Raw genomic sequence first — 288,358 nt, 5'->3', positions numbered from 1 at the left:
ATAAATAAAAAAAGAACTAATAATAAAACGAAAAAACCATTCGGTTGTATTGTAACCTGTCAACTCTGTATTTGTTGTTCTTTAAAAACCCAGGACACCTTGACTTATTCCCCACACAATTCGAACATAGGAAAGACCACAGATATCTTCACAAACGGGCATGGAAATTCGTATAGGATAGAGTTTTATTTCTTGCCACTAAAGAAAAGTATCTCGGACTAACATTTGGAGAGAACGACACATGAATGCGTGGTCTTGTCTATGAAAAATTCAACAAATTCATGTTTAGCAAAAATGTCAGCAAACGGATGACACTTAGCATTTAAGTTATAATTCTTCTTCTATTCGAACTTGGTAGTTGGTTATATTCTTTGGAATAGATTTGTTGATTTTAGCCTAGAGCGTGAACAGTTTGAGATTTCATGTGAACTTGTGAAAGGGAAGTGTCAATAATATTTCTTGTTAGCCATTTATGGTTAAATAACTAGGAGAGCTACTGGTATTCACCCTATTTTAGACATGACAAGAGTGATAGCACTTTGTATTGTTAACAAATTGACAATACCGATTTAAAATATAGAAATGAAGAATGAAATGCAAAATGTCAACAATTTTTTAGGACACGCCCCTCACTAAATGTTCGTCTAAAGAACTGCAAGAAGACCTGAAAAACGATATAGCTTATCGTCGAACATATACTAAGGAGTAAAAACGATTATTTTCCAAGTTTTGGAAATATATCTCCAATATTGAAGGTTGTTGCTTGATTGCAACATACAGGCGGAATGTCAATCAGGAGAACAAATTCTACGAGGGTAAGTACTTAACTTCACCGCCTAATAATAATCTATAGAAAATTTGTCCAAATTTTATTTCTATAGAAATAAAACCCTCAGAAATGTCACCAGCATTACTGAGGTGGGATAATCCATCGCTGAAAAACTTTTTGGTGTTCGGTCGAAGCAGGAATCGAACCCACGATCTTGTGTATGCAAAGCGGGCATGCTCACCATTGTATCACGGTGGCAATTACTTACTCTATTATAGCAAATTATAAGGAAAGAAATTTTCGAAGAATTTTGAAGATTTCGTATGAATTTTAGTAAAACTTCTATTCGTACACATAAAAAGGTGCATGCATCAATTTTACAGTTGCTAAAATGATTTCAACTGGAAATTAATTACTAAGTGTTGAGTTTTTTGCACTTTCCCAGTAATTTCTCATGGAACATTTGATGTATTAGCAAAAGGCTGGCCATGGCACCTTTACGTGTTTAAGAGAAATTATGCTAATTTTTTTTTTCTGTTTAGTCCATGCATTGGAGCCATTGTTAATACAAACTGCCATGAATTTTCAGTTCCTGTTCTGATGGTAAATCACTCATGTCTTGTTTTAAGAGACTGTATTTTTTGTTTTTTACTCTGATTGCTATTTGAACAAAGTGTGTTTTAACTCAAACATCTAATACTATTATGTTATGCGTTATATATTCTTGTTAATTGGCAAATAAATCTTAAACTGCAAGATATATTATGATGGGTTGATGTTTTTTTTATTTTTTTAAATAACTTTGTGCATCTGGTCAAGGAAATCAAATAACTTTGTACATCATCTTTTGTGTATTCGAAGTGAAAAAAGGACAGACAAAAAATTGTATGTCTTCGAATATGTATCTCGTTTTGTTAAATGCCAACAATTGTTGCTAATCCAGCTTGAAAAATGGTTATGAATAATTATCTGATATTTAAGTTTTTATATTTATTGGATTTTAAGTATTCTGTTACACCGCTAATTGAGGCGTGTCTGAAATGTCTTTTAATGATGATTAATTTCAGGATATAAACCATTTTAGTTGTATAAAGAGAACATGAAATATCTGATGGAAAAAGCAAACAAGTTTTATGTATGATACAAAATTGTGATACAATTAAATCAGTAGCAGATGTTTAGAATACACATATAGAAAGGCCGAATACCGACTATTGGACTAATAGACTTTTTTGTTGAAAAAGTTAAATTTTCAAATTCGATTGATTTTTGGGAGCCACCGTGGTGCAATGATTAGCATGCTCGCCTTGTATACAAAGGGTCGTGGGTTTGACTCCTGCTTCGACCGAACACCAAAAAGTTTTTCAGTGGTGGATTATCCCACCTCAGTAACGCTGAGGACATTTCTGAGGGTTTCTGAGGATTTCATAGCTTCTCTACGTGGTTTCACTGCAATGTGGAACGCTGTTCGGACTCGGCTATAAAAAGTAGGTCCCTTCTCATTGAGTTTAACATGGAATCGGGCAGCACTCAGTGATAAGAGAGAAGTTCACCAATGTGGTATCACAATGGACTGAATAGTCTAAGTGAGCCTGACTCATCGGGCTGCCACCTAACCTAACCTAACCAAACTGATTTTTGACAAAATCTAGTTTACAAAATATTTTTATACCCTACACCATAGGATGGGGGGTATATTAACATTGTCATTCCGTTTGTAACACATCGAAATATTGATCTAGGACTCCATAAAGTATATATATTCAGGGTCGTGGTGAAATTCTGAGTCGATCTGAACATGTCCGTCCGTCGGTTGAAATCACGCTAACTTCCGAACGAAACAAGCTATCGACTTGAAACTTGGCACAAGTAGTTGTTATTGTAGGTCGGATGGTATTGCAAATGGGCCATATCGATCCACTTTTACGTATAGCCCCCATATAAACGGACCCCCAAATTTGGTTTGCGATTGCTCTAAGAGAAGCAAATTTCATCCGATCCGGCTGAAATTTGGTACATGGTGTTAGTATATGGTCTCTAACAACCATACAAAAATTGGTCCACATTGGTCCATAATTATATATAGCCCCCATATAAACCGATCCCCCGATTTGGCTTGCGGAGCCTCTAAGAGAAGAAATTTCATCCGATCCGGCTGAAATTTGGTACATGGTGTTAGTATATGGTCTCTACCAACCATGCAAAAATTTGTCCACATCGGTCCATAATTATATATAGCCCCCATATAAACCGATCCCCCGATTTGGCTTGCAGAGCCTCTAAGAGAAACAAATTTCATCCGATCCGGCTGAAATTTGGTACATGATGTTAGTGTATGGTCTCTAGTGACCATGCAAAAATTGGTCCATATCGGTCCATAATTATATATAGCCCCCATATAAACCGATCACCAAATTTTACCTCCGGAGCCTCTTGGAAGACAAAAATTCATCTGATTCAGTGGAAAGTTGGTACGTGATGTTAATATATGGCCTCAAACACCCATGCAAAAATTGGTCGATATCGGTCCATAATTATATATAGGCCCCATATAAACCGATCCCCAGATTTGACCTCCGGAGCACCTTGGAAGAGCAAAATTCATCCGATTCTGTTGAAATTTGGTACGTGATGTTAGTATATGGTATCCAACAACCATGCAGGAATTGGTTCCTATCAGTCCATAATTATATATAGCTCCCATATAAACCGATCGCCAGATTTGACCTCCGGTGCATTTTGGAGAAGCAAAATTCATCCGATCTGGTTGAAATTTGGTACGTGGTGGTAGTATATGATATTTAACAACCATGCCAAAAGTGGTCCATATCAGTCTATAATCATTTATAGCCCCCATATAAACCGATCCCGAGATTTGGTTTTGGAGCCTCTTGGAGGAGCAAATTTCATCCGAGTGAGTTTAAATTTGTGGATGACAGTCTTTCGTAGAAGTTTCTACGCTATCCATGGTGGAGGGTACATAAGATTCGGCCTGGCCGAACTTACGGCCGTATATACTTGTTTTTCGTGTACATTTCATGAGATGTGACTTTTGTATTGTGACTTAACATATGTATTTTGATGTGCTGAATTCGAAAAAATTAAAAAAAAAAATTATGGAACAGTTTTTGAGATAGCCTGTTATTTTTAGTTTTTCGCTCTTTTTTCACTAAACAAATAGCGAGAAAATAAAAGTAACGGGATATCTAAACAACTGTCCCATAATTTTTTTTCGAATTCAGCAGATCAAAATACATAAGAAAAGTCACCTCTCATCAAATTTACATTTTCAGTGTAAACTAGTGTTATTGATATATACCATATTCGGTGTATATTATTTGTGGTCCCAAAATATCTCTGGATTTTCAATTTTATGCAATTTAAATAAAAACTACGGTTTCTAGAAGATCAAGAACTCAAATTGGGAGATCGATCTATATCCCTATTTTCAGTTCTAAGATATTTATAGATATCCAATTTCAGGCAAATCGGATGAGAACTACGGTTTGTAGAAGACCAATAAGTCAAATCTGGACCGATACACACTATACTCAACAAACCTATTTGTGGTCCTCAAATAACTCTTTATATCGATTTTCATGCAAATCGGATGAAAATTGCGGTTTCTAAAAGCTCAAGCAGTGAAATCACCAAAGTTGAGGTCAAAACCTGGACCTATATAGCCCATTTTCGTACATGACCTGACCTAAAAACAAATATATGCTAAATTTCAATCCGATAGCATTATTGAAGGCTGTAGCGTGATTACAACAGACAGACTACGAACTTGGTTTTATCGCCTTAGAATTTCTACCTAATCAAGAATGTACATATAGAGTCGAAAATCAATAATTGGATGTGTTACAAACGGAATGGAAACCTATTATTCCCCCAACTCGACTTTGAAAAGTGAACATCATGAACAGAGATTTCTAAAGAAAGGATTTCGTATCACGGTTACCATTCTACTCTATTGAGATTTTATTCGCCTATTTTCATTTCGTGCGATATTCATGAATGTCAACGATCACTTTCTTCGACTTCTCCTCCCGGTGTTGCCATGTTGTTTTGTTTACTTCTTTTATAATGTAAATGACCCCACACATATACATACACACACACAATTTCAATTACATATAGACCGTCTTTCCTGAAGTAGTTGCTCGTTATGTGCTCGCACATACTCATACATATGACAGCAATCAATTGTGACAAATGGGAAATTAATCGTTCGTTGTGAACGAGTTGAGTTGAATGCAGCATTGTGTTAATGCAACCTATTGTGGCAACAATTGTTTTTTTTGTATTGCAGATGGGATATTGTTGTTTGTATCGCTTGCCATTTACCATTAAAGTTGTTGTTGGCATTGTTTGGGTAATAAAATATTTGTATTTTTTATCTCCTTGCGACTCATTCTTCCCCTCACTCTTTCTCCCATAAAGCTGTGTGGCAATAACAATGGAATAGCAATAGAAAATATCAACAACAAATAAAAAAAACCTAACATTTTTCTGCTTCATTTGGCCAAAGGTATGGCCACCGCATATCATACCACTACACCGGTAGCTAAATATTTTGGAGTGCCATAGTGGCAAGTCTAGAAACCTACGCAATGTTGACGCTGACGTTTTTTTTTTTTTTAAATTGCTTGGAACTCATGGTCCATATCACACCACTAAAGTATTGTGTACATAGTTCATTTTGAAATATCTATGGTCATTTATGGCCACGGCCTTTGTGTAAAGTGAGCTTACCCATAAATGGTCAAACTAAAAAGGAGAGAGAAAAAATGAAGCTACCTTCATGAAGGCTTTTCCCAAAGATTATGGCACATTTTCCTAAGATCCATGAGACCAATGGGCGTTGTGGTACTCCCGTACTTAGAGACTAAAATCAATTTGTAAAAGGATAGTTGGCCAAATTGTTCAACGGAGATGATTTGATTTTGATTTATGGTAGCTGCTGACTAGACTAGGCAGAACCCAAAGTCTATTTAACAGATAAAGCCATAAAAAGCCAGGCGGTCCAACTATTGCTTAATATATGATTTGTTAGCGTGACCCGTTCACCCAGAAAAAAGTGACCCCTTCTTTAAGTTAAAATTAACTCATTGTGAAGAAAGTTGAACTTCGTATAGCGCCAAAGACATTTTTATTTGTTTGAACGATATGATTTTCGTAGAAATTAGGTAGAATGCATTCCATATATTAGTTGAAATGTTCCTATATATGTACCACTATACTACAGAATAAAAAAATTTAACTGAATTGAATTCATATATCGAATGATTTTATTTAACTTTTTTTCATTCATTTGGACAAATCTTACATATTTGTGGTAAACCTTTTACTTCAAAATTAGAACTGCTTACAATAAAAGACATGTTTTATTAATATCCCAGCAAAAAAATTTGGAAGTTCTTCTCAAAGCACAACTTTAAAAGAACTTCCAAAAATGCTCTCCCAAAGATGTTCTTTATTTTAACTGCACAGGAAGTTCATTTGGGTCAAGTTGTTTATAACTCACTTTTTTATATTTTTAATGTGAAATTTATTTTTTTTTTGTTTCAAAGAGGTTGAAAACAGATTAAGAATTGATAAGATGGTACAAATTATTTAAATTTAGCCGAAAAAATTCTAAATCCTTTCGAATTTTTGAAAATATTTGATAACAAAAGTTCCAGACAAGCGTTATAATGCATTACAAATCATAACAAATTTAAAAATTATTTATTTGTCAAAATATCACAAAATTTCTTATTTCACATCCAAAACACTGAATTCCCCTCACACCTTAAGAAGTGATGCAAATTCAGTGCAGCGGCTGTTGAAATGGTGGACATCCGTCCTATGACAAGCCCATGTTAAATTCATCACTTCTGCGTCAATATGGCACCACTTCCGGATCCAAAAAGAACATTTTCACTACTTTTTTGGCGATGCTTTTTATGCTGGGATATTAAATATATTTATTTAGAATCAGCAGCATCGACTGGCCTTGAAATATTAAAACACATTTTTTCTTCTTCTACACACAAAAAAATATCAATTAATTTGATTGTCAATACAATTAAAAATATGTTTAAATTTGAGCTAACAACGTATTTTGTAAATACAATTACGATTTTAGTCACATTTGCAACTAACTTTGTTATATCAACAAAAATTTAGTTGAACTTCAAATTTGGTTGAAATCGGTTCAGATTTAGATATAGCTCCCATTATAGTTTTCGTCCAATTTACACTCATATGACCACAGAGGCCAATTTTTTGCTCCGATTTAATTGAAATTTTACACAGGGGGTAGAATTAGCATTGTAGCTATGTGTACCAAATTTGGTTGAAATCGGTTCAGATTTAGATATATCTCCCATATATAGCTTTCGCCCGATTTACACTCATATAACCACAGAGGCCAATTTTTTGCTGCGATTTAGTTGAAATTTTGCACAGGGAGTAAAATTAGCATTGTAGCCATGCGTGCCAAATTTGGTTGAAATCGGTTCAGATTTAGATATAGCTCCCATATATATGTTTTTCTGATTTCGACAAAAATGGTCAAAATACCAACATTTTCCTTGTAAAATCGCCACTGCTTAGTCGAAAAGTTGTAAAAATGACTCTAATTTTCCTAAACTTCTAATACATATATATCGAGCGATAAATCATAAATAAACTTTTGCGAAGCTTCCTTAAAATTGCTTCAGATTTAAATGTTTCCCATATTTATACCCTTCACCACTACTGTGGTACAGGGTATAATAAGTTTGTGCATTTGTATGTAACCCCAAGAAGGAAAAGTCTGAGACCCATCATTTAGTATACCGATCGTCTTAGAATTAAATTCTGTCTGTCCGTCTGTCTGTCTGTCTGTTGGTGTATTTTTGGGTGCAAAGTACAGCTCGCAGTTTTATTCCGATTGTCCTAAAATTTGGTATAGGGCCCTGTTTTGGCTCAAAGACGATCCCTATTGATTTTGGAAAAAATCGGTTCAGATTTAGATATAGCTGCCATATATATTTTTCACCGATCTGGTCATAATTGGCGTGTATATCAACCGATCTTCCTCAAATTCCGTACATCCGAATATTTTATGAGTCTCGAAAAACTTGCAAAATATCAGCCAAATCGGTTCAGATTAAGATATAGCTCCCATATATAGCTTTCGCCCGATTTATACTCATTTGCCCACAGAGGCCAATTTTTGGCTCCGATTTAGTTGAAATGCAAAATTTGGTTGAAATCGGTTCAGATTTAGATTTAGCTCCCATATATATGTTTTTCTGATTTCGACAAAAATGGTCAAAATACCAACATTTTCCTTGTTATCGGTTTTCGGAAATTTTGCATAGGGAGTAGAATTAGCATTGTAACTATGCGTGCCAAATTTGGTTGAAATCGGTTCAGATTTGGAAATATCTCCCATATATAGCTTTCGCCCGATTTGCACTCATATGACCACAAAGGCCCATTTTTAACTCCGATTTAGTTGAAATGCCAAATTTGGTTGAAATCGGTTCAGATTTAGATATAGCTCCCATATATATGTTTTTCTGATTTCGACAAAAATGGTCAAAATACCAACATTTTCCTTGTTATCGGTTCAGATTTGGATATATCTCCCATATATAGCTTTCGCCCGATTTACATTCATATGGCCATAGAGGCACATTTTTAACTCCGATTTAATTGAAATTTTGCACAGGGAGTAGAATTAGCATTGTAGCTATGCGTGCCAAATTTGGTTGAAATCGGTTCAGATTTAGATATAGCTCCCATATATATGGTTTTCTGATTTCGACAAAAATGGTCAAAATACCAAAATTTTCCTTGTTAAATCGCCACTGCTTAGTCGAAAAGTTGTAAAAATGACTCCAATTTTCCTAAACTTCTAATACATATATATCGAGCGATAAATCATAAATAAACTTTTGCGAAGTTTCCTTAAAATTGCTTCAGATTTAAATGATTCACATATTTTTTACTAAAATTGTGTTCCACCCTAGTGCATTAGCCAACTTAAATTTTGAGTCTATAGATTTTGTAAAAGTCTATCAAATTCTGTCCAGATCGAGTGATATTTAAATGTATGTATTTGGGACAAACCTTTATATATGTAGCCCCCAACACATTTGACGGATGTGATATGGTATCGAAAATTTAGATCTACAAAGTGGTGCAGGGTATAATATAGGCGGCCCCGCCCGACTTTAGACTTTCCTTACTTGTTTTTTATTATATTAGTTTACTATATTATTTTTTAACAATCTCTCCGTACACCAAAAGAACGCGATTCCAACTAAAAAAAACAAACAACCCATGCGCATACATATCGATTACATCGATGACAAGTATCGATTACAGGTAGATAAAAGAAATATAGGAAAATTTCCTATATTCTAACAAGTGTGTTTGCTTAAATTTTCAAAGGATTGAATACTTCTCAGTACGAATGAACTAAAATATTTTTTTATGCCAAGTGTTATTCGTATGTATGATAAGCTTTCTATAATAAAGGAAGTCAGTGTTATCGTTTTATAAGAATTTTTACTAAATTTGAGGAAACTTGGTTTTAGTTCGCTTTTTGTTTATTTTTACGAATGCTTTGTTATCAGTGAATAAAATTTTCTTGTTCAGTAGTAAATTCTTATACCCAGCGAAGAAAACAGCATTAGTAAAATTCCATGCCTTATTCTAGTTAATGAACTATTCCTAACTGCTTTCAGTTTAGGATTTTTTTACTGAAACAAATAAATTTTATTATTTCACACAAAAATTTAACTGTATGGTAATAATATGGCTAAACTAAATTGATGAACATTTTTTCCTTTAGTTTCGATGACACTTTTTTCTGGTTGTTCCATTGTTGAAAGATGAATATAAATTTAAAGAATACATTTTTGAACCATATTCACCAAATCGAAACTGGTCAAAATTGCCGCTTACATTTTTTTACAAAGTCGCCTTGGAATAACATATAGCTCATTTGTTAAACTGTCTGTAAGAGCAAAATTTCTCAAATTTTAAGTAAAACGAATTTTGATAAGTGTTTAATTATCGAAAGAGCAAGTTACACCGAAAAAAGTAAACTGTGCAAAAATTGAACTAAAGTGTACTCCACAATTTGAGATTTCCACAAAGCGTTGCTAAAACCAGGTCAATTTAATGCCCTGCCTCTCTTGTAGAAGAAAAAATGAACGAAAAATAAAGAAAAAATCATGACCATTTTAACCATACAGTAGTTCATTCTTACAAGTTTTGGGAATCGTACGAAAATTTTCTTTTGCTTTAGGTCATATTGAACTTTATACCCACATTTAGTTTATACAATTTTTGAGACATACTTAAAAAAGTAAAATTTCATTAAGCAGTGGAAAATTACGAAAACAATAATAAAATTTAACTACAAAAATATTTTATATGATTTTTATTCTATCATGATGGCAGCATATTAACGCCAACGGTTAATAACTGAGTCGAGGGGCACATAACTATTACCAAATTGTGTGGATTTACTCGATGTTTTTTAAAGTTCTTTCGCCGCAAAACATTAAATAATGTCAAAAAAATCTAAATGGTTTTTATGCAATACAAAAATATTTTATATGATTTTTATTCTATCATGATGGCAGCATATTAACGCCAACGGTTAATAACTGAGTCGAGGGGCACATAACTATTACCAAATTGTGTGGATTTACTCGATGTTTTTTAAAGTTCTTTCGCCGCAAAACATTAAACAATGTCAAAAAAATCTAAATGGTTTTAATGACCATGTAATGGTACTAGAAAGATGTAGAGGTACACCGGAAAACAGTGAACCCACCAGGAAGAAAAATGTTGGTTAATTTTAAATAATTTAGATTATTTTTAGAAAATTTTAACTAAATAGTATTACAACGCCGATATCACGAAAATAAGTAAATATTTTTCGCCAAATTCAAGATAATTTATTAGACATAATTAATTTTTTGCACTTTTTAAAGAAAATTTTATAGTTTAAAGGAAACAATTTGAGTTCAAAATTGCAAGAATGTCTTTAGTGCCATACGAAGTTCAAGATGGGCTCATTTATAGTAAAGTTTATAAATTTAAAGAAATAATGAACTATTTTGTGAGTACGAATTTAGTACATCTTTTTGCTTAATTTGTGTTTTTTAGTTCATTTAGCTAACATACACAAAAAAGTATTAGAGTAAAGGAAACTTTTTTCAAACATAATAATTCCATGTACTGAAATAAAAATCAATTGGCTTTAGTGAAATAGAGGGTTCACTTATTTTTGAGTGTAAAATACTCTTTTTCTCTGGTCCCGAAATATACAAAAAAATCAATCACGAAATTAATTGATCCAATTAATTTTTTAATTGAAATGTCTTCAATCACACACCAAAAAATTTTTTTCTGGTTCAATCACGAAATTAATTGATCCAATTAATTTTTTAATTGAAATGTCTTCAATCACAGAAATGATAGTATCAATTAAAAAATTAATTGAAGGTCAATTAAAAAATTAATTGATCCAATTAAAAAATTAATTGATACTATTAATTTTTGTGATTGATTTTTGTTTCAATTAAAAAATTTGTTGAATCAATTAAATTTTTAATTGAATATTTTTAAAACTCAATTAAAATTTTAATTGGAAAAATTTTCGTGAAATTTTTTTCTGTGCACAGAAATGATAGTATCAATTAAAAAATTAATTGAAGGTCAATTAAAAAATTAATTAATCCAATTAATAAATTAATTGATACTATTAATTTTTGTGATTGATTTTTGTTTCAATTAAAAAATTTGTTGAATCAATTAAATTATTAATTGAATATTTTTAAAACTCAATTAAAATTTTAATTGGAAAAATTTTCGTGAAATTTTTTTCTGTGTAGATACGTGACTTTCCCGACCGTGTAGTGGTACCAAATTCTATCATTTATTTTAGGACGTTTTAAATGAGTGGCTGCGATAAACATCTTAAATCATGTAATAGACTAGGACATCATATTTTGACATGAATCTGTTGTCGTAATGATTTTCCAAGTTTCCGTAGCCTCCATTTTTCTTATTTAAAAATATATGAAATGTTGATGAATAAATATTAATATATACATTAAAATTTCTTTAACAACAACGTTTTGTAGAACATCGCCTGATACACATTAATTTCTCAATAGCTTTCTCCAACAAACCCCACTGAGTCAAATACTCATAAAATTCATAAATTTTGAATGCCATTCCAAATCCAGATGTCTTTATAATCTCCTATCTGTAACGTAAAAGTTGTCATGAAATCGGCCAACATATCATAAATGACAACAACAAAAATTGCTAATAAAACTCTATAGCATTTTGTAAATAGAAAAAAACTGAAACCATTACATTCAATGGTCAACAAATTTGTATGGCTAGAAATTGTAGCGAGGACTAGTTTCAATGGAATGTGAACTGCTTCAATTGTCGCAGTTACGCACAACTTTCTAAGGAAATAAAAGTAAATTGATTTGGAAATTTTTAAAATAATTAATCTTTAGGATTTACTCTTATTTTTAAGTTTGATTTCTTTTTGAATTGAGGGAAGGCGGAAGTTATTGGCTATGGTTTTTATTGGTGGATAAAATCTTTGGCAGGTGCTTACAAAATAGGGGAATATGATGGAGTATTATTAAATTACAAATCAATATTGGTAAACCTGCAGTCTTGTAGAATTTTAGGTATCCTTGCAAACGACAAATTCTCTCAAATATGACAAAAATGACAAATTTTAAAAAATATTACTTTTATTGTGGTAATTTCCAGTGATGTCCCAGTTCCAGTTCTGGTGAAAACATGTGGAGGGCCGGTCAACTTGGTTTTGTCATTGACGTCTTTGAAATGTACACTTTAGAACTTGACTTGATTTTATTCCAGAGGACACGTCCTGAGACAGTTTAGTAGGTCCATGAGTCTGCAACAACCTCTTAGGAACCTGTTTCATTTTGAGCATCGGAATCGCACCATAAAGAAAATACTTTTGGAATATTTTGAACAATAGATTATTCTAATAATTGTATATCAGTACCTAGAACTTAATGGAATTTATAACTTATATGAACATTTAAAAATTACGATAGTCTGGAGAATCGGTGATAGGTCCATCAGTGGCAATTTTCACCAATTTCCCGAAGGGTTGTATATCACACTTTCGGTTTCGCTGCCTCTTTGAGATAGAAGTATAATTTGGTTACCAGGGATGGAAAATGCAGTACTATAGTACTTTTTCAATACTAAATCATTCGCGTTGATACTACCCTGGACAGTACCGTAGTATCACCGCGAATGATTTAGTACTTTTTGTGTAGACAATAGTTTTGACAAAATATTTTAATATTTTGAGAAAGTTTTTAACAAACTTATTTGCTAATAATCTTTTAAAAATTTGGCAAAACAGACAAGTTCATGCGGGTATAAAATCTCGATTTTGTAAAAGTCATAGTCAAAAACACCAATTTATTGAATTTCAAGAATGTTTTAGTCGAAAAAAGCACGTGTTTCTATATTACGCTTCCACACGAACACTTTCTAGATGAGAAGTTATTGATCGGTTTCTAAAATAATGCGAACTAAAAACTGCCAAAAAATATTATTTTGCAAAACTGTCACAATTATATTTCTACAGAAAAATTTGTCAATTTTTTGTTTGTTTTTTTTTTTTTAAATATTGAATTTTATTGCTATAGAAAATTTTATTTCTATAGAAATTTTTGTCAAAATTTTACTTCTATAGAAATTTTTGTCAAAATTTTATTTCTTTAGAAAATTTTCTCAAAATTTTATTTCTATAGAAAATTTTGTCAAAATTTTATTTCCAATAGAAAATTTTGTCAAAATTTTATTTCTATAGGAAATTTTGTCAAAAATGTAATTCTATAGAAAATTGTGTCAAAATTTTATTTCGATAGAAAATTCTGTCAAAATTTTATTTCTATAGAAATTTTTGTCAAAATTTTATTTCTATAGAAAATTTTCTCAAAATTTTATTTCTATAGAAAATTTGGTCAAAATTTTATTTCCAATTGAAAATTTTGTCAAAATTTTATTTCTATAGAAAATTTTGTCAAATTTTTATTTCTATAGAAAATTTTATTTCCATAGAAATTTTTGTAAGAATTTTATTTCTATAGAAAATTTTCTCAAAAATTTATTTTGTTTAAAACTTGTTTTTATTGTATTCGACCTGAATTTGATTTTTTCAATTAATGAATTATTGACAGACCTCGAGCTCGTTTCTATCAATAATGCATTAATTGGAAAAATTTTATTTCTATAGGAAATTTTTCAAAATTGTATTTCTATAGAAAATGTTGTAAAAATTTATTTCTATAGAAAATTTTGTCAAAATTTTATTTCTATAGAAAATTTAGTCAAAACTTTATTTCTATAGAAAATTTTCTCAATTTTGTTTTAAATTGAAAATTTTTTATTTGCTTTAAATTCAGTCTAAAGGAGCTCTGGAAAAAATTTTCTATAGAAATAAAATGTTGACAAAAAACAAAAAAAAATTGAGAAAATTTTCCAAAAGAAAACATTTTTGACAAAATTTTCTGTAGAAATTTAATTGTGACAATTTTGCAAAATAATATTTTTCGCATTATTTTAGGAAAAGTGTGGGCTAGAGTCCAACTCCCAATAATGGGGAATGGTGTTACCCTTGCAGTTGAGGGGCATTTATAAACAAAAAACCCAGCAGCTGTTCCTCAGACCATCTACAAGAGTAACACCCCCTCCCCCCATTATTGGGAGTTGGACTCTAGCCCACACTATTTAGGGATGTCTCAAAATGCAGCTGCAGTATTTTGAGCTACGATCGTGGATGCTGTACACCTACAGGAGATGCAATGTGATGGCCATGATCATCTTCGTCACGTTTTCCACATATTTATTGCCAGTGGTCAGCATTCTGCATTGCGACTAAAGCTGCCTAAACATCAAGACTTAAAGAAGAAGCGCCTATTGTTGGCTCACAACTAAATTCACATATAATCAGAGGATTATATGTGGTAGTTGACTTGAGCTCTCATGGATTTTTGAATTTGACATGTGGGTAAACTCCAAAATTTTTTCCTATGAAGTATTACCGAAAAAGAAGATTCTTTGATAACTGCTTTTTGCTTTTATATTTTTGCCATTTGTCTGACCATATCTGACTAACACATTTTTGGGGTTACATGCTAAAAAAGCGCCTATTCGTTAGAATGTTAACTGTGATGAAAATTAAAAAAAAAAAAAAAATATTGAGTTATTCTATTCTACTTGAGCATTTCATTGATCATATTTTTGGAGAAAATAAAAGAATTTTACCAACAGCAAAATCCTTATCGTATGGTAAGCCGTTTGACATATTTCACAAACGGAAATGAAAATTCTTAAAGTAAAGGACAAGATCTTTAAACTTTTAACGATTGTTTTTTGTCAGCACGCCCAGGCACACCCAGAGAAGAAATATGATCTCCTCAAACATGTTTTAAGAGCAAAATGTTATGTTTGGGTGGGAAACATGTAAAATGTTTGTCGACACCATGTTTTCTTCTCGGATTTAATTTGTTTGCTTAATTTTGTAATTTGAAGTCGTAAGGCCGGTTAGTGATCGCGCATTAATGTCTGCTATTGTTTGCATTTCCCTCCGACTACTTTTTAATTTCCTTTGCACTCCGTTTTGGACACGGGTTCTTTCCACTCGATCCACAAATGATCTACCAACATTTGAAGAAAATTTTACCAAAAAACTACCAAATAAACAATTTTATTTTGCAGTTTTTGATTTCTGTAGAAAACTGTGTCAAAAATTTATTTCTGTAGAAAATTTTGTCAACATTTTATTTCTATAGAAAATTTTGTCAAAATTTTATTTTTATAGAATATTTTATTAAAATTTTATTTATATAGAAAAATTTCTAAAATTTTATTTCTATACACACACAAAATTTTTTTTTGATTTCAATCACGAAAATCGCGGATTCAATCTTTTTTTTAATTGAAATGTCTTCAATCACGAAAATGATAGTATCAATCACCCATTTTGATTGAAAACCAACACGATTTTCAATTAAAAATTTAATTGACTTTTGTCACGGAATCAATTAATTGTGTGATTGAATCAATTAAAAACGTGATCGATTTTTAACATAAAATTCAATCACAGTTTTAATTGAATCAATTAAAATTTTAATTAATTTCGCGACAAAAATCAATCAACTATTTGATTCATTCAATTAAATAATTAATTGAAATTGGCTATAAATTTCAATCAAAAAATTTATATATTGCGACCCCAAAATCGTATTTAATTTTATTTGAAATAAAAGAAAATATGTGTTTCTTATAAAACATATTTAATATTTTATTATTTTTTGAATTATGCAATAGACAAATAAATTTGGTTCTTGTCATTTGTGGTTTGTTCTAACATAACTTACAAATACAATTACATAAATTATATAAATCATTATCTTCCTTATAATAATAACCATGTTAGCATGGTCCTTCTAATATGTAGATGCGCCTAGATTTCCAATAAATCAGCAGCCTGTAACCTAAATTAGTTTTTCTGAAAGGAAACAGAATAATTCGAATTTAATTTTGTTCAATTAAAAGTTAATTTTGTTAAACATTACCTGCATAGAATATCAAGTTCAATTCTTAGTTCCAGGTTGCAGATTTATAATCTTCTTTTGCAGTTGTAGTCTTTTAGCATAAAAAGGCGTATTAAGGAGCTCGGTAATTTAATTTTAGTAGCAATTCCTTTCCAAAGTTTCCGCACATTGAAATCGTATATTAAAATTTGAACCAATCATAGACAAAAATAATGGGAAAGCAATGTAATATTTGGTATTATATTGATGATACTTTGCAAATTCTAAAAATAGAAAAAATATATAAATGGGAAATACATATTTTTATTATTTTCGGATATTTTTCATATTTTTAAATCCAAAAGAAAGAACTTTTTTACCATTACATAATTCCGCTCATTAGTTTATATATCAGATATACTGCTCTCTACTTGGGTTCAAACTGAAAAAGGCAGGTAAAACAAAAATACAATTTAATGCCAACGCCACTTCGCAACTTCAAGGTGAATCTTCCAACAAACCCATACCGCTCTTGGTTTTAAGAAAACTAGTAGTGAAAAAAATTACAATTTTAAAAGATCAAAACGGTACCCACTTTTTTGTTGCAAACATATTCTTACATATTTGATAATATGATGGAGTTGATTGGTCAAATTCACGAAATAAAATTGGTTACTAAAAAAATATATTATTTTAGTCCGTTTAATGTAAATAGGCTTCAATGGAAAACGGTATTCACATTTCACAATTTCTTACCTTCAATAAACGTAGATTGTTTTCCATTTTTACAATACCACAAAACACAAACACAGGTCATTTCAAATGCGTTCTCTCATATATTTTTTCAAACCTTTACCACGTGGCCATTTGTTGTTGCACACTTTATTTATTTCAACCCTTTGCTATGATTTGTTGTTGCGTTCAAAATATTTATGTACACATTTTCAATGCAGCAGACAGAATGTCGCAAATCATGTTTTTCAATTTACGCGAAAAACAAAAACCCAACCGTTCGTTACAAGTTACTTCTACAGACTGATCTCTCCATCATACATTGTTGAATGGGTATTTAACCCATTCTCTTGTTCTCTTTTCGCTCTTTCCATTGCTCAAAATTATTCAATTTCAATCACAAAGGTGATTGGATCAATCACATGTGTAATTGGAAACGGAAAAAATTTCAATCACGTTTGTAATTGAAAATTATTTCCGAATTGATTAACAAATTGATTGAATCAATTAATATTTTAATTGGAAACGTTACAAATATCAATCATTTTTTTAATTGGGTTTTATTCGGATTTGATTAAATAATTAATTGAATCAATTAACATATTAATTGAATCCGTTTCCAAATTCAATTAAGTGTTTTATTGAAAAAATGTTGGTGATAATTTTTTGTGTGTAGAAAATTATTCTAAAAAAAACTACCAACAAATCTTGTTTTGCAGTTTTTGGTGTATGTAGAAAGTTTTGTCAAAATTTCATTTCTATAGAAAATTTCGCCAAAATGTTATTTCTATAAAAATTTTTTTCAAATTTTTATTTCTATAGAAAAATTTGTACAAATTTTATTTTATAGAAAATTATGTCAAAATTTTATTTCTATAGAAAATTTTGTCAAAATTGTATTTCTATAGAAAATTTTGTCAAAATTTTATTTCTATAAAAAATTTTGTCAAAATTTTATTTCTATAGACAATTTTGTCAAAATTTTATTTCTATAGAAAATTTTGTCAAAATTTTATTTCTATAGAAAATTTTGTCAAAATTTTATTTCTATAGAAAATTTTGTGAATTTTTGTTTCTATAGAAAATTTTGTCAAAATTTAATTTCTATGGAAAATTTTGTCAAAATTTTATTTCTATAGAAAATTTTGTCAAAAATTTAATTCTATAGAAAATTTTCTAAAATTTTATTTCTATAGAAAATTTTGTAAAATTTTATTTCTATAGAAAATTTTGTCAAAAATTTAATTCTATAGAAAATTGTGTCAATTGTGTTATTTCTATAGAAAATTATTCTAAAAAAAACTACCAAAAAAATTTGTTTTGCAGTTTTTGGTGTATGTAGAAAGTTTTGTCAAAATTGCATTTCTATAGAAAATTTCGCCAAAATGTTATTTTTATAGAAAATTTTTCAAATGTTTATTTCTAGTGAAAAATTTGTCCAAATTTTATTTTTTTTCTATAGAAAATTTTGTCAACATTTTATTTCTATAGAAAATTTTTTCAAAGTTGTATTTCTATAGAAAATTTTGTCAAAATTTTATTTCTATAGAAAATTTTGTCAAAATTTTATTTCTATAGAACATTTTGTCAAAACTTTATCTCTATAGAAATTTTTGTCAATTTTTTTTCTATAGAAAATTTTGTCAACATTTTATTTCTGTTGAAAATTTTGACAAAATTGTATTTCTATAGAAAATTTTGTCAAAATTTTATTACAGAAAATTTAGACAAAATTTTATTATAGAAAATTGTGACAAAATTTTATTTCTGTAGAAAATTTTGACAAAATTTTATTTTTGTAGAAAATTTTTACAAAATTTTATTTCTATAGAAAATATTGTTAAAAATTTAATTCTATAGAAAATTTTTACAAAATTTTATTTCTATAGAAAATATTGTTAAAAATTTAATTCTATAGAAAATTTTGTCAAATTTTATTTGGATAGAAAATTTCGTCAACATTATATTTCTGTAGAAAATGTTCTCAAAATTTTATTTTTATAGAAAATTTGGTTAAAATTTTATTCCTAAAGAAAATTTTGTCAAAATAGAAAGTTTTTTCAAAATTTTATTTCTATAGAACATTTTGTCAAAATTGTATTTCTATAGAAAATTTTGTTAACATTTTATTTCTATAGAAAATTTTGTCAGTTTTTGATCTGATGCATTTGTGTTTATCTAAACACAAGATGTGATTACTTTAATTGATCATGAAACCTTTCTCACTTTTCAGGTGTGAGGAATTGTAGTCTTAACCTACCGCACCATCCATTAGAAATAATTTAATAAAGAATTAGGTCAAAATACACATTTATCAACCATTTGGCGGGCAAGATTGTTTGCCAATAGTTTTCTTATATCATTAAAACTCTGTTATACCATTAGTTATTACGTAATTAATTAGAACCTGCCTTTATACAGCGTTTTTTTCATTGCAGACGATAATTGATTATGAGAAAACTGCTGGCTACCGCTGTTCAATTAAGTATTTCATAATTTTCCAGGTATGGTAAAGATAATTGATTTTCTTTATGGGTTTTTCGTTTCGATCACTTAAAAGATATTAAAACTTTACAGGAAAAAAAGGATTGCTAGAAAAATAAGTTTTCTTTATTTTTAATAATTGGCCATAACCAGAAAGGGGAGGATATTTGTGAAATTATAAAATCACAGCAGGATGCTGAATTAATAACTATGGCCATTTATACTCTTGCCGGAGCTTAAAAATAACAAGTGTTTAGATCCTGATTTGGGAGTTGAAATTATAGCAAGCCATAATTTACTGGATGGTTGATCTTTTGACATGATGTGACTCTATGCTCTCGTGTATTAATAATGTCAATGCAATTTATTAATGATGTCAGACTGGTTTTATATGCAATTTTTTCCGCTTGCATGCCACTTTCCGCATAATTCAAATGATATTTTTTTTGTTTTTCATTCAACGCGCTTGCAATCGTAAATATAATGACATTATTCTAGTTTTTCATTCATTCTCTCTGCAATGTCTTCTCTGGAATTGTTTTGTGATTTGTGAGTGGCTACATAAATATGTCGTCCATTAGAATGGACAGGTTTATGATTATGGTCACTTGTTTCTTTCGGTTTTTTGGAGCGTATAGCATTTGAAGAAAGTTGATTTTTGTAATTTAAGGTTATTTTTGCTCTGGGTGAGCTAGAGTATCTTATATTTAAAATTATTATTATTTTTTTTTCATTTCAGGGCAACGTGTTAACGTGCCAGAAACTAAAAGTACTCCTTTGTGTTTGAAATTATACACATTTTACCATAAGTTAAAATGAATAACACCGTATAAATTATTTGTCACACTTAAGCTGTTTCTCTTCGGAAGAGTATGAACTTATTTGAAACTTTTCTTTTCACAAAATTATATATTTCGTAAATAAAGAAAAGAAAAAATTTGCAAGATAAAAATGGGTCAGAGTTTAATAAGTGATAGCGAATGCAGTTTGTTTTGTTTTTCTGAAATATACAAGCCAGAGTCTACCTAGCAATTGTCATTTAAATGCTTGAGTAACCTAAGAATATAAATATGGTCTTTGTGGTTAACTATGTGATAGCTATCATTGGACTGTCTGGCCATTAGTTTCTATAATTTCTGGCTATTAGTTTTTATATATTTTGTTGTGGTTTGTGGTAATGATAACTTTAATACAAAGCTTTCTTTTATGGTATTGGGAAATGAGATATAAAGTGACATTGATTGTTAGTAGAAATTTGTCTATTTTAGATTTGTTATAAATTTGTATGAGATTTTTCTTAGATAAAATAAAACACTTAAACTTGCATATATCGAGTAGTGCTATTAATTCTTAAAGAATTAATTTTGTTTTTCATGTATACTCGTACATATAATATATAGTATATTTTAATTAAATTCATTTTATTTTAATTTTATACCAGAAACATACCTTTTGTACATGTTACGAATATTAGCCTATTAATTACTGTTTTTTAGTCGACAATGGAACAATAAAAACATTTGTTTATGACTGACTCACGAAGAGCTAGATATTATTTTTCGATGGAAATTTGTAATCTATTTGTCGGGTGTAACACGTTTTCTCGGAAATTATTTATCTGATTTGGTAAGCATCTTATTTTTTATAAAAATGTTCAATGTTTCCTATCCAAAATATAATTTCGCTGTTCTAACATGTTTGAGGTTATCGTTTACCTTCTCAATGTGAGACTGATAAATCGAAGTTTGGGCCATCGCTACACTTCTTCCCAAAAAAAAAAAAAACAAAATGAGACAAATAACCATCGTTTATAACTTGAGGCAAATAACCATCGTTTATAAGGAAATTTGTTTGGAAGAAATATAAATATAAATTGATAAAATTTTACCTGTTGCTCGGACGAAGAATCGAACCGCGGACCATACAGTTTGTAAACTAACAAACCGCGACGTAAACACTTTTTTGACTCAATCCATGAATCTACTCCATTTTTATCTTCCTCATAAAACCGAAAATGATGATCAGTTAGGTTATGCGTCATTGATTGGAAGAATGTGTAATCACAAGGAGCAATGTCTGGGCAATACGGCAATGTGGATAGGCTTCTCTATTTGAGTGTTTCCAAATAAGTTTTACGGTGTTTACAAGATGTGGCCAAGCGTTGTCGTGCTATAAGATCACTTTGTCATACCTGGGAGCCATCGTGGTGCAATGGTTAGCATGCCCGCCTTACATACACAAAGTCATGGATTCAATTCCTAGCACCAAAAGTATTTCAGGGGTGGATTATCCCACCTCAGTAATGCTGGTGACATTTCTGAGGGTTTCAAAGCTTCTCTAAATAAGTGGTTTTACTGCAATGTGCAACGCTGTTCGGACTCGGCTATAAAAAGGAGGTCCCTTGTCATTGAGCTTAACATGGAATCGGGCAGCACTCAGTGATAAGATAGAAGTTCACCAATGTAGTACCTCAATGGACTGAATAGTCTAAGTGAGCCTGATACATCGGGCTGCCACCAAACATAACATAACCTAACCACCTAACCTTGTCATACCTTTCCAAATCGTGGGGTCGCTTATCACGCAATCCTCGGTCCATGAATATTCGGCTTTGACGTCGATATTAACCCTTATTTTTTGTACACTAACGTCATCATGACTACGGCGATTTTTAAAGCCGCTATAATTTGCATCGTGAATAAACATGAGAACCAAAATTGAATATTATTACTTATTCAATTTGTTTTTAATTAGTACGAGGGCGGTTCGGAAACTTCTTAGTCTATCAATGAAAGAGAATAGTTAGTTTTTCAAAAATATTTTTATTTCTCAATATAATCTCTCGAAACTTCAATACACTTAGTCCAACACTTTTTTTGGCAATTATATCCCTTGATTAAAATTTGGGAACAAGTATCAAGTGGGATCAGCTGTTATCAAGTGAAAAATAGTATTTCATCTCTAGGCTTCTACACGTACGCTACCCAATTTCCTTGCTCCTGAATCATTGGCAATAGTGTCAATCGATGGGAAATGATTCTGGGTGTAACTTCGATCTGGCGTTCGTCTTGCGTTTGACGCTAGTCCCCATACCTACAATACAGCATTTTCTACTTCTTCAGCTGTCCTGGACCAGAAAATGACCCATTTTTGTCGGGAGCGGCTGATACTAAATTTTTGCCTCCGACAGCAGCTTGACGGCTATACCGATATAGGTTAGGTTAGGTTAGGTGGCAGCCCGATTTATCAGGCTCACTTGGCTATTCAGTCCATTGTGATACCACATTGGTGAACTTCTCTCTTATCACTGAGTGCTGCCCCATTCCATGTTAAGCTCAATGACAAGGGACCTCCTTTTTATAGCCGAGTCCGAACGGCGTTCCACATTGCAGTGAAACCACTTAGAGAAGCTTTGAAACCCACTGAAAAACCACCACTGAAAAACTTTTTGGTGTTCGGTCGAAGCAGGAATCGAATCCACGACCTTGTGTATGCAAGGCGGGCATGCTAACCTTTGCACCACGGTGGCTCCCATACCGATATTTATTTGTCAAAAAAAAAAAAAAATACGACAATTATAGATAAATTTGATGCTAATGAATTTTTTTTCGGCATATTGAGGGCACAAAATATTTTAGAATATTTGGCGGCTGAATTTGATGGCTGCGCCATCCGGTACATGCGATTCACTATTTCTGCAATGCACAAATCATCTCTCGCAATTTGAGTACACTCCGGATAAGTTTCGGAGAGTAATTGATGCTAATGATTTGTTTTCGGCATATTGAGGGCACAAAACGGAAACTTGTTTACACTCCAGGAATGTGGAATGAGTTTCTATGGAATGAGTTTCCAACACCAATCAGCTTTTTGAGGTTTTGTTTTTTTTGTTTCAGTTTTATTTGTGTTTGACTTCATAGTTTCTGAATATGGGAAAATCCGAAATAGACGTCTTCCCTCCTGTTTGGGCTACATTTTTATTTTTCCATTGCACCATACAAACACTGGAGTTCGGGTATCATATCCCTTCTTTTGAAAATTACATTGTTTTGTTTTATCACCCACTGTGCACTGAAAATAATGTCCATTGTTAATCTAAAATAACAATTTTATGCCATAAACATAATTATGGCCAACAAAATATACATATATTTATATATATTTTTTGGTTTAGTTAATAATTTTACGAAATTGTCTCTATCCCAACAAAATTTTCTTTAGTTTAAGTATGTCTCAAAAACTTTATAAACAAAATGGTAGTAGAAATTTCAATGGTCTTACGAATAAGTTCAATGCTAACTAAAGTTGAAGAAACTTATCCTACACTTCTCAAAAATTATAGGTATGAACTACGTTGTGGTTAATATGATAATTAGTTGGCGGCAATGATTTGTTTCTTTACTTTTAGTTCGTTCTTGTTTTTAACAGAAGGTAGACTTTCGTAAATGAAAATACAATTTAACATAGTTAAATTTTCGAAGTTTTCCATAAAAAAGTTCATTTTTTTCCTGTGTGGCCTTGTTGATATATTACCTCTATCCACTGAGCTTTTAAAATTTCGCACCTTTCCATGTAGAAACGCCAAAGGCCACTAGAGATTTCGCGAAATCATAGCACAGTTATAATATCTTAAAACTTTTTTTTTATGACTGGCATGATATGCGAAGTGTGTTCGTTTGGTCAGTTATGTGCGATGAAGAGAGTCCTTGGCCGAAAACCTCTAAACTAGTTGCATCGTTCCTAGGTGGCATTCGGCTTAAATCAACATTTGCTTCTTGTTGGATTTTTGCATTTGTAATGCATTTAACATGTTTTCGGATAATTTTCTTGCCAAAACGTCAAGTCAAGTCAAATCGCCTAGGTAAGGTAGCCATGAAACAGAACTTCATGTCCACATGCTAAAATGATAATTGCTTTAGTGTGGCCATTTGAGTTAAATTGCCTCTGGAGTGTTTCTCGTGAGCTTATGTGATGTGCTGCAAAATTGGCTTCTTTGTTTCTATCCTCTTTTCATTTTTTAATGTGGCACGCTTGTGTCGGTTAAGAGAATAAAGGTGGCGATGGTGGCAACAACAGCTACTGCAAAAAGTAAATAATTTTGCCTTAAGTGATATTACCAATTATGTTCTTTCTTTTCCACCGCATAATTTGGGAGGAAACGGGTTAGGCTATTTACACTTTTAGCGCTCTAGAGTTTTATGGGCCATCAAAGCCGTTATGGATCCTGTTTTGAATTGAATATTATTCCCACAGAGTGAAATAGAATTTGATTTCGGCAATAATAATTAAAATAAATGAAGCGGTGGTTGCAAAGCTCCATGGGGAAAGCAATATACAGTTAAATCAACTAATACCGGCGCTAAGTTCAACTAGGCTAAGGTTCGTTACATTGATTTCAATTGTAAGCCAATTCTGTTGAAAAGTTTTTATTAAAAAGATTGGGTATTAAAAATTCTGAAAATGTACAGGGTGCCTAATATGCAACCAACAGACAAGACGTAGTGGTAGAAACTTGATCGTGATTATATCGCTGGAGCGAATGCAACTCATTTTCAAAAATGAGATGGGACTATAGCCATTCCAAAGTTCCAAAATGTGCAGGAGTTCAAACAAAGTTAGACTGGAAAGAACCAAGGAGTTGTTTCGCTTGCACCCAGAGAAGGAATATGATAACCTCAAACCAGTTTCAAGAGCACCATGTTACTTTTTCACAGCGACCATGTAGCATGTTTGTCGCAAAAATATGCTTTTCTCGTCAAACATAACGTGCTTTCCGAAATCAGATACATAATTTCCGAGAAAAGAGCATGGTTTCGACAAACATGCTACATGTTTTCCGTGAAAAAGCAACATTTTGCTCTTGGAACATGGTTGGGATGATCATATGCCTTCTCTGCGTGTTTGGTTTCCTTCGATGAGAAGCGTAAATTTTTAGCTGACCTCTTTGGCATGTAACAAAGAGGTCAGCTAAAAGTTTACGCTTTCGTTTGATCACAATATACAATCGTGAGGTCCGCCGTAAAGGCCGATGGTTGGCCCGATCGTATTCATCGAACGTGGGGTCAAAATAAATGACGAATGTTCTAAAAACAGTATTGGAGCCTTGGATAGACAAATATTTTGGCCGCAAACCACGTTCATCCCTAATGGTCTCAGCGCCATCACACTCAGCACGCATTAAGCAAAATCTCTGGATCTCAATCACGGCAAGAAAAAAATTTTACCAAACAATACCAAACAAAATTTCTTATTTTGCAAATTTTTGTTTCTATAGAAAATTTTCTCAAAATTTTATTTCTGTAGAAAAATTTTCCAAAACTTTTTTTCTATAGAAAATTTTGTCAAAAATTTTATTTCTATAGAAAATTTTGTCAAAATTGTATTTCTATAGAAAATTGTGTCCCAATTTTATTTCTATAGAAAATATTGTCCAAATTTTGTTTCTATAGAAAATTTTGTCAACATTTTATTTCTATAGAAAATTTTATCAAAATTTTATTTCCATAGAAAATTTTATGAAAATTTTATTTCTATAGAAAATTTTGTCAAAATTTTATTTTTATAGTAAATTTTCTAAACATTGTATTTCTATAGTAAATTTCTAAAAATTTTATTCATGTAGGACATTTGTCAAAATTCTATTTCATGGAATATTTTGTCAAAATTTTATCTCTATAGAAAATTTTGTCAAAATTTTATTTCTATAGAAAATTTTGTCAAAATTTTATTTCTATAGAACATTTTGTCAAAATGTTATTTTCATAGAACATTTTATTTCTATAGAAAATTTTGTCAAAATGTTATTTTCATAGAACATTTTATGAACATTTTATTTCTATAGAAAATTTTGTCAAAATTTTATTTCTATAGAAAACTTTGTAAAAATTTTTTTTCCATAGAAAATTTTATGAAAATTTTATTTCCATAGAAAATTTTGTCAAAATTTTATTTCTATAGAAAATTTTGTCAAAATTTTATTTCTATAGAAAATTTTGTCAAAATTTTATTTCTAAGAAATTTTTGTAAAAAATTTTATTTCAATAGAAAATTTTGTCAAATTTTTATTTCTGTAGAATATTTTGTCAAAATTTTATTTCTATTGAATATTTTATCAAAATTTTTATTTATGTAGAAAATTTTGTTAAAATTCTATTTCATAAAAAATTTTGTCAAAATTTTATTTCTATAAAAAATTTTGTCCAAATTTTATTTCTATAGAAAATTTTGTAAAAATTTTATTTCCACAGCAAATTTTAGGAAAATTTTATTTTCACAGAAAATTTTGTCGAAATTTTATTTCTATAGAAAATTTTGTCAAAATTGTATTTTTGTAGAAAATTTTACCAAAATTGTATTTGTATAGAAACTTTTGTCAAAATTTTATTTCTATAGAAAATGTCAAAATTTCATTTCTATATAAAATGTCAAAATTTTATTTCTATAGAAAATTTTTTCAAGATTTTATTTCTAAGAAAATTTTGTGAAAATTTTATTTCTACAGAAGATTTTGTCATAATTTTATTTCTATAGAAAATTTTCTCAAAACTTTATTTCCATAGAAAATTTTCTCAAAATTTTATTCCTATAAAATGTGTAAAATACCTCTGAGCCGTGATCTCTATTGGAGGTGTGCACGTGAGTAATATTTTACTCACGCTAACGCACACTCACGACGGAGAAATCTTATTCACGCACACTTACGCACGATATTTTTTGGTAGGACTCACGCTCACGAAAAGAAAATTTGTACTCACGCACGAAAATCTTTTAAATGTCGTAAATGACTCATAAAATATTTCGTGCACACCTCTAATCTCTATCCTTTGAATATTTGATTATATTTTTATTGAAAAGTAACCCTGTTCGAACCTATGGGGTTATGGAAAGAAGTTCAATAACTTAATGGATTCTCTTAATGAATAAAAGAAATGAACAGATTAATTTTCAATAGATCTCTTCATTAAAAAATGAGATTCTTCTTTTAAATAGGATGGTAACCAATCCAGTAGATAGTAGAATGAATTCCATGTCAAATATAGATGTTGTAATTTTTGTATGCTAAAGTCATTTACATAACTGTTATCGCAAATTGACTTAAGAAATGGCCAAATACATAGATTTATGGCATTGTCCTTGTACTCAATTTTCTATTTACAATTTTATATTTCCCCTTCTTCTTCTAATAATTATATACGGCTTATGTTATAAATAAGGAAATGCTACTGGTTTTGAAATCGCTTCATGTTTTCGTGGTGCTTCGTATCAGCTATTTGCAAATAATAGACTATATTTAACTTTAATGGTGGTCTGATGGTAGCGACAGTTACTTTATTAAAATGATCCTCCCAATATTCAACAAAAGTTTGCATGGATTTTCGTTAGCAGTTTATAAAAATCATCATGTAGTGTGATTAAAAACATATTGCAGAGGAAATTACTTGATGTAAGAAAACTGGATGAATCTAATAGAGGTATCGGAACATTATTACAGGTGTGTATCAATATCAAGATTTTGATTAATGTAAAAACAAAAGACTTAAGACACAAACTTGATTTTTTTGTATACAGCGGTTGCACTTTAAAATGTGCCACAAATTATTTAAATCCTGATATCTCTATGCGAGGAAGCGTATCTACTAAACCAGTAAAAACGGATATTAGATAGACTCTAATTAAGCTCCAACAATGGCGAAATAAACTAGGAGATTTGTATGTAGTTTTAGTGAATACTCTCATCAAACTTATATAAACAAGTGGCTGAAGTTTCAACCGAAGATGAGGTAGTAGATTTGGCATATTTTAATGACTACCTTCTATGTCGAAGCATATAGAAAAATTGCATAGAATTGCATATATACTGATATATAAATCTATTTTGAAAATTTACTTCTCTAGAGGGCGAAATTTTCATCTGATTGCTTTGAAGATTTAGTCGAGATGTCAAAGTTAATATCTAGAATACGAACACTTTTGTGGAATTTCGAGCCAAAGAAGCGAGAAATTATGATACAATTCACTTTTAAATTTGCGTGGGTGATACTAGAATACATATCTAGATTTATTCGTTTTTATATCCTCCACCATGGGATGGGGCTTATACTGATTCCGTTTGTAAATTGGTCTCAGACCCCATACAGTATATGTATATTCTATGTACATATATATTCTGATTTGTGATGATAATCTGAGTCGATCTAGTGATGGCCGTTCGTCCAACTATGGAAATCATGCTAACTTCCGAACTAAACATCTATCGGTTTGAAACTTGGCACTAGTAGATGCTATTGATGTTGGTAAAACGTTATTGAGAAATGGCACATTCTCAATACCGTCGGACCACTTTTACGTATAGCCCCCATATAAAATGATTCGCAGATTTGACTTCCGGGGCCTTTTGGAAAAGTTAATTTTATATATGTAAAAATGTAAATTTTTGTATGTATGTTATGTATGTTATGTCTTCCAATAACCAGTAAAAAATTGGTCGTAAATTATTCGGGCAGTATATGCCTGTTCTGTCTGATTTTGTCATCTTCTATCAAATTACTTCATAAGTGTGTTAAACGTAACTAAAAATTACAAAATCAAATAAAAATTTTTTTTAGTCTCTTTAGTTTTGTATCCGAGGGACAAAATAATGGAATTTGAAGACGATATCGTTAATATGAGAAATATTTTGTGCTTATTACAATATTTTTTTTTCAGTGTGATTTAAAAATGACTTATGGAACCATTCGACTTCCCTATTGTCCTAGAATATTGTCATCAAAGTGTATTTTTGATCTCCATGTCCAAAACAGAAATGTTCCAAATTGACCCTTAATTTACACTGAAACAAAGCATACCCGGTTCCAAAGATTTTGTCTTTAGTTTAAAAATTTTGGTATTGATTCCGAGCCAAAGAAGCGGAGAATACAAGTAAGGATACTTTTAAGACACAATTCTCTTTTAAATTTGGGTTTTGTGTACTTGTGTACTTGCCAAATTTTAATTTTTCGTTTTCTCAGCTTTTTTTTTCTTCATATGCTATCAAACTCCTTTAAAAACGAGTTATCGACAACTTTATTTTCCAAATGAAGACTCAACTGCCAGTAGAAATTATGCTATGTTTCAAGTAAAAACGTCTTTAAAATAAAGATTTGAAAAACATGTCCTATATTTGAACGATTTTTTGCTTTGTAGTCAAGATGCAAAAAGACAACAAATTTAAAGACAAATTCATTAAATTTAAAGAATTGTTCTGAATTATTAAAGTCAAGTTGACCTTAGCCCAAACATTTTTTCTTTCATATTATGATACGCATTTTTAAGTCAAATCTCTTAATTGTAAGGACAATACGACTTCATTGAAAAGTTTATCGACTTTTGGACAAGGAAGAAACTTTATATTAGAGAAATGCGTCTTCTATGCTAAGCAAAATTTGCATTCGTATTTTAAAGACATGAAATATTTGACCTCACCTTGGGAGCCACCGTGGTGCAATGGTTAGCATGCCCGACTTGCATACACAGGGTCGTGGGTTCGATTCCTGCTTCGACCGAACACCAAAAAGTTTTTCAGCGGTGGATTATCCCACCACAGTAATGCTGGTGACATTTCTGAGGGTTTCAAAGCTTCTCTAAGTGGTTTCACTGCAATGTGGAACGCCGTTCGGACTCGGCTATAAAAAGGAGGTCCCTTGTCATTGAGCTTAACATGGAATCGGGCAGCACTCAGTGATAAGAGAGAAGTTCACCAATGTGGTATCACAATGGACTGAATAGTCTAAGTGAGCCTGATTCATCGGGCTGCCACCTAACCTAACCTTGACCTCACGACAATATTTTTTTCAGTGTACCATAGATTAAATATCATATACATTAAAATATCATATACATTAAAAAAATATTGTCGCGAGGCCAAAGAAATACAAATGTGTTTTTTTGTTTGACATGGAAGACGTCTTTTTCCTCTATAAAGCTTTTTCCTTGTCTAAATGTCGATAAACTTTGTAATGAAGTCAAAATTCTCAATTTTTAATTTTTAATTCTAAAATTTAAAAGAGAATTTTGTCTAAATATGTAGCCTAATTTGAATTCTCCCTTTCTTTGGATTGGCTTGATCAATACCAACAACATTAGTGTAAAGACAAAATATGTGGAACCGAGAAAGATTACATACACTCAGAAAAAAGTTTACTTGGATCCAAAGATTTTGACCTTCCCTTAAAGATTTTGGTATTGTTTCCGAGCCAAAGATGCGGCTTCATTAAAAAAAAAGACATTTTTTAGTGGCATATCTGGCTTTAAATCATTTAAATTAGGATCAATAAAATTAGGATACAGATCTCATATATCAAATTTTCATTCTTTTTTCGTCGTATAGTAATTAAACTATTCACGGACAAACAAATGCCACTTTAAAAATCCAAATTATAACGGATACTTCAAAGCAAAAATAATGTTTTCTTTATTCCAAAAAAAAAAAAAAAAACTTTAGACAAAACATAGGTTAAAGTGGTAGACCGATTAAGATTCAGGCTCACTTAGACTATTCAGTCCATTGTGATAAAACATGCTAAATCCTCAAAATAAGTATTAGTCTATATTTGAACCGTTTTTATCTCAAATCTAAAGTTTCAATATTTCAGTTCATTTAAGGACAATTTCTCTAAGTCAAAAATGTGTTTCTTTACTTTAAGGAACATTTGCGTTTGTTCAAAGACACACGACTTTAACGGAGGGACTCCAATTTACAAATTTGTTGGCCTAAATTAAATGAAAAAAAATTTTGAAGCAAAGATTATAAACTTTAGTTTAATTACAATTTCGTTATTTTAAAGAAATTTTTCCTCAATATTTTGTCAATTGCACATCATAAAATTTAGGCTGCGTAATCTTTAATATCACGTAAATAGTTTTTTTTAGTGTATGTTCAGAGGTTGATATATATGATGGGATGGTGGTTTTAAAACTTTTTGTATGCCATCTTAGCATACTTATTCATCTCAATTGTTTCTGACTTTTTGAGATATTTTTATTTCTTTGTAACTACACTGAAATATTTTGTGAAAGACATGAATTTAGTAAATCTTTATGCTTCATTTTCCCCTTTTTAGTTCAATTAACTTTCTTTTTAGTTCAATTAACTTTCTCAAAACATAATAATTCTATGAACTAAAACAAAATTGAAGTGAATTTAGTAACACACTCAAAAAAAGTTTACTTGGATCCAAAGATTTTGACCTTCCTATAAGGATTTTGGTATTGATTCCGAGCCAAACATGCGGGTTCTTTAAAATAAGGAAATTTTTTGTAACCTATCTGGCTTTAAATCCAGGATCTATAAAATTAAAATTAGGATATAGATCTCATTTATTGAATTTTCATTCTATCTTTCGAGTATATTAATAAAGATATTAACGTACAAACAAATGCCAGTTTAAAAATCCAAATTAGGGCGGATACTTCGAAGTAAAAAATATTTTCTTGATTCAAAAAAAAAACTTTAAACCAAAGATGCTAAATCCTCAAAATAAGTCTTAGCCTATATTTGAAGCGTTTTTATCTTAAATCTAAAGATTCAATATTTCTGTTAATTTGAGGACGAATTCTTTAGATCAAAAATGTGTTTCATTACTTTAAGGAAAATTTGCCTTAGTTTAAAGACATGCAACTTTAACGAAGGGACGGGAATTTCCAAAATATGTGTCCCAAATTTAATGAAAATTTTAAGCAAAGATTATATACTTTCTTCTGATTAAAATTTCGTTATTTTAAAGAAATTTGTCCTTAATAGTGTGTAAATTGTGCATCCTAAAATTGAGTTTGCGTAATCTTTAATATCACGTAAATATTTTTTCAGTGCATATAGCGTTCACTTTTTTTGAGTGTATAATTGTAATACCCTACAATTTTAAGATATTTTTCATTTTACTTCCTTTTGACCGGTGTAAACATTTTTCATCATGTAATTGGTTTGTTCATAATTTTTACTTAATAGCGTCTAGAAACCACCTGAAACCTTAGAAAAGCAAGTGAAGAAAATGTATAATAAAATTTAATTTTTATAACATCCACTTAGAACAGATGTTCACTCATATTCTGATCATACGTATTGGGCTACCTGTCTAATAAAGTAGCACGCCAGCGCCCACATTTATGGTCGGTCCAGTGTGAAATTATGATTTCTGTCTAATGCTTGGAGTTTGAAAATAAAAATAAAGTAAAAATGGAGAAGACTCTGCGAATATACATCATAGTTGGCTATGAGTACAAGCCATATACAGTCTCTCCAAGGCTTCATCTGTTTTAGTTCATGAGCTTTGAGCTATTAGCCAAGAATCCAGACTATGGGTTACACGTATGGGAAATTTGTTGGTTGTTTGTTGATGCACTTCTCAACGCCACACTATGAGCGCTTTATTGGCTAAGAATTTATGTTCCTGTGTTGCTTTGTTTTCGTTTATAGCCAGTAATTTTGGTTGAAACTAAATTGCCGCAAACTAAGTCGTTGGTGAAGTTTTGTGTGTAAATGCGTCTATTTACAAGGTAACATTAAATGGATAACTGATACTCGCTGTTCGAACATATGGTGTTTTAATGCTGAAGACTAAGAAGTTTGGAAAATTGCAAATGTGTAAACAGGATACCGCAAATTACAAGACCTCCTTCTAGCATACGAAAACTAAGCCGATAGTTTTTGTTAATGGCTTTCCAGCTTTTCAATTTGATACAGATTGTTTGGTTCTGGATCAATTTTTTTTTTAGTTTTACAAGATAAATTAAGTATGTTTTTTTTGTAAATACGTGCAATGTTTGATGTGTTAGGACAGATCTTACGAAACTGCTTCATATTTGCTTTTATCCAAAATTGACTTGATGTTATTGCTTTTATTATTAACACTGGATAGTATGTAATGTTAATAATTAAAATTAACACTATGTTAAATTATAAAATTATCTGTGTGAATCTCTAGCCGGGCATGAAAAGAGGGAGACAATTTTAATAGACTGAAGTTATAGGTTCAATTAATGTTTTATTTTATAAAAATGAATAAAAAAACAGACTTCAACATAACTAGACAATTAATTTATAAAAAAGCAACTAAAGGTACTTCCACACTTTTTCCCAGAAAAAAAATTGGGTGTTGTTCTAAAGGCACAATTTTAAAAGCACTTCCAAAAATGTCCTCACAAAGAAGTTAACAAGTAAGGAAAGTGTAAAGTCGGGCGGGGCCGACTATATGATATCCTGCACCACTTTGTAAATCCACATTTTCGATACTATATCAAATCCGTCAAATATGTTGGGTGCTATATATAAAGTTTTTGTCCCAAATACATACATACATTTAAATCTGACTCCATCTGAACAAAATTTATAATCTGTAGACTTAAAATTTAAGTCGGCTAATGCCCTGGGATGGTACACTATGTTAGTTAAAACCAGTAAGGAAAGTCTAAAGTCGGGCGGGGCCGACTATATTATACCCTGCACCACTTTGTAGATCTAAATTTTCGATACCATATCACATCCGTCAAATGTGTTGGGGGCTATATATAAAGGTCTGTCCCAAATACATACATTTAAATAGTACTCGATCTGGAAGAATTTGATAGGCTTCTACAAAATCTATAGACTCAAAATTGAAGTCGGCTAATGCACTAGGGTGGAACACAATGTTAGTAAAAAAAAATATGGGAAACTTTTAAATCTGAAGCAATTTTAAGGAAACTTCGAAAAAGTTTATTTATGATTTATCGCTCGATATATATGTATTAGAAGTTTAGGAAAATTAGATTCATTTTTACAACTTTTCGACTAAGCAGTGGCGATTTTACAAGGAAAATGTTGGTATTTTGACCATTTTTGTCGAAATCAGAAAAACATATATATGGGAGCTATATCTAAATCTGAACCGATTTCAACCAAATTTGGCACGCATAGTTACAATGCTAATTCTACTCCCTGTGCAAAATTTCAACTAAATCGGAGTTAAAAATTGGCCTCTGTGGTCATATGAGTGTAAATCGGGCGAAAGCTTTATATGGGAGATATATCCAAATCTGAACCGATTTCAAGCAAATTTGGAACGCATAGTTACAACGCTAATTCTACTCCCTGTGCAAAATTTAAACTAAATCGGAGCAAAAAATTGGCCTCTGTGGGCAAATGAGTGTAAATCGGGCGAAAGCTATATATGGGAGCTATATCTAAATCTGAACCGATTTGGCTGATATTTTGCAAGTTTTTCGAGACTCATAAAATATTCGGATGTACGGAATTTGAGGAAGATCGGTTGATATACACGCAAATTATGACCAGATCGGTGAAAAATATATATGGCAGCTATATGTAAATCTGAACCGATTTTTTCCAAAATCAATAGGGATCGTCTTTGAGCCGAAACAGGACCCTATACCAAATTTTAGGACAATCGGACTAAAGCTGCGAGCTGTACTTTGCACACAAAAATACATCAACAGACAGACAGACAGACGGACAGACAGACGGACAGACAGACAGACGGACATCGCTAAATCGACTCGGAATTTAATTCTAAGCCGATCCGTATACTAAAAGGTTGGTCTATGATTACTCCTTCTTGGCGTTACATACAAATGCACAAACTTATTATACCCTGTACCACAGTAGTGGTGAAGGGTATAATACAGGTTGAATATTTTCGGGACCGAGTTAGACAGTGTTTAGAATATGCAACCGTGGATCCCCCTTAGGTGGTGATGACCGTTGAGAATTTCTAAATATTGGCCCAAAAGTGTCAGTGGCACACACATTTTAAGAATGTGACACGCACATTTTAACAATGTGGCACACACATTTTAACAATGTGGCACACTTTTTTTTATAAAAAAAAAAACAAAAATACGAATAAAATGATTTTATAGATTTTTCTATTATCTAAATAACCCTGACAATAACTTTATCTGTGAAATTGACTGTTCATGGAACAACCCGCTTTACCTATTACATGAAAATCTTAATATTGTGAAATGTTTGCTAATATGATTTTTTATCATTCGTTAAGCTGAAAGAATGTTTTTGTATAAAATTTGACTTAATTTCCGACTTCTTCTAAGTTTTTTTTTACAGACTTCTTTTAAGTTTTCTTCTGCATTGAATTCAGGCTCACCACAATGGACTGAATAGTCTAACTATTCAGTCCATTGTGTTGAACTTCTCTCTAAGCACTGAGAAGTTCAACACAATGGACTGAATAGTTAAGCACTAAGCACTGAGTGCTGCCCGATTCCATGTTTAGCTCAATGATAAGGGACCTTATTTTTATTGCTGAGTCGGAACCGCGTTTTACATTACGGTAAAACCATTTAGAGGTGCTTTAAAACCCTCAGAAATGACACCAGCATTACTAAGAGAGAATAATTCAAAGCGGAAAATATTTTTGGTGTTCGCTCGAAACTGGGGTTGAATCCATGACCCCTTGTATGCAAGGTGGCTCCCGATCATTACTACCACTCACCGTTCTCACTGTAGTTCTTCTTAAATACTTCTCCATTCATTTTCCTATTTGGTCTGAACGTTGCATTGGTTCACATTGATTTGTGTGTCTCCCGTGCCTATTTATCTAACTCTAAGTTTACTTTCCTATGTGTCCTATCTCTTATCGCCAGTTCATTTGCTGTTACGTTTTGTCTTATTCCGATATGTCTCGATACCCATATGATCCGTATTCCGAGTATTCGTTAATCATGCTTTTGCATTCCAATCGGGTTCGCGATCGAACCGTAATGTCTGCTTTTGCTTTCAGGCATTCTGTGAAAATGATGACGTTTTGTGGCTTCGTGTTATTTTCGAGCCAATTAACGTTTCGTTGTGGTACGCACTTCTACCTGCACAATTTTGTTCGGTATTTGGAATAGGATCGCGTATCTAGCTCCCCAGCAAAAAAAATTGGAAGTTGTTCCACAAACATTTCTTTTGAAGCCCATCCCAGAATCCCACATCGATTTTTTTCAACTTCCGATGCAGTCCTTTTGTACAATTCCACAAACATTTCTTCTAACGCGTATCGTGGGATCCCCCAATAATTTTTTCGACTCCCGATGCAGTCCTTTTGGACAAGTCCACAAACATTTCTTCTAAAGGGCATCTTGGGATCCTCCAATGATTTTTTTTCTACTTCCGATGCAGTCCTTGTGGACAAGTATTAGAAAGTACGCAATCAGGCTATTTTAAGTGCTAATTTTGGACAATTAAATTTCACAAAAAAATAGAAAATTAAAAAAAAAAAAATAGAAAATTAATAAAAAAGTAAAAAAATAATAATAAAAAAAATAAATTGCATCCCCGCTGGGATTTGAACCTGTGCCGTTACACTTTTTTGCTTCCATGGAAGTTCTTTTGAGAAGGGTTTGCAAATTACGTGGATTTTTATAGAAAAAAATATATTTATACGAAAATATATGCCGAAAATATTTGATAAGAAAAATGCCTCTGGTGAGATTTGAACCTGCGTTTCTTATTTTTTCGTTCATACTAATAAAGAACATCTCCAGCAATTAGAATGTTATATTTTGGTGTCGTATTACGATCACATCACATTTGAATTGACCTTTCGACGCTTTATGTTCAATGGAGTTTATGGCTGAGTGTGCTAAGGCGTTCTGTTATGGTGCCATCAAACCCAGGTTCAACCCCTGGTCGGAGCGAAAAAGTTTTTCAAATTGTAAAAAATTAAAAAATAGGAAAATAATAGTGTAATAAAAAATATGATTGAAAAAAAAATGAAATTGGTTGAAAAAAAATTTTTTTTCGCGTTTTAAATTTCTTCATTCAAATTAACTTCCAGGGCACAACTTCTAAAGCAAAGGATCCAAAAAGGGAGTACTTCCATCCTATGCCAAGCCCATGTAAAATTCATTGGAGATGATCCAAATTTGTACTACTTCCGGATCACATTTTGGGGATCCAAACTACTTTTTTGGAAGCTCTTGTTTTGCTGGGTCCTCCACATATACGCTCAGTTCCATTCTCTCCCATGTTCGATCCATCGGTGTAGCAGCTATTTCCTCTGGTGTCGGTATTTGGGTCCCATTCGCCCATGACCATCTTACTGGCGTCAGAATGTCACACTCATAGCTCAAAATCGTCTTGTCTTGAATACGTTTTCTTCAAATGACATTGACTACAAAAAAAGAGAAAAAATCGTTCATGGATTTTCTCTCCAAAAAAGGAAGAAAATCGAAAATCTTTTTTCAATAGCAACAATGTATTCGCATATCATTTGAAACCATTTTACTGCGAAGATATTTTACATAATTTATTATTGTGACACAATTTTCTTTAACGATAGTAACATTTTCAGACCAGTTTATTTATTTGAGGAATTTAATTTATCGCTATTTTGCATTGCAACTCATATTATTGACCGACATGCCTGCCACCAATACCAGAGGAAGTCATCTTAAACCCGGCAGTGATGGACAGCAAATAATGTGGGCTAACAAGTTTCAGCTCAAGATTAGCAAATTTTTGTCTACGATATACGAATTCAACTTCGCTGCTTTGTCTTCCATACATTGTGAATAAAATGTTTAAATATACTTGGTGGTATCCTTGAATAAAGCAGCCTAAAGAAAAAATAAAAAAAGAACTGTTTGTATTCCCTATCTTATGGAGTCCAAAAAATATATCCAAAAACATATCTTCCCAATCCTCAGTCCACTATTCCACTATGAATGGGAGACTAACTGATAGATGGCTTGACTGAATATGTGTTGTCATATCTAAACGTTGGTATATTTTTCTATTGGGTGTATTTATGGGGGAAACGCCTTTAAGCTACCAATTGGTCAGGTTCAGTTGATAATACGATATTGCTGTAGCTCCACTTGCTGCCACTTTCTGGGCCCAGTTCATATTGTGTTATCTTGTTTCTATTCTTTCAATAAAATCTCGTATACACTAAGAGGAGGGGGACAAAACTTCCATGCAATTTTTACTTGGAAATGCTTATAGACTATGAAAAAAATCGTATAAACCACAATACATACGTAGCCTACCATCATTTGTCTAAATGGTGGGTGCTGTGTTTTTTTATCCTCGTTGTAGCTCTTGTTCTCCGTAATTGACCATAACTTTGACTAACCTTGGTGTGAATGTATCAGAATCGTAAATTTTGTGGCGAATCTATGATTATGGGATAACGTAAGCGCAACGTTTGCGCCTTTGTTATCGGCCATAATTGCCACACTTGAGAAATGTTGGTAATCGTGTTCGTTTCTGAAGTCTTTTGTTTTGCAAGCGTTAACTATGTAGTGTAGTGGTGGAATTGAATGCAGTTTTTATGCGAAATTTACAAGTAAGGCAATTGCAAGTCCAATAATTTTTATTTAAATTAAAATGTGAACTTTCTGTTCCACAATGAAAATTATAAAGTTTTACAGCCGTATACAAAAAAGTTAAATAAAACTTCAAGCCTACTTTTACCATATAATTTCCTTCGATAAACTGTCAATAAATTGTTTTGTATATGGGTATTAACCGTTAATTTTCTTCCTTAATTTGATAGATATTTTTGAATGCTTTTTATTATATTTTTACATTTGGTTAATCTCCGAAAATCCAAAATGTTTAAATTTTTTATTTTGTGTTTTCAAAGTTTAATAACTTGGAAATATTAAATACGTTGAAATGGGAGTCAAAAAGTGGATTTTCCGATATTTCAAATTTGTTTTAATTTGGAAAAATCTCCTTTCTCAAAATTTTGCTTTTCGACTTTTCGCTAAATTTTCATGATAAATGAATTACATCATTAAAGTTCGATTAGTCCTTTTTGGTTACTATGAAAAGTCTAGACGATTTGATTTTCAGAAAAATCTAACGTTCTTTAATAGAAAAATTGTTTTCTTTAGGCGAAAAGACAATTTTCCATATTTTTTTATCACTAAAAAGAAATTGCGACATGTGAATATTGAACCTAGCTCAAGATTCACTTCCTGAGTCGATCTTGGATATGGGTGTTCTTTCAACGAGCAATATTTTATTAATTTTGCACAGACAATTGTTTTGTGGAAAGCCGAATGATAATAAATGTCTTTTCAACATTTGTACCAAGTTTTGTCATTCGGCAATTGTAGGTCTCTTTTACCTATTTGTCTTAAATGGGTTTATTCCTTTTAATATTTCGAAATTAGAGAACAAACACAAATAGTAAACATTGAAAAGTGCTTTATTGTTTTTCAAAATATTCGCCATTAAGATCAGTGTGGCTCTTGTCCCCAAATTATGATGTTTTCGTCACCAAAAATCCCCAATTTAAATTTAAATTCCTCACAAAAATCCCCAATACATTCTTGACAATTTTTTTTTGAAAAACAAATAAAGCAAAAGGCTCTGCTGTAGAAAATCAGTACTACTTTAAAAATTAAAATTTTGTCAAATCCAGCAAGCTGCAATAAGATCAAGATTTCGAATCACATCACCAAGAGAGAATGATCGTCTACCGAATGCTGGATATATGAAAATGGGAGTTCGGTCACCTTGTATTTATGAACGAAAATTTACTTCTAAATATTAAAATATTCAAAACGTGTTACGGTTGCCAAATTTGGTAGAATTCTACCAGAAATGGTAGATTTTTTATTGTTTGGTAATTGGTAGAATTTTTGATGTTTTTGTAGATTTTACAAAGAGTTATTTCATACATTTTCTATAGAAATCAACTTCTGACAAAATTTTATATATAAAAAAAATTAAGAAAATTTTCTACATAGAAATAAAATTGTGACAAAATTTTCTATGGAAATAAAATTTTGATAAAATTTTCTATAGAAATAAAATTTTGACAACATTTTATATAGAAATAAATTTGTGGCAACATTTTCTACAAAAATCAATTTTTTAGAAAATTTTCTATAGAAATAACATATTGAGAAAATGTTCTATAGAAATAAAATTTTGACAACATTTCCTATAGAAATAAAATTTTAACAAAAAATAGGAATACAATTTTGAGAAAATTTTCTATAGAAATAAAATTTTGAGAAAATTTTCTATAGAAATAAAATTTTGAGAAAATTTTATATAGAAATAAAATTTTAACAAAATTTTATATAGAAATAAAATTTTAACAAAATTTTATATAGAAATAAAATTTTAACAAAATTTTCTATAGAAATCAAATTTTAACAAAAAATAGGAATAAAATTTTGACAAAATTTTCTAGATAGGAATAAAATTTTGAGAAAATTTTCTAGATAGGAATAAAATTTTGAAAAAATTTTCTATAGAAATAAAATTTTGAGAAAATTTTCTATAGAAATAACATTTTAACAACATTTTCTAAAAATTAAATTTTAACAAAAATGTCCACATAGGAATAAGATTTTCTAATTATGAATAACATTTTGACAAAATTTTGTATAGAAATAAAATTTTGAGAAAATTTTGTATAGAAATAAAATTTTGTTAAGAAAAGATTAAATCGATTTCTCGAAAAAATCCTCCCAAAAACCCCCAAATTTATGGAAATTCCCCAACAAATCCCCAAGTCTCCAACACAGAAATTTCGTCCCCATTCATGAAAAATATCCCCAATTTGAGGATAGTAGTGGCAACACTGGTTAAGATCTATACACTTTTGCATTCTTTTGATCCAATTGTCGAAGCACTTTTGTCACTCGGATTAAGGTAACTCCCAATTAAGCATTCTGAAGCGGTCGATGCGCTTTTTCAAGTGTCGAAAAAGTTGACCTCTCATTTCACGGTAATAGTAAGTAATTCGGTGCTAAGCCAGGACTATACGGCGAACGACTCAACAATTCCATGTTTTGAGTGCTCAAAAATTCAGTTTTTTGGGTTGATATGTGAGCGCCCGAATTATCTTGGTGAAAAGTGATACGTCTTCGGCTGTTACTTTTCCTGATTTTTTTTGAAGACAAATGTCAAATTAATAGTTATGTACCGTTCAGAATTGACTGTTCTGTGCTGTTCTAGTGGTACGATAACGACATGTCCAGTTTTTTACCACAAAACAGGCGACCAGGTGCTTGAAAGTGCATCTTGCGCGAGGAACTTTTGTTGGATTTGACTCATCTTGAAACACGCATATAGTCAACTGCTGTTTATTTACGCGTAAAACCACGATTCATAACCTGTCACGATGCCAAATACGTCGTTCAAAGCACAGCGATTTTATTTTTTGGAGCATTTCTTTCAACTAATTGTCACGATCCGTTTTTTGAGCGATTGGAAAATTATGTGGGTCCAACGCATGAGGATTTTGAAATATCAGTTGGCGCACAGCATCAATGGTTTCAATTAGAGGTGTGCGCGTGACTGAAATTTCACTCACACTCACGCACATTCACGAAGCAAAATGTTTGTTCACGCACGCTCACGCACGATACGTGTGGTAGCCAATCCCACTCACACACATTCACGAAATGAAAACCAGTACTCACGCACGCTCACGCACGAACTACTTTTAAAGGCTCACACTCACGCACGATTCACGACAATTCACGTGATTCACGACAAATTCACGAGACTCACGACATTTTCCAAATGAAAATCAGCAAAGGTAACAAAATTCAAAAATAGAATATAGTTCGTGAGCTAAATTAATTTCAGTTTACATACGATTATGAATTAAATATTGATTTTTTTTCGTGAGCTTGATTTTGCAGAAATTTTATTCACGCACACTCACGAACCGATTTTATTTCTCACACACGCTCACGCATGACATATTCATTTTAGTCCCATTCACGCACATTCACGAGAGTTCCTTCAAATTTTGTTCATGAGCCACGTGATTCACGCATGTCACGCACACACCTCTAGTTTCAATTCAACTAAATTTGGACGAATTCGTCTTGGTCCTTGACGTAGCTTCATCGCCAAAAATTTAATTAAGTTCATTGATGCACTCTTGTTGAATAAATCCACGCCGGTTCCGATTCAGTAATATCAAAAGTGTTCAACAGTTGGGAAAAATTAATTATGTATAGATAAAATGTATTTTTACAATAAAATGCAGGCGAAATATTTTGTTTATAGTTGCATAGCGTAATTTTTCATAAAGAATGATAATATAAACATAAAAAATGTTCCGAAAATTGCCAGTTAAACAAATATTTTTTACAAAAAAAGTTTATCAAAAGTTTAATTTTAAAATACCTCCTTCAGAACTTTTTTCCATTAGTCATCTCATTGGGAAGTTTCTATGCAAAAAATTATTCATGGAATTTAATTAAAATTTTGTAAAATTTCAACTTACACTAAATTAGTGTATTACACTAACTAGGACAAGCACGTTACAAATTTTGTGGTCATCCGTTTTTGCTCTAAGGCACATAAAACTCCTACACCTACATATGGATATTGACTTATACTCCGTAAGTTATGCATTCAAGTTTGTTGCTTAAGTTTTTAGTTTTGCTTGCATATATAACCCCCTTTCCTCATTGCACATTTTAATTGCTAAAAATTGTTATCACGCAAACTTCATTTTTGCCGTATTCTAAGGATAGTTTTAAAATATTTTTCTTAATCACACTAACATGACATTTATTTTTCTCCCATTAGGTATCCAAACCTGTTCTCTATTTCTTTTTCGCCATGGCACCAAAGAATCTTGTATGTTTTTCTCTTAATTGCTCCATATTAAATATCCTTAAAGGGGCCAGAACATAAAACGAAAAAAAAAGATTTATCTCTTGGATGGACCAAGGAGTGCAAAACGTAATTTATATGAGGCTATGTTTATTTGCATGTATACAGTTCCTTATTTGGAGAGCATCAATGGAGCAGGAAAATTCTTTGAATAAAACTGGTGTTTAAACTAAGTCACTGCTGGGTTTATTTGACATTCTATTAGCTTTAGCTTTCATATATAACGACATTGAATTTATGTCCAGCAAAAGAAGCCCAACCACCATGATGATGATGAGGAGGACAGCGACGACAATGGTCATTAGTAGTCCCGAATACAACTAGTTTTATTTTTAAATTTAGAACCATGACTAAAAAATTGGATCGTGTTAAGCTCAACAAGTTCAATGGAATTGTAAGTAGTAACAATGATTATTATGTTGATAAAAGCTAGAATAACTTTGATGCTTTTTAGTTTGCTTTTGAGAATAGCACAATTTTTGCGGAAGCTAGATCTGGTAATGTAGGTTTACTTTTCTCTGGTCTTTGATAATGGAAGTTTCTTTGGTAATCCATTATGTGTGGGATTTGATTTCATGGTAGCCTAATATGTAACGAACGAGACATAAATATATGACAAACTTTTCTGTCAAACCTTAAATTGTATTGACTACGTCGTCATGACTCCATGTCCGTTATGGATACATATCTATGCACGAATTTAGTTTCTTTTCTATTGAAGGATTGAAGTACTGAAAAAAAATTGAAATAATTTTCATAAAAATTATAGCCAAATGAACAACTTCGGTATTAAACCAAAAAAATTAACAAAGGAAAAAGTAGCATGAAATGCCGACCTTAAAATTCTAAATAATGGTGTGGAAATAAAACTGATATAAATATATATTGAGAGTTATTATATGACAATATATAATTTTTAAAATCCTACTCGCTTGAGAGGCTCGTGCCTACCCCCAATCGATTCGCGCCAAATATTCCATGACTCCATTAGATAGTCACTTTTTGTTACATAATAATCTTATAGAAAATTCACAAGCAAATTATTGTAGATCGTTATCAATTTTAAAGACTAGCAGCAAGTTGCCGCCATTGTCGTTATAACGGCTAACAATTTTGTGTAACAGGAAATTGATGCAACATTTTCTAAAGCCATGCTCTTGCAATATTGGGTGCACATAACCATATGACCACACATAAATTGTGTTCGCTGAAAGAAGTCTAATTCGGATGTTATAAATTTTCAAGTGGAAAAAAGTCAGGTTTTGGTCTTCTTACTGCAACAAATTTTCATAAATTTTATCCTAGATTCTTTCCCCGAGCAAACAAAGGAGAAGCGTGGCATTGCAGATCTCTGAAGTATGCCTGTACCTATGGCTTTGACATTGCAGCCATACAAGCAATCAATTGAGAGTAAAATACAACATTTAGACACGCGCCTTCACCACCACCTTCAGTCTTTGTACTCAAGAAATGTCTTGACACAATTGGCCGTATGTGAAAAATCGCAGGCTTCCGTTAAGTAACAGTAAATAGAATGGTGCAATGGCACAGCCAACGAGAGCAAGTAAACAAGCTACTTAGTGAAATAGACGATATTATGTTTATTAAAAGAAGAAGAACTAACAATGAGGTGGGTTTGGAACCAGCCGAAAAATTTGTAAAAAGTCTATTTCTATAGAAATTTTTGTCAACATTTTATTTCGATTGAATATATTCTTAAAACTATCTCTATAGAAAATTTTATTTTATAGAATATTTTGTCAAAATTTAATTTTGTAGAAAATTTTGTCAAAATTTTATTTCTATAAAAAATGTTGTCAAAATTGTATTTCTATAGATAATTTTGTCAACATTTTATTTCTATAGAAAATTTTGTCAAAATTTTCTATAGATAATTTTGTCAACATTTTATTTCTATAGAAAATTTTGTCAAAATTTTATTTCTATAGAAAGTTTTGTCAAAATTTTATTTCTATAGAAAATTTTGTTAAAATATTATTTCTTTAGAAAATGTTCGCAAAATTTTAGTTTTATATAAAATTTTGTCAAAATATAAATATAAATATATATTATATAAAATTTTGTCAAAATTTTATTTCCACAGAAAATTTTGTCAAAATTTTATTTTTATATAACATTTTGACGAAATTTTATTTTTATAGAAAATTTTGTCAAAATTTTATTTTTGTAGAAAATTTTGTCAAAATTTTATTGTTGTAGAAAATTTTGTGAACATTTTATTTCTATAAAAAAATTTGTAAAAATTTTATTTCTATAGAAAATTTTGTCAAAATTTTATTTTATAGAAAATTTGTCAAAATTCTATTTCTGTAGAAAAATTTGTCAACATTTTATTTCTATAGAAAATTTTGTCAAAATTTTATTTCTATAGAAAATTTTGTTAAAATCTCATGCCTTTAAAAAATTTTCGCAAAATTTTATTTTTATATAAAATTTTGTTATAGAAAATTTTGTCAAAATTTCATTTCTATAGAAAATTTTGTCGAAATTTTATTTCTATAGAAAATTTTTTCAAAATTTTATTTCTATAGAATATTTTGTCGAAATTTAATTTTTATAGAAAATGTTATCAAAATTTCATTTTTGTAGAAAATTTTGTCAAAATTTTATTTCATTCGTTTTGTTTTGTTATTGTTGGTTTTTGTTCTTTAATCATTGTTGTTGTTTTTTTTTTTGATAGATGATGCTGATGAGGAATGTGGTAATTCCGAAACGTGCGTCCATCCAACCATCTTGCAGTCTATAGGGCTTTGCCCAAATAATATTGACAAACATTATTTTCCTGTGTTGGTTAAGCTACACTTGTAGTTTAGTCAATGTATGGTTTTTAGCTGAAATCAAAAAACAACAACAATGATTAAAGAACAAAAACCAACAATAACAAAACAAAACCCAGCCAACTTCACTCAAATCGATGATTTGACGGTGGCAAAGGAAAAGAGAGATGTTTGTACGAATTTATTTCGGCATAAGCCGGCTATCAATGTAAAACCTTTTTGCGGAAGGTTCAAGTGTGGTTTATTGTTGTTGCCTGAATTTATTATGATAATTGGTTCATAGTTTTGCTGCAAGTAGAGGATGCTGATGAGGAATGTGGTAATTCCGAAACGTGCGTCCATCCAACCATCTTGCAGTCTATAGGGCTTTGCCCAAATAAATTTGAAAAACATTCTTTTCCTCTGTTGGTTAAGCTACACTTGTATTTAGTCAATGTATGGTTTTAAGCTGAAATCAAAAATTTTATTTCCATAAAAAATTTTGTAAAAATATTGTCAAAATTTTATTTTTATAGAAAATTTTCTCGAAATTTTATTTCCATAAAAAAAATTAAAAAATTTTATTTCTATAGAAAATTTTGTCAAAATTTTATTTTATAGAAAATTTGTCAATATTTTATTTCTATAGAAAATTTTGTCAAAATTTTATTCCTATAGAAAATATTGTCAAAATTATATTTTTATAGAAAATTTTGTCAAAATTTTATTTCTATAGAAAATTTTGTCAAAATTTTATTTCTATAGAAAATTTTGTCAAAATTGTATTTATTTTTATAGAAAATTTAGTCGAAATTTTATTTTTATGGAAATTTTTGTCAAAATTTTAGTTTTGTAAGAAATTTTCACAAAATTTTATTTTTTATATAAAATTTTGTCAAAATTTTATTTCTATAAAAAAATTTGTAAAAATTTTATTTCTATAGAAAATTTTGTCGAAATTTTATTTTATAGAAAGTTTGTCAAAATTCTATTTCTGTAGAAAAATTTTTCAACATTTTATTTCTATAGAAAATTTTGCCAAAATTTTATTTCTATAAAAATTTTTGTTAAAATCTCATTTCTTTGGAAAAATTTCGCAAAATTTTATTTTTTATATAAAATTTTGTCAAAATTTTATTCTATAGATATTTTTGTAAAAATTTTATTTCTATAGAAAATGTTGTCGAAATTTTATTTCTATAGAAAATTTTGTCGAAATTTTATTTCTATAGAAAATGTTGTCGAAGTTTTATTTTTATAGAATATTTTGTCGAAATTTTATTTTTATAGAAAATGTTGTCAAAATTGTATTTTTGTAGAAAATTTTGTAAAAATTTTATTTCTATAAAAAATGTTGTCAACATTTTATTTCTATAGAAAAATTTTGTCAAAACTTTATTTCTATGGAAAGATTTGTCAAAATTTTTTTCTATAGAAAATGTTGTCCAAATTTTGTTTTATAGCAAATTTGTCAAAATTCTATTTGAGTAGAAAAATTTGTCAAAATTTTATTTCTATAGAAAATTTTGTCAAAATTTTATTTCTATAGAAAATTTTGTTAAAATCTTATTTCTTTGGAAAATTTTCACAAAATTTTATTTTTTATATAAAATTTTCTCAACATTTTATTCTATAGAAAATTTTGTCAAAATTTTATTTCTATAGAAAATTTTGTCGAAATTTTATTTCTATAGAAAATTTTGTCGAAATTTTATTTTTATAGAATATTTTGTCGAAATAATTTTTTATAGAAAATGTTGTCAAAATTTTGTTTCTATAAAAAATTTTATAAAAATGTTATCTCTATAAAAAATGTTGTCAACATTTTATTTCTATAGAAAAATTTTGTCAAAACTTTATTTTTATGGAAAGTTTTGTCAAATTTTTTTCTATAGAAAATTTTGTCTAAATTTTATTTCCGTAGAAAAATTTGGCAAAATTTTATTTCTATTAAAAATTTTGTCAAAATTTTATTTCTATTGAAAGTTTTATTAAAATTTTATTTCTACAGAAAATTTTGTCAAAATATTATATTTATAGAAAGTGTTCTTAAAATTGTGTTTTTATAGAAAATTTTATTTTTATAGAAAATTTTGTCAAAATTTTATTTCTATAAAACATTTCATTTCTATAAAAACTATTGTCAAAATTTTATTTCTATAGAAAATTTTTCAAAACTTTATACAAAAATTTTGTCAAAACTTTATTTCTACAGAAATTTTGTCAAAATTTTATTATTTTTATATTTTTATATTTTTATATTTTTTTTATTTTTATATTTTTTATTATTTTTATATTTTTTTATTTTTATATTTTTTATTATTTTTATATTTTTTTATTTTTTATTATTTTTATATTTTTTTATTTTTATATTTTTTATTATTTTTATATTTTTAAGTTTCACAAATGAAAAGCATTTTGAACCTGCCTCATTGAAAAATAATACTGACAACAGTTTTTAAAACTTACAGCACCATCCTCAACTTGAATATCATGTGTTCTATCCAGATATGTTGGGATGGCATACAGGTGCGACAATTTATATTAGCTCTCGATTTTTTTACATTAATATGGCGAGCAGCTGCTAGCCATAGACGCCTCATGCTTCCAACATTCACCAGGAGACCAACACTAAGGTTACATAAATTACGCACCAGTGTTGAGCCCATTGTCTGCGCTTTTGTTTAAGCTTGTACATCCATTCTATCTTTTCTAATTTGGAAATACAAGATCGGTTACTGGTGGCTAGGGAACCAGGACATTGTTGAAACGGCATGTGAAATTATGATCATCATGATTATCTAAGAATTACATTGGAAGTTATAAAAAAACCAAAAACATATTTAGATTGGGCAGTTCATGATGTCCAATGAACTGGAAAAACCACAAAACAGTTGTCACGGATTAGATATTAAAGCTTGAATAGTGGTCTAGAAATTGAAATCGTTAGTTTAGAAATAATGTAATTGAATTTATTACGATTATATTGAATTGATATCCACCATTTGTGGCTCCTTAAATTGGTCTGGTTAGCTTATATGTAGGCTGGAGATGATTACTCAACACCTTAGTCTAATACATATTGTAAGTCAAATCAAAAGACTTAAGAAACAAAATTTATTTCTGACTTGGAATTTTTTATGAAGGAGAAAAAAATCAAGTATTTTTAAAATTTGGTCGAGTAGTATATAAAAAGGCGACCTAACACTGATATTTGTTTTAAACTGATAATGGATATTTGACATTACTGAAAATTTGCCCCAAATCGACTAATAATTTTGATATTGGTCATAATCGAAAGAGAACAAGATGTAGATTTTTTATACTGACAACTAAAAAAAAAAAAAAATGAAAAAAAAGAACGTTAAAAAAAGGACGAAACGCCGAAAATAAATTTTTAAAATTTTAGAAAATTCGGAAAATTGAAAACTCGAAAAGCAGAAATCTTGATGCTCATCGTCATTTAAATAACTAGTGTGATATATACCGATGTCCCGTTTTATCTATCTGTGATCTGGATAGGGAAATATTCATTCGATTTCCTTGAAGCTCTAGAAGACTATTTTTAGATACCTTGTACAACCACTCAAAAATTTGACTTATGAAACGGTACCATTTGAATCAGGGATATTGACTTGTTGGGAGAAAAATACATTCTTCTCTTTCGGTCTGGTCCATTTAGCAAAATTGTCGTCTCGTTGTAACTCCTTCATACCAAATTATATTAGTATGAAATCAACGTTGTGAACCACATAACAGATGGACAGTCAGCATTTCATCGAATTTCTTGATGACTTTACAGTGATCGAGATACAAATATAATAGCCATACATTCATATCAATAAAACATGCAAATAAAATCTTAAAGACATTCGAATTCATTTAAGGATCTTAACAACTTTCGCCAGACAATGCATTTTTTAGTATTTCATAATTTTGCCATGTAAAAATTTCACTAACTCATCATGAAAATGTTATAAGCGGTAATTTTTTTTTCGAACAACCAAACAACGATTGCACGCTAAATAGTATTTAGCAAACTTATTTCACGAAATGATTTGGTGAAACTATATTGGAACGAATTAAATAGAAGAATTTATTTGGGAGAAAATAAAAAAAAAGAGAAATATCAAACAGACCATTACAATGACTTTTCAGCATATGCTAATTCAATTAAAAGCAATAATATGTTAATACCAGTGTAAGACCATAAACTGAAGATACCAGCTTGAAAATAGACTTACGAAAAATTGGCCAAAAAAACGAGTAGGTGGGTGTTTAAACATAAGTCCATCATTAATTTGGTATAGAGTCGAAAGAAACTCAAATTGAGCTAACTTACCCAGATAGAATGGCATCCTATAAAATGTTATTGAATGCTATATCTCTGCCCAAGTGTATGTACCATCCTTTGTTAAATGTATATATAGAAGTCTTTTACGTTTTTTACCATTTCAAGTTTCTTGCCTAAGTCTTTCGTTCATTTGAAAGGCTGACTAGCAATTGAATTAAAACAGCATCTCAACATGAAATGTTCAAACATAACTGCCCACATTTTGTATGTCATTGAGACATTCACCAGAGAAGAGAAAAATTACATTAACGCCTGAATAGAATTGAAAGACAAATGAGACTATTTTGTCACTTAGGCACTTGGTCTAGACAACAGCAAAAACAAAAATGAAAATTCTGATAAAATGATTCCGGTTAACGGTTTTCTAAATAACAAAAGTTAAGAAAATGCAGAAGCAAACAATTTTATTTTTAAATTTTGACTTTGATTAGATTTTGATAAATAAAATCTATTCCGAGATGTTAGGATTTATATGATATTTGTTATAAAAAAATCTATTCCGAGATATTAGGATTTATATGACATTTGTGACCAGAGATTTAATTTTGTATGGAAGTCGCACAGTCGCTAAACAAAGGTAAAGATGATGAATGGGAGATAGCTCAACTAACCATGACCGTTCCAAATCATCCTGAGGTGATTGTCGGTGTGTTATAATGGGTAATCATCTGGATATCTTCTTTCCACCCGTCCTTTTCGAGGCATGTTCACCATGAAACATTCGACTTTTTCGACTGTTTCTTGGTGCATATGTGTGCCAGCGGATTCATTTCAAATATCAACAGAATGAAATTCTAAAATTGTTCGGAAATATGTGTCGGTTGTTCATCTCTGCGTATTCACTAAATATTCTCCCAGCTTCCAAGTAGATCCTAGTCGACATGATTTGTGTATTTCCAAGTGAAAATATTTCGTGGTATTCACCAAAATTTATTCACTGTCGTTGGTCACTTCATTTCGACATTGGACTCTATGTAAGTCAGTCTTACCCTTTATTATTTAGTTTACGATCTGCGGTATCGCAGTGGACTAAATGTTATAAGTGAGCCTGAAATAATGGGTTGTTAGTATGCGAGGATTAACATTATTTTTCGGATTATACATACTCCGAACTTTTTGAAAATTTTTGTGCGCTTATTTTTTACAACTTTCGACGTGGATTAACTCAACAACAGTGATCAATTTAATTATCTTTTTTTTTTTGCGATGAAGCTCCGTAAAGGATTAGTGTTTACCGATGATACGGTGAATTCAGCCGAGGTCGTAGTTCACTCCAAGACTCCGTAAATTATTGATGCTGTGCGCTGACTGATATTGCTATATTGTCACGATACCTACACTGTTTCCACAGTTTGTAGAATTCTACTTAAGCTGGTAGATTTTTTACTGTTCGGTAGATTGGTAGAATTCTTTATGGTTTGGTATATTTTGCAAAATACTCCTCTCCAACTAAGAGGTACAAAATTTTCTATAAAAATAAAATTTTGACAAAATTTTCTATAGAAATAAAATTTTGACAAAATTCTCTGGAAATAAAATTTTGACAAAATTATCTATAAAAATAAAATTTTGACAAAATTCTCTATAGAAATAAAATTTTGACAAAATTCTCTATAGAAATAAAATTTTGACAAAATTCTCTATAGAAATAAAATTTTGACAAAATTCTCTATAGAAATAAAATTTTGACAAAATTTTCTATAGAAATGAAATTTTGACAAAATTTTGCATTGAAATAAAATTTTGAAAAAATTTTCTATAGAAATACAATTTTGACAAAATTTTCCATTGAAATAAAATTGTGATAAAATTTGGATAGAAAGTTTGAGAACATTTTCTATAGAAATAAAATAATGATAATAAGATTTTCTTGTTTGGTAGTGTTTTAGAAATAAAATTTTAACAAAATTTTCTATAGGAATAAAAATTTGATAAAATTTGGGTAGAAATAAAATTTTGTCAAAATTTGGATATAAATAAAAGTTTGAGAAAATTTTCTATAGAAATAAACTACCCAGCAAAACAAGCGGAGCCCAAAAAGTAGTGAAATTGTTCTTTTGTATCCGGAAGTGGTGCCAAATTGACGCAGAAGCGATGAATTTAACATGGGCTTGTCATAGGACTGATGTCCACCATTTCAACAGTCGCTATCCTGAATGGAATTTTTCTACAAAGGATTTACCATTTTTTTTCGGCTAATTTTAAATAATTTTTACCAGTTTATTAATTCTTGTTCTGTTTTTAACCTATTTGAAATAACAAAATATACATTTCCCATTAAAAATATGAAAAAAGCGAGTTAAAATAAAGAAAATCTTTGGGAGGGCATTTTAGGAAGTTCTTTTAAATTTGTGTTTGGTAGTTTTTCTTTTTTTGGAAAATTTGCTCCAAATTTTGGTAAATTTTTGTTTAGCCGGAGTGTCAACCGTGGTTACATATCATGGGATTAGTACAACAGTAAGACTTAGTGGGACTATCGTATATTCAATATTGCATGAGCAGTTGACCGTCGAAAAGAATTGTTCGCGTTGGATCCCACACAATTTCTCAATCGCTAAAGAAAATGCTGCAGAAATACGATCGCGGTACTTTGAAACACGTCTGTGACATCGTTATAGGCGATGAATCGTATATTTACGCATATGAGCTCGTAAGTAAACAGCAGTCGACTGTACGGGTGTTTCGAGCCAAATCCAACAAAAGTTGTTAGCGCACGAAGCACTTCCAAGCAAATGATTGGAAGTGCTTCGTGGATGTGTCGCTATTGTACCACTATAACAACGCAGAATAGAGAAGAAATTAGGAAAACCAACCGCTGAGGATCAATCACTCTTCACCACGATAGAGCGAGCTCTCACACATCGGTTCAAACAACTGAGTTTTTGAGCACACTAAATATCGATTTGATGGGTCATCCGACATATATTCCTGACTTGGCACCGAATGACTTCTATTTATACCCGTACGTAAAAACTAAAATGAGAGGTCAACGTTTCTCGACACCAGAAGAAGGGGTTAATTCGTTCAGAATACATGTTTTGGAGATACCTCAATGAGAGTGGAAAAAGTGTTTTGACCATTGGTTCAAACCCGGTGTATAGATCTTAATGGGGAATATGGTAACAAATAATAAAGTGATTTTCTATGATTAATATTTGTTTTTGTTCTCTAATCCTGAAATAGAAGAGGCAACACTCATACCTAATCTAACCTACTCTCCTTCAGTAGAACCATTTTACTCTTCCACACTCATATATGTGAGTCCATTATGGTCTAAAGTTTAAAGGTAGCTATATATGGTATTCCCAGATTATATTTCGTGAAGGTCTGGGAGGGCCTATGACTGGGATGCTTTGAATGTAATCAAATATTGCTGCACTTGTATATAAAACCATTGTCCACAAATATCCTTCTTTCTCAGCTTAGGGACAACAGGCCAAATCAAGGTGGTCTCGTTCTATTAATCATCTTTTTTCACATCATTGAAATTGACCAATTGATCATCATTGAATATGAGCAATGCTTTTGAGGACACATAGTTTAATGTTAAATCCAACATGCTTAAAACTGGCAGTTTAAGATACCATTGGATACACACTAATCTAGGTCCAATTATGCTAACCGGTCGACTTAAAACAGGTAGGATAGTTCAAATGATGCGCATTGAAAAGAAGGAGCTTAGACATGGAAGTTGTGCATTTGTTATACAAACGAAAGACTTAAGCTATAAGTTTTTTTTCTAAGAGTGTGATGAATTATTCCACAATTGTAAATGCGAAAGTAAACAACTCAATTTGTGAAGATGTCACATGCGTTGAATTATGGTTTAGAAAAAACGAATGGCTTATTTTGTTTTGCTTGTTTTCTCCAATCATGGAGAAAATTAATGGATTATATTTATGTCATGTTATAAGGAGCCTCATTGGTGGAATCAGTTTTTTTCTGTTGCTCAAAACAAAATCTAGATTGGTTTAGATATTTTGTCTTTTTAGTTGATGGAGAGTGGAAATGTTCATACATGTTTTCTTATAAATACGAGGATATTTTGTATTATATTCAATACAATTTTAAAAAATTGTTAAAGGACTCTGCTAGCATACGAAAAAAACGAATAAATTAAAACTTGTCTCCTTGTATTAAATATCCAAAGTTCGAATTGAAAAGAGAATAGTGTCTTAAGAGTTTCATTATTTCAATTTACCGCTTCTTTGGCGTAGATCAAAAAGTCATTAATGCAGATGCTCTTTGGAAAATGACAAGCTTTTCTTTCCAATGCATGATTCAATTTTATTTATTTAAGCTTTCTGTCTTTTCTATCTTTTTAGCTTTTTGTACCAAATCAATTTCATGCTTTTTAGCAATATTTCAGAAATTTTTATATAATCCCTATCATGGTCACTATCACAAGAGCTAGAATATTTACAGTTATACCAGTTCATAGTTCATTTTGTGCAAATTTTGTAATATTCTCACATTTGCAGCACTATTATCTATTTAAAGAAACATCCCGAAAAATGGCAATGCCATATTCAATGGGAAAAGTATCATATTTCCAGCTGTGTTCAGACTATATGGAATGAATGCTACAAAGGATAGTGCGTTATTGTCTTTGGCTTACCTAGTAATCTGCAGGTGTGATTAGTAGTTGAAATTTATTGTAGTATTAAGCGATTAGAGGGAGTCGCTAGTCTAAAGAAGAAATTTTGCGCGTTCGATGGTCATTCGTACCTAATGGATGGGAAAATTAGTTTTCTATGGGCTTACATATCATAACGCAATAAGAATTTTCTTGTGGATTTAATACAAAAAAAAAATATTCTTTTCATTTATGGTTTTATATTGATTTGAGTCAACGTTATGTTGAAGTGAGTGTAAGCACAAACACAGTTCGAAGATCCACAATAATTTTGCTTGAAATTTGTGCATTGGCTTCCATTTGTCTATCTGGATGCGTAGCTTGTGCAACAGCATCCAAGAGCATGATCAATTCTCAAATTTTCATTTGGCTAATGAAGTAACAAAATTTTAATACAACACAATATTTCGATTCAAGTTGAATTGGGTTCTAAGTAGACTATATCCATCGTGTCCTTCTCATATCCCCCTCTATAATTAGTACGAGAACTAGCTTTTGTATTTCGGGATTTATCAAAACCATGTTATTTTCTCATATATTATGTATCTGATTTCGGCAACCATGTTCATTTTTGGCGAGAAAACAAAATTTTTGGGACAAAAATGTGTTCCATATTCTCCTTCTAAAACTAACATTTTTCTCATGAAACATGCTTGGCTTGATCATATTCCTTCTCTGCGTGCATACGAGCGCTCATTGTGTTGTTTGCAGTAACTTAAAAGATATATTCGCCCAAAAAAAATTAATTTTTAATGCGACTATTTTTTACAACTTTATACGAGGATTACCCAACAACAGTGGACGTCGATCGATTTTCGATGATTAATATTTGTTTTTGTTCTGTAATCCCGAAATGTAAAAGGCAACTCTCATATTCAAAATTTAATGAAATTAGTTTTAATACGTAGGTTATATAAATACTTCAATTAAATTTGTTATTTCATTAGAAACTTGTAATTAAAATGTCCTAACTTCCTGAAGCAAAGGAACAGTCGTAACCGGTTAGTGTCAATTTTCAACCATATTGACATGAGTCTTATGTTTTTGCATAAATTTTGCAAGCAAATCGATATTTTTAAATGGATTTTCCTAAACCTTGGGGTCGATGGAAAAGCCCGATCCCTTGGTAATGATATCATTTCACTCTAATTCAATTTTATTTTTAATTAAATAGAAGAAGTACCTCTGTAAAATAAATATATGTTAGGTTAGGTTATGTGGCAGCCCGATGTATCAGGCTCACTTAGACTATTCAGTCAATTGTGATACCACAGTGGTGAACTTCTATCTTATCACTGAGTGCTGCCCGATTCCATGTTAAGCTCAATGACAAGGGACCTCTTTTTTATAGCCGAGTCCGAACGGCGTTCCACATTCCAGTGAAACCACTTAGAGAAGCTTTGAAACCCTCAGAAATGTCACCAGCATTACTGAGGTGGGATAATCCACCGCTGAAAAACTTTTTGGTGTTTGGTCGTAGCAGGAATCGAACCCACGACCTTGTGTATGCAAGGCGGGCATGCTAACCATTGCACCACGGTGGCTCCCAAATATTACATGCCTAACAAAAAACTTTTTTTAAGTCTCGCGATATACCTTTACTGGACTGGCCAGCGCTAATTCCCGATCTAAATCCTATAGAAGATCTCTGGGCCATATTATCCGCTAAGGTATTTGCGAAGTCCAAGCAATATACAACACCCAAAGAACTGGAGTCTACAGCAGAATGGGAAAAAATCGATATGGCAACTCTGAAAATCTTGGTATGTTATCACCTCACCGATTACAGCAAGTTCGTATAAACAAGGACAATACTATATTGTATTAGTTAATCAAACTGTCTTAATTTTATTTTGACATATAGGTAAAATATAATTTTGCACATATAAATATTTTCTATGACTAAAAATATAAGTATGTATTTTCTGTCAAAGCAAACGTTGAGTAAAGATTTAGTTTATGTATTTTAGTAACGTACAAAAGTATAAATAAAACAAGTATATACGGCCGTAAGTTCGGCCAGGCCGAATCTTATGTACCCTCCACCATGGATTGCGTAGAAACTTCTACGAAAGTCTGTCATCCGCAATCGAATTAATTGGGTTGTGGTATCTTAAAACTTCTTAACATCGTTTTCTAAATTATGAGTTAGTCCATACGTGGTATATATTAGACAAAAAAAGGTATGTATAGGTATGTCTACAAATAATTACGAATCGATATTGACTTTTGCACGGTACGTAGAGAGCCAGCATTGAAATATGGGGGTCGCTTATATGTGGGCTATATACAATTATGAACTTTATATGGACTAATTTTTGTGTGATTGGGGACCTATTTATCTGAGGGCTATATATAACTATAAACCGATATGGACCTAGTTAGGCATGATTGTTAACGGCCATATACTAGCACAATGTACCAAATTTCAACTGACTTCGATGGAATTTGCTTCTCCAAGTGGCTCCAAAACCAAAACTCGGGATCGGTTTATATGGGGGCTATATATGATTATGGACTGATATGGACAACTTTTGGCATGGTTTTAAATATCAAATACTAACTTCACGTACCAAATTTCGACCGAATCGGATGAATTTTGCTCTTCCAAAAGGTACCGGAGGTCAAATCTGGGGATCGGTTTATATGGGGGCTATATATAATTATGGACCGATTTCGACCAATTTTTGCATGGGTGTTTGAGGCCATATATTAACAGCACGTACCAAATTTCAACCGAATCGGTTGAATTTTGCTCTTCCTCGAGGCTCCGGAGGTCAAATCTGGGGATCGGTTTATATGGGGGCTATATATAATTATCGACCGATGTGAACCAATTTTTGAATGGTTGTTAGATCATATACTAACAACATGTATCAAATTTCAGCCGGATCGGATAAAATTTGCTTCTTTTAGAGGCTCGGCAAGCCAAATCGGGGGATCGGGTTATATGGGGGCTATATATAATTATGGACCGATGTGGACCAATTTTTGCATGGTTGTTAGAGACCATATACTAACACCATGTACAAAATTTCAGCCAGATCGGATAAAATTTGCTTCTTTTAGAGGCTCGGCAAGCCAAATCGGGGGATCGGGTTATATGGGGGCTATATATAATTATGGACCGATGTGGACCAATTTTTGCATGGTTGTTAGAGACCATATACTAACACCATGTACAAAATTTCAGCCAGATCGGATGAAATTTGCTTCTCTTAGAGAATCGGCAAGCCAAATTTGGGGGTCCGTTTATATGGGAGCTATACGTAAAAGTGGACCGATATGACCCATTTGCAATACCATCCGACCTACAGCAATAACAACTACTTGTGCCAAGTTTCAAGTCGATAGCTTGTTTCGTTCGGAACTTATCGTGATTTCAACAGACGGACGGACGGGCATGCTCAGATCGACTCAGAATTTCACCACGTCCCAGAATATATATACTTTGTGGGGTCTTAGAGCAATATTTCGATGTGGCAAAGTTAATATACCCCCATCCTATGGCGGAGGGTATAATAAGAAAAAAATGTTTTCAATATATGACTAGAACATAAATTTACACGTTGCACATATAATTTTTTTACGGGAGTATATACATTAGAGATGATAGAAAATTTGAGAAGAAGGTAGTTTCAATCTATGATTAATTATCGTAATAGGGGTGTCTTACTTTTGCATCACACAGACCCACATACCCACGTTTAATTCATAGAATGTTTGAGACAAGCAAAAGAAAATTTAACTAAAAATAATAATAATAAAAAAATTAATAATAAAAATTACCTACAAAAACATTTTTGCAATAGAAATGAAATAAATTTAGCGTTAATTTAACTACGGATTTTTTTCGGTACACATTTAAATATGTGGAACGGATATCAAAAAGTTGCTACCATATTTCACTACATGAACAAGCTAAAATTTGTTTGCTATTACCTTAATATACAAATAAATAAAGCCAATTATTTTAACGCATAAACATTATGTATTAATGAGAATCATGATGATGATGATTTAATAATCCTGCACGTGCTTCTGTATCATCTTGCATTTTGCGTGTATAGCAACAATACAAAAGACTTAAGAAACAAACTTCACAATAACAAAGAACAGAAAGGATAACTATGCCAACTACCGCTATACACACACACACACACACGAGTTTATTAAAAAATTCTGGCCGATACAGTTCATTATGATCCAAAAATGATTTGTTGCAAATTTTATTACTCCATTACCAAGAAGCATGTCGATTTCCTAATAAAGTTATTAAAAATAATGTTTCATGTTACACCAGCCATAAGTCAAATGGAAGGAATGTACATAGAATGACTAGCTTGTATGTGGTTCTTGTACCACCTTTGGCCATTTCATCTGCCGTTCGAATAACATCACAAGAAACTTTAGCTATTCATGGTAAAGACATTTGCTAATATTTCCAGATGTCTTCTGCTATCGAAAGTATAGACAAATTGGCTTTCGTTTGTCAAAGACTGTTCTAAAGGTCCGTTAAGTACTCTGGAGGCTATCAAGAATACATTGCAAGGATGAATTGAATACACAGAACCATACTGTGAGGTGTGTAACAATTATGTCCGATTTATATCGATAACATACATGGAAATAGCTGTACATTTGATTGTGGTCATTGTGGCGAAATTTGTCAGTCAGTCAGGCAAAGAGTCGGGCTAGTTAGTCAGATGACTATGGCATAGCATGAGATTCATTCTCAAGATGGCTTAAAGCTATTTTAGCTTTGCTTTAGCCTCTTAGAGCTCAGTGTTTGATTGGATTGCATTACATTTCCGTTAGTCAGGATGGTGCTCTTGTGGTGTGGCACGTTGGGCTCTAATAGATTTGTTTGTTTACTCTAATGGCATTATCTGGTGTAGAAAGATGCTGCGATTTTAACGTGCACATAACCTCAGCATAAAACAAACAACAAACTTGACCATAAAAGCCGCTTTTAATTAAGCAGTATTTTGCACAATAAGTGGAACTATTATTTCTCAGTGTCTTTGCTTACCACCATTTTAACCGAAATCATATCAAAAAGGTGTGATCTGGTTATTGGAAATGGTAAAACTAACTTTGTCTGTTACTGCTAATGATCTTTTAGCCAGTTGATTCATCTTTATTTTGGCCAAGAGCTGAATATTTTAAATAACTCTCATGGTCTAGGTGTTTACTTTTGGTTTGGTGCATTGACTTACGGAATTTCTATGTCTTCTTTTGTTAATTTTAATTAATAACATTGCTGGTTTTTCTTTACTCATTAACGTGGAGACCAAGCCATCGTGCATGTGGTTGCCAAAGCAAGAGTTATTGTTGCAAATGATTCTGTTGATTAAGTTCGTTGCAAGCTTGTGATAACAAATTTTTCATTTGGAATTCATGTCCGTCATTATATCCGTTTACTTTGCCTTGTGGTGCAATCCGTAATCATTCCCATTAGGTGTTAGAATAGACTGTCGTCTGACATGGATATTAGTTTTAAGGTATTTTATCAGTTCCCAACTAATTAATTATATGAAAGTTCATAGCCTTTTAAAAAATTGTTTAGTACACACATCTTTGAAATATGCATCCCTCTGCTACAGTCGAATGTCTTCGAATTAGGGCAAATCGTCTTTAAGGTAAAGAAAACCATTTTTGAAGAAATATTGTTTAAATTAATTGTGATATAGAATCTTTGAATTAAAGATAAAAAAAGCTTCAAATATAGGCAATGATTTTTTTTTTTGAAAATTTTATATATCTTGTTCAAAGTTTGGTTTTTCAAATTACAAATTAAAACGGAGCGTGATGCTGCGCACACTAGAATAAATCCTTGGAACGGTTTTGACGAAGTCAACTGAAATATTTGAAATAAAAATAAAAACATGTAAATAAAGTAGAAAGTCGGGCGGGCCGACTATATCATATGTTACCCTAAACCACCCTTACTGAATTAGTAAACATAAGCATTTGTGGGGTTACATTGATATAGGTCTACGAGATAAACCGCAATTGCATATTTAAGAAAATTACGGGGTACATGTTTATGGGTGCTTTATCTCAATATGACTATAGCTCATAGTCAGTGGTGCCAGGGAAAATGTTCGGTTTACCCTACAAGGACAAAAAAAGTTCTCTACTTTCCCATACATTCCCAAACAATTTTCCCTACAATATTTACGTTAAATTTAAACAAATTTTGCAAAAAAAAAATGGTTCTACGTACTTTATTATCTTAAAATATGAAAATGCAACGTATATAACCTAGAAAATAAATTTGTATTATCACCACGGTTGCCACAGTTGGTAGAATTCTACCAAAAATAGTATTTTTTTTTGTTAAATCTCTATAGAAATAAAATTTTGGAAAAAGTTTCTATAAACAAATTTTTTTGAGAAATTTTTCTATAGAAAAAAAAAATTTTGAAATAAATAATATAGAAATAAAATTTTGAGAAAAAATTCCATAGAAATAAAATTTTGAGAAAAATTTTTATAGAAATAATATTTTGAGAAAAAATTCCATAGAAATAAAATTTTGACAAAATTTTCTATAGAAATAAAATGTTGACAAAATTTTCTACAGGAATAAAGTTTGGACAAAAATTTCTATAAAAGTATTTGTTTGGTAGATTTGTGGTAATCTTCTAATTTTGTTAGGTTTTTTTCTTGCCACGAGTGGTAACTGTTGTTACCACACATTGTTAAAGATCAAGCCGTGTCGGCTTCTAATTTCCTCCTTTAACATAGAGCCACAAAAATGTAAAAATTATTACGAATTGTGTTGAGTGAAAATGTCCCTACATTGTGGCTCTACGTTCTACAAGACTAAATATTAGATAAAACCTACATATAAGGAATTTCCCCTACTGCTAGCAACACTAGCTGTAGTTGATATTGCACCTACGGGGTTAGTATGCCACTAATATTGAGCCCATTATTAAAAAAGAGAAAATAGCTCAATTAGTGTGGGGAATAAATCCAAATTTGTAAAAATCGAGCAATATTCGTATGTAAGAGCTACAAATACGTATAAATACGATCGGCTAGTACATCAAAATTTGAAATTTGAGTAACATTGGTTAATAAATAAAAGTATTATGGCCAAATTTGGGAAAATAGAGCGATGCATCGATTTTCGATGCATATGGAAGCTATATGTAAATCTGAACCAATTTGCATAATATCTTGCGGGTTTGATTAATACCACAAAAGGTCACCTTGTGCAAAATTTGAGTAAGATCAGTTAAGAAATGAGGCCTCTATGGTCAAACATAAGGTTATAAGGGGCAAATTTTTCGAAATCGGGCGATACATATATGGGAGCTATATCTACATCTGAACCGATTTCGATGAAATTTTGCACCTACCGTTAGTACTATAGAGGACTGGATCTAGCCAACTTTGATTAAGATCGGTTAATAAATAAGGTTTCTATGGCAAATTTTGGGAAAATCGGGCTATACATGTATATGGGAGCTATATCTCAATCTGAACCGATTTCGATGAAATTTTGCACATACAGTTAGTGCTATAGAAGATTACATTTGGCCAACTTTGAGTACTACCGGTTGATAAATAAGGGTTTTATAGCCAAATTTAGAAAAATCGGGCGGTACATATATATGGGAGCCACCGTGGTACAATGGTTAGCATATCTTGCATATGTTACACAAGGTCGTGGGTTCGATTCCCAGTTCGACCGAACACCAAAAAGTTTTTCAGCGGTGGATTATCCCACATTTCTGAGGGTTTCAAAGCTTCACTAAGTGGTTTCACTGCAATGTGGAACGCCGTTCGGACTCGGCTATAAAAAGGAGGTCCCTTGTCATTGAGCTTAACATGGAATCAGGCAGCACTCATTGATAAGAGAGAAGTTCACCAATGTGGTATCACATGGACTGAATAGTCTAAGTGAGTCTGATATACCGGGCTGCCACCTAACCTAACCTAACATGGGAGCTATTGCTAAATCTGAACCTATTTCCATGATTTTTTGCAAATTTAGTTAGTGCTATAGAAGATTACATTTACCCAACTTTGAGTAAGATCGATTGATAAATAAGGGTTTTATGGCTAAATTTAGACAAATCGGGCGGTACATATATATAGGAGCTATAAAATCTGAACCGATTTCGATGATTTTTTGCACATATAGTTAATGCTATAGAATATTACATTAAGCCAACATTGAGTAAGATCGGTTGATAAATAAGGGTTTTGTGGCCAAATTTGGGAAAATCGGGCGATACATATATATGAGAGCTATATCTAAATCTGAACCGATTTGGATGAAATTTTGCAGACTGAAGGGCGATGAAAAAGATTATTTTTTTGCCAAATTTGGTGACGATCCGTTTGTAAAGCAGCGCAACGCAACCCTATTTGTAGAAATCGGGCGCTATATCTAAATTTCAATAGCGTTCGTCCTTGTGCCCAAAAAACTCCCTGTACCAAATTTCATCAAAATCGGTTAATAATTGCGTTCGGAATCCTGTGAACAATAAATACATGGACAGACGGACGGACACCAAGCGTTAGATCGACTCAGGAGGTGATTCTGAGTCGATCGGTATATATTTTATGGGGTCTAATATCAGTATTTCTTGTAGGCACATTTTTTGGCAGGTCAAACTTATTATATCCTGACCACTATGTGGTTTAGGATATAAACATCAATCTTATGCAATTTATTGCTTTAATTTAAATTTAATTTAATTTAAAGATCTTCTTCTTTTTAAGAATTTCACCAAAAATCTTTCTATAGCATTCACCATACCTTCCACCAAAAATGCTTTATTCGAATCAATGATGCTCACATTCATTTAATAAATTTGGTATTGAAATTTCTCCATACACAAACGACATAATCTCATCAGCCCACTATTACGTTTTCCACACTTTTTTGTTTCCTTTTCCACTGTTCATTGAACAATTTTTCGCAAGCAAAAAAACGACACAAAAATTTTAAATAACTCTTTTCTCTGGATGCCTAAAATGCCTGTCACAAAAGTCGATTTAAGCAGCAAATCCCCAAATGCGACAAACATGGTTAAGAACAAAATGAAAACTAGCAACAAATCTTTAGCCTTCTCTAAAAACCTGACAGGCCATAGAAGAACAACGATGACCATAATAAAGATGATGATAATCTTTATCATCACCAAAAAAAGAAAGACACAACAAATGGTTATAAATAATTTTAGATGTGATTCAAAAAAAAAACAAAAAACAGAAGAAAAGAAAAATGACTTAAGGCCCCAGAAGAGATGAAGATCCAATATGACTGACCTTTATTTGGAAGGTGGTTGGAAAATAGTGGAAATACAACAAACACGAACATCTTCCAGCCAAAGGCATGCATAACTTGGTATTGTTTCACCGATGCCCCCGCATTTACTAAACAAAAATATACAAAAGAAGACATTCTATGAAGCGGGAATTACAATTTCTTTTTTTTGCTTTTGAGGAATATGCAGCAAAAAAATAAATAACTCCTATTCAATGACTTCCCATTAAAACAAAGCCATAGGCTACTGTTCCTGGTTGTATGGTGAGTAATTTTTAGGGGAACGTTAAAGTTCAAAGAATAAATTTGACCATTTGACCCATTTCTATTATTGGTTTGTCTTAACAAAATCAACAAATTGGTGGATTAGGATATGTAAGACATTATAGTGATTTCCATTCTATACCTAAATGTGTTGAAATTCAAGAATAACACTTCAGGCCAATGGACATTTAACTGTAATGTCCATACACACATGTGTTTAAGCCTAAACTGTTGAAATTGTACAAACAAAACAAAAAATCTCTTTTTCAGTTTAACAGCAAAAGAAGCCGAAATTGATTGCAGTCTTAGAAGTACAATTTTCTAATGCCAAAAGCTCAAATTGATCAATTGTTGATTTGTTACAAACAATTTGCCTGTAAGGGATGGAAAAGAATTTTCAAACTGAATTTTCAACTGAGACATGAAATGTCCTTACACTAATATACTAAAAAAAATCTTACCATATTATTTCTTTTATGAAAAAAAATAGTTCGTTTGTTATCGGGAAATTACTACAAATGCTTAGCTTGTACATGCAGAGAAGGAATATGATCATCCCAAACATGTTTCAAGAGCAAAATGGTATTTTTGGATGTGTGAACATTAGATAAGGCCACCCCCCAGTTTTGTAGCATATTCGAACACAATTTCAGAACAACAAACATTTTTTTCCGTGCACAATACGACCCCCAGAAATACAGTTTATTGTGCTGTGTCGTCATTTGAAGTCCGATCGAAAAGAAACGCATATCGTTGTTCGTGGTTGATCAGGGGCTATATTTCGTGCATTGGTCATTTTTAACTCCGACGTCAAATTCGATTTTTAATTTGTATACACTGCGCCACACTGTGCACACAAAGAAAATTTCATTAAAAGTCAGCCAACGAAAAATGTTCATTGATATAACAAAACATTTTCATTAATACAATGAAAATATTCGTTAATAGTACGAAGCGTTACGTTGATTTGCAGAAAATTCGTTAGATTAACGAAAAAAAATCGTTCTATTAACGAATTTGTTTCATTGGCTGACTTTTAACCACACATTTCGTTAATATAACGAAACTTTTTCTATTAGTGTGGAACAGGGTATTATAAGTTAGTGCATATTGTCTTCGAATATGCTACAAAACTGGGGGGGTGACCGCATCAACCTTTTTTCCCTTTAGGCCGTGACCCTATCTAGTGAACATGGAAATTTTTTGTCAGTAGCGCGGACAGATAAATCATGTTTACCTTGGTACGAACCCAAGTATCTCCTTAAAAATCGTATTGCATTGCAGAAGCATTTATAGACACATCTCTTCGTCCTTCGACGCCCTGAACATTCTGAAAATCAATTTTTTATCCGATCCACTTAAGATCCAATATGTAATGCAAGTATTCACTATATAACAATTAAATACTCATTTCCATTAATCCGATTGTAAATGAAGAGATTTATTTGAAATTATCTGGGAAAATAAATGGCGCTAAAAGAAGGCGGTAGAAATATTTTCGATGTTGACTTGATATGATAATGGTAATATTCGTTATTTATACAACGATATTGGAATCGTATTTAAGAACACATAAGAAAATTTGAATATCTTCAACAAAGACTTTAGTGAATTTACCATACATAACATATACTATATCATCTTTAAACTCCTAAGCCTAGTTAGAGTATTCAATAGCCTGCATCTGCCATTTGCCGATTTTATCTCTATCCTCTAACTACCATACCAGAAAATAACACATGATTATAGGCTACTTACGTGTGAAAACATGGTATTGATTCTTGTTTTGCGCTTTATATGTGCTCCAATCCACTACCATTTATATTGCCTTACGCCTTTGGCTGATGAGTGTAAATGGGCTATTGAATTGTAATCATAAATGGCCAATTGCATGTTTGGCCAGAATCTTAACTGTTTGATTCGGTGAACAACAAACATGCTGGAACATGTAATTTTGTTTGCCAAACAAAAATATAACGTAAGACTATAACATAAGTTATGGCTTCAGTTTATCCCAGAGTTTTAAAAGGAGTAAACAAATAGTTCACTATAGGGGAGGAACCATAAAGAATATATTCATTTTGTCTCCGAACTAACAATTACACATCAATAATGTAGATGTTATAAATTCGATTAAATAATCCTAATAATCTAAATGTGTGGAATAAAGCGGTTTTCGTATTCTTATTGGATTAAAAGTCGCACATCTCCAAGAAGTCTAGAAAAAATTCTGTATCTTTATATATTCTATTACTGTTTAGGCAACTCTATCTGTTTGATCCGTCCGCACGTTGATCTGTTGAACGCTAAATTCTTAAATACCAATAGTTGGTAGGCGAAGTTCAGAAAAGACTATTCATACAAAAGATCATGATTTCAATCCCAGTTTCAACCAAACACCAGCTGTGTATTATCCGCTCTCAGTAATACTACTGACATTTCTGAGTGTTTCAAAGATTCTCTAAGAGGTTCCACCTTAACGTGGCAATATAACGCAGCTTCCTTGTCATTGAGCTAAACAGAAAATTGGGCAGCATAAAGTATTTTTCCTTGTCCAAAAGTCGATAAACTTTTCAATGAAGTCGTATTGTCCTTATAATTAAGTGATTTCACTTAAAAATGGGTATCATAACATGAAAGAAAAAATGTTTTGGGTAAAGTCAACTTGACTTTAATAATTCAGAAAAATTCTTTAAATATAATGAAATTGTCTTTAAATTTGTTGTCTTTTTGCATCTTGACTACAAAGCAAAAAGTCATTCAAATATAGGACATGTTTTTCAACACTTTATTTTAAAGACGTTTTTTACTTGAAACATACCATAATTTCTACTGGAAGTCGAATCTTAATTTGGAAAATAAAGTTGTCGTTAACTCGTTTTTAAAGGAAAAGAAAAAAATGAAGAAAAAAAAATCTGAAAAAGCGAAAAATTAAAATTTGCTTCCTAGAAACAAGTACACAAACCCCAAATTTAAAAGAGAATTGTGTCCTAAAAATATCCTTACTTGTATTTTCCGCTTCTTTGGTTCGGAATCAATACCAAATTTTTTAAAGTAAAGACAAAATCTTTGGAACCGGGCATGCTTTTTTTTCAGTGCAATAATACTAGTGTTTCAAAGATTCTCTAAGAGGTTCCACCTTATCGTGAGGCTGTTTGGCCTTGGCAATATAACGCAGCTTCCTTGTCATTGAGCTAAACAGAAAATTGGACAGCACTCATTGATAAGAAAGAAGTTCGCCTTAAAATATGAATGGGTGCTTTACTTAGCATTTCTCCGATACAAAGTTTTCTCCTTGACCAAATTCAATAAACTTTACAATGAAGCCGTTTTTCCTTAAACTTAGGAGACTAAAAATAAGAGTATTTACGTCAAAGAAAATTCTATACAACTGAGGTTAATTTGCCATTAAAATGTCATCATTAAATTAAAATTGGAAATAACTCTTCAATATTATGCTCTGTCGTAAAGCTTGACATTTTTGAGGTTATACGTACTCAGAACGTTTTGACATACGAGCGCTATTTGTTTTGTTGACAGTAATCTAAAAGATTCATTTCGCCCAAAAATGGAATTATATTGCAACAACAGTGCATCGATGAACTGAATTTTTGCGATAAAGCTCCGTCCAAATCAGTTGGAGTTTCGGAAACCACAACAATGTGAGCTCACACACATCGACTCAAACAACTGCATTTGTGAGCACTCAAAACATCGACTTTATGGCTCATCCGCCCTATTTTCCTGATTTTTTTATTCCCTTATGTAAAAAATAGAATGAGAGGTCAACGTTTTTCGAAACCTAAAGAAACGCTTGATGCGTTCAGAATGCATGTTGTGGAGATACCTCTATCAGAGTAGCAAAAGTGCTTCGACAAATGGTTCAGACGCATTCAAAAGTGTAAAGGTCTTAAAGAGGAATATTTTGAAAAACCATAGAGCGATTTTCCATGATTAATATTTGTTTTTGTTCTCTAATCCAAAAATATAAAAGGTCGCCTTGGGGGAGCTAAAATGCGTTTAAATATAAGAGACGTCTTTCAAGGCTTCATTTTGCCGAATACTGATACAGCACACATTAAAAACAAAACAAAAAAAAAGTAGTTTATAAGCACGGTTTCCACAGTTGGTAGAATTCTACCCAAATGGTAGATTTTTACCGTTTTGAACAAATTTTCTATAGAAATAAAAATTTGAAAAATTTCTATAGAAATAAAAATTTGAAAAAATGTTCTATAGAAATACAATTTTGGAAAAATTTCCATAAAAATTAAATTTTGAGAAAATTTTCTATAGCAATAAAATTTTGAGAAAATTTTCTATAGAAATAAAATTTTGAGAAAATTTTCTATTCTCAATAAAATTTTGACAACATTTTTATAATTCAATATCTTTAAAAATTTTAATTTTCGTGTTATTTCATACTATCAAAGTCCATTGTGTGTAAGTTCTCCCTTATTGTAGAAGTAGCAATTTAAAATATAAATAGAAATAAAATTCTACATATTTACAAAACATTCAAGGAAAAAATCATTTTTTATACCAACCAATGACATTTGTTGATTGTGGTAAAATTTTCTTCAAATTTTTGTAGATTATTTTTGGCACGAAGGGCAACCGTTTTTGTAAGTTGCAGAAAATTTTGGGCATGAGAAATCAATTGGTGCGTTGGGTACTGGGTTGGCTCACTCCGGTTAACATACTCACCTGAAAGTTCTGAAGAAGTGTGGTTACCGACGAAAACATCAAAAAATCCACAAAATGATTTTGAATGACCGTAAAATGAAGTTGATCGAGGTAGCAGAGGCCTTAAAGATATCAAAGGAACGTGTTGGTCATATCATTCAACAATATTTAGATATGCGGAAGCTCTGTGCAAAATGGGTGCCGCGCGAGCTCACATTTGACCAAAAACAACAACGTTTTGATGATTCTGAGCGGTGTTTGCAGCTGTTAACTCGTAATACACCCGAGTTTTTCCATCGATATGTGACAATGGATGAAACATGGCTCCATCACTACACTCCTGAGTCCAATCGACAGTCGGCTGAGTGGACAGCGACCGGTGAACCGTCTCCGAAGCGTGGAAAGACTCAAAAGTCCGCTGGCAAAGTAAAAAGAATAATTTTTATCGATTATCTTGAGAAGGGAAAAACCATCAACAGTGACTATTATATGGCGTTATTGGAGCGTTTGAAGGTCGAAATCGCGGCAAAACGGCCCCATATGAAGAAGAAAAAAGTGTTGTTCCACCAAGACAACGCACCGTGCCACAAGTCATTGAGAACGATGGCAAAAATTCATGAATTGGGCTTCGAATTGCTTCACCACCCACCGTATTCTCCCGATCTGGTCCCCAGCTACTTTTTGTTGTTTTCAGACCTTAAAAGGATGCTCGCAGGGAAAAAATTTGGCTGCAATGAAGAGGTGATCGCCGAAACTGAGACCTATTTTGAGGCAAAGCCGAAGGAGTACTACCAAAATGGTATCAAAAAATTGGAAGGTCGTTATAATCGTTATATCGATCTTGAAGGGAACTATGTTGAATAATAAAAACGAATTTTGACAAAAAAAATGTGTTTTTCTTTGTTAGACCGGGGACTTATCAGCCATCCTGTTAGCCTCATATATATATAACATAAAAATGCAATTTTTCTATATTGCCAAAAAGGTAATCATAAGCAAACTACCATTATCCTAGTTATGACTGCCATTTATTAACCCCCAAAAACATTAATCTTAAGTATACCATTAAGGACTACTGCTACTCTAGACCTCTTTCATACTTAAATTTTTCAAATGGATTATTATCGAGATACTTTTACCATAAATGTCCTCATAGAGTTACTAGCGGAAATATTTATTACATTCAACCATTGCACATCATCAATCACAGTTGGGGGAGATCCATATATGAAGATCAAAGTCTTATTGCATGGACCACAAGTGCCATAAATACCACACACAAAGAGAAACTACTATGCACCATAAGAAGTCACTACATAAATGGATGGAGAATGGAAAACGTAGACATTTCCATGGATCGAATACGGTTAGAAGTTTGACACAGGTGTTAAAAGGATCATTGCTCAATTTGGAGTAAGCTTCAGATTTTGCCACGAAAAGCAAATCAAATTGTATTACTTCTTGTAGGAGTGGGCGTTTTTGAGATAGTTACCAACAAGTGGTAGAGTGTAAATTCATTCGGAGAACTAATCTTATTTGAATAAAGCCTATAAATAACGGTCTTGATTGGTTAGCACCAAGTCAACGAAGGTAGATAAGTGAGAGACTTGTGTGAAAAAAAACAAAAGACTTAAGTAACGAACTTGATTTCTTTTACATTGGGCATTGGCTATTAGTGGGATGCCAAAGGAGTCTAGACTGGAAAAAGACATTTATTAAAAACTTTAAGAAAAAATCATAAGCTTGGGATTCCATTAGGCAACTTGACCACTAAGCCTTACAATGTTTAGTTGCCCAGACACTTGGGCAAGCTTCGTCAAGACTTCTAACGTGACCACTTGATTTTTCATTTTATGACATTCATTCACATGAATTTTTATGTGTTAAATCCTTATTAAAACATTTTCCTCTTTCTCTAGCGGGAACATATTTCCAAGCCGACCGGCTATTAAGATTTCCTATGTAATTGTCGCAAATCTTTCTGTGGACAATTAAACTATTTTAAGTTCTTGGACATGTTTGCACCATTTATTTTGAACCCGTTGTCTATTGTTTGAATAGTTTTCGTCCACGTCAGGCTTCTTGGTAAGTGTTTGGAATCATGTTTAACAAGTTTCTTTTTGTTTCTAGTGCCAATGAAGTTCAGTTCTAGGCTGGCTAGATGCTGTGACAAACGGTCGGTTAGCTAACTGGATGGATTGCTATGTGCGGTAAACGTGACTTTAGAATTTAACGGCAATCGTTTATCTCGTATATGGTATTAAATAAATATTTGCTGACTAAAATAGAGTGGCAAGAAGCCCAAAGAGCAAATCTTCAACCAATAAATAACTGTTGGCTTATGATGTGTTGAAATAGTAAATATCCTTTGGGAAATTCTATGGGTCTCTTTGTTCTATAGGTCTTTGTTTGATTTACATAAAATAGCCCAGAAATGGTGGTGGACAATAAATTCTTGGTAAAGTGAGATACTAGAAAGTTAATAGAAGTTACATAAATCCAAATTTGGCAAAATGGATTACAACATTACAGGTTGAGGAATGTTTAAGAAATGTGGTTGTTATGGTGAGGGTATAATGAAGTGGATATTCGTTACGTAAGAAAAGTGGCAATAAAATGGTATGTCTATAAATTCGCCTAGCCGAGGTTGATACTCCATTTACCCTGGATTTTAATCAGAAAGAATTCTTTCAGAAAAAAAAACTTAATTTAATTTAAGCCATTTTAATAGAATGTGTGTAGGTCAAGAATGTCTTTTGTCTGGGTCTAAAACTCAGATTCGGTTCAAATATAATGCTTATATTTCGCTATGGACGACTTCTTAAAACATTAACTCTCTGGGTACAATTATTTGTCGAAAGCCATCGCCGACAATAGGAGCATTGCCGGACTTAGTAAAGAGTGATTAATTCACAAAAATGCATGGAATAGTTATTTGAGTCGATAATACGGCCCATATAATTTAATGCTTGAAGATTATTTCATGAAAATGTTGATCCATCCACTTAGTCCAATTTTTTGCTGTCCAGTGAAGCGTGCTTGACTCTTTAGACATGACCTTCAACATAGCCCTACAAGGAGTTATATCGCACGATCTAGCCGGTCAATTCAGTGGTCTCAATAACTCCATAGGTTAGGTTAGGTGGCAGCCCGATGTATCAGGCTCACTTAGACTATTCAGTCCATTGTGATACCACAGTGGTGAACTTCTCTCTTATCACTGAGTGCTGCCCGATTACATGTAAGCTCAATGGCAGGGTATCTCCTGTTCTATAAATCTCCTTTTTATAAAAATAAAATTTTGACAAAATTTCCTATAAAAATAAAATTTTGACAAAATTTTCATTAAAAATAAAAATTTTGACAAAATTTTCTATAGAAATAAAGTATTCACAAAATTTTCTATAAAAAAAAATTCTATAGAAACAAAATTGTGATAAAATTTTCTATAAAAATAAAATTTTGACAAAATTTTCCATAGAAACAAAATTTTGACAAAATTTTCTATAGAAATAAAATTTTGACAAAATTTTCTATAGAAACAAAATTTTGACAAAATTCTCTATAGAACTAAAATTTTGACAGAATTTTCTATCGAAATAAAATTTTTACGAAATTTTCAATCGAAATAAAAATTTGACAAAATTTTCTATAAAAATAAAATTTTGACAAAATTTTCTATAAAAATAAAATTTTGACAAAATTTTCTATAGAACTAAAATTTTGACAAAATTTTCTATCGAAATAAAATTTTGAAAAAATTTTCTATACAAATAAAATTTTGACAAAATTTTCTATAGAAACAAAATTTTGAGAAAATTTTCTACAGAAAAAAAAATTTGACAAAATTTTCGATAAAAATAAAATTTCTATTTTCTATAGAAATAAAATTTTGACAAAATTTTCTATAGAAATAAAATTTTGACAAAACTAAATTTTTGCAAAATAATATTTTTTGGTAGTTTTTGGTAAGTTTTTCTCAAAATGTTGGTAGTTTATTTTTGTCTCAAGTTTCGACCGACCGACTGCATTTTCCATCCCTGATTCACACATCCCGGAAAATTTTCCACGTTGTTAACAGAGAAGCAATTGCTGCGAAAGGGGATGCATCAAATATTGATCGTCATTACAGCTGGCCGATACAGTTGCGATACTGTCTTCAATTCGCACTATACGTAGTGTGTTGGTGTGAAATTGAGTCAAAATAGCCCGAATGGCCGCTTCAGTGGGTCGATTAAACTGACCATAAAATGGAAGAAGGGCGCGATGTATATTCTTAATAAAGTACGTATTTGGATAATAAAATTAAAAATTTTGCAAGAGTTGCTCGTTTCAAAGACAATTTATGGTCAAATTATAAACCAAACAGTACCTGTGAAACAAGTGAAACAAAACACGAAAGGTGTGTCATCTGTTTAGACCACTGTTTCCAAAAATATAATAGCTAAAAGATTACCCTTTATATTGAGGGAACCTTTGAAACACTCATGTAATCTTTGATATATTTAAAGATGCCGTCATCTTTACTAAAGGACATGCTTACCTTTACATTAATGAGCATCTCCAAGATTATATGGGACGAAAAGAACCGTATGAATTGCAAAACTCTAATGGCGATGAACAGAAAGGAGTTGCGGCCTTTAATTGGCATTATAACTGGGCATAATATGTGGTAAGTATAGGTCTTAAAGGTGCCTGAGCCCGGAAGTTACGGAACACACATACCACTTCCTGTGCCAGTGTCCAGCATTATCCCTTAAAAGAAACAAAATACTGGGCTGCTTTTTCCTTCAGGCTCTTACCGATCTGTGGGAGTGTAGCTTAAGCAACATACTCGCCTTCATCAGGGCTTAAAGGTGTCTGAACCCGGAAGTTTCGTAACACCCATATCACTTCCTGTGCCAGTCTCCAACATTATCGCTGAAAGAAACAAAATGCTGGGCTCCTTTTTCCTTCAGGCTCTTACCGATCTATGGGAGTGTACACGGACGAAAAAGGCTATTTTTTATATGTTTGGGTGTAAAAATTATATGTTTGGAACTCAAAATTTTCAACACAATAGTGTGCATATAATGTTCATAAACTAGCTTAACATGTTTGGGACATATATGTTAATATGTTAGAACATATTATGTTTGGGACATAAACTGTTTGTAAATATGATATGCTTAGATGCAAACATATATTAATTTAGAAATAGCCTATAAACATATATGTGCTTAGAAAGAGAGATCTAGAGAGTATGCTGCAAGTAAAATAATGGAAGTAACAAATTGGCGCCTTAAAAATATATCCACACAAAGAAAATTTCATTAAAATTTTGTTCTACCAGTGTATGCCCTAAGGAGCCACCGTGGTGCAAAGGTTAGCATGCCCACCTTGCATACACAAGGTCGTGGGTTCGATTCCTGCTTCGACCGAACACCAAAAAGTTTTTCAGCGGTTGATTACCCCACCTCAGTAATGCTGGTGACATTTCTGAGGGTTTCAAAGCTTCTCTAAGTGGTTTCACTGCAATGTGGAACGCCGTTCGGACTCGGCTATAAAAAGGAGGTCCCTTGTCATTGAGCTTAACATGGAATCGGGCAGCACTCAGTGATAAGAGAGAAGTTCACCAATGTGGTATCACAATGGACTGAATAGTCTAAGTGAGCCTGATACATCGGGCTGCCACCTAACCTAACCTAACATGCCCTAAGGTGAAACATAATATGTTTGAACACTACAAACAATATTTTGTTTGGACCAATTCTGAAAATATATATGCTTGAAGCAAAATGTGTTTGGGGTACATGTTACAGAAGCGATTTTATTTGAGGGTGTAGCTTTAGCAACATACTCGCCTTCATCAGGGCCCCTGGTTGGAAGTTTTAGGAATTTTTAACGAAGGAAGGAGACCACCAGAAAAAAAAGAAGTTGAGAGAATTAAAACGAGAAATCACAATGAACTTATAGTGGTCTAAGTGAACATTATTTCAATTAAAGAATTGTATAACATAAACTTACTTCAATGAAAAATAGTTTGAGCATAAAAATGATTAATCTCTCCTATCATAATATTAAGAATATTTTTTAAATGCAGAAATTGAAATTTCGATATTTCATAGTCTTTAATATAGACCGGGGAAATGATTCGTGTTGGGTCGTATACGCTAACTTCTTATGGAAATTACATACTCGAATTATTCTTCCTAAATTGAACCCCTTTTTTCGCCACCACTTTGGTGTGGTAATACTTTCGTTAGCATGTAGGAATCTCTTCATCGATGAATCTTTAATATGAATCTTTAATATATAAATATATATCGGCGATCTTGTACTCGAAAATGGATTACTTTAAGCATCGGCTTTTTGTGTCTGTATCGTTTTAGACACATTTTTGACACATACTATGTACAACATTGTTGCATTTCAAGCTCAAAATTCATTTAAAATTCTATTTCTTTCCAATTCACCATCATTTACATCCGCCTCAATTATATTCACCTGCAGCTATATGCCTCTAAAGCTCGTGGCAGTAAAAAAAACTAAACTGCCGTTTCTAGATCAAATCCTATTATTTGAACTCTATTGACAATAAAGTCAATGGCAAAGGGGATCAATCATCTGTGATAACTATTCTCACCTAAATAGATTGGATGGATGAGTTAAAAACCACTTTATGGAAATGGATCTGTCATAGCATCAGTCCAACATGTTTCTAGAAAACAAACCATAGAGATAATTATACAGGAGAAATTTTTATATAAGCATGTCGATCAAATTAATTATAGCCACATTCATAGGCGAACATGCAACGGAGCTTTGCCACATTCCACATAGAATGCAGTCGAATTCTATGGTCCTCAATAGTATCGTGCTTTTCCTCCTGCTTCTTGATCTTCTGGTACCAATTACCAATTCATATGCCATCGAAATAATTGACTCTAATGATGAATTATGAGTGGTCATTAAAAAGATGAGAAACAATTGTCGTTTTGTGGTGTTGTTGTTTTTTTCCAGTCGAATTGCGTGGAAATGCTGCAGGCAAAACTGACGAAGCTTCATAGTGTTTGACCATTAAACGGTAATGCAGAACCTGTCGCCTGTTGCACATATGGTCAATAATAAAAATACAGTTTACACTCACTTTTAACAGTTATTAACTGTTTGTTGTTATAGTTCTTACATGTTCCCGAAGTTGTGTCGGTGATCCCGGTGGTGAAGACCCAGAGGGTGATTTGTCATAGCCTATCTATTGCCCCTATAATAAAAAATCCAAATGGAAAATACAATCGAATAGCGAAGTTAAGCTTCATGGGCAAAAACAATGGGCAGCTGCTGAAGCATAAAAACAATCCATCCAACATTTATCCATCCATCCGTCCGTTGTCCATTCATCCCGTTTGGCATCATCATAAACAATCTGGTCTTGTTTTCAGTGTGCTGTGTCGTGTGTGGCGTTCAATTCGAATGAGAAGCTCTAAAAGATTGATCTGTGATAATTGCCACTGACAACAGCAACAGAAGCATCACTTCGTTGTGCTTTTGCAAGCTGCAAAAATCAACATCAGTCAAGAAATAACAATAAACAATCATCCACAACAAGTGACCCCAACAATGGATGTGGCACAGTGGGCTGAAATTGGTGGAGATGGAATAGACTGCTTAGATTTTTAAGTTAAGAATATCTTCCATGCAATTTTTGATCCAAGTAGTTAACTTGGGAATGAACTTCGGATAAGACTAATTGATGAGGGCTGAAACATAACGTATTTAGGTAATTTTTGTAGCCCTTTGAACTTTTTGTATTTTCGAGTCAGAAAATAAATATATTCTTATTGGGGGTTTGCAGTCCTTGGACAGAGTTGAAAACCCTGTGTCAATCCCGGGAAGTAAACCTGACTGCAGTGAGTGGTGAACTTTGGGTAGAGATGAAGTACGATGAGTAGACCACATTGACCTACTCTGAACGGGACTGTATCTCAAGACGCAGACCGCGTAAAATCACAGAATTCAATGGAATCGAAAGATAACATGAATAATTTTTGGCATAGGAGGATTTAATCTAATCACTTGGTTGTTCATAAAATTTCTTATCGATTAATTTATTCTCCAAATTCCAATCAGATCGGACCCATTTGGATGCTGCATAAGGAAATCTTTTCCTTCAAAGGCTCTCATAAAAAATTGACTCAGCAAGTCACGATACCTATTAAATAACTACAATAAAATAACAAAAACCCACAATCTCACAATGACAAACGGCCGTCTGTTGTGGGTGCCTCAGATAGCAGAGACAGGAGGAGTTTGAAAAGGTCTCGTGGCATGTTTCGTGCCCTAACCATTTATCATCCCGGAAATCAATGCAGGCCGTGAAATCATTTCAGAGAAGTGTTTGTCAGTTTTTTCAGGATACGGGCTAATGTGACAAAAACTCGCGACCTCATATTGGCAGATCGCCGATTGACAATGACAGAGATACTTGAGACAGAAGGCATTTAAAATATTGCGTGGGACATATCTTCTACCAAACATTGGGCATCGGGTAACCCCACATTAGAATCCTGACCGTGAGCCCAGAGAAGTAATTCAAATAATTTTTTATTTGAAATGTCTTTAATCACGAATATAATAGTAGCAATCACAGTTTGAATTGGGCATAAAAAAATATTTTATTACAAAATTAATTTATATTAGAAAATTAATTTGATATTTTCAATCACTTTGTAAATTGATTTCATTTTGATTAAAAATTTGATTGAGTCAATTAATTGCTTTTATTAGAAAATTAAAAAAAAACAATCATTGTTTTAACTGACTTCCGAGTTTGATTAAAAAGTAAATTGTATCAATTAATTGTTCAATTGAAAAGGTTTTCAGCTTCAATTAAATTTTTAATTGGAAATATTTTGGTAATATTTTTTCTGCGTACGTACAAAGGATTCTAGGTTCAATCCCAGTTTCGACCGAAAACCAATAAGTTTTTCATTCAATTCCTTTCGGTGGCATAGTGACATTTCTGAGAGTTTCAATGGTTCTCTATATGGTTTCACCGTAATGTAAACCACCGTTCGGAATCAACTTTAAAAAGGAGGTCCCTTGTCATTCAGGTAAACATGGAATCGGGCAGCACTCAGTGATAAGAAAGAAATTCACCAGTGTGGTATCAGAATGTACTGAATAGTCTTAGTGAGCCTGAAATAACAGGCTGTCATTATATTTAAACTATTCTAAGCGTGGGTATACCACTGATGATAAATTAGCAGAATTTCACGATCTCATATTGACAGACCTCCGATTGATAGTACGTAAGATTACTGAGGCAGAAAGTATTTCAAACGATTGCTTGGTTCATATCGTCCACGGAATTTTGGACATGAACAATGGGTGCCAAATTTTCTCACTTCAAAAAACAAACGCAAAAGTGGGATCAGTGGGCAATGTTTAAGTATATCTGTCGTACTCTAGGAGAGTTTGAGAGTAGGAGCAGTAAAAGGTGCACGGTACGTGATAAAGTTTCCCCAAAGAACTCGAAAATTTTCCCATCGTCCCGTCCCATCCGATATTCACAAGATGTAATGCATATCGAGTGATTGGGCCCAAGGAGCTATGAACGGGCGCTCCATCTAACGCTTTGGAAGCTTTTCGAGGTTACTTTATTAAAACAGTTTATTATAAAGGAGATAAATTAATTCAATTGATACGCAGTTTCTTGTTCGTCTAGATTTTGGCAAGATTTTACAGGAATATGTATGTTTTCATTTATAATTTTGATTATTTCAGGAAAAGTAATCGCGAAAACAAACTGAACTCGAAAACCAAACATAGTACTCACCTTAAAGGGGGAAACCACAGAATTTGCAAACGGATAGGCGGACACCAAAGGCTAACTTAACTTATGAACTGATTCTGGTAGATCACTATATATTTTATTAGACCTAGCACAATATACAGCCTGACCACTATATAAAAACTAAGAATATTAATTTTTTACTATCGAAATATAGCGGACAGTTCAATGTTCAAGGAAGTTGTTGATGGTTTTTACAATAGTACCAAACACCTTCAATAATTATATCATGATTACTTTCAGTAGACTTTATTTACTTACCCAGCAAACAAAAAAAATTGGATGTTGTTCCACAAACATTTCTTTTAAAGCACATCCCGGCAGTCCTTTTGGACATGTCGTAGAAAGTACGGAATTAGGCCGTTTTAAGTGAAAATTTAAGTTTTGGACAGTTCAATTTCGCAAAAAAGAATAGAAAATCAATAAAAAAGAAATAAAATAATAATAATAAAAAAAAAAACAAATCATCTCCGCTGGGATTTGAACCTGTGCCGTTTGACTTTTTCATGGAAGTTCTTTTGAGAAGGTTTTGCAAATTACAATAATTTTTAATTTTTTTTTAGATTTTTATTGGAAAAATATTTATACAAAAATATATCCTGAAAAAATAAAAACGATGAATAACATACAAAAATATTTTTTTAGAAAAATATTTAATAACAAGTATATACGGCCGTAAGTTCGGCCAGGCCGAAGCTTATGTACCCTCCACCATGGATTGCGTAGAAACTTCTACTGAAGACTGTCATTCACAATCGAACTACTTGGGTTGCGGTAACACTTGCCGATGGCAAGGTATCTTAAAACTCCCTAACACCGTCTTCTAAATTGCACCATACGTGGTATATATTAAACTAAAAAAGGCCTATTAAATACGTATATAATTAAGTTTGACAAAATTTTCTATAGAAATAAAATTTTGACAAAATAAATTTTTAACATTTTCTATAGAAGTAAAATTTGGATAAAAATTTCAATAGAATTAAAATTTTGACAACATTCTCTATAGAAATAAAATGTTGACCAAATTTTCTATAGAAATAAAATTTTTCCAAAATTTTCTACAGAAATAAAATTTGAGAAAATTTTCTATAGGAATACAATTTTGACAAAATTTTATATAGAAATAAAATGTTGACAAAATTTTCTATAGAAATAAAATTTTGGTAGCTTATTTTTGGCTCGAGTGGCAACCATGATTATGAACCGATATGGACCAATTTTTGTGTGATTGGGGATCGGCTATATATAACTATAGACCGATATGGATCAATTTTGACATGGTCATTAGCGGCCATATATGTTACTAACACCACGTTCCAAATTTCAACCGGATCGGATGAATTTTGCTCCTGCAAAAGGCACCGGAGGTCAAATCTGGGAATCGATTTATATGGGGGCTATATATAATTATGAACCGATATGGACCAATTCTTGCGTGTTTGTTAGAGACCACATACTAACACCACGTTCCAAATTTCAACCGGATTGGATGAATTTTGCCCTGCAAAAGGCACCGGAGGTCAAATCTGGTGATCGATTTATATGGGGGCTATATATAATTATGGACGGATATGGACCAATTTTTGCATGGTTGTTAGAGACGATGTACTAATACCAAGTACCAAATTTCAGCCGGATCGGAAGACATTTACTTCTCTTAGAGGATCAGCAAACAAAATCTGGGGATCGGTTTATATAGGGGCTATATATATTTATTGACCGATATGGACCAATTTTTGCATGGTTGTTAAAGAACATATACCAACACCATGTACCAAAATTCAACCGGATCGGATGAATTTTGATCCTCTAAGAGGCTCCGCAGTTCAAATCTTGGGATCGATTTATATGGGGGCTATATATAATTATGGACGAATATGGACCAGTTTTTGCATGGTTTTTGGAGACGATATACTTATACCATGTACCAAATTTCAACCGGATCGGATGAATTTTGCTCCTCGAAGAGGCTCCGGAGGTCAAATCTGGGGATAGGGTTATATGGGGGCTATATATAATTATGGACCGATATGGACCTATTTTTGCATGGATGTTAGAGACGATATACTTATACCATGTACCAAATTTCAGCCAGATCGGATGAAATATGCTACTCTAAGAGGCTCCAGAGGTCAAATCTGGGAATCGGCTATACGTAAAAGTGGACTGATATTGACCATTTGCAATACCATCCGACCTACATCAATAAAAACTACTTGTGCCAAGTTTCAAGTCGATAGCTTGTTTCGTTGGGAAGTTAGCTTGATTTCAACAGACGGACGGACGGACATGCTTAGATCGACTCAGAATTTCACCACGACCCGGTATATAAAATAAAAATCTCCGCTGGTGAGATTTGAACCAGCGTTCTTTATTTTTTTTTCATTCATAATAATAAAGAACATCTTGGTTAGAAAATCATGCCGTGGTGTCATATTAGGTTCATGTCAAAGCGTTTGAATAGATGTTTTGATGCCTCATGTTCAATGGAGTTTGTGGCGGAGTGTGCTAAGGCGTTCTGTTATGGTGCCAACAAACCCAGGTTCAACTCCCGGTGGAAGCGAAAAAGTTTTTCATTTTGTAGAAATTAGATAATAGGATAATAAAAGTGTAACAAAAAATAGTGATAAAAAAATGTGAAATTAGAAAAAAATTTGTTTTTTTAGTTTTTTAAATTTCTTCATCCAAATAAACTTCCAAGGCACAACTTCTAAAGCAATGCCAAGGTTCCAAAAATGGAGTACTTCCGTCCTATGAGAATCCCATGTAAAATTCATTGGAGATGATCCAAGTTTGCACTACTTCCGGATCACAAATTGGGGATCCAAACTACTTTTTTGGAAGCTCTTTTGTTGCTGGGTATTTATATACCATCCCATTGTGCGTTCGTATAAAACACAACGATCGTCGATATTATCAGACAGCCAACCATCAAGCGAACACAAGAAACAACTGCGACGAACACACTCTGTTCTAGGAGTATAAACTCAGCTTCGAATACTATCATGTTAGAATTTTCATATTGTTTGCTGGTGTTGGCGTCCTATTACGGATTCCTGATCTGGTTGCAATTGGTGTTTCAGCTTTTGCTACTGCTACCCAATTGGGGTACAGCTAGATAGAATTCTGCTTTGGAATTTCGACGCGCATAAATTAGAACAAATCTTTTTGTAGAAAAAAAGTCAGTATTTAAAACGGGTAAATATCATTGACAACGACGAGTACTGTTAGAAATTCAGAATGCAATGACAATGTCAGCCAAATCGATATTTGTAAACGACATGGTGCAAACGCCGTGTTAAATGACAAAAAATATAACTGATACATTGACGATAAAAATGCAATCGGTTTATTTGTTGTTTGGTAAATGTTGTTGATTATTTTCGTTTGCCAATTGATGTTGTTGGCATGCTTCATGCAATATCTCTAAAAGAGTGGTAATCTATTGCATATTTCCTTTGTGTATTGAATGCTTTTTCTATGTTCGATTGTTATTTGGAATTTATGTTGGATTATTGTTTAACATTTCCAGTAAAATATGTAAGAAAATCATTAGAAGTTTTATTTCAAAAGGAAAATCTTGTTTTTGCCTGTTATTCTAATCATTTTTTCTTAGAAAACTAGGATTTTCAATAGGGGAAATCAATGCAATTTAAATTCCTGGTTCATACGAAGAAGGCCACTTAATCAACGACATAAATCACTTTTACACTTATAATGGATCCTTTATCTGGACATATGCCATAAATTATTTTTGTATACCCTTCTCCAATGGATGGTAAACGAAATTGTTTAGTCCGTTTGGAACACATTGAAATAATGTGCAATTTATGGCAAAGAGCGATTTTCGAATTCTGTCTGTTGTACTCAGGGTGCCGCCCTCGATTAGTTGTTTGCAGGTACGAGTACACTTTAAAATTGTTTAAGGATTTTCGTATAGATTCCGAGGCAAAGATACAGCTTCTTTGAAATAAGAACATTTTTGAAGGACCTGCCTAATTTAAATCCAGGCTCTAAAAAATTAAAAATGGGGTACAAATCTCTTATCGAATTTTCCTTCTCTTCTTGCCTTATATTAACAAACGTAATAATAAATACCAGTTTAAAAATCCAAATTATAATGGATCCTTCAAAGTAAAAACTGTTTTCTTAATTCAAAAAAAAAAAAGTAGTCAAATATATTTGAAGCGGTTTTGTATAACATTTATTTCAAGACAAATTCATTCAATACTATTTAAAATTTCATTACTTTTCATTAGAAATTTGTCCTTAGTATTGTATAAATTTCGTGTCCTTATTGTAATAATATTTCATTCTAAGTCGATATTTTTTCAGTGTATCCTTTATAAAAATAAAATTAGGATACATATACCATTTATCGAATTTTAATACTATTTTTGGGCATATTATCAAAGCTTTTCATGTACAAATAAATGCTTCTTTGAAAATCAAAATTATAACAGATACTTCAAAATCTTTTCTTAACTTAAAAAAAAAAAAACTTTAAACCACAGGTTCAAAATTCTCCAATAAGTTTTAGCACATTTTTCAATTTTTTATCTTTAATCTGGAGATTCAATTCTCATTTAATTTAAAGATTATCACCGTTCATTCACAGAAAAATTAATAGCTTAATTGAGTTTTAAAAAATATTGAATTAAAAATGTAATTGAAAAAATCAAAAATCAATCACAAAAAAATAGTATCAATCAATTTTTTAATTGATCAATTAATTTTTTATACCCACCACCATAGAATAGTGACGGGGGTATAATAAGTTTGTCGATTTCCTACTATATAAAGTATATATATTCTTGATCAGGGAGAAATTCTAAGACGATATAAGCATGTCCGTCTGTCTGTTGTAATCACGATACAGCCTTCAATAATGGCACTATCGTCTTGAAATTTGGCACAGATTCGTTTTTTGTTTGCAGGCAGGTCAAGTTCGAAGATAGGCTATATCGGTCCAAGCTTTGATATAGTCCCCATATAAACCGACTCCCCGATTTGGGGTCTTGGGCTTATAAAAACCGTAGTTGTATCCAATTTGCCTGAAATTGAAAATCTAAAGGTACTTGAGGACCATAAAAAGGTGTGCCAAAAATAGTGAGTATCGGTCCATGTAGTGGTGGAGCCCCCATATAGACCTATCTCCCGATTTTGCTTCTTGGGCTTCTAGCAAGTGTATTTACTATCCGATTTGCCTGAAATTGGAAATCTGGAGGTAGTTTGGGACCATAAAGAGGTGTGTCGAAAATGGTCCGTATCGGTCCAGGTTTTGATATAGCCCCTATATAGACTGATCTTCCGATTTTACTTCTTGGGGTTCTAGAATTCGTAGTTTTCACCCAATTCGTCTGAAAGTGGAATTCTAGAGGTATTTGAGGAACATTTAGAGGTGGTGAGTATTGGTCCATGTTTTAGTATAGCCTCCACATAGACCGATCACCAGATTTAACTGCTTGGGCTTCTAGAAACCGTTGTTTTTTTCCGATTTGCACAAAAATGTAAATATACTGGAATTTTAGACCCTCAAAAATCTGTATCCCATTTATTTTTACCGGTCCGTTTGGTAAGGCATCGATATAGACCGAGTTAACTTCTTGAGGGTACACCCAAAGAAAAAATATTTTCCTCCGGAATGAAATTTTAGACAAACGAAATTCCCTTTTCGCATAAAGTATTTTCGTTTAGAGCAAACTAATCCGAATTTTTGATAAGCGATTCAACGATTTCACTAAAATTTTTGTCAAAAGAAAACTTTGCTTGTCTAAAATTTCGTTCCTCAGAAAAGAAAACACTTCTTTCAGGGTATAACAGGTGCACTGATCATGAAAATTGCTTGAAACTGAAAGTAAAATTTCCAGATTTTATTCCTCGTATTCATTTAAATAATGGCGGAAAAAATCTACAGATTTAAGATTTCAAATCAAGGCGTTATTTCATCATATACACGATATGTTTATGATTTCTCTAAAACTCATACAAAATTGGTTCTCATAAATTCAGAATCTGATCTAGTGTTCATAGGTAGAATCTGGTTGAACTGATTTGCTTTGGAGACAATTTTTCGTCAAACCCCCTAAATTTCTATATATTACCAAGAAACACGCTACGACGAAGAGTTTTCAAAGTAAACTATTATATTTGATTCATAATGGTGGGTATTTAAGATTCGGCCCGGCCGAACTTACTGCTGTATATACTTGTCAATTAATCAATTATTTTTATACCCTCCACCGTAGGATGGGGGTATATTAACTTTGTCATTCCGTTTGCAACACATCGACATATTGCTCTAAGACCCCATAAAGTATATATATTCCGGGTCTTGGTGAAATTCTGACTCGATGTGAGCATATCCGTCCGTCCGTCCGTTGAAATCACGCTAACTTCCGAACGAAACAAGCTATCGACTTGAAACTTGGCACAAGTAATTGTTATTGATGTAGATCGAATGGTATTGCAAATGGGCCATAACGGTTCACTTTTACGAATAGCCCCCATATAAACTGACCCCCAAATTTGGCTTGCAGACCCTCTAAGAGAAGAAAATTTCATCCGATCCGGCTGAAATTTGGTACATGGCGTTGGTATAGGGTCTTAACAACCATGCAAAAATTGGTCCACATCGGTCAATAATTATATATAGCCCCCATATAAACCGATCCCCCGATTTGGTTTGCGGAGCCTCTAAGAGAAGCAAATTTCATCCGATCCGGCTGAAATTTGGTACATGGTGTTGGTATATGGTCTCTAACAACCATGCAAAAATTGGTCCACATCGGTCAATAATAATATATAGCTCCCATATAAACCGATCCCCCGATTTGGCTTGCGGAGCCTCTAAGAGAAGCAAATTTCATCCGATCCGGCTGAAATTTGGTACATGGTGTTGGTATATGGTCTCTAACAACCATGCAAAAATTGGTCCACATCGGTTCATAATTATATATAGCCCCCATATAAACCAATCCCCAGATTTGACCCCGGTTGCCTCTCGGAGAAGCAAAATTCATACGATCTGGTTGAAATTTGGTACGTGGTGGTAGTATATGATATATAATAACCATGCCAAAAGTGGTCCATATCAGTCCATAATCATTTATAGCCCCCATATAAACCGATCCCGAGATTTGGTTTTTCTATTAAAAATTAATTGGATCAATTGATTTCGTGAATGAGCAGAAAAATATTTTTTTTGTGTAGCCGTCAACGTTTATGGATTTTGCTGCACGACCTATCTGCCAAAAACGAAACATTTCACTCTTACTCCAATTTCCAGAATACGGCATTCTCACTCGCCGTTAAATCGATAATACACAGAAATTTTTTTTATTTTAATCACGAAATTAATTGATACTATTGATTTTTAAATGAAATTGCTTCTATCACGGAAATGATAGTATTAATCGCCAAAATCAATAAACAAATCAGTTGATCTAATTAAAAATTTAAGTGATTCAAATAATTTTTGTGTAATTTGATAATTAAACTTTTAATTGAAAATTACATTACATTTTAATTGGAAAAATATTGGTGTTATTTTTTTTTTCAATGTATCTGTCCGATTTTGCGGCAATTTTGTAGTTTTCTAAACGATAGTAAAATGGCCTTACGATTACGTATTTGGTCAATGTGGTCGATATTGGCCATTTTATGGGGCGATCTCCTTATACATAGACTATTCACTTTTTGACCATCTGCAAATGAAAACTCCAATCCGATTTGTCTTAAATTAGAATATAGATGTCCAAAAACATGGGCATATGGATCTCGAAGTGCGACGAATACAGTATGAGTTTAGGTCCATAAGCAGATACGATTAGTATGGTTTACATGGGACCATTTTATATATCCCGCAGATATAAACGCTATACCTTTTTAATTTGAGGGCCTTGAAAGAAAATCTAAGCTCAATCTTGTCAAACACTAGATTTCGTTTTCACATCTCCCATATTAATCCATATTTTATTACAAAATAATTTTTGTGTGATTTCTCATCTTCCTGGTTTTTTAGTTGTTGAACATTTTCTATTGCAGAGTGTAGTGGTTCTTCTCTTTGATGAGGGATATATGCATTACGATCAGAGCAAACTCAACGTCATTTTTTTTAAGATTGCGCCTCATAAAATGCATGCATAACTTACATTTTTTATACACTGGGGAATGTATTGACATTTTGTCGTCCATGCTACACCATGAAATTTTATCATTTTTCTTAATAATGACAACTGGATTTTTAGAGCAAAAAACTAATACACATTAATAAAAAAACATGAAACGATATAATCTGCTACTTTCTTTCGAACGTCCATATTGTCACAAAATAAATTAATACAAGCTTTTTCAGCAGGAACGTATAAAAATATGAATTAAAAAAAAATAAAATATTGACTTCCTATCGCTCTGGAGAGGTTGCATATGCTCCTGGAAGTTAAAACCATGTTTTTTTAATTGAACAAAAATTAATAAAAATTTAAATTTTTGTACATGGATGTTGAATATTAATATATAGACTTGGCTATATACCAGAAAAGGTAGAATTTGGGATTGAGCATGTTACCCTACCAATACAAGGCATGCTAAAGTCTACCGTGGCTCTCAATATTTCTGGTTGGCAGACTATCAGGTAGATCATTGCCACCTATCACTATGTCTTTAGAGAATGGGGATTATTTTAATAATATAGCATAGAAAAACATCACATTTTAATATCCATTGCCACTGAATTTAGTGGATTCCTACTACTCTTCACTTGCCACTTGAATTATGGAATAGAATACTACTCACTAAAACCTCCATAGCATAGATAGAGTAACGCCTTAACCAAGTCACTAGAAAGATGGCCTATTTACTAAGTCATCATCACTGCCTGTCAATTGCCTTTGGGCAAGACACAAATAACCGTATTGATTGTAATAAATTTGCTTGCCTTTGGACAACAGCATTCTATGAAGGAGCCAGTGTTATGTCCACCAATATCATCCAATGGAAATCAGCGCGTGGCAGAAAATACTTGAGCTTGGTCCATATAAGACAAAGTCTCAGTATCATCCGAATGCATTGGCCAATCATCCATCACTTCAGGACACTTATAGGCAATGTGGATGTGGATATATGCGGAGGAGAATTGATGATTGTCTTTAGCTTCGCTAATCATGACGTTTTTGGTGTAATTCCCATTTTTATTGGGTAACACAAAAGCCTTAATGGCCAATCGTTTGAAAAATCCAACAACGCAATAACATAACATCTTCCATTGCAACATGCAAACTACCATGCCGTAGGAAAAGAAAAATTATGCCGTCCACATAGAAGTATTAGAGAATACTGGAGACGAAAAGCAGCATGGGTCATTGTACATGTTTCATATGATCATTGCGATTGCGGTTGAATCTCCAATATAAAATACAGAGCAAAAAAATGTTTTTTTGGTGTATGTTCAATTTTGTTTTAAATTTTCCTTCGTTTTTTGACATGTTCTCTTGGCATAACTTGGGCAACGAAGACTACATCAATTGGAGCATTGGAGACGATACTTACTTAAGGTCTATAGATGTTCAGATCAAAAGCGAAGCCACTATGACCGCAATGAGATTGAATATGATCGAAGAGTGGACGGAAATACGAACCATGACAAACCGTCAAAAGATAATAGGCGAGACGGGTGTGACATTATGACGCCGGTAAGATGGTTCTGGGAGAAAGGGACCCCGGAACAGATACCATAAGGCAAAAATTGCTACACCGATGGTTCGCATATGGGTGGGAGAATGAGACTGAGCATATACGTAGAAAACCCGACACTAAGTTCCTACTTAGTGTCGGGTACCTAACCCTACACAGTTAGGTTAGGTAGCAGCCCGATGTATCAGGCTCACTTAGACTATTCAGTCCATTGTGATACCACATTGGTGAACTTCTCTCCTATCACTGAGTGCTGCCCGATTCCATATTAAGCTCAATGACAAGGGACCTCCTTTTTATAGCCGAGTCCGAACGGCGTTCCACATTGCAGTGAAACCACTCAGAGAAGCTTTGAAACACTCAGAAATCTCAACAGCCTTACTGAGGTGGGATAATCCACCGCTGAACAACTGTTTGGTGTTCTGTCGAAGCAGGAATCGAACCCACGACCTTGTTTATGCAAGGCGGGCATGCTAGCCATTGCACCACGGTGGTTCCCTATAAAGGACCACAGTACAATCAGAAGTGTGTTAACTGGCTCGGAAATAACACGTGAACATTTTCACAGATTTCCGGAGGGCAATGAAGGCAATAGCAGACCTTATGGTACGATCTCAAAAAATCATCAACGAACAATTGGCGGCGATGGTATTGAAGATATTGGAAGAATATACGGAAACACGAACCACCACAAGGATAATAGGGGAGACGGTAGGTGCAATGGTGGATAACGCAAAAATCTATGATCGAATAGGTAAGGGGGTCATAGCTGCCGAGTATGGCATTCTGACGCCAGTAAGAACATCCTGGGGGAATGGGACCTCAGAACATATACCAGAGGGCAACAACTGGTACACCGATAGATTCAAGATGGGTGAGAGGATGGGACCGGGCGTATATGTGGAGGACCCAGACACCGAAATCCTATTCCGATTACCGTACCACAGCCAGTGTTGCCAGTACTTTTCTGGCTATTGTCCCCAAATTAGGACGCTTTCGTGCCCAAAAATCCCCAATTTAATCTAAAGTTCCAATCATAAGCGTAGAAAGGCCTCTGGGGGGAGGGCTTAGCCCCCTCCAGAAAAAATTAGCCCCCCTAGAATGTGAAAACCTATATATGATTTTCCATTATATATTGTTACTTTAGTATAGATAGGGGCGCTATAGCCCCCTGGTTAAAAATGTCTAGATACGGCAATGGTTCCAAAAAAATTTTCAAAAATTTTTATGAAAAAAAAAACAAACAATAAAGAAATAGGCTCTTTTGCAGAGAATCTGTAAAATTTAAAAAAATGGAAAAAAACAAAAATCTAGATTTCGAAACACAACACCAGGAGACCGGTTAAGGTCTTTCAAATGCTCGAGAAATGAAAATGGGAGTTGGGTGACCATGTATTTATGAACAACAGTTTACTTCTAAATACTCACGGTGAACCATCACCGTAATTCTCATATTTATTATGCAAATCAGTGATGGACACTGACAGTATTTAGACCCGAGTCCTCTCGAAATGATTTCACAGTTGTAGACAAATTCCTTAGCCACACTGAGAAAAATTATAAATTAGCTCTTCAGTCCCCAAAATAAAATCCCGTGTCCGTTTTTAGTCAAAATGCTCCAGTTGCACCCTTTTGTATGCCGTAGAATAAATTGGAGCAAAGATTTATTTATTAAATTTCGACCAATCGTTGTGCTTCTATTTTAATAATCATGTTCTTGTAAGCCTGATTTATTATACTGAACAGATTTCAGAATTCAGAAATTCCCCATAAAAATCTCCAAATTTATGGAAATTACCCACCAAATTCGCGAGTCCCCAACTCAACAATTTCATCCTCAACCATGAAAAATATCCCCAATTTGGGGGGGGGGAATCTCCAATACTGGCAAGACTGACCACAGCACAATCCTGCATGCAGAAGTGCGTGCCACTAAATGTCTCGAAAATAACACGAGTCCACAAAACGTGAATATTTTCACAAATTGCCGGGGGCAATGAAACCAATAGCAGATATTAGGGCTCGATCGCGAACCGTATTAGAATACAAACAAATGATCAACGAATACTCGGAATACGGCATGATCCGCATCATATGGGTTCCGGGAAAAGCCGGAATAAGAGGAAGAGCTAGGACACATAAGGAAGTGAACGCAAAGCCCCTAGATGCAGCGCCGGACGTGTGGATGAATGGACACGGTAGACACATAAAACGAACGTCGGCCCGAAGGACGAGATATTGTCATCCTCTAGGTACCAGGTCATTACTCCCAAGACCTCACTGACTGTCGTCCTATTCGCCCTCTCTTTGAGTATTTCTTCAGACTTTGTTTTGATTGGGTCACCCCATAGTATTGATGACCCAATCAAACCAAAGTCTGAAGAAATACTCAAAGAGAGGGCGAATAAAGGGTGATACGGTCAAAATTTGGTCAAGGGAAAACGCGTGTAAATCGGTGAAATCGTTTATTTAAAAAATCAAATTAAATTTCTTTTTCAAGTTCGATTAGTATGAAATTCAGGAAAAATATTCGTTAGGCTTTCGCTTTTCCAAATCCGAATTGCCGGGCCTCACGCTTGACACCTGCCATCAGATTTTGTACAGCCACCTTGGCCACCTTCTTCGCCGCAGAAAGCCAGTTTGCCTTGAACTGCTGCTCGTCCTTAGCAGTTTTTTGATCTTCTTTAGGTTCCGCTTGACAATAGCCCAATATTTCTCAATTGGGCGGAGCTCTGGCGTGTTGGGAGGGTTCTTGTCCTTGGGAACCACCTGCACGTTGTTGGCGGCGTACCACTCCATGATCTTTTTACCGTAATGGTAAGATGCCAAATCCGGCCAAAACAGTACGGAACAACCGTGTTTCTTCAGGAAAGGCAGCAGACGTTTATTCAAACACTCTTTCACGTAAATTTCTTGGTTGAAAGTCCCGGAAGCTATGAAAATGCTGCTTTTCAAGCCACAGGTACAGATGGCTTGCCACACCAGATATTTCTTTGCGAACTTTGACAGTTTTATGTGCTTGAAAATATCTGCTACCTTTCCTCTTCCTTTCCTGTCCCGGAAGCTGCTTGTTGTCGGCTTTGACGTAGGTTTCGTCGTCCATTACCACGCAGTCAAACTTCGTCAGCATCGTCGTGACCAGCCTCCGGGATCGCGCTTTGGCCGTCGTATTATGTTTATCATCGCGATTTGGAGTCACTACCTTCTTGTAAGTCGATAGTCCGGCTCGTTTTTTGGCTCGATGCATCTCGGAGAGAGAGGTTAGGGTTTCGTTTGAAACTACCGGCAACTCTCTTTGTCGTCTCAGCGGCTTCCGGTTTTCGATTTCCCCCGATCCAGACTTCCTGGCTGTCGACAAACGTTCCCCAAACACTTCAATTACATTTGTAACGGTTGATGTGGCAACCTTTAGCGATTTTGCCAGCTTTGCGTGCGAGTAGCTCGGATTTTCGCGATGCGCGAGCAAAATTTTGATACGCTGCTCGTCTTGCTTGGACGGCATTTTGACAACTGAAGAGTGAATTCCAACATCAAAATAGGAACAACATTCTACACACACACACCTTCAAAATGAGGGGTGTTCAGGCTTTTTAAATGCAAAATTGAAAGAAATACGTCAAGTTTATATTGACCACATTTTGACCGTATCACCCTTTAGGACGACAGTCAGTGAGGTCTTGGGAGTAATGACCTGGTACCTAGATGATGACAATACCTTGGAACACTACCTTTTTCACACCACTGCCGTTACTAGACTTAACCCAGCTTGGAAATAGGGACTCGAAACAAATTATGGAATTCGTTAAGAACACAGAGTTTCTAAAACAAAAGAAGGGTACGTTGGAAAAATCAGTAGAAGAGCACACAACAAGCCGAATACTGGTTTATGTATATGTCAGTCGACATGGGACAGAGAAACCTGGATCCTCTTTTCAATCTAACCTAACCGTTTGGTTTTAAGAGGAATTCCATATTTATTCGACATTATTTAGGGGTAATATGAGCTATTTCGCTTGAAACTTTCTTGCAACCTGTTTGATTAAATTTTTTTCATTGTATTTTCTTCTGGACCAAATTATAGCTTAAATCAATGATTGCATGAATAAATAGATCACCCGATGATATGCGCTTGCCGCTTGTCAGTCTCGGCATTATCGCATAACATACCGAGCAACAAGTAAAGCCTTTAGTTTAGTCAAAGTGAACTAGTTTTCCAGTTTAGTCTTCGTGTTTTTTTCAGGTTTCATTCGTTCATGGTCAATTTACATATTTTACGCAATGTTCAAGCATTAACAACAGAAATGTTTTCCTTGTCTGCAAAACTATAACAATTTTCAATCAAAATACAAAAACGAAAAAAATGGTAGAAAAAAAAACTGTAACCCAAGACAAGAGACGATAATCTCAGGAATTGATAGAAAATAAAAAGAAGGTAATAGTTTTGAATTTCCATCTTTGCAATCATTGTCTTCATCTTGCCATGGTGAATTGAAGAAGTCTAAGAAATGCCTTTGGTTCTTGCGTATAGGGTCTGGTCATCTACTACTACTACGTTGTGTTCTATCTAATACAACGAATGTAATATTACCTCTATTTTTATCTTCGATAAATATCTTGCAATCCTTGTTCTTATGGATTTTGCAATATATTTTCGGGAATCCATCGTTTTTTATTTTATTTTTTGTTTTGCATTACCTTCTTTTACACGTGTCCATTCATCTAACCGTAAATCCTGTAGATTTGAGTGTGGCCGTTGTTTGTAAATACCGGTCAGTCGTGTTGGTGGATGAGTTTATCTTCCTCTGCGAAGACATGTTAACTTATTTTCCACTCTTTCGCTAAATAATGATAAATGTACAATTTTACATCCTGTCCAAACTTTCATATGTTAACAACAGCAACCCTATGAGGTGTGGATTTGAGTTACACTCAGAAAAAAAATAAAAATATAGTAAATATTTTTTAAATTCCATAATGAAAAATGAAATAGGAAGGTTATATCGAAGGTAATGTCGACAGTGAGTTCGAAGTTGTTTAACTTATCAATCCCACAATCCCACAGTAGAGAGTTCCCTGCACCAGAACCCAGTACGATTAGTCCTATTGAAGTGTTTCATGTTATGTTTCGTCAATTTATGTCTAAGGAGGTTCAGGGATGAGTTTTCTCCATTTTAAGTTGTTCTGAGCCCGGTTAGAGAGGAACATCCCGGAACATATGTTTGGTTGATCTGGAGAACAAAAATCATCACAACTCGATTTCGGTTATATAAAGGATTTTCCAGCAAGAGATATTATTTAGAATCACTTGCTATTTCAATAGCTGTCACTGTAGACAGTACAAGGCTTAAGTAGTTGAAGAGAGTGTTGCACTCACGGTTGCCACAGTTGGTAGAGTTCTACCAAAATTGGTCGATTTTTTACTGTTTGGTCGATTGGTAGAATTTTTGATATTTTGGTAGATTTTGCAAAGAGTCACTTCATACATTTTCTCTAGAAATTAAATTTTGACAAAATTTTCTATAGAAATAAAATTTTGACAACATTTTCTATAGAAATAAAATTTTGTATAGAAATAAAATTTCGACAAAATTTTCTATAAAATAAAAATATTGACAAAATTTTCTATAAAATAAAAATTTTGACAAAATTTTCTATAGAAATAAAATATTGAAAAAATTTTCAATAGAAATTAAATTTTGACAAAATTTTCTATAGAAATAAAATTTAGACAAAACTTTAAATACACTCAAAAAAAGTTTACTTGGATCCAAAGATTTTGAGGGGAAGACAAAATTTTCTATAGAAATAAAATTTTGACAATATTTTCTATAGAAATACATTTTTTATAAAATTTTGTATAGAAATAAAATTTTGACAAAATTTTCTATAGGAATAAAATTTTGATAAACTTTTCTATAGAAATAAAATTTAGACAAAACTTTATATACACTCAAAAAAAGTTAACTTGGATCCAAAGATTTTGACTTCCCCTTAAGGATTTTGCTATTGATTCCGAGCCAAAGATGAGGCTTCTTTAAAATAAAGAAAATTTTTAGCGACCTATCTGGCTTTAAATCTAGGACCAATAAAATTAAAATTAGGATACAGATATCATTTATCAAATTTTCGTTCTCTTTTCGAGATTTATTAATAAAGGTACTCACGTACAAACAAATGCCAGTTTAAAAATCCAAATTATAACGGATACTTCAAAGTTAATATTTTCTTAATTTCAAAAAAACTTTAAACCAAAGACGCTAAATCCTCAAAACAAGTCGTAACCTATATTTGAAGCGTTTTTATCTTAAATTTAAATTTTCAATATGTCAGTTAATTTAAGGACAATTTCTTTACATCAAAAAATGTGTTTCTTTATTTTAAGAAAAATTTGCATTAATCTAAGACATGCAAATTTAACGGAGGTATGCACATATACAAAATTTGTGTCCTAAATTTAATGAAAAAAATTTTGAAGCAAACATTATAAACTTTATTTTAATTGAAATTTCATTATTTTAAAGAAATTTGTCCTCAATATTTTGTAAATTTCGTATTCTTAAATTTAGGTTGCATAATCTTTAATATCACGTAAATATTGTTTTCAGTGCAGAAATAAAATGTTGACAAAACTTTCTATAGAAATAAAATTTTTGGCAAAATTTACTATAGAAATAAAATTTTGACAAAATTTTCTATAGAAATAAAATTTTGACAAAATTTTCTATAGAAATAAAAGTTTGACAAAATTTTCTATAGAAATAAAATTTTGATAAAATTTTCTATAGAATTAAAATTTTCTATAAAAATAAAATTTTGAAAATTTTTCTATAAAAATAAAATTTTGACAAAATTTTCTATAGAAATACAATTTTGACAAAATTTTCTATAGAAATACAATTTTGACAAAATTTTCTATAGAAAACCTATTGGGGAATTTTATGACCAAAAAATATAAAGGTGTGCATGATTGGCATGTCAGCAAATGCATTTTGGTGGCATTTAAAATGTAGCTCAAATTAAAGCACTATGAAGAATTTGTAAATGTGACAACTTATGCATTAATTACTTTTCTCGAGTGTATCCTACGAATGGCCTTTTCAACCTTATCCACACGAACATATCCTCCCTCTTAAAAGCCCAAAAAATTGTTTGTTTATGTTTCTTTCAAATTTCTCATGCATACACTTAAGCCATGGTCAAAAATTACAAGCGTCTAAACTAAACATGGTTGTAGGTGCTGATTGCAACATGCGCTTCTTCGCCAGAGACCAAGACCAACAAAATTTTTCCACATGACACCAGTGCCACCAGTACTACCTACACTTCCAATCACACAAGGAACTCCTCTATGCTGATGGAAAACCCAAGCAAAAAAAACTACAAACTTGTTGTGCCATACTATATGAACAGCAGCAGCAAGGCATCATTCAATGGACATTTCATTGGCTATAAGCTCGGATAAGGAAACTGGCATTGGCTTGGAAAATGTAGTCAGAAATGATTGATAACTGTTAATAGATGCCAATTGACATCGTCTTATAGCTGTCAGGGACGTTTTCATTAACTATGATGCTGCCACCACTATATTCACAACGATATTGGCTAAGAAATCTCGGAATTTTTTATATGAAATTTTCATTTTTATATGACGTTTCCATATAGGAAGATTTCTTTGCCGTCGTGGGTTTTAGAAGAAGCTCAAAAGTGTCATGATTACTTCGATGGCGCTTCTATTGACATTTGAATGATTCATTTGTATTGCCTATGGCTGACAATTAAATGAGAAATCTTGTTGGCTCTGAAATGTTTTTAGGGGTCATGGTGTTAATCAATGATCAATTTTACTTGAAGGATTAAAGTTTTGCAAGTGTTACACGTCATTCAATTGTCATTTCAATGATTTGCATATTTTTATATTTAGTTGGTATATCATACATACATATATGCATTTTGAATATTTTTGTTTAATTTGTTGTTTAAGTCCTTGTATGACAAATCGAAAATGTCAAGAAGAAGTGAAATTGTTGACTTCAAGGAAATATTAATAGAAAATTCAGCTACACACAAAGAAAAAACTCTTTCCTCCGGAACGAAATTTTAGGCATACGAAATTCCTCTTTATTATAGAGTCTATTCTTTTGAAGCAAAAAATTCGAATTTATGAGCAACGTTGTTAAGATTTGTCTCTCAGATTTTTATTGCCTTTTTGTAGTGTCAAAAGAAAACATCGTTTATTTAAAGTTTCATTTCTTAGAAAAGCTACCTCTTCTTTCAGTATCGTAATAGTGAAAATTCCAAAAACAAAACTCGTTTAACGTCTTTCCAAAATACCACGTAGAGGATAAAGTCAATCTCCTTAACAGGGAAAATTCTACTCACAAAGAAAAAAAATCCTCCGGAACTAAATTTTAGACAAACAATATTCCCCTCTCTTATAAAGTGTTTTGAGGCCAACTAAAATTGAATTTAACGCAAGCGATGCAACGATTGTCTTCAATATTTGTCATTTAAAGGGTGATACGGTCAAAATTTGGTCAAGGGAAAACGCGTGTAAATCGATGAAATCGTTTATTAAAAAAATCAAATTAAATTTCTTTTTCAAGTTCAATTAGTATAAAATTCAGGAAAAATATTCAGCTAGGCTTTCGCTTTTCCAAATCCGAATTGCCGGGCCTCATGCTTGACACCTGCCATCAGATTTTGTACAGCCACCTTGTCCACCTTCTTCGCCGCAGAAAGCCAGTTTGCCTTGAACTGCTGCTCGTCCTTAGCAGTTTTGTTGGTCTTCTTTAGGTTCCGCTTGACAATAGCCCAGTATTTCTCAATTGGGCGGAGCTCTGGCGTGTTGGGAGGGTTCTTGTCCTTGGGGACCACCTGCACGTTGTTGGCGGCGTACCACTCCATGGCCTTTTTACCGTAATGGCAAATGCGGCCAAAACAGTACGGAACAACCGTGTTTCTTGTGGAAAGGCAGCAGACGTTTATTCAAACACTCTTTCACGTAAATTTCTTGGTTGACAGTCCCGGAAGCTATGAAAATGCTGCTTTTCAAGCCACAGGTACAGATGGCTTGCCAAACCAGATATTTCTTTGCGAACTTTGACAGTTTTTTGTGCTTGAAATATCTGCTACCTTTCCCCTTCATTTTGCCGTATAAAACTCCTGTCCCGGAAGCTGCTTGTAGTCGGCTTTGACGTAGGTTTCGTCGTCCATTACCACGCAGTCAAACTTCGTCAGCATCGTCGTGTACAGCCTCCGGGATCGGGCTTTGGCCGTCGTATTTTGTTTATCATCGCGATTTGGAGTCACTACCTTCTTGTAAGTCGATAGTCCGGCTCGTTTTTTTGGCTCGATGCACGGTTGTACGCGGTTTTGATACGCTGCTCTTCTTGCTTGGACGGCATTTTGATAACTGAAGAGTGAATTCCAAAATCAAAATAGGAGCAACATTCTACACACACACACCTTCAAAATGAGGGGTTTTCAGGTTTTTTAAATGCAAAATTGAAAGAAATACGTCAAGTTTATATTGACCAAATTTTGACCGTATCACCCTTTATTATGGAATAATCATCCGATCAAAAATATATATTATAATATTTAAATTTATTTGGGTCCATAAATATTGCACTTAATAGACAATAATTCAATTCGTAGAAAACTTCAAAAACACCAATATTTCCAAAACAAAGAACCTATTTTGGAATATGAAAAAAATAGTAGCTATATATTTGAATCTAAATAACGCTGTCACCATCTTATTTACCTATAGTAATGTTATTTTCAAAACCTCTGTTAAGTTAACATAGGCTTTACCAGTAACTCTTACCAAAATTTATTTCCTCTCTTATAGCACAAACTGAAATAAAGTTCTCATCATGTAATGTAATTTTCACTTTATAAAACTTTCTCTTCAGACCTTTTTCTAGAAGAGAATAAAATCAAAACATTATAAAAAAGCTCACATTGTGTACTCTCAAGTTATACAACAGAGCCGGCAGCAATATCAACTTGCTCCCAAGCAAAATACCCACAGCCACCTGCTCAAGTGTTAACAATACGAAGCAAACTACCAACCGGCCAATTGTCTAGACCTCTTAGCTTGCATTTCATTGTTTACCGTTCATCAAAGAAAAAGCTTTGGCTTAAAAGAAAATCAAAGAAAAACAAGCATAGATGCAAGTCGTCGTGGATGTTGTCGTCGTTGTCGTTGTTCAAAACATTAGATTTTTCTTAGACCAAAGTCGTTGTAAGACAACAGCAACATCTTCGGCAGACGCAAGTCACAAGTGGCTTTGAATGACGTTACGTACGTCTGGTTAGATGGCTAACTTCTGTTGTGTGGTGTGTCTTCTTATTGGTGCTATGGCCAAAAGCCAGTACAGATAGACCAATGAAGAAGTTAGGCTTACACGAAGTGAACATTCAGTCTAATAGCGGCGACCTTGATGGACATAGACGCGCGTGAAATAGAGAAAAATAAAAGAAAATCAGCAAAAATTGGAAATCATTTGCAAGCCAAAAAAAAAAAAGAAAATTATCAACTCATCACAAAAGGGTATCCCAAGGGAGAAAAAGTGAATTGATGTATGCAACATTAAATTTGGATTAGTGTGACACAGAAATATAGGTCAAGGCAAAATGTGAATTAACAACTCATACAAAAATAATAAATTTTAATTTAAAAAAAAAAATTAAAGGAGATAAAGTGACATAGCTATTAAAGAAAATATTTTAAATATTTTAAAAATCTATAGAAATTTTTTCTTACAAACAAGTGTATAAATTCTGATAGTGTTAATGATAATTGACAAGATAAAAACATGAAATTAATTTGAATATTAAAAAATGTTTCACTGAAAAATGTTTCATAAAAAAACAAATAAAAATAATTGAAGTATTAAATAAGATATTTCGTGATTAGAGGAAGAATTGTTTTACAACATTTTTATCTAAAATAAAAACAAAGAAAAAATCAATATGAAAATTCTAAAGCTAAAAATCATTATTATTCTTAAGCCAAATAATGAAAAAACGGTTCAAGAATTTTTGGAACAGAGATGATAAGAAATAATTGGAATATCTGCTGAAACTAAAACAATGTACGCACAGATTTTAGTGAAAATATGTGAAAAATAATGTGAAAACAATTTTTAAAAATTTTAAGGAATACATTAAAAAAAAAAAAACTAAATACAAAAATTATAAACACAGAAATAACAAAGAAGGATTACATGTGCATGAAATTTAATAAACCGTCTTAAGAGGTGAGTCATTTTAAAAAATTTCAGTATTTAAAGGAATTAGTGTTACTGAAAGTCACATATTAAAGTGATTTTTATTATTCTGATAAAAAGGAAATAAAAAACAATAAGAATTTATTTTATCAATTTGTTAAAAACACGTATAAAAAATTAAAGTGTCGGAGAGCCTTTGCCATAGGTTATATGACATCGTAAACAAAACCTAATAAATTGGTTTTAATTAAAATATGTGAAGGATATCATAAAAAATATATATTCTTCCAAATAAAAAAATAAGAATTTGAGGTTTATGCCATCTTTTAAAATTTGACTAAAATCTTAAAGCCCTTCAAAATCGCTTCAAAATTATGATTTTCCATGTATTTTCTTGGATTCATATTTTTGGTAGACCCATTTCACGTAGATTTTAATTATAACCCAGCAAAAAAAATTGGAAGTTGTTCCACAAACATTTCTTTTAAAGCTCATCCCAGAATCCCCCATCGAGTTTTTTCAACTTCCGATGCAGTTCTTTTGGACAAGTCCACAAACATTTCTTCTAAAGCGCATAGTGGGATCCCCCAATGATTTTTGTCCACTTCCGATGCAGTCCTTTTAGACAAGTGCACAAACATTTCTTCTAAAGCGCATCTTGGGATCCCCCAATGATTTTTTTCTATTTCCGATGCAGTCCTTGTGGACAAGTATTACAAAGAACGCAATCAGGCTATTTTAAGTGCAATTAAATTTTACAAAAAAAAAAAAATAGAAAACTAATAAAAAACTAAAAAAATAGAAAATTAATAAAAAAGTAAAAAAAAATTCATTGAGAAGGTTTTGCAAATTACGAGAATGTTTAATTTTTTTGTTGATTTTTAATGGAAGAAATTTATTTATACGAAAATATATGCCGAAAATAAAAAATAAAAACCATGCATGATATAAAATACAATTTTTTAGAAAAATATTTGATAAAAAAATTGCTGCTGGTGAGATTTGAACCTGCGTTTCTTATTTTTTCGTTCATACTAATAAAGAACATCTCGAGAAGCAATTAGAATGTTATTCCTTGGTGCTTATTACGATCATATCACAAACATTTGAATTGACCTTTCGACGCTTTATGTTCAATGGCGTTTGTGGCTGAGTGTGCTAAGGCGTTCTGTTATGGTGCCAGCAAACCCAGGTTCAACCCCTGGTCGGAGCGAAAAAGTTTTTCAAATTGTAAAAATTAGATAATAGGAAAATAATTGTGTAATAAAACATATGGATAAAAAAAAGTGAAATTGGTTGAAAAAAATTTGTTTTTTTTCGCTTTTTAAATTTCTTCATTCAATTTAACTTCAGGGCACAACTTCTAAAGCAATTCAAAGGATCCAAAAAGGTAGCACTTCCGTCCTATGACAAGCCCATGTAAAATTCATTGGAGATTATCCAAGTTTGCACTACTTCCGGATCACAGATTGGGGATCCAAACTACGTTTTTCGAAACTCTTTTTTTGCTGGGAAATAATAGTAATAATAAAAAAATTGAAGTGAGTCTTCCCTCAAATATATGGTTCAGTCAGCGCAACCGCTGCAGAAAGATAAATGCATTAATCAAAAGCCGTCTACAGTTCATAGAAAAATATCAACAATATTTTTTCAATTACAACTTTTAAATGAATTTTAAAACGTTTTCAATTAAACATCTAAATGATTGAACAAATTTTTTAATCAAACCAAAAATCAATCTCAAAAAATTAAATCACAATTAGTTTATTTCATTGACGTTGGTGGTTACTACTATTATTTCTGTTTTAAATAAATTTCAATTAAAAATTAATTGCATCGATTATTTTAGTAATTGAAGACAAAAATAATTTTTTTATGTGTTGTTGTAATAAAATTATCTCTGTGCTTTTTAATTGTGATTTTCATAAGACGTTACCCAGCAAAAAAAGAACTTCCAAAAAAGTAGTTTGGATCCCCAATCTGTGATCCGGAAGTAGTGCAAACTTCCATCATCTTCAATGAATTTTACATGGGCTTGTCATAGGACGGAAGTACTCCATTTTTTGGATCCTTTGCATTGCTTTAGACGTTGTGCCCTGGAAGTTAATTTGAATGAAGAAATTTAAAAAGCGAAAAAAAAACAATTTTTTATCAACCAATTTTTTTAGTTTTCTATTTTTTTGTAAAATTTAATTGTACAAAATTTGCACTTCAAAAAGCCTGATTGCGTTCTTTCTAATACTTGTCCACAAGGACTGCATCGGAAGAAGAAAAAAATCATTGGAGGATCTCAAGATGCGCTTTAGAAGAAATGTTTGTGTACTTGTCCAAAAGGACTGCATCGGAAGTGGAAAAAATCATTGGGGGATCCCACGATGCGCTTTAGAAGAAATGTTTGTGGGCTTGTCCAAAAGGACTGCATCGGAAGTTGAAAACACTCAATGGGGGATTCTGGGATGGGCTTTAAAAGAAATGTTTGTGGAACAACTTCCAATTTTTTTTGCTGGGTACCTATTCTTTGGGGAACTGAAGTTATGTATTAAGAAATAAAATTAGTAATTCTTTTATTAATGATTCTAAATATTAATTTAAATATTTTGAGCTTTTATATAATATTAGTATATCTGAAAGTTGTTCTATGCAAAAGAAAAGTCTATTCTTAAACCAATTCCAAAATTAATTTAAGTTTTTTTTTTGCAAAAATTTTACTTTGTTGAAGTTTATTTTTAAAATTATTCAAGAAATTTTCTCCAGCCCAAAGAAATTTTCTTTTTTTTAAGCCCAAAGAAATTTTCTTTATTTTAACTAAAAGTGAGTATAAATTTTTATAGCGCTCAAATAAGATTAATGTTTACTAAAGCAGAAGAACATTATGTACTTTTCTCAAAAATAATAAGAATAAAAATTGAACCTTTAAAAACATGTTCATCATGATTTAAATTTCTGGATTCAGGATCGACTTCAAATTATGCCATGTTCCCAGTTAAAAGCGTCTTTAAAATAAAGTCTTGATTTAATAATTTTTAATAAGTTTTTGAATACGTTTCAGCTTTGTAGTTAAGTTACGCAAAATCATATAATTTGATCTAATTTTAAATTAGATTTTCGTACAATTGATTAGGGCAAATTGACCTCAAGTAAAGATATCCTTTTTAAAGTAGAATCTCCTAATTCTAAGGACAAACGCTTTGAATAAATAATTTATCGACTTTTGGTCAATGAGTAAAATGCTTAGAAATTCGTCTTCCATACCGAGCAACACCCGCATTCATTTTTTAAAGACTGAAAATCTTTGGGCTCAAGACAAAATACTTTCCAGTGCACTCAAAAATAAGTTTGCTGGGATTCAAAGATGTTAACCTTCCCTTAAGGATTTTGGTATTGATTCCGAACCAAAGAAAATACAAACACTGTTTAGGGAGCTATTAACCAAAATCTAAATCTCTTTTTGAGGTCTATTAAGAAAGCTACATGTAAATGTCAGTTTAAAAATCCAAATTATACACAAACACAAAGGATTACACGTATTCAAAGATTTTAATCTTCTCTTAAGGATTTTGGTATTGATTCTGCACCAACGATGCTGTTCTTCAAAATTAAGAGATATAAGCCTTAAATCTGGGCTGCATACATTTAAAATTAGGATACATATCGCGTTTACCTAATTTCCGTTTTGTTTTTGCGATATTTCAAAATTTAAAAACAAAGATGCAAAATCCTCAAAACAATTATTAGCCAATTTTTACATCTTTTTATCTGTAATCCTATGATTCAAAATTTTTTCTTTAATTTAAAGAATATTTGCCTTACTTCAAAGACGCAAAGATTTGTGTCCTAAATTTAATGAAAATACTTAAAGTAAATATTACGGATTTTTTAAATTAAAGATTCCTTATTTTAATGAAATGTGTCCTTGAAACTGTTGTGTGCCCTAAAAGTTAGGTTTCTTTCATATTAAGTCACTAATGTATGATCAACCATTTACTCTATCCGTTGTTTTGTGGCAAAACAATGCGATGAATGATTGATAAAAAATAAAAAGGAAAGATATGTCCTGCCATGTACTGTGTTATTATCCCAAGTTGCAGGTCAACTTGAAAATTGTTGCCGAAATTTTGTTTCTAATGTCCATATTAACTTTCAACAGGTGTTAAATTTCTATAAATTCACACCTGCCACAATATGGTGGCTTATAAATCATATTCTAATGACATGTTCCGTAACAAAATAGGCTAGTGACCCCCACTGCTAATGTTGCCATCATCACGAATTAAGCAATGCCTTTTGAATTCTGACCATAAACCGCATTTCCATGATTTTTTATTTCAATTTTGTTGTTCTTACTACACACCATGGCCAGAAAACTCAACAAATAGAATAAAAATAATTAAACATAAATTCAAGAATCCATATAAACTAGTGGGGTGTTCGGTGAACAAGTAAGTGAAAAATGTGAAAACAATGTGAGTACAATTTCATTCAAACGAATAGAGCGCATGTGTAGATTTTTCGTTGTTGTTTTTGGTTTATTAATGCAATGCGATGGCGCGCTTGAAGATTTCAGTAAGCAGAAATCATAACTGTGTTTATGTTTCCGCATATGAGATAAAATACCACCAGCAGTAACTACAACAACAAAAACAACTGCAAAAATAAATTCACAGCAAAGCAACAACATTAAAATACAATATATATGGATAATATATTTAAGTTTCTTCTTCAATGATCCGTCGGTTTTTACATTTACAATGCGAGAGAAGTCCGAAACGATGCTGGTACACATAGAAATAAAGTTTATGATATCATTGCTGAATATGAGGCGTATATATCAGTGGCTTTAAATATTTTCAATGGTGCAAGAAAAATGTGCATTTCATAAATTTGGATTCGTGACAGTCCCATTTCGATTATATAAATATTTTAGAAAATGGGTAAATAATTTTTTGGTGTAATATGCTATAGGTAATCTATCTTAGTGATTCAGTATAGTATAATAATAGCTGTTTAGATGATAATCCTTTAAGTTTTTTGCTTAGAAAAAATTTAGAAAAATCGCGATGTAATTTTCATATTCCTAACGATGCTCCAACTTTTTCTTTAATAATGTAAAAATATTCTTTCACAAAATAAAACAAGTAAGGAAAGTCTAAAGTCGGGCGGGGCCGACTCTATTATACCACTTTGTAGATCTAAATTTTCGATACCATATCACATCCGTCAAATGTGTTGGGTGCTATATATATAAAGGTTTGTCCCAAATACATACATTTAAATATCACTCGATTTGGACAGAATTTCATAGACTTTTACAAAATCTATAGACTCAAAATTTAAGTTGGCTAATGCACTAGGGTGGAACACAATTTTAGTAAAAACAAGTAAGGAAAGTCTAAAGTCGGGCGGGGCCGACTATATTATACCCTGCACCACTTTGTAGATCTAAATTTTCGATACCATATCACATCCGTCAAATGTGTTGGGTGCTATATATAAAGGTTTGTCCCAAATACATACATTTAAATATCACTCGATTTGGACAGAATTTGATAGACTTTTACAAAATCTATAGACTCAAAATTTAAATTGGCTAATGCACTAGGGTGGAACACAATTTTAGTAAAAAAAACTATGGGAAGCATTTAAATCTGAAGCAATTTTAAGGAAACTTCGCAAAAGTTTATTTATGATTTATCGCTTGATATATATGTATTAGAAGTTTAGAAAAATTACAGTCATTTTTACAACTTTTCGACTAAGCAGTGGCGATTTAACAAGAAAATGTTGGTATTTTGACCATTTTTCGAAATCAGAAAAACATACATATGGGAGCTATATCTAAATCTGAACCGATTTCAATCAAATTTGGCACGCATAGCTACAATGCTAATTCTACTCTCTTTGCAAAATTTCAACTAAATCGGGGTTAAAAATTGGCCTCTGTGATTATATGAGTGTAAATCGGGCGAAAGCTATATATGGGAGATATATCCAAATCTGAACCGATTTCAACCAAATTTGACACGCATAGCAACAATACTAATTCTACTCCCTGTGCAAAATTTTAACTAAATCGGAGTTAAAAATTGGCCTCTGTGGTCATATGAGTGTAAATCGGGCGAAAGCTATATATGGGAGCTATATCTAAATCTGAACCGATTTCAACCAAATTTGGCACGCATATCCACAATGCTAATTCTACTCCCTGTGCAAAATTTCAACTAAATCGGAGCAAAAAATTGGCCTCTGTGGTCATATGAGTGTAAATCGGGCGAAAGCTATATATGGGAGCTATATCTAAATCTGAACCGATTTCAATCAAATTTTGCACACTTGACTATACTACTAATTGTACTCCTAGTGCAAAATTTCAACCAAATTCGGCCAAAAATCTGGCTTCTGTGGCCATATAAGTCCATATAGGGCGTAAGGTATATATGGGAGATATATCCAAATCTGAACCGATTTCAACCAAATTTGACACGCATAGTTACAATGCTAATTTTACTGCCTATGCAAAATTTCAACTAAATCGGAGCAAAAAATGGCCTCTGTAGGCAAATGAGTGTAAATCGGGCGAAAGCTATATATGGGAGCTATATCTAAATCTGAACCGATTTGGCTGATAGTTTTGGTTTTCGAGACTCATAAAATATTCGGATGTACGGAATTTGAGGAAGATCGGTTGATATACACGCCAATTATGACCAGAGCGGTGAAAACTATATATGGCAGCTATATCTAAATCTGAACCGATTTTTTCCAAAATCAATAGGGATCGTCTTTGAGCCGAAACAGGACCCTATACTAAATTTTAGGACAATCGGACTAAAACTGCGAGCTGTACTTTGCACACAAAAATACATCAACAGACAGACAGAGAGACGGACATCGCTAAATCGACTCAGAATTTAATTCTAAAAATTATTGCTAAACTAAATACAATTTTTTCTTTCCATGTACAATCAATGCTTAGCACTTATGTTGTAGTAGCTATTTTATGCTGAAAACTGAATCTATTGTCGTGGAGGGCTTAGGGGAACAGAAGAGTGATATTAAAGCGAGATTGCATATCAAATGTTTTTTTATCGTTGCTTTTTGTCTATTGTATATACCAACAACATCATAGGAAAATTAACAACAACAAGAGGATAAAATAATACGATAGCGTGTTTGCGTGTTAAACTTATCGCTGCAAGTACTATCGCATGCAGCATTAGCATCATTGTTTTTGCCATTGCTAATAAAAGGGCAATTGTTTATGTAGTCTACTGTGAGTTTTTCCTAGTACGCGATTATTTGATACTGGCTGCTGTTTCATTAAAAAAGAATACAATATTGGTAAGGTATAAAAGAATTGCACCTAATGAACAAACATGTTATATGAGAAGAAGTTTATTAGACGAATATTCTCTGAATTATAATGTGGAAGATTTACTTAATTTTTGCTTTAAACGCATGGTCCAACAAATGAAGCTAATTCTTATTTCAAGCGAAAAAAAAATTCTAGACTTTTGACAAATATATGCCCTAGAAGGGCTTGCCACCAGAGGAATTTTGTAAATTAAATTTCTATATTTACAACTATTACTAGTCTGACATCACACTGACCGACTCAAACATCATCTTAAAATTTTCCAAATAGATAATCCAATATATTGGCCTGCAAATCGGTTCCTATTTAAATATAGTTGTCATATTTTATTTATCGTCTTAATTTCACTTGTATAAATATATCCCCAAATTTTGAAGCGGTTCTCAGTTATTCAAATTTGGCTAATAAAAAATGTCCATTTGATAATAATTCTTTAAAATGGGCATAAATAATATTACATCCCACATGTTTACTTAAGGGTACCATACTGTGTTGACGTTGCCTCTTTCTACTTGTTTATTTCGCCTTTTTATTATGATTTAGATTTTTTGTAACACTATCCAAACAAAAAACCAACTTTTGAATGCCTTTTGAAAGTAATGGATCTTACTTGTAAATAGAAATGAATTAACGACAAGTAGCTAATTGCTCGCATCAGTCATAATTAGAAGTCATCTGCCAACATACGATTCACTTCAGTCTACACAAGATATCCTAGCATTCTATATCTTTTAATTTATGCATAAATGTAATTTCTTCTTTGGAGATTTTCTTTTCCGTTGAAAACTGAGATGTGTCAATGACCATATTAACAATGCTAAAGGGTGATACGGTCAAAATTTGGTCAATATAAACTTGACGTATTTCTTTCAATTTTGCATTTAAAAAACCTGAACACCCCTCATTGTGTGTGTGTCTAGAATGTTGCTCCTATTTTGATTTTGGAATTCACTCTTCAGGTGTCAAAATGCCGTCCAAGCAAGAAGAGCAGCGTATCAAAATTTTGCTCGCGCATCGCGAAAATCCGAGCTACTCGCACGCAAAGCTGGCAAACTCACTAAATGTTACCAAATCAACCGTTACAAATGTAATTAAAGTGTTTGGGGAACGTTTGTCGACAGCCAGGAAGTCTGGATCGGGGGGAAATCGAAAACCGGAAGCCGCTGAGACGACAAAGAGAAAGGAATTCACTCTTCAGTTGTCAAAATGCCGTCCAAGCAAGAAGAGCAGCGTATCAAAATTTTGCTCGCGCATCGCGAAAATCCGAGCTACTCGCACGCAAAGCTGGCAAAATCGCTAAAAGTTGCCAAATCAACCGTTACAAATGTAATTAAAGTGTTTGGGGAACGTTTGTCCCCGGAAGCCGCTGAGACGACAAAGAGAGTTGCCGGTAGTTTCAAGCGAAACCCTAACCTCTCTCTCCGAGATGCCGCAAATAAGCTGGGTGTATCGTCTACAACCGTGCATCGAGCCAAAAAACGAGCCGGACTATCGACTTACAAGAAGGTAATGACTCCAAATCGCGATGATAAACAAAGTACGACGGCCAAAGCGCGATCCCGGAGGCTGTACACGACGATGCTGACGAAGTTTGACTGCGTGGTAATGGACGACGAAACCTACGTCAAAGCCGACAACAAGCAGCTTCCGGGACAGGAGTTTTATACGGCAAAAGGAAGGGGAAAGGTAGCAGATATTTTCAAGCACATAAAACTGTCAAAGTTCGCAGAGAAATATCTGGTTTGGCAAGCCATCTGTACCTATGGCTTGAAAAGCAGCATTTTCATAGCTTCCGGGATTGTCAACCAAGAAATTTACGTGAAAGAGTGTTTGAATAAACGTCTGCTGCCTTTCCTGAAGAAACACGGTTGTTCCGTACTGTTTTGGCCGGATTTGGCATCTTGCCATTACGGTAAAAAAGGCCATGGAGTGGTACGCCGCCAACAACGTGCATGTGGTTCCCAAGGACAAGAACCCTCCCAACACGCCAGAGCTCCGTCCAATTGAGAAATACTGGGCTATTGTCAAGCGGAACCTAAAGAAGACCAAAAAAAAACTGCTAAGGACGAGCAGTTCAAGGCAAACTGGCTTTCTGCGGCGAAGAAGGTGGACAAGGTGGCTGTACAAAATCTGATGGCAGGTGTCAAGCGTGAGGCCCGGCAATTCGGATTTGGAAAAGCGAAAGCCTAACTGAATATTTTTCCTGAATTTTATACTAATTGAACTTGAAAAAAAAATTAATTTGATTTTTTAAATAAACGATTTCACCGATTTACACCCGTTTTCCCTTGACCAAATTTTGACCGTATCACTCTTTAGCTAAAACTTTAGTTAATACACATTGGTACATAAAAAAAGTGAAGAAAGTCTAAAATCGGGAGGGAGTGACTATATTATGATATTCATCATTCTGTAGACCACCACTTTCGAAGATATCTGAAGCCCTTAAAATTTGCTTATATTCTTATATATTAACCCTTTCACTACCGATGTACACCAAATTCTATTTTCCCACTTAGTTTCGATTTATTTCTTGATGTTATTTTAAAGTAGAGGCTTTAATCTAAATAATCTATAAATATTTTCCATATTGATGAGGTCTAAAATAAATTTTTATAAACTTCTTTGGCAATAAACGAAAAATACGAAAATTTGAGAAAATTTTTCTACTGTATGTTTCTAGTAAATGGAAATTCATACAAAAACTATAGCTGATACTTTTTCGGATTCTTTTTTGTGTTTTTTCTCACACTTTGAGGTATATTATAGGCCAAATAGCGCTTATTTTTGTAAGGCCATTTGGTCACAATTCAAGAATCAAGTTTTCAGAACAAGTTCATAAAGCTCTTGAAGTAATTGAGGTAGGTTTTCCAAATGGCAATTTTCGTTCTACATACTGCTAGTACAAGTAAAAACAGAAGAAAAATTAAAGTTTTTAACATTAGGTTTATTTCGGTAGTGAAAGGGTTAAAATCTTAACCGATTTGGATAAAATTTGGTACAATTAAACCGTTTTTAGGAAAATAGTAGTGAAAAATGTTCGCCTAGAGTCAAATAACTGAATTTAAGGGGTCATTTAGGGGGCCAAATTACGCTATATTTACACAAATCGTAGCAGTATCTAAAACTTAACAGATGCGGAAAATGTGGTGTAGAATATGCGTACAATATGGGGAAACCATCGCTGCGATTTTGGGGAATATATGGGTAATCTAGTCATATTTGCCTAATTCAGTAGTGAGCCTAAAATGACGGGCTGCCATTAGACCTAAACTAATCTAAGGATTCCAAAGGAATTTCCCAGAATATTAACCCTTGTAGAGAATTATATATACATCTGGACCCATATGTTGGTTTTTGCTATGTGTAAAATTTCTGAACAATTACCCAGCAAAAGAAAGCGTCGCCAAAAAGGTAGTGAAAATGTTCTTTTTGGATCCGGAAGTGGTGCAAAATTGGCGCAGAAGCGATGAATTTAACATGGGCTTGTCCTAGGATGGATGTCCACCATTTCAATAGCCGTTGCACTAAATTTGAATCACTTTTTATGGTGTAATCTGAATTCAGTGTTTTGGATGTTAACTAAAAAAAATTGTGATATTTTGCCAAATAAATAATTTTTATAGTTTTTTTTTATGATTTTTAACGCTTGTTTGAAACATTTCACCATAAATATTTTCAAAAATTCGCAATTTTTCTAGAATGGATTTAGAATTTTTATCGACAAAATTTTAATAATATGTCCCATTTTATTAATTCTTACTCTGTTTTTAACAAAAAAAGTTAAAATTTCCCATCAAAAATATGAAAAAAATGAGAGTTATAAAAAATTAAATTAAAAGATATTCCTGCACTGAAGCCACCGTGGTGCAATGGTTAGCATGCCCGCCTTGCATACACATGCGTCATGGGTTCGATTCCTGCTTCGACTGAACACCAAAAAGTTTTTCAGCGGTGGATTATCCCACCTCAGTAATGCTGGTGACATTTCTGAGGGTTTCAAAGCTTCTCGAAGTGGTTTCACTGCAATGTGGAACGCCGTTCGGACTCGGCTATAAAAAACAGGTCATTGCCATTGAGCTTAACATGGAATCGGGCAGAACTCAGTGATAAGAGAGAAGTTTACCAATGTGGTATTACAATGGACTGAATAGTCTAAATGAGCCTGATACATCGGGCTGCCACCTAACCTAACCTAACCTGCACTGAAAAAAAGCATGCCCGGTTCCAAAGATTTTGTTTTTACTTTAAAAATTTTGGTATTGATTCCGAGCCAAAGAAGCGGAGAATACAAGTAAGGATATTTCTAAGACACAATTCTCTTTGAAATTTGGGACTTGTGTACTTGCTTCTAGGAAGCAACTTTTAATTTTTCGTTTTTTCAGTTTTTTTCTTCATATGCTATCAAAGCCCTTTAAAAACGAGTTAATGACAACTTTATTTTCAAATTTCAGACTCGACTTCCAGTAGAAATTATGCTATGTTTCAAGTAAAAACGTCTTTAAAATAAAGTGTTGAAAAATATGTCCTATATTTGAACAATTTTTTGCTTTGTAGTCAAGATGCAAAAAGGCAACAAATTTAAAAACAATTTCATTAATTTTAACAATTTTTTCTGAATTATTAAAGTCATGTTGATCTTAGCCCAAAATTTTTTTTCATGTTATGATACCCATTTTTAAGTCAAATCACTTAATTATAAGGATACGACTATACGACTTCATTGAAAAATTTATCGTCTTTTGGACAAGGAAAAAACTGTGTATTAGAGAAATGCAACTTCTATGCTAAACAAAATTTGCATTCGTATTTTAAATACATGAAATCTTTTATCTCACGACAATATTTTTTTCAGTGCGTGTAGTTAAAATAAAGAACATCATTTGGAAGTGCTTTTAAAGTCGTGCCTTTAGAAGAACTTCCAAATTTTTTTGATGGGTATTCAATGATATATCCATGTATTGCAAACGAAATGGGAAACTTTATATAACTGCTTTCGACAGTGGTAGTTATCAAAATGACTTACAAATTTTTAAATAAAAAATTAGAATTTGTTAATTTCTCGACTATTTATTGTAATCTAATGTATAGGATTTTTGTGTCAGGTCCAACATCTAGTCTTAATTTTTTTATTTTCACCAACATGTCCACAAAAATTTTAAGAACATAACCATATTCAATGGTCTTGTATACTCTAGTAAATTGAAAATAAGGAAATAAGTAAGGAAAGTCTAAAGTCGGGCGGGGCCGACTATATTATACCCTGCACCACTTTGTAGATCTAAATTTTCGATACCATACCATCACATCCGTCAAATGTGTTGGGGGCTATATATAAAGGTTTGTCCCAAATACATACATCGATCTGGACAGAATTTGATAGACTTCTACAAAATCTATAGACTCAAAATTTAAGTCGGCTAATGCACTAGGGTGGAACACAATGTTAGTAAAAAAATATGGGAAACATTTAAATCTGAATCAATTTTAAGGAAACTTCGCAAAAGTTTATTTATGATTTATCGCTCGATATATATGTATTAGAAGTTTAGGAAAATTAGATTCAGTTTTACAACTTTTGGACTAAACAATGGCGATTTTACAAGGAAAATGTTGGTATTTTGACCATTTTTGTCGAAATGAGAAAAACATATATATGTATATGGGAGCTATATCTAAATCTGAACCGATTTCAAATTTAGCATGCATAGCTACAATGCTAATTCTACTCCCTGTGCAAAATTTGAACTAAATCGGAGCAAAAAATTGGCATCTGTGGTCATATGAGTGTAAATCGGGCGAAAGCTATATATATATGGCAGCTATATCTAAATCTGAACCGATTTCAACCAAATTTGGCACACATAGCTACAAGGCTAATTCTACTCCCTGTGCAAAATTTGAACTAAATCGGAGCAAAAAATTGGCATCTGTGGTCATATGAGTGTAAATCGGGCGAAAGCTATATATATGGCAGCTATATCTAAATCTGAACCGATTTCAACCAAATTTGGCACACATAGCTACAATGCTAATTCTACTCCCTGTGCAAAATTTGAACTAAATCGGAGCAAAAAATTGGCATCTGTGGTCATATGAGGGCAAACGATATATATGGGAGCTATATCTAAATCTGAACCGATTTCAATAAAATTTGGCACACTTGACTACACTACTAATTGTACTCCTAGTGCCAAATTTCAACCAAATTGGGGTAAAACTCTGGCTTCTGGGACCGTATTAGTTCATATCGGGCGAAAGATTTATATGGGAGCTATATCTAAATCTGAACCGATTTCAATAAAATTTGGCACACTTGACTATAGTACAAATTGTTCTTCTTGTGCAAAATTTTAAGCAAATTAGGATAAAACTCTGACTTCTGGGGCCATATAAGTCCATATCGGGCGAAATATTTATATGGGAGCTATATCTAAATCTAAACCGATTTCTTCCAAAATCAATAGGCCAAAACACATACTTGTGTCCAATTTTAAGTCGATTGGACTAAAACTGCGACCTAGACTTTGATTACAAAAATGTGTTCACGGACAGACGGGCAGACGCATATGGCTATATCGACTCACACAGAAAAAAATTTCACGAAAATTTTTCCAATTAAAATCTTAATTGAGTTTTAAAAAATATTCAATTAAAAATTTAATTGATTCAACAAATTTTTTAATTGAAATAAAAATCAATCACTCAAATTAATAGTATCAATTAAATATTTAATTGGATCAATTAATTTTTTAATTGTCTGTCAATTAATTTTTTAATTGATACTTTCAATTCTGTGATTGAAGACATTTCAATTAAAAAATTGATTGGATCAATTAATTTCGTGATTGAATCAGAATTTTTTTTTGTGTGCAGGAGCCCACCCTGAGCATTTTTGCCAAAGACACCATGTCTATCTCGTCTCCTTCTGGGTGTTGCAAACATATGCACTAACTTATAATACCCTGTTCCACAGTGTGGCGCAGGGTATAAAAACGAATTGTAAATAACCCGTTTTATAAAAATTTTAGAGGATTTCGATGGCTTCGTGGTTTGATGAAGGGAATAAAACTACCAATTATTTTCTTACGCGGACATGAAAAATCGATTTTCCGATCCTTATCATATTTTAATATAATTTTGTAAAAAAAACGTGAATAATTTTAATAAACAATAATATATTTACATTGCAATTCTACAATGTGAAAGTTACAAAAATAATGTTATTAACAAACTCCATGACAAATGTGGGCACTTTAAATATGACCACAAATAAAAACAAAGTGTACCTGTAATTGGAACATCAACCAACATTTGGTTTGCATTGAAATTAAAACGCCAAAACTAAACGGCCAATGTCATCGTCATTAGACTATTGTCGCCCAGCAACATAAGCAAAGTTGTTGATAACCCAACAATTTGACAACAACAAGTTTCATTTACCACTGGAAAAGTGTTTAGCAAGAATCTTGCAAAATAGATTTATTCGGTGGAAATGAAGGCGTCATAAACGCCATAACTCCTCTTCATGAAACGAAAGAGTCGAACAAAACAAAAAAACTAGCCAAGATTTTTTAAGGTGTGTGAGTGATGTCGCAAGTGCCAGACGGGTAGCCCAGAGCAAAGAAAACCCCAAAAAAAAAGTTTAGTACCACAACCTTCTATTTGGTGAATGAGCTTTGGTACTTTCGACACAAGAAAACCAAGAGTAACCAGTAATTGACCCTAATTTTCAACTGCTAGCAAAGAGTAAGTCAAACTACCCAAATGGGCTACTACTGTTTACCACAATTTTTGATATACTAGCTACCATTTTCATGTTAAAGGTGCTGAACATTATTTGGCCATTTCGTTTAATGGAGATTCTGGTTAAAAGTTCTTCACCGTTTGCTCTAGATTCAAAGGTGTTCCGTTGTTTTCAGTTTCTATTTTTTGTGTTTTTTTTTTTTTTTTTGGTTTTATACAATCAGTGATGATACCTCTTTGCTCGGTGCCTAGGTATTTCATCAGCGCTGGTGAGGTGTACTTAAAATAATCAGGGCAAAATGTAGTTCACAGAAATTGTTGGATGATTTTTAGCCAAATACTACGAAATTGATATACCCTGCTTTAAAACATTGAATTAACAGTGGGAAAAATTATATTTACAAAATTAATGACATCGTCTTTAAATTTCTTGGCTTTTTGTGTGTTACCTACAAAGCAAAAAAGCCTTAAAAAATAGGAGCTTATGAAGGAAAAGAACAGAAAAAGGGTATCCTTACTTCAATTCCTCGCTTCTTCAGTTCGGATATAATAACAAAATCATTAGTGACAATATAATATCATAAGACCCGATGAAGTTTTTTTCAGAATAAGTTCTTTAAAATTTTCTTAGGTTCAGGTTAGGTATTGTTGGTTTTACGTTTTGCTAGACTATAAAGTCCATTGTGTTGTAAAAGTTGGAGAATTTCTCTTTTACCGATGCCTACTGCCCAATTCTGTACTGAACAAAATTAATAAATTATAAATAAATTAAAATATTAATAAAAAATTAATAAATTCTAGGACACGCAATTTATGCTATATTAAGGATTAAATTCTTTGAAATAAAGAGATTTTAATCAAAAAAAAAATTGTAATTTGTTCTTTAACATTTTTAGAATTTTTGATATTTAAGTCGCTCCGTTAAAATCGTATGTCTTTGAATTAAATCAAATTTCTCTTAAAGTAAAAAACTACATTTTGACTTAAATAAATAATCTGATATATTGAATCTTTAGAATAAAAATGCTTAAAATAAAGTCTTAAACTTCTTTATTTTGAATTTTTGGTTTAAAGTTTTTTTATTTTTTAATTAAGAAAAAATTCCTTACTATGAAGAATCTGCTATTATTTGTGTTATTGATGAATGAGATCTATATCATAATTTTAATTTTATAAAGCTTAGATTTTTACAACTTCCTAAAAATTGTATTTATATTAAAACAAGTTAGTCTAAAGTCGGGCGGGGCCGACTATATTATACCCTTCACCACTATGTAGGTTAGGTTAGGTTAGGTGGCAGCCTGATGTATCAGGCTCACTTAGACTATTCAGTCCATTGTGATACCACATTGGTGAACTTCTCTCTTATCACTGAGTGCTGCCCGATTCCATGTTAAGCTCAATGACAAGGGACCTCCTTTTTATAGCCGAGTCCGAACGGCGTTCCACATTGCAGTGAAACCACTTAGAGAAGCTTTGAAATCCTCAGAAATGTCACCAGCATTACTGAGGTGGGATAATCCACCGCTGAAAAACTTTTTGGTGTTCGGTCGAAGCAGGAATCGAACCCACGACCTTGTGTATGCAAGGCGGGCATGCTAACCATTGCACCACGGTGGCTCCCCACCACCATGTAGGCCAACATTTTTGATACCGTCTCAACTCCATCAAATTTTTGTGGAGCTACACAAAGGTTTAGATTCCCATATACAAATATATACATCAGAACCTATTTGGATAAGCATTTTTAAACTTCTACAAAATCTCTTGACATTAAATTTAAATATGGGAAATATGAAGCTAAAGCCATTTCATTGCACAAAAGTGCATTTATGATTTATCCGACGATACACATGTATTAGAGGTATAGGACAATTTGAGGATTTTTTTTTTGTGATCCTTAGCAGTGGTGAATTCACAAGGATATTGGCTAAATTTCACCACAATATGCGGTCAATTGTCGGGATTGTGGCAATATTTGGCCACATCGAGCGACATTTACACAGCCGGAACCTTATCTAAATCTTCTGTGGAAAGTATGGGGACATCTTCGCTGACGTTGTACTATTTTTGCCTAAATCGGAAGAATATATGGCGCTTTATCTAAATCTTAACTGATTTGGATAACATTTGACACAGTTAGATAGAATGTTAAATCTTTCTTCTGTGTAAAATAAAATCAATTTCACTAAAATTCCGTTAAAATGGGTATAAAATGTGAAATTTTCTCACAGGCAAAAATTTAAGATAAATCGAAATGAACATTTGGTCTCCGGTTGTTATATGAATCTAAATCGGGCGAAAGATATATATGGGAGCTATATCTAAATCTGAACCGATTTTAACCAAATTCGGCGTGGATAGCTATAATATTAATTCTACTCCCTATGCCCTATTCCAAAATCAATAGCGATTGTCTAAAGACGATCGGACATAAACTGCGACCTGTACTTTGCACACAAAAATACCTGAAAAGACAGACAGACATACAGACGGACATAGCTAAATTGGAATTCAGCTTCTTGGCGTTACAAGGAAATGCACAAACTTATTATACCCTGTAGCACAATAGTGGTGAAGGTTATAAAAAGGCGAAGAATCAATATCAAAATCCTTAAGGGTCCAAGGGTCCAAATCTTTGGATCCAAGTTATTTTTTTTTTGTTTGAGTGTATGTTCATTTTCCATAAATGAGACCGAAGAGCGGACTCTTTATAAAAAGTTTTTTTTTTTTTGTCTAGAAGCACTCAAAAATGTCAAACGCATCATTAAGGCATCACTGTGTGTCATGGAATCATTTATAGAACCCGTGTCGGGTCGAAATTGGTATTTTCTGATGTGTCATGAAAATCTTATAAAGCAAACGAAATGACCAATTTATTATACCATCCATCTTATAGAGGATGGTTAATCAAATACGTATTGCATTACTCACCTTCAGACGAGTACACTTTAATAAGGAAGTTGTTTTCAAAATACTCTAATTTCGCATTTAACAGTAACGAAGAATTTGCATGAATTCCAAATGTATTTCAACATTTTCCATTTTGATACTTTGAGAGTAAATTCAAGGTTGGTACCTTACGCTAAGCATCATGTTCTTACATTACGCTTTCAAACAATGCCTCCTAGCAATTTACAATTTTGCACAGAAAACAAAATAAAATCAAACAGTCAAGTTTGTTCGCTCATTACACATGCCAGACGCTAGTCTGTGAAAACATTGTTAAAACTGTACATTAGTCATGGGGTAAATATTCACTGAATACCGGCTGATATGCAACAAAACCCTATACTCTCTTCTATAGACTCAAAATATTGCTTGACTTACCCTAAAAATGCTAGGCTTCCGTGCTAGGCAAGAGTAGCAACAGAAATTGTTGTTGCTGCTGCTACTTTTGTTACTGCTTCATTGTGCATTTTAATTATATTTAATCTTTCAGGTGTAACGTTAATCAAATGCAATCAGTTTTAATTTTTTCCAATTTTGTTACAAAGTAAAGCTCAAACTGAGATGAAATGAAAAACGGTAACAAAGTTAATTTATTCTAATATGGTGGTATATTTTTTCTATATGGTAGTCGAAAGAGTTGTACACTCTATGGAGGGATTCATTTTGAAATCAAAAACACTTTTCTACCTTTGAAATTTGAGAAGTCAACATTCCACTAAAACGTTGGAGTTTCTTCTTAGGATTGTAATGAAAATCAAAAAGTCGACTTTCCGATTTATTAAATTTTTCGAAATTTGGAAAAGTGGATTTTTCTATTTTTTCAAAATCTACAGAGACATGCGTCTTCTATGCTAATCAAAAAACGCATTCGTATTTTAAGGATGTGAAATCTTTGGCCTCACGACAATATATATTTCAGTGTGGTGATGATCATTTTGACAAAATATGAAATATTTTGTGCAAAATTCGAATTTAGCAAAAAACTAACGATTTACTAAATTCATATTATAGCTCCAGATTCCACAATCAAAATAAACCTTACCTCAAAGGTACCAAGTTCAAAGCCAAACAAATACCTTCATATTACAAAAAATTTTGTAAAGTTTGTTATTTGTAATACAATTTATAGTCGTTGCGATAGCATCAACAACTCAATCTAAACATCAAAAATTATAAACGGACAATGAATGAAAAATAAAAAGAAATTTATTCATAGATTTAGAACGGTGAACACGCGAGCAAGAGCATAGACCACGTCAAACAAAAAAATCTACAACCGAAAGCATAATTGTAAGTGAATAATTAATAAGCGAATCGTTCAGCGCCCGGAGAAATGCATCATGGCTTTTCATCGTAGAGAAAGAGGTGTGGGTTATAAAATATAAACAACAACAACAACAAAATCCCCAGAACAAACCATAAATTTTATGATAACGATGTATAGTTTTTTTGTGGTTTCTTTAAAAATTACAAGATATAATGTTAGATTTGGTTTGGAAGGTGGATCTTCTACACGCTTTTACATATGATTTAGTTACAAATTCGCACATCTTGCACAAGGTAGCATGAAATAAAAATCGCATAATTTAGCGTATAATTATTTCTGTAACAAAATACTTAATTATGAAAAGGTTATCAGAATATTACACTAGATTACACAAAATTATTTTAGTTTTTCCAATTATAAATTTTATAAAAATATTAGTATTATTGTATGGACATCACACAATTAACAAAAAAATATTAAAGCATTCTTATATAATTTAAATTAACAAAAACAAAAACTATACAATTATTTTACACTTATTTCAAGTTAAATCCAATAAAAATTCAATCATCTGAAGTAAAGTTAAATGGGTCCAAAGTAAGATTGTATCTACACACTAAAAAATCGCTTCTGTAATATATACCCCAAACACATTTTGCTTCAAGCATATATATTTTCAGGATTGGTCCAAACAAAATATTGTGTTATGTGTTTTTTTTTTTTGAAAAAGTAGAGGAAGTATCTCACAAACTACGATGAGCATTAAACTAATTTGTATACCCTCCACCTCCGTCCGTCTGTTGAAATCACGCTAACTTCCGAAAGAAACAAGCTATCGACTTGAAACTTGACATAAGTAGTTGTTATTGATGTAGGTCGGATGGTATTGCAAATGGGCCATATCAGTCCACTTTTACGTATTGCCCCCATACGAGTATAAACGGACCCCCAAAATTTGGCTTGCGGAGCCTCTAAGAGAAGCAAATTTCATCCGATCCGGCTGAAATTTGGAACATGGTGTTAGTATGTGGTCTCTAACAACCATGCAAAAATTGGTCCACATCGGTCCATAATTATATATAGCCCCCATATAAACCGATCCCCCGATTTGGCTTGCGGAGCCTCTAAGAGAAGCAAATTTCATCCGATCCGGCTGAAATTTGGTACATGGTGTTAGTGTATGGTCTCTAACAACCATGCAAAAATTGGTCCACATCGGTCCATAATTATATATAGCCCCCATATAAACCGATCCCCAGATTTGGCTTACGAGACCTCTAAGAGAAGCATTTTCATCCGATCCTGCTGAAATTTGGTACATGGTGTTAGTATATGGTCTCTAACAACCATGCAAAAATTGGTCCACATCGGTCCATAATTATATATAGCCCCCATATAAACCGATCCCCCGATTTGGCTTGCGAAGCCTCTAAGAGAAGCAAATTTCATCCGATCCGGTTGAAATTTGGTACATGGTGTTAGTATATGGTCTCTAATGACCATGCAAAAATTGGTCGACATCGGTCCATAATTATATATAACCCCCATATAAACCGATCACCAGACTTGACCTCCGGAGCCTCTTGGAAGACCAAAATTCATCTGATTCAGTTGAAATTTGGTACGTGGTGTTAATATATGGCCTCAAACACCCATGCAACTTGGTCGAAATCGGTCCATAATTATATATAGACCCCATATAAACCGATCCCCAGATTTGACTTCCGGAGCCCCTTGGAAGAGCAAAATTCATCCGATACGGTTGAAATTTGGTACGTGATATTAGTATATGGTATCCAACAACCATGCAGGAATTGATTCATATCAGTCCATAATTATATATAGCTGCCATATAAACCGATCCCCAGATTTGACCTCCGGTGCCTTTTGGAGAAGCAAAATTCATCCGATCTGGTTGAAATTTGGTACGTGGTGGTAGTATATGATATTTAACAACCATGCCAAAAGTGGTCGATATCAGTCCATAATCATATATAGCCCCCATATAAACCGATCCCGAGATTTGGTTTTGGAGCCTCTTGGAGGAGCAAATTTCATCCGAGTCAGTTGAAATTTGGTACATTGTGCTAGTATATGGCCGTTAACAACCATGCCTAACTAGGTCCCTATCGGTCTATAGTTATATATAGCCCTTAGATAAAACGATCCCCAATCACACAAAAATTGGTCCATACCAAGTTCATAATTATATATAGCCCCCATATAAGCGACCACCATATTTCAATTCTGGCTCTCGACGTATCGTGCAAAAAGTTTATATCGATTCGTAATTATATGTAGACTTACCTATACATAACTTTTTTGTCTGATATATACCACGTATGGACTAACACACAATTTAGAAAACGATGTTAAGAAGTTTTAAGATACCACAACCCAAGTAATTCGATTCTACAGTCTTTCGTAGAAGTTTCTACGCAATCCATAGTGGAGGGTACATAAGATTCGGCCTGGCCGAACTTACGGCCGTATATAAAAAACTTTATTTTTGTAGAAAATAGAGCATAGAGATAATTAGCCAACGCAGTTTTTTACCAACATTACTTTCATCTCTGATAAATATTATTTAACTTACATTTTGTAGTTTTTTGAAGTTTTGGTCAAAATTTTCTAGCAAAAAAAATTGGAAGTATTTCTAAAGGCACAACTTTGAAAGCACTTCCAAAAATGTCCTTCCAGAGATGTTTTTTTATTTTAACTACTCAGGAAGTTCGTCTATCTCGCTTCTTTCATACTTTTAAAGGGCAATTTTAACATTTTTTGTTTCAAATATGTTAAAATCAGGGTGTAAATTATTTAAATTTTTGTCGAAACAATTTCTAAATTCAATTTCTAAAATTGCGAAATTTTGAAAATATTTGAGACCAAAGGTTTCAGACAAGTGTTAGATTGGAATAAAAATCATATAAAATTATAATAATTAGTTATTTGTCAAAATACCACAAACATTTTTAATTCACATCCAAAACACTGAATTCGGATCACATCTAAAGATGTGATGCATATTCAGTGCAACGGCTGTTGGTGAATGGTGAACATCCGTCCTATGACAAGCCCATGTTAAATTTATCGCTTTTGCGGCAATTTTGCACCACTTCCGAATCCAAAAAGAACATTTTCACTAAATTTTTGGCGACGTTTTTTTTTGCTGGGTTGATTTTCAATTTTGACTGCAGATTACTCAGAAGTACTACAAATTTTACGGAAAAAATATTTTTCATAATATTTTAAATGCAACAAAATTGATTTCATAGATTTTAAGACGTAGGAATTTCTTTTCTAGCTGTGTCTTAAAAGTTACAGTGCGCATTTCAGCAGAAACGGGGGGTGAAGGCCACCTTTTTTGAAATTTACATTATACAAGGTTGTACTATGCCGTTTTGGGATTAAATTGCCACCTCATAAGGTCTCCACAAAAACTACTTTTCAAACGAATTAAAAAATTTAGAGCATTGCTTATACAAGTATATCGAAGTAAAAGAAGACTGTATTGACAAATAAATCGCAAATTTTCCAAAAGATTTGTCTTCAGGAGCTTATTGGAACAACAAATTTCATCCGATGCAGTTGAAAATTTGGTTTATGATGTTAGTATATGTCATCTAACAACCGTACAAAAATGTATCCATATCCAAGATGTATCCGATTCCAAGATTTTACTTCCTCTTAAATTTCCTCCCATCCACTAAACATTTGATACATAATGCTATGATAATTTTACTATAAATCAAGATTTAAACTTAATTGTTGATATCAAAATTTCATTTCACTATAAATAGGATAAAAATTATTATCACTAAAATGTTGTTTCTTGTTTTCGTAACAAATCTGCAACTTTAAATTCTTTCTTGCAGTTTTCCTACGTGCAATAAAAAGGCTTCAAATATATTTTCCACTTCCTATAGAATCTTAAGATTAGCTATGATTTTATTATCAATATACAAAGATTAAGTTGCATGTGGATGAGAGTTTACAAAATACAGTGAGCACACTTGATAAGTTGGCTAATAATAATGTGCTCTTTTTTGGCTTTCCCCTCTAAGAAATATAATTGAAACTAGAGTGCAAATAAGCTTCAAAGCTATATTTAAACTCAGCATGATATAGAAATAATAACGAGATGGGGATTTGTCAGTTTTTCCGGAAAGAGATTGAAACACACATACACTCTAGCGAAGTAAACAAACCTTAACGAGGAAAGTTAAATACAATAGTGATAATTAACTTTTAATTATAAACAATGATTATGAGATATGAATTTTCTATTCCCAAAGATCAACGAGTTGTCCAATTTCTATGCTCTAAGTAGGTGTTGTAATTTGATAGCAATAATCTATTTATTTATCTTCGGAAAAAAACAATGCCGAAAGATAATACGAATGCTTACCCATTTCAAATATGCCCCCAATTTGTTTTTTTGAATGCCATGAAGATATAACTATAATACGACAAATTATCATATGATTAATGATAGCACCAGCATTAAGCAGGCATTCGCTTTCGACAAAACATTTTGGCTTTTATGAATGAAATTTTTGTTTATGTCTTAAGTCTTTTGTTTTGACAGCCAAACGCAGCTATAACATAGCGTTGTACTAACCTATTCTACTTTGTATGGCTACTAAATAAATACAAGTGTGTATGTGTATGTAAACTAAAAACACACACACAAGTCATGTTTTGGATGTTGGATTTGTTTTTCTTTTAATCCAACCATACGAATGAGACTTCTAAGCATGGCAAGTGATAGTAATGAACCCCACTGCTTATAGCACTAGAATCCAGCACTTCCCTTCTCATAGTTAGCATAAAATTTCCATTTCTTAATTCCTTTATTTTGTTTCCTCTGTTTTTTTTTATTTTTATTGATCTAACTGTAATCTCATATTCAGAGACCACCACTGGTTTTATATACAGATCTCTGAGCATCGCCATTGATATCCATATTTATTATACAAATGCTCATATTTAAGCTATCATCAAACAGTTATGTGGCCGTATTTCAATTTAGATTTTCAACCTGTCGTCGTTCATCACTGTCTGCTATTAGAATTTGATACAGATGTAATAAAATTATTGATACTGATATACCATAGGCTATCGAATTAAGCAGTCTTTTGTTCCATGCCAACCCAAAAAAAAAATAATTTCTAATTTATAAGCGTAACATTTAAACGGTTTAGTGAAGAAAATAAAAGCAATAGCCTAGAGAAACAATGGCAAATAACTGTGGATTTTTTTTTCATATGGAAATACCGTTGATAAACAAATACATTTTAAATATTTGTTCTTTAATACCCCAAAATGAAATGTGGGCCGAAAATTATTTTGCTTTTACGGTAGATATTGCCACTTTACTCTTTTCCTTTGCTAATCTTATATGTCATGCTGTTGCTCATAAAATCCCTCATAGGTGTTTCTTTAATGGTCCCATTTGATAGGGTAATTTGTCTAAAGCCAGTCAATAGTTCCCAGAACTTTTCGCAGAGATCAATAGATGAACATGGTCAACACTTGTCTTTAAGTACAAGTTTGGTTTGCGTTGCCTGCCATAAAACGATTTTATAACTTCTTGAAAGTGTTGTGTTGTTATTAAGCCACAGGCTTCTGGTTAATTAATCTTGTGTGAAATTGCCTTTTTAGTATTTGGCCAGAAGTGGTGATTTTATTTTAATAGTCCTAATCATGATAATGACATGCTATTAAAAGCATGCTCAATAAAAAAGATTGAAACCTAGTTATGGTCAAAAAATACACAATGAATATGTTCTTTAAAATGTTCTCTAGAGCACTATTTTTTTAATGTTATCTTGTTTCTTGAAATCAGCAAAATTTACATGTATTTTTCATAAAAATAAAAATGTTACCACCCTATGGCGATTTTATAAAGAAAATGTGGGTATTCTGGCCATTTTTGCTCAAATCGGAAAAACATATACAGTTTGTCAATAAAATGTTTGCAAAATATAAACATTTAAGAAACTAATGACATCAACGAAATAGGTTCTGTTGCAAACTGTAGTAGTTTTTCAATATTTTGTTGAGAAAGGAAAGGCTATTTTCTCGCTGATCGAGAGGAGTATTTGTGTTTTCATTGAACTTTTCGGACAGTCTCATGCGATATCTGTTTCCCGCAGTCATTTTTCAAATCTCGTACAAGTTCTCTAGTTCTGCATTGGTGATTGTTATGGACAGATTTAATAATTTTGTTTTCATCCCCCCGTTTGAAGATTTTAATTCAAGTCGCCCTTCTTTTTCTGTCCGATTTATGATATTGTATACTGTTCTTAATTTTAAGGCGAACTTTGCCGCTATTTCTTTTGTTGTTTGCCGTTTATATTACATCATTATTGACTCTGTTTGCCCGGCATTTTAATTTTCAATTTAATACAGAACGACGTGGACTTATGGTGATATGATTGCAACTAAATACTTCCCCTCCCGTCCACTGAATGAAAGCAATACCAAACCAAAAAACAAAAACATTTAGTGCGAAAATCTAAGGAGATTTTGTTTTGGGATCTGGTTTTGCAAGAAATTTATTGACAGCAGTCAAACAGAATGTGTATGATTTATTTTGTCCTATGCTGCCACATTTCATTGTAATAGAAAACTTTTTGATAGTATTGGACGATGACCATATGAATGTAATAAAATAATTAAAAATTCAAACAAAAAGTTTATTAAATTATGGAAAAAAGACGTTTATGTCATTAGTTTCTTAAATTTTTATATTTTGCAAACAATTTATTGACAAACTGTATATGGAAGCTATATCGAAATCTGAACCGATTTCTTCCAAAATCAATAGGGTTCTATTCTGTCCCAAAACGGAAATTTGAAGTCGATTGGACTAAAACTACGACCTAGACTTTGATCACAAAAATGTGTTCACAGACAGACGGACATGGCTAGATCACTCAGGGACCCACCCTCAGCATTATTGCCAAAGACACCATGTGTCTATCTCGTCTCCTTCAGGGTGTTGCAAACATATGCACTAACTTATAATACCCTGTTCCACAGTGTGGCGCAGGGTATAAAAAGGTAATTCTTTTCTGCTATTTTTGGCTATTCGTACGTAATTTTTTTCTGCTTTTGTCTACATTGAATTTATTTGTAGGGTTATTGAACTTATTTAATATCGATATTTAGGTCATAAAATTATTGAGACATAATAGCCATATTGTTCTATGGTAAATAAAAAAATGAAAATAATAAAATTGAACTAAAACAAATATTTTTGGTCTGTGTACTTAGCCTAGCCACCGAGGTGCAATGGTTAGCAAGCGCGTAGTGCATACAAAGGGTCGTGGGTTCGATTCCTGCTTCGACCGAACACCAAAAAGTTTTTCAGCGTTGGATTATCCCCCCTCAGTAATGCTGTTGACATTTCTGAGCAATTTGTAACGCCGTTCGGACTCGGCTATTAAAAGAATGTCCCCTTCACCAGTGTGTTATCACAATTAATTGAATTTCGGATCTAACCGTAGACCGCAATAACCATTCACACGCAATAAAAACCAAAATATGAGTCTGCGTGAAACCCGTTCCTATAAATACTAACTCTAATGCATAGCATATATTTGCTTTTAAATCCGCCCTAAAAATCATAACAATTTTTACTTGAAAGGTTCATAAGTAGATTGTGCTATAAGCCAAATATAAATCAATTTTCCACCATTTTTCTATAATAAAGAAATTCACAAAGGCATTTACAATTCTAATATATTGCTCCTCTCCAATACCACTACAACCTCAATTGCATTTTTTAGTCATTTTCACTTAGACATGAATCATATTACTCAGGATGTCATAACCATTAACACCATACACAAAAATAATTGATAAGCAATATGCACTTTAAATATCTTGTATTCGGCAAAAGCTTTTCCAAGAATATTAAATTTAATTAAATACAATATTAGTATATAAAACTTTACGATAATTGCAGAAATGTATTATTGTGATAAAAACAATTTTAGGCTTCTAATAAAAATTTTAAGACTTCTCTGAATAATGTGCTAATGGACTGATAACAATTAGTATTGGATATAAGTAATAACAATAAAGATGCTTTTAAAGATAGATGGGTGTTTTTATTCCATTTCATATTATATGTGGGTTTGAATGAAAATAATAAGCGAAACGAAATGAAAGTCGCAAAACAATATATTTTAAATGAGAGAGGGGGAAATTGTATAGTATCGACTATAAAAATCCTTTTGAGATGATCTCTGATGAACAAAAAAAAAATTAAAAACTTTATGGCGTTCAGCCGAAACTGAAACTGAACCCATGACCCTTTGTGTGCAAGGCGGGCATGCTAACCTTTGCGGATACCTGAGCTCAAATACTTCACTTCTTAAGTCTTCCTCCATATTTCAAGAAGAAAGTAGTCATCCGGCAATATCATCAACCATTATTATCTAAAGCTCTACACATTGCACCTTGATTTTCTCGTTAGTTATTTCCACCAACCATTTATGGTATTAGAAAACCTAACTGAATATGTTTTCTATAAACCCATTCTATCGTAAACTTTTTCATCGTTTAATACTATAATCGGTGTAATTTAAATATTTACGCATGCTTGCGAAAAAACACTTAAATTTACAATTCAAATGGCTAAAAGTCATGATTAGATTATTTTCTCTTTTAAAGTACCAACCAGTTGTTTTGCAAATAATAACATAAAATCAAATTAAACTTAAAATTTTCTTAAGATAAGATAACTATATTTGAAAAGAGTAAAAGATTTCTTAGATTATCCACGTTTGCTGTGGTTTATGGTCACATTTCAGCACATAGCCTTTATGCTCAAGAGTTTGTTGCTTAAGTCTTTTGTTTGGCTGATATGTCAAATAAATATTTAGCTATGCAGAATCTCAAATTCTTTGATTGAGTTTGAATTTTTCATGTGCAAATTAATATTATTACAAATGGTTTTCTATGTATCGAATAGATTAATGCTGTTTGTTATAAAATTATGCATTGAACTATTTAGTTTTTTTTTAAGCAGCCATCTATATAATAGCGCTGCATTAAGTATTATGTTTGGACAATCCAATACAATGCGCTTGATGTTTATGGCATTCAATTTACGAATAGTGGATTAAAGTTAACCTACATTTAGATGCTGACCTGGTTAATCATATATTGTTAAAATTAATACAGTATACCTTAACCCACATTGTATGTCTGTTATTTGTATTACAACATGACGGATGACGATAACAATAACTAATTAAAACATTAGGGCTATAGTATCAAAGAAAACATACATATTTATTATCTTTCCCCGAAAACACAAAATATCTTTAAAAAACAAGGCTTTAAGTAGCTAAATGCATCTGGAGTGACACTTCGTTAATCTCCATTGAATCACAAGGTTCACATAAAAAAATTCGTTGGATATTTCGAATTACAAAAAATTTACCTGAAGAGCATGCTGCAGATTTTCATCTACTATGGGGTGCAAGAAAAAATTATCCCAAAAATGTCTCTAAAACGATAATAAGATCACAGTATTGTACTATGCTGAAATGTTGCAATAAAAAAAAAACAATTTCGAAGGTAAAATACTCTGGCTCACACCTCCCGCAACGACACGACATCTTGTACCAACAAGGGTTGCCTTTTATATTTCGGGATTGGGAACAGGGTTGGCCTGTCGCAAACGGCACATACGTTTACGACGGTATAATACGTATGTCGCAAAAGTCGTAAACCTATGTAAAATACCTAAATTTGGATTTAAAAAAAATTTTGAATATTTTTTAATTAAATTTAGTTACGCTCCCCTTAATTCTATTTTTGGCGATGAAGCTCCGTCAAGGACCAGTGTGTATTAATGGTATGGTGAATTTAACAAAGGTCGTAGTTCACTTCAACACGAATTTCGTGACTTTAGTGGGACCAGCATACATTCAATATTGCATGAACATTTGACCGTTCTATGACAATGTGTCCTTCCCTCAAAAAAGGCTCGTGTTGATTGGTCGAAAGAAATGATTTAAATATACAATAGCGGTGCTTCGAAACACATCTATGACTTTCTGACAGGTAATGCATAGTGTATTTACCCGTACCAGCCATAAAGTAAATAGTAAATTACCCGTACCAGCCATAAAGTAAATATAAATGTTGTAGCCCTTTGGAGTTTGTATTTTCGAGTTTTTCGGGAAATAGACATACTACAAATGGGGGTTTGCCAGCCCGGACAGTAGACTTGACTGCAACGAGGGTAGAGTAAATTGCATTCGACTGTATTGGTGTTTCAATATGAGACAAATCCAACAAAAGTTGCTCGCGCACGAAGCACTTCCAAGCAATAGTCCTGATTTGGCGTCGAGTAATTTCTTTAAATTCCGTAAAACATAAAATGAGTGTTCAACGTTTTTCGAATCCTTAAGAATCGGTTGATGCGTTCAGAATGCATAGTTTGCAGATACCTCATTCATAGTGGCAAAAGTGATTCAACAAACGCATGCAAAAGTGTAGAGATCTTAATGGGGAATATTTTGAAAAACAACAAGTATATACGGCCGTAAGTTCGGCCAGGCCGAAGCTTATGTACCCTCCATGGATTGCGTAGAAACTTCTTCTAAACACTGCCATCCACAATCGAATTACTTAAGTTGCGGTAACGCTTGCCGATGGCAAGGTATCTTAAAGCCTCCTAACACCATCTTCTAAATTATATGTAAGTCCATACGTGGTATATATTAAATCAAAAAAGATCGATCCAATAGGTATATAATTCAGTTTGACAAAGTAGACATAAAATTTTGACAAAATTTTCTACAGAAATAAAATTTTAACAAAATTTTCTATAGAAATAAAATTTTCACAAAATTTTCTATAGAAATAAAAATTTTAACAAAATTTTCTATAGAAATAAAATTTTGACAAAAATTTCTACAGAAATAAAATTTTAACAAAATTTTCCATAGAATTAAACGTTTGACAAAATTTTCTATAGAAATAAAATCTTGGTAGATTATTTTTGGCTCGAGTGGCAACCATGATTATGAACCGAATAAAATTTGAACAAAATTTTCTATAGAAATAAAATTTTGACAATGATGAAAATTTTATTATGAACCGAATAAAATTTTAACAAAATTTTCTCTTGAAATAAAATTTTGACAAAATTTTCTATAGAAATAAAATTTTGGTAGATTATTTTTGGCTCTAGTGGCAACCATGATTATGAAACGATATGGACCAATTTTTGTGTGATTGGACCAATTTTGGTATGGTTGTTAGCGACCATATACTAACACCACGTTCCTAATTTGAACCGGATCGGATGAATTTTGCTCCTCCAAGAGGCTCCGGAGGTCAAATCTGGAGAATGTTTTATATGGGGGCTATATATAATTATGGACCGATATGGACCAATTCTGGCACGGTTGTTAAAGATCATATACTGACACCATATTCCAAATTACAACCGGATTGGATGAAATTTGCTTCCCTTGGAGACTTCGCAAGCCAAATCTGGGGATCGGTTTATATGGGGGCTATATATAATTATGAACCGATGTGGACCAGTTTTTGCATGGTTGTTAGAGACCATATACCAATATCATGTACCAAATTTCAGGCGGATCGGATGAAATTTGCTTCTCTTTGAGGCTCCGCAACACAAATCTGGGGATCGGTTTATATGGGCGCTATATATAATTATGGACCGATGTGGACCAATTTTTGCACGGTTGTTAGAGACCATATACCAATACCATGTACCAAATTTCAGCCGTATCGGATGCAATTTGCTCCTCTTTGAGGCTTCGCAAGCCAAATCTCTTTGAGGCTTCGCAAGCCAAATCTGGAGATCGGTTTATATGGGGTCTATATATAAGTATGAACCGATGTGAACCAATTTTTGCGTGGTTGTTAGAGACCATATACCAACATCATGTACCAAATTTCAGTCGGATCGAATGAAATTTGCTTCTCTTTGAGGCTCCGCAAGCCAAATCTGGGGATCGGTTTATATGGGGGCTATATATAATTATGGACCGATGTGGACCAATTTTTGCATGATTGTTAGAGACCATATACCAACACCATGTACCAAATTTCAGCCGGATCGGATGAAATATGCTTCTCTTAGAGGCTCCACAAGCCAAATCTGGGGATCGGTTTATATGGGAGCTATATATAATTAAGGACCGATATGGACCAATTTTTGCATGGTTGTTAGAGACCATATACCAACATCATGTACCAAATTTCAGGCGGATCGGATGAAATTTGCTTCTCTTTGAGGCTCCGCAAGCCAAATCTGGGGATCGATTTATATGGGGGCTATATATAATTATGGACCGATGTGGACCAATTTTTGCATGATTGTTAGAGTTCATATACCAACACCATGTACCAAATTTCAGCCGGATCGGATGAAATATGCTTCTGTTAGAGGCTCCACAAGCCAAATCTGAGGGTCCCTTTATATGGGGGCTATACGTAAAAGTGGACCGATATGGCCCATTTTCAATACCATTCGACCTACATCGATAACAACTACTTGTGCCAAGTTTCAAGTCGATAGCTTGTTTCGTTCGGAAGTTAGCGTGATTTCAACAGACGGACGGACGGACGGACATGCTTATATCGACTCAGAATTTCACCACGACCCCATAAGCGTAGGAAGGCCTCTGGGGAGGGGGCTTAGACCCCTCCAGAAAAATTTTAGCCCCCCCCCCCTCAGAATTTGAAAACCTATTTACGATTTTCCATTGTTTTTATATATCCAGCAAAAAAGCGTTACCAAAAAAGTAGTTAAAATGTGATATTTGGATCCGGAAATGGTGGAATATTGGCGCAGAAGTTATGAATTTAACATGGGCTTGTCCTAGGACGGATGTCCACCATTTCAACAGCTGATGCACAGAATTTGAATCGCTTTTTATGGTGTGATCTGAATTCAGTGTTTTGAATGTGAATTAAAAATTTGTGTGATATTTTTCCAAATAAAAAATTTTTATTTTTTTAATGCATTCTGACACCGAAACGTTTGACCTCGAACATATCCAAAAAATTATCGATATTTCTAGAATAGATTTGGCTTTTTTGCGGCAAAATGTTATTAATTTTTACCCTTTTTTAACGTATTTAAAAAAATACCCATTAAAAATATGAAAAAAAAAAGTTGTAGAAATTTAATTTAAAAAGTTCCCGTATAGCTAACACAATTAGCATCTTAATGAGGACATTTTTGGAAGTGCTTTTACCATAAAGTTGTGTCTTTAGAACATCTACCAATTTTTTTTGCTGGGAAAAATTATGGAACTATTAGTTGCTTTATTATAAATTAATTGTCTACGTATATTGAAGTCTGACTTTTTACTCATTTTTATAAAATAAAATATTAACCCTCTAATGCCCCAATTTTTTTGCCACAAGAAAAATTTATACGATAAAATTCAGTATATGCTGTAAAGCCTCTTGAACAGTTTTAACGAAATTTTCTTTTTATTTTACCCAGTTTTGTTGGCTTAAGGTGTGTTTTACTAAAGGCTTCCTCATATAATGAAGCCAAAGGCAGGACCTTTAGGCGGGGCTATAGCCCCCCCTAGGAAAAATGTCTAGCTACGCTAATGCACGACCCAGAATATATATACTTTATGGGGTCTTAGAGCAATATTTCGATGTGTTACAAACGGAATGACAAAGTTAATATACCCCCATCCTATGATGGAGGGTATAAAAAAGCTATTTTTGGTGATTAATATTTGTTTTTGATTTCTAATCCCGAAATATCACCTCGTAGAACTGTGGAAGGAAATTCTACCGTATCCACCGTTTTTTGTCTCCAAATCAAAATCTACTCATTCGGAACAAACATCAAGTTAATGAGAGAACATTGCTTCCACGGAGGTATATTTGGCATACAGACTAGAGGTGTGCACGTGACACGAAACTGTCGTTACTTGACTCACGCCCAAGGCAACGGCGTGAGTGTGCGTGAGCGTGATTAACAAACCAAAATGTCGTGCGTGAGTCACGAAAATATTATCTTCGTGAGTGTGCGTGAGTAAAGATTTACGCTCACGAAAAAAATTCCCGCTCACCAACATAAAACGCTTAAGAGTTAAATTCATTTACAATTTTAGTGACACCTGGGATGTTAAGAGTGTAATAACGCTCTCGATTTTAATAATGCTCATGGTTTCAGGCACGTCGCTAAGGTAAATTACTCAAAAAATTGTTCGTGAGTCACGACATTTTTCGTGAGTTACGGTATTTTTCGTGAGTCACGACATTTTCGTGCAAATTTTCTTTTCGTGAGTGTGCGTGAGCGTGAGTCCTACCAAACAATATCGTGCGTGAGTGGGCGTGAGTAATATTTTTCCATCGTGAGTGTGCGTGAGCGTGAGTAAAAATTACTCACGTGCACACCTCTAATACAGACCATATAATTCACTCTCATCACCATATAATTCACCCGGCTCTCCCTAAACTTTAACCACTCTCTATTTATATAAACGCCCATTTTAAATGTACTTCATTTAGCTATCAATATCTCGAACTCCATTGAACTAGGATGTTATTTTTCAAACATCATTTCTAAGCTATGTTTGTCTTTATCATATTGTTTCGCTTCTACTTTGCATATACTGGGTGCCTATTGAAGAACTTTACTCCATTCCGCCTCTCTATATAAACAATTTAAAATTTACAGTTAAACCAATTTTCAAGAATAAGTGAACCAAACAAAGCAAATCAATTTCTTTATGTTCACTGAATGGACTTGATGCCATTTACCACATTATGCAAATGTGGGTAACCTTGTTTGGGGAGAGTTTCTTTTGTTTCAAATCACCTCCATGCCATGGGTAGTGTCGTTTACATGTTTATTTGTCCAATATATTTCCAAGATAAGTTTTTTGTGTTGATTTTTCTCGAAGTGGGGAAGCAAGCAACCAAGCTATTGGTGTATTCATCAAACTTCTCTAAAATCATCGTTTTCTTTTTGTGCAGATCTAAGTTAGTCAGTCACTGAGCCACCATTGAGTGTCTTCAAAATTCCCATATTTCATCGCTTTCTTCATCTTGCTTCTACCTCTGAAAAGTATTTATACAGTTTATGTTAAAATATTAACTGTTATTAAGTCATTATAAGCAGATAATATGATACTCTCATGATAGGCATTCTCATCAATGGTTAAGATGTTGTGGAAGTCTCTAATCTGTTACTTCTCACCTTAGTGGATTTTTCCAAATGCTTAACTGTAAAATTCAAATTTTTGTCTTACCAAAAACTAACAAAGATGGTATAGCTTTTGTGTAGGAAGTAGCTGTGTATTGTCAATACGCCAAGGGATACATGACATTCCAATGGCCTAAAGAATTTCGAAAATTTTTGTGTGGAATTTTTTCTCATGTCAATTGATTGTCGTGGTAGATAGTTAACATATTTAATGAAGGAAAATAATTTATCATGTTATATAATACTGTTATCAATTATCGTATAGAACTTTCACCAAAAAAAGACTTTATTACTTAACCCTAGACAGTCATCCGTCGTCAAAATGACGACGCGCAATTTCATTTTCGATCTAAACTAAATTATAGTCGATTGGGAAATTATAAATTTAAGTTTTATGAATTTTTGTTTTATACTAATTAAAAACAATATGAATAAGAAAATAAATTCAATTGTTGTTCTCATTTTTTGCTCACAAATGCAAATTATAGCGTCTTGAAATAAACCGTAGTCAAAATGACGAAGAATGGCGTTAGTGTACAAAAACTAAGGATGACTTTCAGGGTTAAAAATTACTTCAGAAGGTAATTTCTGGCAGCATGACGATTTATTTTCAGCTAATATTAAAACCTATGAAAAAAAGTCAGTGCAGATACAAAAAAAAATCTGATTCAATAACGGATCCAAATAACTTTGTAATTTAAACTCAATGACGAATATGATAGTATCAATCACACAAATAATTAGGCATAAAAAGTAAACCTGATAAAAATTTATTTGATTTTTTCGACACTTTCAATTATTTTTTTAATTGATTGAATTCAAAATATAAAAAAATTCGAGTAAAATTCTCAATTATATTTCTGATTAGAAATAATTTTGAATTGGGCTGATATTTTAATTTGAATAATTAATATTTTAAATAAATTAAACAAGTATATACGGCCGTAAGTTCGGCCAGGCCGTATCTCATGTACCCTCCACCATGGATTGCGTAGAAACTTCTACGAAAGACTGTCATCCACAATTGAATTACTTGAAATCGTTTTCTAAATTGTGAGTTAGTCCATACGTGGAATATATTAGACAAAAAAGGTATGTATAGGTAATAATCTACAAATAATTACCAATCGATATGGACTTTTGCACGGTACGTAGAGAGCCAGAATTTAAATATGGGGGACGCTTATATGAAGGCTATATACAATTATGAACTTGATATGGACCAATTTTTGTGTGATTGGGGATCGATTTATCTGAGAGCTATATATAACTATAGACCGATATGGATCTTGTTAGGCATGGTTGTTAACGGCCATATACTAGCACAATGTACCACATTTCAATTGACTCGGATGAAATTTGCTCCTCCAAGAGGCTCCGCAAGCCAAATCTCGGGATCGGTTTATATGGGGGCTATATATGATTATAGACTGATATGGACCACTTTTGGCATGGTTGTTAAATATCATATACTACCACCACGTACCAAATTTCAACCAGATCGGATGAATTTTGCTTCTCCAAAAGACACCGGAGGTCAAATCTGGGGATCAGTTTATATGGGGGCTATATATAATTATGGACTGATATGAACCAATTCCTGTGTGGTTGTTGGATACCATATACTAACATCACGTACCAAATTTCAACCGAATCGGATGAATTTTGCTCTTCCAAGGGGCTCCGGAGGACAAATCTGGGGATCGGTTTATATGGGGGCTATATATAATTATGGACTCAAATGAACCAATTCATGCGTAGTTGTTGGATACCATATACTTACATCACGTACGAAATTTCAACCGAATCGGATGAATTTTGCTCTTCCAAGGGGCTCCGGAGGTCAAATCTGGGGATTGGTTTATATGGGGGCTATATATAATTATGGACCGATTTCGATTTTTGCATGGTTGTTAGAGACCATATACTAACACCATGTACCAAATTTCAGCCGGATCGGATGAAATTTGCTTCTCTTAGAGGGTCTGCAAGACAAATAAACGGACCCCCAGTTTATATGGGGGCTATACGAAAAAGTGGACCGATTTGGCTCATTTGCAATACCATCCGACCTACATCAATAACAACTACTTGTGCCAAGTTTCAAGTCGATAACGTGTTTCGTTCGGAAGTTAGCGTGATTTCAACAGACGGACGGACGGACATGCTCAGATCGACTCAGAGTTTCACCACGACTCAGAATATATATACTTTATGGGGTCTTAGAGCAATATTTCGATGTGTTACAAACGGAATGACAAAGTTAATATACCCCCATCCTATGGTGGAGGGTATAAAAATAAAGTGCTATTATTTTCTTAACTGACTTTGTGTTTTTAAGCTGATTAAAAATTTAATCAATATAGATTTTCACCATTTTTAAGAAAATACATTTGGTATGGTTCGAAATCATCTTTCCACGGGTAAAATTTTAAAACATTATCTAAATAAATACACTAAAAATAAAAGTCCGTAGTTAAACTGACGCTAATTTTAACTTATATTTTTGGATTATAGTTTGCAAGTTTTGTTGATATTACAGGAGATTACCTTGTGCTAAATTTGAGTATGATCAGTTCATAAATGAGGCCACTATGGTCAAAAATAAGGGGCAAATTTTTGAAAATCGGACGCTACATAGTTATATATGGGAGCTATATTCAGTACTATAGAAGATTAGAGTAAGCCAAATTTGAGTAAGATCGGTTGATATATAAGCGTTTTATGTTCAAATTTTGCAAAAAATCGGGCGATACCTATATATGGGAGCTATAGCTAAATCTGAACCGATTTCCATGATTTTTTGCACATATAGTTAGTGCTATAGAAAATTAGATTTGGCCAAATTTAAGTGTGATCGGTTGGTAAATACGGGACTTACGGCCAAATTTTGGAAAATCGGACGATACATATATATGGGAGCTGTATCTAAATCTGAAGCGGATTACTTTGTGGCAAATTTGACGCCGATCGGTTAGTAAATGAACACAATCTGACACCATTTATCGAAATCGGGCGATATATATATGGAAGCTATATCTAAATTTGATCCGATTTTTTCCAAATTCAATAGACGAACGTCTCTGTACCAAAAATACGCCACATACCAAAATTTTATTAAAATCGGTTAATAATTGCGACACTAAAAGGGTGGCCAATTGGATTACTTTGTGGCAAATTTGACGCCGATCGGTTAGTAAATGAACACAATCTGACACCATTTATCAAAATCGGGCGATATATATATGGGAGCTATATCTAAATTTGATCCGATTTTTTCCAAATTCAATAGACGAACGTCTCTGTACCAAAAATACGCCACATACCAAAATTTTATTAAAATCGGTTAATAATTGCGACCGGAAACCTGCGAACAACAAATATATGGACAGACGGACCAAGCGCTAGATCGACTCAGGAGATGATTCTGAGTCGATCGGTATATATTTTATGGGGTCTAAAATCAATATTTCTAGTAGGCACATTTTTTGACAGATCAAAGTTATTATACCCTGACCACTAGGTGGTTTAGGGTATAATAAAAACCAAATGGGAAAATTTGAATTATTAAATTAAAAAAAAAAATATCTTGTATCCGATTCATTCATGAATATACCTTCGATTCGGTACAGCCAATCTACTGCCTGGATTTATTAATCGAAATTTTTATATTTATACACTCAAAAAAAGTGAACTCTCTATTTCACTAAAGCCAATTTAACTTTATTTTAGTTCGTGGAATTATATGTTTGGAGAAAGTTTCCTTTACTCTAATAATTTTTTGCGTACATTGGTTAAATTAACTAAAAAACGCGAAAAAATTATATACAAATTAACCATAAAGATTTACTAAATTCGTATTTCTCACAATATAGTTAATTATTTCTTTAAATTTGTAACTTTTAATACAAATACATCCATCATGAGCTTCGTATGTCACTAAAGACATTCTAGCAGTTTTGAATTCCAATTTTATCCTTCAAACTGCAAAATTCCTATTCAACCGTCGAACGGAACGGACGTGTTTTTTTCAATAGCGGATAAACTCATAGTAATAGGTACCTACTACGAATTTCAAGTGTGGTGGGATATTAAGCCACCATGCAGCGAAATTCCAAGTCATCCACTGGGTTGCTAACTTCAGGGCCCAGTGGACGGGTATCGACTGGAGTTATAAATCTGGGCAATGACCAAGAGTTAGGCCCAATTAGTCGACCTGTAGACGGGTCGACAGGTGGCGACACACTGACAAGTCGAACTTTTTCTAAGGTAACGACATCAAAAGGAGGTAATCCCTCACGAAAGAGATTCAAGGAACGCAGAAATGCTTTGTTTATCCTAAAGAAGTTAGGATCAGTCGACCCAAGCACGTTGTCGGCTAAACAAAGCGATTCCTTAAAATGGGCTCAAGGAATTCTTGAGACTGGAAAAAGGGAACGATCGCCGGATGAGCTGCCATCCTCCAAAAGGGATCAAAGATCGTTTGCCTCAGTTGCTAAAGGTAGCCTTGTGATGGCTATCATTAATAAAGGAGCATTGGACGGTATGGTTCCAAAGCAAAAATGGGGGGAAATTGAGAATGCTCTATCTGTCGTCTACTCACAGGTACTGGAAAAGTTTCCCGGCCCAGATCCTCGACACCAAGAGGCTGGTTGGTATCAAGGACGATTTAAGCTAGTCGCATTTGAGGACCAGAGGTCTATAGAATGTTTTAAAGCTGCTCTGATACTAATTGGTGAAGTTTGGGAAGGAGCTGCTCTAGAGTTAGTCGAGAAGAAAGACATACCGGCTAGACCTAGAGCACATGCCTGGATACCTGCAAACCCTTCTGACCCTGAATCTATTTTAAATAGACTGAAACGATGCAATCCAGATCTTCCAACAGCTGATTGGAAGGTTGGCCGTTTGGATGAAGTGGATGGACCAAGACGGCATGCAGTGTTTATATTGAACACTCAGTCTTTGCCACATCTGGCAAAGTCCCAGGGCCGTGTATGTTATGGCTTTCATTATATCCAAATGAAGGTGTATAAAAACGATCAGCTAAAGGATTCAGAAATGGACAAGCCTCTGTCTGAATCAGAAGTAAGCGGATCCTCTTGCGAAGTCGAGGGAGATACCAAAGTTGAAGACATGGATAGATATCGTATGCGTGAGGAGGCTTCTATTGCCTCAGAACTCACCAAAGTCGAACCTATGGTTATTGCGAGAGTCACCGATATCTCTGAAGAGGACATTCTTGATGACTCGATCGAAGCGGCTGATGTGACGGTTGTTGAAAATCTCGATGGTCCTACGGATCCTCCAGATAAATCTTCATCATTGTAAGGCTGCATGTGCTGCCTTAAAAGTTCTCCTGATGAAAGGGGACATAGATATAGTTCTTATTCAAGAACCATATGTTTACAAAAACAAAATATGTGAATTAAGTACTCCGGGGTTCAAACTATTGCAGTATACTGGTAATGATGTAAATCGAGCCTGTATAATTGCTAAAAACGAGCTCAATTTGTTTCTGCTTCCCTCAATGTGCAATACAGACACTGTCGTTGCAAGTTTAGAAATAGCCAAATGCAAATATTGGGTATCTTCGGTCTACATGGGACATGACAGGGAGATGCCTCCATATGCCGTTAAGACCTTAGTGGAGGAGTCACTGAAAACAAAGGCGAAACTCATTATGGGATGCGATGCGAATGCACATCATAGTATATGGGGAAGTAGTGATACTAATGCAAGGGGAGAGTCGCTAATAGAGTTTATTTTGCGTACTAATCTGGTAGTTTGCAACAAGGGAGATGTCCCAACCTTTGTCACTAAAAACAGGCAAGAGGTTTTGGACATCACCTTGGCCTCGCAAGAACTAAATGAAATGATATCTGAGTGGCAGGTTTTAAGTGAACACAGCTTCTCAGATCATCGCTACATCAGTTTCAAATTTGATGTTCATATCACCAAGATCATATTTCCGCCAAATGTTAGGAAAGCTGACTGGAATAGGTATAGGGAATCGTTCAATATGATGATACCGGAAATAACAGAGACAAATATGAGAAATGTGCAAGATATCGAACACGCAGTGGAGCGGATTACTAAGGCCTTCAACATCTCACTGAAAGCTGCATGCCCTAGAGGAAAGCCAAGGGGGAAACATCGACCACCATGGTGGTCTACGGAATTAAGTAATATGAGGAAATCCTGCAGGAAGCTCTTTAACAAGGCAAAGTCCACCAGAGCCCCTGAGGACTGGGACGCTTACAAGAAGAATCTGAGAGGATACAAGCGAGAACTGAGAAAGGCTCAGCATAACTCTTGGAATGCTTACTGCAGCAGTATTGAGAATACGTCCGAGGCTTCCAGACTACGGAAGGTTCTAGCATCCACCAACTCCGCTCCAGGTTTCATTAAAACATCGGAGGGCAATTGGACAACGTCCAGTAAGGAGACGCTGGAGGTACTATTGGACACACATTTTCCTGGAAATCAGACGGTTGAACCATGTACTGGCGGTGCCACAGTTGCTCAGCGGTCGTTTCCTGTCGAGGAAATTGTATCGGAAACTAGAATAAGATGGGCGCTAAATAGCTTTGGACCATTCAAATCCCCTGGACCTGATGGAATTACTCCGGCGGAGTTACAAGCTGTAACTGACAAAATTATCCCCTGGTTGTCGGTGATATATAAAGGATGTATCAACTTATCATATATCCCAGGAAAGTGGAGGGAAACAAAAGTCGTTTTCATACCTAAAGCGGGAAAAGCCTCTCACTCGAGGGCGAAGGATTTCCGACCAATCAGCTTATCCTCATTCCTACTTAAGACTCTGGAGAGGATGATAGATATTTATCTTAGAACTAGCATCGATTCAAGTTTGTTCTCGAAACGACAGCATGCATACTCGAAGGGCAGGTCTACTGAGACCGCACTACATGAACTAGTCAGCTTTATTGAAAGCTCACTATCTGTCAAAGAATACACAATCGTGGCGTTTCTAGACATCGAAGGGGCGTTCAATAATGTCCATCCGAGCTCGATATTAAATGGACTGATAACTCTGAATGTTGATCCATGTATACTCAGGCTGTTAGACGAACTGCTAATGAAGAGACGTATTTCAGCCACACTAGGACAAGCAAACATACAAAGGTATGTGAACAGAGGCACTCCCCAAGGAGGAGTCCTATCACCTCTTCTTTGGAATGTTGCTATAAATAGCCTTCTGGTTACTCTAGAAAAAGAAAGGATAAAAGTGGTGGCATACGCAGATGATGTGGCTCTGGCAGTCAGGGGAAAATTCCCATCCACAATCAGAGATATTATTCAGAGGGCCCTCCGGATGACTGAGAAATGGGCGAAAGACAATGGTCTTGGGGTAAATCCTGCAAAGACAGAATTAGTCATGTACTGCAACGATCGCAAAACTCCCACGGTTAGGCCTATTTCCTTAGGGGGTATTGAAATTCCCTTTGGTGAATGTGCAAAATACCTTGGCGTTATTTTGGACAGGAAGCTGAACTTTAAGCTTAATATTGAAGAAAGGGCGAGAAAGGCAACTGTAGCTTTGTACTCGTGCAAAAAGGCAATAGGAAACAAGTGGGGACTGAAACCAAAAATTGTGCATTGGCTATACACGGCAGTGGTTAGACCTATAATGCTATATGGTGTTGTAGTCTGGTGGCCGGCACTTCAGAAACCGACTTGTTTAGATAAAGTTCAGCGTATGGCGTGTTTGTGTATTTCAGGCGCATTCAGCAAGACAGGAACAAATTCCCTTAATGTCGTGCTGCATCTATTGCCTTTAGACATTTTGGCCAAACAGTCAGCTGCAACAACGGCTGTGCGGTTGCGCGAACTATCGCTGTGGTCGGAAAAAGGTTACGGTCACAGTTCTGTCCTCAAAACAATGCCAGATGTGCCTAACGTAGTGGATTACACTTTGGCGAGTCCACTTTTCGACAAAAAGTTTGAGACTCTAATCCCCAACAGTGAGGCGTGGTGCACACAGACCCCGGGGAATAAAGAATATATAGATTTCTACACTGATGGCTCCAAATTGGATGGACAAGTGGGGTTCGGAGTATATTCTAATGATCTGGAACTTCGAATAGCGAAAAGATTACCTAATCACTGTAGTGTTTTTCAGGCTGAAATATTAGCAATAAGAGAGGTGGCGAATTGGCTGAGAAGTAATGTTCCAAAAAATGTGGGCATTAATATATACTCAGACAGTCAACCTGCAATAAAATCCTTGGACTCTGTGTTCCTCAACTCGAAAACGGCCATCGACTGCCGCAAATCTCTCAATGAGATGGCTGAGCAGTACAATATTCACCTAATATGGGTGCCTGGCCATAGGAACATACCGGGGAACTGCGAAGCGGATGAGTTGGCAAGGCTAGGGACTACCTTACATATTCCAGGGGAACTAGAATTTGTTGGTATGCCCCTAGCTACCTGCAAGCTCATGCTGCGTGAGAAGGCTGTTATGATGGCAAATGTTCGATGGGAGAATTGCAAGGGTTGTAACGACACCAAGCAAATATGGCCCCATTTCAACTTAAACCGCACACTAGATATGCTAATGTTCTCGAGACGTCAGATATCACTCCTGATATCTGCTATAACGGGTCGCTGCCTGATAGGCGATTTTGCAAAAACTATTGGCGCGAAGTATAATGACTATTGTATGAGCTGTCATGATGCGGAGGAAAAAGAATCAATTAAACACCTCTTGTGTGAGTGTCCTGCATTTTGTGTAAAGCGCAAGCAACTTTTAGGAGCATATAGCTTCAGATTACTGGCGGATCTGGAAAACGTTAACTTAAGCAGTCTGCTACTGTTTTTGGAACAATCTGGTTGGTTCAACAAAGAAAAATAATCAAGAAGGTTCAGCGGTTAAAACTAGAAGTGCCCATATGTAATAGGTACTTTTAGTTAATGTGGTATCACAATGGACTGAATAGTCTAAGTGAGCCTGAATCTTAATCGGGCTGCCACTTTAACCTAACCTAACCTAACTGCAAAATTTTCTTTAACAGATGAAAAAAATTATTTATGACTAATAAATTTCCTGGAATTTGTCGAAAAATATTTACTTATTTTTGTGATATCGGCGTGATGCCAGCGTTTGTTTTACGGTTTAGTTAAAATTTTCCAAAAATATTCAAAATTTTCTAAAATCAACCAAAAGTTTTCTTTCTGGTGGATTCATTGTTTTCCAGTGTAATTTATTATAATTATGCTAACATAATATTACTGATTACTTTGATAAGACATGTTATAGCTTACTGGTATAGCTATGTATACATAACATTCTGATTATTATTAATGTCTTAATTTTCTTCTTTTTTATTTTTTGCAGATTCATGTATTGTATAAAATGTAAAATATTACTTCCATAGTCTATTTGAGCAAAACCAATTATTACCTGAAATTTTATGATTTTTCTAAACATTGCAAATTGACCATGTTTTTGAGCAGACTTCACCAGCAAAAGCAAAAATTCAAACGACACTATCAACTCTTAAATCATAATCCCTACATCCAGCAACCGCTCAAACAAAGTCTGGGTGACGTGGGCATTAAATAGCGAAGCTAAAGGCCATTGGAAACACCACAAAGGCCCAGGAGGAGGTAAAATCACCTCAAAAAAATTTATTTACTTAAACACAAAAGACCTACAGCATCCACAAAATAAAAAAAAAAAACAGAAACAAAAAATTCTTGGAAGGGGCAACTGTGACAACAGCAACAACTAACTCATCCAAGGCCAAAATAGACCCATGTTGCCTAGGAATGTGGCCAGCAACAACGACTTCCACAACATGTTGTTTAACCATTACATACCCGTATTATTGATGGTCTTATCATTTTGTCAAGGATCTTTACTACAGTCACAAAGTGATTTGAGCCAAAATGCAGAAGAGCTCCAAGTCATTGAGAGCTATGGTAATGGTGGTGATGGTAATGACAATGGTACTTTAGCTATTACTGCCATTGCGGATGCTGTTGCGAATGCAGCTGATGTTCCTAGTGACAATGCTTCCGAGGCAAGAGGTTCCATTGATGGTAATCTTAATTTATTACCTCGTCCTGCCAATTTACTGTTGGATGCCATACCCACAGTTTCATCGGCTCAAGTATCACCAGTGAATTTGACCCGTGAGCATGAGGGAGATATTTTTTGGACCAATGGTAAGTCATTTAGTGTTTTGTAAATACGCACTACTAAATACACCGAGAATAATTGCATGAATTTAAAAAAAATCTATTTTTAATTAATAAAAACAGTTACAAATAAATGAATAAATAAAAAAGTATGCAATAATTATTTTAAATATAAATATACTATGCAACAATTATTTAATGTGATATTTTTTAAAAATATTTGAAATAAAAATTTACTATTAAATTAAAGATTAAATAAATTTGATGGTTAATATATTCAAAGGGTTTTCGCATTATTTATTATAAGCAAAAATATTTTGTAGTTTTTCTACATACTCTTTTATATTTCTTTTATATTATAGAAATTGGTAAAAAAATTGATTTAACTTAAATCTTGAAATATTTGTTCTATGTGTGATGATGCCAAAACAAATTGTTTTTATTTATTGGCCGTTTTTGTTGTTTTTTTTTTTTGTCATTGATTTCCCAGGTGTTGCCTTGTGTAATATGGATACGTGTGTTGGACTTTCAAGTGGCTCTGCCTCATGGCTGTCAATGGGCGTCAACAAACTGGGTAAGTAGTTTTGTACAACCTGACGTTTTTTATCATAATGGTGAACATGATTTTGAGTTGAGTTTGTATGAGGGAAGCAAAAAACGAGGTTCAATCGCAAGTGGTACACTTATCTTTTATGAATAAAAACTGTTCGAGTCTATGCTAAGGCCCCTCATAATGGAGCATATTCTAACTGGGTGTCACGCTACTTAGTGTTGGCAGTATTTTCCAGGCTCTTGTTCCCAAAATGACGTTTTCTTCCTCAAAAATCCTAAACTCAAATTAAAATTTTTTACAAAAACCCCCAATACATTTTTGGCAAGTTTTTATAAAAAAAAAAAACAAGTATATACAGTAGTAAGTTCGGCCAGGCCGAATCTGAATCAAATATAAAGTTTCCTTTGGAAATTTCAGGGGGGTTTGATGGCAGATATTTTCCCAAGCAGATCAGTTCAACCAGTCGCTTCCCACAGATAAATGTAAAGATTTTACCTATGAAGACTACATCAGATTCTGAATTTATAAGAACCATTTTTTGTTTGAGTTGTAGAGGAATCATAAACATCTCTTGCAAGTGTGCAAGAAAATGATTAAATAACGCCTTGATTTGAAATATGTAATCTGTGGACTTTCATCCCAATTATTTAAATAAAATCTGGAAATTTTGCATTCAGTTTCAAGCAATTTTCATAATCAGTGCGCCTTCTATACCCTCAATAAGTGAAATCGGTCTATATGGAGGCCTTACCAAATGGACCGATAAACCTAAATCATATACATTTTTGGCACACCTCTTTATGGTTCTTAAATGCCTCTAGATTTCCAATTTCAGGTAAATTGGATAAAAACTGCGGATTGTAGGTAGAAACCCAAGAAGTAAAATCGGAAAATCGGTCTATATGGGGGCTATACCGAAACATGAACTATTTTTGGCACACCTCTTTATGGTCCGAAAATATCTCTAGATTTCCAATTTCAGGCAAATTGGATAAAAACTACGGTTTCTATAAGCCCAAGAAGTAAAATCGGAAAATCAGTCTATATGGGGGCTATACCACAACATGGACCGATACTCACCATTTTTGGCACATCTCTTTATGGTTCTAAAATACCACTAGATTTCTAATTTCAGGTAAATTGGAAAAAACTACGATTTCTATAAGCCCAAGACCCCAAATCGGGAGGTCGATTTATATGGGGGCTATATCAAAACCTGGACCGATATAGCCCATCTTCGAACTTGACGATTGCTTCATTATTGAAGACTGTAGCGTGATTACAACAGACAGCCAGGCAGACAGACGGACATGGTTATATCGTTTTAGAATTTCTCCCTGATCAAGAATATATATTTTATATAGTCGGAATCCATATTTCGATGTGTTACAAACGGAATGACAAACTTATTATACCCCCATCACCATTCTATGGTGGTGGGTATAAAAATATATAAGAATAGGCTCTGATGTAGAAAATCCGCAAAAATTTACAAATTTAAAAAAAAAATCTAAATTTATTATGGGTATTAACAGGTTGGCTGATAAGTCCCCGGTCTAACAAAGAAAACACATTTTTTTGTCAAAATTCGTTTTTATTATTCAACATAGTTCTCTTCAAGAGCGATACAACGATTATAACAACCTTCCAATTTTTTGATACCATTTTGGTAGTACTCCTTCGGTTTTGCCTCAAAATAGGCCTCAATTTCGGCGATCACCTCTTCATTGCAGCCAAATTTTTTCCTTGCGAGCATCCTTTTGAGGACTGAGAACAAGAAAAAGTCGCTGGAGGCCAGATCTTGAGAATACGGTGGGAGGGGAAGCAATTCGAAGCTCAATTCATGAATTTTTGCCATCGTTCTCAATGACTTGTGGCCGTTTTGCCGCGATTTCGACCTTCAAACACTCCAATGACGCCATATAATAGTCACTGTTGATGTGTTTCCAAGATAATCGATAAAAAATATTCCATGCGCATCGCAAAAAACAGAGGCCATTACTTTGCCAGCGCACTTTTGAGTCTTTCCACGCTTCGGAGACGGTTCACCGGTCGCTGTCCACTCAGCCGACTGTCGATTGGACTCAGGAGTGTAGTGATGGAGCCATGTTTCATCCATTGTCACATATCGACGCAAAAACTCGGGTGTATTACGAGTTAACAGCTGCAAACACCGCTCAGAATCATCAACACGTTGTAGTTTTTGGTCAAATGTGAGCTCGCGCGGCACCCATTTTGCACAGAGCTTCCGCATATGCAAATATTGATGAATGATATGACCAACACGTTCCTTTGATATCTTTAAGGCCTCTGCTATCTCGATCAACTTCATTTTACGGTCATTCAAAATCATTTTGTGGATTTTTTGATGTTTTCGTCGGTAACCACCTCTTTCGGGAGTCCACTGCGTTCACCGTCCTCCGTGCTCATTTCACCACGCTTGAATTTTGCATACCAATCAATTATTGTTGATTTCCCTAGGGCAGAGTCCGGAAACTCATTAACAAGCCAAGTTTTTGCATCCACCGTATTTTTTCCCTTCAGAAAACAGTATTTTATCAAAACACGAAATTCCTTTTTTCCATTTTTTTTCACAATAACAAAAGTTGCTTCATAAAAGACGGTCTATCTCACAAACTAATAGACTTACAGACGTCAAATTTTGACAAGAATCATTTGAAGTTTGGTACTGTTTAAAAATAATATGCATTTAATACTAGCGACGTCATCTATGTGTCAGACTTATCTGCCAACCTGTTAATTTATGGGCATAAAGAATCACTAAATGTTTATTTTATGCAAATCATCTTCCAAATGCTGGAGAAATAATAATGGGAATTAGCTCAGCATGTATTTATGAACCAAAATTTACTTCTAAATACTCAAGAAGTAAAATTAGGGAGCCACTGTGGTACAATGGTAAGCATGCCCGCCTTGCATACACAAGGTCGTGGGTTCGATTCCTGTTTCGACCTAACACCAAAAAGTTTTTCAGTGGTGGGTTATCCCACCTCAGTAATGCTGGTGACATTTCTGAGGGTTTCAAAGCTTCTCTAAGTGATTTCACTGCAATGTGGAACGCCGTTCGATCTCGGCTATAAAAAGGAGGTCCCTTGTCATTGAGCTTAACATGAAATCGGGCAGCACTCAGTGATAAGGGAGTAGTTCACCAATGTGGTATCACAATGGACTGAATAGTCTAATGGCGTTTTCGATTCGCAAAAAATGTGTTGCCTTGGTGTTAACCTACTTTTTCCCTCGTTGCATTTTTTCCCCAATGATAGTGTCATTCCAAAGTTATTGTTCATTCATAATATTGTGCGGGATACACGATCCAAAATCTATGACAGTGTCCTTCATATTTTCCATTCAATTTCGAGAATGTTACACCTTTTTTCCCAATCGAAATCGCCATAAGTGAGCGTGATACATCGGGCTGCCACCTAACCTAACCTAAGAAGTAAAATTCGATGATCGATCTAAATGAATGCGTTTTTAAAAATGGGCTGATGTGAAACACATTCAACTTATTTATAATATGGGATATTATTTATTTCGAAGCTGAGTAAAATGGAAATTAGCGCCTGGCCCCCAAATAAAATCTTGCGTCTATTTTTAATCCAAATGCTCTATTTGCACCATATACTATAAGCCTTGAAATTAAGAGTAAAGTTTTTTGATATGTTGAGTACTCGCTGTACTTATTTAAGAATGTAGAAAAAGCAAATTTCATCCAAACCATTATTATTAGTCTGTTTTTTTTTTTAACTGAATAAATTTCGAAAAATTCCCACAAAAATCTCCAAATTTTTGGTAATTCCCCATAAAATCACCATCTCAAAAATTTCGTCCCCATGAGAAAATATACCCATATTTGGGGGGAAAAAAAAATCAATTGTTTCCAATTGGCTTAACTGTTGTTAAAGTCAATTTCAACTTTCATACACTCAAAAAAAAGTGAACTCTCTATTTCACTAAAGCCAATTTAACTTTATTTTAGTTCATACAAATATTATGTTTGGAGAAAGTTTCCTTTACTCTAATAATTTTTTGCGTAAGTTAGTTACATTAATTAAAACCGAGGAAAAAAATATACACAAATGAAGATTAAAGATTAACTAAATTCGTGTCTTCCACAAAATAGTTCAGTTTTTCTTTAAATTTGCAAATTTTACTACAAATACGTTCATCATGAACTTCGTATGTCACTAAAGACATTCTTGCAATTTTAAACTCCAAAATTTTCTTTGAAACTACAAATTTTTCTTTAACAAGTGAAAAAACTTAATTATGTGTAATAAATTTTCTTGAATTTGTCGAAAAATATTTACTTATTTTAATGACATCGGCGTGATGCCAGCGTTTGTAATACTGTTCAGTTAAAATTTTCTAAAAATTTTCAAAATTTTCTAAAATTAACCGAAATTTTTCTTCCTGGTGGGTTCACTGTTTTTTCAGTGTAGCGGTTTTCATTTAATGTTTTCAATTAACACAAAATCGGTTTCCCAGGAATGGTCGCTTGAGTTTAATGATCAGCCAGAAGTCAGACGATGCTACCTTTATTCCCATTTATGTTTGATAATTTGTATACAAAGTGATGCTTAATATTTGTTTAATGTTACCATTACTTCCCAAACAACCCTCGTTTTTCTCCTTTCTTGATGGCCATAAAACAACTAAAACTTAAAGACCATTTAATTAAAGCATTTATATGATTATTGTTATCATCTACAGGTTCATTGGCTGATGGTGGTACTGGCAGTGTCATCGGCAAATCTCATTTAGAATTATTGACACGTCAAACGCACAAGTTTAATATCAAATCATCGCCTCCGTCGCCATTGTCTCCTTCATCAGTATCGGCGTCCTCATCGCTGCTTGGTATGGCTCCTGTCTTAACAACGGCGAATATCAATGGGGAAAGTTGCCAATGTCGATGTTTGCCATATTTGAAAACCTATCGTGAAGATCTTGGAATATGCGTTGACGATATACATGGTGAGTACAGTACAATTAAATTAAACACAAAAACAAAAACACGGGCCATATACAAAGTTGTAACGAATGCAATAAAGCAGTAGCAGCTACATAGGCTATAAATGAAAATGACTGAAAAAGAGACAAAACAAGAAAAATGAAAATCCATTTAAACAAATCGTAACAATGCAAACATACAAAAATACCAACAACAACAACCAAAACAAATCATCCAACAATAATCATAGACCATAACATATGTGCGTATATCTAAACAAATGTCTAGGCTCTAAAGGCCTATGCAATGGAAGTTTCTTTCTTAAGTCTTTCGTTTTTAGTTATTGCTGGATACATTCACAAGAAGAAGAAGATGACAAATGAAGAGTCATACAAGTGAGAAATCCCACCAGAGTAGCAAAATCACTATTATTTTCTAACTCTGTCACCGGCTTGACCACTAATGAAGCATAAAATAATTACTAATCTTTGGATTTCTTACGTTTGCTCAGGGAAGAAAACGTTAATTTGCTAATTGCCGCACATTAAAACACATTGGTTTGTCTATTCATAGTCTGGAAAATTTTACTATGCCTTCGATTACTATGCAATCGACCATCCATTTATTTATTTGCTTTAGGCTATTAAACGGTGCACAGACTATTTATTTTTCATAAAACCCAAGAACACAAAAGTGTGGAGACTCTAGGGTAATTTTTTGTTTTCGTGATATAGAAAAAAATCATACCATGCAATCAATTCATGAGTTTTCAATTATAGATATTTTGCGCGCAATTTTCATTGGATTTTATTGCCATTTTGATTTGCCTATATGCGCCGTTAGTTCTGAACGTTGTCTGCAGGTGATTGAGAATAATGAAGGTCATTTGTCGGTTAAGGGCTTCTGGTTGCCTCTGAAAATTGTTAGAATTTTATTGGCTTATCTCATAAATAATTGTATTTATTTTATGCTTCTATTTGGAGAGAATAAAATAAATAATACTTTGTTAAACGTACTACAACCAGAAGGATTACGAGTATTTTTTTTCAATGATTTTATTGAAAAGCGAGTTTCTGGGTAAACACTATACAGTTTGAAAAGAGTCTAATAAAATTAGAATATTGTAAATATTTTTGTCAGGAAATGGGTGGTATATTGGAAGAGAGGGTGGATCTCTCAATTGTCCCACGTCAAAATTGCCCGCGTTGTCCTTAAATCTATACCTTTCCAAGGACTGGATATTTGCAAGATTATCACAATGGACTGAATAGTCTAAGTGAGCCTGAATCTTAATCGGGCTGCCACTTTAACCTAACCTAACCTTTGCAAGATAGCAAATGTGTCGTTCTTCTGTTGAGATTGTTTTTTATTTCGATTAAAATAAAAAGTATATTAACTTTGTCATTCCGTTTGTAACACAGCGAAATATTGCTCTAAGACCCCATAAAGTATATATATTCTGGGTCGTGGTGTAATTCTGAGTCGATCTAAGCATGCCCGTCTGTCTGTCTGTTGAAATCACGCTAACTTCCGAACGAAACAAGCTATCGACTTGAAACATGGCATAAGTAGTTGTTATTGATGTAGGTCGGTTGATACTGCAAATGGGCCTTATTGGACCACTTTTACGTATAGCCCCCATACGTATAGCCCCATACGGAGCCTCTTTTTCGATCCGGTTGAAATTTGGTACGTGGTGTTAGTATATGGTCTCTAAAAACCATGCAAAAATTGGTCCATATCGGTCCATAATTATATATAGCCCCAATGTAAACCGATCCCCAGATTTGATCTCCAGAGCCTCTTGAAGGAGCAAACTTATCCGATCGGGTTGAAATTGGGTACATGGTGTTAGTATATGGTTTCTAATAACCATGCAAACTTTGGTTCACATCGGTCCATAATTATATATAGCCCTCATATAAACCGATCCCCAGATTTGGCTTGCGGAGCCTCTTATCCGATCCGGTTGAAATTTGGTACGTGGTGCTAGTATATAGTCTCTAATAACCATACAAACTTTGGTTCACGTCGGTCCATAATTATATTTAGCCCCCATATAAACCGATCCCCAGATTTGACCTCCGGAGCCTCTTATCCGATCCGGTTGAACGTCCTGGAACATCTTAGTAGGACTACCGCTTCGACAACTGCTCATGAAACAGTCTGGGACAAACTTTTGGGATCCTGTTTCCATCTGTATCGCACCAGAAAAGAATATGTTGAACAATAAATAATTCTGATAGTTGTATTGTAGTAAAAGTGTGGATTCAAAAAGATTTTGATATCAAGTGAATATAAAAATCAATAAATTATATGACAATTAAAAATGTTAATAAACTGGAGCACTAGTACCAGTCCTGTAATGGGTCCATTAGTGGCAATTTGCACTAATTTCCCGTAGGGTGGTGAGTTGATTATGGCTCAAATAGGAATTGCAATAAAAATCAAAAATCTATCAAACTTAAAAAAGTCGATTTCTTGAACATTTTAACAATTCAAAAAAGTCGACTTTCAATATATGAATTGTTTAAATAAAAGACATTCCCATTTCAATCCAAATTCGATTTTTTGACTTTTTCATTAAAGTTCGATTAGTCGTTTTTGGTCATAATAAAATGTCGATTAGTCGATTTGGACCAACATCAGAAGATTACAAAAAATCGACTTCGAATGTTTATTAAAAAAAAAATCGTTAAAGGGGTACTAAAAAATATGTGATTTTGATTTGCACATGTAACTTTCTGCGACAAATAGTATTTGGATAAAGCTTTGTTTTATTCTATTGTTGGTCATTTTGGGCTATGGTATGCGGGTTGGGACTCTCACCTGAGAGGTGAGAGCCCAACCTGAGCATTTTTGCCAAAGACACCATGTGTCTATCTCGTCTCCTTCTGGGTGTTGCAAACATATGCACTAACTTATAATACCCTGTCTCACAGTGTGGCGCAGGATATAAAAATTACCCACAATATCCACGTTAAAAATAAATCATCTTGACGAGTTAGTTTAAATTTTGGTCGTTGGTATGCACTCAAAAAAGGTGAACCCTTTATTTCACTAAAGCCAATTTAACTTTATATTAGTTCATGGAATTATTAAATTTGGAGAAAGTTTCCTTTACTTTAATAATTTTTGCGTACTTTAGTTAAATGAACTAAAAACAGGAGAAAATGCTACACAAAGGAAGCATAAAGATTAACTAAATTCGTCCTTCCTACAAAATTGTTCACTATTTCTTTAAATTTGTAAATTTTACTGCAAATGCGCCCATCTTGAAATATGAATGGCACTAAAGACATTCTTGCAATTTATAACTGCAAGTTTTTCCTTCAAACTACAAAATCTTCTTTAACAAGTTAAAATTTTCTTTAACGAGTTAAATTATGATTAATAAATTTTCTTGAATTTGTCGAAAAATATTTACTTATTTTTGTGATATGGGCGTGATGTCAGCGTTTCTAATACAGTTTCGTTAAAATTTTCTAAAAGTAATCTACATTTTCTAAAATTAACCAAAAATTTTCTTCCTGGTGGGTTCACTGTATTTCCAGTGTAGAATTCTACAAAATGTTTGAAATTTCGACAGCAGCTATTTAGTCGAATTTATTACACGTTATAGTTAAATACTCTCATGTCAATCAGTTTGGCTTCGTATCATCCGATTGTCACCAATATGGTCATATTGCCGCTATTTATTCAACGGTATTGTTTAAGTTTTTCACAAGGTGGCCCTGAAATTTAAATATCTCCATCGGTTCAGATTTATATAAAGTCCCTATTTCTATTTTATAGAAAATCTGCTAAAAATTATATTTTCTATATAAATAGGTCCCTGAAGTCAAATTTAAAGAATATTCTTGAAGGTTCAGGTAAACTCATATTTCCATTTTATGGAAAATTTGGTCTTTTTTTAAATAGAAATATATTTCTGTAAGCAATTTTGTTGAAATTGTTTTTATGTGTAAATATTTTATCTATAGGGAAATATTTTCAAAAAAATATATGTATAGGTAATTTCTCCAATATAGTAATTTTTCACAATTTTGTGCAAGTTTAATCAATGTTCGAATTATTACTGTTAATTTCAAAATAAATATGCGGCAAAATAGTTTCTCTAAATTAAATCAATATAATGATTTCATGCGATATTTGACTTTTAAAACAAAAATTGCCATTTGATGTAAATGATAACATAACAACATAAATGTTTTTCATTCAATTTCTCACATACATACCACCTACTTCATTTCACTTTCTCTACCATATATGTTTATTATATCCAAGACTAATAATATTACCACATTTTTTTAGAGATGTTGTTTTTGTGTTTTTTTATACGAAACGGATTCCCATTAGAAATGATAAAGTAATGTATATGTACTCTACATTAAGTATATTATGGTATTATAGTGTTTGGAATAACGCACAAAAATCGAAATCTAAGTAACTGAAAACATAATGTTGTGGACTTTTAGAAAACGTATAGTTAAAAAAATACCACCTTTTTGTCATATATACTCATCTCAACATTTATCTGCGATTCACTTTCCATTTCAGTTGGAAGTTGTAGTTGGCTATCTTCTTCTATTTTCTTGCTTGTCATTTTATCAACAATCCAAGTAAGACAAACATACAGGCATTACATATTGTATTGCGGTTGGTATTGTTATGGTTTTTTATTTAGTTAATTTTTTTTATTGTGGTCGCATATAAAATTAAATTATTTCCATTTGTTTTGGTTTATTGTTATGATATAAAGAAAAATGCTTTACAAACCAAAAAATCCCAACTATTGCGACATTTCTTCTTCTTCTTCTTCATCTTCTATGAAATCTCATGGGGAGTTAGGTGATGCACACTAACACAAAAACAATGGCAATTAATAAAATACCACAAAAAATTCTCCCATTTGTTATGCCAGCCAAAAATTTTCTTTTTTTTCTCATTCCTTTTACAAACAAACGAGGAAAAAACTATCGCAAATCTCCCCACAGATATGACAGTGCAAAAACCACAACCACAGAGCTACCACAATTTATTGGGCATGGGATGGGAAAATTTGCAGTAAATTAAATCTTAAATTTGAAATGAGATGCAGCATGTTTGGTTTGGTTACAGCTGTTGTCTTTGGTTTGTGAGTGGCTGATTATAAAACTGACACATTGTAAACTTCCTTGTAGGCAGACTTAATTGTGGTGTGGTTTTTAAAACAAAAGACTTAAGACACAAGCTTATGTAAGGGGAAACTATGAAGAAACGAAACAAAATTAGAATGTACCAATATTGTAATTAGACTTTGATTAATTCGGGAGTCACCATGGTGGTTGGCTAAAACAAATTCGAAAAAGTCAAAATATCAAAAAGTCAAATTTTCCAAATTTTGAAAAAAGTCGAAGACTTCAAAATGTAGTTATTTTGTTTCTGATTATAATCCATAATACAAATCCTATAAAAGTGTCATCCACATCCTGCTGTAATTCATTTTCACTTCTTTCATATACCTCATCACTGTAGTAATAAACGAGAATTTCATATCTATCATACATTTGTAAATCCATAAACATCCTTGCAAGCAGATGTAATTGTAATGTGAAAACATAAGTTTATGCAATATTGCCGTACATTTTAATTAAGTCACCATGGCAGCTACCAACAGCAAAAAAAATTGAGCTAAATTAAAAAACAGTCGAAAACACAATAATTAACTTTTCTAAATTTTGAAAAAGTCGAACACTCGAAAAGGCATTATTTTGTTTATGATTATAATCCAATTAATTCTTTTCTGGTTTACCAAATTCTTAGTTTTTTCATACACCTAATATCTCTTTTGTCATAAATTTGTAAATCCACTAATTGTCCACCCATAAATCTTTTGAAACAATTTAAAATATTTTTCGACACATTCCTCATGGTAATAAATCAAAATATATTCTATGAATTATTACCATTAATGCATTGTTATTTATGTGGTTTTATCATTGGTGGGTGGTTTGTGGTGATGATATTTTAGAGTAAATTTACTTCTAATGAAACCGTACTACAAATGCCATATTATTAGTTCAAATAACTATTTCCGTTCCACATATTATTCGAATCGTAAAACAAGCAAACCAAAAGAAAATAATAAAACTACTGTAGCATCATTTGTGGAAGCATTTTTGTGTGTATTTTACTAGCAGACAAATAATAATGACCACCAAATCAACCAGTTATGGTTCCCACATATGGCTCAATAATTAAAATTATTGCAGTGAAAGTGTAAATATGATTGATTAATGATGACAACGTTGATGAACTGACCTTTGAAATGTGAGTTTTTCTATTCCAGTATTCTAAAGAAAGTGAAAATATTACCTAGTCATTATTTTGTGTAGCCTAGAGTTACAAAAGTTGGATGATGTTATGTTTTCAACAAATTTGTTTTATAAAACCATAATTGTTTTTTTTTTTTTTAAGAGCCAGAATCATATATGAGATAAAAACAAAAATGTTAATTAACATGCTTATATGGTATTTTACAAAAAAAAAAAAAAAAAAAAAAATACTGCAATAATGTTTTGCATATTTGTAACTAATTTTACTCATAGTAGATATGTCTTGTCATACTTGAAGAATTTATGTAAACTAAGTGTTGATCTCTAAGTATCCCAATGGCATTAACAATATATGACATCCATTTATTGTTATACCATAGTCAATAAAAATCCATTATCATCGATCATTTTACTAAATTGTCATCTTATCACTCTGCTTTCTACAACCAATCGTTTTGTTGTCTCCCAGTCTTCACTAGGTTGTAATAATATTGATTTAATTTATAAGAGGAAGTTGGAAAAAAACGGAAATGACACATGTTGTCAAGTTGCAAAGTAATTAATACGATCCCCATGAGAATTTGTTATGTTAATTTGTTACGTAATAGAATATCCTATGGCAAGAATTGGCATACTATATTGCATCAGCTAGTTACCTTCAATCAAAGTTCTTTTCTAGAGATAAATGGAGTATTTTCATCATAGAATGGTGATGGGGGTATAATAAATTTTCCTTTTGCAACACATTGAAGTATCGACTTCCGACCGTATAAACAGCGTTGCCACTACGAAATTTTATTTTGGATCAACATTTTTCCACAATTGGACCTAAATTCGAACCAGCGGACCATTTTTCCAATTTACAAAACAAACAAATGACATATAAAAGTTATAATTTTACTTCAATAGAAAATTTTATCAAAATTTTATTTCTATAGAAAATTTTGTCAACATTTCATTTTTATAAAAAATTTTGTCAACATTTTATTTCTATAGAAAATTTTTGTAAAATTTAGTTTCTAAAGAAAATTTTGTCAAAATTTTATTTCTATAGAAAATTTTATCAACATTTTGTTTCTGTAGAAAATTTTCGTAAAATTTAGTTTCTATAGAAAATTTTGTCAAAATTTTATTTCTATAGAAAATTTTATCAAAATTTTATTTCTATAGAAAATTTTGTCAAAATTTCATTTCTATAGAAAATTTTACCAAAATTTTATTTCTATAGAAAATTTTATCAAAATTTTATTTCTATAGAAAATTTTCGTAAAATTTTATTTTATCAAAATTTTATTTCTATAGAAAATTTTATCAAAATTTTATATCTATAGAAAATTTTCGTAAAATTTTATTTCTATGGAAAATTTTGTCTAAATTTTATTTCTATAGAAAATTATGTCAACATTTTACTTCTATATAAAATTTTGTCAAAATTACATTTCTTAGAAGATTTTATCAAAATTTTATTTCTATAGAAAATTTTGCCAAAATTTCATATCTATAGAAAATTTTATCAAAATTTTATTTTTTATAGAAAATTTTCGTAAAATTTTTTTTCTATGGAAAATGTTGTCAAAATTTGATTTCTATAGAAAATTTTGTCAACATTTTATTTCTATAGAAAATTTTGTCAAAATTTGATTTCTATAGAAAATTTTGTCAAAATTTGATTTCTATAGAAAATTTTATTCCAACAGAATATTTTGTCAAAATTTGATTTCTATAGAAAATTTTGTCAAAATTTTATTTCTATAGAAAATTTTGTCAAAATTTGATTTCTATAGAAAATTTTGTCAAAATTTTATTTCTATAGAATATTTTGTCAAAATTTCATTCCTATAGGAAATTATACCAATTTATTTTTCTATAGAAAATTATCGCAAAATTTTATTTCTATATAAAATGTTTACAAAATGTTTACAAAATTTTGTATTCTAAGACGATATAACGATTTCCATCTGCCTGTCTATTGTGATCACGCCACAGTCAATTATAGTGCTATTGCTTTGAAATTAAGGACATATTCACCTTGGACTTCTAGACATCACAGCTGTTATCTGGTTTGCTTGAAATTGAAATCTAGAGATATTTTAGGTCCATTATTCACTCGGATGCGTTGACGAGGGCTGGTTTTTATTTGGCGGAATTGAGCATCCCTAGCTTGAAATCTGCCAAATGACAGCTATATCGCAGTAAAACATACTCATAAAGTTTTATTTACAGCAACTTAAAAGATTCACCTCACCTAAAAAAATGGAATCAAATCGTGAACATTTTCGTGTGATTATTTTTTTACAATTTCGACAATTAACTCAACAACTGTGCATCGATGAAATCAATTAAATTTTTGGCGACTAAGCTCCGTCAAGCACCAGTGTTTATCGATGCTATCATAGTCGTAATTCATTTCAAGACGAATTTTGTGAAAAATCAGTAGTTATGCCGCAAACCATTGATGCTGCCCGCCAACTGATATTACCACAACATGTGACCTACATAGATTTAGTTTTTTTTCTGATTCAATCACGAAATTAATTGATTTCATTAGCAAATTTCAATTATTTTTTTTAATTGATTAAATTAAAAATTTAATTGATGTTAGTTGCAAAACTCAATTAAGCTTTTAATTAAAAACGAAACTACTTTGAAACACTCACTTAACTGACTTAGTATTTTTAATTTCATAAAAAAATATTTATTATTTCAAATAAAGTTTTAACTAAAAATTTAAAAAATTTCTATAATTTTTTTCCTGACTTGATTTTGATTAAAATGTTAATTGTTTCAATTATTTTTTAAATTAAAAATCTAAAAACTTTCAATCATTAACTTAATTGACTTAATGTATCTAGTTTGATTAAAAATTTTATTGTGTCAATTAATTTTTAATTGAAAAGGTTTTCGGCTTCCATCAACAACAGTTGAAAAATTTTTGGAGATTTTTTTTCTGTGTATCGTGAGATGGCGACAACCTTTAGGCATTAGTTAGACCAGCTTATATACAATATGGTATGAACATTTGACCGTCAAAAACATTTGTTGGCTTTGGATCCTACACAATTTGTAAATGGCTCAAAAAAGGCTCGTGTTGATTGGTCGAAAGAAATCTGTGATATCGTGACAGGTGATGAATTGTGGATTTACGCACATGAAAGTAAACAGAAAACGACTGTATGGATCTTTCAAGAGGAGCCAAATCCTACAAAAGTATGACATTCACGCAAATTATCGCAAGTTTTTTTTTTTTGAAAAAAATTGAACTTGTCGCAATGGTATCACTAGAACAACGCAGAACAGTCAATTTTGTGTGGCCAGTTTCTTCCAAGAAATCAGGCAAACTAACCGCCATAGACGGATCACTTTTCACCACGAGAATGCGAACTCTCACATATGGGCTCAAACAACTGAATTTTGAGAAATCAAAATATCATTTTGACAGTTCATCAGCCGTATGCTTCTGACTTGATACCGAAAAAACTTCTTTATATTCCCGTACGTAAGAACTAAAATTAGAGGTCAACTTTTTTCGACACCTAAAGGAGCGATTGAAGCGTTCAGATTATTTTGAAAAACAAAAAATCGATTTTCGATGATTAATAGTTTTTCTTTGTTCTCTAATCCCGAAAGATAAAAGACAACCCTCGTACGTAAACTGTTGTTACTGCTGTCTTCTGCCAAGCGTTAAACTTATTAATTTGTTATATTTTATCATGAAGCAATATTAATTTTTTATTTTATTTTATATTTTCAGAATGTTCACTTTCACCCTTTGTCAGTGGTTCCTCTTCAGAGAAAATTCCATATGTATTTCTTCCCCTAAGAGGTCAAATTATCTATCCTAGCAGAGAAATACATTTTACAGGTGAACAATTCTCAAAATTATATACAAGCATTGTTCAACTTAAAATCATTTTAATTGATTTTACAGAAATTCGAACACCCGTGTGTGCTGTTACCGGAGCCCAATATCTAACATTGAATGGATGGTCTGATTTACGCAATCCCATCGATAATGATTACCCATTTCGTATGTTTCGTGATGAAGGACGGACTTTTCTTCAGGTAATAAATATTATCACAAACCAAAAAAAAATGAAAGCATTCATAAACAATTTCACTGATTTGATATTAAAATTCATGCTTAATATTGCGTTTATTTGGTGGGACACAACAAATGAGATTTTAGTTGTGTTTATCTTCCACAAAAGAATAATTTTTATATCTTAATTTATAAAAGTAAGTAACTAGGTTGAATGTCTAACATGAAAAGCCAATTAGAAAAACAGAAAACTATGTTGTGTTTTGTGCTTCAGCACCTATAACAACATTAACACTCTATTTATTTGCCTATACGAGAGAAATATGGCTAGTACATAAAGCTATGCAAGAAATGAAATAAAATTTAGAGAAAAGTAACTTAATCATTCTCACATCTAGACATAATTTCTAACAATTTTCTTTGCTGTCTGATGAGATTGCGTGACTAATGTTTACATATTCATAAGCGTATCAATTTTTCAATGAAAGTCTTTCAGTAATATACTGCCTAAAAGTAAGTTTGTCGTTTAAGTCTTTCGTTTAGTGGTCTAGGCTGAAACGTTTAGCAAAGCCATATTGTTAGCGACATTTTTAACAAATGAACACTTTTATGGCTGTTACAAACCACAATAACAACAATAAAATTATTTTTTACATTTTAATGTTTTCATTGTTGTTGTATTATTCTTTTGCAAATTTGTTTAAATTATTTTTATTTTACTGTTTTTTTTTTTCGTTTATCCATTGTGTCTTTGACTTTTCCTTCCTCTTTTTTTTAGTGGTTAGGTGAAGCTGATCTTCGTCACAAAATGCAAGGTCGCCTTATTGTTGTACATCTGGTGTGTCGTGACATGACGCTACCACTGAATATAACTACTTCCAATGGTAAGTAAATATTTTATTAGTTTTCACCTCCATTTACTGTGATTTATTGGAAACTTGTCCTTCTACATTTTGTTGTTGTTTTTGTTTTTTTCTTGTTTAAGATCATATTATGCCGCCTAAAAATGTATTTTCTCCTTGTGTTGCCTTTCGTGTCAATGGCAGTCCTGTGAAGTTTGCCAATAGTAAGTATTTGTGTATGAATATAATAAAAGATTTCATGCAAAAATAAAAAAATGTGCACAAATTTCAAAAGTTCAAAGTGTCGCCATGATAAATTGTGAGGACGTTTTTCAATGGAGTTGTTTTTAAAACCCAGTTGACCTATTGCCAAATGTTTAACTATTTAGGAAAGGGCATGTGAAAATTTCATTTGCAACTTGTACTTTCACTTCTCAAGAAGTGCAATTAGAAGGTTGCTGTATTTGGGTTTATATCAAAATGTAATCCAATATAAATAGCCCCGATTCTTGTTTAAAAAAGAGAAATCACAAGAACCTCTATGTAGTATAATATCATGTCATGGATTGACCAAATTAAATTTTTCGTATAATTTTTTGAGATTTTCATCGATTTTTTTTTGTGGTCATGGTATAACCTCGTTTTCTCTCCAGGATTAATATTTAACACTTGGTCAGACACATGAGTCTGGCCAGAACTTTTTCGATTCTAATTGTAATTAAAATACATTTATAATATAGCTAGAGACTTGAAACTTCAGGTACCCTCCTAAAATTTTATTACCTATCGATGTGTGAAAAAATCAGGACGGAAAATACGACTGTATTAATGTAATAATATCAACAAAATAGCATATTTTCCATATAAATACATTCAAATACATAGTGGGTCTGGCCAGGCCTAATGTGTTACGAATGTGACTATCGAAACATGTGTATGACGGAGGGTTAAGGAGGTATGACCAACACAAGCTATTTTTATAAACCTTCGATTTTTTGAGGATTTTTTTATCGAAATTTAGATTTTTTTTGGGTTGTCACGAATTAACCTCCTTTTCGCTCTAGAACTCATATATGTAGAGATAAATACGATAAAAATGAATTTTTCTTACTCATCATTTCGATGCCCTCATTTCTGAGTACGCTAAGTCAACTTAGCATGGTTTGATGGAGTCCGCTGTTTTTTATTCGGATTGATGTGATTTGCATCCTGTCAAAAGTTCGAATTTATTGGACACTTCTATCAAAAGTTATGGTTAATATTGTACTTAGTCTGTGACTACAATTTTTAAAAAATGGTCAAAAAGCTTTGTTCGGTCTAAAGTGGTCTAAGTCTTTTTTAGCCATGTTCTATTATAACTATTTTGAGATCGTACATACTAAAAAAATGTAATAAATATGATTTTAAGACCGAAAATAAGGGAATTTCTATTTTATACGGTTTTTGCGAAATTCAAAAAAAAAACTTTGAACTTGTTTCCTGTAAAATTCACTTTTTAGACTTGGCGTACTTTGGAATGAAGACATCGATTTGATATCATATCATATCATACCATATCACAGTATTAGAATCCAGCAAAAAAATGGAAGTTCTTCTAAAGGCACAACTTTAAAAGCACTTCCAAAAATGTCCTCCCAAAGAAGTTCTTTATTTTAGCTGCACAGGAAGTTCATTTGAGTCAATTTTGTTTATAACTCACTTTTTTCATATTTTTAATGGAAAATTTTAAATTTTTTGTTTCAAATAGGTTAAAAATAGATTAAGAATTAATAAAATGGTAAAAATTATTTAAATTTTGCCGAAAAAATGCAAAATCCATTCTAGAAAAATAACGAATTTTTGAAAATATTTGATGTCAAACGTTCCACACAAGCGTAAGAATGCATTAAAACTCAAAAAAAATGTAAAACTTATTTATTCGTCAAAATATCCAAAATTTTCTTAATTAACAATCAAAACACTGAATTCGCATCACACCTTAAAAAGTGATGCAAAGTCAGTGCAACGGCTGTAAAAATGGTGGACATCCGTCCTATGACAAGCCCATGTTAAATTCATCGCTTCTGCGCCACTTCCGGATCCAATAAGAACAATTTCACTACTTTTTTGGCCACCTTTTTTGCTGGGAACTTAATTTAATTTTCCGTTTTTTTTTCTTCCCAGATGTCTCCGAAGTTCTCTTCCAATCAGAAGCAACCGCAACACTAGCCTCTACCTCGGATGGTATGTCCACCAAGGAGTACATAGTAATTGGTGTATGCAGTCTTCTACTGGGTCTCATATATGTTTCGTCAGTATTCTTGTATTTGCATATGAAGAAACGTAAAGGACGCGATCAGCCACGTATGCGTAACTCTCTTGACGATCTAACCAATGAAATAAATTATCCCAAAAATGATCAGGTGACATTTGGAGCACCCTTTACCCGAAGTGGTAGTCTCTATTCGGTGGGAAGCTTAGCCACCACTAATGAACCCAGATCTAGAGCCAGTTTGAGCAGTCTAAAGGAAGAAATGGGTATTGTTAAAAATAATCCTCTGTTACAACATTTTCCCCAACTCAGTGATCATCATTCGGGATTTACAAGTGACATATCCAACTCGGCATCTGAGTGTGAAATGGATGGTGGAGGAGGCGGCAGTGGGGGTGGATATCATGACAAAATGAAACAGGTAAGTTTTGTAAGGGCCAGATATTGTAGTATGGCGATTTCATTTCTTTTTTTTTTAATGTCATAGATGCAAACCAATGCCTTGATTCATCCCCAAATGGGTATGATGGCCAATAGTAGCGATTCTCCCAAAGGGTCACAACATTCTTCAAGCAATGGTAACACAAGTAGTGGTTCAACTATTGAAGATGCTCTAGATCAAAATGGCAATGGTCAGGAAAGCGAATGTTTGCCCCAAGAGAATGTGGCTATTATTGAGGATATGATGACTGAAGAGAAATTGGAAAATTTAAGGGCTATGGTCAATGGCAATGTACGCAAGAAATTATATTTCAATCCAGCCTATTTTGAGCCTCATCTATTGGCGGTGAGTAGAAAACCGATGTGTTTGATCAAATATTTGCAATTTTGGTTTGATTTTCATTTCAGCAACCTCCTCCGGCAGCTTTGGAATTTTTACAAAAAATTCGTGAAGTTATAGCCATAGCCAAATATAAAATGGCCAGTAAACGCTACCAACCTTCGTTGAATGTCATTCCTGAGGAGAACCAAGCTCGTTCAGATACACCCTCCTTATTCGGTTCTCAGATGCAGGCATCAGCTGAGTGCCAGGGATGCGCCCATAATCGCTGCAGTGGCCATGTTAAAAACTGTGGTGATAAACGTAATACAATTGAGAAATGGCTGGAGACAGTTAACCTTAATGAGGAATCACATAATGACAATCCACGTACGAGTAATCAAAGAGAATGTGCTACACCTAGTCCGGACAAGGGCCAACAATCTCCCAAGGGTTCATCTTCATCTCAAGGAAGTGGCAAACCTCCTTCCGCAAATACTTCATCTAATAGAAGAGTGGCGGCAAGGAAGGATATAGCACCACCAAAACAGAAACCACCACCTCCACCAACACAAAAGACACAAGGCTCTTCACAGGGTGGGGGACAAAATAGTAACTCCACTTCTGACTCTATGAAAGGAGCAGCTGCTTCTCAATGTGTTAGAGAGGAAATAGTGGATCAAAGCCATCATGGATCTTTCCAGAACTATGAGAAGCCATCACAACCCAAGAATTCTCTCAGTATACCAATTTTACATCATAAACTTGAGGCGTACTCGGCCATCTCAGCTTCGGCTTTTATGTATGGCTTTGCAGAAACCGGTGGAGAAATTTACAACAATCCCAAATTTACTCTGCATGATTCCCCAGCACCATCCCGAAGTTCTTCGCAACGTTCGAAAACATCACGCAAACGTTTGGAGGTCCTCGACCAGTATGCAGCTGCTTCTACTCCCACTTCGTTAACTTCAGCCGAACGTCAACACTATCACATGCTAAGGAATATGGAACAGATGAATGAGAATATCGATCCAGATGTCCTAATCAAAGAATATACTGCAACATTGAGGTCAAATAGTAGCTTTCAAGTAGATATACCCACCCCAGACTATGACAGCACCATGGAGAAGAAAATCAAAGACATTTACAACAACACCCAAAGTAGTGCTCCCTCTGTTCCCACACCCGATTACAGTTCTCTGAGTAGGAGATCCCTCAAGCAGTATCAGCCTGATTCCCCTATATATCGAAGGAAGTCGCCTCAGTACTTGATAGTGGATTACGAGACAGATAGCCTAGAACGGGTGGAGGGAACAAAGCGAAAATCTTCCCAATCTTCTTCCTCACCTTCTTCCGATGTTAGCTCTCAACTGAGCCCTAGCTTAAGTACTGCCCTACCGCTCGAAGAAGAACTTGAAATCAGTCATACAGTCTATGGTAGAGATGGGGGAATGGGAGCTGGACCCTTCCATTCCAAATCTTTGGGCAGCAATCAAAAGAAATTGGTACGCTCCTTGGAGGTAAATATGCAACAGAAGGATATGGCAGCCCGTATAAAATATGATACTCCATTTCGTGGATCCATGACCATTGAAGTCGAACACGAACCACCATCAGATCTCGAGCGTTCCACAGATAGTGATCAATATGAGCCAGATACTTTGGATCGCAAGCCAAAGAAACAGAGCTTTTGTGATGTGAGTGCTTGGTCCAGTGTTACGGATATTAAACGAGCTACCGACATTGTAAGCTCTCCTCCTCAATCATTGCCTGATATGAATCATCATCAGTCTAATCATAGGCATCAACCTTCCTCCATGCTAGATCTAACAGCAAAGGAGTCATTTCGCCTTAAGATCGCAAGTGATAGCTCACTGCGGAAAAACAGTCGAGATTCAGCCTATGAAAGTCAGGTGGAACTACGTAGACACTGTGTCCAGCACCATAGAAGCGAAGAGGGGGATCATAATGCCGCCAAAGCTAATGTCAACAATTTGAGGGAAATCTATCAATCCCTGTTGGTTCGCCAAAATAGTGACTGTAGCTGCAAGTGTGGAGGTCAGGCTACCAGTCTTTATTTGCAGGAGCAATTGGAAGATCTCACCGAAAAAGGTCGGCTACTGACTCTGGAAGCCAAACATTCAAGACGTCAAAGACCCAGTGAACCTCCCACTCCGCCTCCATTGGTGGAAATTTCCAATGATACTCCCAATAAATGCACTATAAAAATTACCACACCGAAAGCGAGCAGAGAGAATTTAGCAGCTCCTGAGAAAAGGCCCACAGAATATGTAGAGCCACGTGTACATCAAAAGCCACAGTCAGAAGAAGTCAGTGTATCAAAACCAACTGCTCAATCGCCCAAACCCTTGCGTAGTCCCAGTAGAACGCCAACGACTCAAAGAAAATTCCGAGGGAATTCGGATTCGCCTTTACCACCTCCCCCACCCCCACCCACGGCATCAGCTTCAACAACGCTTAATAGCAAGACAAGTCGTGGCAGTTCACGAAATCGTCAATATTGTGTCAATCAATCAGCCACTGAAGAGGATACTCTCAGCAATCACAGCGAATGCACTGAGTTTACTGGGATTTCAGGAACCATGACCAACTCAGAGTTTGATGGATCAATAAGAAAGAATACTTTGGTGGGGAGGGAGGGAAAAAGAGATATAGAGTCGGAGAGCGGGGTGGAATCAGGAATACAAATTGAATCGCCTAGAATAGACCATCAATCCCAACCTGCCAGCTGTGAAGCTATGCAAGTGGCAAAGAAACTGAAAGGAGATGATTATGGTGCCATATTCAATACCCACATCAAAGGTCTACGAAATGACTATAGCCTTAATAAATACTTGAATCGCCGCAAATCTCAAGATAAGTTTGAAATGCCTGCCGATAACTCTGAGAAAAATCAGGAATCTCCCGTTGAGTCTCCTGTTTTGGAAACCAACAATAATTTGAAGAATTCACAAGTCGATGCCATGGATCCCAATAAACTCGATGTCATCTCGTTGAGTTCCAGATCGAATCGAAGTTCTAGTCGCCTATCAGATCGAACTAAAGAAATGTATCGCAATGCTGGCGTACCAGTGGGCATAGCCTATCCCCAAAGAAGTACAGCTAATGCGAACACCCCACCTGCCACAACAACTCCAACTCAAGCCACTCAGGCCAGCGCAAATGTTCAAACTGTATATCGCTGTGAAATTGAGCCGGTACAGTTAACCCATGGCATGCAAATAGCCATGGGCCTTAAGGATCGTCCCAAAAAGGCCAAAGATATAAAAAATGCCTGGAAAAAGTTTGTTAGTATGGCAGCTTCAAAATTTAGTCCTACTCAAAGTCCTGCCCCACCCTATGATAAGAAGGCAACATCTTCAATATTAGAAGTTCTCGAGCGAGACGAAGGTATATCTTCGCTAATCGAGGATAAACCCCGAGTTTCTTCGCCCAAGAGTACCTATTCGGCACCAGCTAGTCAAAATTATTATGAGCAACGGTTTGGCCCCAGACCCCTGCAGGAAATGGATAGTGGTTATATGAGTGCCGATTCCGGAGAGGCCCATAAACGCTCCTTCTACGATCGTTACAATTTCAAAATGATGTCTGGCCGAGACCATATAATTCGTGTAGATACCATACAGGATAATTCCGATAATGAAAGTACCTCCACTGATCAACAGCAGGTGGCTCAGGATAATAGTCGCTTTGAGGATTTCGAACATATCAATGAACAGCAACAGGAATTGGGAAATAGTTTGGAGTTGGGCGAAGAGGAAGATGATGACGATGATGATAGTGATAATGATTCGGATAAGACTATCACAAGATCTAATGTCCCAGAGCAATCGATACGTTCATCATCAACGAATACCTATACCACAGATGAAGAGGAAGAAGATCATCGTACCACCAGTTATGGCTCCTCGGAGACCGATGGTGATACAAATCCCGATGATATGTGGGAATCAGGAGCCGAAAGCATAGAAACTCATTCGGTTCTGTATCGGAATATAAGAAAATCCTTGGAAAGATGAAAACGGTAAAATCTCTTCGTTACACGAAGAGTTTGTAGTAATTAATTTAGGATTAATTTATGTGATAAGTGTATATTGACAAGAGAGCAAAAAACTTTGTAATACTCTTAGGGTTAGTGATTACATGAGAAGAAATGAAAATGATAGATTTGGAATTTTAATGAACAGAGTTCTCGAAGAGAGATTTTTTTCAGGAATTTTCAAGTTATTGGGAAAATTGCCTAACACTAAGGATTTTGTAATATCCCATCGAAAGAACTTCTTGTGAAACGAAAATTAAGTCCATCTGTGGAATATCATTTTGGGATGAACATTTAATATAATTAATTAGGACAAACTTCCAATTGTTTTGCTGGGTGTTTATGTGACAAACCTGAGATAAATCCTCCCCTGTGAAATATTTTGCTTCAAGTAGAAGTAAATCTACAAATACACACAAAGAAAATTTCATTAAAATTGAGCCAACGAACATTTATCATAGGTGCAACGAAACATTTTCATTAAGACAACGAAAATATTCGGTAATACTACGAAACGTTTCGTTGATTAACAAATTATTCGTTATAATAACGATATCATTAATCAATGAATTTGTTTCATTGGCTCAATTTTAATGTCACATTTCGTTAATACAACGAAACTTTTGCTACCAGCGTATGGTTATAATGACTAGATCATACTAGCAGAATTAGCAAGTCTCTCTTTCGAAACTCTTTTTTAATTTCTTTGAGCAATCAATCAAAATGTGAGGGTACAAACACTTTGATAGAATTCACTATCTTTATTTTATAATTAATGCAGCTTGTACAAACTATCTCTCCGATATTTTTGTAATTTTTTTTTTATCACAGGGCAAGTGCAATAATTAAATTTTTCAAATTATTTTATAAGAATCGAATCTTAATGTTATTAGTCTTAGATTTTATTTTTAGAAGAAAAATGTGATAATTTTTCCGTTGTCAATGGCCGGAATTGTGCAATCTCTTAGTTATTAAGTAAATAAAATGCAATATTTTATAATTAATCATATACGTTAAAATAATATTTTAAATAACTTTTATTTAAGTTTTTTCTAAGTTGAAGTTAATTATAAAATGATTGGCAGCTATGTAGTCCAAATAGCAATTATTCATATTTTTTTTTAGTTAAAGAAAATACATCGTTTATATATAGATAATTGATATAAGTTACATATGAATATATATACAAATATACAAAATTAATTTGATATTAATTTAAATAGTTTTATTATTTCTTACATACATAAGTAAAATTTAAGTAGATAATCTAAAAGAAAAATGTAATACCCTACTTTAAATGAATTACAAATTATTGAAGAATTGTATTGTATTCTTATTGTAATTATAATAATTTGTGTAATTAAGCAATCTCAATAAAACGAAAATTATTGGAAGTTTATTATCTAAATTTTGTCTTAAAAAATTATTTCCGTTTGATATAATAATGGATAATTGACTGACGCTGAGTAGACATATTAGAGTTGGCTCAGCTGTCAAGACTTTGTCGCCGGCGGAAAAACTTGAGTGTCAACCGGCGCCGATATAAATGTATCGACTTCATTCTCAGTTGGAAATATTTGAGTCGTAATCACGGTTGCCACTCGTGTCAAATATACTCTACCAAAACTTGAAGAAGTTTTCACCACAAATCTACCAAATTTACACCAAAAAAAGTGAACCTTCTATTTCACTAATGCCAATTTAACTTTATTTTAGTTCATGGAATTATTATGTTTGGAGAAAGTTTCCTATACTCTAATAATTTATTTGCGTACGTTAGTTAAGTTTGTACACATATGAAGTACACAGATTTACTAAATTCGTGCTTCTCACAAAATAGTTCATTGTTTCATTAAATTTGCAAATTTTACTACAAATGCATCCATCATGAACTTTGTATGGCACTTAAGACATTCTTTAAATTTTGAACTCCAATTTTTTCCTTCAAACTGCAAAATTTTCTTTAATAACTGCAAAATGTTCTTTAATAAATGAAAAAACATTAATTAACTCTAATAAATTTTATTGAATTTGTCGAAAAATATTTACTTTTTTTGTGATATCGGCGTGATGTCAGCGCTTGTAGTACTATTCAGTTAACATTTTCTAAAAATAATCTAAATTTGCTAAAACTAACCTAAATTTTTCTTCCTTTAATTTTTTAGGGAAAAAATCTTTCTTTTTATATATTTTTGTGGTTATTTTAAAGTTTTTATATTTTTTTTTTTGTTTTGTCAAAATTTTATTTCTAACGAAAATTTTTTCAAAATTTATTTCTATCGAAAATTTTGTCAAAATTTTATTTTTAAAGAAATTTTTGGTCAAAATTTTATCTTTATAGAAAATTTTGTCAAAATTTTATTTTGTTAGAAAAGTTTGTCAAAATTTATTTTTACAGAATAAGTTTGTCAAAATTTTATTTTTGTAGTTGGAGGGGAATGTTTTGCAAAATAAGACTTCCAAACAGTAAAAAATCTACCATTTGATAGAATTCTACCAACTATGGCAACCAGGGCTATGGACCCGGAGTCGGAGTCTTGGAGTCGGAGTCTGAAGATTTTGCTGGAGTCGGAGCCGGAGTCGTATAAATTTTGCATAGCCCTGATGGCAACCGTGGTCGTAATGGGTCGACATCAGCGTTGCCACAATGAAATTTTGATTTACATTTTTCCGACATTGGACCAAAACTCGTACCAACGGACCATATGTCCAAATTAAATTAATATAATTTGATAGTTAAAATTTTCCAAAATTTTACTTCGATAGAAAATTTTATAAAATTTTTTATTTCTATTTATTCTTATAGAAAATTTTGTCAAAATTTTATTTCTATAGAAAATATTGTCAAAATTTTATTTCTATAGAAAATTTTGTCAAAATTTTATTTCTAAAGAAAATTTTGTCAAAATTTCATTTCTATAGAAAATTTTGTTAACATTTTATTTCCATAGAAAATTTTGTCAAAATTTCATTTCTATAGAAAATTTTGTCCAAATTTTATTTCTATAGAAAATTTTGTCCAAATTTTATTTCTGTAGTAAATTTTATGAAAATTGTATTTCTATAGAAAATTTTGTCAAAAGTTTATTTCTATAGAAAATTTTGTCCAAATTTTATTTCTATATAAAATTTTTACAAATTTTTCTTCCTGTACAAAATTCTTGAATAATGTAGTAGTTATATGTTACATTTTTTTGTCAATTTTATTTCTGTACAAAATTGTGTCCAAATTTTTTTATAGAAAATTTACAAAAAAAAAAAAAAAATGTTTCTATTGAATTTTTTTTTTTTTTTTGAAATTTTATTTCCATAGAATTTTTTGTCCAAATTTTATTTCTATAGAACATTTAAAAAAAAATTACCAATTTGACGAAAATGGACCAAAATCAACCAAATTCCATTTGGTCCGACCATCGGACCAAATTTAAAAATTAATAATTTTTTGGATCAATTCTTGTCCGATCAGACCCTGGCTACCCTGGTCGACATATTCGGAGGCGGCATCGACTGGCAAAAACATGGTCGGCGTCGGCTAAAATCGGCGGCTTTAGTCTCTGTCACTATCAATTCAGTAAAGTTTTTATGATAGTTATTAAGTAAATAAAATGCAATATTTTACTATTAATCATATCCGTTAAAAAATATTTTAAATAACTTTTCCTTAAGTTTTTTTCTAAGTTAATCGGTGTAGTGGCACCAATAACTTTGGAATGGTTAACAATTTTTTAAATAAGATAGTGATGACTACTCTATTGACTACGATTACATCCCTGCCACCGCTTTTATTTGCTTTTCTGTTTAGGGGTCGTTAAAGTGTTACCAATCGATGCATTAATGTGAGGTTTGGAGCTAAAATGTGTTGTTTTGGTTCTTGTCCTTGCTGTAATTAACAACAATGTAATTTCTCTAAACACCACAGATGGCGTTGTTTTATTTTTGTCTATTGACATATAACTCTCATATTTGCTTCAACAGTTAGTTTTCTACAAGTTTATCCGTTAATAATTCTACATTTTACTACTTTTCTATTATTTATCTTATTCCTCACAGTAAATTATTCGATATTACAAAAAAAAAAAAAAACTAAAGTCTTTTAATGCATACAGTGTTAGAACTGTATAGAAATTCGTTAAAGAAATTCATCAAAGATTATGTCGATACCCTTAGGTGCTAATGTTTATTATGTTACAAATTTATCAAAATTTTTTCATTTTTAATACAATAAAGATCTTTTTTAAGGGTTTTAAACAATTTCATCAACATACCATAAAACAGCCATCAATGCTTTTGCAAGAAATACATACAAATAGCCTACTAACCAATTCCTAAATATATTTCTTATTTTTACATGCAGCTTTCGATCTGCAATACGATCAAGATTTCGATACACAACACTCGTCTTCTGAAAATGGGAGTTCATTCACAATGTATTTATAAACGAAAATTTACTTTTTAATAAAATTGGGAGGTAGATCAATGTGAAGGAGATCATTCTTCATAATTTGTATATTTATGGAATATTTAGTCCACATCAAAAAATCCCCACAAAAATTCCCAAACATCCCCACCAACTCCACAAGTCCCCAATAGCAAATTTTTGTCCCCATCCACAGAAAAATATCCCAATTTGAAGAAATTCCCAATGCTGGCAACCCTATCTAGATACAAAAGTCAAGAAATTTAGAGACGATTTCACTAATTTTCATAAGTTTTTCAGAATGTTTTAAAGTCAAGTTGGCCTTAGTCAAACAAAGATACCAAATTTTATAGCGAATCACTTAATTATAAGGACTTCATAGAAAAGTGTACCGACTTTTGGACAAATAAGAGAATTTTTTTATCGGAGAAATGCATCCTCTATGCTAAGCATTCCAATTTTAGGGACTCGAATTTGTTTAACAATATTTTTTCAGTGTTGTTCATTCGGTTATGGTTCCTTGTTTAGTAATGACGTAGATTCTACTTGTTCAATTTTGGAAAAAAGCATTTGTAGTACTGGCTACTGTACAGGGTCTTTTAAGATGCTTGCACAATATCGATTTCTCATACTGGATAAGTGTTTAGCTTCCATTTCAACATTCACAAATTCATTATGTTTATTTTTCGGATGCTTTATAATTTGTATATGTATAAGGGTATATCATGTAAACAAAAAGAATTCTTTCAAATTGATTATAATAATAATATAAATATACTTAACCTTAGGAAGCTTAACCTACTGAAAGTCACGGATAAGCTAACCATACGTCTGTACAAAATTTGTGGAGTTTTGTTTTAAATGTTTGTACTTACATCGATCCTATATACAAATCCTTCTCATTTAGACACTTTTTTGGCTAAACTTTTATTTATTGTGTAACAAAAAATTCACATTTTCGGTACTCATTTTCATGAGGGAGAGCGATCCTATATACAAATCCTTCTCATTTAGACACTTTTTTGGCTAAACTTTTATTTATTGTGTAACAAAAAATTCACATTTTCGGTACTCATTTTCATGAGGGAGAGCGAAAAACTAAAAAACGAATACGTATCTCAGACGTAAATAACCGTTCCAGGGCAGGGCTGCCAATAAAATTTCAAGAAAAACGAAAACACATACAACAGCGTTGCCACAATGAATTTTTATTTTGGACCAATATTTTTCCAAATTAAATTAATATAATTTAAAAGTTAAAATTTTAATAAGTTAATAAGTCAAAATTTTACCCTAATAGAAAATTTTGTCAAATTTTTATTTCTATTTGTCATTTGTTATTTGTATAGAAAATTTTGACAAAATTTTATTTATGTAGAAAATTTTGTACAAATTTTATTTCTATAGAAGATCTTGTGAAAATTTTATTTATCGTAAATTTGTTCGTAAAATATTTTATTTCTATAGAACATTTGACAAAATTTTATTTCTATAGAAAAAATTTGTCAAAATTTAATTTCTTTAGGAAATTCAGTCAAAATTTTACTTCTATAGAAAATTTTGTCAAAAATTTATTTCTACAGAAAATGTTGTCAATATTTTATTTCTATAGAAAATTTTGTCAAAATGTTATTTCTATAGAAAATTTTGTCAAAATTTTATTTCTATAGAAAATTTTGTCAAAATTTTATTTCTATAGAAAATTTTGTCAAAATTTTATTTCTATAGAAAATTTTGTCAAAATTTTATTTCTATAGAAAATTTTGTCAAAATTTTATTTCTATAGAAAATTTTATTTCTATAGAAAATTTTGTCAAAATTTTATTTCTATAGAAAATTTTGTCAAAATTTTATTTCTATAGAAAATTTTGTCAAATTTTAATTTTTATAGAAAATTTTGTCAAAATATTATTTCAATAGAAAATTTTGTCAAAATTTTATTTCTAACGAAAATTTTGTCAAAATTTTATTTCTATAGAAAAATTTTGTCAAAATTTTCTATAGAAATAAAATTTTGACAAAATTTTCTATAGAAATAAAATAAAAAAAAAAAATTTCTATGGAAAATTTTGTCAAAATTTTATTTCTATGGAAGATTTTGTCAAAATTTTATTTCTGTAGAAAATTTTGTCAAAATTTTTGTCCATTAGAAAATTTTGTAAAAATTTTTGTTCATTAGAAAATTTTGTCAAAATTTCATTTCTATAGAAAAATTTTGTCAAGATATTTCTTTAGGAAATTCTGTCAAAATTTTATTTCTATAGAAAATTTAGCCAAAAATTTTATTAAAATATTATTTCTATAGAAAATGTTGAAAAATTTATTGATTTGACGAAAATGGACCAAAGTCAACCAAAAAATGCCATTTGGTCCGACCATCGCACAGTGGGCCAAATGACAGGTTTTTGACGCATTAAATCAACGGAAACACCCAGAGCTCTGAAATTTTGTACATATACCACTGGGGATGAGAATAAAGTACGATTAAAATTTTGGACCGATCCGCCCACTGCCACGCCCACTTTAAAATGAAGGCCTATTTCAACCCAAAGGAAGCGCCTAGAGCTCTGAAATTTTGTACATGTACCACTGGGGATGAGAATAAATTATGATAAAAAATTTGGACCGATCCGCCCATTTCCACGCCCACTTTAAAATAAAGGGCGTATTTCAACCCAAAGGTATCGCTTAGAGCTCTAAATTTTTGTACATGTACCACTGGGGATGAGAATAAAGTATAATCAACATTTCGGACCGATCCGGCCACTGCCACGCCCACTTTCTAGTGTAGGATGTATCTCAACCACATTTATCATACACCAAATCAAATATTTCAATATGTAGTAACATTGGAAACCGAAAATCTAGATTAGAACTGATGCTCACTGTTACTCCATCTTGATCACTGCCTTAAAGTGTATATGATTTCAGCAATTTTAGTTTAATTCAATCGCTCATTTTAGCTAAAAGTTTCAAATACCATCATTTCTGCAACACTATGTTGAAATGGGAACATATTCGTTAAAAAAATAACATTTTGTTCTTGAAACATGTTTGCAGTGATCATATTACTTCTGTACGTGTCACTACCTTGACACTCTGCTATATGTAAGTCTATATGTAAATATTAGCTTTATGATTAAGCATATTTTGTAACTGAACTTGTATCGACGAATCAGTTGCAGTAAGACACCCAGGACGACATTTTATTTTATATACCTATTATTAATGATATGGTAGATATTGCAGATTTACCTAAATTTCTCATTCGTTACCATTGTTTTGTCCAGATGTTTCTACTAAACAAAGTAACGCTACTTCATTCTATTTCCCTGCACAATTATTTTACTTTTTTCTTGATGGTAGACTTATGACTTTTTAATGTTTTTGCATTATTATTACAGCACTGGGAGTTGTTTTCTATCCAATATTTAACAATTTCTGCGTTTTGATTGTAACACCATAATTATAACAGGGTAGCTTTATTAGCACTTATAAGCAGACAAATTTATGTTTGCAAGAAAGACAACATCTCAACCTTTCTAACGCAGTATAAAACTCAACCAATACGTTCCAATATAGTAAGTTCTACTCCAGAAAACATGGGACATACATTATATTTAGCAAAGAAAAAATATGCTTTTTGTCACACATTTTTCTTAAACAACCAAACAATATTTACCATCGCTGTTAATTTTTACTAAAAGTACATACTTTGACTTAAATTTTACATTTTAAATTAAGTTTATAACTTTAAAAACTTTTTTTTTTTACCAGCAAAATCTCTAAAGCACCTTGCTAAACTATGAATTCAAGAAAAAAATCAATGGCAAAGAGTTGCCACTTCGTCGGCCTGAGACGGCCAAACGGGTTGCCATATTGTTTTACCATTTTGGATTTGTTTTTCGTAATGTGTTGTCAACTCTTTCGTACCACCAAATATTTAATTTTCACAAGTTCAAAAATTGATTTTATGCGTGAGAGTTCGGTCATTTGGCCCAATGTGCATCGTACCAAATTTATAAATTAAAGTTTTTTTGGACCAATTTTGGCAAAATGGCAACCCTGACATACAAATAAATCTAAAGAGAAAATATCGACAAAGCTATTATGTTAGGGTGACCATTTCAAGTCTTAACGCCAACATTCATCAAACAAGCGGCAGTATGTATCACGAAAAGTATTGCACATGAAAGTGTTTCTCTTTAAATCCCATTGAACAAAACACAAACTCTCTTAATTGCCAAAGATAATCACAGCGAGAAGATATACTCGTTACAAAATACTTGTGCGACTGGCTGCGGTTTTTCGTTTGAGTCACGATCGTTTTAGTTGTGGTTTATAACGCATGCACTACGGGCGCTTAAATGTAATTGAGTGGGCTTTTAATTGAATTAAATTTCTTCATAAATGTCTACAATGTCATCATACAAGTGCGTTATATGATTAGTTAAATACAAAGGCAGTTCTTAATGTAGAACATAAAAAAATAGCTAACGGTTATTTGCTAAAAATGTTTATGAAAAATAAAATTTGAATCTACTTGAGAATAAATGTTAAAATTTTGAAAATTAAGTGTTAACCTTCCGTGGATGTAAAAAAAAACAATTCCTTCAACATCTACACCATCATTATACATATTTGCAATTCTTTGATGACAGCAGAAACAAAACAAAATTGAAATTTCAAACTAGTTTTAGTGACCCTCGTTTATCATTTGGTTTTCGCTTTGTTTGGAAGAAAAGCATAGACTTTTTGTGACAAACGTTGACTGTCTACGATACAACATTTAAAAAAAAGTACTAAAAGTAAAGAAGAAAATCATTGGCGCCAAATCATGACCATTTTAACCATACAGTAGTTCATTCTTACTATTTTCGGAAGTAGTCGAAAATTTTGTTTTACCTTAGTTCATATTGAACTAATGTGTACGGTCATTGAACTTTACTTCATAAAATGTTTGAGACATCAAACAAACAAAAATTCATTAAGCTGTGGAAAATTTCGAAAAAAAAATAATAAAACTTTTAATTACAAACAAATATTTTTGTGCAATAAAAATAAGTTAAATTTATTGTTAGTCTAACTACGGATTTTTTTCTTTTTATAAACAAACATTTATTTGCTTTTAAGTGGCCATCCATTATCAACAAATGAAAACATTATTGGCCTGAAATTTAATTTCATTTCATTTGTGTTCGAGTATATACATAATGAGTTTAGAGACAATATTTCTGATAAGCGTATTTTCACGCAGATAAAACTTATTATTCCCTGAAGACATATTGGCTAAACTTAACAAATTCTTACTACACTGAAAAAAATATTGTCGTGAGGTCAAAGATTTCATGTCTTTAAAATACGAATACAAATTTTGCTTAGCATAGAAGACGCATTTCGATAAAATTTTCAATGAAGTCGTATTGTCCTTATAATTAAGTGATTTGACTTAAAAATGGGTATCTTAACATGAAAGAAAAAATTTATAGGCTAAGGTCAACGTGACTTTAATAATTCAGAAAAATTCTTTAAATTTAATGAAATTGTCTTTAAATTTGTTGTCTTTCTGCATCTTGACTACAAAGCAAAAAATCGTTCAAGTATAGGACATGGTTTTCAAAACTTTATTTTAAAGAAGTTTTTTACTTCAAACATAGCATAATTTCTAATTATAAATATAAATAGCATAAATTCATAATTTTTTAAAGGACTTTTATAGCATATGAAGAAAAAAAGCTGAGAAAGCGAAAAATTAAAATTTGCTTCCTAGAAGCAAGTACACAAAACCTAAATTTAAAAGAGAATTGTGTCTTAAAAGTATCCTTTCTCCGCTTCTTTGGCTCGGAATCAATACCAAATTTTTTAAAGTAAAGACAAAATCTTTGGAACCGAGTATGCTTTTTTTCAGTGTACTATGTTTTCGACACCAAATTGTACATACTGTCGAAGCTCTGTTTAACGAATATCCCATTTAGCGAAAATCCAATTTAACGAACGTCTAAATTCTTAACATTGAGTATTCTAAATAACAAACGGTTGAACAAAATTTAGGTTCGATTTAATGAAAATGTTCTTATTTAAGAAAATAAACAACAAAAATCAGCAATATTTTATGATTATTAGAATTGCTTAAGTCCTTAGGAAATGTCCACAAAGTAGGTGTGAATAGACCAGTCCCAATAGTCTAAGTGAGCCTGATACATCGGGCTGCCACCTAACCAAACCTATAGGAGGGACCGATCACTTTAACACGAGTTTTTTTATTGACGGGGGTTAAATATACACTGCAGGACACGACTTGGACTCATTCCAAAGTACATGACCTGGGAAAACTTAGTAGGACTAGACAGGTCCTTATGAATCAGTCTTGGACAAACCCTAGGAACCGGTATTATTTTGATCATCCCAATTGCACCAGAAAGAACAACTTTTGGAATATGTTGACCCATAGGTAAATGTCTAGAACAAATGACATTTTAAAATCAAGAGAGTATAGAAATCAATAAATTATATGAAAGTTGCGACAAACTGGACTATTCTTGTAATAGGTCCGTTAGTGACAATATGCACCAAATTTTCGTAGGATCGCCAGTTGGATGGGTGGTGAATTATACTCTTATTAATTAGTGCTACCCGATTCTATATTTAGCTCAATTACAAGGAACCTCCTTCTTATAGCTGAAGATAAACTATGAAATACTCAGGAATATCGACAACATTAGTGAGAGGGATAAACTACAGCTGAAAACCTTTTTTTGGTGCTCGGTCGAAACGGTAATCTAGCGTTGACGATTGAGGAAGATGTTACTATGAAGACTACCTATGCCATGCCCATCTTGAAACCGGGTACTGGAAACAAATTAGGCACTTCGTCTAAGAAGTTAGAGCACACAAATATTGACATGGGTGTATATAGTACGAGGGCGGTTCGGAAACTTCTTAGCCTATCAATGAAAGAGAATAGTTAGTTTTTCAAAAATATTTTTATTTTTATACCCTCCACCATAGGATGGGGGTATATTAACTTTGTCATTCCGTTTGTAACACATCGAAATATTGCTCTAAGACCCCATAAAGTATATATATTCTGGGTCGTGGTGAAATTCTGAGTCGACCTAAGCATGTCCGTCCGTCCGTCCGTCTGTCCGTCTGTCCGTCTGTCCGGCTGTCCGTCCGTCTGTGGAAATCACGCTAACTTCCGAACGAAACTAGCTATCGACTTGAAACTTGGCACAAGTAGTTGTTATTGATGTAGGTCGGATGGTATTGCAAATGGGCCATATCGGCCCACGTTTACGTATAGCCCCCATATAAACCGATCCCCAAATTTGGCTTGCGGAGCCTTCCGGAGCAGCAAAATTCATCCGATCCGGTTGAAATTTGGTACGTGGTCTAAGTATACGGTCTCTAACAACCATGCAAAAATTGGTCCATATCGGTCCATAATTATATATAGCCCCCATATAAACCGATCCCCAGATTTGACCTCCGGAGCCTCTTGGAGGGGCAAAATTCACCCGATCCGGTTGAAATTTGGTACCTGATGTTAGTATACGGTCTCTAACAACCATGCAAAAATTGGTCCATATCGGTCCATAATTATATATAGCTCCCATATAAACCGATCCCCAGATTTGACCTCCGGAGCCTCTTGGAGGGGCAAAATTCATCCGATCCGTTTGAAATTGGGTACCTGATGTTAGTATACGGTCTCTAACAAGCATGCAAAATTGGTCCATATCGGTCCATAATTATATATAGCTCCCATATAAACCGATTCCCAGATTTGAACTCTGGAGCCTCTTGGATGAGCAAAATTCATCCGATCCAATTGAAATTTATTACGTGGTGTTAGTATATGGTCTCTAACAACCATGCAAAAATTGGTCCATATCGGTCCATAATTATATATAGCTCCCATATAAACCGATCCCCAGATTTGACCTCCGGAGCCTCTTGGAGGAGCAAAAGTCATCCGATGCGGTTGAAATTTGGTACATTTCGTTAGTATATGGCCTCTAACAGCTATGTAAAAATTGTCAAATTTTATTACTATAGAAAGTCTTGTCAAAATTTCATTTCTATAGAAAGTTTTGTAAAAAGTTTATTTCTATAGCAATGTTTGTCAACATTTTATTTCCATAGAAAATTTTGTCAAAATTTTATTTCTATAGAAAATTTTGTAAAAAATTTATTTCTGTAGAAAATTTTGTCAACATTTTATTTCTATAGACAATTTTGTCAACATTTTATTTCTATAGAACATTTTGTCAACATTTTATTTCTATAGAAAATTTTGTCAACATTTTATTTCTATAGAAAATTTTGTCAAAATTTTATTGCTATAGAAAATTTTGTCAACATTTTACTTCCATAGAAAATTTTGTCAACATTTTATTTCTATAGAAAATTTTGTCAAAATTTTATTTCTATAGAAAATTTTGTTAAACTGAATTATATACGTATTTAATCGGCCTTTTTTTGTTTAATATATACCCCTTATGGACTAACTTACAATTTAGAAGACAGTGTTAAAAAGTTTTACGATACCTTGCCATCGGCAAGTGTTATCGCAACGTAAGTAATTCGATTGTGGATGACAGCCTTTAGTAGAAGTTCCTACGCAATCCATGGTGGAGGGTACATAAGATTCGGCCTGGCCGAACTTACGGCCGTATATACTTGTTCAATATAATCTCCTGAAACTTCAATACACTTAGTCCAACGCGGAGCCACCGTGGTGCAATGGTTAGCATGCCCGCCTTGCATACACAAGGTCGTGGGTTCGATTCCTGCTTCGACCGAACACCAAAAAGTTTTTCAGCGGTGGATTATCCCACCTCAGTAATGCTGGTGACATTTCTGAGGGTTTCAAAGCTTCTCTAAGTGGTTTCACTGGAATGTGGAACGCCGTTCGGACTCGGCTATAAAAAGGAGGTCCCTTGTCATTGAGCTTAACATGGAATCGGGCAGCACTCAGTGATAAGAGAGAAGTTCTCCAATGTGGTATCACAATGAACTGAATAGTCTAAGTGAGCCTGATATATCGGGCTACCACCTAACCAACGCCTACCACCTAGACCAACGCTTTTATAGCAATTCTATCCTTTGATTAAAATAGTTTTCCTCAAGGTCTTCAAAATAGTGGTTTACAACTGTAATTGCATCTTCATTTGAGGTAAAACGCTTGCCAGCAATTAATTTTTTTAGATTTGGGAACAAGTAAAAGTCACTGGGAGCTAAATCAGGAGAATAAGGTGGGTGGTCAAGCAACTCGTACTTTAATTCGTTGATTTTAGCCATTGTTAAAAAAACTCTTGTGCGCTGGTGCTTTGTCTTGATGAAAAATTATTTTTTTTTTATGTTGTAAGCCAAAACGTTTTTCTCGAATTTGTATATTTAATTGATCCAAACTATTGCAATAGTACTCTGAATGTATTGTTTTACCCTTTTGCAGATAGTCAATGAATAAAATACCTTTGAAGTCCCAAAAACCGTTGCCATAACCTTACCAGCCGATTAAATTGTTTTTGCCTTCTTTGGGGCACTTCCTCCAGCTTCAGTCTATTGTTTGGATTGTTATTTTGTCTATGGAGTATAGTGGTGGATCCATGTCTCATCAACAGTTATGAAACGACGCTTAAAATCCATTTTATTTCGCTTAAAACGATCCAAACAAGCTTGAGAAATGTTCATTCTTATGCGTTTTTGATCGACTGTTAACAAATGCGCTTTCATCTGTAGTTCTTCATGCAAAATTAAATGGACTCGATCATTGGAGATGGCCATGATATTAGCATTTTCACGCACTTTTATTCGTCGATCATTTATTACCATATCATGCTCTTTGGCTACAATTTCTGTTGTTGTTGCTGTTTTTGGACGTCCACTACGTGGTTCATCTTCAATGCTTGTACGACCACGTTTAAATTCAGCAACCCAATTTTTTACTGTTGCATATGAAGGAGCACTTTCATAATATAATATAGTCGGGCGGGGCCGACTATATTATACCCTGCAAAACTTTGTAGATCTAAATTTTCGATACCATATCACATCCGTCAAATGTGTTGGGTGCTATATATAAAGGTTTGTCCCAAATACATATATTTAAATATCACTCGATTTGGACAGAATTTGATAGACTTTTACAAAATCTATAGACTCAAAATTTAAGTTGGCTAATGCACTAGGGTGGAACACAATTTTAGTAAAAAAATATGGGAAACATTTAAATCTGAAGCAATTGTAAGGAAACTTCGAAAAAGTTTATTTATGATTTATCGCTCGATATATATGTATTAGAAGTTTAGGAAAATTAGAGTCATTTTTATAACTTTTCGACTAAGCAGTGGCGATTTTACAAGGAAAATGTTGGTATTTTGACCATTTTTGTTGAAATCAGAAAAACATATATATGGGAGCTATATATAAATTTGAACCGATTTCAACCAAATTTGGCACGCATAGCTACAATGCTAATTCTACTCCCTGTGTAAAATTTCAACTAAATCGGAGTTAAAAATTGGCCTCTACGGTCATATGAGTGTAAATCGGGCGAAAGCTATATATGGGAGATATATCTAAATCTGAACCGATTTCAACCAAATTTGGCACGCATAGCTACAATGCTAATTCTACTCCCTGTGCAAAATTTCAGCTAAATCGGAGCAAAAAATTGGCTTCTGTGGGCAATTGAGTGTAAATCGGGCGAAAGCTATGTATGGGAGCTATATCTAAATCTGAACCGATTTGGCTAATATTTTGCAAGTTTTTCGAGAAAATATTCGGATGTACGGAATTTGAGGAAGATCGGTTGATATACACGCCAATTATGACCAGATCGGTGAAAAATATATATGGCAGCTATATATAAACCTGAACCGATTTTTTCCAAAATCAATAGTGATCGTCTTTGAGCCGAGACAGGACCCTATACCAAATTTTTGGACAATCGGACTAAAACTGCGAGCTGTACTTTGCACACAAAAATACATCAACAGACAGACAGACAGACGGACATCGCTAAATCGACTCAGAATTTAATTCTAAGCCGCTCCGTATACTAAAAGGTTGGTCTATGATTACTCCTTCTTGGCGTTATATACAAATGCACAAACTTATTACACCCTGTACCACAGTAGTGGTGAAGGGTATAAAAATTGCGGATGCGTCTTTTTTGAACACCTGTTTCTATATGAAGGAGTTGACAGATCGAAACAACATTTAACATGTGATCATAACAGAGATGGAAGTTTCCAAAACACTTAACTTTTTTTCTGTTTATACCGCGCTTTTTGTGCTAGGCTAAGAAGTTTCCGAACTGCCCTCGTATATGACAGCGAATCTTCGATCCTCTTTTCAATCTAACCTAACGTAGATATATGAAGTTCATCAGTTTTTAAGGATTATTTAAAGTAATAATGAATAAATATGAATTTTACCCACCTTGTAAAAAAAAACTACGAAATAATATTTAATATTCTAAAATACGAAAGGGCCTGACATTATATCGTTCGTTAAACCGAGCTTCGACTGTATTTGTATACAAGTTTTATGATTTTCATAGCAATTGCTGAAACATGGGGGAATATTATTTTTCGGATACTCCTTAGTATGTATATGTGGGTAGATCATGTAAACAAATATAATTCTTTCGATATGATTTCTTAAGAGCACACCCACACATACGCATACAAATAAATATAAAAATATCTAAAGAGTGATAATATTAGGATAAACGTACTAAGTGTTAACGCCAACACTCATCGACCAACCGGCAGCATGTATCACTAGCTGAAAGTACATAAAATTTGTTCTCTTCAAATCCCATTGAACAACAAAAACAAACTCTCTTAGATGCCAACGATTATCGAAGGGAAGATAGATATACTCGTTACAAAATGTTTGTGTAGCTTGCCTGCCGTTTTTATTTTGAGTCACGATCGTTTTAGTTGTAGTTTAAAACGCTTGCATATCGTACACGATTCGGGTTAACGGTCGAAAGTTATTGAGCGCGTTTAATATACGACAAGAAGAAGACTGCCTAAACAAAAGTGACCTCTTAAATGTAATTGAATTTAATTATTTAATAAACATATACCTAGACATCTCAAACAACAACAACAACGTCATCATTCAAGTGCTGTATATGGTTAGTTAAATACAAATGCAATTCTTTGTGGTTTTTTTAGTGCAGTTCTAAGAATATGTGGAAAATTATAAAATAAAAAATTAAACAAATCAGCGTTTATATACTAAAAAGTGTTTATGCAAACTAAAATTTATATTCGCAATAAATGTTTAAATTTAAAATATGAGTGTTGTTAATAAATAATAAAAAAAAAAACAAAATGAATTAAAAAAAACAAAAAAACATCCTTCATCTCTAAACCAATAATTATTTTTGCAACTCTTTAAAGTCAGTAAACACAAACCAAAATCGAAATTTCAAACAAGTTTGAGTCTCTAAACTAAACTGCAAATGCAGCAAATAAATCTTTACAGTAAAACTTGTTTTTGAAATCCGCACATCAGCCATTCATTTAGTGGTGAAAAAAAAAACTATCTTGTCATTGAGGTGGATATTTTTTTAGCATTACCCCTTTTTACATGGTGTTTGGATTAGCTAATAGTGAAGCTTGTTTTTTTATAATTACAATAATAAAATATATTGGCCTGTTAAAGTCCTTCTGACATCTTGAAGTGTTTAGTTTTTGTTTTAACCATTTTTGGTTATTTGGATTTAAAAACAGAAATATTAAAATGTTGCGATTTTCTAAGATATAGTTTAGAAAGATTTAAATTTGGTCCATTTGATGATAAATCCTCTTTTTATAAATAAATTATACATATTATAAATAAAATTATAAATAAGTATCAGTCTGTTTGGACGACATAAAAAGTATGTCGTAACTGACTGTTGAATTTTCGTGAAAAACATTATTTATAAAATATGGTGACTCGATCGAAAGAATTCAACAAACGTGTGATTTAAGACAACTGAACCAGAGCGTCCAAATAACCAGTTTTTGTTTATGCAAAAATTTTTAAAACCTTGTTTAGTGCATTTTTTAGGAAGCCACCGTGGTGCAATGGTTAGCATGTCCGCCTTGCATACACAAGGTCGTGGGTTCGATTCCTGCTTCGACCGAACACCAAAAAGTTTTTCAGCGGTGGATTACCCCACCTCAGTAATGCTGGTGACATTTCTGAGGGTTCCAAAGCTTCTCTAAGTGGTTTCACTGCAATGTGAAGCGCCGTTCGGACTCGGCTATAAAAAGGAGGTCCCTTGTCATTGAGCTTAACATGGAATCGGGCAGCACTCAGTGATAAGAGAGAAATTCACCAATGTGGTATCACAATGGACTGAATAGTCTAAGTGAGCCTGATACATCGGGCTGCCACCTAACCTAACATAGTGCATTTTCGGTTAATCTGAAACCGGGTTTTTGTACTTCGGTAAACCTTTTTTCTGTTTTCAATGAAATATCTATAGATTTGTCATATGTTTTCTTCCGAAAGCCGAACATTATTTAGAAACGTGCTGAAGAAACGACCCATCTGACTCATTACAATACGTTGTCGCAAATCAGCACTAAAACAGCTATCCAACTGAAACAAAGCCGATAAAGTGAATGGCTTGTAAAGGGTGATTTGTTAAGAGCTTGATAACTTTTTAAAAAAAAAAAAAACGCATAAAATTTGCAAAATCTCATCGGTTCTTTATTTGAAACGTTAGATTGGTCCATGACATTTACTTTTTGAAGATAATTTCATTTAAATGTTGACCGCGGCTGCGTCTTAGGTGGTCCATTCGGAAAGTCCAATTTTGGGCAACTTTTTCGAGCATTTCGGCCGGAATAGCCCGAATTTCTTCGGAAATGTTGTCTTCCAAAGCTGGAATAGTTGCTGGCTTATTTCTGTAGACTTTAGACTTGACGTAGCCCCACAAAAAATAGTCTAAAGGCGTCAAATCGCATGATCTTGGTGGCCAACTTACCGGTCCATTTCTTGAGATGAATTGTTCTCCGAAGTTTTCCCTCAAAATGGCCATAGAATCGCGAGCTGTGTGGCATGTAGCGCCATCTTGTTGAAACCACATGTCAACCAAGTTCAGTTCTTCCATTTTTGGCAACAAAAAGTTTGTTAGCATCGAACGATAGCGATCGCCATTCACCGTAACGTTGCGTCCAACAGCATCTTTGAAAAAATACGGTCCAATGATTCCACCAGCGTACAAACCACACCAAACAGTGCATTTTTCGGGATGCATGGGCAGTTCTTGAACGGCTTCTGGTTGCTCTTCACTCCAAATGCGGCAATTTTGCTTATTTACGTAGCCATTCAACCAGAAATGAGCCTCATCGCTGAACAAAATTTGTCGATAAAAAAACGGATTTTCTGCCAACTTTTCTAGGGCCCATTCACTGAAAATTCGACGTTGTGGCAGATCGTTCGGCTATTCATGATGAAATGTCAAAGCATACTGAGCATCTTTCTCTTTGACACCATGTCTGAAATCCCACGTGATCTGTCAAATACTAATGCATGAAAATCCTAACCTCAAAAGAATCACCCTTTACAATGCACCGGTGACTTTTAGCCCTACATCTAATTAAATTGTTACGTTATTATTACAAAAACATGTAAGGAAATTCGACGATATTATACCCCGCACTACTTTTTAGATCTACATCAGCGATATAATCTCAAATCTTTCAAATTTGTTGGGAGCCATATATAAAGGCTTATGTTGGAAACATTTTTTGTTGGATTTTTTTTAATTATAAGCCTAATCTCTGGGCTTAGAATTTAATTAATCTAATGCTCTGGGGCGAAGCCCAATGTTAGTAAATAAATATGAGAAGCCATTTTTATGTACACACAAATTGATCCGATTAATTATTAATTGAAATTTCACACATCACAGAAATGATAGTATAAATCACCGAAGTCAATTAAAAAATTAATTGATACTATTAATTTTTGTGATTGATTTATGTATTAATTAAAAATTTTTTTGAATCAATTAAATTTTAATTAACTATCTTTGAAAATTCATTTTTCCTGGGTCAGTGCAGAGGTGCACACGTGGCACGAAATTATCATGAATTACGATAATTCATGACTCATGAACAGCGTGATTAATAATTCAAATGTCGTGGGTGAGCGATAGTCAAGCAAATAGTCTGTTCCTGATCAGGTGGAAAATTTTGTTTTTTTAGAACTGTCTCTCTAACATGTCTATTTGAACTGGTTAATTGATGGGTTGAAAACAACCGGTTAAAGGATTGGTTTGTAGGTATGTATGTGGGGGTCAATTGATCCTTCCTATGACAACCCCACGTTAATTTCAACGGTGACCTAACCAGTTAAAGGACCTGTACCGGCTATAAAGGACAGGTGAAATGACCGGTTTGGGACCAGTCCCAAGAACTGAAGGGGAGTTACTCAGAAATACTCACGAACAAATTTCGGTAAAAGTCGCTCACAGAAATACTTACACTACGAACATAATCACACTCAAAAGTTGAATTCGCTTATAATTCGGTTTAGTTGACAAATGCATGCTTACACCCTATTTTTGTATGGTTCCCCTATCTCTTCACTTCTTGTTTTAATAATTAGCCCATTAAAGCTTCGTACAGTATAATTAATCAAATTTATTTTCTTAAACAATTTTTTGTGTTCATAACTGCAAGTCGTATTTTTTATAATAAAATAACCAAAACACAAATGAAAGTGAATATGCCAATGTCTTTGTTAATTAAATCAAGTGGCAAAAAAAAGTTAATTAATGATTCTCTAAATGTATGTACATACAAGTCTTGCAAATTTAAGATAAAGATGGATGAAAAAAACCAAAAAAAAAACAATAAAAATGAAACGTAAATTCTGCAAGAACTAATATATCATGTCAATGACGTCATGTGACCAAGATTTATATCTTAAAATAATGTGATGACGCTTATATGCAATCTCCATTTATAAAAAAAACATAAAAAACAACTCATCTCAACATCAACAACTGACGAAACTGTTCCACCATCATATATACACTAACTCTTTTCTGGTTTTCACAAAAAAAAAATAAATAATAATATGGGACACCGCTTGACTTCCACAAACATGTGGTTATTTCCTTTTTTAGCAGTCGAGAAATATAGTAGGCGCATTGGCAACCGCTATTCTGGTAAATTCCAACCACATATTGTTGTTCACAGCGTATCAATGGATACCAATTCAAAAGAGAGTAAATATGGTTTTGGAAAGCAACCCACCAGATTGAAATGGAATATTAAATATTGTCAATGACATAAGTTCTTAAATGAACAAACTTACAGAAAATACCTATACATTTGCAAATCATATAATGGACATATTTTATTTAAATTTACAATTGTTTTACATTAATTAAAATTAATTAAATCATATTGAATTAATTTAAAAATATTAATTTAACTCACTTAACTTAAAAATTTAATTTAAAAAACTCTAATTTTTAATTCAATAGACTAACATATTGCTCGCGAAAACCCCGCCCATTTTAACCGAAAAAGTAAAGAAAACATTTTTTTAAGGATTTTCTTAGTTTTTACACCCAGAGAAGGAATATGATCACCTCAAACATGTTTTAAGAGCAAAATGTTATTTTTGGGTGGTGACCATGTAACATGGTTTTCGCAACCATGTTATTTTCTCGGAAATCATGTATCTGATTTCGGCAAGCAGGTTATGACGAGAAAATAACATTTTAGTGACAAACATGTTACATGGTCACCATACAAAAATAACATTTTGCTCTTGAAACATGTTTGAGGTGATCATATTCCTTCTCTGCGTGTACTGAAAGATCTATGTAAAATTCATTGCTTCTGATCCGATTTTTCACCACTTCCGTATCCAAAACGAACATTCTCAAGGCATTTTTGGCTACATTTTTTTCGCTGGGTTATTATCCATATCCATTGTTAACCGTTCCGCTTGTATGACAGCTAGTTTAATAGAAAACCATGTAGCTTCCAACATGAAACCATATACATTGGCTATTGTCCCAAAAATTCAAATGCTGGTTCAGTCCCCCGTCCATGGTTGACCTTATAGGGTGAACAATTAAATCATAATTTCAGTGGCTAATTGTTTTTGGTCTTCACATTCTCCATTAGAACTCGTTGTCGCTGACCAGCAACATTTAAGGCATAAAGTCATAAACTTAAACATTCTATTACTATAATATGATTAATTAAGAAATATTTAAATGAATTAATTGATCGATTCAAAAGAGTGAAGAAAATCAAAAGGTTAATTGTCATTTTATAATTTTAAGCACATATAAAAGTATTTTCCAAATATGCAATAAAAGTTGTAAACTTTTAACTTATTTTAGAATTGTAAATAACTTCGACAAACTGTTCATAAATTTCTACGAATATGGGCATTGACTTGTAGATTAGGGGAAACCAAAACAATTGTGTGTCAATTATAAAATGCTTAAAATATGAATTTAAATTAAAAAGGAGTAAGAACTATCGAATGTCACAATCTCTATGGTAATCCAAACCAGTTTTTTGTTTCCTAATGTGGGATATTATTAAGTACATATATATTTGAAGCTATATCTTAATCTTTACCAATATAAATTATTTTTGTATTTTTTTTTTGTTTTTAAGAATACCTTATGTCTTTTTTAATGGCGACCGATTAAAAATGTTTGATAATATACCAATAAACAAAAATAGTAAACATGGACGGACAGAGTTCGAACGGCGTTCCACATTGCAGTGAAACCACTTAGAGAAGCTTTGAAACCCTCAGAAATGTCACCAGCATTACTCAAGTGGGATAATCCACCGCTGAAAAACTTTTTGGTGTGCGGTCGAAGCAGGAATCGAACCCACGACCTTGTGTATGCAAGGCGGGCATGCTAACAATTGCACCACGGTGGCTCCCAAGTCACAGGGTAAGATTCTACCCTGTGAATATCCGCCACCATGAAAATTTACTTCGAAGAAACTTCCGTGCAAGATTTTTTCTACGAATGCAAAATGGTGGAAATCGATTAATATTGGACCATTTATGTTATAAACATAAACTCAAAAAGGGTGAATTTTTTCCTTAAAAATAATTTTTTTTTTAATCAATACAATATTCATTACGTCTAACTTTTTGAGTGTGAGAGCCTCAACATGAAATAGAAAATTTTTGAAGGATTTGATCACATAGATTTCTCCTATAAGATCGGTTCAGATGGTACAGTTCCCGACGTCAAATTTGGAGCCTACGTTATGCAATGGTTAGCATGCCAGCCTTGCATACATACACTCAAAAAAAGTGAACTCTCTATTTCACTAAAGCCAATTTAACTTTATTTTAGTTCATGGAAGTATTATGTTTGGAGAAAGTTTCCTTTACTCTAATAATTTTTTGCGAACGTTAGTTAAATGAACTAAAATCGAGGAAAAAATATACACAAATGAAGCATAAAGATTAACTAAATTCGTGTCTTCCACAAAATAGTTCAGTATTTCCTTAATTTTTCAAATTTTACTACAAATGCGTCCATCATGAACTTCGTATGTCACTAAACACATTCTTGCAATTTTGAATTCCAATTTTTTTCCTTCCAATTACAAAATTTTCTTTAACAATTGAAAGAAGTTAATTATGTCTAATAAATTTTCTTGAATTTGTCGAAAAATATTTACTTATTTTTGTGATATTGGCGTGATGTCGGCGTTTGTAATACAATTAGTTAAAATTTTCTCAAAATTGTCTAAAATTAGCCAAAAATTTTTTTCCTAGTGGGTTTACTGTTTTTTCAGTGTAGGTGGACTAAGTCGAACATTATATAAGGTATATCATCATGCAGATCAACTTGAGATGTTGGGATTTAAAATAAGACAAGTTAAATAGAACAAGGAAAATTCACAGGGGCCTTCTGCTCTTGCACGTAGAATGTGACCGAAAATTCGGCCGAATTCGGGTCGAATCTTAAATATCCGCCACCATTAATCGCATATAAAAATTGGACCATCTATGTTATAAACATTAACTCTTAAAAAAGGGCACTAAAGGCAACATATCTTTATTCTAGATCATGAAAATTAAAATTTATTAGATAAAACTTCCCCATTAGCAAAAAAAAACTTCCAAGAGCAAAATGTTACTTTTTCACGGAAAACATATAGCATATTTGCGGAAACCATGTTCTTTTCTCGGAAATTATGTATCTTATTTCGGAAAGCATGTTATGTTTGACGAGAAAAGAATATTTTCGCGACAAAAATGCTACATGGTCCCTGTGAAAAAGTAACATGGTGCTCTTGAAACATGTTTGAGGTGATCATATTCCTTCTCTGGGTGTAGTGTCATGGGTTAAATCCCAGTTTCGACCATACACCAAAAAAGGTTCTTCAGAAGTGGATTATCCCCTGTCAGTAAAGCTGGTGACATTTCTAAGTGTCTCAAAGCTTCTCGAAATCAAATCAGGTGTTAGGTCTATATGGGAACCATATCGGCCATATTTCCTTTTAATCCTTTATGGAACAAAAATAAATATAGATTTCACATTTCAGGCAAATCGGATGAGAATTGGTGATTCTATGTCCTCGCGAAGTCAAATCAGGAGATCTGAATATATTAGATTGTGGACTAATGTCGCCTATCTTCGGTCTGGACCTTCAGAAAATACTCAAATCTGTCCTATATTACAATAGGCAGACGGATAACTTAATATGGTCTTAAAAATTCTATCTAATCGAGTGTGACTACCCAGCAAAAGAAGCGTCGCCAAAAAAGTAGTGAAAATGTTCTTTTTGGATCCGGAAATGGTGCAAAATTGACGCAGAAGCGATGAATTTTACATGGGCTTGTCATAGGACGGATGTCCACCATTTCAGTAGCCGTTGCACTGAATTTGCATCACTTCTTAAGTGTGATGCGAATGCAGTGTTTTGGATGTGAATTCAGAAAATATGTGATATTTAACGCTTGTTTTGAACGTTTGACATCAAAAACTAGCAAGTTTTCTATAATGGATTTAACATCTTTTTGGCATAATTTAAATAATTTGTATCATTTTGTTAATTCTTAATCTGTTTTTAGCCTATTTGAAAAACAAAGTTAAATTTCCCATTAAAAATATGAATAAAGCGAGTTGTAAAAAATTTACTCAAACGAACTTCCTCTGCAGTTAAAATAAAGAACATCTTTGGGAAAACATTTTTGGAAGTGCTTTTAAAGTTGTGCCTTTAGAAGAACTTCCAATTTGTTTTTGCTGGGTATTTATACGCCAATAATCCATATATCATTAAACTTCTACTTAAAAAATTTTACATTAATCACTACATCGTGTTAACTTGTTTTCATGAATTATCCCATACTCGTTGTATTGACTACAAACGTAGGATGGTAGTTATTCTGCACTTGGATTTTACGATTTTACGATTTTTAGCTTTTTATTTTGTTTTTATTTTTCCAGAAGTGTACATGAATGAATAAACTCCTCCCAAATTTTTGCTGCCGGCAATATTATCTTCTATAAAGCTCTGTATAAATTGACGTTATTCGTTAGTCTGAATTCAGTTTGTTTATCAAAATGCTGTCATGCTTTGGAATTGTCTGTTTTTGTTGTTTTATACTATGGTTGTGTACTTTTGTATATACAACAATAAAATTGTAAACCCATTTGTCCAAATCAGAGAATTAAGTTCTATATGGAATTTTCAAAATTACCTGTTGTAAGTGGACATCTCCTAAATGTGAACAAAATGCGGAAACCGGGGTTCTCCACTTTTTACAGGTTTTTCTGTTGTCTAAATAAACTTTGGCCCACAAATGGGAGAGAGAACTTTCTTAATCCCACATACACACTGTGTAATCGAACTTTAGGCCATGTGGGTAGCTCACCGTTTACAATGTACTTTTCAATGAATATTTCGTTTGCTTCGGTTTTTCTATTTACTCTATGCGATCGGTTATGTGTGATTGCCTTTGTATGGATGCTCTTAACAGAGCCTTAGGTATTTGTGTGTGTATATGGATGAGTCCACTTTCATTACTGCTATTTTGTGTACTCTTGGTATTGTTTGCAATTGTTAGGGTTTAAAAGTCATGTACTTGCTTTCAATTGTGTATCAAAAAAAAATCAATTCACACATACATATCCATATAGAAATATGTTCTATATATGATATAAGAGAACAATTGTTAGAGCTTTCAATGGCTCAAAGTTTTATTGTATTGTTTAGTATTTTTATTGTTTAGATCCATGAGAGGGTATGTAGATATAAGAGTGGACGAAAAAAAAAATAGAATAAATCATCCATGCACTTGAAATAACCAATTTAAGACTGTGAATATAAATAACGCTGTTCTGCCAACCGAATGGTTTTGTGAGATATATAATAAATATATAATATGCAATAATATTATAATAATATAGTTGTGAATCAGTCAGACATAAACGTTGACTATTCAAAGTTTCCAAACATTCAAACCTTTATTCGATTAATCGGATTTTCACGCTCTTCAATAATTCTCACGACTGAAAATTCCAGTCTATCGAATAACAATTAAATTCTATAATTACAGCCGAAAAAATGGTCCAAAATTGTATTTCCCCAAAAATAAAAATAAAAAAATAATAACTGTAAGAGCTCGTGGAGTAGTGGTTATACTCCATGCAAACTTCCTTCCAGTATCTGGAGTTCCAAATTTGATGAGGAAATTCTAGTTATGTTGGGTGATTTTTTCAATAATTACGGTTTCACAAAATATCTTTGTATTAGGACTGTCATCTGGGATTTTTTATTTTGAATCCCAGGATTTTTCGGGATCCCGAAAAAATTTTTTGCAATTTGTTAAAATTGTGGTTTTTATGATTGTTTATTAATAAATTGGAGTCTTCACTCAGTGTATACGGCTCCTAGATTTCATACCCGACAAATTGAGTTAATAAACATTTATGGCACACCTTGCGTAAGAATTTATTATACATGAGGTATACTAAACAGCACAATTTCATCAAAAATCGAAGTAAACGATAAGGTCCTTTGAACAATGAGTTCATGTGAAAAGGAATTCGTGCCACATAAAATAAAATGCAATGATAAAAGGTCCGTCGAAAATATGACAAAATCGCGTTTAACTGTTAAATATTTGTGTACAAATCCGTGAGATGTTTCCTTTAGTGGACTGTAGATATAGATTAACTCTCGGAAATGTAAAGATTTTTTGTAACGAAAAGAGAAGAAAGCAAAAGGCAAAGTTTAAGTTTAAAATTTCAAAAGTATGGCTTTATTCAAGATGACGGCAGCTTACCAAGGGCAATGACGAAGCACAAGTGAAGTTGTATATCAAACGAAGTGTCAGTCAGACATTATGGTTTAGAATTTACAACAATTAAATTCATTTTGAGTAAAAGCTTTAGGGTTATCGCATAAAGGTTGAATTCAAGTATCGATAACAATAATTCATATTATGTATTGGCAATTCAATTATTTTCGTTAAATTCAAATATTCAAACATTATTCAAAATTTTCAAAAAGTTAATAATAAACTAAAAACAGTTGTGGAACGGAGTTCAACATGCCGCCCCCCTTGCAGCAATGCAATTCAATAAGAACAGGCTCCAGATATTATCCATCCAAACACAGAACTTTGGGCGATGGGCATTGAGGACGATGTCTGAATGAGGCCAGCCAACAAGATCTTTGACAACTGATCGTTTCCAACTACAAGTTCTATGTCAGTTGGTTTAAAAAAGTGTGGATCTGCCAAGTTAGGCAGATGGTTGTAAACCGTTTGGAGTTTTTTCTCAGATGTCGCTTCCGGTAGTGCCATATTAAATTGGGTTTTCACTATTCCAGTTATTTGAATTTTTGCTGCTGGATCATAGTAGGACTGCAAACTCAAAGTACAAAGTTCGCTATGGTTCTTTCGGGTTGTACGTAGATTAAGCCGCTGTACCAATGACTTAAGTACAAAGGTTTGCAAACCGGCTGAGTTTAGCATTAACCGTACTTTCGTGGGTCCATTCGGTGACAAACCTCTAGCTAGCGCAGTCGGCAGGAAAATATGCCTCTTTGGTCTTTGGCTCAATCTTTCGTGTACTTTCGGTGGAGAACGTTTGCCAGTAGTACGAGTTAATGCAGTGGCTGTTCGATGATTTTTTTTGACACTCTCATGATGTGGTTTATTGTCTCGTCGTCCGTTTCTTCTCATATGATCATCGACATGGAGCATTGTGTGGTGGTTATAGTTACATACCACGCAAGTTTTTCGGGATCTGCACCATTCGCGTGTGTGGGAAGCACAGAGGCATTTAAAACAAAAGCGATGTTCTTTCATGTGTTTTCTTCGCTCATGGACGTTCATCCGTTGAAATTCGGGGCAGTCTTTTAAAATGTGACGGTTGTGGCAGATACGGCATTTCGGCTGACTAAATGTGGTACTGTAACGTAAATTTATTAAGTTGTGAACTTGAGAATAAAAATTATGAAATTTAGTTGGCAACGGGTAGAATACACAGTTTAACTATTGGACGCAAAAGCGTACCAGATTGTGTCTTAAGCTCAGCAACGCGGACCTTTGAGTCAGGACCTCGAAATACCTTAATAACACGTCCCAAACTCCATTCAGTCGGTGGCAAGTTATCGTCTTTAATAATGACTAAGTCGTCTTCTTTAAGATTTTGCTGTTCTGTCTTCCATTTATATCTCTTCTGCAAGTTGGAGATGTACTCGTTCTTCCATCTCTTTGCGAAATTAAATTGGATCGTTTTCAATCTTTGCCATCGGTTTATTAATGTCAAGTTATCAGTACATTGTTCCGGTGCAGCAATCAATGCGGAACCTCTAAGAAAATGTCCAGGTGTCAAAGCAGTAATTTCCGAAGGGTCTTCACTTATAGGAGATAAGGGCCTAGAATTCAGTACACTTTCTATTCGAACTAGTAAAGTAGAGAATTCTTCATAAGTAAATTTAATATTGCCTGCGGCTTTTCGAAGGTGGGATTTCATGCTTTTGACAGCAGCTTCCCATAGTCCACCCATGTGTGGTGCATGTGGTGGAATAAAGTGCCAAGTGAACCCGTGAATATTGTATTTGTCAACTAGACCTTTCTCAGAAGATTGTATAAAGTTTCGATATTCTCGAGAGAGTGCTTTGCTGGCACCAACAAAGTTGGTCCCATTATCAGAGAATACTTTATTAGGTAAACCACGTCTCCCTACAAATCGATCAAATGTGGCTAAGAAAGCTTCAGTAGTCAACTCGGAGCACGCCTCCAGATGCACAGCTCGAGTTGATAAACAAATGAAAACAGCGGCATAACCTTTATGAAGTTTCGCGTTTCGTAATTTCGAAGTTTTCAAATCGAATGGGCCGGCAAAATCCAAACCCGTGTTGGTAAAGGGCAGTGAGAAAGTACAACGCTCTTCAGGCAATGCAGCCATTATCTGATTTCGAATGCGCTGTTTATATATGGTGCAAGTACGGCAATTTCGAATACAAGATCGGACAGAGTTCTTTAAACGTATCACATAGAATTCAGCTCGTATTGCCCGTAACATACTTTGATGTTCGGCATGTAAAAGAATTTTGTGGGTAAAAGTTAAAAGCAATTTAAAAAAGTGAGAATGTTCAGGCAGAATGATCGGATACTTCTCGTTGTATGGAAGATCCGAATTCGCTAAACGACCATTTACTCTAAGTAAGTCTCGTTCATCTAAAAAAGGGTTCAGAGTTAGAAGTTTGCTCTTAGAGGATATTGGTTGATTGTTCTTCAATGCATGATATTCCGTAGGAAAAAATTTAAGTTGCGCCAGCCTAATTAATTGAAATTTGACCGTTCTAATTTCCGCTGAAGGAATAAGTTGTTCCCCAAATGAGTCAGAATTCCGCTTTTGACATTTCCTTATAAATCTGTACATGAAACATACAACTCGTAGAGCTCGGCTGAAGGAAGAGAATCTTTCAAGTACGTCTTCCATATGTGTTTCAATTTGGAAGTTAACAGTTTTGCGCTCAAGTTCTGGCTCTTGAAATGTTTTAGATTTTGGCCAACATTCTGAGTGTTGTACCAACCACTTTGGTCCATGCCACCAGAGATGATTATTTTTCAGTTCTGCCGCAGTACAGCCTCGCGTTCCAATATCGGCTGGGTTTTCAGTAGTTGGAACATATCGCCAAGTTACATTTCCCACATTATCCAAAATTTCTGAAATCTTATTTGCGACAAAAGTTTTCCAATGGAAAGGGGGTTTATCTAACCAAGCCAAAGTAATAGTTGAGTCGCACCAAAGATAAACACCGGTAACAGGAAAAGTCAGATTTTGGGATACTGATTTCAAAAGTCTAGACAGTAGTGCCGCGCCGCACAATTCTAACCTGGGTAAGCTCACTGTTTTCAAAGGTGCCACCTTAGTTTTTGAAACAAGTAAGTTTGATGTTATACAGTTCTCAGGTGATATAATGCGGATATATATACATGCGCAGTATGCTTTTTCGGAAGCATCGCAAAATCCGTGAATTTGAATACGCCTGTCGGGTGCATAATAAATCCAACGAGGTATTCGGATATACTCAATGTCAGAAAAATTGGAAATGAAAGAATTCCATTTTTGAAAAGAGTGAGGCTTGACTTCCTCATCCCAATCAGTTCCATCAAGCCAAAGTTGTTGTAAAAGCATCTTTGCTACAACTATAATCGGCGCCAACCAACCAGCGGGATCGAATATCTTTGCCACAATAGATAATATTTTCCTTTTCGTCATCGGTGAGGTAGGAAGAGCAATATTTGAAACGACATAGAAAAAAGAATCTGACATGGCATTCCACCGAATGCCTAATGTTTTTGTTTCGCTGGTATCTTCAAGTTTCAAAAAATCTTCATTTAGAAGATCTTCCGGGGGCACATTGCGAAGAAAATGTGGGTGATTAGCCGTAAGCTTTTTAAGTGGAAACCCAGCAGAATTAAGTAGATCTATAAGTTCTAACAAGTGAGCCTTGGTATCAGTTAATGAATGTCCCCCAGAAAGAATATCGTCAACATATGTTTGGTTTCGTAAAATATGTGAAGCTGTGGGATGAGTAGTTTTTCCTTCTTCGGCTAGTTGTAAAAGTGTGCGAATAGCGAAGTATGGAGCACAGTTTACTCCAAAAGTAACAGTCTTCAAGCAAAAGTCTTTGATCCCTTCGGTCGAATTTTCCCGGAATAAGATGCGCTGATATTGTCTATCATCCTGATGAACATAAATTTGGCGATACATTTTTTGAATATCGCCATTAAACACGTATCGGAAGAAACGCCAGCGTAGTACAACATTCATCAGTTCATTTTGTAGTATCGGTCCAGTATGCAGAATATCATTCAATGCGACTCCCGTCGAAGTTTTCTTCGAGGCGTTAAATACCACACGTACTTTTGTAGATGACCTTTCAGGTTTTACGACTGCGTGATGTGGAAGATAAAAGGAAAAATATGCAGAGTCACGACAGATTTCTGAGGAAGACGTTATCTCCATGTGGTCAAGTGTTAAATATTCAGATAAAACAGCAGTGTATTCTGCAGCAAGTTGAGGCGATTTTTTCAAGTTCTTTTCCATATGAAGATATTGACCGAGGGCAGCTCGTCTTGAAGGTCCTAGAGCTAAGTCTTTGGGTAGATCCTGACGAAAGGGTAATCTAACTTGATATCTCCCGTCAGATTGGCGAACAGTAGTTTTCCGATAAAAATCTTCACACCACATGTCAGTTTCAGACAAATTCTTTGAAGTTGGAACTTCTTCAAGTTCCCAAAATTTTCTAATTTCATTATTAAGTGAATCAGTACAAGTTACAAAATTCGCAAACACTTGAGTAGATCTAGTTTTTGGAGGGCCACTCAAAATCCAACCAAATTCAGTTTCTTGTGCAAGAAGACTTCCAGATATATTTCTTCGCACACCCGATTTCAAGATGAATGGAAGAATGTCGCTACCTAATAACATGTCTATTTGCGCGGGTTTGTAAAAGTAGGGATCAGCTAAGTCAATATTCTCCAAATCTGACCAGTTAGAGATCTGGGTTGGGTAAGAGGGCATTAAGTGATTCATATTTGAAATAACTAACGCAGTTGTACGAATTTTGAAATCAGATTTTCGAGATTTTAAAATCAGATGACAAAGTTTCGAAGAATTCTCAAGAAGAGTACCCCCTAATCCTGAAATGGTAGTAAATGACTTCTTGGTCGGTATTAAGTATCGCTTTACAAGTCTGCTTGAAATAAAAGATTCTTGGGATCCTTGATCAATAAAAGCCCGTATTGTTAAATTAGTTCCTAAGTGTTCTAAATAGATTAACGCCGTTGGCAAAATAGTAGAATCTGCAGAACAAGTAAAGTTAGATTGCACATGTGAAACTGTATTTCCATAAGCAGCAGCTGATGTCGAAGGTTGATTATCATATGCAGTCTCCGTATGAAATGTCGTGACTTCAGGTGGCGGACTACTTTGTAGCTCTTGAACAGAATCTGGATGTAAAAGTGTATGATGTTTCTGGTGACATTTCTGACAAACATTTTCGCTTTGACAATTTTGCGCAGTGTGGCCGTAACACAAACAATTTATGCATACTTTGTTGTCCCTGACGAACTTTCGCCTTTGTGCAAGAGACCAAGTTTTGAATTTAAGACAGGCTCTCAAAGAATGATTAAGTTTGCAAGCTTTACAAGATCGGACTTTGGAATCAGTTTTCGTGTGATAAGTCTGAGTTTTCTGAGTCACATTTGTATTACTTGAAGGTTTCCTCATGTCAGAAATAGATTCCAACATATTTAGTCTTTTTGAAATAAATTCGTCCAATTGCTCCCAAGATGGCATTTCCTTATGATCGCTTAACGAATTTTCCCAAGCTGTCAAAGTTTCATCCGGAAGTTTTGACGAAACCCAGAAAACTAGGAATGGATCCCACGACATGACCGATATATTGTAAGATTTCAATATAGAAAGACAATTGTTTATAGTGTACTGCAAGTTTCGTAAAGCTTTTCCTTTTTCCGAAGTCACGCGCTCAGTTTCAAAGATTTTCCTGAGCTGATGATTAATAAGTATGCGCTTATTTTCGTAACGTTGACGTAGGGATTCCCAAGCTAAGTGAAAGTTGTCATCAGTTAACGCGAATTGTTTTACAATCTGATTAGCCTCCCCACGAGTCTTTGCCCTTAAGTGAAATAATTTTTGTGCCGGAGACAATTTTGGGTGATTGACATAAATGGCTGAGAACATGTCTCGAAAACTGGGCCATTTGTCATATCCACCACCAAACATTTCAGTATCGCATGGAGGGACTTTCAAAGAATACCCAGTCACCTCCTGCGATGTTGTTCCAAGTATTTCTTGAGGACGCGCAGATCGCTCCATCGCTCTTTTTTCTATTTCAATCAAGTCCAACATATCAGCTTTGCATTTCTTATAAGCCCTTATAGACTCATTAAACTTCGCGTGTATTGACTCTTTCTCCGCCTTAGCGCTATCAGTAACCATCTCTGTCTCGTACACCTGAGTGAGAGTCTGCCAACGCCGTTCTAAGTCTTCAAGATCAACTTGCAAGCTTGAAAGTCTGTGCTCAGAAGTATCAATAGCACTGAAGTTGGCGCAATAAGTGACGACTTGGTCCGAAAAAAATATGAACTTTTGTGAAGCCATTACAAATCGTAAACAAGTAATTGGGGTTCAGTATTTTTGCAGTAATGAAAACAAAAAAAAAAACAAAGTTCCAAGACTCCAAGTCAATGCGTAATATGAATAAGCAGACTCAATTCCAAAGTCGTGCCACCAGACTCAAAAACCGCGTCTTATAATCCAAAAACAGATTTAAATGACAAGAAGTTTACTTGTCGTTTACCTCTAAAAAGGTTAGACTGAGGTAAGACAGAGTAATTGTACTTTTAAAACTTTCAACTCCACGAGAGCAATATATTAATATAAATTCCAGTAAAGTAATACAAGTAAACTTAAATCAAAATTCAGTAATCAAAATTTCACGAGCAAAGTCAATTCCCATATAGGAAAAAGTAATACTTCATTTCAGATAACTAAAATAAATTCATGCATAAGTTTAAACTCCACAAGAGCAATTTCAAATAAGACAAAAAGAAATCGGTATAAAATCCAATAGTGAATAATTTCATAAGTAATTTTTCCAATATCTAATATCCAGAAAACTGTGAGTGTTGAATAGAATATATCAAATCATTCACAGTGTAATACAGTGTTGCAATAAATCATGAAAAATATGTCGTAATGCCAAACTTTTAACAGCTGGAAAACGAATAAGATAAAATTTGTTTCCAAAATCCAAGTACACAAAACTCAAATTTAAGAAGACCTCAGGCTCAAAGTATCCTTATTCCAACTCTCTGCCTCTTTGGCTTGAAATCAATACCAAATCATTAGTGTAAAGACAAATTCCTTGTAAACGGGTATCTTTTTCGATCAGTGTAGAAAAAGTCTGCCTTTAAACTATTTGCTAAGTTAACTCTCCTTAAATTAAAGAAATGTCAACAAATGGTTTTATTCAATTTTCTCACAAGGTAGTTTAGTTTGCCCGAAAACAGTTTAATCTTCCTTTCGTGTAAAACCACAAACCAATTCAAACACATCCAATTTTTATTTTTAAATTATAGCCCATTCACATTAGGCTCGAAATCTACTAAAAAATAGATTTGAAATCCTTTTCTTATAAGACAAATGACAGTTAAAGTCTAATTAAAGTGGATTTTGAAAGCGTAACGTGTATGAGGTTTTACGAATAACAATCTCCAGACCAGTTTCAATTGTGATATGCAAAATTTTTCTTTCATATGTATGTATTCTGTATTATAAACATATATTTCTTTTACACACTGACAAACAGTGAACACTTTCGGTTAATCTTAGTATATTCAGAATATTTTCAGAAAATTTCAACTAAACAGTTTAAACGCTGGCAACATGCCAATATCACAAATTAAGAATATATTTTTCGACAAATTCAAAAATACTTATTAGACATAATTAAGTACTTTTCACTTTTCGAAGAAAATTTTGTAATTTGAATGAAAAAATTTGAGAATTGCAAATTGCAAGGATGTCTTTAGTGACATACGAAGTTCACGATAACCTTGTTTGTAATAAAAATTACAAATTTAAATAAATAACGAACTATTTTGTGAGAATTACGAATCCAATAATGCTTAATTTTTGTATAATCTCTTCACGTCTTTTAGTTAATTAAACGAGAAATTATTAGAGTAAAGAAAACTTTCTCCAAACTCCATGGCTTTAGTGAACTGCAGAGTTCACTTTTTCTTTTAATGTAGGTAAGTATTTTTTCCAGTGTCTTAAATTTCAAAGGCAAGTGTTATTTTTCCTTGAAGGTAAGTATTACGAATTTTTGAAGTGAATATTTTGATTCATAGGCAAGTATAGATTTCTTTCCAATTATCTTCCGTGTTCAAACACAAAATTGGAAATTTTCTCATGTAGACCAATTTTCCCGGAGCCCAGGGAACTCTTCGCAAACTATATATACATATATATCCTTTCCTTCAATCTCTATATATTGAAAGTCAGATTACAAATAGGTTTCGAAAATATATTTTTCAGTGTATCATAAAATGGTATATTTTCTATATACATTTCATTTGAAACATTTGTTTCAGTGTAAAATTCAGTGTAAAAATGGTATAATTTGCATATAATTTTCCGTATAATTTTTCATATAATGTTTATTTTTTTTCGTGTATAATTCAATGTAATATCAAGTAAATAATTATTGAAAACTTTCTTTTTCAATCTTCAAATTTAATAGTTCCAAAATATAAAAACATTTGATAATGGTAATTACATTGAATATTGGTATCAAAGAATATTATGGTCTCAAAAAAACTCACAATATTTGAGTTTTTCATTTAAGCGCTTTTTGCGATTTCTGGTATCGAAGGCAACCCTGCATATGTATAAACATACCAACATACACTCACCATATACATGCCAATGTACGTATTGATATTAGCAATATTTTCCTCACGTGCCAGCACAGAACCGTTAGGGAACACACCACAAAATCCTCAACCAGCATCCAACTCCACAGACAATTCATCCACACCACCAGGTAATTCGCTCAACAATATTCCAAATTAGCAAGCCAATCTCTCAATAATTTTGCATTCACTTTTCTTTGCTTCCAAATTTTTCTTTCAGATTTTCCAACTCACTTCAACATTCAATCTTTCAGCTTTCTGCACATATTTGTCCTCTTTTTTATTTTTTCTTATTTGCAGCTCTTTGTTTCCAAATTTTTTCAGCTTTTCCAACTCACTTCAACAGTCAATCATTCAGCTTTCTGCGCATACTTTTTTTATTTTTATTATTTACAGCTTATTTATTTACAGCTCCCAAATTAGATGTTAACGCAATGAAATCTTAATCCAAATGACATTTTGCCGGCTTTGACACTCTAACTCTCTCTCTATTTCTTAAGACGAAGGCAGAGATGCCCTATCGATTACCACAATTTCTGATTTGTAGTATGAATTCGGGATTGCAATATGGGTACGATATTAACTTTGAATTTATAATAATTTCGTTTACCAACAATTTTTAAATTAATGCAAAGTTAAATTTTTGAATTAAAATTTTTTAAACATTGAATGTTTTTTATTCGCAATTATCGCATAAAAAGAAATAAATATACTATGCCTCAATAGAAATAGATATGCCCAAAGTTGGTAAGTATGTGGCAACTATGATTCAGAGAACAAACAAATCATATGACGTATTGATTGTTGGCGTGTGCAATGTGCATCAAAATAAGAGAGTAATGTTAATATTCTGTCGTATTTACTTTAGCTGCGCAGTCAGCTTTCGAGAGAATTTTTGCAAGTGGTAACTTAAGAGAATTTGCTTTTTATATGTGCGTAGAGTATGTAACAAAGCATATGATATTGTATGTATAGCCGTATGTATGCTAATTCAATGTTTGTCAGCGGACAAACAGATGAATGTTGATAATTATATCGGAGAGTGACTGAGATTACATATGACTTCTAATGTTGAAGGTGGATGTTTTGTTGAGTATGGCTGTTAACGCATTCTGTGGTTGAGTGTGGATAGCACAATAGGTAAGTATGTTAGGGTTGCATATCAAAGGTAAGTATTTTAAAATGTTGCAAACAAATGTTGCAGGTTCGTAAACTTTATATACACAATTGTAAATGTTGCAAATATTTCTGGTACGAATGTTAAATATGTTGAAGGTAAGTATCCACGAATGTCGTAAACATAAACCGTGGGTAAGTATGTAAGGGTAAGTATGTAAGGGAATTTATGTTAGAGTTGCTCGTAAAGCAAACTTTTTACAATTTACAGTGGTTAATGTTAAACAGCTTTTTGCTTCTTTTGCAAAGAATTTAACAGAGTTCAAATTTGCATTCTGTAACAACAATCTGTGTTACAATTAACATCGATCACTTGTAAGAAGAATTTCTGACTATGTGCTTTCTGGTTAAAGTTTCGAGATCAGAACCATAAGTCATGTAAAAAATAATTATTCAGATCACAAAGTTATTCTACCGTTGCGTTGCCACTAAATCACAAGCCAAACACTGATATTCTCAAACGTTCACAATATAATAAATTTCACGTACCTTTTGTCCATAATGATTTTGAGAATATGAAAAAAATGGATAGGCAAGTCTGCGGTTTGTGTAATGTGGAGGACGTAATCCCAAGTTAAATGCAAACGCTTTTCCAAGACAGTGGACGTAATCCAAGATTATAAGATTCTTCCCAGTTCCTTGACGGTTCGAAGGATCATGTACAAATCCGTGAGATGTTTCCTTTAGTGGACTGTAGATATAGATTAACTCTCGGAAATGTAAAGATTTTTTGTAACGAAAAGAGAAGAAAGCAAAAGGAAAAGTTTAAGTTTAAAATTTCAAAAGTATGGCTTTATTCAAGATGACGGCAGCTTACCAAGGGCAATGACGAAGCACAAGTGAAGTTGTATATCAAACGAAGTGTCAGTCAGACATTATGGTTTAAAATTTACAACAATTAAATTCATTTTGAGTAAAAGCTTTAGGGTTATCGCATAAAGGTTGAATTCAAGTATCGATAACAATAATTCATATTATGTATTGGCAATTCAATTATTTTCGTTAAATTCAAATATTCAAACATTATTCAAAATTTTCAAAAAGTTAATAATAAACTAAAAACAGTTGTGGAACGGAGTTCAACAATTTGGATGCCTTGACATTTTTACTTAAATCGAAGTACAAAAGGATTATCGCAAGTATATGAAAATACGCTTAATCTAAAGTAATTCTTAAAATGTTTTGTTGAGTAAGATAGCGATATGAAATGGCTTTTTATTTATTTTTGTCATAATATTTTTTTGTTCTTTTCTTCACAATATTGAGTTGGACTAAGTGTTCGATCAGCATGATGGCAATTTAAAATTGTTTTTTAATTTACTCTTATATTCTTTTGTTGTTGTTGTTTTTTTTGTTGTTAATAAAATTGAATTAAATTAAATTGGTTTAATGTACAACAATTTTTTGACGCTGTAGATTGTTATTAGTTAAAAAATTTAAAGAATCCCGACAATTTCGAGATCCTGAAAAAATCCCGGGATTCTATATTTTGAAATCCCGAATCCCGGGATTTTTAAAAATCGATCCCGCATGACAGCCCTAGTTTGTATACTTTCTTAGAAAAGGACATAGAGATGCAATATAAAAAATTGCTCCTGTTTATGTATTATGGTTATACAGGTCTCTTATTGGCATTCTGTCTGTAAGTCATTGAAAATATGGTCTGATCCGGCATATTATTGAAATCATGCTATATTTCAAAAGAAAAAGAAACTTGACACAAAAACTTTTTCTTTTAATGCGGGAGCCACTGTGGTGCGATGGCTAGCGAGTCCCCCATGCATACACAGGGTCGTGGGCTCAAACCCAGCATCTACCAAACGCCAAAAAGTTTTTCAGCGCTGGATTATCCCACCTCAGTGATGATGGTGATATTTCTGAGTGTTTCAAAGCTTCTCTAAGTGGTTTCACTGCAATATGGAACGCCGTTCGGACTCGGCAAAAAAGTTGGTCCCTTGTCATTGAGCTTATCGTAGAATCGGACATCACTCAGTGATAAGAGAGAAGCCTAAGGAGCCTGAAATATCGGGCTGCCACTATACCTAACCTAATGGGGGCGTATTATAAAACGTGTGGGCTAGAAACGGAGGAAGGTTTTAATTTCGGGGGTCAAAGAGCTGAAATTCACTTTTGGGGTGACCCGCATTTAAATGTTGTCTTTCATTTCTCATGCATTTAAAAGGCAATTTGCCTCAGATAAGAATTCGAAGTGTAGCATATTTTGATCACCGGTCTCCTCAAATGTTGACCTTTTTGAAAGTCTTAAACTGACATGAAAAATACTTTGTATCTTTTGCTTCATAATTAAATTATTAAGGATTTTCTGAATATGAGTTTCGGTTCAGGGAAGTCACTTTACAGTACAATACACCGAAAGAATTCTCATCGTTAAAACACTTCTCTTCGTTAATTAAATACGTATATAATTCAGTTTGACAAAATTTTCTATAGAAATAACATTATGACAAAATTTTCTATAGAAATAAAATTTTGACAAAATTTTCTATAGAAAAAAAAATTGACAAAATTTTCTATAGAATTAAAATTTTAACAAAACTTTCTGTAGCAATAAAATTTTGACAAAATTTTGTATAGTAATAAAATTTTGAAAAAATATTCTATAGAAATAAAATTTTGACAAAATTTTGTATAGAAATAAAATTTTGACAAAATTTTGTATAGTAATAAAATTTTGACAAAATTTTGTATAGTAATAACATTTTGACAAAATTTTCTATAGTAATAAAATTTTGACAAAATTTTCTATAGAAAAAAAATTTTGACAAAATTTTCTATAGAATTAAAATTTTGACAAAACTATCTATAGCAATAAAATTTTGACAAAATATTCTATAGAAATAAAATTTTGTATAGTAATAACATTTTGACAAAATTTTCTATAGTAATAAAATTTTGGTAGATTATTTTTGGGGATTGGCTATATATAACTATAGACCGATATGGACCAATTTTGGCATGGTTGTTAGCGGCCATATATTAGCGCAATGTACCAAATTTCACCACGTATCCGAAGGTCAAATCTGGGGATCGGTTTATATGGGGGCTACATATAATTATGGACCGATATGGACCAATTCTTGCATGGTTGTTAGAGACTATATACTAACACTACGTACCAAATTTCAGCCGGATCGGATGAAATTTGCTTCTCGTAGAGGCTCCGAAATCCAAATCTGGGGATCGGTTTATATGGGGGCTATATATAATTATGGACCTATATGGACCAATTTTTGCATGGTTGTTAGAGACCATATACTAACACCATGTACTAAATTTCAACCGGATCGGATGAATTGTGCTCGTCCAAGAGGCTCCGCAAGCCAAATCTGAGCGTCGGTTTATATGGGGGCTATACGTAAAAGTGGTCCGATATGGTCCATTTGCAATACCATCCGACCTACATCAATAACAACTACTTGTGCCAAGTTTAAAGTTGATAGCTTGTTTCGTTCGGAAGTTAGCGTGATTTAAACAGACGGACGGACGGATATGCTTAGATCGACTCAGAATTTCACCACGACCCAGAATATATATACTTTATGGGGTCTTAGAGCAATATTTCGATGTGTTACAAACGGAATGACACAGCTAATATACCCCCATCCTATGGTGGAGGGTATAACAAAATAAAATTTTTCCAATAAATATAAATTAATTTTAGCAACAGTTTTACAACTGAATTTTTTCTGTGCAGGAATTTAAATGTCAATATCAAATTTTTCCTCAAACTTTTCCAACATATGGATGAGGTTGTTTTCATATTTCATAATACTCCACTTCTTCTCGAACCGTTTAATATTTTAATTTTCCTTAAAATTACGTAAATATTTTTATTCACTCATTCAATTTTTAATAGCTTTTGTATTCGTGGAATAGAATCTCCATATTTAAGCTTATGTTGTCTATAAAAAATTGCTGCAATGCTATTGGCCACTTAAGCTCAATTGAGTTCACGCTTGAATAATTGCTAACATTAAGATGAAGAAAATTCCCAGAACAAAATCGACTCATATCCAATACCAGTAAATGAGTTCATCCATATGATGTGAGCCAGTGGGTACAGACATATTTGATGATTGTCTCTATTTTTTACAAAAAAAAATAAATTTTGAACAAAAAATACGGATATATTGGAAAAATTTACTAAAAAATCTTTTGAAGAAATTCGCTCTAGAAATGAAACAAAATTTTTCTAGAAATATTTTTTTGAAAATCTCTTCTAAAAATAAAATATTTAGAAAATTTTGTTTAAAATTTTATTTCAATTCGAAAAACAGTAGTTTTTTACATCATATTTTAAGCTGCCTATTTTAACACAAATATATGTTCTTTCATCTTTAATATGCACATAGTTCTTAAGTAAATCAAAAATCATTAAGAAAACTATTCATGGTTGTTTGAAAATTAGCAAGGTATTGTTAATGGTTGTGTAAAATATGGGATTTGTCACCTAAAGTCTTTATCTCTATCAGTTAAAGTCCCACAGCCAAACACAGAGCTACCACACCAGATGGTCTATCTGTTCCATTTGTCGAACAGACCGATGACCATTCAATCAAAAACAATGATGAGCATTATTTTGTAAAACATTATGGCCAATTAGGAGATCTTTTGTAAGTTTTCCCATTTGAACTTTGTTTTGCGGTACGAACAAAAGGGGAAGAAGAAAAGGAAACCAACTAAAAACAATAAACGTGTATTTGGTTTTCATACAAATCAATTGTCACTTAAAAAAGTTTTGTCGTTTTAGTAGAAATTTAAAAGCAAACATCTTTTGAGTGAAATCGCTACTCATTCCACTTATATGTGTTTTTTTCTTCGGAAGATGTTAAGGAACAGCAACAGGCAAGCATTCTTCTACAGTCAATAGCCTCAATGTTGATTTATGAAGAAATGTTGAAACAACAAAGAAGCTTCCAACAACCACAACATGTTTGACATAATGCGCTATATTACTTGGTACCTTCTTTACGCTGATCGGTCGTGACTTCTTTTGCGGCATGGGTACTAAATACGTTTTCTGGAGTTGTGAGTAGAGTTGCCGTTGGAATCAATTTTGTCATCAAAAACTCCCAAAAGGGTAACATTTTGAAATCTGTTTTCATGCCCGCCTTGCATTCAAAGATTCATGGGTTTAATACCAGTTCCGTCCGCAAACACAAAAATGTTTTTCAGCTGTGGATTATCCCCCCTCCGTAAGGCTGATGATCAATGCTACCGTTGTGCCACTATAGTGGCAAATTTGCCAGTTGTTTCAAGCGTTGATACTTCTGTGTCACTAAATAAAGTAGTTTTTAAATTTTTGTACCACCTTTTTATCACGTTGTGCCACTTTATGGTTATTATTTAATTAATATTTTTTTTTAATTTTGATCCCAAATTCTGTTAAGACTACGTAATCGCAGACAATAATATATTTGTGAAGATACATTTTTTTTTGAGAAAAGTGATTTCAAAATTATATTTACTGGAAAAAATGATACAAAGGCATTAAAGTTGTATGTTTTCTTTACGAAAATGTGTGCAATTTTATATATATAATATTTGTGGCAGCTTTTTGTTTGGGTAATACTTTTTGTACCACTTCTTATAAATTTTCAATGGAAACGCTGGCGACATTTGTGAGTGTTTCAAGATTATATGCAAAGGAGGCTCTTTGTCATTGAGCTAAACGGAATTGGGCAGCCCTCATTGATTAGAGAGAAGTTCACCACCTGCATTACCACAATGGACTGTTATTATTTTTTGTCGCTTAATAAAAATAATAACGGATCGCGTTTTCTAACTCAACCTAACTTGGTTCGACTTAATTAGCCTCACCTGATGCAAAAATATTGAGCAATTTACTTTCACGTTTTACAATCTCAAAACCGTCTACTGTCGTAATTTAAGTTAGATCAGATCCGCATTTTTTCTTTAGCCTCGTGTATAAAAGCCAGAGAGTTCGCAGTTTGAAGGAAGATTCGATCCTATTATTAAATTTGAAAGGAGAATTGCGTAGCGAAATCGAAAAAAAGTGTGGATGTTGTGTAGCCTAACTTTTCTCCATTGATGGCTACCTTTGAAACTTGGCAAGATTCGCACAGTCGCGATAAGTCACGTTCAGTTTTGCCAGTATTGGGGATTTTCCCCAAATTGGGATTATTTTTTCGTGAATGGGGACGAAATTTTTGAGTTAAGGACTTCGGGATTTGTAGGGGAGTTTCCATAAATTTGGGGATTTTTTCGAGAAATTGGTTTAATCTTTTTTAACAAAATTTTGTTTCTATATAGAAAATTTTGTCAAAATTTCATTTCTCTATAGCAATTTTTTTCAAAATTTTATTTCTATTGAAAATTTTGTCTAAATTTTATTTCAAAGGGAAATTTTGCCAAAATTTCATTTCTATAGAAAATTTTGTTAAAATTTCTATATAGAAAATTTTTGTCAAAATTTTATTTTTTCAACATTTTATTTCTATATAGAAAGTTATGTTAACATTTTATTTCTATATAGAAAATTATATTAACATTTTATTTCTACATAGCAATTTTTGTCAAAATTTTATTTCTATAGAAAATTTTGTCAAAATTTTATTTCTATAGAAAATTTTGTCAAAATTTTATTTCTATATAGAACAGTTTGTCAAAATTTTATTTCTATATAGAACATTTTGTAAAATTTTTTCTATAGAAAATTTTGTCAAAATTTTATTTGTATATAGACAATTTTGTCAAAATTTTATTTCTATATAGAACATTTTGTCAAGTTTTTTTTATATTGAACATTTTGTCAATTTTTTTTATATAGAAAATTTTGTTTTTTTTTTTGAAAATTGTTTTTTCTATATTCATTCATAACTACAAGGAAGTCCGAACTACCATTGTCATATCTCCAGCATTTGGAAGACGATCACCGGTCTCTTTGTGTTGTGGTTCAAAATCTTAATCTTATTGCAGCTTGCTGGATAATTATTACTGATTTGCTACAGCAGAGCCTTTTGCTTTATTTTTGTTTTTGTTGTTCAAAAAAAAAAAATTGTCAATAATGTATGGGGGTTTTTATTTAAATTTAAATTGGGGATTTTTGGGGACGAAAACATCATAATTTGGGGACAAGAGCCAGAAAAATACTGGTTACGGTGGCTGGTTACGGTGGCTACCAAGGTAAATAAAATAAGAAAAGTCCATATTTCACTTCGCTCACTCTGGACAAAATTCAACTGTGGAGCAGCGTAATCCGCTTTAATCGCAATCCAAAAGAATTTCTTCGTGAAATAGTAGTCGTAGTCGATGAAAAATGCATCCACTGATCTATACCGTAGGCCAATAAGACTGTACTTGGGAATTCACAAGGTGTTATCCACATTGATTGTCCGGTGAAGTATGTCGAATTATTGGGCTGGATCGACCTTGAGTTCAAGAGAAGGCCCCATTTGGCGATGCAAAGTTTGCTTTTTTCCATGACAATGCTCCGACTAATACCTCGTTACTGTACTTGGGAATTCACAAGATGTTATCCACATTGATTGTCCGGTGAAGAATGCCGAATTATTGGGATGAATCAACCTTGGGTTCAAGAGAAGGCCCAATTTGGCGATGCAAAGTTTGCTTTTTTCCATGACAATGCTCCGACTAATACCTCGTCATAGTTTAGGGAAAATGGCTTAAATTGATTCCTAATATGAAATAGATCTCATTTCATTTCAATATTTTCCTTTCTATGATGCAGGAGGCTAAATTTGATATTCTTGCAGCAATAGACAAGAAGCGAAAGATTTTCTCTAGGACCAAAACAAAAACTTATTTTAGATGTACTTCTCCGATTTATGCCAACTTTATGTTGGAACCGGGAACATTCCGGTTTTCTTGCAGCCTTAGACAATAAGGGAAAGATGTCGTTTAGATCAAAAACAAAAACATATCTTAGATAAGCATATATATCCCCCATAAAAGTAAATTTATATTGGAACCGATCCTCGAGAATATTCTCATCAAATTTTCCTTATATTCTGTACTTCAAAGTTAATTAAATCATAACTGCATCGGTCCACAAAAATCCACAATATTCAAGGGATGATATATTCAACGAGTTTTCTATTTTCACATAGTTTTCAGGATCATAGAATCATTAACCTATAAAATCTCCAGAAATCAATGACAACCGTTGTATTAAATGAAAATGCCTGCTTTCCCATTGAAAAATTATCCTTTTCGAAAGGAAATGTCCACGACGGCAATCTTCTTTCTTCTTTATTTGCATATCCGATTTCCGAATGTAAGTGACTAATACAATTATATATAATTATTTTCGAATACAGTTATATATAATTATGTTTTATAAGTTGTATAGTGTATTTATACATATATGGCAATACTGGTTGTGAATTTAGCCAAAAAGTTTTATGTAGTCTTCTTTTTTAAGGGTTTCTTCATTGGTTTTAAGTTAATCCAAGTTTGTTTTACTTTAAGCTATAATTTCCATTTAATTTATGATCTTTGTGCGAACGTTCTTTTGTTTTATTCTGTTTACATTACCGAAAGGAAGGGATGGGATATAGGGTGGCTTATTTAAATGCCATTATTTGCTTCGAACACATGCCAATGTCAGTTTGCCTCTTTCTCACTCTTGTAGGTAATCAAATAACCATCGTCAACTACAGTTGTATGGAAATTTCTAAGAGTGTGAGTGTTACACGATACTCCTGCGTTGCAATCTCTTCCCTAGTAATCGATATATCCGTCTTTGATGATACTAGGTTTACATCGATTGATGTGTGAGATGAGAGAAATTAATTATTCGCCTAATTACCTTCACAACGCTCTAATCTCTGAAGGCACAAATTCTCATATTCATGTATAACACAAAAGTTTCGTATAGAAAATAAATTTCTTGTGGTTTGTTTTTCAACATAAGAAGACTATTTCGTAATATACCAAGCCATACAAAGCCAATGGTATTTATTGAGTGGTGTCAATGAGGTTTGATTACTTATGTGGATTCAGCATTTCTACTGGAATTTGCATTATCAATGCTAGTTTTCTGAGTATTTAACACTAATTATACAATTGAAATTTTTGGACGAAAAATAAAAATCTCAAATTGAAATGCATATAATAATTGAAGCTAGCACAAACTTGAAAATTTATTTAATATTCTCAAAAAAGTTAAATGAAGTGAATTTTTTTCACGAACTTAAAATGTTACTGATTCATTTCAATTTTCGATAAAAATTCCATTTCAATGAAAGTTTCCAAAACAATTCCATTTCAATGAAAGTTTCTATAAAAATTTCATTTCTGACGAAATTTTCTATAAAAATTCTATTTATATGAAATTTTCTATAAGAATTCCATTTCAATGAGATTTTCTATAAAAATTCCATTTCAATGAAATTTTCTATAAAAATTCCATTTGAATGAAATTTTTAATGAATTCTTTTTATAAAACTTCCATTACAATGAAATTTTCTAGAAAAATTCTATTTCAATGAAATTTTCTATAAAAATTCCATTTTAATAAAATTTTCTATAAAAAATTCATTTCAATTAAATTTTCTATAAAAATGTCATTTCAATGATTTTACAATGAAATTTTCTAGAAAAATTCCATTTCAATGAAATTTTCTATAAAAATTCCATTTCAATGAAATTTTTAATGATTTTTTTATAAAAATTCCATTTCAATGAAATTTTCTATAAAAATTCCATTTCCATGTCATTTCAATGAAATTTTCTAAAAAAAATCCATTTCAATGAAATTTTCTATAAAAATTCCATTTCAATGAAATTTTTAATGATTTTTTTATAAAAATTCCATTTCAATGAAATTTTCTATAAAAATTCCATTTCAATGAAATTTTTTATAAAAATGTCATTTCAATGAAATTTTCTATAAAAATTCCATTGCAATGAAATTTTCTATAAAAATTCCTTTTCAATGAAATTTTTATGAATTCTTTTTGTAAAACTTCCACTACAATGAAATTTTCCAGAAAAATTCCATTTCAATGAAATTTTCTATAAAATTTCCATTTTAATAAAATTTTCTATAAAAATTCAATTTCAATGAAACATTCTATAAAAATACCATTCCAATGAAATTTTCTATAAAAATTCCATTTCAATGAAATTTTTAATGATTTTTTTATAAAAATTCTATTACAATGAAATTTTTATTAGAAATCCATTTTAATAAAATTTTCTATAAAAATTCCATTTCATGAAATTTTTTATAACAAGTAAGGAAAGTCTAAAGCCGACTATATTATACCCTGCACCACTTTGTAGATCTACATTTTCGATACCATATCACATCCGTCAAATGTGTTGGGTGCTATATATAAAGGCTTGTCCCAAATACATACATTTAAATATCACTCGATCTGGACAGAATTTGATAGACTTCTACAAAATCTATAGACTCAAAATTTAAGTTGGCTAATGCACTAGGGTGGAACACAATTTTAGTAAAAAATATGGGAAACATTTAAATCTGAAGCAAATTTAAGGAAACTTCGCAAAAGTTTATTAATGATTTATCGCTCGATATATTTGTATTAGAAGTTTAGGAAAATTAGAGTCAAAACATATATATGGGAGCTATATCTAAATCTGAACCGATGTCAACCAAATTTGGCACGCATAGCTACAATTCTAATTCTACTCCCTGTGCAAAATTTCAACTAAATCGGAGTTAAAAATTGGCCTCTGTGGTCATATGAGTGTAAATTGGGCGAAAGCTATATATGGGAGATATATCCAAATCTGAACCGATTTCAACCAAATTTGGCACGCATAGTTACTATGCTAATTCTACTCCCTATGCAAAATTTCAACTAAATCGGAGCAAAAAATTGGCCTCTGTGGGCAAATGAGTGTAAATCGCGCGAAAGCTATATATGGGAGCTATATCAAAATCTGAACCGATTTGGCTGATATTTTGCAAGTTTTTCGAGACTCATAAAATATTCGGATGTACGGAATTTGAGGAATATCGGTTGATATACACGCCAATTATGACCAGATCGGTGAAAAATATATATGACAGCTATATCTAAATCTGAACAGATTTTTTCCAAAATTAATAGGGATCGTCTTTGAGCCGAAACAGGACCCTATACCAAATTTTAGCATAATCGGTGTAAAACTGCGAGCTGTACTTTGCACACAAAAATACATCAACAGACAGACAGACGGACAGACGGACAGACGCACATCGCTAAATCGACTCAGAATTTAATTCTAAGCCGATCCGTATACTAAAAGTTTGGTCTATGATTACTCCTTCTTGGCGTTACATACAAATGCACAAACTTATTATACCCTGTACCACAGTAGGGGTGAAGGGTATAAAAATTCCATTTCAATGAAATTTTCTATAAAAATTCCATTTGAATGAAATTTTTAATGAATTCTTTTTATAAAACTTCCATTTCAATGAAATTTTCTATAAAAATTTCAATGCAACTTTCTACAAAAATTCCATTTCAATGAAATTTTCTATATAAATTCCATTCCAATGAAATTTTCTATAAAAATTCCATTACAATGAAATTTTTATAAAAATTCCATTTCAATGAAATTTTCTATCGAAATTGAATGAAATTTTAAATTAATTCTTTTTATAAAAGTTCCATTACAATGGAATTTTCTATTAAAATTCCATTTCAATGAAATTTTTTATCAAAATTGAATGAAATGTTTAATTAATTCTTTTTATAAAAATTCCATTACAATGGAATTTTCTATTAAAATTCCATTTCAATGAAATTTTCTATAAAAATTCCAGTTCAATGAATTTTTCTATAAAAATTAAATTGCAATGAAATTTTCTATAAAAATTCCATTTCAGTAAAATTTTCTATAAAATTTCCACTTCAATGAAATTTTCATTAAAAAGCCATTTCAATAAAATTTTCTATAAAACTTCAATGACAATGAAATTTTCTATAAAAAGTCCATTTCAGTGAAATTTTCTATAAAAATTCCATTTCAATGAAATTTTCTATAAAAATGTCATTTCAATGAAATTTTCTATAAAAATGTCATTTCAATGAAATTTTCGATAAAAATTACATTTTAATGAAATTTTCTATAAAAAAATTTCAATGAAATTTTTAATATTTTGTTTTTATAAAAAGTCCATTACAATGAAATTTTCTATAAAAATTTCATTTCAATGATATTTTTTTTAATTTTATTTCAATTTAAATTTTTTTAATGTTTTGCAATTATTTTTTATTTCCACTTCAATGAAAATTTTTGTAAAAAAATTCATTTATGAATTTGTTATGAAAATGTATGTGCAATTCGCGTATAATTGTGAAAGCGTATTCGAGGGAATATGTTGAGAGGTCTAAGGAAACTGTTTACCACGGTAAAAGTCGATGATAATTCCATCATCTTTAATGGTACTCATTTTCAATGGAAAACCCAATTTAATAAAATCTCTATTTCAATGAAGATCCCATTTCAATGAAATGAGTCTTGAAAATTCAATGCCAATGAAATGCTACTTCAAAGGAAATTAAATATGAAATGGAAATTGCTCTTTTCACATCAACGTAATTAATATGCGAATGGAATTTCCATGAAGTTTTTAATGAAAACTTATTCGCAAGCGTATGAAAAGCTCTTTATTATATATTCAGTATCTGATATCCCACGTTTATTTGCCAATTTTAGTTTTAACTTCAACAAAAGTTGAAGCGTACGAAATTATGGATTTTCGATTGGATTTGCATAACGATTTAAGGATTTTGAATTTGATTACGAACCTATAGTATCTCAAAGGACGGGATAGTCCAAATGAGCTTTAAAACAAGTAAGGAAAGTCTAAAGTCGGGCGGGGCCGACTATATTATACCCTGCAGCACTTTGTAGATCTAAATTTTCGATACCATATCACATCCGTCAAATGTGTTGGGTGCTATATATAAAGGTTTGTCCCAAATACATACATTTAAATATCACTCGATTTTGACAGAATTTAATAGACTTTTACAAAATCTATAGACTCAAAATTTAAGTTGGCTAATGCACTAGGGTGGAACACAATTTCAGTAAAAAACAAGTAAGGAAAGTCTAAAGTCGGGCGGGGCCGACTATATTATACCCTGCACCACTTTGTAGATCTAAATTTTCGATACCACATCACATTCGTCAAATGTGTTGGGGGCTATATGTAAAGGTTTGTCCCAAATACATACATTTAAATATCACTCGATCTGGACAGAATTTGATAGACTTCTACAAAATCTATAGACTCAAAATTTAAGTCGGCTAATGCACTAGGGTGGAACACAATTTTAGTAAAAAATTAGACTTTTCCTTCTTGGCGTTACATACAAATGTACAAACTTATTATACACTGTACCACAGTAGTGGTGAAGGGTATAATATGGGAAACATTTAAATGTGCAGCAATTTTAAGAAAACTTCGCAAAAGTTTATTTATGATTTATCGCTCGATATATTTGTATTAGAAGTTTAGGAAAATTAGAGTAATTTTTACAACTTTTCGACTAAGCAGTGGCGATTTAATAAGGAAAATGTTGGTATTTTGACCATTATTGTCGAAATCAGAAAAACATATATATGGGAGCTATATCTAAATCTGAACCGATGTCAACCAAATTTGGCACGCATAGCTACAATTCTAATTCTACTCCCTGGGCAAAATTTCAACTAAATCGGAGTTAAAAATTGGCCGCTGTGGTCATATGAGTGTAAATTGGGCGAAAGCTATATATGGGAGATATATCCAAATCTGAACCGATTTCAACCAAATTTGGCACGCATAGTTACAATGCTAATTCTACTCCCTATGCAAAATTTCAACTAAATCGGAGCAAAAAATTGGCCTCTGTGGGCAAATGAGTGTAAATCGGGCGCAAGCTATATATGGGAGCTATATCTAAATCTGAACCGATTTGGCTTATATTTTGCAAGTTTTTCGAGACTCATAAAATATTCGGATGTACGGAATTTAAGGAAGATCGGTTGATATACACGCCAATTATGACCAGATCGGTGAAAAATATATATGGCAGCTATATCTAAATCTTAACCGATTTTTTCCAAAATCAATAGGGATCATCTTTGAGCCGAAACAGGACCCTATACAAAATTTTAGGACAATCGGACTAAACCTGCGAGCTGTACTTTGCACACAAAAATACACCAACAGACAGACGGACAGGCATACAGATAGACAGACAGACAGACGGACATCGCTAAATCGACTCAGAATTTAATTCTAAGACTATCGGTATACTAAACGATGGGTCTCAGACTTTTCCTTCTTGGCGTTACATACAAATGCACAAACTTATTATACCCTGTACCACAGTAGTGGTGAAGGGTATAATAACGGGCAGCCCATGTTCAAGTTTTTATCTTTAATTAAAAAATGAAAAAATCTCATTTAATTTAAATAAATTAATTTAATATTGAAATTTTTTTATTAAAGGTTTTGCTTCTTTTTATGTGGTACTTTATTTTTTAAGATATTGGTCATTAAAGGTGTATAAACTTTGTCTCCTAAAAAAAGTCTTCCTTATTGAACCAATATGTTTGTTTTCAGTTTTGCATTTGAAGAAATATTTTTGAAATTTTTTTCGTATTGAAGCTTCTAATATCCATAAATGTTACGGTTTTTAATTAGGACCTTATGTTTTTTTTTAATTTTTATTCTACCATTGTCTTTCATCTTATGGTTTTAAAATAATTCGAATTTAATTTATATCCCAATTGTATGACCAGAAAATTTAATGCCGACACGTTCCACTACAAGATTCATATATGGAAATACCCATATATGGTGACACACAGTTGACCATTCTATAGTGGAAGCTACATGATATGACAACATATCCGACATAGCAGACAAATAGACAATTAAACCATAGCTCTTACATTACATTTTTAATTGTATAAACGTGTTTGAGACTTTAGCATAATGATAAATTTCAAGATTTTCTCTAACATCTAATCGCTAGTATTGAAAACTATATAATGACAATTATGTTTTTTTCCCCTCAATACTTAAGTGCCTGGGTAATACTTAAGAAAATGAGAAATAATTTTGTTTTTATCTTTAAATTGTTTAAAGTGCGTTTATTTGTTTATTTGTATAAAGACAACAAAATAATGCCCACCACATAAATAAACGAAAATTTACATAAATTTTAACATATGAGTATGGATTGGGGTCGTGATGTCATGGTGGTCTGGATTGAAATTGTTGTGATTTCCATTAAAGAATAGCAGATTTTTGTTGTTATTAATATAATGCAAATCACTTATATACAGCCCCTTTAAATTTTTTTCTCATAGTAGTTTGTTTGCCCCGATCGTTCGATATTTAAGTATTTGGCGTTCTTATCAATTTGAATATGATTGAATGTGTCAATTAAGTTCAAGATGTTAAAAATTGGGTGCGCTAATATTGAAGAACAGAATTACATTCCAATTATATTGCATGATTACTTTTTATCATATTTCAAATGTGAAATTAAAAAAACAATTGAAAAGTATTATTACGGATAAACATTTTAAATTCTAACCTTTATTTGGGTATTAAGTTCGAGTTTGCAAGCTAGTTTAGGTTAGGTTAGGTTGGGTGGCAGCCCGATGTATCAGGCTCACTTAGACTATTCAGTCCATTGTGATACCACATTGGTTTGCAAGCTAAAATCAAAAACAAATCTGGAAAAACAGAATAAACGTATACCTCTTTGATGCAAATTTTATTATAACTTGATGGGAAATAGCACAAAGTAATTTTTCATAAAGTTAATATTCTTTTAAATGGTTTATTAAAGAAAAGTAATAGTGAAAAATTGCGATTTTAGCAGCTAAACTGCAACTTAATATTCTCCTTTAGGGAAGTCAACCAATTTAACTTTATTTTAGTTCATGAAAATTAGGTAATTTTAGTTATATTTCGCCAAATGGGAAAAAAATCTTGCTTATTTATTAAATGACATGACTAAAAATGAGATTTTTTTTACAAACTAGTACACAATTTTACTAAATTCGAAATTCGCATAAAATACAATACGTAAATTTTACTACCATTTTCTATTATTTTATGGCTTTAAAATATAATTCGAATTTAATTTATATCCAAATTGTATGACCAAAAATGAAACGTGATTATAGTGTATCTGTCTTGAACTTCGTATAGCACTAAAGACATTTTTAAAACTTTTTATTCCAATTTTTTTCTTCAAAATAAGAATTTCTTGTTGCAATTAATAAAAAAATTAGTTAACTCATAAAAAAATGGATTTACTATAGCCCCCTAGCTAATATAGACTGAAGCTATAGGCTCAATTAATGTTTTATTTTATAAAATGAAAAATCAGACTTACACATAACTAGACAATTAATTTATAAAAAAAGCAACTAAAAGTAGTTCCACACTTTTTCCCAGCAAAAGAATTTGGGAGTTGTTCCACTCGTATTGCCATCGGCAACTGCTACCACAAAGCAAAGTCGTAAATGGGTTTTCAAATCCTGAGGGGGCTAAAATATTTCTGGAGGGTCTAAACTACCTCCCCAGAGGCCTTCCTACGCCTATGGCCTTTGGGCATAATTTTCTGCAAAATTTATGGAATAGGGCATATGGAAGTGGTTTGCCCTGGGTAACTATAAATCAGTCGAGCAAGTAGTTATAGCAACATAAATGCTACTTTAAAATATCATTTACTTTTTCCCTATAAAAAATAAAGAGATAAATTCTCCTCCTATGAATAAATGGAAATATAACTGATATAACCATGCATAGGAAACCACAAGCTCGCCCATAGTTGTCTTGCCTGCTACTTTTTCTACTATCATTTAAAATTATATTGTCAATAATGCAAAACACTTTAGTTTATAAAAGCAACACATAACATATGTCATATACTCGAAATAAACTACACGAGATATGAGATTGGATTGAAAGTCACAATCAATGATGGTCTCACTTCATTTGTCTGATGGTCTTACTTTGGTTCATCGCTCTACATAAATCGAGTATCAAATTCTTTGTTTATTAACGACCTACCGGTTGTTCATTTTCTTTCCAATATTTTATGGCATTTAATTTATTGGCGTTCCTATCAATTTGAAAATAATTTAAAGAGTAAATACAACTTAAGAGGAAAACAAAGTATATAAGATTTATTTATGTAAAAATATCAGATCACATTTGTATTAAAGAAAATTTGTACTTTTAATTAATTGGAAAGTTTCTTACAGCGGGAAAATATTCACAAATTGTATAACCTATATTTTCGGATACGCAAATTGCACAAAATGTGTTTTATTTCCCAGTTGATTGTCGTTTGTAATCGGGTCAAGAGTCTCTTATTTGTTTAAGAAAAATTAGACCAAATTGAATAAAATAAAATAAAACCAAATTAAAGTGAATTATTAAAAACTTCTACGATATAATGATATTCCTCCATATTCATAATGATTTCATTACAATGAACATGTAAAGAATTCCAACATAAGCCTATGGCTTTCAATATATGCTCATAACTAAGTGTGATAAGAGACATAAACATTATGTTTGATACCCTTGTGTACGTGATATTTATTGATAATTACTGGTGTTTGTTTGCGATAATATTTTTATTAATTTTTTTTAATGCAATTCCATGGTTTCCCACGGAAATAAATCAATGGCAATTGTTTCACAACATGTCAGCAGTGAAGTATATTCGCAATATTTCTTGAAAATAAATGTGGAAATAAAAAGTTCCCACGATCTGAATATATTTTTCAATAAATCAAATTAACCAAATTCTGTGTAATAGCAAAAATATTTGATATTCAAAAAACAAATAAAACAGCCCCAGGTTTTTTACTTCAAGTTGTTAATAATTTTATTTGGAGATAATCCTATACATAGAAAATGAAATGGAATAAAATAGTATGAAAAGGTTAATTTTGTTACTATAAAATTTATTCTACATTTCTTAAATTTGTTACCTCAATTTAATTGATATTAAGTATGAATATGTTATAAAAAATATGCAATAAAAAAAATTGGCTGCCGGTTATAAAATAATTTTCACATAACAATGGGTTGTTCAATATAGTCAGTTAATAAAAAAGACTTGTATATTTTTTTGTTTGTGGCAAAGAAGATTCCAAACTATTGTTTGTACATACTTAACCTTTTTTGACCTCTAAATTTTCTTTACTTCTAATATCATACATTCGCTTATACAAATGTAAACAAAAATTTCGAGAAAAAATCCATTTCCTTAAAAACAACTATGGGAATTTCATATTATAGTCAGTCATTGTTGGCCAACATAATAATAAATCTGTAAAAATACTAGTAGGTGGTCAAAATATTTACCAATAGAAAATACCTTCCCCTACTCACAAAAAAACAACAATGGTGGTAATTTTTTCACGCAATTCTTCTGGGCAGGCAAAAGTTTGAAATTAAGCAAAAAAAAAAAAACATTTTACCGCAAAATCAGAGAGGAGTTCATAGATGATATAGTGCCACTCATTTGAATAGGGTCAGCTACATACAATTCAATAAATTGGGAATACCACACAAAAAATACTTGTTTATTCAAATCACGAAATTCACGAAAATATTGATGCAATTAATTTTGAATTGAAACATCGCAAAATATTGGCTTGTGTTACACTTATTACATAAATTTGAGGCTACAGAAGTCAAATCTGCGGATATATAAAACTATGACTGATATGTACTAATTTTTCATGGTAGTTGTACTGAAACCATATACGAAATTTCAACCGGATCGGATGAAATTCGATCGGTATGTATTATCAAACGAAGGGACATCACTAGATTGACTCAGAATTCCACCACTACCCACAATTTAATGAGTTTTCTTATTGGGTATTAGGGTCACTCATACATGGTAGTTGTACTGAAACCATATACGAAATTTCAACCGGATCGGATGAAATTCGATCGGTATGTATTATCAAACGAAGGGACATCACTAGATTGACTCAGAATTCCACCACTACCTACAATTTAATGAGTTTTCTTATTGGGTATTTGGGTCACTCATACATGTTATACTTTCATCCAGACTACTTCTGGATATACATAAGCGTAAGTAGCAGAGAGAGAAGCCGCCGGGTCGCGCCGCTGATTTTAGCCGCCGGCAACCCGACGCCGCAGCCGAATATGTCGACTCCTCTCGACTCAAATTTAGCCGCCAATTAATCAAAGATATTTATTAAAAATGGAAAAATGTATTAATAATAGTTGTATTTTCTGCCAAAATGTTGAACTTTCGATCAATAATTATTCAATATTAGGTTTCAATAATAATTTCGCAAAAAATCTTGCTCAAAAGATTTAAATGATATGTAAATTTGATTGTAAGATTGGTTGTACAACTAATATCATTCATATAACCTCAATTTGATTTTATAACCGCCGCCGATAAAAAGGGGTCGGCTTCATTATCTGTTCATTATCTGTTATCGTTGAACACTTATTGAACATCAAGAGCATTTGTTGGCTTAGAATAAGCGAGGAGGCCATAGCAGCGACAATATTAAGAAGACTAGTGAGTGGATTAAGAACAATAGCAGAGTGTTCCATGCCATACAGAGAGTTTTGCGCGAAATAGCCGGAGTTTTTATTATTTCAAAAGTAGTACACGATCGTATATTAAATGAAACCTTGGGTGTCGGTGATCGTGGTCGATCCAAACATCGAGATTCTGTACGTTCGACAAATTAGCTCATCAGGATGCTGATGAGAACTAACGTAACCATGATAATCCTAATGGCTATGAGAGCAATTCATAAACAGTACATCAATGCAAGCGAACGACCAATTGTTAGTTTTAATACAGTAAGATTAGCATAATAGTGAATAAGATAGAGCAAAATCGGTTTGAAGTATAAGAGTGCTTGGCGCACAGAAAATTGTGGAAGAGCTAAATGGCGTGAAGAACACTTTGGGGGCAACGAGATTTTGAAGATGTTTTAACCAGGGCTGTGGAGTCGGAGCTGGAGCCGGAGTCGGAGTCTTGGAGTCGGAGTCTGAAGATTTTGCTGGAGTCGGAGCCGGAGTCGTAGAAATTTTGCTCGACTCCGACTCCGGCGAAACAAACTGAAAACACTTCCTATCTTAGTAACTAAAGAAATATTTCGACAAATTAGATTCCATTAGGGTTTTTAATCGAACAACGAAAAACGAAGTAATGGATTTCAGGCCATTCAAAGTGTAATTATATGGGTGTATAGTCTATTTTTAACATATTAAAATATCGATTTTTGACCACATATGTACTCTTGATAAAGTACAATATTAAGACAATATAGCAGTAGAACCTAACGTTCTAATGTTTTTGGCAGGCATGTCGAGTTCGAAGGGCCATACAGGACAATTTTGTGATATAGCACCTACATATAAACCCAACTTCCGATTTGTTTTAAGAAGTTTTTCCCAGTCTAAAATTTTCATAAGATTTGTCAGAAATTTTGAATTTAGAGTTACTATCCATAAATAAATGCGGAAATTTCCCGTCGGCCCAGATTTTGTACATGGATATAATTACTTGAGATATCTCCATATACACCCGATGTCCTTAGAAGCTGTAATTTTAAATTAAACCTCTGCCAACGTGTCATCTGAGCCGGTCTTTTGGAAGAATGTTTATTTCATCAAAGCCATTCGAAATTCTTTACATTAAATTAATGGCCTCTAACAGGGATGATAAATTATGTTGACGAAAAAGTACTAAAAATGTATTAAAAATGTACTTTTCGAAGCCAAAAGGTGCTAAAATTACATAATATCAAATTTAAAGACTATTGTAAAAGTATACGTATATTAAAATCTAGTCCGATTTGGACAATTTTTTTGGTTTTTCTAAAAAAAACTGCTCCACCTTCACAAGAAAGATTTCTGTTGATTTGGACGGCCACCTTGCATACAAAGATGGATTCAAACACAGTTTCCGCTGAAAAGTTTTCCATTGGTGGTTTATCTCCTCTCAGTAATGCAGAGGCTTTTCGTAGTACTGTAAGGCTTCTCTGAGAGGTTTCACCGTAAAAAGGTTCATTGAGCTAACCATATAAAACCTGGGTAAGTAGTTGATTTGACTGCTTACCTAGCGGATTTTTGTCATACCCTCAGCAATACCGCATGTTTGAACATAACGACTTACCATCAACGGACAGGTTCGGTTACCACACTACAAAAACAAAGTCAATATATTTTTTGTTTTTCCCCTCACTCTACATTTTTTATTCATATCCCTTCCATGTCCACGCTAGCTCTTGCTAATGCTGAGAAAACTACTTTCCTTAAAATAAATTTTCCTGTGTGAAAGTAATCAAGATTTCCATCTAATAGTAGTTACTTGCCAATTTTGTACTAGGTTACCTCCAAGATTATTTGGTAATGAAAAGTTTTGCTTGGGTGGTATCATCAATATCCTGAATAGTCTACCCAGAAAAAAAAAAAACGTTGCCAAAAAAATAGTGAAAATATTCTTTTTGGATACGGAGTTAGTGCAAAATTGGTGCAGAAGCGATGAATTTAACATGGGCTTGTTATAGGACGTATGTCAACAGCCGTTGCACTGAATTTGCATAACTTCTTAAGGTGTGATTCGTATTCAGTGTTTTGGATTTGAATTAAAAAATTTTGTGATATTTTATCAAATAAATAATTTTTATAATTTTTTATTATGATTTTTAATGCATTCTGAAACGTTTGACCTAAAATATTTTCTAAAATTCGCAATTTTTATAGATTGGATTAAGCATTTTTTTCGACAAAATTTTAATAATTTGTATCATTTTATTAGTTCTTACTCTGTTTTTAACCCATTTGAAAAAAGTTAAAATTACCCATAAAAAATATGAAAAAAGCTAGTAATAAACAATTAAATTAACAACTTTCTACACGCTGAGATGGAATATGATCACCCCAACCATGTTCTATGAGCAAAATGTTACTTTTTCACGGAAAACATGTACCATGTTTGTCGAAAGCATGTTCTTCTCTCGGAAATTATGTATCTGATTTTGGAAAGCCTGTTATGTTTGACGAGAAAAGAATATTTTTGCAACAAAAATCATCAGATTCCTTCTCTGGGTGTATGTATTTAAAATAAAGAACATTTTGGGAGGACATATTTGGAAGTGCTGTTAAAGTTGTGCCTTTAGAACAACTTCCAAATTTGTTTGCTGGGTGAAATAACGGGCTATTACTATACCTAACTTAAGTATATGAAACCTTACAACAATTAAGCTCAGTGTTTTCAATGGTTTGCCACTTTTTTCTTCTTTTGTATTTGTTTCCAAAAAAGAAAGATGTAAAAAAGCCTACATGTTGAAGATGACAATGTTTTACAAACCATGGTGTGACTAGGGTAAAACATTTTCCATTTACACAATTTTGAGGACTTAATTGTTTCAAGGCTTTATTTTGTGTTATTGAAGTTTTTTTTTTTTTTTTGCTGACTACAAAAGTCCGTCAACTGCAGCATTTCAATGATTCAACATAATCATTTTCTGACGCTGCCTGCCACTGCTTCTGTTCGGTTCGTGATACTTTGCTCCAATTTCGTCTGCTGTCAACTTTGTGACACCGGATATTATGTTTTTGTGTTTTCATGTCGGTTTATCTCTTTCCATTGTCCACTTTGACTACACACTCAACAGACTCGTATACAAACAGACGACCAGTGTCATTATATCCCATTTTGTGTGGTGTCTGTAATTAGTTGGCGTTGTCGACGTTTTTTTCGTTTTCATTCGAATACCGCTTAGAGCTAAGAGCTGCTTTTCGGATACAGTACATAGATCCATTTGTAATGACAGGCCATTGACTTTTTTTCTACAAGCCCCCCACTCTCTTTTTATAGATCAAATTTTTCTAAATGCTGTTGACACTTTGACTCTAGTGTTGTTGGGTATCCCAGTCATTTAATGATTTTCTAGTGGTGAATGGTGTCGCTATGACCTATTGCCTTATACACCGGAAGAAAGTTGAAGAGAATCTAATTTATGATTATATTATTTTTATGAATATATTAAATTCAAATGTACAAAGTTTATTTAAAATGTTATTTCAAATTAGATGAATGACTGACAAATATTTATAAAGCATTGTGTTGTTTTGACGACTTGAATGTCACATGATCCTCAGCGAAGCACTGTCAACAAATTTGGAAAAAGTTTGTTTTATTGCTTTAACCCTTTCACTACCGATGTCCACCTGGGAGGACATGACTTTGAGCGTCGATTATACATTATCCTTGTAGGCTTTATTTAAAATTTTTGTTGGAGTATATTAAGGGGGTCCTTCTACTATTACCTAACCTACTATTAACTTACTAGTTTTATATAGTCGAACATGTGTTCCGTCAATTTTATCCAAGTTTTTTTCTATGGAAAAAGTGAAATCCCCATTTTTTGTCATTTCTGATATTGCCCTTGAGCAATTAGGGTGACCTATTTATAGTATACAATTGTTGATTTTTTCTGTATGAGAGGAAGTGCTATTTAACTAAAAGGATATAAAAAAATGAAAATTGGGTGTACGGTATATACAGGGTAAGTCGATTAAATCATGTCCTCTATAGTGGACATCGGTAGCAAAAGGTTGCTAAATTTATAAAACCGTTTAAGTGGTATTAGACTAAAAATGTTATATGCAGTGACAAAATTCGAAATTATTATAAAAAAGAGATTGCATGGGGCTCTGTAAATCCCATAACAGCTGGAAAAATATTTTCACGACTTTGAGATTTGAAGGAACTCGACACAATTTCAATAAAAATAATACAAGTACTGAAAAGTCTAAATTTTCTACCCAATCGGTTCGTAAAATAAACAGATATTCATCCTATGTATATCCTATATACAAAATTCAAACCTTAACGAGTTTTAATGAAGGATTTAATACCCAATTTGCGTTTTTGAACTCATAAACCAGAACTCGGATAAAAAGTTATCAAAACTAAGCTTTCAATGTTACTTAATTTCCAAACATACTATTATTTTCCAAAATACATATCATACTAAAATACATGCAAAAAAAAGCAACATGTTTTAACAGAATTGAAGATCACATATTTAAATGTGCTTAAGTATATTTAGGTGAATTGACTCCTTTGACTACCAATGTCCACCTAGGGGGACATCTTGTTACATCCATGTTTACATAATTGTACTTCCAAAATTTGTTGATTTGTACTCTATATCACAAGATTACACTAGTTCTAATTAAAAAATAATTTTGCAAAGGCTACTTTTAATTCGGTAGTGAAAGGGTTAATGTAGGTTTAATTACGTATTGAAAGAATTCGTCATAATGACTTATTTGATCTTGTAACTGAATTACACATTGAGCCTATATTCGATAAAGTATATACGACCCAAAGTTCGGCTCCACCATGGATTGCGCACAAAGTTCTACAAAAGTATTACTTGGGTTGTCATAATGGAATCTACGCTAGATAAAAAAGGCAGATTAACTACCTACATAATTATAATTTTTGAATAGTTGTTAGAAGACATATATTAATATCACGTTCCAAATTTCAACGGCATGGAATGAAATTTGCTCTTCCAAAATGTTAAAAAAAATCGGAAGAATCTGTAGTTCAGTTCTTATGGTGGCTATATATAATTATGAACCTAAATGAACTAATTTGTTCATGGTTGGTTGTAGGCATATATTGTCAACACCAGTACCAAATTACAACCGGACTCAAGAAACCAAATCTGGGGGTGGTCCCATTTGCAATACTATCCTATCTACATAATAAATATTATGTTTCGTTGGGAAGTTACAGTGATTCAAACAGATGGACGGACATCACCAGATCACTAGAATCAAAATTTCACCACGACACAAAATATTTATCCTATATAGAGTTTGAGATCTATATTTCCATGTGTTACAAAGATAATAACGAAGTTAATATATCCACATCCTATTGTGGAGGATATACACGCAGAGAAGAAACATGATTGTCACAATCACATTCGAAGAGCACAATAATATGATAGGAGCTATTTTTGCGGCGACAGTGTAACATTTTCACCTGCAACCATGTTGACTTAGTGAACATAGTTCTAAGAAAAGTAAAATTGTCCTCATCTAAAATGTTATAATATTGATAAAAAGAATTTTGTTTGAATCCAAAGACAATGGTCACGATTTAAAATGTTATGGTATTCTTCAAAAATGTTTTTCTTCCAGTTAAAAGAACAGCTGGTAACTCGTAATACACCCGAGTTTTTCCGTCGATATGTGACAATGGATGAACCATGGCTCCATCACTACACTCCTGAGTCCAATCGACAGTCGGCTGAATGGACAGCGACCGGTGAACCGTCTCCGAAACGTGGAAAGACTCAAAAGTCCGCTGGCAAAGTAATGGCCTCTGTTTTTTGGGATGCGCATGGAATAATTTTTATCGATTATCTTGAGAAGGGAAAAACCATCAACAGTGACTATTATATGGCGTTATTGAAGCGTTTGAAGGTCGAAATCGCGGCAAAACGGCCCCATATTAAGAAGAAAAAAGTGTTGTTCCACCAAGACAACGCACCGTGCCACAAGTCATTGAGAACGATGGCAAAAATTCATGAATTGGGCTTCGAATTGCTTTCCCACCCACCGTATTCTCCAGATCTGGCCTCCAGCGACATTTTCTTGATCTCAGACCTCAAAAGGATGCTCGCAGGAACAAAAACTTGGCTGCATTGAAGAGGTGATCGCCGAAACTGAGGCCTATTTTGAGGCTAAACTGAAGGAGTACTACCAAGATGGTATCAAAAAATTGGAAGGTCGTATATAATCGTTGTATTGCTCTTGAAGGGAGCTATGTTGAATAATAAAAACGAATTTTGACAAAAAAATGTGTTTTTTTTTTGTTAGACCGGGGACTTATCAGCCAACCTAATCAATCCTACTACATGGTTTTTATGACCATGTAATTGTTCTAGGCATATCTATACGCAACCTATAAAAATATTTTTTTCCTTGCAAAAAAGTAAAAAAATTGAATGTTCAAATTCTATCATTTAAATGATAGAAAATGTTTGCGGCATTTGAGAACCGTTGAAATGCTTATTGCCAGCATACATTTTTCTCGGCTAGAAAAATTATTTTCACAAAGATAAAATACATAGTTTTCGCGACAATTGCATGATCAATATAAGCATTAAATGTATGCTGCAACCATGTCCAAACATGTTTTTCTTCTGTGCGTGTATAAAAGAAAATATTATTTTATTTATTCATGTTAGGATTAAAAGAGTTTTATTTTTCGATTGGGAAAATTCCATGAATTAAAACAAACACAGTAGGCATCTTATCCCTTTTAAATCGATAAAGAAATTCACTCCACTCTTTTTGGCAAATTCTTAGAAAATGTGTTTTTTGGCAGTTTTAAGAGAAAAATTAAATTTTGGATAATCAAATGACAAAAAGAATAGGAATACGATCCAAATGTAAAGCAAACATTAAATTAAAAAAAAGATAACCCCAGTAGGGGTTAATGCCCTTTTGGATTTTTAATTCCATGGAAGTTCTTTTGAGAAGTTTTTGCAAATTACGACATTTATCAATTGTTTACATTAAAGAAAAACTGGGAACATAATATACGTAAAAATATGCGGAAAATATTAAAATAATAATAATAATATTTGTTAAAAATTCAGCCGCTGGTGAGATTATAACGTGCGTTCTTTATTATACCCTAAACCACATAGTGGTCAGGGTATAATAACTTTGTTCTGCCAAAAATGTGCCTACCAGAAATATTGATTTTAGACCCCATAAAATATATACCGATCGACTCAGAATCACCTGCTGAGTTGCTCTAGCGCTTGGTGTCCGTTCGTCCATGTATTTGTTGTTCGCAGGATTCCAATCGCAATTATTAACCGATTTTGATGAAATTTCGTATGTGGCGATTTTTTGGTACAGAGACGAATGCTATTGAATTTGAACGAAAATAGGAACAAATGTAGATATAGCTCCCATATATGTGTATCGTCCGATTTCGATAAATGGAGTCAGATTGCGTTTATTTACTAACCGATCGGCATCAAATTTGACACAAAGTAATCCAATTGACCACCTTTTTAATGTGCCAAATGTCATCGAAATCGGGTCAGATGTAGATATAGCTCGCATATATATGTATCACCCGATTTTCCCAAATTTGGCAATAAGTCTATTATTTATCAACCGATCTGACTTCGAGTTGGCCAAATCTAGTTTCGGTTCAGATTTAGCTATAGCTCCCATATATATGTATCGACCGATTTTCACAAATTTGTCCATAAACCCCTTATTTATCAACCGATCCTACTTAAACTTGGCTTACTCTAATCTTGTCAAAGACTGACTCTATGTGCAAAATATCATCCAAATCGGTTCAAATTTAGATATAGCTCCCATATATATGTAGCGACTGATTTTCCCCCTTATAACCTTATTTTTGACCATAGTGGACTCATTTATTAACCGATCTTACTCAAATTTAACACAATATAATCTCCTGTAATATCTAGAAAACCTGCAAACTATAATCCAAATCGGTTCAGATTTAGATATAGCTCCCATATATGTATCTAAAATTTACGCCTTATAACTTTATTTCTGAACATAATAGCCTTATTTAATACCCGATCTTACTCTAATTTAGCACAAAATAACCTTCTGTGGTATCAACCAAATCTGGAAAATATCATTCAAATCGGTTCAGATTTAGATATAGCTCCCATATATATGTATCAATAAATTTTCCCAAATTTGGCCATGATACTCTTATTTATTAACCAATGTTGCTCAAATTTCAAATGTACATGTATTAGCCGATCGTATTTAGATTTACATGTAGCTCTTACATAAATCTTTTGCCCTATTTTCAGAAATTTGAATTTATTACCCACATTAATTTAGCGATTTCCTCTTTTTTAATAATTGGCTCAATATTAGTGGCAGTTAGTTTGTAGGCTCAGAATCAACTATAGCTCCTAAAATCAGACATTTCTGTTCAGATTGTGATTAAACTGCTGTTCCCCATTCTTAAATATGGAAATGCGGTTTTTCCCCAAACCTATACCATTGATACCCCACAAACAATGTTTACTAATTCAGTAGGGGTGGTCTAGGGTATGATATAGTCGGCCCTGCCAGACTTTCTACTTTACTCACTTGTTTTTTTTTTTAATTACATAGAAAAAATTCCTTAGTTAAACTAACGCTAAATTTAAATTATTTTTATTGGAAAAAAATTATTTGTTTGTAGTTAAATTTTATTATTTTTTTCGAAATTTTCCACAGGTAAATGAAATCTTACTTGTTTTAAGTATGTCTCGAACATTCCATGAACTAAATGTGGATATAGAGTGCATGCCGTTCATGATTTTTTCTATGGATGAACCAATCCTTATTGAATATGAAAAAGTCTGTGCTGATTGGGTTAGGATCGCATATATAGCTTTAACTATCAAAACCATAAATTCTCCAAATAAACTTCAAAATTCATTCATTAACAAATTTCTTTTATTTATTCATTTCTTTTAAGCATACCATAGAGCTGACGGTTTAATTGAAAGGAAGTCCTTACCTTCAATGGCACGTGCATGTTAAAGCAATTCAAGAGAATCTCTAGAAATAAGTGGTTATTACGTTTTGGAGTATTAGAAATTTTACTTGGTAAGGAAATATTTTGTTGGAAAACGATTTCTCATAATTATTTTACATTTTAATATTTATCAAATGAGTTGAGGGTGGAACTAAATATTACCGCAAATTACGAAATCTTTCGAAATTTGTCTTCTTAATTCTTCATTATTTCTTAAAAAATATGCACTCATATTCAATTTTTTTCTCAGTGTGATTACCCTCTATGTCCTCCAAATATCATTGAATGCCAATCTTAATTTTAATATTTGCCAAAGTACTGTATTATGTCTTCGGTTACATATTTCTAATTACATAATTGATAGACATGTGTAATTCACCCTATTCAATTGATTGTGTCTTTATCACATAACGTATGACACTTGACTCCATGAATGGTAAAGTATGGCCATATCGCATCCTTTATGCTCAACTTCTGAGATACGAAAAATTTTCATTTACAAAATCCAATCAGATATCACCCTGGCGTTATTCGTAAAAAGAAGTTTTATTGAACTGCAAATTAATGTCAGTAGAATGCATTTGAATGACTACACATCACTTCACGTTGGATATTTACTCTTTGCTCTCCCCTTATTGTGAAGTAAAGGCATTTAAATGTTTTACTACAACTTATCTTTCCAATACCACATGGTGAGGTTTGTATTGTCTATAGGAAATATTGAGTGGGTTGATCGCTTCAAATGAATGGCAAGTTATTTTCAACTTTTATGAAACTTTGAAGAAAAACAAAAACTTGACAGCTAATCCAAACAATTGATGCTGTTAGAATAGCTGGCATTCAGGTCAAATAAGTGAATGTAGTATGAAATTGATCGAGCAATCAGATACAATAGAAGAATGAATATGTTGAACACCTGCGGAAATTAAAAGAATACATACGCGTCTATATTCTCTACCATGGACTGGGAGGATTTTCTAATTTCATCATGTTGTTTGTAACGCATCAAAATATTCACTGAAAACCTAATATTGAAGGTTATAAGGATACATTTCTTTGAAATTAGGAAACTTTATTTAAAAAAGTTCATAATATTTGCTTTAATTGTTTTTTTTTTTCATTATTTTTTGGACAATCATCTTTGAAATTTGGATCTGTTCCTTAAAGCCATATATGTACATCTAAAGTAAATGGAAGATTCCTTAAACTAAAAACGTGTTTATGACTTAAAGAAATAATCTTTAAATTGATTGAAGTATGTGTCATTTTGGTTAAATGTAAAAAAGCTTTTAGTACGGACTACGACCTATTGTGACGATTTAATATCTTTGGTTTGAATAATTTCCCAGCAAAAAATACTTCAGCAGTAAGAGTTTAGTTGCGCTTTTTGGTATACAATAATGAATCGGTGGCAATAACGTAAACGAGTAATCAAACAAGTTTATGATCATTCGTTTACGTTATTGCAACCAATTCATGCAGTATAGATGCATGAAAGGTAGTGCTTCATGCCAACAATGCTGTACTCAAGATTATATATCACTTCTGAGCAATATTTCTATTAAAATAAGCAATTATATCAGCGCTATGTAGAAGCTGCTCTAAATCGGGACATCGCCCACAAAAATCAGCTCTGATTCGGTTGTTTTGTAAGCAGTTGGTACTGCCTCTCTTTCTTACAATCCTGCTGAAATATGTTAGTGCTCCATTTTTTGCTGGGTTTCTTTAGGCAAACATTTTTCAATTTTAAATATCTTTTAATTCCAATTTCATCGATCCTAGATTTAAAGCTAGATAGTTTCCAAAAAATAGTCTTATTAATCAATATGAAAATCCTCAAGGGAATATCAAATTCTTTATTTTTTTTTCTGTTAACGTTTCGGATTCGTAAGTCAGTGGTGGGCAAAGTGGCATCAACTCCGTTTTCGCTTCCTCCCAAACGAAATAACAACTTCATTATGCAATATGACAGTTTTTTGAGAGCTGGCTACACCATTACTGAAAAAATATTGTCCTGCATTTAAAAAAATAACATTTACACTATCCCAGCAAAAAAATTTGGAAGTTCTTCTCAAGGCACAACTTTAAAGGAACTTCCTAAAATGCTCTCCCAAAGATGTTCTTTATTTTAACTGCACAGGAAGTTCATTTGAGTCAATTTTTATAACCCGCTTTTTTCATATTTTTAAAGGGAAATTTATTTTTATTTGTTTCAAATAGGTTAAAAACATATTAGGAATTAACAAAATGGTACAAATTATTTAAATTTAGCCGAAAAAATTTTAAATCCTTTCTAGAAAAATTGCCAATTTTTGAAAATATAATGCATTAAAAATCATAAAAAGTCTTAAAAATTATTTATTTGTCAAAATATCACAAAAATTCTTAATTCACATCCAAAACACTGAATTCACCTCACACCTTAAGAAGTGATGCAAATTCAGTGCAGCGACTGTTGAAATGTTGGACATCCGTCCTATGACAAGCCCATCTTAAATTCATCCGGATCCAAAAAGAACGTTTTCACTACTATTTTGGCGACGCTTTTAATACCCTCCACCATAGCATGGGGGGGTATATTAACTTTGTTATTCCGTTTGTAACGCATCGAAATATTGCTCTAAGTCCCCATAAAGTATATATATTCTGGGTCGTGTTGAAATTCTGAGTCGATCTAAGCTTGTCCGTCCGTCCGTTTATTGAAATCACGCTTACTTCCGAACGAAACAAGCTATCGACTTGAAACTTGGTACAAGTAGTTGTTATTGATATAGGTCGGATGGTATTGCAAGTGGGCCATATCGGTCCACTTTTACGTATAGCCCCCATATGAACGGACCCTCAGATTTGGCTTGCAGAGCCCCTAACAGAAGCATATTTCATCCGATCCGGCTGAAATTTGGTACATGGTGTTGGTATATGGTCTCTAACATCCATGCAAAAATTGGTCTACATCGGTCCATAATTATATATAGCACCCATATAAACCGATCCCCAGATTTGACTTTGGAGCCTCAAAGGGAAGCAAATTTCACCCGATCCGGCTGAAATTTGGTACATGGTTTTCGTATATAGTCTCTAACAACCATGCAAAAATTGGTCCACATCGGTCCATAATTATATATAAAGGGTGATACGGTCAAAATTTGGTCAAGGGAAAACGCGTGTAAATCGGTGAAATCGTTTATTTAAAAAAATCAAATTAAATTTCTTTTTCAAGTTCAATTAGTATAAAATTCAGGAAAAATATTTAGTTAGGCTTTTGCTTTTCCAAATCCGAATTGCCGGGCCTCACGCTTGACACCTGCCATCAGATTTTGTACAGCCACCTTGTCCACCTTCTTCGCCGCAGAAAGCCAGTTTGCCTTGAACTGCTGCTCGTCCTTAGCAGTTTTTTTGGCCCTCTTTAGGTTCCGCTTGACAATAGCCCAGTATTTCTCAATTGGGCGGAGCTCTGGCGTGTTGGGAGGGTTCTTGTCCTTGGGAACCACCTGCACGTTGTTGGCGGCGTACCACTCCATGACCTTTTTACCGTAATGGCAAGATGCCAAAACAGTACGGAACAACCGTGTTTCTTCAGGAAAGGCAGCAGACGTTTATTCAAACACTCTTTCACGTAAATTTCTTGGTTGACAGTCCCGGAAGCTATGAATATGCTGCTTTTCAAGCCACAGGTACAGATGGCTTGCCAAACCAGATATTTCTTTGCGAACTTTGACAGTTTTATGTGCTTGAAAATATCTGCTACCTTTCCCCTTCCTTTTCCGTATAAACTCCTGTCCCGGAAGCTGCTTGTAGTCGGCTTTCGTCGTCCATTACCACGCAGTCAAACTTCGTCAGCATCGTCGTGTACAGCCTCCGGGATCGCGCTTTGGCCGTCGTATTTTGTTTATCATCGCGATTTGGAGTCACTACCTTCTTGTAAGTCGATAGTCCGGCTCGTTTTTTGGCTCGATGCACGGTTGTAGACGATACAACCAGCTTATTTGCGGCATCTCGGAGAGAGAGGTTAGGGTTTCGCTTGAAACTACCGGCAACTCTCTTTGTCGTCTCATCGGCTTCCGGTTTTCGATTTCCCCCCGATCCAGACTTCCTGGCTGTCGACAAACGTTCCCCAAGGTTAGGTTAGGTTAGGTGGCAGCCCGATGTATCAGGCTCACTTAGACTATTCAGTCCATTGTGATACCACATTGGTGAACTTCTCTCTTATCACTGAGTGCTGCCCGATTCCATGTTAAGCTCAATGACAAGGGACCTCCTTTTTATAGCCGAGTCCGAACGGCGTTGCACATTGCAGTGAAACCACTTTGAGAATCTTTGAAACCCTCAGAAATAATCCACCGCTTAAAAACTTTTTGGTGCTCGGTCGAAGCAGGAATCAAACCCACGACCTTGTGTATACAAGGCGGGCATGCTAACCATTGCACCACGGTGGCTCCCCAAACACTTTAATTACATTTGCAACGGTTGATTTGGCAACTTTTAGCGATTTTCCAGCTTTGCGTGCGAGTAGCTCGGATTTTCGTGATGCGAGAGCAAAATTTTGATACGCTGCTCTTCTTGCTTGGACGGCATTTTGACAACTGAAGAGTGAATTCCAAAATCAAAATAGGAGCAACATTCTACACACACACACCTTCAAAATGAGGGGTGTTCAGGGTTTTTAAATGCAAAATTGAAAGAAATACGTCAAGTTTATATTGACCAAATTTTGACCCTATCACCCTTTATCTGGATACCGTTTTTGGAAAATAATTATATATCCAATATGAGCTAAAAATGTTAGCTGGTTTGGCTGTGGCGAAGGATTCTTTTTTGATTTCTGTCAACTATTTGCCCAGTGTGACCATAGCATATGCTAAGTAGACTTAAGTCGACTGCTCTTAAATTAATGATAGACTGTTTATTGTGACTAAAATCGATTTTTTTTAACGAAAAATTCAAGAAATATTCTATTCGATTCTTCAGTAGAATAGATGTAGACTGTTTTAAAGTCGACTTGCTCAACATTAGTTTGTTTTTATGTATTTTTTGTTTTCTGCTTAATTTTTTATTATTTTCTAATAAATTCTTGCTTTTAATGGTGTTCACCATATATTTTATGAACTTCATAGTCTTTTTATGTACAATAAAAATATTTCTTTTAAAGTTTACACTTTTGTGTAGTACACAAAAAAAATAAACAAATATCTTTGGAATTTTGTTTACACCAAGAGTCTTTAAAATCGCACTGGAGCTGGAATAATGGGTCGAGGTTCTTGTGCATTTTTCCTTCGCACTCAGTTAATGAAATAATTTTTGTTTAACTTTTGAACCGAGCGCAACTGATGAGTTTTGTTTATTCAATGGAGAGCTCATTAAAATCGAGAAATTAATTGTCGTTCTGTTCTTCTGCCTTAGATTATACACATATGGAACATTTAGCATATGTATATGTGTGTATAAGTGTGTACTCAATGGCCTCATGAGTTCTTATGGATTTTTATGGATAGAGGGACATTGATAGAATAAATAACTTATGTTTATAAAATTAAAGAAATCCATTATTTTTCCAATAGATGTCGTTAGAAAGATGATTTCCTAGCAGTTTTGTGTTTGGTTCATACATTTTTGAATTTTTCATTTATTGAATATGTTTGTAACACCCAGAAGGAGACGAGATAGACAAGATAGTAAATCGTAATAGCGATACTACTAGCAATCGTTATAACGATACTACTAGCATTGAAAAACTGCAACAATACGTGAAATGGTGGGCCAGTGAAGGCTTGAACTTGAACCCAAATTGTCCATCAAACGTCTAAAATTCTGAACATTTTGGCAATTGAGTAATTCATACATTTCTAAAATAATTGTGTACTTAACCGAGCGCACATACCAGAATTTGATCCCACGAATAGCCACATGAAGTAATTTTTCCATGTCAAGTATGCGTTGAAGAAAGTCATGCTTATAGCGGAATGCTTCCCGTGATCTTCGACCACAAATGAGTTAATTCACTTTAGCCTTCAATATACATCAACTACCTATAAGTACAAACATTGAATTGAAAATATGCAAATATACATAGACCTAAGCATGAAGCAGTATGCTGACTGTATTGTACATTTGTATATTAAGTAAATTTGAGTCCAAAATTAATTACTTTCTTTAGCAAAGAAAAATTCAATAATAAAGCTTTATTGATTTCAGATATTATACAATAATAATGACTTAAAATCTATAAATACTTTTGACTTTATCAATATCTACCTGATATTACGAAAATTGGGAAAAGAAGATATTGCCATGAAAATCTTATATCATTCAGCATCAAAAGTCTACAATTTAAATGTGTATGTGTGCGTGCACATATATTAAATTGTGGTGTAAACAGTAAATTAATCAGTGTCCATTTTTCTCTTTGGGCTATTTGTATAAGTGATTTCACGAGTAGCAGTCATTTGTGTAATCAAACAAATAAATTTAATTCTATAGAATTTTTCACAAACTGGCGTAATTTTCCAATAACTAAAAACTTAATACCCTCGATAGTATAGATGATACAAAGAATGGATTTTTCCTTTGTAAAAGTCCTCATTAAAATTATTTTTACAAACAAGTTATGAGTATCATATTGATAATGAAAATTGTTTTTCACAATAAAATGGCATACAGAACTATTTGGTAAAACTTTTGTCTCAAACAAAATTAAAAATAAACTTGTGTACAAAAATATGTTGTAAAACTTTAGCTTACAACTAAATTAAAAATGTTTAAATATATTCATGAAAAAGGGCATCAGGTGACATTATTATTTTTATATATAACACCAAATTTTTACATATTGTTCTTACGGATAAGGAATTTCATTAGAAATAGGTATATAGGGTCATATTTTCGGCCGGACAGAATCTTAAATACGAATCGCCATGGAAGGCATTCAATAATTTTCTTTGATCGATTTTCTGAATCGACACTGAAAAAAATATCTAAACACTATTAAGGACAAATTTTTTAAAAACAATCAAATTTTAATTTAAATAAACTTTATAGCCTTTGCTTTGAAAATTTTCTTCATTAAATTTAGGACACAAATTTTGAAAAATGTCACCCCTTCGTTAAAGTCACATGTATTTGAACAGAGGCAAGTTTTTGATTTAAAGAAATCGTCCTTAAATTAACTGAAATATTGAATCTTTAGATATAAGATAAAACGCTTAAAATATAGGGTAAGATTTATTTTGAGGATTTAGCATCTTTGGTTTAAAAGTTTTTTTTTTTTTCTGGAATTAAGCAAATATATATTTTTTTTGAAGTATCCATTATAATTTGAATTTTTAAACTGGCATTTGCTTGTATGTGAATATCTTTACTAATATACCGGGCAAATAGAATGGAAATTTGATAAATGAGATCTGTATCCTAGATCTAAATCCAGATAAGACGATAAAAAATTTCCTTATTTTAAATAAGTCGAATCTTTGGCTCGGAATCAATACCAAAATTTTTAAAGGAAGGTCAAAATCTTTGGATCCAAGTAAACTTTTTTTTGAGTGTATATATATAAAATTTGTATTAAAATTTGATAGCCTCTAGCTGCTAGCGTCCATATAAATAAGTTTATTATAATTTGTAAATATAATAAATTACGTAATAATTAAAATTTTGTATAGCTCCTTTTTTACCACCATATTTTAAATTTTCCAAGCAAATGGGATGGGCATTTTGGCTTTCTTTGTCACAAATTGGAAGTTCGGTCTTAATGGAGGCTATATAAAACCATTCTCCAATCCAATACCAGGTTTAGCACAGCTCTTAACTGGCTTAATATACGTTTAGATTTTGAATTTCAAACAAATCTGAAGTCAAATCGGGAAATTACACAGTGATGCAATATTCAACTTTTTGACTCCAAACAAAAAGTCTTTTACCCCAGCCGAAAGTACTCGATGAGAGGAGAAAAGTAATTTCTGCATTTTGCTCGATTGATTGCCGTTCGTTTTTTATGAGCCTCTATAGTTTTTCGCCAATTTCGTAATTTTTTTTCGATATTTTTGCGGTTTGAGCATGAAGAAATTTTTCCGACTTAATATATTCAGCCTTTTTGTTGACCGAAATTCACAGCATTTTTCGAGCTATGGCCATGCGATAAATAGAAAAAAATTTCAAAAAATTCTCAAAATCGAAAGGCTCATAAAAAATATAATTCAGTGATTTGGATGTGAATTTAATTGCAATATGTCGTACTAATACACCGAAACAAAATCCGTAATTAAACTAACGCTAAAATTAACTTATTTATATTGACAAAAATTTTTTGATTTTTGTAGTTAAATGTTATTATTTTTTTCGAAATTTTCCACAGCCTAATGAAATTTTCCTTTTGTAAGTATGTCTCAAACATTTAATGAACTAAACGGGGTATAAAGTTCAATGACCGTAACCTTTAAGTTCAGTATGAATGGAAGCAGATAACAATATTCGTACTATTATTAACAAGTATATATGGCCGTAAGTTCGGCCAGGCCGAATCTTATGTACCCTCCACCATGGATAGCGTAGAAACTTCTACGAAAGACTGTCATCCACAATCGAATTACTTGGGTTGAGGTATCTTAAATCGTTTTCTAAATTGTGAGTTAGTCCATACGTGGTATATATTAGACAAAAAAGGTATGTGTAGGTAAGTCTACAAATAATTACGAATCGATTGTACGGTACGTAGGGAGACAGAATTGAAATATGGGGGTCGCTTATATGGGGGCTATATATAATTATTGATATGGACCAATTTTTGTGTGATTGGGCATCGATTTATCTGAGGGCTATATACAACTATAGACCGATATGGACCTAGTTAGGCATGGTTGTTAACGGCCATATACTAGCACAATGTACCAAATTTCAACTGACTCGGATGAATTTTCCTCCGGGATCGGTACTGATATGGACCACTTTTGGCATGGTTGTTAAATATCATATACTACCACCACGTACCAAATTTCAACCAGATCGGACGAATTTTGCTTCTCCAAAAGGCACCTGAGGTCAAATCTCGGGATCGGTTTATATGGGGGTTATATATAATTATGGACTGATATGAACCAATTCCTGCATGGTTGTTGGATACCATATACTAACTTCACGTACCAAATTTCAACCGAATCGGACAAATTTTGCTCTTCCAAGGGACTACGGAGGTCAAATCTGGGGATCGGTTTATATGGGGGCTACATATAATTATGGACCTATTTCGAACAATTTTTGCATGGGTGTTTGAGGCCATATATTAACACCACGTACCAAATTTCAACCGAATCGGGTGAATTTTGGTCTTCCAAGAGGCCCCGGAGGTCAAATCTGGTGATCGATTTATATTCAGCCGGATCGGATGAAATTTTCTTCTCTTAGAGGACCCGAAAGCCAAATCGGGGGATCGGTTTATATGGGAGCTATATATAATTATGGACCGATGTGGACCAATTTTTGCATTGTTGTTGGAGACTAAATGAACTACCATATGGTTAAAATGGTTATGATTGTTTCCTTTATTTTTTGTTCATTTTTTCTTCTATGAGATGTTGTAATTTCGTGAGTTGTACTTAAAAATACACCTTGGCATAAAATTATCCTGGTTTTAATAACGCTTTCAGGAAATCTAAAATTCTGGAATATAATTTAGTTCAATTTTCGCACAATGTAGTTCATTATTGCTATAAAACAGTTTAAATTGTTTTTCTGTGTAACGAACACTTTCATTGATTTAATGAAAATATTTCATTATATCAATGACAAAATATTGTTGGCTCCATTTTAGTGAAATTTTCTTTGTGTATAGCGTCTCTCAAAATTTTTGAAACCCTTGCTAAAGGATGACTTGCCTTATGCTTAAAAATAGGACTCAGTGTTTTCCCCACCTCCATATTCGACATAAATTTGCTACCCGGGAGCGTTCATTTGAGATCTGGAGTAGTGTTACTGTTACAGAATTACAAAAGTTTATCTCTGTTACAACTATTCTATCATTTTTTTCTTTTTCTGGGAGTTTTATGATCTTTTGGAGAGATACATGATGATGTGCTATAAATTAATCAGTGGTATAAGAACCACAGATTTTTTTCGGAATAATATTAAGTTATTATATTAATTTCATATTTATTCTCATTAAAAATTTTTCTGGGAATATACATATTAATTGTTTGTTTCACTCATTAAAAATATGTTTGTTAAAAATACAAACGAATATGAAATTCGTATTGCAAATAAATCCACTACAAAACCACATATCGACAGACATTTATTAAGTTAGCACGTTCTACTAATTAAATTTTCCACAATTTTAAAACCGCCCATATATAAATTAAATATTTTGTTTTGGCGAAAAAAGAAAATTAATTAATTTAATTTCGATTGAATTTCATGGATGAGTTTTTGAACAAAAATCCATTTCATGGAATCATTGAAACTTCACATACAACATATGCCAATATCAATGAGCTCTGATGCTTGCTGCCTGCCATACCGGTCAGTCGAACTCTATATGATATCATGCCAAGAGTAAACATGGAGAATCCTCTAGGACGTATATAGATCTTTACATCTTAAAGCTGACCATACCAGTATCAATCTTTTTTATTATTTATTTAAGCGAATACATATATGATGCTTACCTTATACTACAACAAGTCTCTATTATGAAGAAGTGACTAACCAGTAGTTTATTTATTAACAATCAATAGACTTATAGAAATTAAAATATCCTATAGTAGGACAATTGGCTGATAAGTACCCGGTCTAACAAAGAAAAACACATTTTTTTGGTCAAAATTCGTTTTTATTATTCAACATAGTTCCCTTCAAGGCGATACAACCATTATAACGACCTTCCAATTTTTTGATACCATTTTGGTAGTACTCCTTCGGTTTTTCCTTAAAATAGGCCTCAGTTTCGGCGATCACCTCTTCATTGCAGCCAAACTTTTTCCCTGTGAGCATCCTTTTGCGGTCTGAGAACAAGAAAAAGTCGCTGGGGCCAGATCTGGAGAATACGGTGGATGGTGAAGCAATTCGAAGCCCAATTCATGAATTTTTGCCATCGTTCTCAATGACTTGTGGCACGGTGCGTTGTCTTGGTGGAACAACACTTTTTTCTTCTTCATATGGGGCCGTTTTGCGGCGATTTCGACCTTCAAACGCTCCAATAACGTCATATAATAGTCACTGTTGATGGTTTTTCCCTTCTCAAGATAATCGATAAAAATTATTCCATGTGCATCCCAAAAAACAGAGGCCATTACTTTGCCAGCGGACTTTTGAGTCTTTCCACGCTTCGGATTCGGATTCGGTTCTCCAGTCGCTGTCCATTCAGCCGACTGTCGATTGGACTCAGGAGTGTAGTGATGGAGCCATGTTTCATCCATTGTCACATATCGACGGAAAAACGCGGGTGTATTACGAGTTAACAGCTGCAAACACCGCTCAGAATCATCAACACGTTGTTGTTTTTGGTCAAATGTGAGCTCGCGCGGCACCCATTTTGCACAGAGCTTCCGCATATCCAAATATTGATGAATGATATGACCAACACATTCCTTTGATATCTTTGAGTTTTTCGAATAGCTTACCAATTAATAGAAGTAGAGAAATTGAGAATTGGGATCGTGTGGTGTTTTCCCCGGTGTTTGTATCATGACAACATCTGCAACTTTCCAGCAATTTGGAATATATTTAATTTTTAAGACAGCGTTCATTATTGTGGTTAAACGCATAAATCCATGGTATGGTAAATTTCTTAAGATATCACCCTTAATTTTATCAAAACCGCCAGATTTTTTGACCTTGATTTGATTCATAAACTTCTTTAATTGTTATTGTATCAAACGGCTGCTCGCTAATTGCACAGTTATCTATTTCACATTGAAGATTTTGTCCTGTATTGTTTGTTGCATAAGAAGGATATGAAAACTTCAAGTGGAGATTATTTGCAAATTCAGTATCAATCGATAGCTGTTGTAGGTATCCACAATTTGTCATTAATTTTTGATATTTAACAAGCTATACGCATGTGTATCATACTCATCTGTCCCAGCAAAAACTAGGTAACCACATCTCATTACAATTGACATTACCAGGAGTAAAGCTGTCATTACACGTTGCATTACATTGCGGCGAGTTATAATGATTAACTTGTAATGACAAAAATAAATACTTCTCGGTAATTTTCGAATTGTTATTCTCAAATTTTTAGGCAGTTGTAGTTAATATAATTATTCACATAATCGAGCACTTACATAAAAAATCAAAAAGAATATGTAATGTAACGGTAATTCTGAAGATTTTTCCGTTAGGAATTTTTTATCACAAATATTTCATAATAATTGTGTTTAATGACATTATCATATTATGCTTTAAATAAATGCTTTCTTATACCTCATTCACATTACACTTCCAAAATGCGTTTAAACTAAATTTCAAATGTAATTTGCCTTATAAAAAAGAGACTTAAAATCCACTTTTAGTAGATTTCGAACCTTATGTGAATTGGCTATTGGATATATTGTATCGTAATTCACGAATCCAACTACCTTAAACAACCTACATTTATTTCTATTTTAAGTGTGAAATTAATTTGAGTGTAATCTTATTTAGATTATTTATTAGAATTTTTGTTTATTTATACAATATTCGTTTCTATTCAAGTAGTTCTCCTATTACAGCACCACTCGCCATATTTTGATCCATTGTAATCGGCGATAGAAATCAATATTTTCGAGATTTGGTTGCCTGTGACAATAAGTGGCTATTTTGCAAGTTTTGGTGTATCTACGAATAAGTCATTACATATTAGGTGATTATATGCTTTAAATGCACTACTTATTTTATGGCCGAAAGTATGCCTGGGAAGAAGTACTTCCCTCCTAGGACATGCGTATGTAAATGTAATCCGAAGCGATGCCAATTAATAAGTGGTTATTAATTTTTAAATAGGCTTACCTACAAGATTACCGGGTAATGAGAGTTTTTGCTGGGGTGTGTTATCAGCTCGAATGATTTTATTATATTTAGGTAGACCGCTGATAACACTTCTGCCTACAGGCAAGAACCCATGCTTATTTGTTCACTTGAATAACAGCCAACAATGTTAGATTATATTGAAAGTATGAATATGAATATAAAAATCAACTGTACACAGCTGTACATATATTTCGATCGATAATTTTGTTGACAAAATGTCCATTAATCGAAAAATCTATTTTCGACTTTTGTATCCTGATCTTAGCTGGAAAATGAGCTTAAACCTTCTTTCTCTTCATTTCATTTTAAAACAAGTATATACGGTCGTAAGTTCGGCCAGGCCGAATCTTATGTACCCTCCACCATGGATTGCGTACGAAAGACTGTCATCCACAATCGAATTAATTGGGTTGTAGTATCTTAACATCGTTTTCTAAATTGTTAGTTAGTCCATACGTGGTATATATTAAACAAAAAAGGTATGTATAGATAAGTCTACAAATAATTACGAATCGATATGGACTTTTGCACGGTACGTAGAGAGACAGAATTGAAATATGGGGGGTCGCTTATATGTGGGCTATATACAATTATGACCTTGATAAGGACCAATTTTTGGGATCGATTTATCTGAGGGCTTTATATAACTATAGACCGATATGGACCTAGTTAGGCTTGGTTGTTAACGGCCATATACTAGAACAATGTACCAAATTTCAACTGACTCGGATGAAATTAGCTGCTCCAAGAGGCTCCAAAACCAAATCTCGGAATCGGTTTATATGGGGGCTATATATGATTATGGATTGAAATGGACCAATTTTGGCATGGTTGTTAAATATCATATACTACCACCACGTACAAAATTTCAACTAGATCGAATGAATTTTGCTTCTCAGAAAGGCAATCGGGGTCAAATCTGGGGATCGGTTTATATGGGGGCTATATATAATTATGGACTGATATGAACTAATTCCTGCATGGTTGTTGGATACCATATACTAGCATCACGTACCAAATTTCAACCGAATCGGATAAATGTTGCTCTTCCAAGGGGCTCCGGAGGTCAAATCATGGGATCGGTTTATATGGAGCACCGATTTCGACCAATTTTTGCATTGGTGTTTGAGGCCATATATTAACACCATGTACCAAATTTCAACTGAATCAGGTGAATTTTGGTCTTTCAAGAGGCTGCGGAGGTCAATTCTGGTGATCGGTTTATATGGGGGCTATATATATAATTATGAACCGATGTGGACCAATTTTTGCATGGTTGTTAGAGATCATATACTAACACCATGTACCAAATTTCAGCCGGATCGGATGAAATTTGCTTCTCTTAGAGGGTCCGCAAGCCAAATCGGGGGATCGGTTTATATGGGGGCTATATATAATTATGAACCGATGGGGACCAATTTTTACATGGTTGTTAGAGATCATATATGCTAGGTTAGGTTAGGTGGCAGCCCGATGTATCAGGCCCACTTAGACTATTCAGTCCATTGTGATACCACATTGGTGGACTTCTCTCTTATCACTGAGTGCTGTCCGATTACATGTTAAGCTTAATGACAAGGGACCTCCTTTTTATAGCCGAGTCCGAACGGCGTTTCACATGGCAGTGAAACCACTTAGAGAAGTATTGAAACCCTCAGAAATGTCACCAGCATTACTGAGGTGAGATAATCCACCGCTGAAAAACTTTTTGGTGTTTGGTCGAAGCAGGAATCGAACCCACGACCTTGTGTATGCAAGGCGGGCATGCTAACCATTGCACCACGGTGACCATATACCAACACCATGTACAAAATTTCAGCCGGATCGGATGAAATTTGCTTCTCTTAGAGGATCGGCAAGCCAAAATTGGGGGTCCGTTTATATGGGGGCTATACGTAAAAGTGGACCGATATGACCCATTTGCAATACCATCCGACCTACATCAATAGCAACTACTTGTGCCAAGTTTCAAGTCGATAGCTTGTTTCGTTCGGAAGTTAGCGTGATTTCAGATCGACTCAGAATTTCACCACGACCCAGAATACATATACTTTATGGGGTCTTAGAGCAATAGTTCGATTTGTTACAAACGGAATGACAAAGTTAAAATACCCCCATCCTATGGTGGGGGGTATAACAAGACATTATTACATATATGGAAATTCTTAGAATTGGCTGCGTTATTTAATTAGTCATTCTGAGTAAAAGATGGACATTTAAATCGTGAACACAAGTATAATGCTTTTTACTATGAATTATGAAAACCATTATGTATTACTCTCCTCTCTTGTTATCAACTTTCGATGACAAATTTGTTAACTTACAATGCTTATACTATGACAAAATATTGTTTTTCAAATCCCTGAGGCTAAAGTATTTATCAGTTGCGGACAAAAGATTTTGTATCCCACTGATATCTTCAAATTTGAAAACAAAATTCAGTAAATCACCCTCGTTGTAGGCGTTACCATAATTCACTGTCATGTCTGAAAGCGTGGGAGTGTACTCTATAGCCTAACCGCAACATATAGTTGACCAAATTCAAAAACTTTGCTGATTCTTTAATTAATTATTTTGTTTTTTAAGGTCTTAACCCTTAATAATTTAAGTGTCAGTTAATCCATAAGAAAGTAAAAGAATAATCGCTATGATTTTTTGTGACTTGAGCAAAAATTCCCACAATCCCAACTGATTTCCAAAAAAAACCCCTAAACAAAGGGGACCTTTGGACAAAAAGGGCAATTCAAGACAATCAATTAAAATTCACTTTATAGGCCATAGACATACAATATGAGCATTGAAATCATCTTCATTGTAGTGAGTCAATCCGAAATTCATCTTCTGGAATTCTGTCTATAAGAGTCTTTTGTTCGAATTCATAAATAATGGTACATTAAAAACTTAACGCTTAATTAACATGAAGCGTTTAATCTAATGGAGTATCATGCTCGAAGCTTTGGTAAAATAAACCCAGAAAAAAACTTAGTAGACATACCGACGGACGGACGGATGAACAACTATGAATCGTTGGCTACTCAACTCCAATAAAACCAAAGACTGCTTCGGACTTTTAACCATGAACAATAACATCCCAAGCTATAAATTGTTTGGGAGACTTGGAATTAATTAAAACCTCATCTATGCTGGAGATGGCTTTTTTTCATTGGTAGTGATAAGATTTTATTTCGTTCGTTCTTTCCGTTCCTCTATTCACACGCTGTTCTTGTCTGTTGTTGGTATTTTTTTTAATTTAAGATAATTTTTTTATTAAATTCGCACAGATGTTTCTTGTCGTTTGATAAGCGTTTAAACAAAAAAAAAAAAAAAACAAAATGGAAACATAGACTGACAAAAGAAACATAATTGACATTTTATTTGTTATTTGGTAATTTATGAGATTTTTATGCTCATCTAATAAGTGTTAAATTCATATCAAATTAACAAAGCGTTTGGATATGATCACCATAAGGCTTCTGTATAAATTTTGTGGTATAGCATAAATATACATAACGAAGCTTAAGAGGGTTTCCACTTATATTTATGATCTTCTGAAAGATAAAACGATACAACTACGTTTAAAGTTTTTTATAAGCCTTATAGTCAATATAATGGCTGCAATTGCAGACAATATTGTGGGTCCCATGAAATGTAGCTCGAAAACCTAGATGAAACGGGATCCCAGAAAATTTGGCGGAAAATTGCCCCTAGGAAAAAACGCTCAAAGCCAAATTAAACAGAGACAAAAATGTGGGGCGATGCTTCATAATGAAAATAAGGCCCAACAAAATGTAACGGAAGTATGAAAATCGAGCCAAAACCTGCACATTTTTCTGAGATCTTGAAATGAAAATGAACCCCAATTCCCTTTTGAGATTGTTCTTCGTTTACATTTGGGTCTATTTTATATGGACGACGAGGTTGAGAAAATAAACCCTAATATTTCAAATGGAAAAGAACTCCAATTTCCTCTTTGGGATTGTGGCCCGGTTTCATTTGGGTTAACGCAATTGCAATGTGATATAAATGGCCGACCTTCGGCCGGGCATAAAGATTTCTCCTATGGATCCCAAAATAACATAAGTAAAATTTGTTTTGGGCTTAAGTAAACTTATACATATTATTAGTTTTTTAAGGGAGCCACCGTGGTGCAGTGATTAACATGCCCGCCTTGCATACACAAGGTCGTGGGTTCGATTCCTGCTTCGATCGACCGCCAAAAAGTTTTTCAGCGGTGAATTATCCCACCTCAGTAATACTGTTGACATTTATGAGGGTTTCAAAGTTTCTCTATGTGGTTTCAATGTAATGTGGAACACCGTTCGGACTCGGCTATAAAAAGGAGGTCCCTTATCATTGAGCTTAACATGGAATCGGGCAGCACTCAGTGATAAGAGAGAAGTTCACCAATGTGGTATCACAATGGATTGAATAGTCTAAGTGAGCCTGATACATAGGGCGGCCACCTAACCTAATCTAACTTAACCTACCCAGCAAAAAAATTTGGAAGTTCTTCGAAAGGCACAACTTAAAAAGCACTTCCAGAAGATGCACTCCCAATGATGTTCTTTATTTCAACTACCCAGGAAGTTCTTTTAATTCAATTTTTTATAACTTGATTTGTTCATACTTTTAATGGGTAATTTTAGCTTTTTTGTTTCAAATAGGTTAAAAACAGAAAAAATGCTAAATACAATCTTAAAAATATCGTGAATTTTTAAAAATATTTGAGGTCAAACGTTTCCGACAAGCGTTATAATCCATTAAAAATTATAAAAAATTATAAAAATTACTTATTTGACAAAATATCACAGAATTTTTTAATTTACATCCAAAACATTGAATTCGGATCACACCTAAAGAAGTAATGCAAATTCAGTGCAACGGCTGTTGAAATGGAGGACTTCCGTCCTATGAAAAGCCCATGTTAAATTCATCGCTCCTGCGTCAATTTTGCACCACTTCCGAATCCAAAAAGAACATTTTCATCACTTTTTTGGCGACGCTTTTTTTGCTGGGTAGTTTTTAATATATGATTCGTGTTTTTGTTTGTATTATGAAAATAATCCACAATATTTCGAATAAAAATTAATTGCGCTAACCTACTTGAAACCGAAGCACAATCCCCTCTTTGGGATTGTGCTTCGGTTTCAAGTGGGTTAACGCAATTTCGAAGTGATAAAATGGAAGTCCTATGATCAGGGTTTAAGGCTTTCTCCCAAGGGGGGAGTCCAAAGGGGCTAACATGATCCAACAGTGATACAATTGGCCGACCTTCGGTTTGAGATTTTAGCCTAAATTGGGTTATTCCTATTCGAAAGTGGCATAATTAACCAGACTGGACTTTAAGACATAGCAAAGTGGGCTAATCGCTGTCTTCGATCGAATCAGGGATTATACCCAAGATCCTAGGTATGCACGAGGGACTAATAACCATTGACCAGGATGAATCCCATGCATGAATGTAAATTTTCAGCGGACTTAAAACGGAAAACAAACAAGTATATACGGCCGTAAGTTCGGCCAGGCCGAATCTTATGTACCCTCCACCATGGATTGCGTAGGAACTTCTACTAAAGGCTGTCATCCACAATCGAATTACTTGGGTTGCGATAACACTTGCCGATGGCAAGGTATCGTAAAACTTTTTAACACTGTCTTCTAAATTGTAAGTTAGCCCATACGGGGTATATATTAAACAAAAAAAGGCCGATTAAATACGTATATAATCTAGTTTGACAAAATTTTCTATAGAAATAAAATTTTGACAAAATTTTCTGTAGAAATGAAACCTTGACAAAATTTTCTATAGAAATAAAATGTTGACAAAATTTTCTATGGAAGTAAAATGTTGACAAAATTTTCTATAGCAATACAATTTTGAAAAAAATTTCTATAGAAATAAAATGTTGACAAAATATTGTATAGAAATAAAATGTTGACAAAATTTTGTATAGAAATAAAATGTTGACAAAATTTTCTACAGAAATAAATTTTTTACAAAATTTTCTATAGAAATAAAATTTTGACAAACATTTCTATAGAAATAAACTTTTGACAAAACTTTCTATAGAAATGAAATTTTAACAAAACTTTCTATAGTAATAAAATTTGACAAAATTTTCTATGGAAATAAAGTTTAGGTAGATTACAAAATTTTCTATAGAAATAAAATTTTGACAAAATTTTCTATGGAAATAAAATTTTGACAAACATTTGTATAGAAATAAACTTTTGACAAAACTTTCTATAGAAATGAAATTTTGACAAAACTTTCTATAGTAATAAAATTTGACAAAATTGTCTATGGAAATAAAGTTTTGGTAGATTATTTTTGGCGATATGGACCAATTTTTGTGTAATAAGTCATCGGCTATATATAACTAAAGACCGATATGGACCAATTTTTACATGGCTGTTAGAGGCCATATATTGACAAAATGTACCAAATTTCAACCGTATCGGATGACTTTTGCTCCTCCAAGAGGTTCCGGACGTCAAATCTGGGGACGGTTTATATGGGAACTATATATAATTATGGACCGATATGGACCAATTTTTGCATGGTTGTTAGAGACCATATACTAACACCATGTACCAAATTTCAACTGGATCGGATGAATTTTGCTCTTCCAAGAGGCTCCAACCATAACATGTTTGTTTGCAGCAAACATGTTATTTTTGGTTCCAAACATATTATGTTTGCTGCAACCATAATATGTTTGCTGCAAACATAATATGTTATATGTAAGCAACAATCATAAAATGTTTGCAAAAAAAACAAACATGTTATGTTTGGCACCAAAAATAACATGTTTGCAGCAAACATCTTATGGTTGCCGCATTTTATGTTTGCTGCAACCATCACATGTTTGCTGCAAACATATTATGGTTGCCGCAAACATATTATGATTGTTGCAACCATAATATGTTTGCAGCAAGCATGTGTGGTTGCAGCAAACATGTTATGGTTGCAGCAAACATAATATGTTTGGAACCAAAAATAACATGTTTGCTGCAAACAAACATGTTATGGTTGCAGCAACCATAAATGTTTGGCCCCAAAAATAACATGTTTGTTGCAAACATAATATTTTTACGGCAACCATAATATGTTATATGTTAGCAACAATCATAATATGTTTGCGGCAACCATAAAATGTTTGCAGCAAACATTTTATGGTTGCAGCAAACATAATATGTTTGGTACCAAAAATAACATGTTTGCTGCAACCATAAAATGTTTGCTGCTAACATATTATGGTTGCCGCAAACATATTATGATTGTTGCAAACATGTTATTTTTGGTGCCAAACATGTTATGTTTGCTGCAACCATAACATGTTAGAAACAATCATAATATGTTTGCGGCAACCATAATATTGAATTCGTTTTTATTTATTATTTACATTCGTTGCATGATATTCAGGAATAGGAATACTGTGAACTTCGGAATGAGGTCACATTCGCCTCCAAGACAAATATAATGGCCTGCTCCTGTATATCGAACGAAAGCTTTATTTCGTGCTTCAAACAAAAGAAATCCGATTTCGGTTCCTTTATTTCGAAAGGCAAGTCACTTCATATTTGTTGTCGATTAGGATGAAACCAATTGGTTCGAATTCGAGTGACTGAGTTCCTCTGGAATGGGGTTTCGTTCGATATACAGAAGCAGGGTGCAATCGTTTACGCTGCCTGAACTTAATTTTGATGGATGGACGAGGGAGATCGACACGGGCTTGGATTCCTTCAGGCTTCTAAAATCTCTTCTTAAAGGAGGGTGGTACTTTATTACGCTGCATCTTCCTTCGTCCAATTTTATTGTCTGTATAGAAAATACCCAAAAATGATGATTTTTACCAATTTCGAATGAAATATCTTTAAAAGAGTTGTGTACATACTTTAAACTGGATTATTTGATGAGATATATCAGCGAAAATTTAATTGAAAACTGGAATTGTTTATGTTTCAAAATGTGATGATTTTTACCAATTTCGAATGAAATATCTTTAAAAGAGTTGTGTACATACTTTAAACTGGATCATTTGATGAGAAATATCAGCGAAAATTCAATTGAAAACTGGAATTGTTTATGTTTCATTTTTCCGCTTTATAGCTCCAAAATTCGAATTCTTCTTCTTGGTAAGAATTCTAGTCATGGTAACAAATGAAAACTTGCGCACAACTCATTGTGTCTTTCTCCCTTACAACATTTAGCACACAATTCATTACACATTCTACTTCAGCCACAAAATTATGTGTGTCGAGTGACATAGATATACATATATTACATACCAATTGGATTTCATGAGTATTGCCAAGTTTTGGATTTTAAGGTTTAAGGTAACTTGTTTTCGAGTGCGAATGATAAACAAGAAATTTGATGTTTGAATGAATTACATTCTTGATGTTTGAAAAATGGATAATTATTTTAGATGGTTTAAATAACAAAACTGTTATTAAATAAAATTGAATTTAATATTATTTCTAATGCGCCGTTCTATTATCAGTTTTCCGTTCGAAATGTTACAGTGCGTTCTAACGTTAAGAATTTTCGTCTATTTGTGAAAACTCTATAAGTATGTGAACGATCGCAATAATAAGCTGCAGTAATGCGCTTTAAAGACTATCAGTTATTCCGGACGACAGTGCTCGTGTCGAACATATCCCATATATGTGTGCTGCAACTATAATATGTTTGCTGCAACCATAAAATGTTTGGCCTCAAAAATAATATGTTTGCAACAATCATAATATGTTTGCGGCAACCATAAAATGTTTGCTGCAAACATAATATGTTTGACCAAAAATAGCATCAACCACAATATGTTTGCGGCAACCATAATATGTTATATGTTAGCAACAATCATAATATGTTTGCGGCAACCCTAATATGTTTGCAGCAAACATGTTATGGTTGCAGCAAACATAATCTGATTGGCACCAAACATAACATGTTTGCTGCAAACATAACATGTTTGCTACATGCAGCAAAAATAACATGTTTTCGGCAACCATAATATGTTTGCGGCAACCATTATATGTTTGCGGCAACCATAAAATGTTTGCTGCAAACATATTATGGTTGCAAATAATAACATGCAGCAAAAATAACATGTTTGCGGCAACCATAATATGTTTGCAGCAAACATTTTATGGTTGCCACAAACATATTATGATTGTTGCAAACATTTTATTTTTGGTGCCAATCATAACATGTTTGTTGCAACCATAGCATGTTAACAACAACCATAATATGTTTGCATCAAACAGTTTATGGTTGCAGCAAACATGTTACGGCTGCAACAAACATGTTATGTTTGGCACCAAAAATAACATGTTTGCAACAATCATAATATGTTTGCGGCAACCATAAAATGTTTGCTGCAAACATATTATAGTTACAGCAAACATTTTATGGTTGGCGCAAACATATTATGATTGTTGCAAACATGTTATTTTTGGTGCCAAACATATTATGTTTGCTGCAACCATAACATGTTTGCTGCAACCATCAAATGTTTGCTTTTGTTATTTGTGGTGCCAAAAATAATATGTTTGCAGCGAACATGTTATGGTTGCAGCAATATAGTTGCAAACATATTATAGTTGCAAAAACATATCATGTTTGCAGCAAACATGCTATTTTTGGGTCAAACATATTATGGTTGCTGCAACTATAATATGTTTGCTGCAACTATAATATGTTTGCGGCAACCATAATATGTTTGCAGCGAACATGTTATTTTTGGTTCCAAACATATTATGTTTGCTGCAACCATAACATGTTTGCTGCTAACATATTATGGTTGCCGCAAACATGTTATTTTTGGTGCCAAACATGTTATGTTTGCTGCAACCATAACATGTTAGCAACAATCATAATATGGTTGCGGCAACCATAATATTGAATTCGTTTTTATTATATTTGGCACCAAAAATAACATGTTTGCAACAATCATAATGGCAACCATAAAATGTTTGCTGCAAAGATATTATAGTTGCAGCAAACATTTTATGGTTGGCGCAAACATATTATGATTGTTGCAAACATGTTATTTTTGGTGCCAAACATATTATGTTTGCTGCAACCATAACATGTTTGCTGCAACCATCAAATGTTTGCTTTTGTTATTTTTGGTGCCAAACATAATATGTTTGCAGCGAACATGTTATGGTTGCAGCAATATAGTTGCAAACATACTATAGTTGCAAAAACATATTATGTTTGCAGCAAAAATGCTATTTTTGGGCCAAACATATTATGGTTGCTGCAACTATAATATGTTTGCGGCAACCATAATATGTTTGCAGCGAACATGTTATTTTTGGTTCCAAACATAGTATGTTTGCTGCAACCATAACATGTTTGCTGCAACCACAACATGTTTGCTGCAAACATATTATGGTTGCAACAATCATAATATGTTTGCGGCAACCATAATATGTTGGCAGCAAACATGTTATTTTTGGCACCAAAAATATGTTTGCGGCAACCATAATATGTTTGCTGCAAACATTTTATGGTTGCCGCAAACATATTACGATTGTTGCAACCATAATATGTTTGCAGCAAACATGTTGTGGTTGCAGCAAACATGTTATGGTTGCAGCAAACATACTATGTTTGGAACCAAAAATAACATGTTCGCTGCAAACATATTATGGTTGCCGCAAACATATTATATACATATTATGATTGTTGCAAACATTTTATTTTTTGTGCAATCATAATATGTTTGCGGCAACCCCAAAATGTTTGCTGCAAACATATTATGGTTGCCGCAAACATGTTATTTTTGGCACCAAAAATATGTTTGCAGCAACCATAACATGTTTGCAGCAAATAATAACATGCAGCAAAAATAACATGTTTGCGGCAACCATAATATGTTTGCAGCAAACATTTTATGGTTGCCACAAACATATTATGATTGTTGCAAACATTTTATTTTTGGTGCCAATCATAACATGTTTGTTGCAACCATAACATGTTAACAACAATCATAATATGTTTGCGGCAACCATAATATGTTTGCATCAAACAGTTTATGGTTGCAGCAAACATGTTATGGCTGCAACAAACATGTTCTGTTTGGCACCAAAAATAACATGTTTGCAACAATCATAATATGTTTGCGGCAACCATAAAATGTTTGCTGCAAACATATTATAGTTGCAGCAAACATTTTATGGTTGGCGCAAACATATTATGATTGTTGCAAACATGTTATTTTTGGTGCCAAACATATTATGTTTGCTGCAACCATAACATGTTTGCTGCAACCATCAAATGTTTGCTTTTGTTATTTGTGGTGCCAAACATAATATGTTTGCAGCGAACATGTTATGGTTGCAGCAATATAGTTGCAAACATATTATAGTTGCAAAAACATATCATGTTTGCAGCAAACATGCTACTTTTGGGTCAAACATATTATGGTTGCTGCAACTATAATATGTTTGCTGCAACTATAATATGTTTGCTGCAACCATAACATGTTTGCTGCTAACATATTATGGTTGCCGCAAACATATTATGATTGTTGCAAACATGTTATTTTTGGTGCCAAACATGTTATGTTTGCTGCAACCATAACATGTTAGCAACAATCATAATATGTTTGCGGCAACCATAATATTGAATTCGTTTTTATTTATTATTTACATTCGTTGCATGATATTCAGGAATAGGAATACTGTGAACTTCGGAATGAGGTCACATTCGATAGCTGCTATGTGTTCTGCCTCCAAGACAGATATAATGGCCTGCTCCTGTATATCGAACGAAAGCTTTATTTCGTGCTTCAAACAAAAGAAATCCGATTTCGGTTCCTTTATTTCGAAAGGCAAGTTTTAACAACGCTTTGTGGAGATCTCAAAATGTGGAGTATAATTTAGTTCACATTTCGCGCGACGCAGTTCATTCCGCAGTTCAGTTTACTTTTTTTCTGTGTAATGAATACTTTCATTGATTTAATGAAAATATTTCGTTATATCAATGACAAAATATTGTTGGCTCCAATTTAATGAAATTTTCTTAGTGTTTCTTTGCTGTAGAACGACTTTGCTTAAAAATAGGACTCAGTTTTTTCGCCACCTACATATTCGACATAAATTTCTTACCATGAGAGCATTCATCTGAGACCTGGGCTAGTAGTGTTACTGTTGCAAAAATACAAAAGTTTTTCTCTGTTCCAACTCTTTTAAGATTTTTCTTTTTATTTTGGAGTTTTATAATTTTTTGGAGAGATACATGATGATGTGCTATAAATGAATCAGCGATATATGTTATGTTATGAACCACAGATTTTTTTGCAATAATATTAAGTTTATTATATTAATTTCATATTTATTCTCATTAAAAGTTTTCTGGGAATATACATATCAATTGTTTGTTTCACTCATTAAAAATATGTTTGTGAAAAATACAATTTCATATACGTATTGAAAATAAATCCACTACATAACCACATATCGATAGACATTTATTTAAGTTAGCACGTTCTACTAATTAAATTTTCCACAAGTTTAAAAACACCCATATATAAATTAAATATTTTGTTTTGGTAAAAGAAGAAAATTAATTGATTTAAATTCGTTGAATCTCATGGATGAGTGTTTGAACAAAAATCCATTTCATAGAATCATTGAAACGTCATATATAACATATGCCAATGTCAATGAGCTCTAATGCCTCTGATGCCGCTGCCATAGCGGTCAGTCGAACTCTATATGATATCATGCCAAGAGTAAACATGGAGAACCCTATAGGGGGTATATGGGTCTCTATATCTTAAAGCTGACCGTACCAGCATCAATCGATGGCTGTTGTAGGTAAACGCAATTTGTCATTAATTTTGGATATTTAACAAGCTTGTGTAGTGGGTATAGATTGGTGGTCTTTATAAAAGCGGATTTATGGGTAGGAAAGATGATTGCCTCCATTGACTTTAATGATTTGTAAAATGTTTTTTTTTTTTGTGTAAAACGCTACCTCAATTACTTCAGAGCTGTTTTCAAATAGTTTCATTAATTACCGGTGAAACATGTAAATTTATCATTACTCTATGAGCTAATGGATCTTTACGGCTAGAAGGAAGCCATAGCACGAGTTTACACTTGCCGCATTTACAAAGATTTTGTATTTTTCTCCCATATCTACGCCCTAGGCTTAAGATCAAACAAGAAGGACCGAATATTTTAAAGTATGATTTAATATATGTACAACATATTTCCATTTTAATTATGACCAACAATTAATTAGTATAAAAAATTTCATCGAAATTTACCTTAAAAAAAATCTACACTGAAAAAATTATTACAATACTTTTTTTCAATTAACCCCTTCACTGCCAAGCCTAAATTATATGAAGTCATTCCCATTGCCATTTATATTTTGCGTGTTATGCAGATGGAAAAAATAAAGAACAGTGTAACGCTGGGTATAATAAGGGAAATATAAAGTTGGAGCAATTTTAATCCAATTGTACAAAAGAGCATTTATGATTTATCAGGTGTATTCGAGATATAGGACAATTTGAGTAACATTTACAATTTTTGCTACTCATCAGTGGCAATTTTACAAGGAAATTGGTCAGATCTCGCCAAGATAGGTGGTCAAGTGTGGGTTGTGATATATTATTTGGTCAAGTCGGGCGACTTGGAGTCTTATTTAAAACTCAACCGTTCTGTGGAAATTCTGGCATTACAGTGTGTAGGATATGACTAAGGCATGGGAAATCATCACAGAATTTTGTGTAAAGTCTGGGAATTTTGGCAATATTTGTATAAACCGGAAAAACGAATATAAGAAGGCTTTATCTAAATCTGAACCAAATTAGATCAAACTTGACACACTTAAATATCATATTAAATATATTCTCTGTGTGGAAAATCCCATTGAAAATGGGTCTAAAATATGAAACAGTCTACCCTATTTCCCCAACTCTGGTGTACGTATATATGGGAGCTATATATAATCTGAACCGATTTTGACTAAATTTGACATCCATAGTTAGAATAATAATTCTGCAGTCTCTGCAAAATTTCACGTAAATGGCCTGCAAAATTTCACGTAAATTGCCCCGTGGTCATATGAGTGTAAATCGGACGAAAGATATATATGGGAGCTATATCTAAATCTGAACCGATTTCAAATTCCAAATTTGGCACACTTATCGATACTATTAAACGTACTCCTTGTGCAAAATTTAAAGCCAATCAGGGCAAAACTCTGGCTTTTGAGTTTTTACATATATATCTGGACGAAAGATATATATGTAAGCTATATCTAAATCTGAACCGATTTCAACCAAATTTGGCACACATAACGACACCGTTAAACGTACCTCTCGTGCAAAATTTGAAGCAAGTCAGGGCAAAATTCTGGCTTTTGAGGTCATATAAGTTCAAATCGGACGAAAGATATATATGGGAGCTATATCTAAATTTTAATCGATTTCAATCAAATTTACCAAGCATTGGAAGAATGTCAATTCTACCCTCTGTGCGAAATTTCACGAAGATCGGTAGTAAACTTTGGCCTCTGTGGTCATATGAGTCTAAAGCGGACGAAAATATATATGGGAGCTATATCTAAATCTGAACCGATTTGGCTGATATTTTGCAAGTTTTTCGAGACTCATAAAATATTCGGATGTGCGGAATTTGAAGAACATCGGTTGATAAACACGCCAATTAAGATCAGATCGGGGATAAATATATATGACAGCTTTATCTAAATCTTAACTGATCTTTTCCAAAATCAATAGCGATTGTCTTTGTTCCACAAAACGACCCCATGCCAAATTTGAAGACGATCGGACTTAAACTGTGACCTGTACTTTGCGCACAAAAATACATGAACAGACAGACAGACGGACATCGCTAAATCGACTCAGAACTTAATTCTAAGACGAAAGGAAAAGTCTAGGTCTCAGACTTTTCCTTCTTGGCGTTACATACAAATGCAACTTATTATACCCTGTACCACAGTAGTGGTGAAGGGTATAACAATTTAGTTGGTTCAATTAATTTTTTATTCAAAACAAAATTCAATAGAGAAAATTAATTGGATCAATTATTTTTTTAACTGTTATTTTTAATTAACAGAAGCTTTTTCGTGATGTTTCAAACTAATTGGATTAGTTTTGATTGAAGTAAAAAATATTTTTTTTTGCGTATAAAAAATCGTTCAATATTTACGCTATGAGCTCTGTAGCGTCAGGTATCTTAGTTCCAGATATATTACTTCCACGTATCTTAATGTAAATACTGATCAACTCAGTATCACCAGTATCAGTTATCCCCTGATGAAATTTCTGAGAGAAACACCGTAGGGATCTGTTTAAAGGTTTAAAATGGTACATAAAGAAAAATGCCAAAAAAAGTCTTACAGTTATCCTTACATCAATTCTGCGCCTATTTTGCCATGAACCAATACCAAAATCATAGGTACTTGACTCTAGGAAATAAATTTTAATTTACATTTTATTTAACTATTTGCTTCATCTGCTATCATAGTCCTTTAAAAACAAGTTAACGACAACTTAAATTTCCGAATTTAACCTCGACTTCATGAAAAAGTTCTGGCACGGTTCAAGTAAAAAACGTCTTTAAAATAATGTATTAAAAAACATGTCCTATTTTTGAATGATTTTTTGTTTCGTAGTCAAGATACAAAATGTCAACAAATTTGAAGACGATTTTATGAAGTTGACTTTAGTTCAACAAACTGTGTAAAGATACGCGATTTCAAGTTGAATCACTTAACCATAGGGACAAAACGGCTTCATTGAAAAGTTTTGGGCAAGGAAACAAACTTTATATCGGATAAATGGGTCTTCTATGCTAAGCAAACTTCGCATTCGTATTTTTTTAAGCAAATAAAATCTTTGGCTTCCCGATAAGATTCTTTTAGTGTACTGAAAAAAATATTGCCACAATTTAAAAGAAATTTCAACCTAAATTTTACGAGACTAAATTTAGACAATATTAAAGACAAATTTCCTTAAAATAAAAATATAATCTTCATTTTACAAATAGTTTTCATCAAATATGCAGCCCTATCTCTTATCTCTTATTTTGTTTAATGTAAAGATAATATTTTTTTATTTCAATAAATCACATTAAAATTAACTGAAGAATTTGTGCAAGATTGAAATACTTGGAAATTCTTCGATATTTGCAGAAAGTTTTACAATACTCTCATACAAACTTTTACACCACAATGATTCCCAAACTTTTTACAAACTGTATCAAGGCAAAACATTCCACACTTTAGTATGTAACACATTTCTATGAATTTCCTAGAATTAATGTTCAAAAAGTAATTTCTGCAAAGCATATTACACTTTAAGTCAACGAACCCAATTCTGTTTGTATACAGAACAAAAACTCAAACAATTTACTATTTGTTTGTTTGGATTTTATTCCATTTTATGGTTGCAATGAACAGATGATGTGGCATTTATAATGGATTCACTTCCCCATAAATAATTTAACCAAAAATGGGTCAAAGACTAGTTATGCATGACTGGAGGGGTGAAAATTCTATGCCATAATCATAGTCATCATTCGTCGCCATCCACTTCACATCGAGCTACAGATAGACCAAAAACTAATGAATGCTCCAGGCAATGCCATATTAATCAAGAAATCACATCATCATCATCACATCTGTTAGTCATTGCCTTGAAATGCAGGCAGTCTGTCCGTTAGTCACCCTTTTCATACTTCTTAGATTCAATATCATATGTAATAGCTGGATTGAAATTGTATTACTTATTGATTGCAAAATGTAATCAAGATGTTCCGTAACGTTGTTGCATATATTTAATTGATAAATTAGCTAATTGATTGCAATAAGAATAGACGATCAGCAAACTGTGAAATTTTAATTTAAACGGAGTTTTGAAAGGACTTTATTGTAAATGTTATAAATGAAAATGTTGTTCCGTTTGTGGAAAATTTGCATTTATTCGGTTTTAAAGAATATAGAGTATTCAAAATTGAAATTTTGTTCGTATTTTTTTCTTCGTGTTTTTCTATATGTCAGAATGGAGTCTTTTTACACAAAATTTTCTAAGTTCCATTATCAAAATAATATTTTGCTCTTGAAAAATGTTTGGGTGATCATATTCCTTCTCTGCGTGTAATGTACCTGTTATTAAAATTATAATTTTAATTTATATACATTTAAATTTTCTATAAATTTAGGATAAAGGTGATACGGTCAAAATTTGGTCAAGGGAAAACGCGTGTAAATCGGTGAAATCGTTTATTTAAAAAATCAAATTAAATTTCTTTTTCAAGTTCAATTAGTATAAAATTCAAGAAAAATATTCAGTTAGGCTGTCGCTTTTCCAAATTCGAATTACCGGGCCTCACGCTTGACACCTGCCATCAGATTTTGTACAGCCACCTTGTCCACCTTCTTCGCCGCAGAAAGCCAGTTTGCCTTGAACTGCTGCTCGTCCTTAGCAGTTTTTTGGTCTTCTTTAGGTTCGGCTTGACAATAGCCCAGTATTTCTCAATTGGGCGGAGCTCTGGCGTGTTGGGAGGGTTCTTGTCCTTGGGAACCACCTGCACGTTGTTGGCGGCGTACCACTCCATGGCCTTTTTACCGTAATGGCAAGATGTCAAATCCGGCCAAAACAGTACGGAACAACCGTGTTTCTTCAGGAAAGGCAGCAGACGTTTATTCAAACACTCTTTCACGTAAATTTCTTGGTTGACAGTCCCGGAAGCTATGAAAATGCTGCTTTTCAAGCCACAGGAACAGATGGCTTGCCAAACCAGATATTTCTTTGACAACTTTGACAGTTTTATGTGCTTTAAAATATCTGCTACCTTTCCCCTTCCTTTTGCCGTATAAAACTCCTGTCCCGGAAGCTGCTTGTAGTCGGCTTTGACGTAGGTTTCGTCGTCCATTACCACGCAGTCAAACTTCGTCAGCATCGTCGTGTACAGCCTCCGGGATCGCGCTTTGGCCGTCGTATTTTGTTTATCATCGCGATTTGGAGTCACTACCTTCTTGTAAGTCGATAGTCCGGCTCGTTTTTTGGCTCGATGCACGGTTGTAGACGATACACCCAGCTTATTTGCGGCATCTCGGAGAGAGAGGTTAGGGTTTTGCTTGAAACTACCGGCAACTCTCTTTGTCGTCTCAGCGGCTTCCGGTTTTCGATTTGCCCCCGATCCAGACTTCCTGGCTGTAGACAAACGTTCCCCAAACACTTTAATTACATTTGTAACGGTTGATTTGGCAACTTTTAGCGATTTTGTCAGCTTTGCGTGCGAGTAGCTCGGATTTTCGCGAAGCGCGAACAAAATTTTGATACGCTGCTCTTCTTGCTTGGACGGCATTTTGACAACTGAAGAGTGAATTCCAAAATCAAAATAGGAGCAACATTCTACACACACACCTTCAAAATGAGGGGTGTTCTGGTTCTTTAAATGCAAAATTGAAAGAAATACGTCAAGTTTATATTGACCAAATTTTGACCGTATCACCCTTTAACTTCGAAGAGAACGCCAACATCACTTTACTTGCGGTTTTAATAGGACTACACCATTTTTCCTTGTCCACTTCGCAGTCATCTCGATATCCTTCTCCTTTTCGTCGGTCATCGCACATTAGCCGAGAGTGGCAAAAATACAAAAAATAATAGAAGTTCGTCTGAAGCTCAGACGTTTGTATGAAAGTTTTCTTCAATGTCTCGAAAATGTATACATTCATCGACTTATATATAAGCCATCAATAAAGCTAACAAGTTCATGTAATGTAGATCAAGCAGATGTGCAATTTCAAATAGGAATTTTGTCATTTAATAACAACCTTTAATCAATATTAGTTCTGGAATATGCATCTGTCGGCATCTTCCCAATATCGAGAAAGAATAAGGATAAGCTTATATGACAATTTGTTTTTTGTTTTGCTCCGATATGTGTATATTGTCCAAGTTGATGTGCTCAAAATATTTGTGTCTCTATCCATTTTTCTTCTGTTTGTCTATCTTAGTATTTTGAGTATATGAAACACATATTTTATTTCTGAAATTTCTTTGCAGTGTATGACATACTACACACGATCACCACAAAACGTATACGGACGAAAAAGACTGTTTTTCATATGTTTGGGTGTAAAAATTATACGTTTGGAACTCAAATTTTTCAACACAATATTTTTAAGTGCAAGCATATAATGTTCATAAACTAGCATAATATGTTTGGGACATATATGTTAATATTAGAACATATTATGTTTGGGACATAAAATGTTTGTAAATATAATGTGCTTAGATGCAAACATATATTAATTTGGAAATAGCCTATAAACGTATATGTGTTTAGAAAGAGAGAAGTAGAGAGTATGCTGCATGTAAAATAATGGAAGTAACCAATTGGCGCCTTAAAAATATATCCGCACAAAGAATATTTCATTAAATTTTTTTTACTACCAGTGTATGCCCAAAGGTGAAACATAATATGTTTGAACAATAAAAACAATATTTTGTTTGGACCAATCCTGAAAATATATATGCTTGAAGCAAAATGTGTTTGGGGTATATGTTATAGAATCGATTTTTTTTTTTTGAGGGTGTAGCTCAAGCGGTAGTTAATATACTAAAAATAAAAACAGTGTTAATTTAATTTGTATGCGGTTTTAAATATTTTTATTAAAAAAAATAATGCTCATAGTGGATGACATAGCTATGGCAGTAGAACATATATTATCATATTAAAAAATTTTATTATTATTTTCAAACAAATGTTGTTAATTTAATTGACACATATTATTAAAAAAAAAAACAAACACAGCACCCACACAAAAGTTTTACAGGTCGAAACCAGATTATGAAGTATGACGTTAGTTATTTGATGTTCTATATGGTAGTACTCATGCAAAAGTGGTGTATGGTAACCGACATCTTTTGTTGATTGTAAGTAGAGTGATCAAAACCATCCGGTGAAAACCGATGGACCGGGTTTTCGTTTTACACCGATTGTCGGTTTTATATAAAATCCCATTTTCGGTGGACCGGTAGAACCGGGGGTTTTTAATATCATCAAAAACCGGTATTCGGTTTTTTATTTTCAATGTAAACTGAAATAAGAAAACATCCCGAATGTATTTTCTGTGCACTTCCAACTCGTTTCTGAACACTTCCAACACAGTATGTGAGTGATCAAAACCAGCCGGTGAAAACCGATGGACCGGGTTTTCGTTTTACACCGATTGTCGGTTTTATATAAAATCCCATTTTCGGTGGACCGGTAGAACCTGTGTTTTTAATATCATCAAAAACCGGTATTCGGTTTTTTATTTTCAATGTAAACTGAAATAAGAAAACATCCCGAATGTATTTTCTGTGCACTTCCAACTCGTTTCTGAACACTTCCAACACAGTATTCGTCCAAGATGTCAAATGAAATACGTTGGTTTTCTAAAGAAATCTCAGAGATATTTCAATGAAATATAAGCAAATCGTGCTTGTTCAATTAGGAGCGTATATTTTGTTAAAAAAAAATCTATAATTATTATTATACGACTTAATTTGGTGTACCTTTCTGTAGAAAATGAACTCAGTAATAATATAACATTTCAAAAATATTATTCACAAAAAGCAAATGGAACCAACAAATAAAACAATCCAACATTTTATTGTTTATCTACGGCGTTGTTATTGTAATTACTGGCAGGAAATTGAATTTTTACATTAAAACATTGAAGCATTTCTTCGTTCTTTATGCCTTTTAGCTACACGCAACAAAAAAACGTTTGGAAAACGTGTACCGAAAACGTTTTTCTCAAAATAGGCCTCAGTTTCGGCGATCACCTCTTCATTGCAGCCACATTTTTCCCTCCGAGCATCCTTTTGAGGTCTGAGAACAAGACGGAGACGGTTCACCGGTCGCTGTCCACTCAGCCGACTGTCGATTGGACTCAGGAGTGTAGTGATGGAGCCATGTTTCATCCATTGTCACATATCGACGGAAAAACTCGGGTGTATTACGAGTTAACAGCTGCAAACACCGCTCAGAATCATCAACACGTTGTTGTTTTTGGTCAAATGTGAGCTCGCGCGGTACCCATTTTGCACAGAGCTTCCGCATATCCAAATATTGATTACTGATATGACCAACACGTTCCTTTGATATCTTTAAGGCCTCTGCTTTTTCGATTTTACTTCATTTTACGGTCATTAAAAATCATTTTGTGGATTTTGTTGATGTTTTCGTCGGTAACCACCTCTTTCGGGCGTCCACTGCGTTCGCCGTCCTCCGTGCTCATTTCACCACGCTTGAATTTTGCATACCAATCAATTATTGTTGATTTCCCTGGGGCAGAGTCCGGAAACTCATTATTAAGCCAATTTTTTTGCTTCCACCGTATTTTTTCCCTTCAGAAAATAGTATTTTATCAAAATACGAAATTCCTTTTTTTTCCATTTTTTTCACAATAACAAAAGTTGCTTCACAAAAGACGCTCTATCTCACAAACTAATTGACTTAAATATGTCAAATTTTGACACGAATCATTTGAAGGTTGGTACTATATAAAAATAATATGCATTTAATACTAGCGACGCCATCTATGTTTCAGACCGGGGACTTATCAGCCAACCTTTTAGTTAATCCAATTGAATGACGACACGTTGTTATTGTAAGCTCTCAAAAATGTCCCTAAGTTTAAATCATAAATTAAAAACGTATCTTGTAGCTAAATTTAATATTTTTACTAAACATCTACTGTTTGGTCCATTTTTGTTATGTTCAATTAAATCAAAGCCATGTGGCTAATGTTCCAGAAAATTAACGAAGCATAACCGCAAATAATATGGCCAATAAGCATCATGGGGATGCTTCATTTGTAATGACCACTAATAAATCAGATAAAACCTCACATGAGTCGTTAACAAGCATAATGGATTATTTTAGTCTTTGAATGAAAGCCAAGAAAATGTATTGTGCTATATGAAAAATAATGAAATTCGGCTTTTTTAAGAACTCAAAGTATGATAAAATATAGAATTAACTATCGCACTGTGGTTTAAAGAATAATTAAAATCAATACAAACAAATTAGTGTAATATTAAACATTATAAAGGGTGATTCTTTTGAGGTTAGGATTTTCATGCATTAGTATTTGACAGATCACGTGGGATTTCAGACATGGTGTCAAAGAGAAAAATGCTCAGTATGCTTTGACATTTCATCATGAATAGACTTACGATCTGCCACAACGTCGAATTTTCAGTGAATGGGCCCTAGAAAAGTTGGCAGAAAATCCGCTTTTTTATCGACAAATTTTGTTCAGCGGTGAGGCTCATTTCTGGTTGAATGGCTACGTAAATAAGCAAAATTGCCGCATTTGGAGTGAAGAGCAACCAGAAGCCGTTCAAGAACTGCCCATGCATCCCGAAAAATGCACTGTTTGGTGTGGTTTGTACGCTGGTGGAATCATTGGACCGTATTTTTTCAAAGATGCTGTTGGACGCAACGTTACGGTGAATGGCGATCGCTATCGTTCGATGCTAACAAACTTTTTGTTGCCAAAAATGGAAGAACTGAACTTGGTTGACATGTGGTTTCAACAAGATGGCGCTACATGCCACACAGCTCGCGATTCTATGGCCATTTTGAGGGAAAACTTCGGAGAACAATTCATCTCAAGAAATGGACCGGTAAGTTGGCCACCAAGATCATGCGATTTGACGCCTTTAGACTATTTTTTGTGGGGCTACGTCAAGTCTAAAGTCTACAGAAATAAGCCAGCAACTATTCCAGCTTTGGAAGACAACATTTCCGAAGAAATTCGGAAATTTCCAAAATTGGACTTTCCGAATGGACCACCTAAGACGCAGCCGCGGTCAACATTTAAATGAAATTATCTTCAAAAAGTAAATGTCATGGACCAATCTAACGTTTCAAATAAAGAACCGATGAGATTTTGCAAATTTTATGCGTTTTTTTAAAAAAAAAAGTTATCAAGCTCTTAACAAATCACCCTTTATAAGTAAATTTATTATTTTATTTTATATTAAATAAATTTAATACTTCATATCTGTGAATTTAATATAGATGGACTACCGTGCATAGTAAATTGGACTTAGAATTTTACTAACTTTTATTTACAATTTCGTTTCCCACTATATCTCAAACCAAAAACACCTATGGACTTAATCTATTTTATTAATGTATCTGCTCGTCCGTATTAAATATCGGACATTACTATGAAATCATAACATGCCATTTTAATATGATACCAATAGGGAATACCATGGTTCGGCTGGTAAACGTTGTTATAGTGTAAAAGAGTGTGTGTGAGTACATGACTGCCCTTCACTACCCAGCAATAGTGCTACAAGATTAATTGCTTACCAACAGTAAGTACTCGTAATGAGTAGTGGTAGTTATCCACAAAAGTCGAACTATTATTATGGTTTTAAATTGAATGATTTTCACAATGACCATAGGTGGTTCAATTCTCCTAGGAACTAATTAACACTAAGGAAGAACCCAAGTCATTGTTGAAAAACGAACAAAAAACAAAGAGATGAAATTAGTTAATTTACACTTATTTTACTGTTAATTAATAACTGAGTTCAAACAAAAACAAAATCAGTTTTATATCTTTAAGAGATTCACACTGTTTATGTCTATTCACTGAGGCTCACTAACAAATAATTAAATTGCGTAGACGACACTGTAAAAAATTTGAAAAAAAATCAAACTACTATTAACGAGGTGGTATTATTTTAGGCATCAGTGAGGGCATGGCCAGATCGGCCCCGGAACACGGTTGCCACAGTTAATAGAATCCTAAAAAATATGGTAGATATTTCATGTGCGTGAAGATAAATTGTAAATTTAACTAGTCGAGACACAAACCAGGTAGTTTTTGCCTGCGCACCTAATGGGTTAATTACAATTTGGGGAGATAAAATATTTAATGAAATTCAGCACTTTCCAACATATTTGCGCAAAATATTTTGGTATTAAACGAAAGATCTTGACAAGTACTATAAATGCAAGTGGTTGTCATGTTCGAAAGCGTCCCATAAATGTTAGTTTTGCAGCTATATTTTAAAAGTCAGTTTGTCCAACTTGAAATAAAGTTAAACTACGCCCACTGTGCAATACCTGCTCTAGATTTTTTGGTATCAAATGAAAGCTCTTGACGAGTACTATAAACGCAAGTTCGAAAGCATCACAGAAATATCGATTTTTATCAAAAAGAAACTTAGTTTGCACGAAGTTACAATATAGGACACCCGTGCCCACTGTGCAAAATCTGCTCTAGATTTTTTGGTATCAAATGAAAGCAAAAACTACCTGGTTTGTGTCTCGACTAGTTGAATTTACAATTTATCTTCACGCACATAGATATTTCACTGTTTGGTAGATTGGTAGAATTCTTGTTGTTTTTGTAGAGTTTGCAAAATATTCCTGACCAACTAAATTTTTACAAAATTTTCGATAGAAATAATATTTTGACAAAATTTTCTATAGAAATAAAATTTTGATAACATTTTCTATACAAATAAAATTTTGACAAAATTTTCTATAGAAATAAAATTTTGATAACATTTTCTATACAAATAAAATTTTGACAAACGTTTTTATAGAAATAAAATTTTGACAAAATTTTCTATTGAAATAAAATTTTGACAGAATGTTCTATTGAAATAAAATTTTTACAAAATTTCCTATTGAAATAAAATTTTGACAAAATTTTCTACTGAAATAAAATTTTGACAAAAATTTTCTATTGAAATAAAATTTTGACAAAATTTTCTATTGAAATAAAATTTTGACAAAATTTTCTATTGAAATAAAATTTTCACAAGATTTTCTATAGAAATAACGTTTTGACAAAATTTTCTATAGAAATAACAATTTGATAAAACAACGCGAAATAAATTTGATTGAAATCTGTTCACTCATATGACCACAGAGGCCACAGTTCTACTTCGATTTACGTGATATGTTGTAGAAATAGTAGGTCCAAATTTTCACTTCGAAAATTCTGAAATTTTTCACAGAGATTATTTGGTCAAAATCAGATTTAAATATAGCCCCCATAGATATACGCTTTTCAAAATTGCAGAAAATGGCTTTAGATTGAAATATTTTTCCAATTTTTTTATAACATTCTGATACATTCCAGGGCATTAATTTAAATTAAATTTAAATTTTGAAGATTCAGAGAATAATGTATTCGGTACCGGCCAACTTTACACTCAAAGTGAACCCTATATGGTACCAGAAAAATTTCTAAATTTGTATCGTCGCCTACTTTATTGTATACCAAAAAGCGCAACTAAACTCTTACTGCTGAAGAATTTTTTGCTGGGTCACTATTAAAAATTTATTTCACTTTGAAAACATAATTGAATTTAGATAGCACATAATAATTATGGTGCCTTCAATAGATTTAAAAATAATGTTGCTTAAATTTCTCTCTTATATTTTTTTTTAGAAAAATTCCATTCAAAATATAGTCCTAAGAAGCTTATGAGACTGTAAAATTATGGCGAACAATCGTGACTCTATACAGATGTCTGCCTGTATAATGGATCCACAGGTAATTGGCCCCTACAATATTTAGTGATTTCTTAATCAACTTTGTATTTTGTTTTTCAACAGACACAATTGGCCAATGCCTTGACTAATAAAAATATAAAAGACTTTCGTGTTGCCTTAGATCTAGGAGCTGACCCAATACGTTTGGACGTTAATCACCGGAGTATTTTCGATAAGGCTTTAAGCACCCCAGGATGCGTGGAATTTGTAACTGAATGTCTAAACAGAGGATGTAGTCCAAATACTGTGGGTATTCTGTGTTTTTTTAAGGTTACTTCAGATTAGTTAATATGCATTAAAAAAAAAATTTTTAGCTCAATCGTCATATTGGAAAATATCCCATGAGTTTTGCCACCGATTCCCGTGATCCACAAATTGTAAAAGCTTTGCTGGCTATTCGCAATGTTATTGTGGATAAACAATACGCCGAGTTGACACCTCTAAATTCATTGGCCAAAAGTATTAACAATGAAAATGCCAACGATGTAATAGCCTGTATGAAACAGCTTTTGGATTATGGAGCTTCACCCAATATACCCAATCAATCGGATATTACACCCCTTATGCATGTCATGAGAAATCGTAAATTAGACGATTTGAAGAAACGTCAAGTGGTTGATATTTTTTTAGCTGATGGTAGAGTGGATCTGGACACATATCGTAAAGGTGAATTGAGAAAAAAATTACTTGAGACTTATCCAGATATTCAATTACCCGAAAAGTGTGTCTCGGAAGAGGTTACCTTTCACAAGCTATTCTCATATATATCTGAGGATAAGGCAAAATTCTTGGAATATTATCCTCAATATAGATTGAATATGTCAGAAAAAGATAATTTGCAAAATAGCTTGAAAGAGGAAAATGCCCGATTATTCTTCGAAACAATTAAAAAGGGAGCAAATGAAGCTTTCGATTTGCTAATGGCAAATGAGGTGAACTATAATGCAGTATATCAGAATAATAATGCATTGGAAATTGCCACCACGTATGGCAATAGCTATGCCCTGGGAAAACTTTTGCAAATGGACGATTTACATATTAGACCGGTGGACCAACCTCTTATTCAGATTATACGTAAAATGAATGAGACACCAGCCCAGGATTATTGTGACTATCGTCAATGTTTCTATATCCTTTTGGAATCGGATCGTATAGATGTCAATGAGAGAGATAAGACTGGATCCACGCCGTTGCATTTTGCTGTCAAATATCGCAATGAAGAAGCAGTCAAGGAGCTTTTAAAGCGTGGCGCCTATATTGGCATAAAAAGCAACTTCAATACACTGCCCATTGATGGCATGGCTCCGGAATTACTGGAAGAGCATTTTGATCATTGCATTGACTCGAATGGTGTCAGTGTGGGAGATGAAAAGTTTGAGATCCTAGTGAACTTTATGAATTTAATGCCCAAACAAAATGAAGCGAAATTGAAACATAATCACAGTTTACGTGAGGAAATGGCTCCCATAGATTTTATATCGAAATCTAAGGAACATCGTTATTTACTGCAACATCCCTTAATAACCAGTTTCCTGTTTCTAAAATGGCATCGCCTCTCCACCATATTCTATATAAACTTCCTGCTATATTTCGTATTTGCCATATCCATTGTCACTCACACGGTGTTGAAATTAAGTAAACTTAATCCCGAGGACAACGATACTCCCATTACTGAATTCTTTGGACTCATAGCCTGGATAGGCATAGTCTATTTGATAATACGTGAGAGTATACAATTTGTAATGTCACCGATTAACTATTTCCGATCGCCCACAAATTTCATGGAATTGGCCCTAATTGTATTGGCCATAATAACACGTTGTGAGCCGACATATGGTCGTCAAACTGAAAAAATAATGGCCGTTGGTACTATGCTATTAATTGCCGTGGAACTTTGTTTACTGGTGGGTTCTTTGCCAGTACTATCGATATCGACACATATGCTTATGTTGGAAGCAGTATGCAAAAGCTTTTTGAAAAGTTTTACTCTATACTCGATATTTGTGATCACTTTCACATTATGTTTTTACATATTGTTTGGGAAAACGCCACAACAGGATGGTGAGGCAGAAGATGGTGAATTCAATAAATTTTCGTCTCCTTTGTCGTCTTTGATTAAAACCATTGTCATGTTGACGGGAGAATTTGATGCTGGCGATTTACAATTTGAAAGTACTTACAGTTATTTGCTGTTTTTACTTTTTGTCTTCCTGATGACAATTGTCTTGTTCAATTTATTAAACGGTTTGGCTGTTAGTGATACACAGGTGAGTAATGGAAATTTCAAAAGAATTTTTCGAAAAATCTGTTTTTTAGTGGAGAGGGTTATAAGAGTCACAATTCCCAGAATATGAAGAATGTACATGTAAATTTAAAAAGTTTATTATGGCAATGAAGATTGATTTTTTTCTAATTTTTTGACATATCCAATTTTTTCGTTTGCTATGTTGGGATAGAAAATTCTTCAACTAATCCGAGTCTCAATAAAAGTGATCAACACCAGTGGACCACTTTGTCTTCTTACACCGAAGTTTTGGAAGTTCGACCTAAGTCTTAACTTTTAAAATACATCAAGAAAAGTTCTTCTAGAGATGGACTTAATTTTCACATAGGTAATACATAAAAATCTCTTGTTTTACCAATAAATTAAATTTTTCTGAATTTTCAACAAAGAACGAATAAAATAATAGAAATTGTGTACTGCTAATTAATTGTGCTGAACCATTAATACCACTATTCTAAGAATTTAATTTCATAAGGTGTTAGACTTTACAAAATAAATTAGTAAAATATCCCAAAAAAAAAAAATATTTCCATGTCGGGAAATATATACGCATGTCGGGAGAAAAATTTTCGTTTTGTAATTGTAATTGTTGCCATATTTTTTTTTAAAGAAATCCAAAATATTGAAATAGCATCACAACTGGAGAATTAATGCGAAAGCAATGCAGCAGATCCTTAAAAAGATGACTTCCGCCCTATGCACGCAGAGAAGGAATACGATCCACCAAATATTTTTCAAGACCATATTTTAGCGTAAAATTGTATTATCTCGACAAATATATATATGGTTGTTGCAATCAGGTACATAATTGCGACAAACATGTTCCACGTTCACCGTCCAAAAATACCATTTTGCTCTTGAAGCATGTTTGGGGTGATCATATTCCTTCTCTGGGTGTGACAAGCCCATATAAAATTCATAGATTCTCAGCCAATTTTGTTCAACTTCCGGATCCAAAAGGAACATTTTCATTGCTTTTTTGCTGGGTTATGAACTTATTTGTATACCCTCCACTATAGGAGGGTATATTAACCGAACCCCAGATTTGGCTTGCAGAGCCTCTTGGAGGAGCAAAACTCATCCGATGCGGTTGAAATTTGGTACATGGTATTAGTATATGGTCTCTCACAACCATGCAAAAATTGGTCCAAATCGGTCCATAATATTATATAGCCCCCATAACATATAAGCCGATCGCCAGATTTGACTTGCGGAGAGAAGCAACTTTCACCCGATCTGCCTGAAATTTGGTACTTGATGTTGGTATATGGTCTTTAACAAACATGCAAAAATTGGTCCACATCGGTCCATAATCATATATAGGCCCCATATAAACCGATCCCCAGATTTGGCTTGCGGAGCCTCTAAGAGAACTAAATTCCATCCGGCTGAAATTTAATACATGGTGTATGTATATGGTCTCTAACAACTATGCAACAAATGGTCCACATCGGTCCATATTTATATAAAGCCCCATATATACCGATCCCCAGATTTGACCTCCGGAGCCCCTTGGAAGAGCAAAATTCATCCGATCCGGTTGAAATTTGGAACATGGTGTTGGTATGTAGTCTCTAACAACCATGAAAAAATTGGTCCACATCGGTTCATAATTATATATAGTACCCATATAAACCGATCCCAACATTTGGCTTGCGGAGCCTCACAGAGAAGCAAATTTCATCCCATCCGGCTGAAATTTGGTACTTGATGTTGGTATATGGTCTCTAACAACCATGCAAAAATTGGTCCACATTGGTCCATAATTATATATAGCCCCCATATAAACCGATCCCCAGATTTGGTTTGCGGAGCCTCAAAGAGAAGCAAAGTTCATTCGATCGGGCTGAAATTTGGAACATGGTGTTGGTATATGGTCTCTAACAACCATGCAAAAATTGGTCCACATCGTTTCATAATTATATATAGCCCTCATATATAAACCTTGCTTGCGGAGCCTCTAAGAGCCAAAAATAATGTACCAAAATTTTATTTGTATAGAAAATTTTGTCAAAATTTTATTTTTATAGAAAATTTTATCACAATTTTATTTCTATAGAAAATTTTGTCAACATTTTATTTCTTTAGAAAATTTTGTCAAAACATAATCTCTATAGAAAATTTCGTTAAAAATTTATTTCTGTAGAAAATTTTGTCAACATTTTATTTCTTTTGAAATGACCGAATAAACCCGAATTTATGATACAACGATTGTCTATAGTTTTTGTTTTATTCCTTTTTAATGGATTTTTTAGCGTCAAACAAATTGTTTTGTTGTCTAGCATTTCGTAGAAATTTAAAAGAGCGGTTTCAGCTTTTCAAAGTGAAAACTTTATGAAGTACTTACATTACAATTCAGAAGCCTAAAAGTATACCTCTAATCATTTAAAATTAGACAAATTGTTAATTCGAATAGATAACAATACAAGTGCCTTATGTTATGCCTCAAAATGTAAACAATATCTAAATGGAGGAGCTATGAAAAATGAAAAAAAAAAAAATAATTAAGACAATACATTATAGTCTTAAGAATTTCCTGTTAGCCTTTGATTGTACAATTTACGTAAAAAAAAGACTCAATAAATAAATACAAAAACACAAAAAGCTAAAATAAACATAAATCGGCACAAAAAACATTATGGAAAACAAAAACACCCAATTTTAATGGTTTTTTGCGGAGTAATGTCATTTTATTTTTAGGGCTTGTAGACATTACAAAAATATTTATACGAAAATGGTCTCTAACAACCATGCAAAAATTGGTCCACATCGTTTCATAATTATATATAGCCCCCATATATAAACCTTGCTTGCGGAGCCTCTAAGAGCCAAAAATAATGTACCAAAATTTTATTTGTATAGAAAATTTTGTCAAAATTTTATTTTTATAGAAAATTTTATCACAATTTTATTTCTATAGAAAATTTTGTCAACATTTTATTTCTTTAGAAAATTTTGTCAAAACATAATCTCTATAGAAAATTTCGTTAAAAATTTATTTCTGTAGAAAATTTTGTCAACATTTTATTTCTTTTGAAATGACCGAATAAACCCGAATTTATGATACAACGATTGTCTATAGTTTTTGTTTTATTCCTTTTTAATGGATTTTTTAGCGTCAAACAAATTGTTTTGTTGTCTAGCATTTCGTAGAAATTTAAAAGAGCGGTTTCAGCTTTTCAAAGTGAAAACTTTATGAAGTACTTACATTACAATTCAGAAGCCTAAAAGTATACCTCTAATCATTTAAAATTAGACAAATTGTTAATTCGAATAGATAACAATACAAGTGCCTTATGTTATGCCTCAAAATGTAAACAATATCTAAATGGAGGAGCTATGAAAAATGAAAAAAAAAATAATTAAGACAATACATTATAGTCTTAAGAATTTCCTGTTAGCCTTTGATTGTACAATTTACGTAAAAAAAAGACTCAATAAATAAATACAAAAACACAAAAAGCTAAAATAAACATAAATCAGCACAAAAAACATTATGGAAAACAAAAACACCCAATTTTAATGGTTTTTTGCGGAGTAATGTCATTTTATTTTTAGGGCTTGTAGACATTACAAAAATATTTATACGAAAATGGGTCCCACTTTTAGATAATATCAGAACAATAAGATGTCGGTTGGAAGTCACAAACAAGGAATTCATTATACATCAATAACAACTATTTGTGCCAAGTTTCAAGTCGATAACTTGTTTCGTTCGGAAGGTAGCGTGATTTCAACAGACGGACGGACGGACATAATATATATATACTTTATGGAGTCTTAGTGCAATATTTCGATGTGTTACAAACGGAATGACAAAGTTAATATACCCCATCCTATGGTGGAGGGTATAAAAACTATATTATAAAAATAATATTAGAGAAGATTTTGAAGAATATTGAGGTTAATACTTTTATGCATTTATATAATCAGATAAATTTTAAAAATGAGTTGAACTTTAGTTGGTTTAGACACAGTGCAAAGTGGGCTAGTTAATTTAGTGAATACAACGAACAACTCCTTTTTATATTAAGCTTCTGATATATCTAAAAAAATGAATTAAATTAATTTACAGAAAACTTATTCAAGGAATTTATATATAAATTAGGTTTAATGTTTAACTTTTCTATATATGTGACTTAAGATTTATTTAATTCAAAAATATTGCTTAAAATATGATAATATTTTCTCTATTTTTCTTTCTTTTCATTTAGGCCATTAAAGGACAAGCAGAATTAAATGGAGCCATTTGTCGTACTCAATTACTTTCACGCTATGAAGAAGTTTTAACGGGACGTTCTGAACGCTCTAGCTTCATAGTAAATCATGAACCATTCCGATCGATTTGTCGCCGTTTAATGAATCTCTACCCAAATTATCGTAATATTGTCATAATGCCAAATGAAAATAATAAAGTCTATATACCAGTGGCTAATGAATTTGAAATGAAGGAAATGGGTGGTGGATCATTGAAGAAAAAATCATTTTCTCCTTTACCCTCAAATGATGTTGAAAAAGCTAAATTATTAGATCCTCCAGTACAATTTGTCCCATGTTTATGTTCGTGCATTACCAATAAATGTTCAGAAATGGATCGACGTACAGTCAAATTGGCCATGGCCGTATTGGAGCAGAAGGCTGTGAAAATGGAAACGAAAAAGAAAATGATTGATACGGAGAATCGTTTAAGGAACATTGAAAATAAATTGGATGACATGTGTGCCTTACTGCAAGGATTACTGACTACTGGCAGGGATTGAACTGAATATTTATAACAAAACTTAGTATTTATAAAATATGTTTATACAATAATAACGAAAATTATAATGAACCTATAAAGCCATCAAGCTAAATAACTCAATATGTCGAGAATATCTTTAGACAAATGAACACTTGACTCCCCTTAATCGATACAAACGCGAAAAATTTAATACAATAAAAGGTTGTGAAAAAGAGTTAATTGACACCATTATAATTAAGTAGCATTTGTTCTTGTTGTGCATTATAAATCTAGAGCATTACTCCTTTAATATCACACTTTTCTATTTTCAGTACAGGATTATTATTATAAATCATAAATGTGCATTAAATAAAAATTCACATTTTGTGGCAATAAAAATGAAAATATTAATTCCACTCTCTAACGTGATTCGTAGTTTACTTTCTGAGACACACTATAAATTAAACCTATTATTTTCTAAATATTCTAACGTATAGAACTATCAAAATATACTTACACATATCAACTCAGCTTATTATAATTAAAACAAACAATAGTTGAAATCTCTAAATTTCCAATTACTCTTAACAATAATTTTGAAATTTGTTTCTTCTTGAATATATCATAGAATCGATAAGATTCTAAATGAAATGTATTTATGTAATACTAATATTTACCAATAATTTTATTTAATGCAAAAACTATTCTATATAAGTTTATATTGTATTTAAAATGAAATCGACTCAAATAATATATAGATTTAAGTGAAAATGCAAACCGCCGTTCAATTAAATTCTATGCATTTTTATTATAATATTATTTTATTAAATATTTTCGTTGGACGCGTTCTCAAGTTTGCAAATACAATTTGCAAATTTAAAATGTATTAATGTAATTATTATATATAATCAAATTATTAATAAAATAAAATCACAATTATGAAAGGTTTTTCTATATTTGGGAAGAAAAATGATGTAACTGCCATTGTGGATACGTATTATAGTCGGTGCTACCAAGGAAAATTTTCGGTTTACCCTATAAAGACAAAAAAAAGTTCCCTACTTTCCCCTACATTGCCAAAAAATTTTCCCCACAATCTCCCCTACAACATTTTTCGTTAAATTTAAACAAAATTTACAAAACAATTTACAAATTTACTTAAAACATATGAAAGTGCAACGTAAAAATAAATTTGTATTACCACCATCGTTGCCACAGTTGGTAGAATTCTACCAAAAATAGTATTTTTTTCTGTTTGCTAGATTTCTTGATGTTTTGGTTGATCAAATCTCTATAGAAATAAAATTTTGGAAAAAGTTTATATAAAAATAAAATTTTTCTGTAGAAATAAAATTTCTAAAATTACTATAAAAATAAAATATTGACAAAATTTTCTATAAAAATAAAATTTTGAGAAAATTTTCTAGAGAAATAAAATTTTGAGAAAATTTTCTATAGAAATTAAATTTTGACAAAATTTTCTATTGAAATAAAATTTTGACAAAATTTTCTATAGAAATAAAATTTTGACAAAATTTTTTATAGAAATAAAATTTTCAGAAAATTTTCTATAGAAATAAAATTTTGAGAAAATTTTCTAGAGAAATAAAATTTTGGGAAAATTTTCTATAGAAATTAAATTTTGACAAAATTTTCTATTGAAATAAAATTTTGACAAAATTTTCTATAGAAATAAAATTTTGACAAAATTTTTTATAGAAATAAAATTTTCAGAAAATTTTCTATAGAAATAAAATTTTGAGAAAATTTTCTATAGAAATAAAATTTTGACAAAATTTTCTATAGAAATAAAATTTTGAGAAAATGTTTTATAGAAATATTTGTTTGGTAGATTTCTGGTAAGATTTTCTTCAAATTTTGGTAAATATTTTTTAGCGCGAGTGGTAACAGTGGTTACCACACATTGGTTATGATCAAGCCTTGCCGGCCTTTCGACCGATTTACATTCATATGATCGCAGAGGCCAATTTTTTTATCCGATTTAGTTGAAATTTTGCACAGGGAGTAGAATTAGCATTGTAGCCAAATTTGATTGAAATCGGTTCAGATATAGATATAGCTCCCATATATAGCTTTCACCCGATTTACACTCATATGACCACAGAGGCCAATTTTTAACTCCGATTTAGTTGAAATTTTGCACAGGGAGTAGAATTAGCATTGTTGCTATGCGTGCCAAATTTGGTTGAAATCGGTTTTTCTAGAAGTCTATCAAATTCTGTCCAGATCGAGTGATATTTATATGTATGTATTTGGGACAAACCTTTATATATAGATATGGTATCGAAAATTTAGATCTACAAAGTGGTGCAGAGTATAATTAGTCGGCCCCGCCCGACTTTAGACTTTCCTTACTTGTTTTTACTAACGTTGTGTTCCACCCTAGTGCATTAGTCAACTTAACCCTCTAAAGCCCCATTTTTTTTTTGCCAGCTGAAAAAAGCCAAGAAAACGACACAAGAAAAATTTATGCTGTAAAATTCAGTATATGCTGCAAGGCCTATTGAACAATTTTAACTAAGTTTTCTTTTTATTTTACCCATTTTTGTTGGCTGAAAATGTGTGCTTCCTCATTTAACGAAACCCGCCTAAAAGCGGGATTGGGCATTAGAGGGTTAAATTTTGAGTCTGTAGATTTTGTAGAAGTCTATCAAATTCTGTCCAGGTCGAGTCATATTTAAATGTAAGTATTTGGGACAAACCTTTATATATAGCACCCAACACATTTGACGGATATGATATGGTATCGAAAATTTAGATCTATAAAGTGGTGCAGGGTATAATATAGTCGGCCCCGCCCGACTTTAGACTTTCCTTACTTCTAGAAATTTGATTTGTATCGCATCGATATGTTGGCCTCAGATCCCTTAATGTTCTTTACATGCTTCTTAGTCGATCTAGCGATATACGTGCATTGAAATCACACTAACCCCCGAGCGATAGAAACTATGGGCTTAGAACTTGATATAGGTCAGATGGCATTGCTGGGCTATTTTTAGGCATAGCCCCCCATATAAACCGATTGTCAGATTTAACTTCTTGAGGTTAGAAAATGTATTTTTATGTTATCCTGGTATTAATGCCAACTTGTTTAATTTTAATTAACAACAAATTATTTACTACATATTAATACAATATGTATATTCGAACTTACTGGACAAGGTTAGGTTAGGTGGCAGCCCGATGTATCAGGCTCACTTAGACTATTCAGTCCGATTCCATGTTAAGCTCAATGACTAGCGACCTCCTTTTTATAGCCGATTCCGAACGGCGTTCCACATTGCAGTGAAACCACTTAGAGAAGCTTTGAAACCTTCAGAAATGTCACCAGCATTACTGAGGTGGGATAATCCACCGCTGAAAAAATTTTTGGTGTTCGGTCGAAGCAGGAATCGAACCCACGACCTTGTGTATGTAAAGCGGGCTTATTGGACAAGAAAATGAAGGAAATTTATACTATTAAGGAGAAAACTAATTTAACTCTATTCCATGTTCACCGTCCAAAAATAACATTTTGCTCTTAAAACATGTTTGGGGTGATCATATTCCTTCTCTGGGTGTACTTACCCACTTTTTGTTGAGGTATATTTGGATGCCCATTAAATATATTGTTTTTTTTTTCTGGACTTAGATCCATGGAATTACAGTTGCCTGCATTTTGTGCCTTGTAAACATTTGATAGAAAAAAAACACATAAAAATATTTATTCTCATATAATTTTCATATATTTCCTTACATTCAATTTCCTCATCAAAATATAGTTCTGTTGCACATTATCATAAAAACTTAATACGTACAAATTCTATAAATAATTTATGAATTTATCAAGATCATAATATCAAAAAATTTATTCAATCCTTTCATCGTTTTAATTTAGTTTTTTTTTTAATATTTATAAATATGTATATCAATATATATTTAATTTGTATAACATTTATATAGTATATATAGTTATACACACACATATATTTTCATTTTTGTATGTGACATTTGAGTTGCTATAAATTTATTTTGTTATTTTTATTTTTCACATGTAATTAAAATTATGTAATTTTTTATAAAACCATAATTTATCTTTTTATCGCCGTAGGTTATATTTTCTCTATATTCAGCGATTAGAAACCAAATCGTTTATGACTACAATAAATACTATATACTTAAGTATAGCTTAATATTTTATCAGGTAATAACTTAACAACAAAAAATTATCACTTTTCCCATAAACATATTCGTGCGTAACCCCATATGTTTATTTGAAATATTTATTTCCAATGTTTTTTTCCCATAATTTGTAAATATTTTATTTCTCACATTTATAACAAAAAGGTTTGTTTTTAATACCATACACATACATATATTTCTTATTGGTTTTTCAATTTATTTTATTTTGATAATAATACTAATAATATTTACTTTGGCTTAAATGGACATTCATATATCAATTATCTGCTTGTTTTCAGTCTAAAATAATGCTAATGCAAAAAAAAATTGTTTTTATAAGTAAATTCATTATCTTAATGCTATATACAATATAATAAAGGTAGATCTATCCATGGAGTCTGCTTACAGAGGATATTTAATTTAATGTCATTACTTTCCTTAGAATTTCCAAGCTAATCCACGGAATTGAAGATATTTGATATTTCCTCTTGGAAATATCCAAAAAAAATTTATGATTTAATAATGATTTATTCTGTAATCTACACTGAAAAAAATATTTACGTGATATTAAAGATTATGCAACCTAAATTTTAGGATGCGTAATTTACGAAATATTAAGGATAGGGTGTCCAAATAGCCGTTTTTTTGGAAAAGACAGTTTTTTTATCCGAAAATCTCAATTTTTTTAAAACCGGGTTTCCTTTTCTGAGGAGCAGCATTTTAGACAAACAACATTGTCTTTACAAACAAATAAAAAAAGATTTGAGACAATGTCACAACGCTTCTTATAAATTCGGGTTTATTTGACTAAAATCTCTTCATTTACTTAGTGAAACTATGTTGACCCACAACCCCAGGATTGGTACAGGGTTAGTCCCTGGTGTATATGGACCAGTCACAGTTCTGGTCCAAGCGTATGGAATGGACCGGTCACTTTAACATGGATTTGTCATTGACTGGGAAAATTTACACTTTATGACACGACTTGGACTCATCTCAAAGGACACGTCCTGAAACAACTTAGTAGGACTACCACATAGACAACTGCTCATGAAACAGTCTGGGACAAACTTTTAGGACCCTGTTTCCATCCGTATTGCACCAGAAAGGAATATGTTGAACAATAAATAATGCTGATAGTTGTATGGTAGTAAAAGTGTAGATTCAAAAAGATTTTAATATCAAGTGAGTATAAAAATCAATAAATTATATGACAATTAAAAATGGTAATAAACTGGAGCACTAGTACCAGTTCTGTAATGAATCCATTAGTGGCAATTTGCGCTAATTTCCCATAGTAGTAGTAGTAGTAGTAGTAGTAGTAGTATCTTTTATTTAATTCATTTGTTTTTGCTTATTATTACATGAATTTGCATACAAGTTACTAATTTATGAAAACAAAATTACATTAATTGGTAATGCTCTTATATAAATTCATTAAATTAAAGATTACAGCTATGACATTTTGTCGTCAGCCGGTATTCATTTTATCTAATTAAGTTTAATTTTAGTTAAGGGAAATATAAATCAGATTGAATTAAAAGTTAATTAAGCATACTCGCTTATAATCAGTTTGCGATATCGTAGAGAAATTGTGATATATTTAATCAGATTTCTCCAATCATAGACTTCGGTTCCATTTAGTATTCTTATTAGCTCAATCTCGGTTAAAATTGGTTTAGAAAAGCATTGCTGTCGATAACCTCTTAACACAGGACATACTGCCACAAAATGGTATATTGTTTCTCTTTCGGCTAAGTTACACAACGTACATTGCTCGGTGTTTCCTACGCTGGTACTTCTGCTGTTAGCATTAAGAAATATTAAATCCAAACGAGCTTTAAAAATCCATGTTATCTCCCAGGCATTGTATTCACCATTAAAATAGAGTCTTCCTCGCGACAAGTCCAGATTTTTATAAAACCTGGATCTACTCTGCAGAGCCATTTGGGTTGATTTTTCCCTATTAGCAAGGGTCATTTTATTAATTAGTATCTGGGCATTGCGGCTCCATTCTCTAGCTGTCATATTGTCTACAAATTGTTGAGCTCCGAAATTGCTTGTTAAATCTAAGAGATTCTTCATCCAAAATATTTTCTTTGCAACGATTATTTTACTCAGTTTATGCGGCAATCGCTCTGAGTGGTATTGAAATAACGTTCTGTAGATATATTTCGTGTGCAGCTGTAAAGAATACAGATGACCCTCTTCCAATTCGGTTTCAATATAAAGCGCATAATTTGGAGTAGATTCCGGGAGCCTTAACACCAATTTCAAAAAGAATCGCTGCAATTGGTCGACATCCTCAAAGTTACCATATCCCCAAACTTGAGCAGCGTATGTTTGTACTGATCTGCATACCGCCATGTAAAGGCTCCATTTTTGTTGCAATGATATATCATCTTTTTTCAAAAAATTCTTCCAAGTGCTATTGATAGCGCTTTTTGCTTGCGAATTTCGGTTCTGAATATGTTTTTTATACTTCATTTGCGGGGTTAGTATGACTCCCAAGTATTTGTATTCTGATACAACTTCTAGATCCTCGCCCTGAAATTTCCATTTTTCCTGTAAAGATAGTCTGCCGCCATTTCGGAATACCATAACTTTGGACTTTGAGGTGTTGACTACCAAGCTCCATTTTTTGCAATATTCTTCCAAGTTATTTATCATGAATTGGAACGTCGCTGGGTCTTCAGCCAAAACGACGATGTCATCAGCATATAGCAATATTCTTATATTGAGCTCCTCTATATTTATCCCCCCTTCCAATGATTCATTCAGATCGTTTATATATAACGCGAATAATAAAGGTGATAGTAGACAACCCTGTTTTAGGCCTGATTCCGTCTCAAAGAACTCTGACAACTCTTCTCCATTCCAAACTGCCGATTGTGTACTCCTGTATAATGTTTCAATCATGCTAACAAATTTGTATGAGATTCCGAGATGGTGCAGTTTGTAAATCAATAGGTTTCGTGATATTTTATCGAACGCTGCTTTGAAATCCACAAAGAATGCGTATACCTTCCTTTTTTCGGCCAGTTTTGCAGATATAATGGCTGATAAATTGTAAATATTGTCCACCGTCGAGTAATTTTTTCGAAAACCGGCTTGATGTTCCACTAATATGCTATGCTCGTCAACCCACTTTACAAGTCTTTGATTAAGCACTCCCATAAATATTTTTGCCACCGTGTTCATGAAAGATATTCCTCTGTAGTTTTCCGGATTTTCTAAACTTCCTTTTTTATGAATTGGAAATATTACAGACCTCTGGAATTCGGAATCTATTCTATTCTCCTTATATATTTTCGAATAAATATTGGCAAGCTGAGTGAGAAATTCGTCCGTAGCATTTGCGAAGTATTCATACGTGATCCGATCCTCACCAGGGGCTTTGTTTGGTTTTGTCTTCATCAGCATGTCCTTTATTTCTGTTATTGTTATGTCCTGGTCAAGGCTATTGTTTGTTACTAATGCTGGGGCATAGTGAATATTAATTAATTCCAGATCTGGCTTGAGAAGTTCCCTGAAATGTTCTTTTAGAGTATTCGCTGAGAGACAGTTGCTTATATGAAACTCTTGATCATTTATTTCTCGGACAAGTTTCCACCATTCTTTCCCATTGGATGTTTCGTTTAGTTTCTGGGTGAGCCTAGCATAGTACATTTGCTTACTCGTCTCGCAGACCTCCTTATACTTCCTTTTGGCATTTAGATAATTCTGTTTATCTCTATCAAGTGATGATTTACGAAATTTGGCCAGTAAATTAAAAGATTTTTTCCTTGCCCAATAGCAACGGTTATTAAACCACTTCTTATTAGGTTTGAAGATCAGGTCGCCGTTCCGTGTAGGTGCTGCTGTAATAACGATATCCGTTAATTCCTTTATACATGTAATGTCGTGAGTATCTAGCAATTTGTTGTTAAGGTTACTTTGGTATTCTGCTTTGTACGAGTCTTTCCATATTAGCTTAGGCAATAATTTAAGTTTGTCTTCCGAAGCATCCCGCGTTTTTACATTTATATTAAGGGTTATGGGCATATGATCTGACCAAATTTTATCAATGACTCTGAAACTATCTAAATATTGGAGCAGGTTTACGGACAGGGCACAAATGTCATTAACTGATGTCCCACTGTTACTCACATATGTAAAATTCCCTTCCTCATCCCCGTGCGTTTGGCCATTTACAACAATCAGATTTTGGTCATTGCAATAGTCAATGTACCTTTTCCCATTCGTGTTAGTTACTTTGTCTAATGATTTTCTTATGTCTGTCCCAGCATGAAAAACATCTCTGTATAAATCGCAGATATCTTGCTGTATTTCACCAATACGAATATTTATGTCTCCGATCAGAATTAAATCTACATCCTTTTTCTCCGATAAAAAATGTTTTGCAGCTTCAAATTCTCTTATCCAGTCGGAGCTTCTTATATACATCGGTACTATCATCATTTTCAAATGTTCAATTTGAACAGTCACTCCGCACATTTCATCATTATGGACAAATTCAAAGTTAGCCCCTAGTACTCTTAATGATTTCCTTACTCCCAGCATTATACCCCCAATAGCCCGACCGAATCGACTAACCTTTTTAGCATTTATCCAATGTATTTCATATTCCGGGAAGTATTTCTCCGTATTTCTTGTATTTTGGCTTGTTAAATGTGTTTCCAGAAGAATAATGACATCAAATTCTTTGATAAATGAAAAGAAATGTGGAAACAGAAATTTATTAGAAATTCCATTTATATTGTATGATAATATTTTTAAGCTTATTCTTTTTTTG

General features: G+C 32.9%; 4 protein-coding genes across 7 annotated transcripts; 2 read left to right on the top strand and 2 right to left on the bottom strand.

Annotated features, from left to right (window-relative positions):
- Positions 1 to 99,144: 99,144 nt before the first annotated feature.
- Positions 99,145 to 169,747, top strand: sha (shavenoid). The gene is made up of 11 exons (XM_075311077.1): positions 99,145 to 100,038; positions 143,951 to 144,783; positions 145,247 to 145,330; positions 150,044 to 150,307; positions 160,353 to 160,463; positions 160,530 to 160,663; positions 161,419 to 161,524; positions 161,626 to 161,706; positions 163,646 to 164,154; positions 164,221 to 164,520; positions 164,583 to 169,747. Exons 2-11 carry the CDS (start codon positions 144,372 to 144,374, stop codon positions 168,531 to 168,533), a joined length of 5,952 nt encoding a protein of 1,983 aa, XP_075167192.1. The 5' UTR covers positions 99,145 to 100,038; positions 143,951 to 144,371; the 3' UTR covers positions 168,534 to 169,747.
- Positions 169,748 to 177,327: 7,580 nt separating this feature from the next.
- pain (transient receptor potential cation channel family member painless) lies at positions 177,328 to 280,325 on the top strand. 4 transcript variants are annotated; one of them, XM_075310128.1, is made up of 6 exons: positions 177,328 to 177,403; positions 233,732 to 233,862; positions 272,274 to 272,378; positions 272,441 to 272,623; positions 272,692 to 274,644; positions 278,876 to 280,325. In XM_075310128.1, exons 3-6 carry the CDS (start codon positions 272,325 to 272,327, stop codon positions 279,419 to 279,421), a joined length of 2,736 nt encoding a protein of 911 aa, XP_075166243.1. In that variant the 5' UTR covers positions 177,328 to 177,403; positions 233,732 to 233,862; positions 272,274 to 272,324; the 3' UTR covers positions 279,422 to 280,325. The 4 variants fall into 4 exon arrangements, with proteins under 4 accessions (XP_075166243.1, XP_075166245.1, XP_075166242.1 ...); XM_075310127.1 differs by lacking the exon at positions 177,328 to 177,403 and adding an exon at positions 184,624 to 185,124; XM_075310129.1 differs by lacking the exon at positions 177,328 to 177,403 and adding an exon at positions 185,529 to 185,550.
- LOC142241024 (uncharacterized) lies at positions 195,241 to 206,019 on the bottom strand. Its single transcript, XM_075312769.1, has 3 exons — positions 205,969 to 206,019; positions 205,641 to 205,842; positions 195,241 to 196,425 (listed from the first exon to the last, which is right to left on the bottom strand). The coding sequence occupies exons 2-3, from the start codon at positions 205,649 to 205,651 to the stop codon at positions 195,588 to 195,590; spliced, it is 849 nt and encodes a 282-aa protein (XP_075168884.1). The 5' UTR covers positions 205,652 to 205,842; positions 205,969 to 206,019; the 3' UTR covers positions 195,241 to 195,587.
- Positions 280,326 to 285,111: 4,786 nt separating the features above from the next.
- On the bottom strand, positions 285,112 to 288,060 carry LOC142240083 (uncharacterized). Its single transcript, XM_075311801.1, has one exon. The coding sequence runs from the start codon at positions 288,058 to 288,060 to the stop codon at positions 285,112 to 285,114; it is 2,949 nt and encodes a 982-aa protein (XP_075167916.1).
- Between the last annotated feature and the right edge of the window lie 298 nt (positions 288,061 to 288,358).

Source organism: Haematobia irritans, chromosome 5 (assembly GCF_050003625.1).
Source record: "Haematobia irritans isolate KBUSLIRL chromosome 5, ASM5000362v1, whole genome shotgun sequence".
In the NCBI taxonomy this organism is placed as follows: domain Eukaryota; kingdom Metazoa; phylum Arthropoda; class Insecta; order Diptera; family Muscidae; genus Haematobia; species Haematobia irritans.
This window is presented reverse-complemented; position numbering and strand designations above follow the sequence as displayed.

Coding starts and splice junctions, on each gene's coding strand:
- sha (XM_075311077.1), top strand. CDS start 144,372: ATGTTGCCTAGGAATGTGGCCAGCAACAACGACTTCCACAACATGTTG. Junction 160,664..161,418: donor AAGGACGGACTTTTCTTCAG/GTAATAAATATT, acceptor TCTTTTTTTTAG/TGGTTAGGTGAAGCTGATCT. Junction 164,155..164,220: donor ATCATGACAAAATGAAACAG/GTAAGTTTTGTA, acceptor TTAATGTCATAG/ATGCAAACCAATGCCTTGAT.
- pain (XM_075310128.1), top strand. CDS start 272,325: ATGGCGAACAATCGTGACTCTATACAGATGTCTGCCTGTATAATGGAT. Junction 272,379..272,440: donor CCTGTATAATGGATCCACAG/GTAATTGGCCCC, acceptor GTTTTTCAACAG/ACACAATTGGCCAATGCCTT. Junction 274,645..278,875: donor TGGCTGTTAGTGATACACAG/GTGAGTAATGGA, acceptor CTTTTCATTTAG/GCCATTAAAGGACAAGCAGA.
- LOC142240083 (XM_075311801.1), bottom strand. CDS start 288,060: ATGTGCGGAGTGACTGTTCAAATTGAACATTTGAAAATGATGATAGTA.